General features: G+C 40.8%; 2 protein-coding genes and 1 long non-coding RNA gene across 3 annotated transcripts; 1 reads left to right on the top strand and 2 right to left on the bottom strand.

Annotated features, from left to right (window-relative positions):
- Positions 1–33,070: 33,070 nt before the first annotated feature.
- On the top strand, positions 33,071–181,605 carry IGF2BP3 (insulin like growth factor 2 mRNA binding protein 3; the record flags this gene model as incomplete). The annotated part of the gene is made up of 15 exons (XM_079711318.1): positions 33,071–33,245; positions 34,618–34,678; positions 71,791–71,839; positions 144,790–144,841; positions 144,938–145,001; positions 155,407–155,688; positions 160,147–160,281; positions 161,576–161,698; positions 164,527–164,662; positions 166,187–166,312; positions 174,080–174,196; positions 177,668–177,742; positions 180,269–180,400; positions 181,118–181,231; positions 181,507–181,605. 15 exons carry the CDS (start codon positions 33,071–33,073, stop codon positions 181,603–181,605), a joined length of 1,740 nt encoding a protein of 579 aa, XP_079567444.1.
- On the bottom strand, positions 159,394–162,545 carry LOC307058005. The gene is made up of 3 exons (XR_013811075.1): positions 162,065–162,545; positions 161,525–161,651; positions 159,394–159,510 (listed from the first exon to the last, which is right to left on the bottom strand). It is a non-coding gene; the product is annotated as an uncharacterized lncRNA (long non-coding RNA).
- A 4,904-nt stretch (positions 181,606–186,509) lies between the features above and the next one.
- On the bottom strand, positions 186,510–204,763 carry MALSU1 (mitochondrial assembly of ribosomal large subunit 1; the record flags this gene model as incomplete). The annotated part of the gene is made up of 4 exons (XM_079711319.1): positions 186,510–186,712; positions 188,552–188,633; positions 202,746–202,924; positions 204,502–204,763. The coding sequence occupies 4 exons, from the start codon at positions 204,761–204,763 to the stop codon at positions 186,525–186,527; spliced, it is 711 nt and encodes a 236-aa protein (XP_079567445.1). The 3' UTR covers positions 186,510–186,524.
- Between the last annotated feature and the right edge of the window lie 11,826 nt (positions 204,764–216,589).

The following is a 216,589-nucleotide window of genomic DNA, read 5'->3' on the forward strand; positions in this document are numbered from 1 at the left end:
TGGTGCAGTGGTTGAGAATCTGCTTGCTAATGCAGGGGACACGGGTTTGAGCCCTGGTCTGGGAGGATCCCACACGCCGCGGAGCAACTAGGCCTATGAGCCACAACTACTGAGCCTGCGCGTCTGGAGCCTGTGCTCGGCAACAAGAGAGGCTGCGACAGTGAGAGGCCCGTGCCCCGCGATGAAGAGTGGCCCCCACTTGCCACAACTAGAGAAAGCCCTCGCACAGAAACGAAGACCTAACACAGCATAAATTAATTAATAAACTCCTACCCACCCAACACAGCATTAATTAATTAATTAATTAACTCCTACCCCCAACATCATCTTTTAAAAAAAAAAAAGCTAACTCTTCAAAACGTCTTTAAAATTTTTTTTGCCAATAAGGGCTATCCAGAGAATGAAGCCATCTCTTGTTGCTCCCTAGAGGGTTTTTGTTCTTAAAACCAGGTTATTTAAAGACTGGAAATCATTGCCGTAAAGGGAACATTAATTTGTTGACCATAGGAGTACTTTAAAGATTTAAGCTGTATATATCATCAACAAAAGTCAAAACGTTGGCTACAATCTGGAGAATTAAAACCCATATGAAGAGATGGTGAACATAATTAAAGACGATATGTAGGGAATTCCAGTGGTTAGGACTCCACACTTCCAGTGCCAAGGGTGTGGTTTCGATCCCTGGTCAGGGAACTAAGATTCCATGAGCCCTGCGGCATGGCCAAAAATTAAAAAAAAAAAACATAAAATGTAGATGTTACATATGCATTAATGGAAAGAAAGCAGGGAAGGAGAAAAGGGGAGTAAGGGGATAGGAGTTTTAAATAGGCCAGTCTTTGAAGGCTTCCCTAAGAAGGTGGAATTTCAGTAAAATTTTAAGGTGAGGAAGGAGGGAGCCTTGTAGATACGCGGGGGAAGAATGTATTAGGGATAGGGTACAGCATGCGTAATGGCCTTAAGGCAGTTACATACCTGGAAGTGTTGGAGAAGAAAAGAGGTCAGAGAGGACAAAGATAGTAACCAAGGGCTCAGCACTGCTGGGGAGAATGGGTTCACCTATAGTATTAAAATTCCAAGACAATTTTTTCTTTTCTTTTTATATTGAAGTATAGTTGATTTACAATATTGTCTTAAGTTTCAGGTGTACAGCATAGTGACTTTTATATATGTGTGTGTGTGTGTGTGTATAAAGCATATCTATTCTTTTTCAGATTCTTCTCACTTGCAGGTTATTACAAACTATTGAGTATAGTTCCCTGTGCTATATAGGTTATGTATTTTATATATAGTAGTGTGTATATGTTCACCCCAACCTGCTAACATCCCTCCCCCCACCGCCCTTTCCCCTTTGGCAACCATAAGTTTGGTTTCGGTCTGTGAGTCTCTGTTTTGTAAATAAGTTCATTTGTATCACTTTTTTAGATTCCACATAGGAGTCATAGTAAATGATACCTGTCTTCGATTTCGTATGGTAATCTCTAGGTCCATGTTGCTGCAAATGGCATTATTTCATTCTTTTTTATGGCTGAGTAATATTCCATTTGTGTGTGTGTGTGTGTGTGTGTGTGTGTGTGTGTGTGTGTGTGTATATATATATATATATATATATACACACACACACACATACACCACATCTTTATCCATTCATGTGTCGATGGACGTTTAGGTTGTTTCCATGTCTTGGCTACTGTAAATAGTGCTGCAATGAACTTTGGGGCACATGTATCTTTTTGAATTATGGTTTTCTCTGGATATATGACCAGGAGTAGTATTGCAGGATCATATATGGTAGCTTTATATTTAGTTTTTTCAGGAACTCTTCGTCATAGTGGCTGTACCAGTTTACATTCCTATCAACAGTCTAGGAGAGTTCCTACAGTATTTTTCTTTTAATTTTGGCTGCACTGGGTCTTTATTACTGCGTGCAAGCTTTCTCTAGTTGCGGTGAACAGGGGCTACTCTTTTTTTAACATCTTTATTGGAGTATAATTGCTTTACAATGGTGTGTTAGTTTCTTCTTTATAACAAAGTGAATCAGCTATACATATACTCTTTTTTTTTCTTTTTTTTTTTTTTTGCGGTAAGCGGGCCTCTCACTGTTGTGGTCTCTCCTGTTGCGGAGCACAGGCTCCGGACGCACAGGCCCAGCGGCCATGGCTTACGGGCCCAGCCGCTCCGCGGCATGTGGGATCTTCCCAGACCGGGGCACAAACCTGTGTCCCCTGCATCGGCAGGCGGACTCTAAACCACTGCGCCACCAGGGAAGCCCTATACATATACTCTTCATTGTGGTGCACAGGTTTCTCATTGCAGGGCACAGGCTCTAGGGGCATGGGATTCAGTAGTTGTGGCTCTTGAGCTCTAGAGCACAGGCTCAGTAGTTGTGGCACACAGGCTTAGTTGCTCCATGGCATGTGGGATCTTCCCAGATCAGGGATTGAACCTGTTTCTCCTGCATTGTGGATTCTTAACCACTGCACCACGAGGGAAGTCCCCTACAGTATTAAAGTAAAAACCTACGATGGTGTTTTTAACTCACTGAAAGGTAGAAATAACTTTGGGAGCGGAGGGGTGGTAGTGGTGGTGGTTTTGTTGTTAACTCCTTACAACAGTGGTTCCTGCTTAATCTTACTTGGGTCGTGGAGCCCTTAAAGATCTGAATAAATGGAGACTTACCATTTATCAGTGTCTAAGACTCCACACTTCCAATGCGGGGGCCTGGGTTCAATCCCTGGTCTGGGAATTAGATCCCATGTGTGTGCCGTAACTAAAAAGTTTGCATGCCACAACTAAGGACCCACATGCCACAACTAAGACCTGACACAACTAAATAACTAACAAATAAATACTAAGAAAAAAAAGAGGCAGCCATGTTCCTGACTCTTTAAAAAATATAAAAAATCTGAAAAATACTTGCAAACTGTCTTCCTAGGTAAAGTGCACATATAAAACAATATAAGTTCACAGACATTGTGCATACATCTCTTTTAAGGTAAAAGCACGTAACATACAGACATTGCCCATGGATTCAAGAAGAATAATTGTCTTTCCTCGGTTGCTTTTTTTTTAGGATATTACTGCTTAGAACATTTGAATTTAATAGCACCTTGAGAACTGTGAAGCACACATGTATATTGCTTCATTATGGCAATTAAGAGACTATTATTTATAATGTAAGATGGTTTATTTGTTCTAAATAGGTCTACCCCAATGTCATATTTAATGTTTTGAGTGTATGGATTTTCTTCTTCCCACTAAACTGAATTTGAAATTAAGTGGATTAAATGATTAAAATCAGTGCATTTTTTTATTATACAAAAGACACATTAAAAGGTAAGATGAGAGAGATACCACTAAGGAGTAATGAGTATAGGAAATGAGAAAGGTTTAAGTAACTTCCAAGAAAGCAAATATACAAGTAAATGGAATAACAGGCTTTGCCAGTTTATACTCCCACCAAGAGTATGTGAAAGGGAGGTCTTCTCTTGAAACAAAAGGTATTGAGATATTACTGAAGGAAAATAAGCTTCTATACTCTGGAATTATTTACACCACAAAATTATTTCCAAATGAAATTAAGGTAACAATTTTCAAAAACAATATGGCAGGACTTCGCTTGTGGCACAGTGGTTAAGAATCTGCCTGCCAGTGCAGGGGACACAGTTTGAGCCCTGGTCTGGGAGGATCCCACATGCTGCGGAGCAACTAAGCCCGTGTGGCCTAGAGCCCGCATGCTGCAACTACTGAGCCTGCATGCTGCAACTACTGAAGCCCGCATGCCTAGACCCCATGCTCTTCAACAAGAGATCCCACCGCAATGAGAAGCCCACGCACTGCAATGAAGAGTAACCCCCACTCGGCACAACTAGAGAAAGCTCGTGCGCAGCAACAAAGACCCAATGCAGCCAAAAATAAATAAATAATAATGGCGAGGACAACATAATAGTGGTACAAAATATGCATACTATGGAATCCTGTATGCTTAAAGTGATTTCACTAATTCTGCCCTACACGTGCTTACAAGTGACCCTAAAAAGGCTATCCAGTCAGGAAACTTCAGCACGATGTTCACAAGGTTAAAAAGAAAGTTATGAGTCCTCAGGGGACGCTATGAAGTGCAATCTAGGTATGTACGGTTCCCCATTTATCCCGGGGTATGCATTCCAAGACCCCCAGTGCATGCCTGAAACCACGGGTAGTACCAAACCCTGTACTACACTTCCTTTTTTCTTTATGTACATACCTATGATAAAGTTTAACTTATAAATTAGGCACAGTAAGAGATTAACAGTAATAAAGTAGAACAGTTAAAAGAATATACTGGGACTTCCCTGGTTGTCCAGTGGTAAAGAATCCTTCCAATACAGGCAACGCGGGTTTGATCCCCGGTCAGGGAACTTAAGATCCCACGTGCCTCAACTAGAGAGAGAAAACCCACACACCACAACTAGAGAGAAGCTCGCATGCCACAACAAAAGATCCCACCCACGTGCTGCAACTAAGACCCAACGCGGCCAAAACAGCAAAAGCAAAAACAAAAAACAATATGCTGTAAGAAATTCCATGGCAGTCCAGTGTTTAGGACTCCACGCTTTCACTGCTGAGCGCCCGGGTTCAATCCCTGGTTGGGGACTAAGGTCCCACAAGCAGTGCAGCATGGCCAAACAAAACAAAACACAATATAAAATAAACTGAAATAAAGTTACATGAATGTGTTCTCCAAATACTATACTGTAATTACACTTGTGATAATATGAGATGATAAAAATGCCTATGTGACGAGATTGAGGTGAATGACAGACATTGTTAGGCTACTGTTGACCTGATGATAGGTCAGAAGGAAGATCATCTGCTTCAGGTGATGCTGGATCTTGGATCTATGATGACGTTGATGGTTGGAGATTCTAGGCGGGACGGAGCAGGATGGTGCGAGAGTTCATCACACTACTCACAATGGCGTACAATTTAAAACTTAAGAATTGTTTGTTTCTGGAATTTTTAGTATTTTTGCATCATGGTTGACCTCAGGTAATTGAAACTACAGAAAGTGTGAAAGGAGGGACTACTGTATCTCTCTGATGATAATTTAATCCAGGCATACATTTTAATGGCATAATTTTCAGACTACTACACATATTGCTTCTTTGTAAATTTGAGAGGATACTTCCTTGATACCGGGAATGTAACTGGCAACATACTTTAACAATGAGTTGGGGATAAAATTGACAAACTTGGAAAAATTGACTCTTCAAAGAGAGGGCCTAAATGGACTATCCTACTTTCCCCTCAAAGGTGAACATGGACACATGAGTAACTGAAGCATGACAGTTTTAGAACACAGAATGTGGCTCTGATCACTTTAATTTGGAAAAATTAAAAGGACAAATAAAAGGGAGAATAGAAAGTTTAATTTGAATAGAGTTTCATTGGAGAAGATGAAAAAGTTGGAGATGGATGGTGGTGATGGTTATACAACAACGAACGTATTCATGCCACAAATCTGTGCACTTACAAATGGTAAATTTTATGTATAGTTTACCATACCACGCAAAAAAAAGGGACATAGCAAAAACCCCCAAAGCCTAAAAGATCCACACATATCTAGCTCGGTACTATTTCTCTCTGGTGTATCCTGCAATTTGAAAATAGCCAAAATGATTAGGTAACCAACGAGGAGGTAATAGTTATAGTACCTATAAGTCCTGATGGAGTAAGTGTCCAATAAATGTATGTATGTATAAATGAGTGAATTAACATGGGGAAATAATTGGTGAGGCCTATTAACTTATGAAATTCCCAGTCCAAAATTTCCATCAAATTAAACTGAAAAGCTTAAGTATAAAAGGGGTATGACAGAAGGGGTCTAGGCTGAAACTATATTCAATGACGATGACCCTAAAAAGGGATTAAGAATCACATTTAATATAAATCTGTTTAATGAAGAGAAGAGGCAATTTAATAATTATGGAATTCCCTGGCAGTCCAGTAGTTAGGACTCAGTGCTTTCACTGCAGGGGCCCAGGTTCAACCCCTGGTTAGGGAACTAAGATCCTGCAAAATGCACGGCGCCGCCAAAAAAAAAGGAAAAAAAATTATAAAAGTATTGGAGCTTAAGTCACCTTGAAAATTAATTTACCTGAAACACTGGGATCCCTGGTGTCAGATAAGTGAAGGATTCTATTTGATATTTACAAAATCAAGTGCAGAGACATTACAATGGCAAATGTTTTTTGAAATGTAAAAAGGGACATGAGTTTTATTTTCAAGTACTGTTACATTAAAAATATTTGTGAAGGCATACACATATCTAATTGAACTTGTAATACAATTTTAAATTTTTTTTTTTTTTTTTTTTTTTTTTTTTTTGCGGTACGCGGGCCTCTCGTTGCTGTGGCCTCTCCCGTTGCGGAGCCTGCGGCCAATGGCTCACGGGTCCAGCCGCTACGCGGCACGCGGGATCTTCCCAGGCCGGGGCACGAACCCGTGTCCCCTGCACCGGCAGGTGGACTCTCAACCACTGCGCCACCAGGGAAGCCCCAATTTTAAATTTTATGGTTTGTGTGATCTGGTTTCTCAGAATTATTTAGGGTTTACACTTGTTAATATAAATTTAGTAGGTGCAAAACTCAAGAAGAAATGAGGAAAACTAAAAATATTTGTTGTCTTGTATACATGGATCCTGAATCCATTTATACATAACTGAATGGGAAGACCTAGTAGTACTAGTATAAACATTCCAATCCTTACCCAAAACATATATATGTATAAACATGCAAAAGGGGGAAGGGTTTTGTTAATTGCTTATAATAACCCCTACAAGATGGGCAGTTTGGGAGGAGTGGATGAAATTATTCCAAGGACCACATAGAAGAATGTACATAGGAATGAATAAACAGAGGAATAGAATCCTGAATAGATCCAAGTACATATGAGAATTTATGAAGATGACATTTCATTTTGGTAGAAAAAGGACAAATCAAGATGGTACAATTGACTATTTGGAAGAAAATAAATTTAGACCCTTGCCTCATACTACATTACCATGAATTACAGGTGGGTTAAATATCTAAATGTGAAAAATGAAGCTGTAAATTACCATTTGGGAACCACGATAGTATTAACTAAGACAAGCAAGGCTCTTTGGGTGCCAAAACTAGGGTAAAAGTGTGAGAAATAATGAAAAAAACTTAGTATGAAAATCTCTCCCCAGAAGACACCTGCTAATTACAAAGGGAAAAATTTGTACAGTTGACTCTTGAACAACATGGGGGTTAATCTGTGTATAATTCACAGCTGACCCTCTGTATCTGTGCTTCCTCTGTATCCTCGGGTTCAACCAACCAGGACCATGTAGTGCTGTAGTATTTATTACTGAAAATTATCCATGTATAAGTGTACCTGTACAATTCAAATTCACGTTGTTCAAGGGGCAACTGTAGTTGTACACTGGAGAAATCTGGCAGACACCCCTTAAACCAAGTGATCAAAGTTAACATCACAGTAATGGGACTGATGAACTTCACGTGCTTCCTGATATGAAACACTAAGGACAATATCACTTTTGTGACATTCCACAGAAAATATGTAACTTGACTCTAATCGGGAGAAACGAGATCACCCCCAGTGGAGAGGCATTCTATAAGTAACTGATCTGTTTGCTTCAAAAATGCCAATGTCATGAAAGATAAAATTGAGGAATAAAAGAGACTAAAAAGCCATAACAATGCAAGCCACGATCTGGGATTGTGTTTTATTCTTTGTACAATATGATTTTTAGAGAAAAACAAATATATATTAATGCATATATGTGAAATCTAGAAAAAATGGTACAGATGAACCGGTTTGCAAGGCAGAAGTAAAGACACAGGGCTTCCCTGGTGGCACAGTGGTTGGGAATCCGCCTGCCAATGCAGGGGACACAGATTCGAGCCCTGGTCGGGGAAGATCCCACATGTCGCGGAGCAGCTAAGCCCGAGCGCCACTTCTACAGAGCCTGTGCTCTAGAGCCGGCGAGCAACAACTACTGAAGCCTGCGTGCCTAGAGCCCGTGCTCCGCAACAGGAGAAGCCACCGCAATGAGAAGCCCGCGCACCGCAAGGAAGAGTAGCCCCCGCTCGCCGCAACTAGAGAAAGCCCGTGCGCAGCAACGAAGACCCAGTGCAGCCAGAAATGAATAAATTAAACAATATAATTTTTTTTAAACTATTAAAAAAAAGAGAGACACTGATGTAGAGAACAAACATGGACACCACGGGGGGAAAGCAGGGAGGGTGGTGGTGGTGGTGGTGGGATGAACTGGGAGATTGGGATTGACATATACACACTAATATGTATAAAATAGATAACTAATAAGAACGTGCTGTATAAAAAAATAAATTTTTTAAAAATAAGTTAATAAAATACGATTTTTAAATGGTTTCAGGGACTTCCCTGGTGGCACAGTAGTTAAGACTCTGTGCTCCCAATGCAGGAGGCCCATGTTTGATCCCTAGTTAGGTAACTAGATCCCACATGCATGCCACAACTAAAGATCCCAGGAGCTGCAACTAAGGCCCGGTGCAAACAAATAAATATAAATATTTTTTAAAAAATAATAAAAAATAAAAAAATAAATGGTTTCATTGTTTTCAGTCATGGGGATTCATACCACTGATTAATCAATCCTCTAGTTCTTCTTAAAATCAGCTTTATTGTACAGTTTACATAAAATATTCATCACTTGTAAGTGTACAATATGATTTTTGACTAAATATGTATAGTCAGTGTTTATATTAATTTTTAAATCTACTTCAGCAGTTACAAAGCACAGAAACCTTTTCATACCAACAATTATTCTTAGTACTTCTTTAGTACTTATCGTATTAGAGAGTTAATTCTGTAAACTGACTTTCCAGACAGACTGAATTGGTGTGAAAAAGAATGTTATATTTGATTTTAAATAAAAGTTAATTGAGTTCTCACTAAGCTAAGGGTTACTCTACTTTTAGGTGCCAGAGATGTGTCATGAAAAAGCAAAGTGCTAACCAAAATCGTATTTAGTGAAACAATTTTCATTCCATGACCTTTAGACTGTTTAATAAAGGTCCTATAATTTCCACAATAAAATACAATTAGACTTAATTTTAAGGTGTGTGAAGATTGCTAAAAAGTTATTTATTGGATTAAAAGCAGGAAGCTAAGACATTTAAAAAACTTACTTCAAGAGTTGAAATAAAGGACTTTCTGACTAAAAGTCAATTAATGAGAAAATTCAATTAACCAGATCACTCCAACAGCTGATCAAAACTTTACTAAATCTTGGGACTTCCCTGGTGATCCAGTGGTTAAGACTCCACACTTCCATTGCAGGGGGCACGGGTTCGATCCCTGGTCAGGATTAGATCCTGCATGCCACGAGGCGGGGCCAAAAAATAAAAGATAAATAAATAAAACTTCACTAAATCTTAACACGGATCTTCATAGAAATGGGCCAAAGTTTGAGTTAAATGTGTTCATAATATATGGTACTCCAAATCTGAATTGGACCATTAGATTTAGAATTGTAAGTCATCTATGGAGAACAGGTCACTAATACATTTTAAAAACTAACTGACATTTTAAGTTGAGTTTATATCTTAAGATATACCCAAATATATACACTTATTTTACCTAATAATTGCCAAACTAGTATGAAAAATTTGCTTTTAAATTTAAAGAGCAGGAATTCCCCGACAGTCCAGTGGTAAGGACCCTGCACTTTCATTGCTGAAGGCCCGGGTTTAATTCCTGGTCAGGGAACTAAAATTCTGCAAGCCCCACAGCAAGGCCAAAAAAAAAAAAAATTGCTACTTTTAGAAATATACCTTAGATATACATGAGCCTGGGCACAAATATTCACATATGAAACTCCTTACTGATGCAACTTAAACGTCCATCAACAGAAAACTAGTAAAAGTGTATTATGGGGCTTCCCTGGTGGCGCAGTGGTTAAGAATCCGCCTGCCAATGCAGGAGACACGGGTTCGAGCCCTGGTCTGGGAAGATCCCACATGCGGAGGAGCAGCTAAGCCCGTGCACCACAACTACCGAGCCTGCACTCTAGAGCCTGCGAGCCACAACTACTGAAGCCCGCGCGCCTAGACCCCGTGCTCTGCAACAAGAGAAGCCACAGCAATAAGCCCATGCACCACAATGAAGAGTAGCCCCCGCTCACTGAAACTAGGGAAAAGCCTGTGTGCAGCAATGAAGAATAGCCAAAAATAAATAAAATTAAATGAATAAATTAATTAAAAAGTGTATTATGGCAACCCATTCAATAGTTTAGCTATTCAAAAAATGAAGAAAAACATTAACAAAATGATACAGTCTGGGGCTTCCCTGGTGGCGCGGTGGTTGGGAGTCCGCCTGCCGATGCAGGGGACACGGGTTCGTGCCCCGGTCTGGGAGGATCCCACATGCCGTGGAGCGGCTGGGCCCATAAGCCATGGCCGCTGAGCCTGCGCGTCCGGAGCCTGTGCTCCGCAACAGGAGAGGCCCGCGTACCACAAAAAAAAAAAAAAAAAAAAAAAAAAAATGATACAGTCTGTATGTACTGACATAAAAAACCATCCAAAATATATAGGTAAAGTGAAAAACAAGGTGTAGAATAGTATGTATTCCATGCTGCCATTTGTGTATCTGTATTAATGTAGTGCATGTGTTCATGCATGAAATGGAAATATGTACATATCTGCTGTTAAGTACTTTGGAAATATATATGACATGGACATGGTAGTTTCCAGAAATTAGTTGACTGCAGTTCACATATTGAAAGGAGGCTGAAATTTCACAGTACATTTTTTAGTACTGTTTGAATTTTTTAAAACACACATGTTTTTATCTATTTAAAATAATGTAATCAAATTGTGACTATTTTTTATCTCCAAAGATAGAATGTATAATTTAAAAATACGGAGTGATATGTATACTTCATCCAATTCAGTGAAAAATAATTCTCAATATATGGGAAAAAAACTAATTTTTGTAGAAAATTATTCAAAAGAAAAAGAGAGAGGGAGAGAGAGAACCTCTTAACTTGGAAGAATCTCTTAGTTACCATTCTTAAATTCATATAGTCCTTTAAAATCGGTCATTTGTATAAGTAGTCCATAAATGCTTGATCAGTCTTTCATGCTGTATTGTTTTGTTTTACCATTCAGTTAAACATTCTGGACTGGAACCTCAGGGTTGAATAATGTCTTAAAATGATCTAATCCAACTCTCCATCTAATAATTGAATCCTTTCTAGAACATGATACTCCTTACAGTAGGTAGTTTAAGGAAATGAATCTTAACCTAGGGTCCTTGGCTAGGGGGTAGTGAATGAACTTTAGAGAGACCCTGAACCTTTGAATATGTATTCAGAACTAGATGTGTTTGTGTTTATTTTTCTAAAGAAAGAGTTTAGTGCTCCCATCAGATTCTAAAAGGTGTTCATAACCCTCCCCAGGTAAAAAACCATGGTCTTTTAGGCTAATAGAATTGAAGCTGTGTGTGATTTGAAAATAATGAGTGGAAATATGGATGTTGTTGGGAGCCCATATTTTTCATTTTGTGAGAGAAGGAAGATAGAAATATGGAGTAAGGGAAGGTGAGGAAGATCTGTTGTGTTGGATTTGAATTGGAGGTATCATCATGAACTTACTCATATTGAAATATATTTCCTTTATCAATGTTGCCATCCGTAGAGACAGAAAGCTTAAACAGACCAATTTCTAGAAGAAATAGATACATTTATTAAAGAACTAATTCAAGAAAAAGCACCAGACCCACATGATTTCCAAGGGTAATTCTGACAAGACTCCAAAAACCAGATAATACCAAGGTTATCCCGATTGTTTCAGGGAATTTTTTTTAAAATCCAAATTGTTTTGTGAAGCAAGTTTAACATTGATATCTAAACTTAAAGGTGGCACAAAATAGAAAAGTACAGACAAATTTCATTTAAGAATAACAAAGCAAATATTCCGAATGAGATAACTAGCAAGTAGACTCCAAGAGCACATTTCAAACAAATACACCATAGGGGATTTATTCTATATATATAAGAATGTTTACTAGTAAGTAATACATTAATATAATTCACCATATTAATAGTCTAAGGAGAAAAATCATATGATTATTTCCAGTTGTCTAATGGCTCTTGACAAAATTCAATAACTATTCTTTTTTTTTTCCCCCTTGGCCACACCGCACAACTTGTAGGCTCTTAGTTCCCAGATCAGGGATTGAACCCATGCCCTCAGCAGTGAGAGGACAGAATCCTAACCACTGGAAAGCAGGGGAATTCCCTCAATACCTATTCTTGATCTTTCCAAGAAAAACTTAGGAAAACATAAACATAAGTTGATACTTAGTGGAGACATTCCCATTAAGATCAGAATCAAGGCAAAAATGTCTACTATCTCCATTACTATATAACTTTGTATTGGAGGTAGTAAATGCAGTTAGGCAAGAGAAAATTAGAAGAATAAAGGCCGGAAAGATGAAGTTAAAAAAATCTCTATTTGGAGGTGATATGAAGGTGTACTGAACATAGAAAACCAAAAAGGATCAATGATAAAACTAACATAAACAATAAGAGAATTCATATATAAGGTAGCAACATATAAAATCAAAAATGCAAAAACCAGGGGTCTTCAAATGTATAAACACATTCAGTGAGAAAATATAATGGAAAAGAAAATCCATGTACAACAGCAACAGTAAAGATTAAATATGTAGGAATACTTAGGAGAACTTTACAACCCTCCTGAAAGACATCAAAGTAGGAAAAGAAATGCTTTATTCTTGGATATAACATCATATAGATGAAAATTCTTCCCAAATTCATATATAAATTCAACACAACTCATCCATTCTAACAATTTTTTTAAATTAATAAACTATTTTTTAGAGGTTTTTTTTTTTTTTTTTTTTTTTGGCTGCGCAGTGCGGCATGCAGGATCTGACCAGGGAAGAAACCCATGCCCCCCCTGCACAGGGAGCACAGAAACTCAACCACTGGACAGCCAGGGAAGTCCCTAGAGGAGTTTTAGGTTCATAGCAAAATTGAGTGGAAAATACAGAGAGTTCTCATATACCCCAGTCCAAGTTTTTTTTTTTCCCCTTAGAGATAGATAATATGATTCTAAAGTTTATTTGCAAAACTAAACCTGCTGAAATAGCTATGAAAACCCTGGGCATGGAGGCAGCAAATCGAGACTATCCTTACCAGATATTAAAACATACTATAAAATCTCCATAATTAAAACAGTGTGGTACTAGTCCATGAAAATAGACACACAGATAAGTGAGTGGAACAGAAAGTCTAGAAATAGACCAATTTACGTATGGAAAATTGGTATATTAAAGAGGCAGCCTTCTGAAATCACTGAGGCAATGATGGACTTTTTAAGAAATGGTGTTGGGACACCTATGAGTATACAGTGAAACACAGAATTAATCAACGATTTCTTTTCTTTTTTTTTTTTTTGCCTTGCCACAGGCTTGCAGGATCTTAGTTCCCCGAGCAGGGATGGAGCCCAGGCCACGGCAGTGAAAGCGCCAAGTCCTAACCACTGGACTGCCAGGGAATTCCCAGAATGAAGCAATGATTTAAATGAAACGAATGAAACCATGCCAGTTTGAAAAGAAAACATAAGTGAATTTCTTTATCATCTGGGTGTGAGAGAATCCTTGCTAATTATCACTCAAAATCCATTTGCAGTAAAAGAAATTGATAAATTCAATTACATAGAAACAAAAAATGTATGACAAGTACTATAAACAAAGTTGAAGAGAAATGATAAACTGCAGAAAACATTTGTAAATATATTACAAAGGGTGAAACTCCATATATATGTGATACAGACACATACCCCCCACAAACTCTTAAAAATGAAGTCAAACACAGACACGCACACACACACACACACACACACAGAAGGAGTGGGAAAGTTCTTTACAGGTGAATGACAGTTAGTGAATGTATAACTGATAGAATTAAGAAATCATTCTGCAGCCTTCAATATAATAACAAATTTAGACAGAAATTATCAATGGATTCTAAAACCTTTGGGTGAATGTTTGTTGGAAAAAAGGATATTTGAAGGGACTCAAAGTATCATGCTACAGATTACTTATTAATCATAAAAGAAAGGAATATTCCTTTACAATGGAGAGATCTGGCAGTCATCATATTAACAAGGTAACAAATTTCACATCATCAATAGTGGAACAACACACATGCCTCCATGAACCTGTATTGTAATACAGTGTAAGGTTTACAACTTTGCTTAAAAGTATTCTTGCCAAAAGTGTTTAATCCGAATCTAATCTGGAGAAAATAATCTGACAAATTCAGAATGTGAGAAATTCTACACACAACCAGCCTGAAAGGCTGGGGTGGGCGTGTAGTGGTCTAGATTAAAAGACACTGAAAAGATATGATTTCGGTATGCTGTACTTAAACCTTGATTGCATGCAGGATCTAACAAATAAATATCCACAAAAGGTATTTGGGTCACTTTGGGAAACTGAATTTGAACTATGTATATTAGCTAATGTGACTGAATGAATGTTAATTTTTTTAGCTATGAAAATAGCATAATGATTCTATGGGAGAATATCATTATTCTTAGAAGATGCAGACTGAAAGGGTGAAGCGTCAAGATGACTGCAACCTTTTTCAAACAGTTCAAACAAAAAAACAGTGTATATACAGATACAGAGTTAAGTCAAAAAGCTGTGTGGATTCACTGCACTATTCTTTCAGAGTTTCTATAAGTATAAATTTATTTAAATAAAAATTGAAATGTTTCCAAACTATAATTTGAAGAGGAGACAACTGTAGCTAAAGCGTATTTAATTATAATTTTTTAAAAACTGGGAAAAGGGACTTCCCTGGTGGCGCAGTGGTTAAGAATCCGCCTGCCAATGCAGGGGACACGGGTTCGAGCCCTGGTCCGGGAAGATCCCACGTGCCACGGAGTAACTAAGCCCGCGCGCCACAACTACTGAGCCTGCGCTCTAGAGCCGGCGAGCCACAAGTACTGAGCCCGTGAGCCACAACTACTGAAGCTGGAGCGCCTAGAGCCCGTGCTCTGCAACAAGAGAAGCCATCGTAGTGAACAGCCCATGCACCGCAGTGAAGAGTAGCCCCCGCTCGCCACAACTAGAGAAAGCTTGCGCACAGCAACAAAGACCCAACGCAGCCAAGAATAAATAAATAAATTAATAAATAAATAAATAAATTAATTCATATTTTTTAAAAACTGGGAAAAACCTTAGCTTTGAAAGTAAAAATGATCCCAGTTTTCAGCACCAAAAAAGAAAAAAAAAAAAAGTAAAACGAAAGGGAGATGACTGACCCAATTCCTCAAAGAACATTTCTACACTGTATACAGTATGAATTACTACTCCTAGGCTTGCTAGCACAAGGAATTTCACTTAGCTAACTACAATGCAAGTAGGTTTAGAATCTTTTTCAGCAGATTAATCCTTTGGAAAACAAACTATGGTCTCATAGGGTGAGAAAAGTGCAACTAGTAGCAAACTGTGTACTACATAAACAGAAAAGTTAAAAAAATTTAAAAGATCACCCGTTAGATAAAACCATAATAGACAAGAATATATTGACTTCAGATTGAATTGTATCTCATTATTTAATATTCTATGTATATTTAAGTTATGAATTTAATTAGTTTTTATTTCTTGAATCTTAATAGTTTCAGCCTACAGAAGGTGAAAGTGAGTACTAAAGTTTGGCGAGAATTTATGTTTAGTTTTATAAGTACTAGAACCAAAAGAACAAATGATGCCAAGTGTCCATGAAATGTTTGCTCCCTCTGTCCTTAAAAGTGTGATAGGTAGGGTTTCCCCTTGGGATGACAAAAATGTTCTGGAACTAGGTAGTGAGGATGGTCATACAACATGGGGAATGTACTAAATGTCACTGAATTGTACATTTTAATATGGCCAAAATGGTGAATTTTTGAAAAAGTGATGCTCAAATGTCTAAAGGCTGGTGCATGGGGGATGAAAGTCCACTCACTCTTCCTCTCACCCGTATGTATAAGTGAGATTTTTCAAAAAATGAATTCTGCTACGATTACAACTCTCTAGATGGAAATTTATTATCCTTTAGCGTATTCTGCATTTCTTCCCAGAAAATTCAACTTATAAGTCTCCATGTTGGCTGTGATAAAATTTTCTCTAGACACTATTTAAATACTAAATGGCAACAAATAAGCTATAAGAAAAGTGAACCTTGGGTAGCAATTTCCTGTTTCAGGAGAATCAGTAAAATATTAGAGCTCAAAAGGGCTTTAAAGATCACTAAGTCCAGGCCAGTCATTTTCAAATTAGAGAATAGCCAGACAAAATTATAAGGCTAAACTTTTGTGTGACAGCATTGAGATGAACCTGATCTGTTTAATCATTGGTGGGTAAGAGTATCCTATCTGTGGGATATGACAGTGCTGATGATTTCTACTCACCACTTTAACACACTGGTTAACAGTTATCTATTCTTTTCCTCCATCCATTCGCCCAAGAACATAGAGTACAAAATAAGCTTCAGTCTAGGTAAGAGAGAAAGCAAGGGGCTCTGCTCCAAACAATAACCAATACCTCGGGAAGAGACTGAGGAGTTAGTGTGCATAGTTGCATTTAAACAGCAGCCTGAGATACAGATCCAAAAAGCCTGAAATCTCCCCACCCTGGGTGATACTCACACATCACTGAAACAAGATGGAAAACAGAACTTCTTTCATAAAATCATAGTGAACCCCTGCCTGGATGTTGAATATTGCTCCAAAAACAGTGAAAGGAAGACAGAAGTCTGGAAAAAGGCAACAAATGATCAAAGACATCCATCAATGAGTATCTTAAGAGACCAGGCTGAGAGAACCAGGACACTATAAACTAGAACCTTAAAATAAGAGGATATATGATTGAGGTTCAAAAATTCCTGAAAGGAACTGGTGGGATGTGTGTGAACTTGTTTGGTATTTAGAATTAGAAAGCATACTTTCAACCTTGAGAGATCTTTGGAAAAAAGAAAGTTCCTTAGAGGGTAGGTAGTGAGTTTCTTGCGGCCCTTTACTGTCAATCTCTGTTAGGACATGATGAACCAAGAAACCTCTGACTGAGAAAAAAAACCTAAATAGTTTATTTGATAGAGTCATTATTTTTTGAAGGTACTTTGATATTTTTATATCATTTAGATATGTTCAAGAAGGGTTTGGATGGATTTCTAAATAAAATCTTTAAAATGGGCCATTAAAGAAAGGTAAGGGCTTTTGGGGTGCATCACTGACATTTTTAAGGGCTGCATAAATGGCATTTATATGCTGCCTTTTATGGGGCGGTGAGCAAGGACCACACCTTATGCATCAATTTCTGCCCTCCACAGTGCCCTACACCTTTGGGGGCTCAAATATTTGTTGAATAAATAAGAAAACATTATTTCACCAAATGTTTTTTGATGACATTTATTAGAGAGAGAATTGTAGACATGAACAAATCCAGTTCAAAGTATACCCAATACACTAAAGTTTTTACAGAAAAATGTATCTGCTATATTCATTATTTTCAGAAGCTAGTGATTCTATAAATCATTTTTGTTAGCTAGCTACATAATTAAAACTTATGACATTATATTACTACATTTTGGATAATGCTAACTATTTGATATTGGACATTGTGAAATGAGAAATGTAGAAATTAAAGATTCCGTAAAAATCAAAGCATAGATTTCACTACCTGAAAATCATAGCTATTTCAAAGTAGAAGGTAAAATGAGTTTATTGTAACTTCCCAGAATCCCACTTGATAATTTGTATGAGGTTCTCAGCCACTTTACTTTTTTAGCTTGAAAATTATTGTTTAAGGAGTTTTAGGTCATAGACTTGCGCTTTTTCTGGACAATTTTACCATTTCTTCTCTTAAAATAGGACTGTATCATAGGGCTACTTAATAAAAACCTCATGTTTACTCAATATACGTTGCCAAATGTGACAAAAATCATTCATACATAGTAAGTCTCAAAAAAGTTTCCTTTCAATTCAATTATACTCTCTATTATTTTTTAGAAGTTAGTCTGTGTATAAAGTGATTAAAGTTTATGATGCTCTGACATGATTGTACTGATAAGAAATTATGATCAAAGACTTTTCAGCACCTTCACAAAACTGGAAACGATAGAACTTTGATGTATTTTGTTGCAGAATTAGTCTATATTCTCAATCCCAAAGTAGCTATTTTTTTTTCTTTGAAACAGGGTCACCACATGCCTTTTAGAGGGTGGGATAAAGTATGCATTTGCGCCCCAAGAGCCCCAGCATTTGTATGTTCAACAACTTTAATTGCGGGCTTGCTTCATAAAAGGCTGGATGTTAGATAGTATCATGCATTCATTCAACAAATATTTATTGAGTATATACTATGTGTCAAGCACAATTTTAGGTATTGGAAAATTAGCAATAAGCAACATAGACTAAACCAAACCAAACAAAAAAACCCTGCACTCATGGAGTTTACTTATATACAAAGATAGATCAGGCTTTCTAATCAGTTTACACTCTAACAGAGGGGATAAGTGTAAAAAAAATTTTTTTAATGATAAATGACTTGCAATATATGAAGTGCTATGTCAAATTCATGCTTCAGAATTCTAACATCGGAGGAGAGGTAATTTCTAGTGTCAAGGATCAGGGAAGGCTTCGTGGAAAATAATGACTTAGTTGAGACCAGCCTACATGTGTAGTCTAAGTTATGAATATGTCATACATAATTACTTTAAGTTAAGTTCATTATATTACAAAATAAAAGAACAAAGAAAAGTGAGGTAACTTTAAAATATACAGCGCACAATATGTCTACCTTTGAATGTGTCATGGGCATGAAAGATTTTCAATATGAAAAACACAATAGCACAAAAAGTAAAAGGAAAAATCAACCCAAATTTGATTGGCTTCCTTGTTTTCAAACATTATTAGTTCTGATTTTAGACTATGAGGACTTTTCTTGTTAAAAATATATTTAAATTGTTGCAGTGGAAAAGAAGTTTTATAAACTTCTAAGTTTTATAAAAATCTCTTCTATATTTACATTATTAATAAATTCAAAGTAGCAGGACAAGATTTAAAGGCTTTTATTTTTATAAACACTTGGAGGTATAAACTAAATAGGCTAAATAATCTTTTCTGCTGTTATCATTGAGAGTCTTCATTTACTTTCACATTATGAAATTTTTGTTAACAAAATAGTTTTCAATTTGCCTAGACTCTAAAAATTTTAGTCTCTACAAAAATTCGAAATATTATACGTGAAAAGCACAATAAATTCCAATAAGCTGCTTTTTTTCTTTACAATTTATTATTTTAAATAAGTGAGAAATAAGAAATGGCTCCTAAATCACTCAGTTTGTTCCATCAAGCTTCTCTCTCGTTCGTTTTATGAGAATGAATTAAGCAGATGGAATGCACAGGGATACTCATAATCACAGAGTATTAAAATTGCATTATAGGGACTTCCCTGGTGGCGCAGTGGTTAGGAATCCGCCTGCCAATGCAGGGGAAACGGGTTTGAGCCCTGGTCCGGGAAGGTCCCACATGCCACAGAGCAACTAAGCCCGTGCGCCACAACTACTGAGCCTGCGCTCTAGAGCCTGAGAGCCACAACTACTGAGCCTGAGTGCCACAACTACTGTGCCTGAGTGCCACAACTACTGAGCCCGCACTCCTAGAGCTGGTGCTCCACAGTAAGAGAGGCCACTGCAATGAGAAGTCTGCAAAACGCAACGAAGAGCAGCTCCCGCTCGCCGCAACTAGAGGAATCCCACGTGCAGCAACGAAGACCCAACGCAGTCAAAAAATAAATAAATAAATTTATTTTTTAAAAAAAAGCTGCATTATATAACTGTGCTTATTTCAAATACTGAAAATAAAGATTCATCTGCAGGATCTTTTTTTCTCTTAGAGCCCTGCTATTCCCATTATTTTTGGAGTTTTTCAAGTGCACCACTGCTAAAGCTATTTAGCATGAAAGAGCAACTATGCTGAACTTCTTTAATTCTATGGAAAAGTTTCTCTTGAAAATGTTGCTCAAATGAACATTTCCACTCTAGAGGGGGGAAAGCCAAGCCAGGGATAGTCACTGCAGCACAAACAAAAATGTTATGTCTTTTTTCTAAGTAATTCTTGCAGAATAGTTCAAGAAACCACCAGGAATAGAAGTAAACATAGATATTTTAACTGAGCACTTTAAATTCTTTAAATCTAATATACATGATCTTAATCTAATGATATTTTGTTTACCTTTAGTTTGGTCTAGTATATTTTCAATATAATTGGGCTCAAGAGGCTCAAGTTTTTGTTCTAATCATCTTAAATTTGTTTCTATAAAATTAAAATATCCAAATTGATTCATTCTTCAGAAATCTAAGGGAAGAACTTCCCTGGTGGTCCAGTGGTTAAGTCTCCATGCTTCCAATGCAGGGGGCATGGATTCGATCCCTGGTCAGGGAAGTTTCCCACATGACTCGCCCCCCCCCAAAAAAAAAATCTAAGGGAAGCAGTTAGAAAATTAATTTAAAGGCCAAATGTAGTTATCAGTAAACATTCACACTGACTGATCATCTAGTAATTTGACATTTGACTCGTCAGTTTCAAAATTTTTTACATTTTTGGTTTTCTGTGTTAATTCTCTTTTACCTATAAATTCTGTATTATGGCAATAATTTCTTATCTAAGTTCATCTGAAGCATGAGGTTCTGATTCTAACAGAAGGAAACCGCTTATGGAAATAAATTGTTTTACTAGGAGAGCTGAGACAAATTTTTTACAACCTCTGGTCGGGACATTGGCTTGTTTTGGTGGTTGGCATCAGTAAGGGATTCCTTTACAGGGGATTGTTTTTCATTTTTGTTCTGCTTTCCCTACCAACTCTTCTTACTTAGCTGTGGTATTTAAATGAGCTTTCTTTTCTCTGATACTGGTTCTATATACACAAAATATCCTACCTGCATTATTTTCCAGTGTCAAGCAATAATCCCTTCCCCTCTTGCATTTGATAGAACTTTCTGAAGTGGTCCAATAATTTCATTGCTATTTCCAGTCTTAGTCCTCTTTCTGAAAACTAAATTCCACAAATATTTGTAGAAAGTCTACTCAGTGCCGGTTGTTGTGGAAAAGGTAAAGGATGGTATAAATAGTTTAATTCTTTTTACAACTGCGGAAACCAGACCAAGGAGGTGAAAAAAAACTGACCCAGGGTCACAGCAGGGTCAGTGACACACAGAGAAAACAGGCGCCTTTGTGGCATCCACAGTTTATGAAGATCAACAGATTTACAGGTAAATGAAGTTATTTAAGTGCAGCTTTTAATTCAAAGGCACAGCCAGGGACTTTGAGCTCTGCGAACAGGCCATGGTTCATGTCTCTAGTTAGGGGTGGGAAGCCAGAAGGGTTTATGGCCTGTGACCACCGCTCTGTCCCGGTGTGAGCAAATAAGAGAAGGGCTAGTGGCAGGGGGCGCTTCTGCCAGCTGTTCTTCACAATGCAGGAGATAGCAGAGGAGGGAAGAGTTTGAACTACACCACAGGGAGATAGACATGCAAATATATGTACGTGTATATGTATATACACATCTTCCCCCCCCAGAAATTTCACTAAAGCAAAAAGAAAATAAAATTCAAACCCAGTGATAAACTATTGTTAATTTGGACTAAATCTGAACATATCACTTTTAGTTTGATATGAGGAGGAATTTCTTAGCTTACTGCTAAGAGTGTGTGAAGCCGTTGTTAATACAGATTCCTTGGCTTCTGGAGGTTCTGATGTGGCTGGGCCTTGAATCAAGCTTTTGAGAGAAGAAAAGTCATGGGATCTTCTTCCATATCAGCCTTTCCCATTAAGCTGAGTTTACATGTTTGGGGTAGTTTAAATGAGATCCTGGGTAAAGTGACTGAGATGAACCAGGTAATGTTTTTTTCAAGGTCTCTTCTACTTTCAAGTCTTTAGCCTTTAGCTTTCAATGACATGTAGAACTTTTGGTCTGGATAAATATAGGTGTTCATTTGTTTTTTAGAAAGTAATGCTATTGGGTCTGGGCAAACCTCACCCTGGGTCAGTTTTCTTACCACCCAAAATAGGAAAAAGTATTTTTACTACCTTCCACTCAGGATTATTATGTGGTATCATTCTATGATAAACACAGTCTCAGTCCTGCCACCGAACTAGCTGTGTGTCTACCTGCTTTGACCTTCCCTGGCTTCAATTTCCTCAAATGTAAAAGGAGACTCTAGCAGATCCCTAGAAATCCTCCTAGTCCTCAAATTTTAGAATTGTTTTATAATGAAAGAGATTCAAATGAAAGACATATAAAAGAGATACTCTGCACAATCCCCTAATTAAACACACAAACGAAAAGCCCAAACTTCTTTATACAAAGTATCCAAGAATTTGGAATATATAAAGGGCTATTTTCCCACTTTGAGTTTTTAGGACTAAGTTCTAATATGAACTGCTGCAATCTCTTTCTCTTTCCATTAGATAAAAAAGTGCTAACAGTTTACATTTCCAAAGACCAAATCTTAACTACCAAAATTACATTTTAGAGAAATCATAACTTACTATTTACTATAGTGAATCTAGATATCTTCCAGTTCACACAGCCTTTTCCTGTTACAAGTGCTTCAAACACTTTGACTTCCCTTTACACCACAGAGTCTGCTTTTTTGACTTTACATCCACTCTAGCCTGGGCTTTTGAAAACAATAATTTATTTGCATATTTATATTGGTATATCCATAGTAGAATTTAAAATCCAGAGTCTATACCTCATTTTATATAGCATAATCACTTTGGTAATGCCACTTGGTGGCAATTTGCTTAAATTGTATTACTTTCAAAATGAATTTCTGTTTAAATGTCCAACTTCTAATTAGTTACATATACATAAATCAAATTCTCTAACATCCTTAAATTACCTGTAAGACTATTTTTTAAAAAATTATCACAACTTTTTTTATGACTTTGTAAATGCCATTGCATCTCTTGGTTTTTAATAGGTTATTATTTCAAGCTTTCATGGAAAAATTAGATGGAAAAGACCATATTTTAACCCACAGATAATAGATTTTAACAAAATAACTAGTAGTCTTCAGCTTTACTTTCATGTTTTCAAACTTATTGCAAAAATATATGAAAAAATGTTTAAAAAACAAAGTAATTGGTTTTTATATTACATACAAAGTTACATTAAATGAAACCACAAGTTATTAAAGAGATTCTACTTATGATAATTAGTAGTAACTGCAAACCAACAATACATTCAAATTTTAACTATTATAGACTTTAAACAATAAAAACTATAAGCCAGATCACTGGATTTGGTTGTGGGAAGATACTTTAATTTTTAGCTTAATCAAGACATGCTGATTTTTCTCTTTTTCTTGCTTATACAACTTCTTTGCACTTTGGTTGTAATATATTTATTTCCATTAACTACCACATCTGAGAGTAATTCAGCTTATTACTATATTAGCAGAACATTGGTAGAGAATAGGAAAGAAAATAAATGCATCACTTATTACAACAAAAAGACACTTTTTTGTTTATTTAAAAAGCAGTGGTCCTTCTTCATCTGTCAAAACTCAAAGTGTTAAAAATATTTGGTTATCCTAATGTAACATGACTTTCCTCCAACTCTGTAATGAAATAATTTAGGGATATTTAATAATCAAGGAAAGAGAATCTCTTCTGAGAATAGTAATAGGAAGGGGCTATCATTGATTGAAACAACATCCTTTATTTATAGCCACTAAAAACTTTATTGGTGGTCAGCCCTGAAGCAATATTACAGTTTAATCCATTCCCCTATCCCTCAATAAACAGAGAAAATGCAGTAAATAATAGGACCCAGCTTTCACTTAAAATCTGAGTTTCCTCTCTATATTTAGGTTTCAAAACACATTGTTGTTTTCACAATAACAGCACACCATATCTTTGGCTTTTTTTTTTTTTTTTTTTAATTAGGGACATTTTCTCAAATAATGTTATTTACTTTGATTAAAAGAAACCATCCATATATGGATCATATGCAAAAATAGAAGTGGTAGAACAATCCAACAGAAATGGTTTGTGATAATAACTTCATATTTTTTGAGTAAATTTAACACCTATCATTTTCAAAATATGTGATATTATTCTAAGTTTTAAAATTCATTACATGTATGTTTTAATAATGTTACTGGATATTTTTAACCTATATGTAATAGTTTTTTAAAAATAGAAAACAAGACAAAGAAAAATAGAAAATTCCAAACATATTTGTATTATTTAAATTCTAATGTTGATGTACTAATAGCATCCTAATTCCAGTTCAGTCTATATTATTACTCTTCTCTTCCCACCTTTAAAAGCATCATATTGAAGTATTCTGACAGTTAAGGAAAAAACTTAATAAAATAATGCTTACCTTGCTTGTTTTAACCTGCAGCCTCAGAAATGAACACAAGTTCTATCTTGCTTTACTCCACAAATCTCCACAAAGGGCTTCTCAGCAGGAATATGTACATATGTTCTCCTGTCCAATTGCACACACTGACTGCATTCCATACCTTCCATACCTGACAAAACTGCCCTCAACTGGAAGATTTGTTGATATTGAGGGAAAAGAGTAATGTCACCTTTAACCCTATTGTCTATTTCACTGGATTAAAACATTTTCTCAACTTTTTTTGCTGTTGTTTATTAATATTTAAAACAAAATTCAATTTAATCTGTTTTTAAAGGCTATGATATTGGTTGTGGATTAAAATACAATTTGAATATATCTCTATGGTTGCCAGAGATAAGCATCTATAGTGTACTACACCAAAATTAAAAAAAAATTTAGTTTATTTTCTATTTGGCTTTTTATAGATGGCCATTCATTTAAATCAAAACCAAAAATGGCATTTGAATCTTGGTAGTAAAGAAATATAAGAGCAGATAAATTACCATAAGAGATATAGTAATATTAAAATGAAGGAGCAAAATTCTAGGCAATTTTCAACAAACGAAAGCAAAGGATGGTGACATCATTCAGTATTTAATTGTCCCAGAACAAACTGTTAACAATATAACAGAAATCATACCTTTTCTTGATGTAACAAAATTGATTCTTTTTTGGTATTTATGACCTTTGTTAGTGTCCTTTTTATGAATTAAATTTTTAGTAGCTGGATTTGAATTAGAATGGGTTAGAATTAAAAAGAGGGGCCATACAGTTATGTTAGCTTAGTGGAAAATATTCAGTAGTAATATGTTTCATACTTCTTTGTATCAAATTATACACATTTTTTAAAGTTTTAATAATATTTACAGAGTAAGATTTAGTTACATTTAAATTTTTCTCCAAGTCTTGGAAAAGTGCTAGGAAAAACACTTTTAGATTACAAATAAGATATGAAGAGTTTACAAAGAAAAATAACTTAAAAAATAGAAAAATTACTTCAATGACTGGCACAAGACTCCCCTCCCCCAAACCAAAATTAAATGAAGGGAAATTATCAGTTTCAATTATTGATATTAAATTTAAATCCCAGTTCAAGCAAAATTTTGCCTTTGAGAAGGCACTAGCACTGTCAATTTAAAAATAATTGATCAGTAAATTTAAGTCATTTGAGAAAAGCAACAAAAAATATTACCAACTTTTATATTTTTAAGCAACCCACTACAAAAAAGAAGTAAATGTTTCAATGGAAGTGTGTTAGGCATGAATTTTAGCACAAATCTTTATAGGGTCTATTTTGATAAAGATTTCAGACTAGGTTTTGTTTTTTTTCTGCTGTATCTTATATTCTCAGATTCTTATGAATTTTAGCTGAGATGTTTTGAAATAACAATAAAATCCTCACCTAGCCAGTTGTTTCCATCTTTAAAGCTGGGATCATCACGCTAGAGAAGTTCAGAACCAAAATGTAAACAGAACTCAGAAGGAATGAATTTTAAAGAGTCAAAGTGTAAATGATAATGATCTACCATTATTCCTGCAAGTAAGGAATTTATAAATATACTTTGCCTTATTATATCTAAAAACTGTATTTTCATATATAGACAGCATGAAGGATTCATCAGTTTATCTCTAAAGGAGCTGATTTGTATATCCATGTCATGAAATCTGCATAGTTCCTTTTTTTTTTTTTTTTTTTTTGAATGGGATTCTGGAAAAGAAATGGCCAGGAAAACAAAAGGTCCCAATATGAAAATAGTAACCTAAGATGTGTCCTTTAATTGTATGTGTTATAAAATGCTGAGAACTAGTTATAACCTCAGCATGTGCTTTGCTTTCGGATTATTTTAGTGGGGAGAGGAGGTTCTTATTGTTCTCTCCAGTGGGATTTCATGCTTGGATTACTGTCCCATTTTACTTCATCAGTCAATACATTCTCTCTCTACCACCATCCTTACACCCTTAGCAGGAAAACCTGCAGGATAAATTAGTTGCAACCAAGAAACAAATTTAAATATCCAAGTCTTCTCAGCCTCCCCATACCCCTCCCCCCACAAACAAATGTCTATCTTCTTTGTTTCCTGTGGCTGGTCTGCAAATACTTATGTACACATCAATTACCAAAGAGTCTTTTCACTAAAGGTCTCAATCCCTCCACCCCCAGAGTAGCAATAATAAATGACTATTTTTTTAAAGTTTCACTCATGTGAAGCAGTAAAACAAAGAATATAATAGCAATAAAAGGAATCATGTTTATCTACTACTTTAACAATTATGTTTTAAGTTACCAGATAGATGAAAATTCTGATTCCTGACTTAGTAGTTGAAAATTAAAAAAAAATAAATAAATTTCTCCAACCAGAAAAAAGTTTTCTTAAATAAAAATATTGGTTATATAAATCTTTGAATTCGAGAAAACATTTGAAAATAGCTCAGGTTTTAGAGTTTTGGTTTGTCCAGATTATTTTGGAACTTTTTTTTACAATTGAAATTTACTCTAAAAAATTATTTTTTCTACTGTATCATTTTCAAAATATAAAAGTTACACAATATATAAAACCCAATCTAGGGTCATTTTACAAATAATCATGTCTTTACATTTTAAATTTCTTAGGTGTTTAAGGTTTATATAAATTATTAACTCTGTAATCTTCAGTATTTACACTATAAACTTAGTCTCTAAGCTCTCACTAATTTGTTCAAGTCAAAATAAACCATTTGTAAGTTACTCTGGTTTCTGAGAAATAATTTTACATGAAAACTTAAAAAATACATTATCTATTAACCATATTAGTGAAATGTAGTTGAATTATACAAAATGTAAACAAAATATATTTTAGAACAGTTTTTCTTTACTAATTAAGCCAGTTTTTAAAATTTGTTTTAAAGAGCTGCTCAAATAACTTTGTTTTAGTATCATGGTACATGGCATTTATATTCCTTCAATTAGTTGGTTTTCAGAGACTAAAAAGAAAAAGTACAGAACTAAATAAATAGTTTTTCCAAATGAACTTAAGAGGATGATAGGATGATGTAACTTGACTACTTTAAAATATTTACTAGGGGACTATTGTTTTACTAGTTTTAAACCAAATCAAGTATTTTGTCAAGACTTCAGAAAAACAACTAAATTATCTGTGAACAAATTGTTATATTTCTAACTGGTACATTTCCTTTTCTTTAGATAATCAAAGAATTGGAAAGTCTGTCATGAAATTAGATATACCAAACAAATTTATACTTCCCTCTTTTCTGTAATGGTCAGAGTTCTGATTTTTAATTTATTTTTGAGACCAGTAGCAACTTACGTATAAAATTACAAATGCATCCAAGATACCACTACCTAGAATACACCACTGTAGCTGTTAGCTTTTCATTTAATCACATTAAATACGATCATTCGTTTGTTTTGTGCTTTTCCAAGCCAAATTCATATTTATTTTTTCTCACCGTCTCCACCAAACGTCAGTAAAATTAGAACATTTCAGCTACAGAAATCGCTAATCCTTCAAGGTCGGTCTCAGCTCCTAGGTCTTAGGGGAAGCTTCAACGAAAACGTGGTCTCGGCATAGTTGATTTTACCCGGAATTTTTCGTTTGCTTTTTTTGGAGGGATTGTTTGGTTTTGCTTAAAACAACCCTGTGGACCACAAAGGGGGTTAGGAAAGGAGGGGCCGGAATGAGTCAGTTTCTCTATAAGCCCCGGAAAAATCAGGCACCTGGAAACATATTTTGTTGTTTTAACTAAAAAAGACGTATACATTCTAAGGTGCTGGAATCGAGCAGGGAAACGATGTGACTCCAGCAGCTGAGCATGGAGCAAACCTACGACCTCTGGGCGCTGGACGTTGGGGGAAGGGAAGGGACTCTGCGGGCACCACGCGGTCAGCCCAAGGGGCGGAATTCACACGCACACGCACAACTATTTTCCACTCTTCCTCAGTTATCTCCCTCTTTCCTCCTTGGGGGTTGGGGTTGGGGTCTCACAGTTAAAGGGCATGAGAAATGAGAGCAAGAAGAGAGGAACCCAATCTCACCCCTCAACAAGAACAAAACCAATGAGAGGGAGCAAAGGGTTATTTTCGCGCCACAAAAGATGGAAATCCAAGGGCTGCTCGATGGCCAATGAATGGAAACTAGCAAACGGCTCCGGCGGAGGCAGCCGACGGTGATAGGTTCTCTCCGTCCACCAATCGGGTGAGAGAAGCCCTCCCGCCCCCTCCCCAGCCAGGGGCGGCGTCTCTCTCCAAGCTGGTTGCTCAGACTCGGGCTCAGCGAGTCGGCCCCACAGAGCGCGAAGCCCCGCCCCGGAGCCGCGTTTGCGCGCCCAGTGCACCCGTCTCACCGCCCCGCCCCGCCCCGGGCATAGGCGGAGGGTTCAGCGAGCTCTCTTTGCGGTCTTTCTCCGTGGGTACCGAGCATCCCCCAGCTCCAAGGAGCCCCTGGCACACTCAAAATAGGCCGGAAGTGCGGCAGGGTCGCCAGACTCGCTGCCTGGTCCGCCCCGGCAGGCAGGGGAAGGACGAGCTCAGGTGGGGTAGTGCCGCGAGGGGGACGAGAGAGGCTCCCCTGCCCGGGCCCCCACGTCTAACCCTCCACGCGGCTCCGCGCGGAGGGACAGACCCCGAGGCGGAGCCAGAAGGCGCCTGTCCCGCGGCAGGGCTAGGGAGGACGGGTGGTCTAGGGCCTCTGAGGCGAGCAGCGGCCGACGAAGGATCCCGCCCTCTTTCTCCCGGCAGAGCCAGGGGAAAAAGGAAACATCTCCTAGGGCACCATTTTTTATTTTAAACAAAAATAACTGAAGGCATATTCTGAAGAGAGGACAGAGCTAGGTTACCACTTATCACACATCTGGTTTTAACAGATCAGACTCCAGGAGAGCTGTTCGAAGGAGCAAGAGAATGTTAAAAAATACCTCCTATGAGGCCCAGGCGACGCGGCGGGCATTGCGTGCCCACCCGCGTTAAGGACTTCGGCTCTGGGCTGGTCTCAGAGGAAGCCAGGAGTTAGGGGTAGCAACAAGAATGCCCCTTCTCCCTCCTCTACCTGATAAGCCGTCGCTCATAACCTGTGGATACAGGAGGGGTAACCGACCTTCTAAACATGGTTTTTCTCCTTTAACATTACACTGACCCTTAAGAAACATTTTTATTGCCTTCAGGTCAGGAGATCAAGAGGAGGTGCAGCTGTCCAAAGAGTAAACAGGCTGCAGTTGGAAAGACTCAACCGCATCAGAGCACATACAATGGGTGGGAGTCCTTCGTGGAGTTAACATTAATTAGCTGCAGTTGCTTCAGGAAGAGCTTGGAGTAGCCCATACACACGGTTAATTTCTTGTGTCAGACTCATTCAGACTGGAGGTTACATTAACCTTATATTCATTCTTGAAAATCCACCGAAGATATTTTTACACTTGAAATGCCAGTAAAAAAACCCAATTACCCATGCTCTTTCTACTCAGCCATTGATTATATACTTATCCCTCAAATGCTTGGAAAATTCGAAGTGGAATGGACTGTATTTACCTCCCTTTTTGATGTCTGAGCTTATATAACTCGTGTATGTTTTTAAGGTCCTAGACGGAGTATCCAGTTTGTTATAATAATACACAGATTAAATTCACAAGAGCCCCAGGAACATATTTCATCAAAACAGCACACACTTGTTTTAAATTCCAGCTGTTAGATTTGTTTGATAGTGACAGACAGGCACGGACTAGTATTTATGGAAAATAAACATTTTACCCCCTGCTTTAGAAGCAGGTATTTTCTTAGGTCTCAGTTTTAATAAGAGCAAGTACAGTCAAGAATCCAGAAGGCACCATTCAATTGATTTTTGAAAGCAAGTTGAACATATAAAATTGTTCTTATGAAAAATTACTAAAACTTAAATGGTCAACAGAGTATAAAATTTAGAGAAAAGCAAATGTTACTAAGTGAATGAAAAACATATTTCTCCAAATAGCTTTTGATCACATGCAACAGGTAAATGAAAAATAAATTCATAATTTGATATTTACATTTTGAATACCACAGAAGTCATAAAGAATACATATATTTTTTTCCTTTTTTTTAGAACGAAGGTTCTCTTTTCAAAAACATGAAAAGGAAAAATAAGTAAGCTCTTTTTAAAAGTTAAATCTAACCAGAAACTTAAAATTTCACCACCAAAACGTTCATTGAAGACATAGCTCATAACGCAGTTCTAAACATGATTACACAAGAACATGTTTACCCCCTCCGTATCGTAAAGTAAAAACATTTCACTAAATTAAATGTGAATGAAAATATTGTGAAAGTGAGTTTACGTTTAAAAAGTTGGATTTGCTTGGCAGGAAAAGAAAAACCTGTTAGAAAGAAACAGTTGCATTTAAAATGGATGATCTGACACCTTCCGGTTTCTTAACACAAAATTATGTTCCTTTTAAAAGGAAAAATGTAAATGCTCTTTATACCATGCAATAATTCCCACATATTTAAAAAATAATCCGCCATTCATCTTTCAATTGGAAATCATACACCTTTAAATGCCATATACGGATTGGACCAAAAGAAATGAACTATATCAACTGTCATAATTACTGAAGATGATTCAGTGTAAACAGTATTTTCTCTACTACTCAATACATTTTTCTAATAAGAAGAGTATTAAGTCATTAAAGATTCTTGCTTATATTTCCATCCTATATATAACTGCAATCACTTTTTAAAAATAAGCATTCTTTTCCATGGAATACCTGTTAAAAATAAACCTCAAGTATCCTGGTGCACATGAAGCCTTTGAGTGGAGTACACAATCATGAAACACTTGGAGATTTCCAGAAGAACCCCAGCACTCATTTCCGTATTCCTCGTCTCCAGTCCTCATTTTGTCGGCCCAGTAAGGCTCCACCGGGCCCAGACCCTACCCCCCACACCCACCATTGTACTCGTTACACACAGGGGAAATTATGAATGGTTCTCATGGCCAAATGCAGGCAGAAAAGAAGCAGAAAGAGACTCGAGCAATTTTTCGAGTGCAAATACCACCTAGGGGTAACGCAGAGCGGTCTTCCTGTTTTAAGAGTCCCAAGTTCTCCAACTAAAATTCTTTAAATAAAAGTACCAGCCTACCCCACTCCTCCTCCTCCTCTGGAAACTACAGGAAGAAATGGTTTCCGTTTAAATACCGACTTTTCCCACTCTGAATTCTCGGCTCCGGCCTCCGAGGCCCGGGACGCCCCCATCCCCACGCCAGAAACCTCTGCCCCTGCGCTCCCCTCCCCCACCGGTGGCCAAGCCCGCCCCCGGCCTCATTGATCCCGGAGCCTTTTCTGAATCGCGCAACCAATGGCAAACGCGAAGCCCAAAGCCACCGCGAGCGCAGGCGGAGGCGGAGGAGGTGTCGCCCAGACACCCGCCCAGGACGCCGCGGGCTCCCATCCCCCATCCCCCTGGCTCGGGGCCGCCCCACTTCCCCGGTGCCCGCGACTGTAAAGGGTGCACAGGGTGGGGCGCGTCTGCCCGCCTCTCCCGCCCGCACCCACCCACCCAGACACCCCCTCATTGCGTTTCCGTCCCTGCCAGCCCTGGGAAGGTGCTCGCGGCTTTGCCGAGGTTACACTTGTGTCATCAAAGCCACAAGGCGAGTTCGGAATGGGGACTCTTTGGCTTTGTTAATTACCTCTTTTAAAAAATCGAACATTGAAAACTCCGGTAAATAGAGCTGAGGAATTGCCTAGTTAGCACCCCGACTCCTATCTCATTTAAAAAAAAAAAAATCAATATTTCTCCCCTCCCCCTCCCCTCCCCCTCCGGATCCGCCCCGACCAGATAACCCTTTCTAAACTCCGTGGTGACAATCTGCTCCCCCGGCCGCGCTCCCCTCCGTGCCTCGGCTGCGGCTCCTTTAGCATTTTCCGCCCCTCTTCCTCCTCGCCTTCTCACGGTCCCTCGCCCAATCTCGTTTCCCCTCCCCCTCTTCCTCCTCCTGCTAGCTCTTTTTTTCCTGCGAAGCCCACTCTAATTGAGGCGCTGGGATTCCTCACGTGAGACGTTGATTTGTAGTTTGAACACGTGGCTCATTCAAAAAGCCGGACACTCGGAGCGGATTTTTTCCGCCTCCTGCGCCTTCCTCCCTCCACCCCTTCTCCCCTCCCCCCTGCCAGTCACCCTTCTGGGTTTTTTATGGGGAGGCGGCGCCTGCCCTCACGTAGTGTGATATTTTCACAGTCCGCTGGCCGATGCCAGAGGGGTTGGGGAGTAAGAGACAAAAAGTAGTTTCCCCCCCTCCCTCCTCTCCTCCTTTTTCTCGCTAATCCCGCCTCCTCCTCCGAGTTAGGAAGACTCGTTGATGCGTTTGGGTTGTAGCAAGGCTTTTTCTTTTCTTCTTTTTTTTTTTAATACCTAGAAAAGGAAAAACAGAAACCCTCGGATCTTATTTTTCGCTCCTCGTTCTTGTCCTTGGTTCTTAGCGTGTCTGTGTATTTTAACGGCGAGAAGAGGAGGGGAACAAAACCCGCCGGATCCATCCATCGCTGTGGGTGGTTTTAATTTTTCGTTTTTCTCAATTTTTTTAAACAACCGCTCTTCACAATGAACAAACTGTATATCGGAAACCTCAGCGAGAACGCCGTCCCCTCGGACCTGGAAAGTATCTTCAAGGACGCCAAGATCCCGGTGTCGGGACCCTTCCTGGTGAAGACTGGCTACGCGTTTGTGGACTGTCCGGACGAGAGCTGGGCCCTCAAGGCCATCGAAGCGCTTTCAGGTGGGCCCCGGCCGGGCTCCGCCGGGACGCCTGCCCAGCCCCGCGCCGCTTGCCCGGGCCTGCCGGGGTCGGGCCGCGGCTGACACGGGGTTGTCCACACAGGGCCCCGGCCTGGGCGGGCGGGGGAGAGGGGACGAGGCCCGGGCGCCTGCACGCGTGGGTCGGGGCCCTTCTCCCAGCCCGGGCGCCTACCCGGCCCCCGCGGCTCCCCTCCCCCGCCGGGCTTTGAGGGCTGAGAGCGAACGCGCTGTCAAGAAAGCCCCGGCGCGGGCTCGGAGGGGAGGCGGGGGGGACTGTGTGGCGCCTGGGAGCGGGGCTGGAGGGGGTGGGGTGCTCGCCCCGCGCCCCGCCCGGGCCCAGGCGCGTGCTCCAGGCTCCGGCCCGCCGGGCCTTGCTTGGGGACCGAGAGCGAACGCCTGTTTCTCGCTCCTTCCTTCCTCTCCCTGCCGGTTATTTGTGGTGTTGGATTCGCTGCCTCCCCTCCCGCCCCAGACCCCGGCCGCGGGAGAACTCAAAGTGGCCTTGACCCGGCTGCCGAACGAGGCCGCGGGTGGTGCCTAGCACGGGCGGCCCCGCGCTTCCCCTCAACCTTGCGGGAGGCGGGCGAGGGCGACCCGGGTTATTTGCTCGACCTTCCCGCGTACGACGAGCTAGAGGGGCAGGTGGGCGCGGGCGACCAGGGGTCGCCTCGAAGCGAGTCCCGCCGTGGCGCCGGGCTGCCAGGCTTCGGGCCGCGGCCTCCGGGACTGGTGGGGAGCGCTCGGCGAGGGCGGGGGGCCGTGCGTGGCGGGGAGGCGCGCGGGGGTGGGACGCCCGGGGGAAGGCTGTGTTCAGGTTCCACTCCGAGTCACATGCCTTTCGGGGTGGCGGGTGCCGCGCCGTCCCTCGCGCGCTGTGCAGTCCGTGCTGAGCTGCGCCTCTGGACGTTCGCTCTTGCCGCGCCTGCCCTGCGGTCCTCGAGCCTTTCCCGCCGCTCACTGCCAGTTCCCGGCGGGCCTGGGCTTGAACCCGGGGGAAGGGCCTGGGCACCCCCTCCTGAAGAAAGCCCACGTAGCCCCTTCCCCCGAGCTTGTCTTCTGGAGTCTCTGGGGAAGCGGACGGGGTGGGGGGGGCGGGCAGAGTGTTCCCGAAGTAGTGGGTCAGCCAATTGATCCCCCTTCCCACCCATCTGTAAGTTACACACACGCAGCCTCCAGGGGCTCAGCTTCCCACCCGCGCGGGGCCGGTTTCTCTCTCGGCTTTGAGCCACGTCCGGGTGTCTTTCGGGGTCTCAGGAGGCCACTCGTGTCGCTGCTTAGGCCGTGCGGGTCCTTGGGGCCCAGAGAGCCGCTGAACCGGGCCAACTGCCCCTCCACCTCTTGTGTGTCCGCAGGTAAAGTGGAACTGCACGGGAAACTCATAGAAGTTGAGCACTCGGTCCCCAAAAGGCAAAGGTGAGCTTACTTATTATTTTCTCATTGATTCTGTTTTTCTCAACCATTGGGAGGAGAGATTCAACACAGCTGAAAACAACTTTTCCTCTTACTGTTATTGGGTTGCTGTATGACTTGGCGTTTCTCGTCTTTTGCCTTTAAGTTTCTGGCAGGTGTGTGTGTGTGAATGTGTGTTGGTACTGCTGTGAAGGAATAGACGACTTGTCTGTGGCCCCTGACACTGGATTATTGTTACTGGTATAAAGTCGCTTAAGGAAGCTCTCACAGCTACATGTTCTCCGGCAGAGTAGGTCAAGTTGCTGTAACAGGAAATCAAAGTCTCAAAGGGCAGTTTCTGGGCATCTGTGGGAATTAGGAAGCAAAGAGTGACCGCTCCAGCCCGCCGCCCCCCACCTGAAAGTGCAGGATAGGCGGAAGCAGCTGCAGACACGCGCGGGTGTGGCGTGCCTTTCCTTCTCTGTCCTGAGTTGGCGGCGACGAGTCTGAGAGGCCTGGGAGGCCGTCCGCACATCTGAGAGGAGAAGAATTTGCCTTTACCCTGGTAGCTCGCCCGCCGGGATTGGAACACGTGAGTGAACGCCTGGGCTTCTCCTGCCCAGAAGCGCCTTTCAGTCACTGCAGAGTAAGACAGCTTTCTGCAAACTCGCCTTTGTCTCCAGGCCTTCCCCCCACTCCTCCCCCACGCCCCCATTTTAAAAAATACTTGTGCTTACAGATAACCACTAAGAGATGGAGAAGGCTGAAGATTTTTGCTACTTAAACAAGGGGGATTGCACTTTTCGGAGAGCATGTGTAGTGTGTCAGTGTACAGAATGTTTGGAGACTGTGTTTTAATCTCTCAAGTATTTTGGAGAAATGGCTCCCTTCTCCAGAGCAGGCCAGATCCCGGCTCTGTAGCTCTGACTGGAAAGGCTCTGCTTCCTCCCGGTGGTGCTGGTGTTGGCTTATGCGTTGCTGGGCTTTGCAAGGTGGGGTTAGGGTTTCTTCCTTTACCCCCTCCCATCCCCCACTCCCAACCTGGGCCAAGTAGTAAGCTGGAAGTTAATTTAAACTAGGGCAGCCAGAGCGTCTGGTTAGATATTGGTGAGGGTGTGTATGCTGGAGGGCGGAAAGGGTTTGCTGTGCATTTCCCTGGTGCTTGGCTGGGAGAGATGGCTATCTAACAGGTCACCCTATGCCTATTTTTATTTTTTTAATCTATTTTTAAATTATTTTACTTTATTTTAAAGGGTGGTTTTTTTTTTTAGTTTCTTTTTAAAATTAATTAGTTAATTTATTTTTGGCTGTGTTGGGTCTTCGCTGCTGCACGCAGTCTTTCTCTGGTTGTGGCGAGCGGGCTTCTCATTGCGGTGGCTTCTCTTGTTGCGGGGCACAGGCTCTAGGCGCACGGGCTTCAGTATTTGTGGCACGTGGGCTTCGGTAGTTGTGGCTCGCGGGCTCTAGAGCGCAGGCTCAGTAGTTGTGGCGTACGAGCTTAGTTGCTCTGCAGCATGTGGGTTCTTCCCGGACCAGGTATCGAACCCGTGTCCCCTGCATTGGCAGGCGGATTCCTAATCACTGTGCCACCAGGGAAGTCCCTATGCCTTTTTTAAAACATTTTATTTTATTATTTTTAGCTATTTGTTGCTGCGCGCGGGCTTTCTGTACTTGCAGCGAGCTGGGGCTACTCTTCGTTGTGGTGCGCGGGCTTCTGGGCTTCTCATTTCGGTGGCTTCTTTTGTTGCGGAGCATGAGCTCTAGGCGTGCCGGCTTCAGTAGTTGCAATGCGCAGGCTCAGTAGTTGTGGCGCATGGGCTTAGTTGCTCCGCGGCATGTAGGATCTTCCTGGACCAGGGCTCGAACCTGTGTGCCCTGCCTTGGCAGGCAGATTCTTAACCGCTGCACCACCAGGGAAACCCCCTATGCCTATTTTTAGATTGAGCTCTCTTCCAGGTAAAGCACTTTCACAAATTGTGTTTTTGTTTGCCAGCCTGTTTGGATTTTTGTGGATTTCTCTTCTCCATGTACTTAATTTTCATCGGGATAGTTGGAAAGAGATTTGGCGTGGCCAGATTTTGTTCTAGTTGGGAATTTTGGTAGGGGTCAAGTTATTTTATATAGCAGAATGGAATTCTCTTTTAAAAGCTTCTAAAACAATAGAACGTGTGCTGAAAACTATCTAATTGATCTCAGTTTAATAAACAATTGAAAAATTGGGGGAGAAGTCATATCTCCTTAAAAAAGGTTAAAGGCATAGTCTGAATTGTTTACCTATTGGAAAAAAATGTAAGCACATTCTTCAAATTCTAATTGGTTTCATGTTTAGCCACTGTATCTTAATTTTTTTCAGATGTTGAATAAGAAATAGGCAGATGGTTGTGTTGAAGGACAGGCATTTTAACATTTGAGAGTTTCTAAATTTAAACATTAAATGTCTTGACCTGTGTATAAATGCAATAACTTTGCCTTACTCTCCTGATTTTCCTTCTCCAGGCTGGTGTGAATTTGTCCCCCATGTGTAGGGAATTAAAAACATTGTCTGGTTAATAGACTGCCTGTTTTATTCTTAAAGGCTTTTGCCCAACCTAAAAACATACTTAGTTCACTTGTTACTTTATGACAAACAGGAGTTGCTGCTTAGGAAATCACATAAAGTAAAATGTTACCAGCGGCAGAAAGTATTTATCAATGGAAACTTCTTCAGTTTATTAACAATGTAGATTAAATTTTGTAGCTGATTTTCCTTAGCATTAAAATGCTGAGGATTTTGAATGGTATTGTCTTACTAGCAAAGTAAATAGGAGTGAGTACATTGGAGACAACTTTTTTTTTTTAAACTGATTTAGAGAGCAATCAAGTAAGTCATTTGCTTGTACAGAAATGGCTAAAAACAACAATAGAGCTTGCTTTCTCTGCCAGGGGATTTTTAAAAAATTTTTTTAATTTTAATTTTTATTTCAATTATTTATTTTTGGCTGTGTTGGGTCTTCGTTACTGCACGCGGGCTTCTCTTCGTTGCGGTGTGCAGGCTTCTCATTGCGGTGGCTTCTCTTGTTGCAGAGCATGGGCTCTAAGGCACGCGGGCTCAGTAGTTGTGGCGCACGGGCTTAGTTGCTCCGCGGCATGTGGGATCTTCCTCCAGGGATCGAACCTGTGTCCCCTGCGTTGGCAGGCAGATTCTTATCCATTGTGCTACGGGGGAAGCCCTGCCCAGGGAGATTTGCCGGAAATCTGTGTTACAATTTTGTTCTAACTGAACCTTGGAACTGTGTTGTAGTTTTCCTTATCTGGACTGTTCCACTGTCTGAATAGGCTTTGGGAGAGAGCAGAGAAGGCACCTTGGTGATCCACATGCCCAGCACCTATAGGAGGGTCAAGAGGTGGTACTGGTGACAGTGAATTGAATGCCGCGGACCAGCCCTTGCCAGTGAGCCTGCTGGACTTCTGGGTGGAGTTCTTTGTGCTTAGCAGTCATTGCATTCCATCCCATCATCATGTGGGCACCTGAGGCAGGCATACCCACATATGCAGCAGTGACCTTTATACCTGCTGTGCAAGGCATGTTGGGAGCCCGGTGCTGAAGAATGCTTATGGCAGCACTCTGAGATGGATCAGTGGGCTTGCAGCAGCTAAACAGGGGAGCAGGCCCAGGGGGTGATTTGATGCGTGGTAGGATGGCCCAACTCTGACGGGGAGCAGAGCTGGGCGGGACCATTTCAGGAAGGGGCATTGTTGAGTTTGGTTCAGACCAAGCTTAGCTGCTGATTACCCAAGTCACAAGGGAATGTGGAAGGAATGTTGCTTTTCTGCATTCAGATACCCCCCAGTTGGGGAAGATTATAGCAGTGCTTCACAGAGTTTGAGGTCCCCTGTATCCAGAATGAAGAGAAGATTGCACTGAGTACCAGTGATAGTGTTGTACTTTTTGTTCCAGATATAAAAGATACAGCACATGAAGACTTGGCTTCACTCTGGAGGTATAAGCTTTAAAAAAAAAAATTTCCCTCCCTCCTTGGGGGTGAGGATGGGTGTGAAAATTGTTTTGACTTTGGAAGACGGTGGCTGACTTTGGTTGGAAGAGTCACTGGTATCTTGGGGAACCTTGGTGTGCCCCTATATGATTTTGTAAATAGCGCCGATTTCCTTTTTGTTATGTCGTGGGCTCTTGGGCATGGGAGAGGTAACAGGAAAGTTGCTGACGCTGGGGAACTGAACGGATGGTGGTTTAATTCGTTTTCCATTACTTTTTTAAATTATGAAAATTTGTGTATTTTCCAGCTTTTTCTAGCTTAAACTTCCTCATGATTTAGCTCTTGGCCTTGATTAGAATTGTATGTAGCCAAAACATATTTGAATGAAAGAGAAAAAATAGTGGGATATCATAGTTAATATTTTTCCAGGAAGGATCCGTTAAAACAGACTGTGGTGCCTAAGCTCAAATGTCTTTGTTTCTTGCTTCCTTAAAATTAAAAAAAAAAAAAAAAAAAGGAAATAAAATGAACAGCTTATTTCCGTATTAGAATCTTATGTTTAGCATATAAATGGGGTAGAGCATGTATAAAAATTACTGTGTTTTAAATATATCTTACTTTAAATGGCCATTTAAAAGCTAGTGCTGCCTTTTAAAAGCTGGTAAGTGTAGAATAGGATGGTGTCATGACTAGCCATGTGCCCATTAGCCAGGGCATAAGACCCTGTTGTCTCAGGACAGTAAAAGCTGTTTTTAATGCTAAATATTTTAACAGGTATGCCCCTTGTTTATCACTGGTGGTACAGGTGAATCTTGTTAATTAGGGAAATTTCTCAAACATGCATAGCCCTGAGATTCTGAATGTTAGGAAACTTTCACGGCTGGTAAAGAATCATAGGCAAGGTTATCTTTGCAGTGCTCGGTTTAAGATCAGTAATGCATGACTGCTTAAGTGGTTATAGCCAATGAGATTTTTCTTGGTTTCACGTTGTTTTCTCAGTACGGTTTGAGAAAGTTTAAAAGATTTCTCACTTTTCTTTCTCACTTTATTAGAATTTTAAAAAATGTTGATAAGTAGCTTCTGTGTGGCTGTCCATGATAACAAGGAAGACGTTATGAAAACGTGACATGTGCCTGGAGCCAGTGGGAACTGAGAATCTTGGCTTCTGTTTCTGGTTTCCTTTTGATTTGTGTGATGACTTACATTCTCTGTTCACGCCAAATGCCATTATAATAAACTAACAGGAGGCATATTTTGTTCTGAGTTTTGCATTCTGCTTGAAATAAATGAGTTACCAGCTAAGGTTTAAAAATATATTTTGGAATTGCAGAGAGCTGGGCTTTTCCCTGTAAGGAACTTGACTTGTATTTCTTTTCTGTAGTATGGTAGTTCAGTTGCTTTTGCACGTGTACCTCTTTTGGGCAGTCAGCAAGAGGGACATGATCTTTGCCATACTTTGAAATGCTTTTGTGAGCCACACTACTGTAGTTCATGTGTTGTTATAGGTCTGGGATTTTGTATTAAAGTGAAGCTGTTGAGCCACCTTGATATATATTTTGAAGCAACTCCATTTTAATGGTTTTAGCAGCATTCAGACAGCAACTTTTCTAGCAGTAACTAATTTTGAAAAGTGTGAATTATCCATTCAGGAACGCTGGTGGTTGGTTTCGTCTGGGAGGAAGGAGAGAGTCTGTGCTATTCTTAGCTGAGTTTCCTTTATCAACTGTTGACTCTGATTCAAGCTTCTAGAGTCATAAGACAGGAGGTGGCAGTGTGGGAGCAGTGACCAAGGGATAGGATTGGCATTTTTATTTTTAAAAATTTTTATTGAGTTATAATTTACATACCATACAATTCACTTGCTTTACTTGTGCAATTCAATGATTTTTGGTATATTTACAGAGTTGTGTAACTATCACCACAGGCATAGAATTTGTTGTTGTTGTTTGTTTGGTTTTCGTTTTTGTTTGTTTTTGGCCACATGGCATGTGGGATCTTAGTTCCCCGACCAGGGATTGAACCCATGCCCCCTGCATTGGAAGTGTGAAGTCTTAACCGCTGGACTGCCAGGGAAGTCCCTGGATTGGCATGTTTACTTAAGATCTCTGCCCCATAAATCTGATGTTTACAAATGGGCTTTGACTACAGAATTTTGCTTGAAAGCTGGTTGCAAACAGTTTTCAGTGTTCTATTAAAATTTATCATGGTCTGAAATTGCTGTTTGGTAAGTATTTGGTAAATAAACACAGCTATAATAAATATCAATACAGTATAGGAATTTTGTTGCCCTGAAGAGGAGTCCATAGTACATAAATTATGTGTTTGAGAGAATTATGCTGAGGCCATTTAATTTGATTAGGAAAAGGTTTGAAATTATGGAATTATTGTTTCCTCAAACCAAACTTTGAAATGAAAAAAAAAAATGCTGTTAAAATCTAGTGGAACTCTAAGCTGAAAGAGGCCTGAGTCCTTAGAATATCGGCCGTTATCACTTAGTTGTTTAGGATGTTGATTCCATTGTGATCATGGTGTTTCAGTTCTCTATCACAGCACCCTGAAAACTGGTGGCTCGAAACAACAGCAACTTACTTTTTCCTATGGTCATATGGGTCTGTTAGGTGGTTAGTTCTGTTCCACATGATTATCATTTTGGGTCATTTACTAAGCTGGGCTAGAAGGTCCAAGAAGACTTCACTCACATGTCTGGCCTCTTGGTGCTTATCCAGGTCATCTTTCTCTACTCGGTATCTCATCACTCAGTAGTGGCCCCTGGCTGGCTACCGCAAGTGAAATCAGAAGCTGCTGGGCCTCTTAAAGGCTAGGTGCAGAATTGGCAGATTGTTGCTTTTAATCCCATTCTATTGATAAAGGCAGGCCACGAGGCCAGGACAGGTTCAAGGGGGATGTGGAAATAGCTTCTCTCTCTTGATGGTGGAGTGGCATTCATGTACACAGAGGAGGAATTGATGGTGGCCATCTTTGTAGATCCTCCACAAATTGGAGGGGGGGAGCATTTAGGCTTGAAAATGCTTAGAACATAAAATACCTGCAAATAGCATTTAGTGCTAGAAATGGGGAGCCAGTCCCCTTGTAATATGCTGGTAAGAGAGGATGGTGTTAACTTTTGAGGTAACGAGTAGTGGTCAGTCTCTGTTTATTTCTACGGAACAGCTAATAGGGTTTGCTGATGGATTGGATGAGAGGTGTGAGAAGAGGAAAGGATGACAAGAGTTTTTGACCAGAACAACTGGTTGGAAGGTGGTGCCACTGACCAAAATGGAGAGTATTGTGAGACAAACAGGTTCTTGGGTGGAAGTCAGGAGCTTTACTTTTGGCATATTTTGTTTCTAACGCTTATTAGAAATTTAAATGATGACGTCAAGTAGGTAGTTGGATATATTGGTCTGGAGCCCAGGAGAAGGTAGGAAGCGGAGGTGAGCGTTAGAGGCTTCATTAGCTTGTGGTATTGAAATCATGGAATTGGACAAGATCATCAAGGAACTGAGCCTGGAGCTCTAGGAGGAAGGAGGGACCAGCAAAGGAGAGTGAAGGAGGCCAGTGATTAGTGGAAGTCAAGCACAGCGAACTGTTTCTGAGAGAGAAGTGAAGAAAGCCTGTGGAGAAGGAAGGTAATCAACTGTGTAGAGTATCGCTGAGAGTTTGTGCTTTAGATGGATGAAAAAGTGAGTGGGAGCGGTGTTAAGTCTCAGCCTTCTGGCTGTGCTGTAAATAAATGGAGAGCGATTTACAAAATTTGGAGCAACCTGGAATACAGCCTTTCATCCAGGATTCATTTATTAGGCTCTTAGTTCTTTTTTTTTTATGTTCCAGAAACATCTATAAGTATGTTCTATTTATAAGTTGCTAGAGATGGAAGCGGCTCCTAAGGTTAGTAGATCCTCCTCTTGTTCAGTGGACAAGACTTGTTGGTAACAGTTGACCTACCCTCTGGCGTCTGTTTTGACCCTTCTGGTGACTGTGAGCTCACTTTCCCGTGGACAACCCATTCTGCTTATTATTAGTACATATTTGGTTCCAAAACAGTGCAAAGTCCAGTGCTTCTATGCGCTTGTCTAAATACTTGATTAAAGACAAGCAAAGGCTGAAACTAATGGCCACAATAGTTTTGAATATTATGGGTGAGGTTTAAAATACTTTAATCACTTTGTTATTTTAGTATACTTGAATAAAGCATTCCGTCCATTTTATTCATAAAATTTAAGTTATAAGAAATATAAGAAACCCTTGAAGTGCCCTAAATTCTCTCATTTTTGCGTATTAAAAAATCTGGTCCTTGGTAAAGTAGCCTCCTTCTCAAATTATGAATACTGTCTTTGGCCACAGGAGTCACCAAAACAAGGTGATATGTTAGAGCACTTGATTTTGAGACAGGTGACTTTGTCTGAATAACTCTTTTAAGACTTTCTTTGTCTATGCAAGTCCTTTGATTAATAGAATGCTACTTTCAGAATGTGTAAAACACCTGCTAGTTTGAGAAAACTAATAAAAATGAGATAGCACAGTAGGGTTTTTAAAAAATGGTATTAGTTGCTTTACCAAAGGATTTTCCGTAAAGCCCTGGGAGAAGAAGTGACTTTCCCATGGCACTGCAGGTGATTAGTAGAACCCATTTCCAGGTCCTGTGACTCTGCCCTGTCTTCATTTCTCCCATTTAAAGTTGTCAAATCCTCAAAAAAGTAGCTTACACAGCAGCCTGATCTTGTTTGCAGTGGCAAGTCGGAGCAGAGATGCCCTGTTTCTTGCTTTCTCTGAAGAAAAAAGAAATCTTGTTTGGCTTCTTTGAAGGGTTGATTTATTGTCTTCCTGCAGGAAAAAGAAAGGTACAGGTAGTCTGGAATCCGGGGCTTACTGCAGGATAAAATATCCGGACATCCTGTTTTAAGACAGAAAATGAGACTACTTTTTCCTTGAAGGTTTTTTTTTTTTTTTTTTAAGCAGCTTCATCTTAGTATAAATGAATTGCAGGGAAGTTGGAGGGGGCCTAAGGAGATATGAGAGTAGAACAGAGGGCATGAGGAGGTAGATGCCATGGCTTTATCCCAGGCAGGTGATTGTGATTCACAGCATGTGTTTTAGATGGCAAAAGAGGTAGAGGTGTCCTCTGTGGAGTCCATGGTGCCTGGTTGTCCCGCCTTGTTACCAAGTTTAGTAGGATCCTGCCTTGCGGAAGGAAGTCTCTTAAACTTGGAATATTAAGGATTGGGAGAGAGTAGGAGGGGGAAATCGTACTGAAACATCTTGATGAGGAGTCCTGATGCTTGCCTCATGTGCTCTTGTTGAACTGAAGGGTGTAGCCAGAAGAATGTGATATCTGGGTTTGAATCCCAACTCTACTTTCTGAATTCATGATGATAAATGTTTAAGGATGAGGAAATCAGATTTGGGAGGTTAGAATGGAAAGGATGCCTCATAGGATCCTGGGGATGTGTATAAAGCATCAGTAGAGCATCACCCAGTAGTCACTCCCATGGCAGCTGTTATATTTTTTCCTCTTGAGATTCAAATGTGAAGCCTGGATGTATATTATATTTGGTGGTGATAACAGAAATAAGAGAAATTTTTGTTCTGTTTGGGATGTGGGCTCATAAAAGTAGAAACCTTTGGGTGGTGTCTTTTTGTTTTTATCTTCATTGAGTGTGTATTACTTAAAAAAATTAAGATATAACCTAGGTACGATAGAGTATATGAATATTAAATAAAACATCTTGATGAATTCTTAACAAATGTATACATGTAAATTAATTCAAAACACATGAATTATGAAAATGTGGAAATATTTGTTCTTTAATCCTCCCTATCCCCATGTATTTCCCATGTCTTATAGCTGGTAACTTGGTATATTATTTTTCAGCAATTTTTCTGTGCATGTATCCACACTTTTTAATTTAATAATCAAATCATACTGTTTATTTTTTGTGCTTTTACTAAATAATGTATCCTGAAGAATCTTTGGTGTAGGTACAAATAGTTCACTCTCCTTAAACCAATTTGCATTGCAACAATATAAATAGTTGCAACAATTTAAAGGTTCTTTTCATAGTGATTTCAGTGCAGCATAAGTATATGCATGTCATAGGACTCTTGGTTGGATATATATATATATTTTTTAATAAATGTATTTGTATTTATTTTTGGCTAAGTTGGGTCTTTGTTGCTATGTGCGGGCTTTCTCTAGTTGTGGCGAGCGGGGGCTACTCTTTGTTGCTATGCGTGGGCTTCTCATTGCAGTGGCTTCTCTTGTTGCAGAGCACGGGCTCTAGGCGCATGGGCTTCAGTAGTTGTGGCGTGGGCTTCAGTAGTTGTGGCACGTGGGCTCTAGAGCGCAGGCTCAGTAGTTGCAGTGCACGGGCTTATTTGCTCCGCGGCATGTGGGATCTTCCTGGACCAGGGCTCGAACCCGTGTCGCCTGCATTGGCAGGTGTATTCTTTTTTTTTTTTTTTCTGTAAGCGGGCCTCTCACTGTTGTGGCCTCTCCCGTTGTGGAGCACAGGCTCCGGACGCGCAGGCTCAGCGGCCATGGCTCACGGGCCCAGCCACTCCGCGGCATGTGGGATCTTCCCGGACTGGGGCACAAACCCACGTCCCCTGCATCGGCAGGCGGACTCTCAACCACTGCGCCACCAGGGAAGCCCGGCAGGTGTATTCTTAACCACTGCACCACCAGGGAAGCTTGGTTGGATATTTCTATAAGGTAAATTCTTAGACCGAAAATTGCTATGTCAAAAGACAGGCACATTTAAATGTGGAAGTGCTCTGCCCAAAACGTAAGTTTACTTATTGACATGGTTAGTTATAGTTTGACAACCAGGGAGCTGTTTTCAGTGAATTGTGCAGTGAGACAGTTTGGTTAAAAACTGTCTTTTCTTTCTTTCTTTTTTTAAAAAAATTTTTTATTTAATTAATTAATTTACTTTTGGCTGTGTTGGGTCTCCATTGCTGCGCGTGGGCTTTCGCTAGTTGTGGTGATCGGGGACTACTCTTCGTTGTGGTGCACGGGCTTCTCATTGCAGTGGCTTCTCTTGTTGTGGAGCATGGGCTGTAGGCTCATGGGCTTCAGTAGTTGTGGCTCACGGGCTCTAGAGCGCAGGCTCAGTAGTTGTGGCGCACGGGCTTAGTTGCTCCGCAGCATGTGGGATCTTCCCGGACCAGGGCTTGAACCCGTGTCGCCTGCATTGGCAGGTGGATTCTTAACCACTGTGCCACCATAGAAGCCCATAAAACGGTGTTTTCAAGCATGGAGGACTGTATCATTTGGGGCTTATTCTTTCTACCATAGATGTTCTGCTGACTCTCACAAGTTTAGGTCCCGATTCATTTGTGTCCCTTGCATGTAAAAATTAAGTCAAGAGCTGTAAAGGTTAAATTCTGAAAACTTAGAGTTAGAATACCTGAGGTTTATGTTCTCTTATACTTACCACCTTGAATTTTGGATCTTACCTCAGAAACTAACAATACTTACTTGCAGTGGGAGCTTTACTAAATAATATTTTGAGGAGAAATTTGATTAAGAATTAGTTTTCAAAGCAAAGTAAGCAAAGACAACCAAAAACAACAACAACGAAAAGAATTAGTTTTCAAAACAAAGTCCTACTCAGCTTGCTACTGGAGCTGGGCAGATGATGATTGGCGAGCTTATTTAAGAAAACCTAAGATGATGATTGAGTTCTCTCCAGTGATCCCCAAATGTTTACTACTTTTTTAAAGTCAGCTGTTCTTGCAAAAATGGAGAAGCTCTTGCTTTTCTTTGGAGAGATAAGTGTGGTTGAAAATTTTAATTTCTGTATTTTTGGTGTGCAAATTTACCTATTTCTGCATTATTTTTTGAGTTTCAGAAATGAATTCATTCCTTATGGCTTATAAAAATTTTTTAGTTTAACAAGCGTAGATGGAGCACCTATGCTTGTAGGCAGTTCCATACTAGGTTTCAGGGGCTAGAAAGATGAATATGATACCTGTTCTAAAGAAAAGTACATGGAGTATGGTGACTTGTACTTTGTTCTGTCTCAATCCCGGAGTGATATTTTTGTCTTCGGCACTAACAGTGGCTGACGGTGCCAGTGATCCCAGAGGTGGATTAATATCTCTGCAGGTAGAGAAGTGGTAAATACATCATGAGGTATATATGGGATGGCCCAGAAACACAGGAGGCGCATTGGACTTAGCTGAGTGTTGGTGCAGCCAGCCAGGCATAGGTTCAGAGAGCAAGGCATGTGAAGGCAACTGAGGCTAACTGTGCAGTGGGGAAGGGAAAGGCAGAAGAGACAGCAGGAGGCAAGGCATGTAAGTGTGAAATACCCTGGTGTGTGCGGGGGAATGGCAAGCTGTTTGGAATTAGAGAGGCCCGAGGGTGAGGCAGGAGTGTGGTGGAGCCTGAGCCCAGAGGGGCAGCAAGAGCACCCCGTGTTCTGCTGGGCTCAGGAGATCTGATTCTTCATGCGTTTAACTTGAGGGGTTCACTCAGTTTAGTTAATGTCATTTAGCAGATGGTTATTTGGGATCATCTCATGCAAGACTTGATGCTTGGGTTAATTTGGGGATCTGCTCGCCAGCGATTATGTTGAGCTGCTTTTACCTCTTAAGTGCTTCCTGGAAACGGCTGTGCCCCAGAACATTACATGGGGCATGGAGCTGTTCCCAGGACACCCTCTGACAGGGTGATTAGGGTAAATCGTGAGAGGACTAGGAACCCTGTAGTAAGGCTGACTGAGCCTATGCCGCTTTTTTAAGGTCAGTTATGACAGTCCTAGTTTTAGTCAGTGGTAATGATTAAACCACCTGGTATTATTTGATTTTATTAAGACATCTCAAATGATATAATGAACCTTTGGAGAAAAATGAGACCCTTTTATGTGCACACACTATTGTTTGTTTGTTTGTTTTTTTAGCAAGGCAAGAAAAATTTATTTTTTTATTTTTATTTTTATTTTTTGGCCATGCCGTGTGGCCTGTGGGACTTTAATTCCCCAATCAAGTATCGAATTGGGCCCTCTGCACTGAGAGCGTGGAGTCCTAACCACTGGACTGCCAGGGAATTCCCAGGGAAATTTAAACATAAAAAAATGTTCTCTGCCCTGTGACCTCCCCTCTCCCCACACTGTGCATTGTTTGTCTGCATTAGGCATTGACCAAACCTCCCCCATCAGCAGAAATACCTGCTCAACCATAAAGAGCAACATTCTCCGAGCGTCAACAACACAACTCCTAGACCTTCCATTTCTTTCTTAGATCAACTAATTTTTCACTGACGTGTACTTAGTCTTTTATTTTTTTATGTCAGTTTAGATGATATCTACCTCCCTCCCTAGACTAAAATGATGGGATCAATGTTCTTATATTACCTTTTACCTTCTTTTCCCATTTCTCTCCCAATTTTTTTTACTTTTATAATTTTTTTAAAATTGAAGTATAGTTGATTTACAATGTGTTAATTTCTACTGTACGGCAAAGTGATTCAGTTATGCATATACATTATTATTATTATTTTTTTGCGGTATGTGGGCCTCTCATTGTTGTGGCCTCTCCCGTTGCGAAGCACAGGCTCCGGACGCGCAGGCTCAGCAGCCATGGCTCACGGGCCCAGCCGCTCCGCGGCATGTGGGATCTTCCCAGACCGGGGCACAAACCCGTGTCCCCTGCGTCGGCAGGCGGACTCTCAACCACTGCGCCACCAGGGAAGCCTACATTATTTTTTACATTCTTTTCCATTATGGTTTATCACAGGATACTGAATATAGTTCCCTGTGCTATACAGTAGGACCTTATAGTTTATCCATTCTATATATAATAGTGTGCATCTGCTAATCCCAACCTCCCACTCCATCCCTCCCCACCCGCTTGGCAACCACAAGTCTGTTCTCTGTCTGTGAGTCTGTTTCTGTTTCATAGGTACGTTCATTTGTGTCATATTTTAGATTCCACTGTGCACACACTATTAACTGAGCAAAATTAGGGGCAGCAGTACACAAACTGTTGGGAGGGTCAGTGGTATCTTGCTTGGAGTCACACAGACGTCAGCTAGAATCCCTGCTCATCTTTGTGATCCCAGGCAAACTGATGCTACTCTGGATTTCTCCGCTTACCTGTAAATAGGGGCAATAAAACTTATTGCACAAGGTTGTTGGGAATTAAATGATAAGGTTTGTAAAGGACTTCCTGGAGTATCTGACACCTCAGTGGTGTTGTCTCATATTAGTAAGCGTGTGTATTTACAAGTGGAGATTGAAAATAAGAGTTGAGTGTATCTATTCCTGCTTCATCCCATAGTTTGCTCTCACATGTACAGATACATAGAAATGTTTCACACTTCTTTGTAGAGTATGAGTTATGCATTGTGAATAAGTTAAGAGTTTGTATTAAAAAAAAGTTTGTAGTTTACGTCTGGATGTGTAGGTCTTAGCATCCCTAAAATATGTCTAGTTAGGAAATTCTCTTAAGGGAGATCATATTATTAAAAAAAAGAAAAAGACTAGGAGATAAAGAACTCCTGTTAATCTCAAAAAGGTAGACAACATACTACAAAAATGTACAAAGGCTAAGCAGCAGTTGAGAAAGGGTTATCTGAAAGGCCAATCTGCTAAGGAAAAGATACCGTATCTCACTAGTCATCAGGGAAATGCCAACTGTAATGGCATTTTTGCCTATCAAGTTGGGAAAAATGAACAAGATTGATAGTACCTGGTGTTGGCAAGAGTGTGTAGGAATGGGCACTCAAACGGCTAGAATGTAAATTGGCAAAGACTTCTTGGCATGCCATTTGGGAGTATCTGTTAGAACTTAAAATGTGAATACCCTTCAAGTATCATGGAACACAGCCTAGTCTTCATAGTTCTGTGTGGTCTGTAAGCATAGTTTTAATCAACAGTATTGTAAAGGAGTTGAAATCACTAGGCAGGACTCGGTAAAAAGGTCTTTGGGTGGGAGTCCAAAATATATGCAGATAAACTTTTAGGTTTTGTTATATCACTCATTATATTTTAATAGGTATTATCAGGTAACCTGGAACTTTCACCATTGTCTGCTTTCCAAGCAAAGAGGATCCCTAGCCTTAATCTGACTGTCTGGGACATTTTGAATTTACTCATTTTTAAGCTTTAGAGGGTAGATTTTTTAAAAAATATATATTTATTTATTTTTGGCTGCATTGGGTCTTCCTTGCTGCACGCAGGCTTTCTCTAGTTGCAGCGAGCAGGAGCTACTCTTTTTGTGGCGCACGGGCTTCTCACTGCGGTGGCTTCTCTTGTGGGGCACGGGCCCTAGGCGCACGGGCTTCAGTAGTTGTGGTATGTAGGCTCAGTAGTTGTGGCTCTTGGGCTCTAGAGCGCAGGCTCAGTAGTTGTGGCACACAGGCTTACCTGCTCCTCGGCATGTGGGATCTTCCAGACCAGGGCTCGAACCCATGTCCCCTGCACTGGCAGGTGGATTCTTAGCCACTGCACCACCAAGGAAGCCCAAATTTAAAAAATTTTTAAATTAAAAAAATGTTTTTTATTGGAGTAAAATTGCTTTACAATGTTGTGTTAGTTTCTGCTGTACAAAGAAGTGAATCAGCTATGTGTATACCTATATCCCCTGGCTCTTGGACCTCCCTCCCACTCCCCCCATCCCACCCATCTAGGTCATCACAGAGTACCAAGCTGAGCTCCCTGTGCTGTACAGCAGGTTCCCACTAGCTATCTCTTTTACACATGGTGGTGTATTTATGTCAAACCTAATCTCCCAATTCATCCCACCCTCCCCTTCCCCGCCTGTGTCCACATGTCTGTTCTCTACGTCTGTGTCTCAATTCCTGCCCTACAATAGGTTCATCTGTACCATTTTTCTAGATTCCACATATATGCGTTTAATATACAATATTTGTTTTTCTCTTTCTGGCTTATTCACTCTGTATAGCAGACTCTAGGTCCATCCACATCTCTACAAATGACCCAGTTTCGTTCCTTTTTATGGCTGAGTAATATTCCATTGTATATATATGTACTGCATCATCTTTATCCATTCATCTATCGTTGGACATTTAGGTTGTTTCCATGTCCTGACTATTGTAAACTGTGCTGCAATGAACATTGGGGTACATGTGTCCTTTTGAATTATGGTTTTCTCAGGGTATATGCCCAGTAGTGGGATTGCTGGATCATATGGTAGTTCTATTTTTAGTTTTTTAAGGAACCTCCATACTGTTCCCCATGGTGGCTGTATCAGTTTACATTCCCACCAACAGTGCAAGAGGGTTCCCTTTTCTCCACACCCTCTCCAGCATTTATTGTTTCTAGATTTTTTTTTTTTTTTTTTTTGCGGTACACGGGCCTCTCACTGTTGTGGCATCTCCCGTTGTGGAGCACAGGCTCCAGACGCGCAGGCTCAGCGGCCATGGCTCACGGGCCCAGCCGCTCCGCAGCATGTGGGATCTTCCCGGACTGGGGCACGAACCCGCGTCCCCTGCATCGGCAGGCGGACTGTCAACCACTGCGCCACCAGGGAAGCCCGTTTCTAGATTTTTTGATGATGGCCATTCTGACAGGTGTGAGGTGATACCTCATTGTAGTTTTGATTTGCATTTCTCTAATAGTGATGTTGAGCAGCTTTTCATGTGCTTCTTGGCCATCTGTATGTCTTCTTTGGTGAAATGTCTATTTAGGTCTTCCGCCCAGTTTTTAATTGGGTTGTTTGTTTTTTTGATATTGAGCTCCCTGAGCTGTTTGTATATTTTGGAGATTAATCCTTTGTCAGTTGCTTCGTTTGCAAATACTTTCTCCCATTCCGAGGGTTGTCTTTTCATCTTGTTTATGGTTTCCTTTGCTGTGCAAAAGCTTTTAAGTTTCATTAGGGCCCATTTGTTTATTTTTGTTTTTATTTTCATTACTCTAGGAGGTGGGTCAAAAAAGAACTTGTTGTGGTTTATGTCAAAGAGTGTTTTTCCTATGTTTTCCTCTAAGAGTTTTATAGTGTCCGGTCTTACATTTAGGTCTTTAATCCATTTGGAGTTTATTTTTGTTTATGGTGTTAGGTGGTGTTCTAATTTCATTCTTTTATATGTAGCTGACCAGTTTTCCCAGCACCACTTATTGAAGAGACTGTATTTTCTCCATTGTATGTTCTTGCCTCCTTTGTCATAAATTAGGTGACCATATGTGCGTGGGTTTCTCTCTGGGCTTTCTATCCTGTACCATTGATCTATATTTCTGTTTTTGTACCAATACCATACAATGCAATTTAAAAAAAAAAGGCAATTAAAAAAAAAATCTGCTAAGTGCACTAAAGCAAAGCACAGTAAAACAAACAAACAAACAAAAATCCATTGGTCTCTCTTGCATTTTTATCCTGAAGTATTGGGAAACTGTCAAAGTTCAAGGTGGTAGATATTTTTGCTGAAATTCTCATTTTTACTTAAAAGCTTAAATTCGGTCATTGGCAGCAAATACTGTTAGTTTTTCTTGAATTAACTGGTTGATTTTGTTCTCTTTTGAGAAAATGTTCACCAGACATTCAATCTTAAATAACCACAGTTAGTGTATAGCTCTTTCAAGTAAAAATGGCGCTCTGTGAAAAAGTGTGGCTGGTTCACTCTTGTGCGGTGCTTTTTCTGCAGACAACCATATTAGGTAGCCCAAGTGCTTCATGGGTACTGCCCTTCTCCTCACATAGATATCAACAGGATGTGTACTCAAGGGTTATTTAAGAAAATTAATAATTTTTACTGTTTCATTAAGGACATTTAAAAATAAAATGAATTAACTTTTACTGCAAGTGCTGGTGAAGAATACAATGATTATGAGTACCACAGGTTAGTGCCATTGCCTTGATTCACGCTAAGGTGCCAGCCAGTTTACCCACCGTTGTTTTCGCACCATCAGGGCAAATGTGCACACAGTGAAAGAGGCAAATAACATCTTAGTAGTATTATAGAAATAGTTTTGACTTCTTGGACCTCTTTGAAAATGTCTCAGGGACCGCCCCCCCCAACCAGGAGTCCACATGCTGTATGTTGGGAATTGCTGCTCTACGGTAATGTGATGTTTGAAATTATTTGGATTAGGTATTCCTGTGAATGTGTATTTACATCATAACGCAACAGATGGCAAGAGCAACTGAGGGTTTTATTCAACTCCATGGCATGTTAGCTTTGAGAGGGAATTCTACACAAATCAGTTTGTGAAAAACAGGTGTGGGAAGAGAAAAAAAAACAAATGGAAAAAATATATAAGAAACTAAACACAAAAGAGAAATCTAGGTGTATAAAAGACAAATAAGGAGCATTTCAATGTGCATGAGCAAAATGAAGTGAGTTTGGGCGTTTGGGCAGCCACAGTTAGGCTTTAAGTTCTTCAAACCAAAGTGTACCCTACATGATGACTACAAGTCTTGCCTAAGAAAATGAATGGCCTTCAGTACCTTCAGTATGATAACATTTGGTTATTCCTAAAATGTTAGAGAAAACTAACTAGAATCTAAGAGCACCATCAAAGTTTCATTTGACAATTTAGATGTTTTGAGGCTGGAAGCTTGTGCTGATTCATTGTATTTGTAAGGATGACCAAATAAAGAGTCAAGCCTCTGACACATTTCAGCCAGCTTTCCTTGCCCTACGTAAGTTAGTTAAATTTAGAAAATAACTACTTTTGTTCCTATCGCAGGAGAAGTAGTTTTCTTCTCTTAGGCAATGACTTTTTAAAAAATTTAATTAATTAATTTATTTATTTTTGGCTGCGTTGGGTCTTTGTTGCTGCACGTGGGCTTTCTCCGCGTGTCGGGGATACTCTTCGTTGCGGTGCTCAGGCTTCTCATTGTGGTGGCTTCCCTTGTTGCAGAGTACAGGCTCTAGGCGCGCGGGCTTCAGTAGTTGTGGCTCAAGGCTCAGTAGTTGTGGCTCACGGGCTCTAGAGCGCAGGCTTTGTAGCTGTGGTGCATGGGCTTAGTTGCTCCGCGGCATGTAGGATCTTCCCAGACCAGGGCTTGAACCTGTGTCCCCTGCATTGGCAGGAGGATTCTTAACCACTGCACCACCAGGGAAGCCCCTAGGCAATGATTCTTTTCTTTTCAAGAATTAAGTACAACAATGACCTTTCAAGGTATTTCACAAGTCTCTTCCATTCCTTTTATTTTTATTGGTTTGAGAAAGCTTGGTAGCTTGCCATTAAGTTTTCTTTTTTAAATGGCTTTGTTTTGCTGATCTTGGCAGTTTTTAAATGATCCATTCAACAAATTGTTGAGTGTTTATTACATGCCAGCTACTGCTTTAGGTTCTTGGGAGACAGAAGTGAACAGAAGACAAGAACTTGCTCTCAGGGCTTCCCTGGTGGCGCAGTGGTTGGGAGTCCGCCTGCCGATGCAGGGGACACGGGTTCGTGCCCCGGTCCGGGAAGATCCCACATGCCGCGGAGCAGCTGGGCCCGTGAGCCATGGCTGCTGAGCCTGTGTGTCCGGAGCCTGTGCTTCGCAACGGGAGAGGCCACAGCAGTGAGAGGCCCGCGTACCGCAAAAAAAAAAAAAAAAAAGAACTTGCTTTCATGAAGCTTAGGGTCTAGGACTGCGCTGCCCACTAGGGCAGCCACTGGCCACATGTGGCTGTCAAGCAGTCAAAATGTGGCTAGTCCAAACTGAGATGTCTATGTGTAAAATACACACTGGATTGAAGACTTGGTTCAAAAAGAGAATATAAAATATCTCATGGATATTATAATTTACCTATTTATAGGTAAATTATAATGTAATATAATGTATATTTTCAGTTTGTGGAAAAACAGGTGTGGGAAGAGAAAAATAACAACTGGAAAAAATGTTCCTGTTTAATCTTAGATCTGTTGGTGAGTGGTGTGCACACTAAAATCACATGTATCTTAAACTTTTTTTTTTGAGATACTGTATTGTATACAGAACACCCACAAGAATCGAGCAAAACTTGTTTTTTCTATGGTAATTTAAAAAGTTGGAAGATTAAAAAAAAGCATAGTATACATGGCAAAGTTTAAACCATAAAAATGATTTAAATGATTGAAATGATCTTTTTCTCCTTCCCCAAATGCACCCACTTTGTAGTTTCTTGTGGTTTTGTTGTTGTTGGGGAGGAGACTTGTATACATACACGAGAATCTACGATTGCATACTTTTTAGAAAAGTATAGTTTAGTTCTGCCCCTTACCATTTTGAAGTTTTAAAAAGCAGTTTTAAAGGTGCTTTGGAAGCTGGGAGGGGGGAATATCGTGATAATATAGTATGTTCAATACTATTAAAATAGTGGAGTGTTGAGTTAGGAGTAAAGTATATTTATCCATATCTGGGCTGCAGATTCATTAAAGCTTGTTTAAATGTGTTTGTTATGAATAGAATATTAACAGTGTGTTATGTTTCACTATTAGTACTTGTTATATAGATTATTCTAATTTTCTGGAAACTCCAGCATGTGGTTTACCCCATCATCAGTTACAGAACGAAGAAATGTGTTGTGCAATGTTAAACCAAAAATTAGAAAAGAACAAAAAACCCACCAAACCTCTGAAAAACTTCAGAGTAGTCCTTTTAAATAGCATGTACATAATGTATTAGATTAACTGGAACTCGTTCAGTGCTCTAAATTTAATTCTGATTTTTTGCCCCCCAACTTTTTTGTTTGTAAAAATTTCTTTAAAAATCTTTAAAACCTTTAATTTTACTTTTAATATTTTAGTTTTTTCTTCTTTTAAAATGGTGTTCTTAAACTGCTTTTTTGGATTCCCAAACGGCTGTTTATTTTTAAAGTTAGGGTTTTTACAGAGAAAACTTATTAAAATACTCTGGAAAATACTGAAACTGATTTGTAAGTTAAAAGATAATAGTTCAGGGGGCTTCCCTGGTGGCGCAGTGGTTGGGAGTCCGCCTGCCGATGCAGGGGACGCGGGTTCGTGCCCCGGTCCGGGAGGATCCCACATGCCGCGGAGCGGCTGGGCCCGTGAGCCACGGCCGCTGGGCCTGCGCGTCCGGAGCCTGTGCTCCGCAGCGGGAGAGGCCACAGCGGTGAGAGGCCCGCGTACCGCAAAAAAAAAAAAAAAAAAAAAAAAAAAAAAAAGATAATAGTTCAGGATTTTAAAGAAGGAAATTATTTTTAGTTTTTAAACTGTTATTATAAATATTTTAAAGTGAAGTTACATTAATGAATTTTTCACAAATGAAATAATGGTGTGTTTTAATTCCAAATGGAAGTCTAAGACATTTAGTGAACATCAGTCTGGCTGATTCTGAATTTATAGACTTGTTTAATAGGTCTTAAATAAACTACATAATTAAATGTTACTGAGCATCTCATAATAGAATTACAGCTAGTAATTCATTACTGCGTAATATATCTAAGATTAGTTGTCCTGCATTTTAAACAATTTATTAAGTTTATTTTAAAATATTACCGTTTATACTGTCTAAATATGTAGATCTGACACATTTTAGTTTTGCTTATGTTAGCTTTTCATATGGGTATTAGTATTTAACTTTTTCAAAACAAGTTTTAAATTTTATTAATTTAAATTTTAACTTAAATTAATTTAAAAGTTACTTAATAAAATTAATTAAAAATAAAATTTCACTCAACTGCTTCTCAATGGTTTGGTCAGATATAAAATTCTGGTCAGCTAGTTTCATTGTAATTTGGTTTAAATACTGCCACTCTAAATCTCTGTATTTATCAAAGGACTAGATGGATATTTTTATAACATCAGAATACCTAAAACAAATATTTAACTTTGATTAAATTTGAAACACTAAAACCTTTTAGAATCTGGAATTGGTCTTAGCAAAGTCTGAGTTTGTGTATGTATATTTCTTGTTATTCCAATAATGAAGAAAACACAAAAAATGCTAAGAATTGAGATATGTGAAAATAAAGTTTTAAATTACTGATTGCGCAAAGCTTAAAAATTTCCAAGATGCCTTTAATCCAGAGCCAATTGATAATAAATCTTCTTCAAGAGATTGCATTTTAAAACTTCTGTGGCTAATTTGCAGTTTTGTTTTCTTTCAACTTATCTGTTGAGTCCTGCCAATGACCAGTGTGCCCAGGTGCCAGGGAGACAGGAAAGCGTTAACTTAAAATTTTGAAAGAGATTAACATTTTATTTATTTAAAAATTTATTTTATTTATTTATTTTTGGCTGCGTTGGGTCTTCATTGCTCTGTGCGGGCTTTCTCTAGTTGCGGCAAGCGGGGGCTACTCTTCGTTGTGGTGCGCAGGCTTCTCACTGCGGTGGCTTCTCTTGTTGTGGCTCACGGGTTCTAGAGCGCAGGCTCAGGAGTTGTGGTGCACGGGCTTAGTTGCTCTGCGGCATGTGGGATCTTCCCAGACCAGGGCTCGAACCCGTGTCCCCTGCATTGGCAGGTGGATTCTTAACCACTGCGCCACCAGGGAAGCCCGCGATTAACATTTTATAGTAATCTTATTCAATTAAGAAAGCAAATTTATAAGAATGATATGTACATTAACATTTTTCGCTATTGTCGTAATTGGCAGTAACTTTAAATGCATAGCTGGGCTGAGTTTTTCAGACGGTCTGCTTAGGTAATTTGCAGTTTCTGGAAGACATGAGAGCTGTTAAGATTCTGAAATTATATATATATATATCTATATATATAGAGAGAGATATTTAATCTACAGAATTTTAAGGTATGTGTGTTGTTACAAGTAAATCAGATCTGGTTCTGGTTGGTTGTGTTGACGCTATTTGTTTGACCTCATAACTGTTATGACTCTGAATTTGTAGGCTCTTGGAAAGATAGACCAAGCTACATATATAGTATTTTTCCTGTTGCTTTTTATGCTTGTGTGAGAATGAAGATAGAATTCTGTAGCTAGTTTTAAAAATTTACCCACTACATATTTAAAGCTTTCCCAAGTCCCCGCATACCTAAAGTTATAAATATAGGAGTAAATAACTATTTTAATGACGTCCAGCAGATAAATCTATAGGGAAGGTATTTAAGATCCCGAATACTTGTAACTTTTTTTTTTTTGGTCTCACCGCAGGGGCTTGTGGGATCTTAGTTCCTCCACCAGGGGTTGAACCCAGGCCCTCGGCAGTGAGAGGCAGTGAGAGGCAGTGTGAGCGCAGAGTCCCAAGCACTGGAATGCCAGGGAATTCCCTGTAACTGATACTCTTACGTTTAAGATGTGTTCCGGATTTCATCATCAGTAGAACATGCTAAATGTAGGTGTATGTGTATGATGTAGAACCTCTTAGAAAAAAACGTTAAAACTTTGACCTAGGTCTTTCCCCAGCCCTTCTGAAGCCTGTGTTAAAAACAACAACAAAAACAAAAAACGTGATACGTGAACAGATGGTGGTGAGAGGTGTGTCAGATTCCGGGTGTGCTGCCCCCTGGTGGACGATCTGTCCCTATCGCTTAGGTTTTTGCACTTGTTTCTACAAGTCGGTCTTTAGGCAATTAATTAAAGTGCTTGGCTGTTTAACATGTTCTTAAGTGTTTTGAAAATGCATACGTTTTTATTTCAACATTTTTACAAGGTGTTAAAGTCTAAAGTCCAGCCCACTAAAATTTAATGTCCTGTACAGATTGTTAATGACAGATTCAGATGGTTTTTCTGATAGTAAAGCTTTCAAAAGGGTTACAACATTTTGGAAGGGGGGCAGAAAAGGCCATTTTAAACTCTTGGTGTCTGTGTTACAGAGAAAGCCTGAGGGCAGGTAGATGAGTTCCAGGTACATTTGAGGGTAATTACTCTGCAAAGGTGAGAGCCTTTTATACCTTTTGGTGCTCAGTGTACCCTCTCTTTTTGGCTTATGTTAAACTTTTTGGCCAATCATATCTATATAATGAAGATGACCAGGAGTTTCTTCCTTTGAGAGACTTGTGTCCTCCATGGGCATGGAGATGTTAGTCATGGTGTGTTTTTGTATATAATGATAGTGCAAGGTTATCTGCAAAGTCTAGTATGGTTATATCTTGGAAGAAAAGAGTTGAGTTGCCTTGGATGAGGAATGTCAGAGATATTTGGATTAAACTTATATATCTTTGTGTTCTTGCTACATGACAAACCACTATATATAAAATAAACAAGGTCCTACTGTATAGCACAGGGAACTATATTCAATATCTTGTAATATCCTATAATAAAAAGAATATGAAAAATAATATGTATAACTGAATCACTTTGCTGTACACCAGAAACTAACAACAGTGTAAATCAACTATACTTCAATTTAAAAAAAAACCCAAATGAGAAAAAAAAATTCTTCAATTACATAAAAGAGAATTTTCATACTGATTCTCTTGCAAGCAATAACAATTGTTATTTTATTTGCTTGATTATACAAAATATTAAAATTAGAAATATAAACCATGTGAATTGTATAACTACTTCTTGGAAACAAGAAGGCATCTAAACTTCATTGTTCACACTGTCAGGTGTACTGGGATTGTTGTAGTTGCTAAAGTTGGTGAGAAGATTATATAACTTGATAATAACCAACTGCAACTTACTCACTTAAAAAAGCAAAACAAACAAAAAAACAAATCCAAGGATTTGTCTTGGGTAAGGACCACGTCCAGGTATCAGTAATATGAAATAAAACGTTAATATAGAGATATTCCTATGTTCAAAATACAGCACTTTAAAAAATTTAGTCCTCTTAAAACACCTCTTCTTGCAGATATAGTTTACTTAGTGATGGGGACTTTTATGTGGAAAATAAGTATTACATATAAAATGTTGTATGATCCTGAAATTACCTTGATAAATGGAAATAAAATTCAATCAGTTTTGCCTTTGAGTATCAAGTATACTACATTTTAGATCAGCTCTGTCCAGTTGAAAGATGTGAACTATGTATATGTAATTTAAACTTTTCTAGTAGCCACAGGTAGACATAAAAAGTAGCAGGTGAAATTAATATTTTATACAACCTAATCTAGAACTTAAAAAAAATTTTTTTTTTTTTTTTTGCGCTACGCGGGCCTTTCACTGTTGTGGCCTCTCCCGTTGCAGAGCACAGGCTCTGGACGCGCAGGCGCAGCGGCCATGGCTCACGGGCCCAGCTGCTCTGCAGCATGTGGGATACTCCCGGACTGGGGCACGAACCCGTGTCCCCTGCATCGCAGGCGGACTCTCAACCACTGTGCCACCAGGGAAGCCCCAGAACTTTAAATTTTTTAACATGTGATCAGTATAAAAATTGTTGAGAAATCTTATTATATTCCTATTTTTGTAGTGTCTTTAAAATCTGTTACATATGTTACACTCATAGCACAATTCAGTTTGGACTGGGCTAGCCACACTTCAAGTGCTCAGTAGCCTCATGTGACCAGTGAATATTCCATTGGACAGAGCAGTTTTAAGATACACAGCTTGTGGGACTTCCCTGGTGGTGCAGTGGTTAAGAATCCACCTGCTAATACAGGGGACACCGGTTTGAGCCCTGGTCCGGGGTGATCCCACATGCCGCAGAGCAACTGAGCCTGGGAGCCACAACTACTGAGCCCTCATGCCACAACTACTGAAGCCTGTGCGCCTAGAGCCCGTGCTCCACAACAAAGAGAAGCAACTAGAGAAAGCCTGCCTGCAGCAACAAAGACCCAACACAGCAGAAAATAAATAAATAAATAAATAAATAAGTTTATTTAAAAAAAAGATACACAGCTTTTAAAATCACTTGTTAAAACATATGATGAGTCTTGCTGGGAAAAAATGTAATGGTATTTATAAAATTAGTTTAACTGTGGGAAAACATGAGAATGATTATTTTTCAGTTTGACTCAAACGTATTAGAGGTTTTGTATCTTAGTACTTCATTCCCTTGTGACCACCCTAATTTTCAAAGAATATATATGTATTTGCTATATTGTGTTAATGTTACACTTTTTTAAAAATAAATTTTATTTATTTATTTATTTATTTAGTATGTGTTGGGTTTTCGTTGCTGCACGCGGGCCCTTTCTAGTTGCGGTGAGCAGGGGCCACTCCTCGTTGCAGTGCAAGGGCCTCTCATCGTGGTGGCCTCTCTCATTGTGGAGCACGGGCTCTAGGCACGCGGGCTTCAGTAGTTGCGGCATGCAGGCTCAGTAGTTGTGGCTCATGGGCTCAGCTGCTCCATGGCATGTGGGGTCTTCCCGGACCAGGGATTGAACCCGTGTCCCCTGCATTGGCAGACGGATTCTCAACCACTGCGCCACCAGGGAAGCCCTACACTTTTGAAAGAGTCATACAGGCACTGGGTCTTTTATTTAAATAGACACTGTCCCTGATGTTCAACTACATGCATTTCTGTGGTTGGTTGAAATACTTGTGGTGACTTTTCTGGTTAAAGACACATTTTCAGATTCTCAGTGTGAAGACTAGAGAAATCTTTTGGTTATTCAGGAATCAAGGATCAGTTTGTGTCCTATTAATTCAACTATTATTTTGCAAAGTGATCTGTCATCTTGCCTTGCACATATCCTAATGAAGGTCAAGAACTTTATATTCCTACGTTGAAGGGACATATAGTCTCCTACAAGAAAAAGAGATAGCAGTGCATATTTGCAGGCATTAGTAATAAGAACAGCACATAGAAGAACATTCAGCCTTTCCTGGACTCTACCAAGTTTCCATCCGTACGCTTAGGGCTGTCAGACTGTTCTACATAGATGCAGATGATAGTGTGCACCTTTAAAAGATAAATACCTCTGTTTTACTTAGTGGGACATGGATATTATTCCCATGAAGATGTGGGAGCTGAGGGATGACAGAAAAATCACCTTAGATTCTCACTTAGAACTGTAATGTTAAAAGAGACTTTTGTTTCTTTATTCCTTGTTGAAGCATTGTTGAGTAATTGCCTGTTATGAACCAGGAAATCTGCTAAGCACTGGAGTATACAATAGTCAATAAGGTAGAAATGACTTGGCCTACATGGGGCTTGCCCTGTTAAATAGACCTCAGTGGCCACCAAACTTAAGTGTGTGTGAAACCACATTTCCCTGCCCCATCCCCAGAGACTCTGATTTAGGAGGTCTGTATTAGGGCCTGGGCATTTTCATTTTAAGTAAGCCCTCCTAGTGATTCTAATGTAGATGCTCCTTAGACCACCCTTGGAATGACATCTCTTTATTTTTTAATTTTATTGAAGTATAGTTAATTTACAATGTGTTAATTTTTGCTGTACAGCAAAGTGATTCAGTTATACATAAATATATTCTTTTTCGTATTTTTCATTATGGTTTATCACAGGATACTGAATATAGTTCCTAGTGCTGTACAACAGGACCTTGTTGTTTATCCATCCTATATATAATAGTTTGCATCTGCTAACCCCAACCTCCCAACTTTCCCTCCCCCACCCCTTTCCCCCTTAGGAACCACAAGTCTGTTCTCTATATTTGTGAGTCTGTTTTTGATATTTTATTTATTTATTTATTTATGGCTGGGTTGGTTCTTTGTTGCTGTGCGCGGGCTTTCTCTAGTTGCGGTGAGCAGGGGCTACTCTGGGTTGCAGTGCACGGGCTTCTTATTGCTGCGGCTTTTCTTGTTGCGGAGCGCGGGCTCTAGGTGCGTGGGCTTCAGTAGTTGTGGCACGCGGGCTCAGTAATTGTGGCTCGCGGGCTCTAGAGCTCAGGCTCAGTAGTTGAGGCGCACGGGCTTAGTTGCTCCGCGGCATGTGGGATCTTCCCTGACCAGGGCTCGAGCCCTTGTTGCCTGCATAGGCCAGCGGATTCTTAACCACTGCGCCACTAGGGAAGTTCTGGGAGCGCAGTCTTAACCACCGAACCACCAGGGAAGTCCCCGGCACAATGAGTTTTGAAAGCTATATATACCTGTGAAAGTACACCCACTATCAAGATGTGGAACACTTCTATCCTTGACGTCATATATATATATATATATATATATATATATATATATATATATATGTTTTGCAGGGGTGCTTTTTTTCCTTTGAGCTTATCCCTTTTACCTGGGCATTTGGGTTCTTCCCAGTTTTACCTGTTTACAAACTTATAGCTAAGTTTTTGAGTCTGTTGCAGCTTTATCTAGAGAGACACTGTAAGGAGGAGAATGCTTGAGAGGCTGCATTTCTAGTCTGAGGATTTGATAAGAGACTGCCGAGTCAGTCATGGGGCAGGGTTATGCCAATTGACACTTATCACCAGCAATCTGAAATGCATCATTTCCCCTGGCATTCATCTACCTGGAGTATTCTGCTTTAAAAAAAAAATTGAGGTTGACCTTTTAAGGAGCTAATTCTTAACTGTGTAAAACAAGCAAGGATAGATATAATTACAGTATTGAATATTGCAATTAGTGCAAGTAATTGTATTGAATTGGCCAGGTTGAACTTCCTCTTTGGGCATAGTTTGTGTTGGTTGGGCACAGCTAAGAACGAAAATCTGCAGCCGGTTCAGAGTGCCTGCAAGTGACAGGTTGAAGAGGCCAGGCCATACTGCTCTGAGTCCAGAGGCTTGTCTTTTCATTTGAAAATGACCAGTACACGTATGGACCACGTGTCCCAGCTCTTCGCGTAAGAGATCAAGGCAAAGAGGAAAATGTTAGAAGTTAAGTTAGACTTGGTTTTCTCTTCCTGTCTTCAGCTGGTATTAGTTGTGTTAGATCATGATCCAAGCCTCGGCCTCTTTATATCTGTGAAGTGGGAAAGTGGTGATTCTCTTGATTTGTATAAGTGATAGTAGAAAGAAAGAAAGGAGGGATGGCCTTTTGGGAGAAACAAGATAAAGAAAATGAACATTTAGGACTTATAGGTGGTTTGGATGGAAGGTTGCAAGTCTATACACTTGTATGTCTTACACTACGACTTGGCATGAAATGACTAGCGTTAAGGGCCTAGGTGCCAGTGTATACAATTTTCATAATATCTTGAGGCAGTTGAATTAGCTGAGTTTCCAGCATAGTTTCTTGGTGTTCATATGTAACTTTGTCCATTTAATGTCAATATTGAGTTTTAGTATGTGAATTGATTGAACGGTTTAAAGCTGTGGAGCAAAGTGAAAATTTTGCTTGAGATTGGCATATCTTTGACCTTTGGGTTTAACATGCAACCTGTAATTTTTCTGAAGTTTTTTTGATAATGGTTATGTTATTGGTTGGATTATAAGTGAAATCAGTAAGATGGAATATAGTTAGGAGGATGGACTGTGGAGCCAGAATGCCAAGAGCTGGATTCTGATCCTGCCACTCATTAGCAGGGTATGTTTGGGCAAGATAAACTTGTGCTTTTGTCTTCGAATCTATAAAATGCTGACTGGGAGGGTTACATGAGATAACAGACATTGTCTTAGGCAGTTTGGACTGCTGTAATAAAATACCATAGACTGGATGGCTTAACAGATGTTTATTTCTCACAGTTCTGGAGGCTGGGAAGTCCAAGGTCAAGGTGTATACAGATTCTTTGGGTTCTTGCTGAGGGCCCCATTCTTGGCTTATATAGACAGATGCCTTCTTGCTGTGAGGTCACATAATCTTTCCTCAGTGTGTGCAGTGAACAGAGCCCTGGTCTCTCTTCTTAGAAAAACAGTAATCCCATTATGGGGGCTCCATGCTTATGTCCTCACATTAGCCTAAACACTTCCCAAAGTCCCCATCTCCTAACAGCATCACATTGGGGGATAGGGCTGCAACATATGAATTTTTTAGGGGGGGACATAAACATTCAGTCCATAACAGACATAAAGCATTTTCTTGTTTATATTCTTATTTATACCTGGTGTCAAGCTTTAATGTGGAAAAAAGATGTAAATATCAAAGACTTTTGGGGGCTTCCCTGGTGGCGCAGTGGTTGAGAGTCCGCCTGCCGATGCAGGGGACACAGGTTCGTGTCCCGGTCCGGGAAGATCCCACATGCCACAGAGCGGCTAGGCCCGTGAGCCATGGCCGCTGAACCTGCGTGTCCATAGCCTGTGCTCCGCAACGGGAGAGGCCACAGCGGTGAGAGGCCCGCGTAGCGCAAAAAAAAAAAAAGACTTTTGGCAAAAACTTAGTAATCTAAAATTTGAATTGAAAATAACAGTTGGCCCTCCATATCCATGGGTTCTGCATCTGTGGATTCAACCCACTGTAGATGAAAAATAATTGGGGAAAAAAATCCAGAAAGTTCCATAGAGCAAAACTTGAATTTGCCTTTTGGGGGCAACTATTTACATCTCATTTATATTGTATTTACACCTATTTACATAGCATCTACATTGCATTAGGTATTATAAGTAATCTAGAGATGATTTAAAGTATATGGAGGCTTCCCTGGTGGTGCAGTGGTTGAGAATCTGCCTGCCAACGCAGGGGACACGGGTTTGAGCCCTGGTCCGGGAAGATCCCACATGCTGCGGAGCATCTAAGCCTGTGCACCACAACTACTGAGTCTGTGCTCTAGAGCCCGTGAGTCACAACTACTGAAGCCCGCGCGCCTAGAGCCCATGCTCTGCAACAAGAGAAGCCACTGCAACGAGAAGCCCGTGCACTGCAACGAAGAGTAGCCCCCGCTCATCGCAACTAGAGAAAGCCCACGCGCAGCAACGAAGACCCAACACAGCCAAAGATAAAATAAATAAATTTAAATAAATAAATAAATAAATAAAGTATATGGGATACTCCCCATTTTATATAAGGCACTTGAGCATCCGTGGATTTTGGTATCTGAGGGGCTTCTGGAACTAATCCCCTGTGAATTTGGAAGGATGACTGTAATCACCATGGACACATGGTTTATTTCTCTTTTAAACAAAATGGGTATTGTCTACCTCTGGCCTAGGAGTGATGACCAGCCTTATAACAGTGAGCACCCAGGTTGTGTCTCGTTGTATTATTTCTGACTAAAAGGATCCAGTGCTCCATGTAGATGAAACTGGTTGCAGATGGGGGCAGGAAGTTACAAGTTGAACCTGGATTATCATAACAGAAAGCAAAAAAGCTCTCAAAGGTTACTGGAGTCATTTCAAAAGATACAGGATCAGAGTGAAGAGGCCTCCACTGATTAGCCAAAGATGGGGCAATTTGAGCATCAAAAGGAATTAATGCAGCGGGTTGATACACACAAAATATTTGTGAATCCATAATGTTACTGAAAAAAATAAGCATTTGGTCATCTTTGGACAATGCCAGGGGACCAACTCATTATTCTGAAAAGTTTGAAATAATGATGTCTTTGAACTCCTGAAAGAAGACATTGAAATGAGGATTTGCATGAAGCTGGTTTATTTTGGAGATGGTTTCAAGAAGCAAGAGTGAGGGAATGGGGAGAGTGAAATGGGGGTTTAGGACAAGCCAATGAAGGGCACTTTATCGAGGTTGCCATAAGGAAATAGGACCTTTGATAAATGTACAGAATGCTTCCCAGGTGGAAGACTGGGGCATTTATCTACTGGCTCGCAATGTTCTCCTCTGTAAATGACAGGTTGTCTTGAGGGTTTCATCTCTCCTCTGTTTCTGGGCTGTTCTTTTTTGTTTTTTAAATTCTCCCTTTTGACAAACGGTGTTTATTTTTTAAACATCCTTATTGGAGTATAATTGCTTTACAATAGTGTGTTAGTTTCTGCTGTATAACAAAGTGAATCAGCTATACATATACATATATCCCCACATCCCCTCCCCTCTTGTATCTTCCTCCCACCCTCCCTATCCCACCCCTCTAGGTGGTCACAAAGCACCGAGCTGATCTCCCTGTGCTATGCGGCTGCTTCCCACTAGCTATCTGTTTTACATTTGGTAGTGTATATATGTCCATGCCACTCTCTCACTTCTTCCCAGCTTACCCTTCCCCCTCCTCATGTCAAGTCCATTCTCTACGTCTGCATCTTTATTCCTGTCCTGCCCCTAGGTTCTTCAAAACCTTTAAAAAAATTTTTTTTAAAGATTCCATATATATGTGTTAGCATATGGTATTTGTTTTTCTCTTTCTGACTTCACTCTGTATGACAGACTCTAGGTCCATCCACCTCACTACAAATAACTCAATTTCGTTTCTTTTTATGGCTCAGTAATATTCCATTGTATATACATGCCACATCTTCTTTATCCATTCATCTGTCGATGGGCGTTTAGGTTGCTTCCGTGTCCTGGCTATTGTAAATAGAGCTGCAGTGAACATTGTGGAACATGACTCTTTTTAAGTTATGGTTTTCTCAGGGTATATGCCCAGCTGTGGGATTGCTGGGTTGTATGGTAGCTCTATTTTTAGTTTTTTAAGGAACCTCCATACTGTTCTCCATAGTGGCAGTATCAATTTACATTCTTATGGGCTGTTCTTGAACTCTGCTGAGGCTTTGGTGAAAAACCTGAGGTGAAACGGAGATGCCTAAGGGTGTGCTTAGGGGTGGAAGGAGGCGGGACAACTTCACTGTGCTTGGGACTGTCTCCCACAGCTGTGAATGAAATCAGAGGTGAGCAAGGGGATGTGATAAGAAGCAAAGAACCAGCTGCAGAAGGGAAAGAATCAAATACTTATCCTGCCTTTACTATACTTACTGTGGTTCAGCGTATCCAAATATGTAGTAAAGGAAAGTTGTTCTTTATGGAAGAACTCCAGCTAAATTAAAAAATACGGGGCTTCCCTGGGGGCGCAGTGGTTAAGAATCCGCTTGCTGATGCAGGGGACACGGATTCAAGCCCTGGTCTGGGAAGATCCCACATGCCACAGAGCAGCTAAGCCCGTGCGCCACAACTACTGAGCCTGTGCTCTAGAGCCCACGAGCCACAAGTACTGAGCCCTTGTGCCACAACTACTGAAGCCTGCATGCCTAGAGCCCGTGCTCCGCAACAAGAGAAGCCACAGCAATGAGAAGCCTGCGCACCGCAACAAAGAATAGCTCCCGTTCACCGCAACTAGAGAAAGCCCGCGCAGCAGCGAAGACCCATCGCAGCTATAAACAAACAAACAAATTCATTAAAAGAATATGGAAGGCATGATACAATGAGAAAAAATACATTTTCAACCTTTATGAAACAGTGGATTTAGGCAATGATCATTAGTGATTGCAACATCACAGGAAGACAACCAGGGATAATGTATCTTTTCATGGAAGTATAAAACCTCCCCTGTGATAGTTTATTGTCTCTCCCTAAACAAACAACAGCAAAAATCAAGTCAAATTTTCAGATCTATTACCACTTTTATAGAGGTCAGAGTAACATCATATTAAACACCACCATGGGAGTGTAAGTAGCAAAATCCAGGCAGTGAGAAACCAGGAGACAAATGACAGATTTGGGATTTTTTTATTCTCCGAATAAGTTGTAAGGATAGAAAGGAAAACATGTAGCTTATGAGGCTAGAGTCATACTGAAGCATGTGCAGTGTATGGCTCTTTTTTTTTTTTTTTTTTTGCGGTACGCGGGCCTCTCACTGTTGTGGCCTCTCCCTCTGCGGAGCGCAGGCTCCGGACGCGCAGGCTCAGCGGCCATGGCCCATGGGCCCAGCCGCTCCGCGGCATGTGGGATCCTCCCAGACCGGGGCACAAACCCGTGTCCCCTGCATCGGCAGGCGGACTCTCAACCACTGCGCCACCAGGGAAGCCCCAGAGTACTGAATTTTATTGCAACTATTTCAGGCACAGTAAGCGTTTTTTAAAGGTTAAATGAGAGCTTAAACTTTACCTCATTTTTCCCTGTCGGGGGAAAACCCTTAAATTCTATATGATTAACTTATAAGTAGATTGTGTGGAAGTTTTCTTTTAAAATAGCACAAGAGATTAAATCGGCGTTTTCCTGTTTTTGTTCTCAAACTTCAGTGTAGCTATTGTTCTTCTCACTCCCCCATGAGCTGTAATAAAATCATGTTAGTTTCTGGATGGTGGATCCATGAGTCTTGTGTTTTCTTCCCCTTCTATATGTTATAACAAATGTTAATTTAACTATCAGTTGAATGCTTCTCAGGTGCCAAACACTGTTCCAGACTCTGAATGCAACAGTGAACACGACAGCCTAATGAGTCCCTGCTGTTACAGGGTGTGATCCTTGTTAATACGTAAGTGTGTTATTAGGAGGAGGTGAAACACCAACTTACTTTGCTGATAGTTAAATTGAACTCTAATGAGTGGGTAATCACACTGGAAAACAGTATCTGTTTTCTTGACTCTTAAGTATTTAGCATCAAACCCAAATATAACCTATTTCTAAAAGCTCAGATGGGAGATGGGAGCTAAGAAAACAGGTGATAGTGTTTTTTTTTGTTTTTTGAAATTAATTAATTTATTTTTGGCTGTGTTGGGTCTTCGTTGCTGCACGCGGGCTTTTTCTAGTTGTGGCAAGCGGGGGCTACTCTTCATTGCCGTGCGCGGGCTTCTCATTGCGGTGGCTTCTCTTGTTGCGGAAGAAGGGCTCTAGGGGCTCGGGCTTCAGAGTTGTGGTGCACGGGCTTAGTTGCTCCGAGGCATGTGAGATCTTCCTGGACCAGGGATCAAACCCGTGTCCCCCTGCATTAGCAGGCGGATTCTTAACCGCTGCGCCATCAGGGAAGTCCAGGTGATAGTGTTTTAACTGTGTATAGCCAACTTGATTAGTACAGCTGAGTGGGGTCGTTTTTCTCAAGTACCTTCCGGGTCAGAGGTTTGTGTTTATGTACTAGATGAGAATTCATGCCTTTGCTTGGACTTTTTTTTAATGCTGGGCCTTTTGGCTCTTGTAGTGATCAGAGTGGACCATGGGGAGAGAGCTAGAGGTGAAACTGCAGAGTTTAAGATTAGTTACTGGGTAAGTGGGAAAGAACACTGCTAGATGTCAGAACACTAACTGTATGAAAATAATCCTGGTATTTGTCTAAAATGAAACACGAGAGAATCAGATAATGGAAAAGGGACAGCCATTTAAGGGAAATAATTATTCTGGAGTAACTTCTAATAAGTAAATGGGTGTCGGATGTACATTTTGAAGAATGTGTGGGGAAAACATGGCTAATGGATTACTTCTAATGTACAAAAAATAGTATCCTATTTAAAGAAGTTCTTGGGAACCCTGTGAAGTAGGTATTTGTTTTTTTTTTTTTTTTTTTTTTTTTTGCGGTATGCGGGCTTCTCACTGTTGTGGCCTCTCTCGTTGTGGAGCACAAGCTCCGGACGCGCAGGCTCAGCAGCCATGGCTTACGGGCCCAGCCGCTCTGCAGCATGTGGTATTCTCCCAGACCGGGGCATGAACCCATGTCCCCTGCACCGGCAGGCAGACTCTCAACCACTGCGCCACCAGGGAAGCCCTGTATTTGTTGTTTTAATAATGAATAATTACCTGCTAGGTGACCATAACTCTCTATGTACACTTCTGTGTGTGCTTTTGGGAAAATTTTCTGGTAATATATATACCCAGAAAAATGAGTCCAGTAGAGATGAATACTTGTTTCTTAACATTGTGCTGTAATTTATTACTGTGTCAGATGCTTGATTAAGACAGATTAGTACTTGCAATGTATAGTAAATAATTCTTACTTCCTTGGTTACCCAGGGTAAGTATTTACACAGTGTGAGCAACTTTTCTGCTACCTAAAGCAATACATGGCAGATTTGAAATCTATGTTTTAGGCATGTTTTTATTAGGGTATATTTTTTAAGGCTTTTATAGAAAAATATAAAACTTATACAAAAGCAGAGATACAGTACACATCCTGCGGCTTTAACACTTATTAGCACATGAGTTTTTTTTTTTAGCACATGAGTTATTTTTGAAACAAATCCCAGAATAACGTGTGTAAATTCTAAGACTATGGTGTTTGAAATTTTTTTCTTAAATTGGCATTCTGTGACTATCTCTTTGATATATTGCCCTTGGTGATTGTGCTTTGTTTCACTGTCTTACAAAAATAATGTAAAAATGATTTTTCCTTCATCGTCTATTTTATCATTATAAACAGGATGTACCTGAGTTTGTTAATCTACATGTTCTTTAGAGTTCCATAGGGATAGGCAGTGTCTGTGGCATTTATTTGTTCTTAAGCTTTGGTGTGAATAGGAGAGACAAAGGAGTAGGCTGTGAATGTAGTCCCAGCTGGTGTTTTGCTGTGGTACTTAAAAGTGGATCGTTTGACCCAGAAAAGGAAATTAACTATAGTTCTAGAAGTTAAAAAATTATTTCACTTGAGATGTCGTGCCCAATTGTTAGTCTCTCTCTTTTTTTAAAATAGCTAGTTGACTGTAAATTCCTTTCCCTCTAAGAGTGTGACTGGAATGTGGTATCCCTAGTACAATCTCACATAATTCATGTTCCTTCCTTCCTTCCTTCCACCCTCCCTCTCTTCTTCTGCTCCCTCCCTCTGATAGTATCGAGGAGGCGGTAGAAGAAGTGGGATGTATATTACAATAGATTTTATTATTATATAAGATACATATTGTGTTTTATATACATAGCATATGTATAGGTATATGTGTAGGCATTCAAACTAAGGGGATTTTTAATGTTCTTTGTGCCATGGACTCCTTTGGCAGCCTGAAAAGTATGGACCTCTTAAGGTATTTTTAAGTGCATAAAGTAAAACACATGGGATTATAAAGGAAATTATTTTGAAATACAGTTATAATGTTAAAGCTCGTAGTAGCATGTGTTTCTTAACATAATAAGGAAAAGTTCTAGGAACACAACTAACTTTCACAGTAGTGATTATACATGATATTTAAAGATCTGCAACAACGTAAGTGATATGAAAATATCTGTTTTATTTTAATGTCAAAAGTACAAGTCATGTAATTCTACTGTTGTTTGATGCCAACATCCATAATTGAAGGTGGTGCTAAATTTCAGTTAGGGGATAGTGAAAATAAACATGTGATTTCCCCCATACCCCACCCCTGCTATCCAAGTTCCTTGAATTCTGTCCATGGACCCCTTGGCTGTGATCTCAGATTAAGAACATCTGGACTAAGGCTTTGTTTGTGTTCTGGGATACTTACTTTGAGGCTAAAGGGTTTGAACTTAGAATATAGTCATCAGATGAAATGTTTTTCAAACAATGTATCTGCCAATTTTAGTGGCTTTTAGAATAAGCCATAACAATCCAATGATGCTAGATTTCCAAATGGTCTCAGTATGCATATTGTGATAACTTTGTCTCCTTTTTCCTTCTTGGGCTGCCTTTTCTTATTATATATTAGTTTGTAATTAATAGAAAGTATTTAAAGTAGTTTCTAAGCATCCATGTTGGCTATTAATATCTTCTGCTTTTACTTTTTTTTTTTCTTTTAAAAAACATTTTAATTCTTCTGCAGGATTCGGAAACTTCAGATACGAAATATCCCGCCTCATTTACAGTGGGAGGTAAGAATTTCTATATTTAAAGCTAAGATTTTAGTATCTAAGCCTATTGGTAGTTTTTTCGAAGGTTTTTCTCCTTCCAACTCCTGGATGTGCTAGAACACACATGGTTCTTCTCTTTTACAGTCTGTGTCTTGCATTGGGCTTTTCTTTCCAAGAGTATACTATATCTTTAAAAACAATCTGCTCTTTGAGATACTTAAAGTTGAAATAAGTTCTGGGGTAACTGGGTAAACTTGCTCATTCAATCACATCCCACAGAATCTTGTTTGAGATCTTTCTGATGAGTTTTGCTAATTGTATTTAAATATGAAGTTCCCCCCTTGGCAATTTTTTAAAGAGCAAATACTGCTATTTATGCTTTATTTTAAAATGTTACTATGCTTTCTTTTGCTCACATGGTGGCACTGTAGTAATTGTATATAAACACAAACCTTTTAGCACAATTGAATAGCCTGTGTCAGCAATTTCCAAACCATGTTGATGATGTCATGGTGAGAATTTGAGACCCCAGTAGTTGAAAAGATAAAAGGAAATATCTGTTGACTCTTCCAGATGATGGACCTGAAAATTCTTAAAAGCTACTTTGGAGAAGGTGGTGCAGGGAAAACTGCTCAGCTTTTGTGTATTTTTAATATAAAAATCAAGAGTAACTAGCTTTGTGTGTTTCATATTAGTGTTCTAGAATGACATTTGAAGAGTCACTAAACCAGAACCTTCATCAAAATTCAAAGAATGGTTAAAAGGTTTCTTTGGTGGTGAGTTTAGGAAAGCTGGCCTGAGGTCTGATTCTCCAAGGTCCCAGCTGGTAACAAATCACTTATGCTCAGAATATTTTACAGCACATTTATTTTCAGAACGATGTTACTGAATTTAATCTTTGTAGGACTTGGTTCTTTGGTCTATGTTGAATATTTTTCAAGTTATATAATGTATAAAAGGTATACTTTTGTAGATAGAAACAGTGACATTAGATTAAACTCAATGCATTTTCTTGTTTTAGTTTAACATTTGTTTAGGAAATTCAGTATCTTGGAGGATGAGTCCCTGAATCAAGTGTCATGGTATCAAGAGTACTGGTTTAATCCCCTTATTTATTTATTTATTTTTTAAATTGGAGTATAGTTAATTTACAATGTGTTAGTTTCAGGTGTACAGCAAAGTGATTCAATTTTATATACATATATATACACACATATATATATTGGGTTGGCCAAAAAGTTCATTCTGGTTTTTCCATAACCTCTTATGGGAAAACCTGAATGAATTTTTTGGCCAACCCAGTGTATACATATATTCTTTTTCAGATTCTTTTCCATTATGGGTTATTATAAGATATTGAATATAATTCCCTGTGCTCTACAATAGGTCCTTGTTATTTATTTATAGTAGCGTGTGCATGTTAATTAATCCCTTCATTTTAACATGGGCTATGTTAAATATGATTTTCTACTTGGGAACTATATCTAGTGTAATGTAGCTTTCAATGAAAGAGTCAAATGGTGGCAGCCAATTTTAAGTAAGTGAATTATTAGTGTACTAGCATATCAGCTATAGGCAAGTGGTAGTTTCCTTATAATTCATTCATAGTATCTCTTCAAATTTAGATTGCAGTGGCTTCTTGAGCATTGTTGATTCTAGTTTTGGTGGCTTCTCAAGATTTTAGTTCATTGCATTCTTCCTCATTCTGGGTAAAATTTAATCTATGAGAATAAATCTTTATTTGCCCAATCTAACTTTTTTTTTTAATTTCATTTTACCCTCCCCCATAGTCCTTTGAGGTAAGGTGAAGTTGGTGACATTATCTCCATTTTCAAATGGGCATATATGGGCCCACAGGGTTCAAAGAATTAAGCAAGAACAGATACTGAATTTAAAGAAGCGTGGAACTAGACTTTGAAACTCTTGACCTTTGACCCCTTTACAATTTAAAGGATGGTTTGAAATACTGATTAACAAAAACTATTGAGGGCTTGTTAGGAGTAGGATGAACTATTGGGATATTTCCTTTCCTTGAAGACTTGAATGACCACCATCTGTTATTTCCTTTTTGAGGAGTCACTTTGTGTAACATTTTATTTGTACACACAGAGCCTGCTGGTTGTCTCGTGCCAAAGCCTTATAGAAGGTGATAATTTTGCAGTTATATGTCTGGACTCCCTTTATAATGGAGAAATTAGACTTTGAATCCACTAATTAATCTTAGAATCACTGAAAATGTAATGACCAGACATTACGTGCCTCCTGATTTGACGCAATAGGAAATACATAGCAACATAGATGAAATATTCTTGTCAAAAAAATAGAGGTTTGACTGGATTCAATTTCAATCTGACTTTGAGTTTATAAGAAGTATAGAAGGTAGAGGCACAAATGAAATGATGCCATGAGGAAACACCTAGCCAATTCCAGAATATGGGACGTTCCACAGGACAAATGACATTGTTTAGTAATCAAGCGATGGCATATTAAAAGGGAAGGGGACTGTTACAGAATAAGACCTATGAGAATAACAAAAAAGCAAGCATACACCTGCACTAAGTTATTTGTGAACCATGTAAACAGTCCTTAGGAGCAGCATGGAGTATCTAGAAAAGCCTTAGAGTTTTTTGCAGGAGGCTTTTGGCATCAGACTTGGAATTACATCCCAGCTCCACTGCTTACTAGATATGTGATCTCTGAACCAGTTTTTAAAATTCTTGTAGCCTCATTTTCCTCCTTTCTAACATGGGGATGATAATAACCACTTGATTGGGTTGCTGTGGGCGTTAATAGGATTATGCATGCTCAAACCCTTAAAAAATGCTTGGTACATATAAGTGCACCCTATATTTTAGCTATGATATGAACAACAAATTCATTTCCTCCCAACTTAAAGTTCTTGTGCTTAACTCAGATGCAGCCTATAGCACACACGGAAAAACAGGTATTACACCAGGGGGGATTAAATGTGGAGAATTACACAGGTGCTAGAGGGCTGAATGAGCAAAGACGGAATCCATAGATGGTGACGACTATAGTAGCTCCCACCCTGAGGCTGAGAGGGGAGGAAAGGGGTCAAGGGAACAGGGTGAGGTTATCAGATCCTAGAAGCTTGAAGGAAGAGCTCCAAGTAGCTGAGAGTGAGCAAAGGATGCTCCCTGGCTGTGGCTGGTGCCTGGGATGGGGGAAGAAGGGAAGTGATGAAGCTGGTTCTGGGAATGCCCAGAGCCGCTAGAGTCCCGAACCCATGGCTGTTAGGATGATGCTGATAGGAACAGCTGATAAATGGGAAGGAACATGTGTCATCTCCACTCCTGCTCTCCAGTCCCCCTCTTGTGCATTCTGTCAGCAGAAACCACCAGGGAATGGCTGGCAAGGGTGCGATAATAGGGCAGAGTCCCAGTCCCAGCATCACAGAGTTGGAAGGTGTATTTGGAACTGAGGGCTTAATTTCCAGTCAGAGTTCTGTCCCAGAAGTGAGAGTTCCTCCCCCGTTTTGCCAGTCCTCTTCTAAGCCATTTTCTGTGAGGTCATCAAAGAAATGACAGAATCTGGGACCATGGCAGAAACACCATGAGATAACAGTGCGATGAGGCGTTTTATAAGGTCTGTAACTGGATTGTTGATTATCTTTATACCACTGTGATACTTTATTTTATGTTTCTATTTCTTATTTACATTACCTTTTTACCACTAGATCCTGCTGAGTGAAACACGGGGATTCCTCTCAAGTTCTTAGAATGCCACGTCATGCACGCTTTGTGTGTCATGTGGGGCTTAAATGATTTCTAGCCCATTAGTTTTGGTTGATGGTAAAGTGCACTCAGGTGTTCTGGACTGGCTAAATGTTTCACTGGTTAAGTGTTTTGGCAGATAAAGATATGGGGAAACTAACTTTTGGAAGGACCTGCTGCTGGAGAATTAGGTAGGTTTGTTTTTTCCCCCAAATAGGTGGAATGTAGAAGGGAAATAGAAGAAACTGTTTCTACTCCCCCTCCAACCCTCTTGCCCGAGGTACTTGAAGAATAGGTCTGTGGTGTGACCAGAACTGGAAGGGCTCCTCTACAAATAGTCCTGATGTGGGACAGATCTGGATCCTCAGATGCCCTAAGGGATGTAAACGTGTGTGATAAGGGTTTGAGGGAACACCTTGGGCGAACAACAAAGAGGTGAGGAAGGGCTAGAGCCCCAGAACACTTGACTTTAAACACCTTTGAGAAGAATCCTTTTCCTTTTGCCTGACTCAGTGTCTTAAATTGGCCCCATTTTCTGAATTGAAGGGGTGTCTTTCTTCATTTAAAAAATAAATTGCCAAGGCCTTAGGAAAGGACTTCTCAAAGACAGTTTTTCCTAATCTTATCATCTTAATACTACTCTCCAATCAAAGTTATTAGTACTCATAAAATGTTAAAAGGGAATACCCTCCCCAGGGAAATGTAACACCCATTAATTATGTAAATGAAGGGTCTAGAGTAAAGGGCAAGTTAGGTTCTCATTTGGGGGTCAGGTATTGAAAGTAGAATGATGCTTCCACAGAGGTTAGTGTCTGGCAAAACAGACTGAGCTACTGAGTTAGTGGTTTGCATCATAAGGCCCTGGCTGCCCGTGCCTGGAGTGACTGTATTTTCTGAGGCAAAGTTTTGAATATATGATCTGACAAATACTTATGGGGAATGCATAATTTAAAATTACAACTTGCTGGAAAATGCAGAATGTATGTTGGCTTTACCTCAAGGCCTGGATATCAGATTTTTCCTGGACTTAATTGAGGTGAGAAGATGAATATCTTGGGAAGAAACTCTGAAGAGGTTTCCACACTGTAAGATCCATTTTTCTGCCACATGTGTTGTCTGGTGTGATTGAGTAAAGGAAGTGGAAGCTGTCTCCTGGCCTAAACATAGGGGAGTAAAGGGGGGCTCTTCATAACTAAAGCATCCTCAAATTGCATTCAGGCTTCTGACATACCAGGGGGTTGGTCTCTGGTTCTTGACATGGAAAGCAAGTAACCAGTATGCTGAAAATGAAAGCCCAAAACTACAAGTCGAACATTGCAATGTAAAATATTCTTTGCTTTTTTTCCTCAGCAGAGTTATCTTAATGATTTCTCTTTCAAAGTTCTTTTTGGTTGTTCTGTGTAAGCTTGAGGCAATTTTTGGAAGTAAGTAGATCTTGTAGGAAATCTTAAAAGGCTTTTTCTGTTGGGCCACAGATTGCCCTAACAGAATACTTTCTTTATTGAAACACTTTGGCTTGTTAGTTTGAACCCACCCCCTAGTAACCAGTTTGGAGAAAGTTGACTTCTAGGGCATAGGAATGTTAGAAAGCCTTGGCTTCTTTCACGATGAAAAGAAGTTTTTTCTCTGAAGTTTGGGGGTGGGGAGTGTGGCATGAGTGGTAAGATGTAGTGGGATGAGGCTGAACTTCCCTGTAAGTTACACTCAAGCGAGTTACATCCACTTTCTGGCAGAAGGGCTAAAGCTTTAGAGAGATGCCTGTGTTTCAGACTGTAATGAAAAATACACTGTAATAGGACACCTTGTGAGATGAGGCTGGTACTTATTTGTTTTAAAACTTAATTTTATTTATTTATTTTTGGCTGCATTGGGTCTTCGCTGCTGAGCGCAGGCTTTTTCTAGTTGCGGCGAGCAGGGGCTACTCTTTGTTTTCATGCATGGGCTTCTCGTTTCAGTGGCTTCTCTTGTTGCAGAGCATGGGCTCTAGGCACGTGGGCTCAGTAGTTGTGGCACACGGGCTTAGTTGCCCCGCGGCGCGTGGGATCTTCTCGGACCAGGGCTCAAACCCATGTCCCCTGCATTGGCAGGAGGATTCTTAACCACTGCGTCACCAGGGAAGTCCCTTAAAGGTTGCCTTTTGCAGCAGACATCTTGCAGTTGTGATGTAGTAGCAGAAAAACACTATTCTGGGTTGGTGATTTTCAAAGTTCTCTCTTTTCTTCGGAGGAGATGGTATGGCAGAAACCTAGTATGTGAATATAGATAAAGTTAGAGTTATTCAAAGGTGGCACAGAACCTTGCCTGCTGGTTCCCTCTTTGGCCCCTGGGGAATCCCTTGGGTGCAGGTGTGATATTGTGGTTTATAATAAAAATATATATTTGCTCTTGGTCCGTTTCTGACCCAGAGCTCCTTAAAACCCTTGGAATTTCATAAGTGGTGAGAGTGATGAAAGTGTCTTTCGTTACGTTAATGATATGACTTTTGGAAACCACTTAAGGGTGAGAGCTACTGACCAGGTGATTAGAGGGTTAGAACTTTGAGTCACAGTGTGCTGTCACCCACCCCTGCCTCCGGGGAGGGGAGAGGGTGCTGGAAGTTGAATTAGTTGCCAATGTGAATGATTAATCAATCATACCTATGTAATGAAGCCTCATAAAAACCCCAAAGGACTGGGTTTAGAGAGCTTCCTAGTTGGTGAACATGTGGGGAAAGTGGTGAAGTGTGGAGTGAATGGTGCGCTCGAGAGAGCATGGAAGCTGCACACCCTTCCCTCACACCTTGCCCTAGGCACCTCTCCCATCCGGCTGTTCCTAAACTATATCCTGGTGATCCAGTAAGTAAAATGTTTCTGTGAGCTCTTTGAGCTGCTCTAGTAAATTAATCAAACCCAGGGAGGGGTTGTTGGAGCCTCCTGTCTGTAGTTGTTTGGTCTGAAGTACACGTGACAGCCTGGGCTTGCAATTGGCTTCTGAAGGGTGGAGGGCAGTCTTACGGGTCTGAACCCTTAACCTGTGGAATCAGATTCTGTCTCCAGGTAGATAGTGTCAGAAATGAGTTGGATTTTAAGACGTGCATCTAGTATCTGAGAGTTGTTTATTGGTGGTGTGGGAACACCACCCCTCCACACTTTGGAATTGGGTCCAGGAATCCAAAAGAAGAGGTTTTGTTGGACTGTTTGAAAATCACCATGGCTTCAGTGAATTTGAGTATGAACAGTTGTTAGAAGTAGTTGATCTCTATCAAGTAATTTTGAAGGAACTTATACAACAAGTATGAGACCGTTGACACAGATAGGTGATCTTTCTTCTCCATGGCCTGACTCTGAGCACTGGCCAATAAATAGCTGACTCTTACTGAGCACTAATGTGCTGGGTGCTGAATTAACTTGTTTTAATCTTCACCACAGTCCCATGTCCCCATTTTACAGATGAGGCAGCTGAGGTCAGAGAGGTGAAGTAACTTGCCCAGGGTCATGCAGCTGGAAAGTGGTAGAGTTTCTGCTCTTAATCAGGTTACTCAAACAGAACACTTCCCCTGAAAGGTAAGTTTCTATTTCTTAAAATTATCATCATTTATTTGCTTTCACCATGCCCCTGAAGGCTGGACAGTGAACCCAATAGAAACTGGATCCTCCCTAGGTCTGGAGGAAATATGTGGTTATGAGTGATGAATGGGCTTGGCCAGATTATTTGGGGAAGTTATTGGTAAACTGTTGCATTTAGAGAACCGAGGACGGTAGAGTTCTTCATGCATCGTTGTTCTGGGATGGGCCAGGCTTTGCCTCATGACAGATGAGCTGGTGCAAGGTGTTTGGGGAATACCAGTGTTTCCCTGTGACCCCTAGATGAGTGGTGTACAAGGCACGTATTTCTGCTCCCAATCTGCTCTCTCCCCGTGTTTACCATGCCCTTGCACTCAATGCCTGGACTTGTGTCCCGTGCTTCATAGTTCTTCTGGGATGGTCATCTCAAAGATCTCCATGCCCTTTATTTAAACTTTTTATTATGAAAAATATCAGACATAAACAAAAAGAAAGGCTAATATAATGATACTCAGTTTCAACCATTATCAATATATAGCCAGTCTCTTTTTTTTAATAACTCTAACCTCTTCATCCTTTCCCAGACTATTGTACATAAAGTACATCCTAGACATCACGTCATTTAATTCAGTAAATGCTGAATGCATCTCTAAAAGTTAAATGTCTCCAAATTAGTTTGCTAGGGCTGCTGAACAAAACACCACAAACTGGGTAGCGTAAACAACAAACTTTTTATCTCACAGTTCTGGAGGATAGAAGTCTCATATCAAGATGTCAGCACATTTGCTTCCTGCTGAGGGCTGTGAGAGAAGGATTTGTTTGAGGCCTCTCTCTTTGGGTAGTTCCTTGGTTTGCAACAGTGTAAATCCACCCTCCACGTAGTGTTGTTGCTGTGTGTGTCTGTGTCCAAATTTCTCTTTTTTATAAGGACACCAGCTCTACTGGATTAGGGACCACCCTAATGACCTTGACTACCTCTGCAAAGACCCTGTCTCCAAATACAGTCGAGCTGTGGTACTAGGACTTAAGACTCCATTCTATGAATTTTGGGGAAGACACAGTTCAACCCATAACAGCCTCTTTAAAAAATTCATGTATTGGGCCTCCCTGGTGGCGCAGTGGTTGAGAGTCCGCCTGCCGATGCAGGGGATACGGGTTCGTGCCCCGGTCTGGGAGGATCCCATATGCCGCGGAGCGGCTGGGCCCGTGAGCCATGGCTGCTGAGCCTGCGCATCCGGAGCCTGTGCTCCGCAACGGGAGAGGCCACAACAGTGAGAGGCCCGCATACCACAAAAAAAAAAAAAAAAAAAAAAAAAAAAAAAAAAAAAAAAATTCATGTATTAAATGAATAGTAACTCTCACATATCAAATCTAATCACTCAGATTTCCTTGATTATATTTAAAAAAATTATTTGAGTCAGGATCCAAATAAGATCTTTTTCAAGACATTTAATCAATAGGTACGTCTTTTTTTTGGGGGGGAGGGTATAGTGTATTTGTTAAAGTTGGTTTATTCTGCAGAATGTTCCACATTCTTACTTTGCTGGACTACATCCATGTGTGGTGACTTACCATGTTCCTCTGACCCTTGTGGGACTTGGATTAGACGCAAGTTCACTTTTGGTTTGTTTGCACAAGACAAAGTAATAGTTGGTGATGTATTCTTACATCAGGAGGTACATAATGTCTGTCTTTGGGTTATGAAATGCCATTGATCATTGCTTAGATTCATTATCGTGTGGCTGTAGGATGGTAATACTCTAATTCTACAATTTACTCATGTATTAGTCGGAATGCGTTTTTAAAGAGGAACTTGTCCTTGCTAGCTATTGAATTACTCTACTGAAGTACAGTTTGTGTAGGAGAGATAGGAAAAATACTTGATTCTTTCCACTTATTTACTGCCTTATAAATATTGGGTGCCTTGGCATCCTACAAGGGTAACCAGTGAGTTGCTTTTGTTTTTGAATCAATGAGTTTTTGTGTAACTATGAGCTCATGAGTTTAAACATACTTGGGTTTCAGAATTACTGGAAGCATTCTTTTTTAAATTAAATAATTATTTATTTATTTATTTTTGGCCACGTTGGGTATTCGTTGCTGCACGTGGGCTTTCTCTAGTTGCATCAAGTGGGGCTGCTCTTCGTTGCAGTGCGTGGGCTACTCACTGCAGTGACTTCTCTTGTTGTGGAGCACGGGCTCCAGGCTCGCGGGCTTCAGTAGTTGTGGCACATGGGCTGAGTAGTTGTGGCTCACGGGCTCTAGAGCACAGGCTCAGTAGTTGTGGCTCATGGACTTAGTTGCTGTGTGGCATGTGGGATCTTCCTGGACCAGGGCTCGAAACCGTGTCCCCTGCATTGGCAGGCAGATTCTTAACCACGGTGCCACCAGTGAAGTCCCTGGAATCATTCTTTTTTTAAATTTATTTTTATTTATATTTATTTATTTATTTTAACATCTTTATTGGAGTATAATTGCTTTACAATGGTGTGTTAGTTTCTGCTTTATAACAAAGTGAATCAGTTATACATATACATATGTTCTCATATCTCTTCCCTCTTGAGTCTCCCTCCCTCCCACCCTCCCTGTCCCATCCCTCTAGGTGGTCACAAAGCACCGAGCTGATCTCCCTGTGCTATGCAGCTGCTTCCCACTAGCTATCTATTTTATGTTTGGCAGTGTATATATGTCCATGCCACTCTCTCACTTTGTCACAGCTTAGCCTTCCTCCTCCCCATATTCTCAAGTCCATTCTCTAGTAGGACTGTGTCTTTATTCCCATCTTGCCCCTAGGTTCTTCATGACCTTTTTTTTTCTTAGATTCCATATATATGGGTTAGCATATGGTATTTGTTTTTCTCTTTCTGACTTACTTCACTCTGTATGACACACTCTAAGTCCATCCACCTCACTACAAATAACTCAATTTCATTCCTTTTTATGGCTGAGTAATATTCCATTGCATATATGTGCCGCATCTTCTTTATCCATTTCTCTGTTGATGGACACTTCGGTTGCTTCCATGTCCTGGCTATTGTACATAGAACTGCAATGAACATTTTGGTACATGACTCTTTTTTTTTTTTTTGCAGTACGTGGGCCTCTCACTGTTGTGGCCTCTCCTGTTGTGGAGCACAGACTCCTGACTCGCAGGCTCAGCGGCCATGGCTCACGGGCCTAGCCGCTCCGCGGCATGTGGGATCTTCCCAGACCGGGGCATGAAACCGTGTGCCCTGCATCGGCAGGCATACTCTCAACCACTGCGCCAACAGGGAAGCCCTGCATGACTCTTTTTGAATTACGGTTTTATCACGGTATATGCCCAGTAGTGGGATTGCTGGGTCGTATGGTGGTTCTATTTGTAGTTTTTTAAGGAACCTCCATACTGTTCTCCATAGTGGCTGTATCAATTTACATTCCCACCAACAGTACAAGAGTGTTCCCTTTTCTCCACACCCTCTCCAGCATTTATTGTTTCTAGATTTTTTGATGATGGCCATTCTGACTGGTGTGAGATGATATCTCATTGTAGTTTTGATTTGCATTTCTCTAATGATTAATGATGTTGAGCATTCTTTCATGTGTTTTTTTGGCAATCTGTATATCTTCTTTGGAGAAATGTCTGTTTAGGTCTTCTGCCCAGTTTTGGATTGGGTTGTTTGTTTTTTTGTTATTGAGCTGCATGAGCTGCTTGTAAATTTTGGAGATTAATCCTTTGTCAGTTGCTTCGTTTGCAAATATTTTCTCCCATTCTGAGGGTTGTCTTTTCATCTTGTTTATGGTTTCCTTTGTTGTGCAAAAGCTTTTAAGTTTCATTAGGTCCCATTTGTTTCTTTTTGTTTTTATTTCCATTTCTTTAGGAGGTGGGTCAAAAAGGATCTTGCTCTGATTTATGTCATAGAACGTTCTGCCTATGTTTTCCTCTAAGAGATTGATAGTTTCTGGCCTTACATTTAGGTCTTTAATCCATTATGAGTTTATTTTTGTGTATGGGGTTAGGGAGTGTTCTAATTTCATACTTTTACATGTACCTGTCCAGTTTTCCCAGCACCACTTATTGAAGAGGTTGTCTTTTCTCCACTGTATATTCTTGCCTCCTTTATCAAAGATAAGGTGACTGGGCTTCCCTGGTGGAGCAGTGGTTGAGAATCTGCCTGCCAACGCAGGGGACTCGGGTTCGAGCCCTGGTCTGGGAAGATCCCACATGCTGCAGAGCAACTAGGCCCGTGTGCCACAACTGCTGAGCCTGCGCGCCTGGAGCTTGTGCTCCGCAACGAGAGGCCGCGATAGTGAGAGGCCCACGCACCGCGATGAAGAGTGGCCCCCACTTGCCACAGTTAGAGAACCCTCGCACAGAAACGAAGACCCAACACAGCCAAAAATAAAGAAATAAAGAAGCTTTCATTAAAAAAAAAAAAAAAAAAGATAAGGTGACCATACGTGCGTGGGTTTATCTCTGGGCTTTCTATCCTGTTCCATTGATCTATATTTCTATTTTTGTGCCAGTACCATACTGTCTTGATTACTGTAGCTTTGTAGTATAGTCTGAAGTCAGGGAGCCTGATTCCTCCAGCTCCATTTTTCATTCTCAAGATTGCTTTGGCTATTTGGGGTCTTTTTTGTTTCCATACAAACTGTGAAATTTTTGGTTCTAGTTCTGTGAAAAATGCCAGTGGTAGTTTGATTGGGATTGCATTGAATCTGTAGATGGCTTTGGGTAGTAGAGTCATTTTCACAGTACTGATTCTTCCAATCCAAGAACATGGTATATCTCTCCATCTATTTATATCATCTTTAATTTCTTTCATCAGTGTCATATAATTTTTTGCATACAGGTCTTTTGTCTCCTTAGGTAGGTTTATTCCTAGATATTTTATTCTTTTTGTTGCAGTGGTAAATGGGAGTGTTTCCTTAATTTCACTTTCAGATTTTTCATCATTAGTGTATAAGAATGCCAGAGATTTCTGTGCATTAATTTTGTATCCTGCTACTTTACCAGATTCATTGATTAGCTCTAGTAGTTTTCTGGTAGCACCTTTAGGATTCTCTGTGTATAGTATCATGTCATCTGCAAACAGTGACAGCTTTACTACTTCTTTTCCGATTTGGATTCCTTTTATTTCTTTTTCTTCTCTGATTGCTGTGGCTAGAACTTCCAAAACTATGTTGAGTAAGGGTGGTGAGAGTGGGCAACCTTGTCTTGTTCCTGATCTTAGTGGAAATGGTTTCAGTTTTTCACCATTGAGGACGATGTTTGCTCTGGGTTTGTCATATATGGCCTTTATTATGTTGAGAAAAGTTCCCTCTATGCCTACTTTCTGCAGGGTTTTTATCATAAATGGGTGTTGAATTTTGTCGAAAGCTTTCTCTGCATCTATTGAGACGATCATATGGTTTTTCTCCTTCAATTTGTTAATATGGTGGATCACGTTGATTGATTTGCATATATTGATGAATCCTTGCATTCCTGGAATCAACCCCACTTGATCATGGTGTATGATCCTTTTAATGTGCTGTTGGATTCTGTTTGCTAGTATTTTGTTGAGGATTTTTGCATCTATGTTCATCAGTGATATTGGCCTGTAGTTTTCTTTGTGACATCTTTGTCTGGTTTTGGTATCAGGGTGATGGTGGCCTCATAGAATGAGTTTGGGAGTGTTCCTCCCTCTGCTATATTTTGGAAGAGTTTGAGAAGGATAGGTGTTAGCTCTTCTCTAAATGTTTGATAGAATTCGCCTGTGAAGCCATCTGGTTCTGGGCTTTTGTTTGTTGGAAGATTTTTAATCACAGTTTCAATTTCAGTGCTTGTGGTTGGTCTGTTCATATTTTCTATTTCTTCCTGGTTCAGTCTCAGCTGGCTGTGCATTTCTAAGAATTTGTCCATTTCTTCCAGATTGTCCATTTTATTGACATAGAGTTGCTTGTAGTAATCTCTCATGATCTTTTTTTTTTCTTTTTTTTTTTTTTTTTTTTGCGGTATGCAGGCCTCTCACTGCTGTGGCATCTCCCGTTGCGGAGCACAGGCTCCAGACGCGCAGGCCCAGCGGCCACGGCTCACGGGCCCAGCCGCTCCGCGGCATGTGGGATCTTCCCAGACCAGGGCACGAACCTGTGTCCCCTGCATCGGCAGGTGGACTCTCAACCACTGCGCCACCAGGGAAGCCCTCTCATGATCTTTTGTATTTCTGCAGTGTCAGTTGTTACTTCTCCTTTTTCATTTCTAATTCTATTGATTTGAGTCTTCTCCCTTTTTTTCTTGATGAGTCTGGCTAATGGTTTATCAATTTTGTTTATCTTCTCAAAGAACCAGCATTTAGTTTTATTGATCTTTGCTATCATTTCCTTCATTCCTTTTTCATTTATTTCTGATCTCATCTTTATGATTTCTTTCCTTCTGCTAAATTTGGTTTTTTTTTTTTGTTCTTCTTTCTCTAATTTCTTTAGGTGCAAGGTTAGGTTGTTTATTTGAGATGTTTTCTGTTTCTTAAGGTAGGAGTGTATTGCTCTAAACTTCCCTCTTAGAACTGCTTTTGCTGCATCCCATAGGTTTTGGGTCGTTGTTTCTCCACTGTCATTTGTTTCTAGGTATTTTTTGATTTCCTCTTTGATTTCTTCAGTGATCACTTCGTTATTAAGTAGTGTATTGTTTAGCCTCCATGTGTTTGTATTTTTTACAAATCTTTTCCTGTAATTGATATCTAGTCTCATAGTGTTGTGGTCAGAAAAGATACTTGATACGATTTCAATTTTCTTAAATTTACCAAGGCTTGATTTGTGACCCAAGATATGATCTATCCTGGAGAATGTTCCATGAGCACTTGAGAAAAATGTGTATTCTGTTGTTTTTGGATGGAATGTCCTATAAATATCAATTAAGTCCATGTTGTTTAATATATCATTTCAAGCTTGTGTTTCCTTATTTATTTTCATTTTGGATGATCTGTCCATTGGTGAAAGTGGGGTGTTAAAGTCCCCTACTATGATTGTGTTACTATCGATTTCCCCTTTTATGGCTGTTAGTATTTGCCTTATGTATTGAGGTGCTCCTATGTTGGGTGCATAAATATTTACAATTGTTAAATCTTCTTCTTGGATCAATCCCTTGATCATTATGTAGTGTCCTTCTTTGTCTCTTGTGATAGTCTTTATTTTAAAGTCTCTTTTGTCTGATATGAGAATTGCTACTCCAGCTTTCTTCTGATTTCCATTTGCATGGAATATCTTTTTCCATCCCTTCACTTTCAGTCTGTATGTGTCCCTAGGTCTGAAGTGGGTCTCTCGTAGACAGCATATATACAGGTCTTGTTTTTGTTTCCATTCAGCCAGTCTGTGTTTTTTGGTGGGAGCATTTAATCCATTTACATTTAAGGTAATTATCGATATGTATGTTCCTATTCCCATTTACTTAATTGTTTTGGGTTCGTTATTGTAGGTCTTTTCCTTCTCTTGTGTTTCTTGCCTAGAGAAGTTCCTTTAGCATTTGTTGTAAAGCTGGTTTGGTGGTGCTGAACTCTCTCAGCTTTTGCTTGTCTGTAAACGTTTTAATTTCTCCATCAAATCTGAATGAGATCCTTGCTGGGTAGAGTAATCCTGGTTGTAGGTTTTTCTCCTCATCACTTTAAATATGTCCTGCCAGTCCCTTCTGGCTTGCAGAATTTCTGCTGTTAACCTTATGGGGATTCACGTGTGTGTTATTTGTTGTTTTTCCCTTGCTGCTTTTAATATGTTTTCTTTGTATTTAATTTTTGATAGTTTGATTAATATGTGTCTTGGCGTGTTTCTCCTTGGTGGATTTATCCTGTATGGGACTCTCTGTGCTTCCTGGACTTTGATTAAGTATTTCCTTTCCCATATTAGGGAGTTTTCAACTATAATCTCTTCAAATATTTTCTCAGTCCCTTTCTTTTTCTCTTCTTCTTCTGGGACCCCTATAATTCGAATGTTGGTACGTTTAATGTTGTCCCAGAGGTCTCTGAGACTGTCCTCAGTTCTTTTCATTCTTTTTTCTTTCTTCTGCTCTGCAGTAGTTATTTCCACTATTTTATCTTCCAGGTCACTTATCCGTTCTTCTGCCTTAGTTATTCTGCTATTGATCCCTTGTAGAGTTTTTTTTTTTTTTTTTTTTTTTTTTTTTGCGGTATGTGGGCCTCTCACTGTTGTGGCCTCTCCCGTTGCAGAGCACAGGCTCCGGACACGCAGGCTCAACGGCCATGGCTCATGGGCCAAGCTGCTCCGCGGCATGTGGGATCCTCCCAGACCGGGGCACGAACCCGTGTCCCCTGCATCGGCAGGCGGACTCTCAAACACTGCGCCACCAGGGAAGCCCCCCCTTGTAGAGTATTTTTAATTTCATTTATTGTGTTGTTCATCATTGCTTGTTTCCTCTTTAGTTCTTCTAGGTCCTTGTTAAATGTTTCTTGCATTTTCTCTATTCTTTTTCCAAGATTTTGGATCATCTTTACTATCATTATTCTGAATTCTTTTTCAGGTAGACTGCCTGTTTCCTCTTCATTTGTTAGGTCTGGTGGGTTTTTACCTTGCTCCTTCATCTGCTGTGTGTTTTTCTGTCTTTTTATTTTGCTTATCTTACTGTGTTTGGGATCTTTTCACAGGCTGCAGGTTCGTAGTTCCCATTGTTTTTGGTGTCTGTCTCCAGTGGTTCAGGTTGGTTCAGTGGGTTGTGTAGGTTTCCTGGTGGAGGGGACTAGTGCCTGTGTTCTGGTGGATGAGGCTGGATCTTGTCTTTCTGGTGGGCAGGTCCATGTCTGGTGGTGTGTTTTGGGGTGTCTGTGGCCTTATTATGATTTTAGGCAGCCTCTCTGCCATGGGTGGGGTTGTGTTCCTGTCTTGCTAGTTGTTTGGCATAGGGTGTCCAGCACTGTAGCTTGCTGGTCGTTGAGTGAAGGTGGGTCTTGGCGTTGAGATGGGGATCTCTGGGAGATTTTCACCGTTTGACATTACGAGCTGGGAGGTCTCTTGTGGACCAGTGTCCTGAACCTGGCTCTCCCACCTCAGTTGCACAGCCCTGACGCCTGGCTGGAGCACCAAGAGCGTGTCCTCCACACGGCTCAGAATAAAAGGGAGAAAAAATAGAAAGAGGATAAAATAAAGTAAGATAAAATAAAATAAAGTTATTAAAATAAAAAATAATTATTTAGAAAAAATTTTTAAAAAGTAAAAAAAAAAACAAAAAAAGCTGGACGGTCAGAACCCTAGGACAAATGGTGAAAGCAAAGCTATACAGACAAAATCTCACACAGAAGCATACGCATACACACTCACAAAAAGAGGAAAAGGGGAAAAAATAATGTATCATTGCTCCCAAAGTCCACCTCCTCAATTTGGGATGATTCGTTGTCTATTTAGGTATTCCACAGATGCAGGGTACATGACGTTGATTGTGGAGATTTAATCCGCTGCTCCTGAGGCTGCTGGGAGAGATTTCCCTTTCTCTTTGTTCGCACAGCTCCCGGGGTTCAGCTTTGGATTTGGCCCCACTGCTGCGTGTAGGTCGCCTGAGGGCCTCTGTTCTTCGCTCAGACAGGATGGGGTTAAAGGAGCAGCTGATTCGGGGGCTCTGGCTCACTGAGGCGGGGGGAGGGAGGGGCACGGAGTGCAGGGTGAGCCTGCGGCGGCAGAGGCCGGCGTGACGTTGCACCAGTTTGAGGCGCGCCGTGCGTTCTCCCAGGGAAGTTGTCTCTGGATCACGGGACCCTGGCAGTGGCGGGCTGCACAGGCTCCCGGGAGGGCATGGCGTGGATAGTGACCTGTGCTCGCACACAGGCTTCTTGGTGGCTCCAGCAGCAGCCTTAGCGTCTCATGCCCGTCTCTGGGGTCCGCGCTGATAGCCGAGGCTCGTACCCATCTCTGGAGCTCCTTTAAGCGGCGCTGTTAATCCCCTCTCCTTGTGCACCAGGAAACAAAGAGGGAAGAAAAAGTCCTTTGCGTCTTCGGCAGGTCCAGACTTTTTCCCGGACTCCCTCCCGGTAGCCTTGGCGCACTAACCCCTTCAGGCTGTGTACTCGCCGCCAACCCCAGACCTCTCCCTGCGCTCTGACCGAAGCCCGAGCCTCAGCTCCCCGCCCAGCCCGCCCCGGCGGGTGAGCAGACAAGCCTCTCGGGCTGGTGAGTGCTGGTCGGCTCCGATCCTCTGTAAGGGAATCTCTCCGCTTTGCCCTCCGCACCCCTGTTGCTGCGCTCTCCTCTGTGGCTCCGAAGCTTCCCCCCTCCGCCACCCACAGTCTCTGCCCTCGAAGGGGCTTCCTACTGTGTGGAAACCTTTCCTCCTTCACGGCTCCCTCCCACTGGTGCAGGTCCCGTCACTTTTCTTTTGTCTCTGTTTTTTCTTTCTTCTTTTGCCCTACCCAGGTACGTGGGGAGTTTCTTGCCGTTTGGGAGGTCTGAGGTCTTCTGCCAGCGATCAGTGGGTGTTCTATAGGAGCTGTTCCACGTGTAGATGTATTTCTGATGTATTTGTGGGGAGGAAGGTGACCTCCACGTCTTACTCTTCCGTCATCTTCTCCAAACCCCCGGAATCATTCTTTTTGTTGTTGTTGCGGTACGCGTTCCTCTCACTGTTGTGGCCTCTCCCGTTGCGGAGCACAGGCTCCAGACACGCAGGCCCAGCGGCCATGGCCCACGGGCCCAGCCGCTCCGCGGCTCGTGGGATCCTCCCGGACCAGGGCACGAGTCATTCTTATTGATACTGAAATTATCCTATCCTGAGAGGCCTGTCGTTTTGATGCTTCCTCAATAGTTGATAGCTTCCTTGATTGTTGGTTTAAGAAATTCCAGGTTTGTCATGTACATTTCCTGTTTCAAGGAGTGGAATCGGCCCTTTCCTCAAAAAGCCTGCTTTCTTGGGAAATGGTATTTAGAGATCACAGTGTGATCGTGCTCCTCTTCGGACCACATGTGTTGGCCTTTCCTCGGTTGTTCATTTTCTTTCTTTTTAAAAAATATTAATTAATCAATTAATTAATTTGCTGCACCACATCTTAGTTGTGGCACACGGGATCTTCATTGCTCTGTGTGGGATCTTTTAGTTGCGGCATGCGGGATCTAGTTCCCTGACCAGGGAATGAACCTGGGTCCCCTGCCGTGGGAGCGCAGAGTCTGGACCACCAGGGAAGTCCCAGTTGTTCATTTTCTTTGCAGCATTTATGCCCTCAGTTCCTTTCTCTGCAGGTTTTAGTCATGGTTACTCTTGTGTATTATTCCCCAACATATGCTTCTCCATTCTTAAATGTGAACATTTCTGTGCACCCTTTGTTTTTCCTCTCTTAGAAGTTCCATTTGTTCCTACTGTTTTTGTTTTTGCTTTCTACTTGGAAGCAAACATTCACTTGAATACCCATTGAATTTAAGGTGCCTAAAACCGATTTTTTTTTCCCTCTTGAATCATCACTTTGCTTTCTCTGTGAAATTTAATATGACTTAGGTCATGTGGGCTTAGCCTTGAGGTTATCCTTCACTCTCCTCCCTTTTGCTCTCTGGCCACAGGACACCTGGTGTCCTTAAGGTCCCCCCACCCCCACCCCATGCTGCCTTTGGTGCTCGTTCCTGTACCCATGGCCACCACCCTGTAGAATCAGTCGTACATCAACCATTTAAAGCATCTCACCAGCTGTAAGTGGGAAAAACAGCCTGTAGGCACAACCAGCCTATGGAGGGGTGGCCATGGAGGGCTACTGTTGTGTGTTCTCAAGCTTTAAAATCATCTCTAGAGGTGCCTGAGCACTAATTTTAAGATTCTGTGTTAGTGCCAAGTTGTGAAATTGCTCTTTCAGTTTCATAATCTGCAAATGAGTCCTGTAACTCTTCAAATGAAAACAATTGATCCTTTCTGTCTGAAGTATATTAAACTATCCACAACCACAAACAGATTACTTATGGTTGTAAATAGGAAAGGTCATAAAAAAAGAGGTTTTTGGTTTCAGCAGTATTCACTTGAAGTCATGGGAGATTTTTTTTTTTTTTTTTTTTTTTTTTTTTTTTTTTTTTTTTGTGGTACGCGGGCCTCTCACTGTTGTGGCCTCTCCCGTTGCGGAGCACAGGCTCCGGATGCACAGGCTCAGCAGCCATGGCTCACGGGCCCAGCCGCTCCGCGGTATATGGGATCCTCCCAGACCGGGGCACGAACCCGTATCCCCTGCATCGGCAGGCGGACTCTCAACCACTGCGCCACCAGGGAGGCCCCATGGGAGATTAAAGAAGAAATAATTGGTAAATCTCTGTTTCTGGCTTTTTTTTTTTTTTTTTTTTTTTTTACTTAAACAAGAGAAGCTTATTCTCTCACAGTTCTGGAGTCTGGAAGTCCAAGATCAAGGTGTCAACAGGATTGGATTCTTGCCTTTCTCTGGCTTTCAGGTGACTGCCTTCTCACTGTGTCCTCACATGGCCTAGCCTCTGTGCACACATCCCTGTGTCTCTTCCTCTTTTTTTTTTTTTAATTGGAGTAAAATTGTTTTACAATGTTGTGTTAGTTTCTGCTGTATAATGAAGTGAATCAGCTGTATGTATACCTATATCCCCTCCCTCTTGGACCTCCCTCCCACCCCATGCCACCCATCTAGATAGTCACAAAGCATCAATCTGTTTCTGTTTAGATTGGCGATTAGGAATAAGTGCGATCCCATGAATAAAGACTGAGAGGAAAAGAAGTTAACTACTAGGGGGTGGGAGATAATGTAATAGTTATCCAAACTCCAGTGCTCCATGGCCAAACAGCCAAACAAAGTGACTTTTAAAAAACTTTAAACATTTTTAAACTTTAAATCTTTTTTCTGCACAGGATCCACTAGATCTTTGTTTTAAACTCTCAAGAGCCTTAAAAATACTTACCCTTGTTCTTTTCTGTGCAAAATGGTAACCTAAGTGTGAAGTAAGAGGCTTGTCAGCTTGATTGAGAACATCGAGAGAGAGGACCTTTGTCATTTTCATTGACAGCATTTCTGATATCAGATACATGGTGTCTTCTCCAATACCACTTCTCTGACCCTCCAACAACAATTAGGTGTCCTACAATTCAATTCAATTCTGATGCTAACTATCGGATTTAGTGTCAGATGCCACAGGTTAAGGGTTCCGTCTCACAGGACTGCCCTCATTTCAGGTGCCAGGTGCAGTGGGATGGCAAGGCTCCTCACCCTTGTGCCTGGCTGACTATAAATCTGGATGGAGGGTCCCACAATGCCCCCACTCCCCTTTGATCATTCACTAGAATGGCTCACAGAACTCAGGAAAAGTGCCTTACTTACTACTACTATAATTTACTCTAAAGGGTACAACTCAGGAACAGCCAAGTGGAAGAGATGCATAGGGTAAGGTATGGGAAAGGGGCTTGGAGCTTCCATGCTCCCTCCACATTTCCCATTCTCCCCACATTGCCACATATTCACCAGCCCAGAAGCTCTCCAAACCCAGGCGGTTTTTTTTTTTTTTTTTTTGCAGTACACGGGCCTCTCACTGTTGTGGCCTCTCCCGTTGCGGAGCACAGGCTCCAGACGCGCAGGCTCAGCGGCCATGGCTCACGGGCCCAGCCGCTCCACGGCATGTGGGATCTTCCCGGACCGGGGCATGAACCCGTGTCCCCTGCATCGGCAGGCGAACTCTAAACCACTGCGCCACCAGGGAAGCCCCGAACCCAGTCTTTTTAGGTTTCTATGGAGACTTCCGTACATATGTGTGATTGGTTAAATCACTGACCATTAGTGATTAACTCAGTCTCCAGCCCCTCTCTTCTTCCCAGAAGTGGAGAAGTGAGGATGTAAGTTCCAAACCTCCAATCATGCCTTAGTCTTTCTGACGACCAGACCTTCATCCTGAAGCTACCTAGGGGCCCACTGAGAGTTGCCTTGTCAGAATAAAAGACACTCCTGTCACTCCTGTCATTCAGGAAACTCTGTGGGATTTAGGAGCTCCGTGTCAGGAACCAGGGACAAAGACCAGATATGTATTTCTTATGCCACTGGAGACTATCTTATCCTCAGTGCCTGGCATCACTTGGCATAAAACTTTTCAAAGAATAAGTGGTAGAATAACAAGTTGAATTGTAATCGTACACTTTATTCTAGAAGGGCATTCAGGTAATTTAGAAGAAGGCATTCATAAACCAAGTAGACTACCAAGTAGCACGAGTTGAAAAAGGCCAAGAAAAAAAAAACACCCCAAAACAAAAAACAAACAAAAAACTCTGGTGGGATCAAAGATGATTTAGGAATAAGGTTAAAAATCACCCTTGTGTCCCACACAGTACTCTGGGCTCTCCCTCCCCTTTCTCCGTTTCTTTCTCCTACCTCTTGCTTCCGTTACCAGTTTATTATGAAGGATCCAAGTCAGGAATAGCCAAATGGAAGAGATGCATAGGGCAAAGTATGGGGGAAACGGCATGGTGCTTCTTGCCCTCCTACATGCTTCCCTTTTCTCTCTCCCGCAACTTTTTTTTTCTTCCTGTTTTTGAAAGCACAGAAGTACATTTAAACAAAACAAAACTCCGAGTCCCACACTGAAGTTTTTACTTCTTGTGACGCCTATTAGAGAGCAGTTGAACTGAATCAAATGTGAGTTTTGTTCTATTAACGCTGTGACGTGTACAATAGTGGATCAAACTCAGTGGATATCAAAATGAGGTGTGAGAGTTAACCTATAATTTAATGGGACATTTATGTCTCTCTTCCGCACCCCCACAGTGAGGGTTTCTTCTTTAAACAATAGTGAAGGGAATTCCCTGGCGGTCCAGTGGTTAGGACTCGGCACTTTAACTGCAGTGTCCTGGGTTCAATCCCTGGTCAGGGAATTAAGATCCCACAAGCCGCGTGGCATGGCCAAAAAAATAAATAAACAAACGAACAAACAAAAACAATAGTGAAAACTTCAGTTTAAGGAGAAAATGAGTCAACTATTTCAAAATACTGAAAGAATTAAGAATGTTTAATTTACTCATATAAACCATTTAAGAACACACATAAGAGGACAACCCGGAAGGGCAAAAGTCAAAACACTAACTGGTGTGATAGGTTTGTAGGTAACTTTTATTTTTTTACCTTCTTCACAGGAGCTCTGTTTTCATCATTGAGACCCTTTTCCTTCTCTTTAAGGGGATTTAACTTAAATACTTTCACTGGAAACTCAGATTGAGTGTATTTTAAGGATGAATATAGGGCTCATTTGATAACCAAAATAGGGATAAGTTACTGAGTCCAAGAAGAAAATGGAGGGAAATAAGTCTGATTCTAAAGAAGAAGCTTTAAGATTGATGGTCAGGGACTTCCCTGGTGGTGCAGTGGTTAAGAATCTGCCTGCCAATGCAGGGGACAGGGGTTCGAGCCCTGGTTGGGGAAGATCCCACATGCCGTGGAGCAGCTAAGCCCGTGTGCCACAACTACTGAGCCTGCGCTCTAGAACCCGCGAGCCACAACTACTGAGCCCACACTCCTAGAGCCCATGCTCTGCAACAAGAGAAGCCACCACAATGTGAAGCGTGTGCACTGCAGTGAAGAGTAGCCCTGTCTCGCCACAACTAGAGAAAGCCACGTGCAGCAACGAAGACCCAATGCAGTCAAAGTTAAATAAAGTTATTTAAAAAAAAAAAGATTGATGGTCAGGAAAGCTTACAATACTCTGTCAGATGCAGGTAAACTACTAGATAGGAAATCTCTCTTAACATCCTTTAAAATAAATGAGTATTGAAATCCATTGAAAGTGGCATGCCGTTCAGATAAACTGGGGGCCCCTGGTTTGTTCATCCTAGAAAAAGGGAGTCTTCAGGATTCAGACAGGACAGTATGTTATAGAGACTTGGGTTACAGGGTGAGGAAGATGTTAGTCTTGTTGTTTTTATGGCTCTATCATGTTCTTTTTTTTTTAAACATCTTTATTGGAGTATAATTGCTTTACAATGGTGTCTATCATGTTCTTGATGTCTTCCTTATTATTTTATAGCTTATTATAAAAAAGTATGGAATTAAATATGCTTGAAAATGGACTTTTTGGGGGGTAGAAATTTCTTTGAGTTTTAACATGTATATATTTGTGTTCGGCCATCGCAGTCAGGATATAGGATAATCCTATTGCACCAAAAAAAAACACACCCATGGTAACCTTGGGGGTGTTTTATTGCTGCCCCCGCCAACAAATAAAGAGTTGATGTGTGTCATATGATAAATATGTTTAACTTTATAACAAACTGACAAACTCATCTCCAATGTGGCTGTACCATTTTTACATTCCCATCAGTAATTTTTTTTTAACAGCTTTATTGGAGTATAATTGCTTTACAGTGGTGTGTTAGTTTCTGCTTTACAACAAAGTGAATCAGTTATACATATACATATGTTCCCATATCTCTTCCCTCTTGCATCTCCTTCCCTCCCACCCTCCCTATCCCACCCCTCTAGGTGGTCACAAAGCATCGAGCTGATCTCCCTGTGCTATGCGGCTGCTTCCCACTAGCTATCTATTTTACGTTTGGTAGTGTATATATCCCACCTGTAATTTTTGAGTGATCCAGATGGTCAGCATCATCACCAGCATTTGGTATTGTTGATGTTTTTTATTTTAGCTACTCTACTAGATGTGTAGTGGTATCTCATTTTGGTTTTATTTACATTTCTGTAATGGCTAATGATGTTGAGCATTTTTTCATGTACTAATTATCTTCTGCATATCCTCTTTGAAATGTCTGGTTACCTCTTTTGCTACTTAATTGGGTTGTTTTCTTATTATTGGGTTTTGAGAGTTCTTCATCTGTCATGGATACAAGTCCTTAGTCAACTATGTGATTTGCAGATATTTTCTTCTGATCAGTAATTCTTCCCATTCCTTTATCATTTTCTTTATCAGAACAAAAGTTTTAAACTTTAATGAAGTCCAATTTATTTACTTCGACCATCCCCCCCTTTTTGTATAGTACTTTTGGTGTGTTGTCTAAAAACTCTATACTTAAATCTAGCCTATGAAAGTTTTCTCCTGTTGTGAAGTTTTATAGCCTTATTTTTTTTTTAATCTTTATTTATGTATGTATGTATGTATGTATGGCTGGCTGCGTTGGGTCATCGTTGCTGCATACGGGCTTTCCCTAGGTGCGGCCAGAAGGGGCTACTCTTCATTGCAGTGTGCAGGCTTCTCATTGTGGTAGCTTCTCTTGTTGCAGAGCACGGGTTCTAGGCGCGCGGGCTTCAGTAAGTAGTTGTGGCATGCGGGCTCAGTAGTTGTGGCTCGCAGGCTCTAGAGCACAGGCTCAGCAGTTGTGGCGCACGGGCTTAGTTGCTCCGTGGCATGTGGGATCTTCCTGGACCAGGGCTCGAACCCATGTCCCCTGCATTGGCAGGAGGATTCTTAACCACTGCGCCACCAGGGAAGTCCCTAGCCTTATGTTTTACATTTACACCTATGATGCATTTTGTATTAATTTTTGTATAATGTGTGAGGCTTAGGCAGACACATTTTTTTGCATATCGATGTCTAGTTAATCCAACACAGTGTATTGAAAAGACTGTCCTTTCTCCATAGAATTGCCTTTGCATTTTTGTCACAAATCATTTGGGCATGTTTGTGTGAATATTTCTGGATTCTATTCTGCTCCATTGATTTGTATGTCTATCCCTTTGTCAATACGATACTTTCTTGGCAGCTGTGGCTTTAAGTAGTAAGTCTTAAAATTGGGTGGTGTTATTCTTCTAACCTTATTCGTTTTCAAATTGTTATAGCTATTCTAGTTAATTTGCCTTTCCATATATATTTTAGAACCAGTTTTTGGTTCTAAAAATTCTGCTGGAAGTCAACAAGTCCTACATGTGTTTTGTGAAATTCATACCTGTCTATTTAAATTGGGGGGCCTGCTGTTATAAATGATTTTTTATTTTAAACTGTAAAGTACACATAAAATTCACCATACTAACCATTTTAAAGCATATTGTTCAGCAGTGTTAAGTATATTTACATTGATGCTAAACTGATTAGTTCTAAAAGTTTTTAAAAAAATGTTTTGTTATATTTTGTTGGCTGCTCTGCAAGGCTTGGGACTTTAGTTCCCTGAGCAGGGATTGAACCCGGGCCCTGGAAGTGAAAGCTCTGTGTCCTAACCCCTGGACTGCCAGGGAATTTCCTTAAAAGTTTGTTTTCTTAATAGATTGTGTGAAATTTTCTACTTAGACAATCATGTCATTGCAAGTTGGCATAGTTTCACTTCTTTTCCAATCTATATGCCTTTTGTTTCCTTTTCTTGCCTTGTTACACTGCCGAGTTCTTTGAATGAGAGTAGACATCCTTGCCTTTTTCTTACCCTTTGTGAGAAAACATCCAGTCTTTGACCTTTAAGTAAAATGTTAGCTGTAGGGTTTTTGTAGATGCCCTTTATGTGGTTGAGGATATTCTTTATATTCCTAGTTTGCTGACCGTCTTTATAATGAGTGAATGTTGGTTTGTGTCAAATGCTTTTTCTGCAAAAATTGATATGATCATACATTTGTTTTAGGCAGTTACTACGATGGATTACATTGTTCTTCAAATATTGAACCAATCTTACATTCCTGTGATAAATTCCACTTGGCTGTGGCGTTTATTCTTTGAACATATTCCTTGATTCAATTTGCTCACTTTTTGGTTGACAACTTACTGTATTTCTCTTGATTAGGGATATTTGTTTGTAGTTTTATTTTTTTGTGTTGTCTTTGACTTTGTTATCAGGGTAATACAGCCTCAAACTGTCTTGTGAAGTGCTTGCTTATGTGTTCTGGAAGAGGTTGTGCTGAGTTGGGGTTATTTCTTTAAATGTTTGATAGCATTTGCCAGTGAAACCACCTGAGCATAGAGATTTCTTCCTCAGAAGACTTTATTTTTTTTTTTTGCTCAAATTCAGTCTTTGAAAATAGTTACAGGGCTTTTTTGGCTATTTTATCTTGTGTAGTTTTGGTGATTTGTAGTTTCTGAAAAATTGGTTCATTTCATCCAAGGTGTTGAATAGAGGTGCATAAAGTTTTGCCGTATTCCCTCATTATGCTTTAATTGACTTGGGGTCTATAGTGTTATCTCCTTTGTTCCTGATATTGGTAGTTTGTGATCTCTCTCTCTCTCTTTCTCTCTTTCTCTCTTTCTCTCTTTCTCTCTCTCTCTCTCTCTCTCTCTCTCTCTCATCATCTTTGTCAGTCTGGCCAGAGATTTATCCATTTTATTTATTTATTTATGTTCCTCCAAAGAAACAGCATTTGGTTTCATTGTTCTTTACCTTCTTTCTTTCTTTTCATTGATTTTGCTCTTCAGTATTTTATTTATTCTGCTTGTTTTGGGTTTATTTTGTGCTTCCTTTTGCTAGTTTTTTAAGTTGGAAGCTTGGGTTATTAATTGGAGACCTTTCTTTTTTTTCTAATGTAAACATATGATGCTATGAATTTCCCTTTAAAGCACTTAATCCCATAAATCTTGGTATATTTTTAAAATTTTTGTTCAGTTCAAAATATTTTCTAATTTCCCTTGAGACTTCCTCTTTGACCTGTGGATTTTTTTTTTTTTTGGACTATGTAGTTTAAATTTCCAAATGATTGGAGATTTTCCAGTTATCTTTTTGTTATTAACTTCTAGTTTAATTCCATTATGGTTGGTAAACATACCTTATATGTTTATATGTCCTTAAAATCTGTTGACACCTGTTTTATATCTTTGTTTTAGACAGATACAGTATATCTTGGGAAATGTTTCATGTTGGGTAGAGTGTTTGTCCAGCTGGTTGATACTGTTCAGTTCTTCTGTATACTTGGTGATTTTTGGTGTCTTGTTCCATCCACTCCTGAGTGTGGAGTATTGAAATCTCTCAGTATAATCATAGATTTGTCTATTTCTCTTTTCAGTTCTGTTAGTTTTTGTTTCATGTATTTTGAAGCTCTGTTGTTAGGTCTATATACACTTAGGGTTGCTATGATGTAATGTCCTTCTTTATCCCTGATAACTTTCTTTGCTCTGAAGTCTACTTTGAGATTAAATACCACTTCAGCTTTCTTTTCATTAGTGTTTGCATGATATCTTATTACATCATTTTTTTACCTTGAGGTTATTTGTAACATTGTAGTTTGAATGAGTTTCTTAAAGGCAGCACATACTTGGGTTTTGTAGCTTCATTATTAGCATCCTTAGACTACCTACTAGATACCAGCAGCTCCCTGCCTCCCCAAGTTGTGATCATCAACAATGTCAACAGACATTGTCAAATATCCTCTTGGGGACAACATAATCCCCAGTTGAGAACCACTTTCCTGTAAGTAATGTGTTATTTTTCTCTGGCTGCTTTCAAGGTTTTTCTTTGTCTTTGATTTTCAACAGTTAGTTTATGATGTGTCTGGAGATAGATTTCTTTGGGTTTATCTTGTTTGAGGTTGTAAAGGGAAGGAACCCAGTTTTCCCCGTGTCGGGAGCAACCCAGTTCTTTCCTATTATGTGTCTTTTTTTTCCTGTGTGTCTCCTTTACTACTCGGAACACTTCACTTCTGTCACTCTGCTCACCCAATGTGTGGAGATGTTTCCCTTCAACAAGCAATTCTCTGCAACACCAGCTGGGTGTCCTACGATTTTAACTGAATTTTTAACACTTTCTGCCTGGAGATAATGTTAGGTCCCACAGGTTAAGGGCCTGTAGTCTCAGTAGTCCCAGAAGACTACACCCTGCCCTCGCCTTGCATGTGTCAGTCACAAGCCTGGGTTATCATCACCTGTGCTTCTGACCAACCAGCTATAGATAGAAGCTTCCAAAGACCTCACTCCTTGGGTTTGACTGATTTGCTAGAGTGGCTTACAAAACTGAGGGCAACATTTACTTAACATTTACCAGTTTATTAAAGGATATAATAAAAAAATACAGATGATCAGCCAGATGAGATATATATAAGGCGAGGTCTGGGAGAGTCCTGAGTGCAGGAGCTTCTGTCCCTGTGGAGTTGCGGTACATCACCCTCCCTGTGTGGATGTGTTCACCCACCTTTAAGCTCTGTGAACCCCCTACTCTTGGGATTTTATGGAGGCTTCTTCTTGTAGGCATGATCAATTACTAACTCAATTTCCAGCGCCTCTCCCCTCTCTGGAGGACAGGGCATGGGGCTGAAAATTCCAGGCTTCTGATCATGGCTTGCTCTTTCTGGTGACCAGCTCCCAACCAGGAGCCATCCAAGAACCTACCTAGAGTTTCCTCATTAGAACAGGAGATACACCTAGTGCTCTTATCACTTAGGAAATTACAAGAATTTTAGGAGTTCTGTGCCAGGAAGAGGAGGGGTTGAGGCTGGGAGACCAATATATGTATTTTCTATGATCTCACAGGGGTTCACTGAACTTTTTCAATTTATAGGTTTATATCTTTTGCCAAATTTGGGGAATCTTCAGTAACCATATATATATATATTTAACATCTTTACTGATGTATAATTGCTTTACGATGTTGTGTTAGTTTCTGCTGTATAACAAAGTGAATCAGCTATATGTATACATATATCCCCATATCGCCTCTCTCTTGCATCTCCTTCCCACCCTCCCTATCCCACCCCTCTAGGTGGTCACAAAGCACTGAGCTCATCTCCTGTGCTATGCGGCTGCTTCCCACTAGCTATCTATTTTACATCTGGTAGTGTATATATGTCAGTGCTACTCTCTCACTTCGCCCCAGCTTACCCTTCCCCCTCCCCATGTCCTCAAGTCCATTCTCTACGTCTGCGTCTTTATTCCTGTCCTGACCTTATGTTCATCAGAACCATTTTTTCTTTTTTAGATTCCATATATATGTGTTAGCATATGGTATTTGTTTTTCTCTTTCTGACTTACTTCACTCTGTATGACAGACTCTGGGTCCATCCACCTCACTTCAAATAACTCAATTTTGTTTCTTTTTATGGCTGAGTAATATTCCATTGTATATATGTGCCACATCTTCTTTATCCATTCATCTGTCGATGGACATTTAGGTTGCTTCCATGTCCTGGCTATTGTACATAGTGCTGCAATGAACATTGTGGTACATGACTATTTTTTTGAATTATGGTTTTCTCAGGGTATATGCCCAATAGTGGGATTGCTGGGTTATATGGTCGTTTTATATTAGTTTTTTAAGGAACCTCCATAGTGTTCTCCATAGTGGCTGTATCAATTTACATTCCCACCAACAGTGCAGGAGGGTTCCCTTTTCTCCACACCGTCTCCAGCATTTATTGTTTGTAGATTTTTTGATGATGGCCATTCTGACTGGTGTGAGGTGATAGCTCATTGTAGTTTTGATTTGCATTTCTCTGATGATCAGTGATGTTGAGCATCCTTTCATGTGTTTTTTTGGCAATCTGTATATCTTTGGAGAAATGTCTGTTTAGGTCTTCTGCCCATTTTTGGATTGGGTTGTTTGTTTTTTTGATACTGAGCTGCATGAGCTGCTTGTATATTTTGGAGATTAATCCTTTGTCAGTTGCTTCGTTTGCAAATATTTTCTCCCATTCTGAGGGTTGTCTTTTCCTCTTGTTTATGGTTTCCTTTGCTGTGCAAAAGCTTTTAAGTTCCATTAGGTCCCATTTGTTTCTTTTTGTTTTTATTTCCATTTCTCTAGGAGGTGGGTCAAAAAGGATCTTGCTGTGATTTTTGTCATAGAGTGTTCTGCCTATGTTTTCCTCTAAGAGTTTTATAAGTGTCTGGCCTTACATTTAGGTCTTTAAGAAATATGGAACGCTTCATGGATTTGTGTGTCATCGTTGAGCAGGGGCCATGCTAATCTTGTCTGTATTGTTCCAATTTTTAGTGTATGTGCTGCTGAAGTGAGCACTTCAGTAACCATTTATTTAAAGATATTGTCAGCAAATATTTTTCCTTTTTCCTGTCTTTCTGAGATACCGATAATGTAAATTAGGCTTTTGGTATTTTCCCACAGGGCTTCGAGCCTCTGCATTTTTTCTCTCAGTTGTTCAGATTGAATAATTGCTATTGATCTGTCTTCGTGAGCAGTGACAATTTCCTTTGTTGTTTCCAGTCTGCTATTTTGTTCATCCAGTGAGTTTATTTAGGGTTATTGTGTTTTGGTTCTAAATTTTTACTTCTTTTATACCTACTGTTTCTTGGACATTTTCTTTCTCTTCTTTTCAAGAGTGCTCACCCTTTGTGGAACATTTTTATAATAGTTTCTTTAAAGTCTGTCAGATAATTCCAACATCTGTGTCATTCTTGGCATTTGCATTTGTTGATTGCCTTATCCCCTATGAGTTGAGATTTTCCTAGCTCTTTATATAAGTAATTTTGGGTTGTACCTTGAACATTTTGAATATAATATTATGAGACTCTGGATCTTGGTTCAAATTCTATGGAGAATGTTGATAATTTCATTTTAGAATACAATTTGACCCAATTGGTTTCAGGCTGCATGTTGCAGCCGGCCTTCTGTGGATTATGGTTCCAATTTCACTTCATTTTTGAAGCCTTTGAAGTACTCTTTGGATCTGTCTCATGTGTGTAGTAGCGCTCAGTGGTGGCCAGTTTGGGATCTGGGTGATGATCTCTCCCATGGTTCTGCTCTCAAAGTCTTGGGTATGCTGTTTGTTTTCTGATGCAAGCATGTGCATATTGGAGCTAAATCCAGGATTTCCTAAACAACTTCATGCAGTTGCTTTCCTGCGCTCCTCTCTTTGCATGATCTGATTAGTACTTTGGTTCCCAAGGGCTCTCTTTCTGGTTCTTCAGCCAGAAAAGATAGGGCCTTAGTTACCCTGCTTGGTTGTGCACTTCTCATGACTGCACTCATGTCTGGGGCTAAGTGGCAGGAAGGACAGGGGCAAAAAAGGAATAGGATTCAACCCACCCCCTTGGAACCATAGTTCTTCCCCTTTCCTGCTCTTCACGCCAGAGCTACAGGACTTCTCGAGTTCTGTCTGTGCTCAGTAACAATTGCCAAGTTTTGTTTTGTTTTTTTGCGGCACGCGGGCCTCTCACTGCTGTGGCCTCTCCTGTTGCGGAGCACAGGCTCTGGACGCGCAGGCTCAGCGGCCATGGCTCACGGGCCCAGCCGCTCCACGCCATGTGGGATCTTCCTGGACCGGGGCTGAAACCCGTGTCCCCTGCATTGGCAGGCGGATTCTTAACCACTACACCACCAGGGAAGTCCCTCATATACTTTTCAGAGTCTTCAAATAGTTGCGTCGTACATTCTGTCCAGATTTTATCATCATTCCATGGGAGAAACAGGGTAGACTATCCCCACTCAGTTTATAGTTTTCTTGTTACTTTGAAATTTCAAGAGGTGAAATTATCTCTTGAGAAATAAATGATATTGAATCATTTATTTCTCAAGAATAGAGTAACTATTAAGTAACTTGCTTTAAGGTTTTTTTTTTTTTTTTTCTCATAGGTAACCCTTGGTTGAATTAAGGCTGAGCAGGCACTTAGCTATCATTTACAAAAAGAAGCTTGTATTCAAGCTGTCCATGTGATCCAGTACTGGAGATGTGTGTGTAATGCTAAAAGAGAGATAATTTCACATTTAAATTTATAAAAGCCTTCACTTTTTGCTCTTTTCCTATTGCTTCCCACCTCTAACATTAATGAACAAAATATTCAGGGTTAACATGCGGGAGGGAGAAGTCCCCAGGAAGGGGGTTTAGAACAGTAAACCAGCTGGGAATGACAGGGCACTCTTAATCCTGTTCTAATTTTAGCATCAGCAACCAGAGAGGCAGGGTTGCCTCAGTACTCGAGGTATTTTTTTCCCTTTTGTATTTTTGTATTGCTGAATGGCCTACTTGGTCTTACCCAAAAGTACAGTCTTACTATTTAGAGTTATTCTCATGTGGGGATGAGAAAGGCTGTAATTTTCTGTGGTCTTCCCTAGATGTGTAGTATACATGCACTGACATCTTCTCAGGATTCCTCAGTTGTTGGTTCTTACACACAAAAGGAGGTGCTCAGTAAGTATTAGTTGAACTGATGAAGTCATATGATGCTTTTCAGAACATGACCATAACCCAAATAGAGATCGGTGTTCATCTTGATAGATTCTTTCTTGGTCTAATGTGTCACTCTTCCTCCATGTACAAGTATGTATAAAAAGAATTAAAATCGTTTAATTAGCTTAGTTGGATTGATGGTAGTGAATTGATATTTCAGTCATTTTTCTTTTTAACAAGTCCTATATTTGATTTGTCCGTCTTCACTCATTTTTAGGCTCACAATTACATTCCTAGCTCTTATTCCCCTCTTTTCTTTACTACTCTGCCTTTAAGTTTTAGATCAGCTTAATAGCATACACATCGGGAGTTCTGACCATGGGCAGGGCAGGATGCTAAACTCTTCAGAAGGAGTCTCATTTGGTTCATCCAGCCAACCCTAGATATCGAAAAGAAATAGTGCTATCCTGACTTTAGGGGGTGGAGGGGAGGTAGCTGAGAAATGGAGAGACTTGCCTAGGTTTTACAGCTAACATTGGACGAGTGGGATTCAGACCTGGCAACCTGACCCTAGAGCCCCCTTTTTATTTTTTTTTTTTTTATTTTTTATTTTATTTATTTATTTTTTTTTTTGTTGCTGTACGTGGGCCTCTCACTGTTGTGGCGTCTCCCGTTGCGGAGCACAGGCTCCGGACGCGCAGGCTCAGCGGCCATGGCTCACGGGCCCAGCCGCTCCGCGGCATGTGGGATCTTCCCAGACCGGGGCACGAACGCACGTCCCCTGCATCGGCAGGCGGACTCTCAACCACTGCGCCACCAGGGAAGCCCTAGAGCCCCCTTTTTAAACTGCAGTAGTTCTGTCATCTCATATGTAAAAATAAGAATGTGACCTCTCACTTCCCCTCCAAGTCTATTGATGACTTGGAACACTAACTTCATCAGTATGTTTTTATTTAGATATACTATAATTTCTTACTATGTTTGACCTATAATGAACACTGAGATATTTAAATAAATAGACTTGCATTTTCAACTCTCAGACCTGCACCCTCTTTGTTTGTTGTTTGCTTGCTTGCTTTTATTGCTTATTTTATTTTATTTTTTTTTGGCCGCACCGTACGGCCTGTGGGATCTTAGTTACCCGATCAGGGATTGAAACTGGGTCGACGGCAGTGAAAGCCTGAGTCTTAACCACTGGAACACCAGGGAATTCCCCTGCACCCTCTTTTTAACAAACATTTTCTAGTGTCCCAATTACAGTCCTGAAGTCAAATTCACAGAAAATATAATTATATGTGTATTTAAATATTTAAAATTTAAATTTAAAAATCAGTATAATGTCCTAGAGATACCAGAAAGAAGAAATAAAAGGGAATTAGTTTATACAAAATAATTTTTCAGTACATAAACACTTGGGCATGACTAGAGCTTGAGGCATAGTGAAATAATCAAGTACTTGTACAGTACTTGTATTATTATAGAATAATCCTCGGCAGACCAGTACTGGTGCTAATAATATACAGGTATGACATGGGTGACTCAACGTTGTGTTGCTCTCAGTTAAGCGGTTTTCTATAGTGGTGATAAGCAGGTCAAAATATAATTGTATATTGATTTACATGGTGGTTGCAGGTTTGGAAGATAGAGTATATATTAAAACAGCAATAAATACTAAGGGTATATGCTCAGAAAAAATGGGCTTTTTATGTATATGAATGTCAAGGACCTTGTAGAGCTGTGCAGGGCTGGGGTGTCTCCGCTGTGTGAGGCTGTCCTGCACAAATCAGGATGTGTGACATAACTGGTCTCTCTGCCTGTCCAGTGTTCGTGAGGCCCTCTTCCCCCACCCCAAAGGACCCACAGTTTTCTAAAACCACCCCCGAAGTGGTCAGGTTTTCTCTATTGAGAATTATTGCTCTAGGTCATTCCTTCCCCAGCTTCATGGAAGGATGAGTTTTTTGTTTGTTTGTTTTATTGTTTTGTTTTGTATTTTGGCCACACTGTGTGGTATGTGGGATCTTAGTTCCCCGACCAGGGATCGAGCACAGGTCCCCTGCATTGGGAGCGTGGAGTCTTAACCACTGGACTGCCAGAGAAGTCCCAAGGATGAGGTTTTTTAATTTCTAATCAATCACTGACATTTTATAAAATGCAGAATTTGTTAGAAAAATGAAATTTTAAAGTCAGTCAGAAACACAAGTCCTGGTCTTTATTCTTAGATTTAGCAGACATAAAATTCCTGGCAATCTGCCATAAAAATTTCTTTCTTCCTTTCTCTCTCTCTTTTCTCTCTTTCTTTCTTCCTCCCTCCCTCCCTCTCTTTTTCTCTCTCTCCCCCCTTCCTCCCTTCCTTCTTTCTTCCTTCCTTTCTTTCTTTTTCTCTTTCTCTTTCTCCCTTTCTCTCTTTCTCTCTCTTACTTTCTCTCTCTTTCTTTCTTTTCTTTTGTTTCTTCCTTCCTTTCTTCCTTCCTTCCTTTCTTTCTTTCTCTTTCTTTTCCCTCCCTCCCTCCTTTCCTCCCTCCCTCCCTCCCTCCCTCCCTCCTTTCCTCCCTCCCTCCCTCCTTTCCTCCCTCCCTCCCTCTCTCTCTGTCTGTCTGTCTCCCCCAGCACCGTGCAGCTTGTGGGATCTTAGTTCCCTGACCAGGGATTGAACCCGTGCCCTTGGCAGTGAAAGCACCGAGTCCTGAGTCCTAACCACTGGACTGTCAGGGAATTTCCCATAAAAATTTCTAAATGTTTAATCTCTACTTCTGAACCTACCTTGCCACGGTATGGTCTCTTTATCTCAGTCTTTCTTTCCCTGAAGTCACCCAAAGTGAATGTATGTATCTGAAAAATTCTTCCTTTTGGAAGATTTAAAAAAAATAAATTTATCTTATTATTTTTTAAAATTTTGGGCTAGAGCACGGGCTCTAGGCGCACAGGCTTCAGTAGTTGTGGCACGCGGGCTTCAGTAGTTGTGGCTCGAGGGCTCTAGAGCACAGGCTCAGTAGTTGTGGCACACGGGCTTAGTTGCTCCGAGGCATGTGTGATCTTCCCAGAGTAGGGATCCAACCTGTGTCCCCTGCATTGGCAGGTGGATTCTTAACCACCAGGGAAGTCCATCTTGGAAGATTATAGTTGCATTCTCCCTCGCCAAATGCTCAAATGTTTTATTCCCAACACCTCCTTTGTTGTCCATAAATATTAGTTTTTACAAAAACTCTTGTTTAATGATGGAAGTGAACTTAACTGCCTTCACTATCAGGGATGCTTTTTTATTCCATGACAGAAATTTGCGGTGTAGTTTAACAGGCATATCTCAAACTGGTTTTGATTTCTCGTTAGCTTTATATACTTAAAATCCACTGTGTCTTCTCCATGCACTTCCGCAGAGAAGCAGTGACTTTTCCAACCTGAATTGCAGAAGACTTCCTGCGATGTTTTTCATACCGTGAAGAGTCTTAGTGATTGAAAATAATTCTTGTAACAAGCCAAGAAGGGTCCTGGATCATGAAATGCCACAAGCAGTTCACATTGGTGACGCTGATGGCAGAACACCCTCAGCAGGGGGCCTGCACCTGCTTCCCCTGAGAATCTGTTGCGAGACTGAAAGTACTGCCTGAGAGATTGGATGCTTTTGGCACAGTGACTGAATCTTAAATGTGACCAGCTTGTTCTTCCTACTTTTGGGTTACTCTGGAACAGCAGAACAGTTGTCTGATTTTTGTAGGGACCGTCCTTCCAGTGTGAGTTAAAAATCTGAGTTTGGATAGCATCCTGAATACCTTCCCTTCTCCAGCTGCCTCTTCACACGCGGTCCTTCTGCTGTGATGCATACAATTGGCTTTGGCCTGTGTTTGTGTAAGTGCCTATGGGGTGGACCCAGGCACAGAGTCACGAGGTAGCTTTTGAAGTTGTTCTCGAGTGAACTGGAAATGCTTGGGCCTTGAGGTGTCTCTTAAAATTTTTGGTGCATGTAGCAAATGCAATTTGGTGGAAGGACATGATTCTGTTGTCTATCTTGCTTTGTAAGGCTGGGTCAGCCTAGTTGGAACAGCCCCCTGTGGTTGTGATAGCTGTGTGGCAGAGGTGGTGGTATGCTTTGGGAAAGCTCTGTTGACAACACCAACTCTCAAGGTGTGTGTCCTGAGGAGCAGGACACAGTCAGCTGAGGCTCTCTGAGACCAAAACCACCTGTTCAGATATAGCTCAGATACATTTTGTTTTTTGACTTCTACAGAATTGAGATGTGTTCATCATCTTAGATAGATTTACCTATATATGATCAGCCAAAAAAGCAATATAATTCGGGTGGAGAATTTTTGAACATTGTCTTATTCCATGATCCCCCATCCTAGAGAGATGGGATACAGGAGACATGAATGCTCTTTCAGTTGCTCAGTTCCCATGTGCCTCTCATACACACTGAGAACATGTTTAAAGGTGCATACTTTTTGTCACGTGTTCCATAACCACCAGTCAGTAATCTGATATGGTGTTTAACTAAAGAAATAACAATTTGTTCCAACGTTGGGGGGAAGACTTGTTCATCTGGCCTTAGTGGGTGCTGTGGACTGAATGTTTGTCTCCCCAGAACTTATATGTTGAAGCCCTAATCCCCAATGTGATGGTATTAGGAGGTGGAGCCTTTGGGAGATAATTAGGTCATGAGAGTAGAGCCCTATGAATGGGATTAGTGCCCTTATAAGAAGAGACACAAGAGATGCTTTCTCTCTGCTGTGTGAGAATATAGCAAGAAGGTGACTGTCTATAAATCAGGAAGAGGGCCCTCACCAAGAACTCAACCAGGCTGGCACCCTGATCTTAAACTTCCAGCCTCTAGAACTGTGAGAAATAAATTTCTGTTGTCTAAGCCATCCAGTCTTTGGTATTTGTTACAGCATCCTGAGATGACAAAGATGTTGGGGAAGGTGTTGACATGTGGTATCTTCCTTAGGAAATTTATTTTATAGCTGAATTTTTTCAGTTTAACTTTTATTTTATATTGGAGGGTAGTTGATTTACAGTGTTGTGTTAGTTTCAGGTGTACAGCTAAGTGATTCAGTTATACATATACATATGCCCATTCTTTTTCAGATTCTTTTCCCATATAGGTTATTACAGACTATTGAACACAGTTCCCTGTGCTATACAGTAGGTCCTTGTTGATTATTTTATATATAGTAGTGTGTATACGTTAATCCCAAACTCCTAATTTATCCCTCCCCCGACATTTGTTTTCGAAGTCTGTTTCTGTTTTGTAAATAAGTTCATTTGTATCATTTTATTTTAGATTCCACATATAAGTGATATCATATATGTGTCTTTCTCTGACTTACCTCACTTAGTATGGTAATCTCTAGGTCCATCCATGTTGCTGCAAATAGCAGTATTTCATTCTTTTTTATGGCTAATATTCCATTGTATATATGTATCACATCTTTTTTTTTTTTTTTTTGGTACGCCGGCCTCTCACTGTTGTGGCCTCTCCTGTTGTGGAGCACAGGCTCCAGACGCACAGCCTCAGCGGCCATGGCTCACGGGCCCAGCCACTCCGCGGCATGTGGGATCCTCCTGGACCGGGGCACGAACCCACGTCCCCTGCATCGACAGGCGGACTCTTAACCACTGCGCCACCAGGGAAGCCCCTCATTGTAGCTTTGATTTGTATTACTCTAATAATTAATCATGTTGAGCATCTTTTCATGTGCTTTTTGGCTATCTGTATGTCTTCTTCCTTAGGAATTTTAAAGTGACTTTTAAAATTCTGTAGTTTGAAAGTTTCCAAATATACACATATAGAGAAAATAGTATAATGAACCCCCATGTACCCAGATGGAAGGATTATCAGTATTCTATTCTTGTTTTATCGATATCCCCTAATTTTGTTGTTTTTTTGGACTATTTTAAAGCAATTCAGGGGGGATTGCTGGCACAGAAAATTTGTTTTACATGCTCACATAAATGTAGGTATATTAGTTTCCTATTGCTGCTGTAAGAAATTACCACAAACTTGGTGGCTTAAAACAAGAGAATTTTACTTTCTTACAGTTCAAGAAGCCAGGAGTCTGAAATCAGTCTCAGAGGTCAAGGTGTTGGCAGGGCTGGTACCTTCTGGAGGTGTGGAAGAGAATTCATTTGCTTGCCTTTTCCAGTTTTTAGAGGCTGCCTGTATTTCCTGGCTTGTAGCCTCTCCTCCAGGTTCAAAGTGCATCACTCCAGTCTCTGTTTATGTTGTCACATGGCTTGCTCTCTGACTTTGATTTCTCTAGTGCCCCTTTTATAAGGACCCTTGTGATAACATCCGGCCCACTTGGATAATTGGGGATAACCTCCCTAGCTCAAGATCCTTAATTTAATCACATCTGCAGAGTCTCTTTTGTCATGTGAGGTAACATTCACAGGTTTCAGGGATTAGGAAGTAGACATATTTGGAACCATTATTCAGACTGCCATAATAGGACCACACTGCGGTCAGCTCTCAAATGTCAAATAAATGGTAGGGCCATGATCTCAAGAGTGGGGACTGTAATCACAGGGAAACACATGAAGATTAAGCTCTTCAAAACCTAGCGAGATTTCCATTCAGAGTACAGCTTGTCATTTTGCACAGCAGATGTGCCATTCCTGTCAGAAAATGAGGAAGAAGGAGGTACATGTTGGTGAATAACTGGTGCATTTTCGTACATAACAGAAAAGATAGCTGCAGTCCAATATCAGATTCAAGGTGATACTGGTGCGTGCCCCAGCTCAGGCTTGACCTTGTCCAGCCCACAAAACTGTGGACCTAGGGTCATTTTTTTTTTTTTTTTTTTTTTCCAGTATGCGGGCCTCTCACTGTTGTGGCCTCTCCCGTTGTGGAGCACAGGCTCTGGACGCGCAGGCTCAGCGGCCATGGCTCACGGGCCCAGCCGCTCCGTGGCATGGGGGATCCTCCCGGATCGGGGCACGAACCCGTGTCCCCTGCATCGGCAGGCGGACTCTCAACCACTGCGCCACCAGGGAAGCCCGACCTAGGGTCATTTTTATCTCTCTTCCCTGAGCTGCAGAGCCTAGCCCTCCTTGCCTCTGCTTCTCTTGTTATAGCCTTTAGTGGACTTATTTGCGTCCCTACTGTGTGCTAGGGCTGGATCTGCTGCATGCATTTTCACTAAAGGTTTCCAGTGCTTTGCTTATTCTCCACATAAATTTGAAGATATGTTTTCATAGAATATAAGGAAGAGGTAATGGGGCTTCTGTGTCTGAACATCAAGTCCCAGAATGATGGATAGGAAGACAGGGGGCTTTGTGTGAAGGTGACTCAGCCATACGGAGCCTTTTTCCCATCTGTGGAAAAGAGGTTAACAGTATGGTCCTTTCAGGTTCACCATGAGAACCAGCAGATAACACAGGTGTCTCGCCCCATAGTTTATTATGAATTAATAAACTTCTTCAATGGATTTTGCCCTTTGGCTGAAATTTTCATCCTTTGTCTCTGCTATAGTGAAGTTAACTTTACTTTTCCTCAACCCCATCACTCTCTTAGTTTCAGGGCTTTTGCATACATGTTTTCTCTGCCTATAATCCATTTGGTTCTTTCTGTTTTTCTTAATTCCCATTATTAGCCTTTAACTTAGATGTCATTTCTTTCACAAAGCCTTATATTTTTCTGCCATAACTGGATTAGGTGTGTCCCCTATATTTCTCTTATACTTAGCACTATAGCACCACTCAGCACTTGATATTTTAATTGCCTTCTGACTTGTTTCTATTCTCCCGTCGGACTCTAAAACTTAGGGGCCAGGGGCTGTATCTTCTCCCGTGTTGTCATCAAAGACACAGAATAGAGCCTGGTATAGATGAATGGTCAGTGTTCACACACATCTCTTGGTTAGAAACTTTTTCAACTCTATAATATATTTTAAAATTTTTTTAATAGTTTGCTGGATTTTACGGGGGGTGGGGTATTGGGAGGGATGGAGAGGGTAGGTAGAAGAAAATAGGATATAAGTGTTTTGTCTCAGGTCATTGAGTTTGCTGAAGGAGAAATCAGTCACTGAAGTCTTCAAAAAAAAATTGGTGTTGTGTTGTTTGTTGTGTTTTTTGATTGTGGGGTGGGGGGGAGGAGCAAATTGAAATCTTCCTCCAAGCTATGTTGGGCTCTTTGCTAGCAGGGAACAAGTTGTGTTTTAGAGAGAAATCTGGTATTTTATCTTGCTTTGGCTACTTGTTTTATGTTATAAGTAGTTCAAGTGTTTTTGGTTAGTTTTTCTAATAGTATTTTACCTTAAAATACAGTTTTCTAGTTTTTTTTTTAATATAACTTAAAAATTTTTTTATATTTATTTTTGACTGTGTTGGGTCTTTGTTGCTGCGTGCGGGCTTTCTCTAGTTGTGGAGAGTGGGGGCTACTCTTCGTTGCGGTGCGCAGGCTTCTCATTGCGGTGGCTTCTCTTGTTGCAGAGCACGGACTCTAGGCACGCGGGCTTCAGTAGTTGTGGCACGCGGGCTTCAGTAGTTGTGGCTCGTGGGCTCTAGAGCCCAGGCTCAGTAGTTGTGGCGCACGGGCTTAGTTGCTCCGCGGCATGTGGGATCTTCCCGGACCAGGGCTGGAACACTTGTCCCCTGCATTGCCAGGCCGATTCTTAACCACTGCGCCACCAGGGAAGCCCCCAGCTTTCTATTTTGGGTAAAATTCCGTTTCTTATTTTTTTCTTTTTCAAAGAAAAACATCAGACCTTGTGTTGAAGAAATGAGTCACAGGGAAGTCGAAAGCATCATTGAGTGATGCTCCCTATGGCTGTTACTGAGTGGGCTGTGTCCCCAGATGCCAGCCTCATTAGGATGGATTAATGCTAAGTCCTACTAAGTTTACACCCATTATTACCTCCACGTTCTCCTTTCTCAGCAAATTTGATGCCCATCAGCTCTGAGCATGTTCTGTGCGCTTCCAGTATTCCAGTATTGTTGAACACTACTTGAAGTGGCCCAGCTGAACAAATATTTCTGATTTTAAATACTCTTCATGACTTCTTTTCCATAAGACATGACTTAATCATGTTTCTTTCCTGCTTAATTAAACGTTGGCAAGTCTTTGATCAGACACAGCTTTATTTCTGTATGCTAGAAATTTTATTCTGACTTGATATTAATTAATGCTTGTTTAATAAGAACCTTTGCTCATATGCCTCCCTCTGCTTCTAGAGACCGAGCTTTGTAGTACACGATAGAACCTTACTTTCTACTGGATGCAGCTTGGTGTTGTCTGTTACTGAGCTTCAGGGTCATCTCTACCTTATAGTGTTTTTTTTTTTTTTTTTTTGAGGTACGCGGGCCTCTCACTGTTGTGGCCTCTCCCATTGCGGAGCACAGGCTCCAGACGCACAGGCTCAGCGGCCATGGCTCACGGGCCCAGCCGCTCTGCGGCATGTGGGATCTTCCCGGATCGGGGCACGAACCTACGTCCCCTGCATCGGCAGGCGGACTCTCAACCACTGTGCCACCAGGGAAGCCCCCTTATAGTGTATTTTATGGTTTTAATTTTACCACTGACTTCATATTAGTTTTTTAAACTCTTAATTTCCCCTGGCTTTATTTTTCTCTCATGGAAATTAATTTTTAAAATGTTGTGTTGTCTTTTGGGGAAGCAGTTATTTTTCAGTCTTGCAGGTTTTTCTACAGCTAGAAGACCTTGGTGTATGAACTAGATTCATGGTTCCATACCTTTAGAAAATGAGACTCAATAACTCTAAATAGTTTTATTTATTTATTTTTATTTGTTTATTTATTTATTTTTATTTATTTATGGCTGCATTGGGTCTTTGCTGCTATACGTGGGCTTTGTCTAGTTACAGTGAATGGGGGCTACCCTTCATTGCAGAATGCGTGCTTCTTATTGCAGTGGCTTCTCTTGTTGCGGAGTGTGGGTTCTAGGCGTGTGGGCTTCAGTAGTTGTGGCACGTGGGCTCAGTAGTTGTGGCGCACAGACTTAGTTGCTCTGTGGCATGTGGGATCTTCCCGGATCAGGGAACGAACCCGTGTCCCCTGCATTGGCAGGCGGATTCTTAACCACTGCGCCACCAGGGAGGTCCCTCTAATTCGTTTTTTAAATCAAACAACCCATATATACATCCAAAAAAAATATGGTACGCACACAGTGTAAGATTCATTGTTTGTTCAACTTGCCAAAAATTCATGAATACATGCATGGATTTGTTTACCCCTTGCAATAACTCTACGGCCTCTGAAAAATCCAATCCAATGATCGAGGATCAATGGTGGGAAATCCATGATACTTGGGTTGCCATGCCTCCTTCTTTCCACAGCAGGAGGGACTCTCTGAAAGATACCCTTTTCCCACTGAGCCTAGATTAAGCCTCAGAATCCTTCTTACACAGTGCTCTAGATAGTCACAACCAATTGTTTGCAGCTGGAACGTGAGAAGAACATTGTGTGTCTCCTTGGACAAGGTGATCTTTTAACCTCCTATCCATTTTGACTTCCATAAATCCTATTTGGTTCTGCTCTCTTGAGCAGACGCCTACCTCCTTCACATATACAGAGCCTCCCAATATGTGAAGAGAGCTCATAGAGGGGGTACGTTGTTTATCTGAGATGCACTTTTCCAGATCACTCAAGTGTCCCTCCTCTGTTTTGCTCCTCTGTCCCTCACAGCTTGTTTCCTGCTGGGGGCGTGGTTTCTGAGTCTCTGAGAGTAGGGTTCAGAACTGAGTATAGTGTTCTATATGGATCTGCACTGTGCTTACTGCAGTGTAGGACCTTTCTTCTCCTTATTTGTTCAGTAAGGGAAAGATTACGTGCCCACATTCCCTGGACATGAGACTCTCATTGATTACAATTGAACTAGCTTTTAGTTATTAAGAATGTTAAAGTATTATTGATTTACATGTTAAAAAGTATATCTGGGGAAGCTTCTGAGCATGAGGTGTTTGACTTGAAAGGTGTTGCCTGGTGCAAACATGAAGGACCAGTGGGGGTGATCAGTGGTGAGGTGATGGGCACAGACTTTCTGTGGGACAAGGGCTCTTCTGGGGCAGAAGACATGCTGAGATTAGATGACAGTTAGTAGTCTTTGGTCATGGAAGCTGGGGTGGGTTAACTCTAAGCAATGTGACAAGACTTGCTGAGTGCCCCCTTGAGGAACTAGGGTATTCTCACTATGAACTTCTAAGAAATTGACCATTTGCCTTTTTAAAGCAACGAGTGTTGTCCACTTTAATTTTTTTAATTAAAAATTGTAGGAAAAAATCAACCAAAAAAACCAAAGTGCTTGTAATGCTATCATCCAGAGGTAACTATCATTACTAGCTGAGTATTTTTGTTCATCTATATAAAGGGTGAGCTCGTTCACTGTCCTTGGATTTTTCCTCCAAAACCATTTTCCAGGTGTAGGAGCATCACTGAATGAACCAGCTTGTCCTTGAGCTGAGCCTTTGTGCTGTCTGGGACTGTGACAAGTTCACTCCAAGTGTTGCCTTTCTCTTTTGAGGCTTAGCCAAGCATTGGGAATTATTCTCAGGTCAGTGAGGGAGGTACTGCAGGTCTGCCTTCTTTTTGGCTTTGGCCACATCTGCCATATTGTAGGCAGTATTGGCCAGCATTTACAATTAAGCAGCAACTGTGAATGTAGAGAAGAGCATTCTCTTCCTTTTTTGTATGCCCCCCCCCAAATCATTTCTGGACTTGAATACTGTCTCTCTGTACTTTTGTAGGGCTAGCTAAGTTGGTCAGGGGGTGTAGCAGATGACACCGGTGTTGTGCATTTTAATCTGAATGCACTATATTTTATGTCGTGAATATCCTAGAATGGTCAGTAATGAGATTTATTGTGTTTTTTAGCTTTGTTTACAGATGCTTAGCAATGTACTTGTTCTTGAACTTAAATGCATTTGAGAGTAAGGGTTAGAAGTGGTGGATGATGGACATTCACATGTAAAACCAGTAACATTCTGAGGCAAGTTCTTACTCATTTTTTTTTTTTTTTTTTTTTTTTTTGTGGTGCACAGGCCTCTCACTGTTGTGGCCTCTCCCCTTGCGGAGCACAGTCTCCGGACGCGCAGGCTCAGCAGCCATGGCTCACGGGCCCAGCCGCTCTGCGGCACGTGGGATCTTCCCGGACCAGGGCACGAACCTGTGTCCCCTGCATCAGCAGCCGGACTCTCAACCACTGCGCCACTAGGGAAGCCCTCATCTTTATTTTATTGTTCTGCTTTCTACGTGTTATAATTTAGTCGGCTACAGTATGTCTTCGGCTTGTCTAGAGACAGCTGTTAGTGTTGGCTATTTTTATTTCTACCCACAGAAAAGTTTTTTTGTTTGTAATTTTTGAATGAAACGTTTCTCTCTTATCCTGCCTGGTTTTGGTTTTCTAAGGAAGGCCTCTGTAATACCTTGGTCACTGTAATGCAATTACCAGTTTTGTATTTTGTTGGGGGCTCAGTTCTGAAGGACTTAGAAGTGGATAGCATGGGCTTCCAGTAATAGGTCTGGGATAGTAATGTCTGAGTGTTTTTAAAAGCCTATCATATTGTCAGAGCTGTCCTTGAAGCCCCTGGAAAGTGAAACTGTTGTGGAGAGGCCCACCCTCCATTTGTGGGTGACAGTAGCCACAGTCAGTAGCCACAGAGTTGAGATAAGAAAAGGCAGATATAAACCCAAAGTAACAAACAGCTGTGAAGTTTTTTTTTTTTTTTTTTTTTTTTTTTTTTTTTTTTTGTGGTATGCGGGCCTCTCACTGTTGTGGCCTCTCCCGCTGCGGAGCACAGGCTCCGGACGCGCAGGCCCAGCAGCCATGGCCCACGGGCCCAGCCGCTCCGCGGCATATGGGATCCTCCCAGACCGGGGCACGAACCCGTATCCCCTGCATCGGCAGGCGGACTCTCAACCACTGCGCCACCAGGGAGGCCCCCAGCTGTGAAGTTTTTAGGCTTCTTTCCAAAAATGAGAGCCTGTGCACTATAAAATTGTGGTTTGGCATCTCTGTACTGCATACACCGCCCTGAGGAGGGATGGAAGGGAGTAAGGGTGGCTGTGTGCTTTCAGATTCTGTATTCAGCTCTAGCTGGCATCAGAACCTGAACGAGGGATTTCGTTCATGTGCAAAAATGGGATGTCCTGGAGGGGTTGCTTGCTCCCTGAATCTTCCAACTAGCTACTCCTGATAGAGGTGTGGTGGTTTGCCCCAATCTCATGGTATTTGCTTGCCTCTGGCTTAATGGCTTCATCCTTCATGTCCTGGCCAGTCAAGGGACAGATCAACTCTTTTTTCACTTGGTATTTTGATTTGAGCTGCTTTTTTTCAGAAGCTGGAAGGATTTCAAAGGAATGACCTAAATACCCGTCCCCCCATTATAAGAAATTCAGATTCATTGGGTAAAACTTGGAAAGTTTTAAAGTACAAAATAGTTTTAGTATACCTTTTATATTCCTATGCAGGAATATACATACATTGAATTAGCAGATCAGAGTGTGAATTTTTAGGTTTGCTGTTAGAAAACTTAGGTAGAAGTTTTGTGCTCCATTATACTTCCCCCATGAATAGATGAGACTAATTGTTCACCCATATCCTCTCCAGCATAATTCATGTTAAAATAATTTAAAATCTTAGCCAATTTTACCTGCAAAAACTAGCATTATTATTTCAACTGGCATATTTACCTGACTTTGGCCAATAGTGAAATTTTTAAAATGCATTTTAATCATTTTTAGCTGTCGGTTCTGTTCATGGCCCCTTTCCTCTAATTATGTCTGATGATACTTTCACACTTGTTGGGCAAATGGTACTTATAGTGTGTCAGGATTAAAAATTTATCATCCAATTTCTTTGTTTCTTTTTTCCATTTCTGTAGGATTACAATTTTTAAAAAACGGTATCCTATTGTATGTAATTTAATTTCCTGCCTTTGTCTTTCCCTCTTAAACCTTAGACAAAGAACAATAGAAGAAATTCAAAAACAAAGAAAGATAAAAAATGTAAATAATGATAGGAACAAAAAATAATGAAATAGAAAAATGAAGATATAATAATCAACAAAGACAAACATTTCTTTGAGAAAACTAATAAAGCAGATTCATCTCTGGTAAGATTGAGGAAGAAAAAAATGTTAAGGCACAAATAGCTAATTTTAATATGCGTGAAACTCAAAACATAAATGTTGAATAGAAAAGAGAAATCACGGAATACAAAAAAGTTCAAAAATATATAAAACTTAATATATGATTTTTGTATAGATACATATGTGATAAAGCTTTAAAGAAGAATAGGAGAATGATAAGCACAAAGAATAAGGGAGTAAGAGGACTTTCCAAAGGGGCTTTGGATCCGTGGGTTTGATTTATTTCTTAAAATGGATAATAGGTATTCAAGAATTAATTGAACTACTTTAATATGTGAAATATTTTGTAATAAATTAAACATTCTATAAGTTAAAAAAAACCCCACCAAAAAAACAAAACAAAACAAAGGAAACCTTAGAACTTTTTCCTCATGTCAAACATTGGGAGTAAATCTCATTTTCTCCATTTATAACAGTTTAAGCCATATTAGTAAATTTTCTCTAAGAGCTTTATTGAGGTATGATTGACATACAATAAATTACACTAATGTCTTTAAAGTGTACACTTTGATAAGTTCTGACATAAGTATATACCTGTGAAACCATCACCACCAAAAAAAATTAAATAAAAATGAGCGTAACTATCACTGCCCAAAAGTTTCTTTATGCCCTTTTGTATTCCCTCCTGCCCCTACCCTCAAGCAACTTCTGCTCTGCTTTCTTTCACTATAAATTAGTTTGCATTTTCTAGAGTTTTATATAAGGAGTCATATAACGTATACTCTTATTTGACTTCTTTCAGTCAGCATAATTTAAGTTCTACTCATGTTATGTGAATCAATAGCTCATTTCTTTTTATAACTGAGTAGTATTCCATTGTGTGGGTATACCACAATTTGTTTATCCATCTGCTGATAGACGGCTTGTTTCCTGTTTTGATTACTATTAATAAAGTCGATATGAGCATTTATGTGCGGGTCTCTGTATGGATGTATGCTTTTGTGGGGACTCACTTGGACCTCCAGTGTTCATATGAAGCTTATTTTAAACTAAAGACTTTTGAAATTCAACACATGCAGAAAGAAGCCTATTCAGAGCTTTCCTTATCTGACTAAAGGCAGAAACTTCTGGTGGTGAGGCTGCCGTAAATACCCTCTCCAGGGGAGTTTAACTGGCCTGAAAAGAGATGAAGACCACTCTTCAACCACTCTTGTGAGATAAACAAACATCATCACAAGCTTCATCTCTCATTTGTGTTTCCTATGAAAACTCTTCTCTTTCCTCCTTCTCCCCCAACAAGTTAGGTGTATAAATGCCCATCTTTATTTAGATAGCCACTTCTTTTGTGTACTTTCAACATACATATATCAATAAACTTTGTATTTTCTCCTGTTAATCTGTCAGTTGTCAGCTAAATTCACAGGCCTCCAACCACTGAACCTAAGTTGGGGGAGGAAAAACTTTTTCCTTCCAACACTTTGATTTCTCTTGGGGGAATTCTAGGGGTGAAATAACTGGGTCATAAGGTAAGTACATGTTTAACATTTTAAGAAACTGCCAAACTGTTTTCCAGAGTGTTGTATTATTATATGTTGCCACCAGCAGGTTTGAGAGGTCCAGTCCTAACGTGTGCAATTCAGTGGTTTTTAGTATATTCACTGAGTTTTGGGACATCACCACTGTGTAATATTAGAATATATATATATTTTTAACATCTTTATTGGAGTATAATTGCTTTACAATGGTGTGTTAGTTTCTGCTTTATAATAAAGTGAATCAGCTATACATATACATATATCCCCATATCTCCTCCCTCTTTCGTCTCCCTCCCACCCTCCCTATTCCACCCCTAGAATATTTTCATTACTCCAAAAAGCGACCAGTTAATACTCACTTCTCACTTTCCCTTCACACTAGCCCCTGACAACCACTAATCTATTGTGTCTTTATAGATTTGCCTATTCTAGACATTTCATAAAAATGGAATCATACAATAAGTGACTTTTTTGACTACCTTCTTTCACTTAGTGTGTTTCCAAGGTTCTTCCATGTTGCAGTGTGTATTAGTGCTTCGTTTCTTTTTTCTTCTTTTTTTAATAAACTGTTTTAGAATAGTTGTAGATTTATAAAAAAAAATTGAAAAGAGAGTACAGAGTTCCCATATACCCCACAGCCAGTCTCCTCCCCTGTTATTAACAACTTTCATTCGTATGGTGCATTTATCACAGTTAATGAACCAACATTGTTGGGTCCTAGTTAATAATGAACCAGCATTGTCGGGTCCTAGTTGATAATAAACTAAAGCTCATACTTTTTAGATTTCCTTCGTTCTTAGCCAACGTCCTTTATCTGTTCCTGGATCCCATCCAGGATACTGCATTACATTTAGTTATCATGCCTCTTTAGTTCCTCCTTACTTTAAGTTTTAGTTTCTGAGGCTCTTGTTTTTGATGACCTTGACAGTTCCGAGGAGTATTGATCATGTATTTTGTAGAATGTCCCTTAGTTGGGACATGTCTGAAGTTTTTCTCGTGATTAGACTGGATTTATGGGTTTGGGGAGGAAGACCAGAGAGATAAGATGCCATTCCTGTAACATCATATCGAAAGAGTACATACCATCAACATGACATCACTGTTGATGTTGACCTTGATGAAATAGTGTATGTTAGATTGCTCCACTGTAAAGCTACGCCCCACCCCAAATGGCTTTTCATACTGTAGTCCTTGGAAAGAAGTCAGTTTGCATAGCCCACACTGGGGGAGCAGGAAATTATGCTCTGCTTCCCTGAGAGTGGAGTGTCTACATCAGTTATTTGGAATTCTTCTCCATGGACATTTATCTACTTTCCCCCATTCATTTATTCAATCATTTGTACTGATGGATATTTATTTTGTACCTTGGATTATAATCCAATATTTTGCTTTATTGTTCTAGCTTTGGTTGTTGTCAACTTTCAGTTGACTCCTGTGTCCCTATGGTACCTACACTCACCATGGTGTGTGTGTGGTAGGTTTTTTGTTTGTTTGTTTTGTTTTTTTAAGCACTTCCTTACTTTTTGGCACTAGAAGATATTCCACAATTCCATAATTCTTTCTACAGTCCTAGAATCAACCATTTCTCTAAGGAGGCTTGGCTCCTTTTATTTGAGAATGGTATTAGAAACCAAGATCTGGGCAGTAGGTATGACCATTGCTACTGGGATGCTTATTGCTTTCATGTTCTTTCAGCTGTCACAGTAAGGAAATACGTGTGTATATACTAACCTGTGTATATATATGTCTATAAACATATCTGTATGTAACTATCTGTGTTAAGCTAAATATTACTGATACTTGATTCCTTTTAATTGCTAAATATTCCATTGTGTTGCTGTATCGCATTTTGTTTATCGATTCATCAATTGATGGACATTTGGATGGTTTCCACTTCTTGAATATACAAATAATGTTGCTATTGAACAAGTTTTTGTGTGAGCATATAGTCTCAGTTCTCTTGATATAGACCTAGTAGAATAATTATTGATGGAGTTGCTGAGTAATATGGCAACACTATATTTAATATTTTAAGGAGCTGCTAAACTGTTTTCCAAAGTGACTGGGCCGTTTTACATTGCCCCTAGCAATGAAGGTGGGTTACAATTTCTCCATATCCTTGCCAACAGTTATTTTCTTTTTATTTTAGCCATCCTAGAGGGTGTGAAGGGGTACGTCATTATAGTTTTGATATGCATTTCGCTAATTGAACATTTTTTTCATGTGTGTATTTGCTATTCATAGATCCTTTTTTGTGATGTGCCTTGTTTAAATCTTTTTTTTGAATTTTTGTATTTTACGTATTTTTTCTACAGCAGGTTCTTATTAGTCATCAATTTTATACACATCAGTGTATACATGTCAATCCCAATCTCCCAATTCATCCCACCCCTGCCCCTGACTCCCCCTGGCTTTCCCCCCTTGGTGTCCATATGTTTGTTCTCTACATCTGTGTCTCAATTTCTGCCCTGCAAACTAGTTCATCTGTACCATTTTTCTAGGTTCCACATGTATGCGTTAATATATGATATTTGTTTTTCTCTTTCTGACTTCCTTCACTCTGTATGACAGTCTCTAGATCCATCCATGTCTCTACAAATGACCCAATTTTGTTCCTCTATATGGCTGAGTAATATTCCATTGTATATATGTACCACATCTTTATCCATTCGTCTGTCGATGGGCAGTTAGGTTGCTTCCACAACCTGGCTATTGTAAATAGTGCTGCAGTGAACATTGGGGTGCATGTGTCTTTTTGAATTATGGTTTTCTCTGGGTACATGCCCAGTAGTGGGATTGCTGGGTCATATGGTAATTCTATTTTTAGTTTTTTAAGGAACCTCCATACTGTTCTCCATAGTGGTTGTATCAATTTACATTCCCACCAACAGTGCAGGAGGGTTCACTTTTCTCCCCACCCTCTCCAGCATTTGTTGTTTGTAGGTTTTCTGATGCCCATTCTAACTGGTGTGAGGTGATACCTCATTGTAGTTTTGATTTGCATTTCTCTAATAATTAGTGATGTTGAGCAGCTTTTCATGTGCTTCTTGGCCATCTGTATGTCTTCTTTGGAGAAATGTCTATTTAGGTCTTCTGCCCCTTTTTGGATTGGGTTGTTTGTATTTTTAATATTGAGCTGCATGAGCTGTTTATATATTTTGGAGATTAATCCTTTCTCCGTTGATTCGTTTGCAAATATTTTCTCCCATTCTGAGGGTTGTCTTTTCATCTTTTTTTTTTTTTTTTATTAGTTTCTGCTTTATAACAAAGTGAATCAGTCATACATATACATCTGTTCCCACATCCCCTCCCTCATGCATCTCCCTCCCTCCCACCCTCCCCATCCCACCCCTCCAGGCGGTCACAAAGCACCGAGCTGATCTCCCTGTGCTCTGCGGCTGCTTCCCACTATCTATCTACCTTACGTTTGGTAGTGTATATATGTCCATGCCTCTCTTTCCCTTTGTCACAGCTTCCCCTTCCCCTTCCCCATATCCTCAAGTCCATTCTCAAGTAGGTCTGTGTCTTTATTCCCGTTTTACCCCTAGGTTCTTCATGACATTTTTTTTTTTTTTAATTCCATATATATGTGTTAGCAAACGGTATTTGTCTTTCTCTTTCTGACTTACTTCACTCTGTATGACAGACTCTAGGTCTATCCACCTCATTACAAATAGCTCAGTTTCGTTTCTTTTTATGGCTGAGTAATATTCCATTGTATATATGTGCCACATCTTCTTTATCCATTCATCCGATGATGGACACTTAGGTTGTTTCCAGCTCCGGGCTATTGTGAATAGAGCTGCAATGAACATTTTGGTACATGTCTCTTTTTGAATTATGGTTTTCTCAGGGTATATGCCTAGCAGTGGGATTGCTGGGTCATATGGTAGTTCTATTTGTAGTTTTTTAAGGAACCTCCATACTGTTCTCCATAGTGGCTGTACCAATTCACATTCCCACCAGCAGTGCAAGAGTGTTCCCTTTTCTCCACACCCTCTCCAGCATTTATTGTTTCTAGATTTCTTGATGATGGCCATTCTGACTGGTGTGAGATGATATCTCATTGTAGTTTTGATTTGCATTTCTCTAATGATTAATGATGTTGAGCATTCTTTCATGTGTTTGTTGGCAGTCTGTATATCTTCTTTGGAGAAATGCCTTTTTAAGTCTTCTGCCCATTTTTGGATTGGGTTGTTTGTTTTTTTGCTATTGAGCTGCATGAGCTGTTTATAAATTTTGGAGATTAATCCTTTGTCAGTTGCTTCATTTGCAAATATTTTCTCCCATTCTGAGGGTTGTCTTTTGGTCTTGTTTATGGTTCCCTTTGCTGTGCAAAAGCTTTGAAGTTTCATTAGGTCCCATTTGTTTATTTTTGTTTTTATTTCCATTACTCCAGGAGGTGGGTCAAGAAAGATCTTGCTGTGATTTATGTCAGAGTGTTCTTCCTATGTTTTCCTCTAAGAGTTCTATAGTGTCTGGTCTTACATTTAGGTCTCTAATCCATTTTGAGTTTATTTTTGTGTATGGTGTTAGGGAGTGTTCCAATTTTATTCTTTTACATGTAGCTGTCCAGTTTTCCCAGCACCACTTACTGAAGAGACTGTCTTTTCTCCATTGTGTATCCTTGCCTCCTTTGTCATAGATTAGTTGACCATAGGTGTGTGGGTTTATCTCTGGGCTTTCTATCTTGTTCCATTGATCTAAATTTCTGTTTTTGTGCCAGTACCATATTGTCTTGATTACTGTAGCTTTGTAGTATAGTCTGAAGTCAGGGAGTCTGATGCCTCCAGCTCCGTTTTTTTCCCTCAAGACTGCTTTGGCTATTCGGGGTCTTTTGTGTCTCCATACAAATTTTAAGATTTCTTCTTCTAGTTCTGTAAAAAATGCCATTGGTAATTTGATAGGGATTGCATTGAATCTGTAGATTGCTTTGGGTAGTATATTCATTTTCACAATATTGATTCTTCCAATCCAAGAACATGGAATATCTCTCCATCTGTTGGTATCATCTTTAATTTCTTTCATCAGTGTCTTTTAGTTTTCTGCATACAGGTCTTTTGTCTCCCTAGTTAGGTTTATTCCTAGGTATTTTATTCGTTTTGTTGCAATTGTAAATAGGAGTTTTCCTTAATTTCTCTTTCAGATTTTTCATCATTAGTGTATAGGGATGCAAGAGATTTCTGTGCATTAATTTTGTATCCTGCTGCTTTACCAAATTCATTGATTAGCTCTAGTAGCTTTCTGGTGGCATCTTTAGGATTCTCTATGTATAGTATCATGTCATCTGCAAACAGTGACAGTTTTACTTCTTCTTTTCCAGTTCGTATTCTTTTATTTCTTTTTCTTCTCTGATTGCCATGGCTAGGACTTCAAAACTATGTTGAATAATAGTGGTGAGAGTGGACATCCTTGTCTCGTTCCTGATCTTAGAGGAAATGCTTTCAGTTTTTCACCATTGAGAATGATATTTGCTGTGGGTTTGTCATATATGGCCTTTATTATGTTGAGGTAGGTTCCCTCTATGCCCACTTTTCTGGAGAGTTTTTATCATAAATCGGTGTTGAATTTTGTCAAAAGCTTTTTCTGCATCTATTGAGATGATCATATGGTTTTTATTCTTCAGTTTGTTAATATGTTGTATCACATTGGTTGATTTGCATATATTGAAGAATCCTTGCATCCCTGGGATAAATCCCACTTGATCATGGTGTATGATCCTTTTAATGTGTTGTTGGATCCTGTTTGCTAGTATTTTGTTGAAGATTTTTGCATCTATATTCATCAGTGATATTGGTCTGTAATTTTCCTTTTTTGTAGTATCTTTGTCTGGTTTTGGTATCAGGGTGATGGTGGCCTCATAGAATGAGTTTGGGAGTATTCCTTCCTCTACAATTTTTTGGAAGAGTTTGAGAAGGATGGGTGTTAGGTCTCCTCTAAATGTTTGATAGAATTCACCTGTGAAGCCATGTGGCCCTGGACTTTTGTTTGTTGGAAGATTTTTAATCACAATTTCAATTTCATTACTTGTGATTGATCTGTTCATATTTTCTGTTTCTTCCTGGTTCACTGTTGGAAGGTTATACCTTTCTAAGAATTTGTCCATTTCTTCCAGGTTGTCCAATTTATTGGCATAGAGTTGCTTGTAGTAGTCTCTCAGGATGGTTTGTATTTCTGTGGTGTCTGTTGTAACTTTTCCTTTTTCATTTCTAATTTTATTGATTTGAGTCCTCTTTCTCTTTTTTTTTTGATGAGTCTGGCTAATGGTTTATCAATTTTGTTTATCTTCTCAAAGAACCAGCTTTTAGTTTTATTGATCTTTGCTATGTTTTCTTTGTTTCTATTTCATTTATTTCTGCTCTGATCTTTATGATTTCTTTCCTTCTGCTAACTTTGGGTTTTGTTTGTTCTTGTTTCTCTAGTTCTTTTAGGTGTAAGGTTGTTTATTTGAGATTTTTCTTGTTTCTTTTTTTTTTTTTTTGCGTTACGTGGGCCTCTCACAACTGTGGCCTCTCCCGCTGCGGAGCACAGGCTCTGGACGTGCAGGCTCAGCGGCCCTGGCTCACAGGCCTGCCGCTCCGTGGCATGTGGGATCCTCCTGGCCCAGGGCACGAACCTGTGTCCCCCACATCGGCAGGCGGACTCTCAACCACTGCACCACCCGGGAGGCCCCCTCTTGTTTCTTGAGGTAGGATTGTATTGCTATAAACTTCCCTCTTAGAACTGCTTTTGCCGCCTCCCATAGGTTTTGGATAATCGTGTTTTCATTGTCATTTGTCTCTAGGTATTTTTTGATTTCCTCTTTGATTTCTTCAGTGATCTTTTGGTTATTTAGTAACGTATTGTTTAGCCTACAATGTGTTTGTGTTTTTAAGGTTTTTTTCCCTGTAATTGATTTCTAATCTCATAGCGTTGTGGTCAGAAAAGATGCTTGATATGATTTCAATTTTCTTAAATTTACTGAGGCTTGATTTGTGACCCAAGATGTGATCTGTCCTGGAGAATGTTCCGTGCACGCTTGAGAAGAAAGTGTAGTCTGCTGTTTTTGGATGGAATGTCCTATAAATATCAATTAAATCTATCTGGTCTATTGTGTCATTTATAGCTTGTGTTTCCTTATTAATTTTTTGTTTTAATGATCTGTCTATTGGTGTAAGTGAGGTGTTGAAGTCCCCCACTGTTACTGTGTTACTGTCGATTTCCTCTTTTATAGCTGTTAGCAGTTGCCTTATGTATTGAGGTGCTCCTATGTTGGGTGCATATATATTTGTAATTGTTATATCTTCTTCTTGGATTGATCCCTTGATCATTAGGCAGTGTCCTTCCTTGTCTCTTGTAACATTCTTTATTTTAAAGTCTATTTTATCTGATATGAGTATTGCTATTCCAGCTTTCTTTTGATTTCCAATATCTTTTTCCGTCCCTTCACTTTCAGACTGCATGTGTCCCTAGGTCTGAAGTGGGTCTATTGTAGACAGCATATATATGGGTCTTGTTTTTGTATCCATTCAGCAAGCCTGTGTCTTTCGGTTGGAGCATTTAATCCATTCACGTTTAAGGTAATTATCGATATGTATGTTCCTATGACCATTTTCTTAATTGTTTTGGGTTTGTTTTTGTAGGTGCTTTTCTTCTCTTGTGTTTCCCACTTAGAGAAGTTCCTTTAGCATTTGTTGTAGAGCTGGTTTGGTGGTGCTGAATTCTCTTAGCTTTTGCTTGTCTGTAAAGCTTTTGATTTCTCCATCGAATCTGAATGAGATCCTTCCTGGGTAGAGTAATCTTGGTTGTACATTCTTCCGTTTCATCACTTTAAGTATATCATGCCACTCCCTTCTGGCTTGTAGAGTTTCTGCTGAGAAATCAGCTGTTAACCTTATGGGAGTTCCCTTGTATGTTATTTGTTGTTTTTCCCTTGCTGCTTTCAGTTATTTTTCTTTGTCTTTAATTTTTGCCGATTTGATTACTGTGTGTCTCAGCGCATTTCTCCTTGGGTTTATCCTCTATGGGACTCTCTGCACTTCCTGGACTTGGGTGGCTATTTCCTTTCCCACGTTAGGGAAGTTTTCTACTATAATCTCTTCAAATATTTTCTTGGGTCCTTTCTGTCTCTCTTCTCCTTCTGGGATCCCTATGATGCGAATGTTGTTGCATTTAATGTTGTCCCAGAGGTCTCTTAGGCTGTCTTCATTTCTTTTCATTATTTTTTCTTTATTCTCTTCTGCAGCAGTGAATTCCATCATTCTGTCTTCCAGGTCACTTATCTGTTCTTTTACCTCAGTTATTCTGCTATTGATTCCTTCTGGTGTAGTTTTAATTTCAGTTATTGTACTGTTCATTTCTGTTTGTTTGTTCTTTAATTCTTCTAGATCTTTGTTAAACATTTCTTGCATCTTCTCCATCTTTGCCTCTATTCTTTTTCCGGGGTCCTGGATCATCTTCACTGTCATTATTCTGAATTCTTTTTCTGGAAGGTTGCCTATCTCCACTTCATTTAGTTGTTTTTCTGGGGTTTTATCTTGTTCCTTCATCTGGTACATAGCCCTCTGCCTTTTCATCTTGTCTATCTTTCTGTGAATGTGGTTTTTGTTCCACAGGCTGCAGGATTGTAGTTCTTCTTGCTTCTGCTGTCTGCCCTCTGGTGGATGAGGCTATCTAAGAGGCTTGTGCAAGTTTCCTGATGGGAGGGAGTGGTGGTGGGTAGAGCTGGGTGTTGCTCTGGTGGGCAGAGCTTAGTACAACTTTAATCTACTTGTCTGCTGATGGGTGGGGCTGCGTTCCCTCCTTGTTGGTTGTTTGGCCTGTGGGGACCCAACACTGGAGCCTACCTGGGCTCTTTGGTGGGGCTAATGGTGGACTCTGGGAAGGCTCACGCCAAGGAGTACTTCCCAGAGCTTCTGCTGCCAGTGTCCTTGTTCTCAGGTGAGACAGAGCCACCCCCCGCCTCTGCAGGAGACCCTCCAACACTAGCAGGTAGGTCTGGTTCAGTCTGTATGGGGTCACTACTCCTTCCCCTAGGTCCTGATGCTCTCACTACTTCGTGTGTGCCCTCCAAGAGTGGAGTTTGTGTTTCCCCCAGTCCTGTTGAAGTCCTGCAATCAAATCCCACTAGCCTTCTAAGTCTGATTCTCTAGGAATTCCTCCTCCTGTTGCCGGATCCCCAGGTTGGGAAGCCTGATGTGAGCCTCAAAACCTTCTCTCCAGTGGGTGGACTTCTGTGGTATAAGTGTTCTCCAGTTTGTGAGTCACCCACCCAGCAGTTATGGGATTTGATTTTTTTGTGATTGCACCCCTCCTACCATCTCATTGTGGCTTCTCCTTTGTCTTTGGATGTGGGGTATCTTTTTTGGTGAGTTCCAGTGTTTTCCTGTCGATAACTCTTCAACAGTTAGTTGTGATTCTAGTGTTCTCCTAAATCTTTTGAACATTTAAAAATTTTTCATTGAGTTTTGAGATTTCTGATATATATTCTGATAAAAGCTTTTTATCAGATACTTGCTTTGCTTCCAATCTCTAGTTTGTCTTCTTGTTTTCTAAAGTGTCTTTCAAGGATTGTTGGTAGTAATTCTTATTATTGTATTGATTTGTATGAACTGTATGCTCATTCTTTAGCCATATTGGATCTTTTAACTTCAAACATGTTGCATATTTTTAAAGCTTTCTAAAGTGGATAGTTGAAAGCATATACAAATGTAAAGAGAATAGTATAATAAACTACCCCGTGGACCCATTACCTAACTTCAACAATTATCAGTTTATGGCCAATCTCATTTCCTCCCCCGTCAGATAATTTTGAATAAATCTTAATAAATAATTTTACTGATAATTATTTCAGCGTGTATTTCTAAAAGATAAGGACTTAAGAAAATAAAACCACTATCATCACACAAATTGTTATTATAAAATGTGAAGTGTGTTCAGATATTATAGTTGCCCCACATATTTAAAAAATCATTTATTTTCATCAAGATCCAAATAGGTGCATACTTTTCAGTTGGTTGATTTTTCCCTTAAGCCTCTTAATCTTTGCATACCCACTCCTTTTTCTTTCTTGTTTGCTTGCAATTTGTTGAAGAAACTGGATTTTTTGGTCCTGTCTTGTCTACATTAGCTGATTTCATCCTTGTTTTGTACTTTTGTTTCTCAGTCCTCTAAATCCTGTGAATTGGTAGTTAGATCTAGAGCAGTGATCTTAATCTTGGCTGCATGTTAGAATTAATTGGGGATTTTTATGAAACATGGTAATGTTCAGGCTATATTCCAGACTAACTAAATCAGATCTCCAGGGTATTAGGGCCCAGGCACCAGTATTTTAGGCTTCTCAGGTAATTTTGCTGTGCTGTCAAGGTTGAGAACCACAAAAGGCTTGATCACATTCAGATTCCCTTTCTTCCTCCCTCTCTTCCTCCTCCTTTCTCTTTAAGGAAGAATACTTCATACGTGGTGGTACAGACTTCTGTCAGGAAGCACATATTTGGTTTTCTCTTTCTGTGATATAGTAGCCCTAGATTTTGAGAAATTCATTATTTCATGAAAGGAGGCAAAATGGTGATTTTCTGATTCTATTATTTTATTTATTAATTGAGCCACTTTTATAAAGAGAAACTTCTTCAGATGTACTATGTAGTTCAGTTCTTACAAAAATGGCAAGATAAATATTTGATTATAGCTGTCAGTATTTATCAGCTGTCAGCTCTCCAGTGGTAAGTGATACTTTTCTTTAAATACTTTGAGTTTATAACACTTTCTGTTTCAGTCCATTTTTTGTTAGCTTTACTATGGTCAAATTGTTCCATTTTTAGCCAGTGGGAGCTCTTTCAAGTTGGCTCCTGGGTGCTGGAGCCAACCTGGTAAATACACCTGTCATCTTTGGTAATAAAGCAAGGAAGTTGGCATATAAATGACACCATGAACTAAAAGTTTTTCTTATTTTTGTAAAGAAAATACATGCTGCTTATATAAAGAGCCAAACAAAAAGTCAAAATTTCTATTGGCTAGGGGATTTATTTCAGAACTTTCTGAACATCCTTTAGTTTTTGGCTATACACGTGTGGGTTACACAAAAACAGCATGACACAATCGGTGCTGTTTTGCAAGCTAGTCGTTATTACCTACCAGGTATGCTATAGAGAATCATTCATGGCCATTCTTTTTTAATGTCTGTATAATTGGTAAAGACTTATTTATCTTATGTTGTTTGTATAGATTGTTTCCAGTTCCTTATTATTATAAATACCTCCCCCCATTGTTCTACAGTTTTGTTGAACTATAGTCCACATATCAAACAATTCATCTATTTGAAGTATACAAGTCAATGTTTTTTGGTATATTCAGATATGTAGAACTATCACCACACTCAATTTTAGAATATTTTCATCACCCCAAAAAGAAATCCTGTATCCTTTAGCTATCACCCCCTGTCTTCCCATCCCTCTTAGCCCTAAGTAATGTCTAAACTTTCTGTCTCTGTAGGTCTGCCTGTTCTGGACAGTTTATAAAATGTAATCATTGTAGTCTTTGTGTCTGGTTTCTTTTAGTTAGCAAAATGTTTTCAAGGCTTCTTCGGCTTGTAGTATGCATCAATACTTCATTCCTTTTTATTGCTGAATAATATTCCATTGTATAGATATACCACATTTTGTTTATTCATTCATCTGTTGATGGATATTTGGGACTGTACTTTTTTGGCTATTGTGAGTGTTACTGCTATGAACATTTATGTACAGTTTTTTGGTGTGTGAACATAATGTTTTCATTTCTCTTGGGTATATACCTAGTAGTGGAATTGGTGAGACCGATGGTAACTCTGTTTAAGGTTTTGAGGAACTGCCAAACATTTTTCCAGAGTGGCTGTACCATTTTACACTTCTTACCAGTAGTATGTAAGACTTCTGGTTTTGCCACACCTTTTGTCGACACTTGCTATTATCTAACTTTTTGATAATAGCCACACTAGTGGGTGTAAAGTGATATTTCATTGTGGTTTTGGTTTGCATTTCCCTGATGACTAATGATGGATGTCAAGTGGCTTTGCATGTGATTTTGGGCCATTTGCATATCTTCTTTGGAGAAATGTCTATTCAGATCCTCTGCCTTTTTTTTTTTTTTTTTTTTTTTTTGCGGTACGCGGACATCTCACTGCCGTGGCCTCTGCCGTTGCGGAGCGCAGGCTCCGGACGCGCAGGCTCAGCGGCCATGGCTCACGGGCCCAGCCGCTCTGCGGCATGTGGGATCTTCCTGGACCAGGGCATGAACCCATGTCCCCTGCATTGGCAGGCGGACCCTCAACCACTGCGCCACCAGGGAAGCCCCTCTGCCAATTTTAAAATTGTGTTATTTGTCTTTATTATTGAGTTTTAAGAGTTCATTACATATTCTAGATACAAGTTCCTTATCAGATAAATGATTTGCATGGTAGCCTGCATGTAAACATGTAAATCCATCAGGTCACCTGTCCTAGTTTTTCTCCCAACTTCTATCAGTAGTCATTGTATGTAGGTAATAATTATTAAAGATTTATTTATCAAAATGATCAGTGCACTTAGAGTGTTTTTGCACGTGTCTTTGGTTAAGGAAAATTAGTGAATTTGTTACAGGGTTCTGGTATTTTTATCTTTTTTTATTTTTTATTTTTGTTTGCATTGGGTCTTGGTTGCTGCACGCAGGCTCCCTCTAGTTGTGGCGAGCGAGGGCTACTCTTTGTTGTGGTGCACAGGTTTCTCATTGCGGTGGCTTCTCTTGTTGTGGAGCACGGGCTGTAGGCATGTGGGCTTCAGTAGTTGTGGCTCACGGGCTCTAGAGCGCAGGCTCAGCAGTTGTGGTGCATGGGCTTAGTTGCTCCACGGCATGTGGGATCTTCCCGGAGCAGGGCTTGAACCCATGTCCCCTGCATTGGCAGGCAGATTCTTAACCACTGTGCCACCAGGGAGCTCCCTTGATCTTTATATTTATCTGAGGTATCACTAATGAGTAGGGCCTTTTCATTTCACAGTAGAGGTTATAATAGAACAATTGTATAGAATGTGGTGGGAGGATAATTACTGAGATGACAGATGATGCACTGGTTGTGATATGAGTGAATTTGAATTTATGCTAAACTTTTGGTCATGATTTAAATTCTGACATACAGTGCGTGATTTTTTTTTTTAATTTTAGAAAAACTGCTCGAAAAACTAAAAATTTTTTTTGGTCTGTAGAGTATAAAAAAATGAGAGAACATTTTTCTTAGAGCATAGTTGAAATACTGGGAAACTTAATCTTGGAAAAAATAAATCTGTTGAGATATAGTTTTATTTTACTCAGAAAGTCTTCCCTGTTCTCCGAAATTCAGAGAAGCAGCTTTTCTGTAAACCTGTCTTTGGTGTATTCAGAGATAATGACCTGGGTAGTGTCTGTTACATACTGAAGTTTTAATGAATGGCACAAATATTATACCTTTGCCCAAGGATTGTTAAAATTGTTGAGAAGTACTGATACTTTGAATTGGACTTAAAATCTCAGGCATGACTTCAATGAGTATGAAGAACTTTGATATTTTCTCTACTTATATATTAGCATATACAAGTAGGGAGTATATAATGAATCCCCCTGTGCCTGTCCGCCAGCTTCTACCTTTATCAATTTTCTTCCCTTCATGTTACTGTGAAGAGCTTTTGAAGAAGCATTTTCCATTCAAGATGGTGGCCTTCTGAGAAATGGATGGTGTGGTGTAATGAGCACTGGCTTTAGAGTTGTGGAGGATTCCAAATCCTGACTCCACATGTCCTTGCTCTCTGACTGGGCATGTGGCCTTTCCTCTTAGAATCTCAGGTTTTGAATCTTGAAAACAGGGTTGTTATCTACTTTTGACGGTTGTCTGGATGATTAAATGTGCTAATGTTATGTGAAGAATTGAAAGAATATTTGAAGGTTAGTTATTGTGTGTACATAGAGCTGCCAGTAACATGGGTTCTCTGTTGCCGTGTTGGATTTCCAAAGTCTGTAATTGTGTGATAAGTCGTAGTCAAGATAGAGCACTGAGGTAGAGTCTAATTCCAACATGGACAGATAAACAGTCTATTATAGTAAAGACAAGACCCAGAGTTAAGTACAAGGTGTTTACTGTGGAGGATGGGGAGTGTATTTGTTTCATGAAGCTGCCGTATTGAATTCCCACAAACTGGGAGGAGTAAAACAACAGAAATGTGATCTCTCACAATTCTGGAGAGTAGCAGTCTGAAATCAAGGTGCTGGCGAATCCCTCTCCTAGCGCCTGGTGGTTGCCAGCAATCGTGGGTATTCCTTGGCTTGTAGTTGCATCATTCCAGTCTCTACCTAGGTGGTCATGTGGTGCTCCCCCTGTGTGTCTGTGTGTCCAGTTTTTCCTCTTATTAAAAGGATGCCAGTCATTGGATTAGAGCCCATTCACAGGTACTGGTGGACATGAATTTTTAAAGGACACTCTTCAACCCAGTACAGGGGTTTAACCAAGACTGGGAGTGATCAGGGATTGCATTCTAGAGGATAACAAGAACCAAAATGCCATTTTAAAGATGGTTATTAAGGAATTAGTTGGGATTAGATGAGAGATGAGGTTGGAGAGCAATACGTGATAATGGGGTTTTTTTGGGTTTTTTAAAATAAATTTATTTATTTTATTTATTTATTATTTTTGGCTGTGTTGTGTCTCCGTTGCTGCACGCGGGCTTTCTCCAGTTGCAGCGAGCAGGGGCTACTCTCCGCTGCAGTGTGCGGGCCTCCCACTGTGGTGGCCTCTCCCGTTGCGGAGCACGGGCTCCAGGCATGCGGGCCTCTATAGTTGTGGCGCGCGGGCTTCAGTAGTTGTGGCGTGCAGACTTCAGTAGTTGTGGCGCGCAGGCTCCAGAGCGCAGGCTCAGCAGTTGTGGCACATGGGCCCAGTTGTTCCGCGACATGTGGGATCCTCCCGGACCAGGGCTCGAACCCATGTCCTCTGCATTGGCAGGCGGATTCTTAACCACTGTGCCACCAGGGAAGCCCCGTGATAATGTTTTGAACCATATTAAATTGCCTGGATTTTTTTCCCCTAAGAGACATGGGGAAGTTCAAGCGTTTTAAATTTAAAATTCACATAGTGTAGTGGCTATGCTTGTTGTATTTATGGCTGAGTATGAATTTTGAAATAGCTTTTCTGTATTTGAGGAAATCACCAGGTTATGAATCTTCCAACCCATCTTAGAAATTGCTGCTCGAATTTTTAGCACCCCCTGCTACTAGGATGTGGAGAGTGGACCATGGTTTTGCTTCTGAAATACACCCATATAAGATTTTGATTCATTGAGCAATAACAAAGACGCGGAGTTGCCATGTGGACAGCAAGTACGTGGAGGTATGTTTTGAAGCGACCAAGTAGAAGCTGCAGAGTATACAGTTTCCAAACTAAGTATGTGCTGGGAGTGGTGAATTGTAGACAGGACTCTGGGAATCTCTGCAGTAGAAGAAGGAAGCAGGGAGGAGTAGTTTGAAGATCAGAAAATTGAGGATCCCCTCCCCGCCCCAGCCCCCCGCCCCGGACCCCCAAGATCTTTTAAAACCCCGAGGTATACTTGGTTGGTGACTAAATAGAGCCTCTAAGAGGTGAGCTTGCTATTTTATAGACTTGATTTCCTGGAAAGTTGGCAGTTTGCTCAGTTGTCTTCCTCTAAGTATAACTTCTCCTTATTTATTGATGGACCTTTGTTACTTATGAAAACCTTTACAATTACTTGAGCATGTCTACTTCCAGTCCCAATTTATCAGTAATAGGTGCTATTCCAAGTTGGTGCTCAGATCTTTTCTGAACAGCATGAAGCAGGATCATGTTACAGTCTGAGGCATGGGATCTGGATGAAAAGCTTGTGCAGTAGAATTTGGTGCCAAAAGCAATACTCACGGGCTTAATTAGCAGTTTTTAAATATAGCAAATACATGGCTGGGCTCCAAGTAAAGCCTTGATTTTGAACACACACTACCAGATACTGAGAGCAATGGGTGTGAGGACACCCTGGTGGATCCCCCTGCCCCACCTGACCAATGCATTTCAGAGTGGAGAAATGTCGAGGACATTTGTATGGGCTGCTTTTGTCACTAGTTTGACAACGCTCTGATGACTTGTCCACACCACTGGTCAAAAGCAACTAAACTTATGACATGCATGTCTGTCACTGGAAACACGTAGCAGTGGAGGGAAGGGATTCCACTTGACTTTGGTCCCCAGGTCATTCTCTTCTAGCACCCTGACCTTGTCTTAGCACTGCTGGGTCAGGGCTGCTACAGTGGGCTGGTGTGGTTAGAATCTTTCCTTCCTCTGCCCAGTCCCCAAATCGTTCATGCGTTTGGCTTTGTCATTTGTTCAATTGAACCAAAAATATGTTCCATTTTGAAGATGGTTATTAAGGAATTAACCAATTTTTGGTTTAATTGTTACTCCAGCACTGTCCAGTGAGAGCCTTAAGAATAGGAGAGGGAGGCTTCCCTGGTGGCGCAGTGGTTGAGAGTCCGCCTGCCGATGCAGGGGACACGGGTTCGTGCCCCGGTCTGGGAGGATCCCACATGCCGCGGAGCGGCTTGGCCCATGAGCCATGGCCGCTGAGCCTGCGTGTCCGGAGCCTGTGCTCTGCAACGGGAGAGGCCACGACAGTGAGAGGCCCACATACCGCAAAAAAAAAAAAAAAAAAAAAAAAAAAAAAAAAGAATAGGAGAGGGCAACACTCATTTCTTTTATTTATGTTTTTGGCCGAACCACGCAGCGTGCGGGATCTTAGTTCCTCAACCAAGGATCAAACCCGTGCCCCCTGCAGTGGAAGCGTGGAGTCCCAACTGCTGGACCACCAGGGAATTCCCGACACTCATTTCTTGGCATTACCTTTTTGGAAAACAATGTAAAGACCAATATAATCCAATTTAATGATCTCATTTTTTTTTCCTGATTGCAAAATTACATGGTCATTGTAGAAAATTCAGAAAGTCACAAGGAAAGAAGAAAAAACCTTTCTCCCAACGGTTACACTGTAATGTTAGACTCTCAGTTCAGTCTAGTATGATAGGCGCTTTTCTACAAGGTTGGCTCATGTCTAAGTTTATGTCCTGTCATGTCTTAAACATTTTCTTCTTTATTGGAAGTTTGAGCTATAATTGACATACCATAAAATTCACCTCTTTGAAGCACACAGTTCAGTGTTTTTTAGTGCATTCACAAGGTTAGGAGTCACCACTAATTCTGGAACACTTGTATTATCCCAAAGAGTAAACTCACAGCATTAACAGTTACTGCCCTTCCCCGCTTCCACCCTCATCCCAGCCACTGGCAACCATTAATCTTCCTGTCTCTATGGATTCACCTATTGTGGATATTTCATGTAAATGAAATTATACAATACGTGGCCTCCTTCACTTAGCATAATATTCTCAAGGTGCATCTATGTTGTAGTATGTACTTCATTTCTTTTTATGGCTTGATAATATTCCAGTGTATGAGTGTACCACGTATTGTTTACCCATTCATCAGTTCCAGGTATTTTATTATAAGGCCCCTTGGAGCCCAGTAGAATAACTGCTGCACATCTGAAGGACTAGTTCTTACGGGCAAATATTTTTATCAGTATTTAGTTTGGAACCAACCCCTTTCTTTATTTTTCTTCTCCAGACACTGTTGTCTTTTATTTTTAAATAAGCTTTAATGGGGGCAGTGGGATTGGTCTGCTACCACTTTTGGAGGCCACTACAGTTTTGGATATTTTTCACCTCATTGAGATAAGTCACTTCTCTTTTTTCCCCCCACAGGGATTCTGAAAAGTTTTAGTTTACTCATCCCCACGAAATAAGAAAAAAAATTTTTTTTCTTTTTCTTTAAACGTAAAATACACCATGTACTGTATTCCTACAGGAGAGGCCTTCCATTTTGAACAGACAAAATGGGAACCTAATTCTCTGCTTACAGTTTTACATTCTTGTTGCTTGGAAAATTTTTCTACTGGCTGGTTTCTCGTTTCATATACCCCAAACCTGGTTTCTCCTCCACTTACTACATAGGTCTAAGGAAGGGGGCTGTAGGTGCGTTTGTGATCCACATGATCCACACCCTCTAGCCCTGCACACTTTGGGTCAGATGTCTGGTGAGGTGGCATAAGGTGGTAGGAGTTTTTCTGGAAGCTAGCAATTTTAATTTAACCATAAGCTATATGATTGTGAATCTTAGGCTGTTCTGTTAGTCTCAAACTCAGTGTCTGTCCAGCCAACTCCTTCTAACTGGATCCCCCAAGTGCTTGCTTCTATTCCAGCACACTCCACGAGGGGATATGTGACAGAGGCGAATTCCAGGTGGAAATAGACAGTGGTCTGTTGTGTTTATTTTAATCACCATATATATTCCTTTTGCAAGTTTAAGAAAAATTAACTGTATGATCTATTGCCAGGGTCCTTCCTAGGGCCTAGAGGGCGTTCATGCAAGCAAGCACTTGGAAGCTTAAGGAAATTACTGGGAAATTGGACTTCTGATACTTATCTTAATGAGGATGGAGGCAGAGATTGAGGGAAAGAGAAGATATGGGCAACTTTTTATTCCAGCGTGCTATTTTTGCCTTGGGTTGAAAAAGATAGATAAGTCACTTCTTAATTAGTGCCTTTACCCAGAGTTGGAATCATCCTCAGGCTTTTGAACTCGTGTCTTCCCCCTTTCCTCTAGTAATTTGTAGCTGTTGGAAGTGGTAACCCCTGCCACATTTTATTTATCCACTTGGATTGCTTCTACCTTTTGGTGATTGTGAATAATGTTGCTATGAACATAGGTGTACAAATATATCTGAGTCCCTGCTTGCAGTTCTTCTGGGTAGGTACCCAGAAGTGGAATTGTTGGATCATATGGTAATTCTATTTATTATTATTATTTTTTGAGGAACTGCCATACCGTTTTCCATAGAGGCTGCACTATTTTACATTCCTCCCAGCAATGTATGAAAGTTCTAATTTTTCTACATCCTTGCCAAGACATTATATTTTCATTGTTGTTTTTTTAATTATAGCCATTCTAGTGGGTATGAAGTGGTATCTTATTGTGATTTTGATTTTCATTTCCTTAATGACTTATGGTTTTAAGCATCTTTTCTTTCTTTTTTTTTTAAATTAATTAATTTATTTTTGGCTGCATTGGGTCTTTGTTGCTGCGCGCGGGCTTTCTCTAGTTGTGGCGAGCAGGGGCTACTCTTCATTGCCGTGCGCGGGCTTCTCATGGCGGTGGCTTCTCTTGTTATGGAGCACGGGCTCTAGACGCGCGGGCTTCAGTAGTTGTGGCGTGCGGACTCCAGAGCGCAGGCTCAGTAGTTGTGGCGCATGAGCTTAGTTGCTCTGTGGCATGTGGGATCTTCCTGGACCAGGGCTCAAACCCATGTCCCCTGCATTGGCAGGCGGATTCTTAACCACTGCGCCACCAAGGAAGTCCCTAAGCATTTTTTCATGTGACACACATACTTCTAAAAATGTGGAGAACCCACCAAACTGACAGTGGTTTCTTTTAGCACTTGGTGGAGTAACTGGTTGGGAAGTTATTACCTAGTCAAAAGGGACCCTAACTCTGCGTTATTTAGAGTGTTTTGTTTTTTTTTAACCAGTATTTCTGTTAGTAAGATATAGAACAAGTTAATGCTGGTTAATATCTTCATCTGATTGAGGAACATAAAAATAAACTGTTGAGCACTTGGAACATGGGTGGGGAAGTTTATTGACCCTGGGAGTTGATAAAGTTCTTTGCGTACCAAAGGATGATTTTGATCTTGCAGCAAAGTAAGGGTTAAATTGCTTTCAGTCTGTACCATTATATTTTATTCTAATTGTGTGGGGGAAGTGCGGTAGCTTACTTGACCAAGTGGTTAAGAGTGTGAGCTCCGGAATCTGACAGCTGGGGTTTAAATCATTTCTCCATCACTTAACTATCTATCCAAGTTGAAATACTGTTTAACTTCTCCATGTCATAACTTACCCATCTATAAAATAGGATGTTACTTCATGGGATTTGTGTGGATTAACTGAGTTAAAACAGATTAAACATTTGGGACAGTGCTGCTACTAGAAAGCACTCAAATGTTATCACTCATAATTTATTACTAAAAAAGGCCAGTATTGTTGGAGAGGAGTGCCATTAGATGATGGGCAGGTCACAGGGGGCCTTCAGGGCACTCATTAGGGACTTTGCTTTTTGGGTTTTTTTTTTTGGCCACGCCATGTGGCATGTGGGATCCTAGTTCCCCGACCAGGGATCGAACCTGCAGGGATCTTAACCACTGGACCACCAGGGAGATCGTCTTTAGGGACTTTGGATCCTATCCCAGATACAAAGGGAAGTTCTTAGAGTTTACAGTAGGGCATGAGTTGATTAGCTCAGCTTTTAAAAATCCGTCTAGCCCAATACTATGCAATAGAAAGCTAATTCAGGCTTTCTATTGGATAATTTAAAATTTTCTAGAAGCCATGTTAAAAAAGCAAGAGAGAAAACAAGTGAAAATTAATTTGGATAGTATTTTATTTAATGCAGTATATCTAAGATATTACAATTTTAATGTGTGATCAATATTTTTAAAATTGAGATTTTATATTTTTTGTACTAAGTATTCAAAGTCTGCAGTTTGTTTTACACTTAAGCACATCTCAGTTGTGGATTAGCCACATTTAAAGTGCGTAATAGCCACATGTAGCCAGTGGCTGTGACCCTGGACGATGCCGGTCTGTTATGAGAACAATTAGAAACAAAATTAATATGGGAGACAACTTAGGAGCACGTTGCCATAGTCCAGAGAGAGATGCTGGAGGCTTGGTCTAGGGTGGTGGCAGAAGAGAAAGCAGCTGGCAGGCCCAGAGCAATAGGTAGGACGTAGAATATGTAGGTGGACTTTTATTGATGAGCTTGAGGGAGATGCAGTTAACAAGGTTGAATGCAACATTCCTGGTGTACATAACTGTAGATGGTGTTGCCTCTTAGAGTAAAACACAGTAGCAGAGGAGAAAGAGACTCACTATTGGGCTTGGGCACAGGTGTCAGGTCTCAAGCATTGCCTGAATAGGGTCCCTTCTGGTGTTCATCTTTCTCTGTTACTTTGAGGTCTGTGTGAGTGGATGGTAGCTTGGACTGTTCTCTCTCTTGGTCGCTCTGATCACATGATTTTATGAAATCCTAAATTATAGTCTCCCCATGTTAGAGGATGTAACTTGTGAAAGTTGAGGATGACTAGAAAGTTGTGAGGTCTGGAAAGTCTGTGTGTTACACTGGAGGCTGAGATTCCCTGGGTGGTTTTTTTTTTCTTTTTTTCTTTTTTTTGGTCGTGCTGTGCGGCTTGTGGGATTTTTGTTCCCCAACCAGGGATTGAACCCAGGCCCCGGCATTGAAAGTGTGGAGTCCTAATCACTGGACTGCCAGGAAATTCCCTCCCTCTGGGTTTTATCGGTGATGAAGATGATGTGCAACATGGCTTGTGAGGTTGTCAGGGATCTGGTGTGTGTATGTTGACCTCCTTGAGTTGAAAGTCCTTTTCAGAGGGAATGGTTTGAATGTTATCCAATTATAATGGTAACATTGTATAAAAATCTACATTAAGGCAGATATTTCTTAAAACTACCTTGTATTTGAAATTTGTACCATTATTTATTAGAAATGCTGTTGGGATGTGCAATATAGAACTGTTCTTTGTTTATTAATGTAGCTGGTCTTCTGTAGATAGGTGTAAAAGAACAAAGTTCCCGGGATGATTTTATCCGTATCTGGCAACCCCTGGTTCCTGTTTCTGTATAATGTGTTGAGCTGTATTTGAAGGAAGCTCCCTTCATCTCCGATGGCTTTTCTCCTGCTCCTGCTGAAATGAGGAATAGGCAGAACGACTTCTTTCTTGTAACTCCTCCTCAAAGTCTGAGTCTGGTTTTGGGGTTCAGGAGGTCATTGGTCTGTGTGTATCTGTGTGCGTGCGCGTGAGTGAAAGGTGTGCTGGGGCAAGAGAGTGTTAAATATCCTGCTTTTAATTTTAATTTTACTGGTTTTTAGAATGCTTGTGACTTTCCACGTCTACATCTTTTTTATATGAATTTGTGATAAATTCCTACTTGTTTATGTCGCTATGGACTTTTTTTTTTTTTTTTTTTTTGCTGTACGCGGGCCTCTCACTGTTGTGGCCTCTCCCGTTGCGGAGCACAGGTTCCGGATGCGCAGGCTCAGCGGCCATGGCTCACGGGCCCAGCCGCTCCACGGCATGTGGGATCTTCCCGGACCGGGGCACGAACCCGTGTCCCCTGCATCGGCAGGCAGACTCTCAACCACTGCGCCACCAGGGAAGCCCACTATGGACTTTTAAATGAACCTGGAATTTGTTTCCTTTGCTCTTAGGACCAGAACTATTCTGTGGCTTCTTTTTAACCCCCCCCTTACCTTTTTTTGTTCCTCAGTGTTTGGCTCTCAGGTCACTAAGACATGGTCCCTTCCCTTACGAAGTTTAGAAGCGAGTGCAGCCCTGTGTGGAGGAGCCACACTGAAGGGGGCGCCTGGACTGTAATGACCAACACTGTCCCATCATCTTCAACACATGTGTCCAATAAGGAGGATTGGAGCCTATGATCATACACATATAAATTATCTGGAGTATGGAAGCCAGTATAACTGTGAACAATAAGTTACTTGTGACACACCTGACAAATAATCACACCACTGTGGTTAATAATCACTAGTCTAGTGGGAGAATAAAGATCGGTGAAGAGATTATAAAATGACATTGCTTTCATCTTGAGGATTAGGTCAGCTAAGGTGCTGTGGAAATGGGGATGCTAATTTACATACAGTAAAATTACCATTTTTAGTGTATAGGACTGTAGTTTCTAATTTCTAGAGATTTTACACATGGGACAGTTGACAACCAATAGCATTTATTATTACTTAGAATGTTTAACTCTTACAAGCAATTTTGTTTTGAACATACTAAACTTTATATATAATACATGCAGTGAAAAATTTGACGGACATTTCCTCAGTTTTTTTCAAGTTAAAAATTTACTTGTATTAATTGTGTCTGTGTGTATATATATATTCACATATAAATATATGTGTCTATTTGTGTGTATACATATATCAATGTATATATAATTCATATATCACTTTGCCAGTGGGCCTTCTGGAGGCATTAGTTTCATTAGCATTATTGTAGGTTTAGTCAACATTGTTTATGAATCATGGGTATTTAACTTTTGTAGTGTTTTCTCTGTAGTAGTAAAAGTTAATGTAGTGTAAGGTAAGCTACGTGGAGACTAACCTATTTAGTGAACCAATTGCTTTTAGGAAGAATTAAGAATGATGTTTATTTAAATTAACATCTATTAAATTGGCACTTACCCCATACTTCCTACATGCCTCCTCCACCACCTCTAGCTGCCTCCGTACCCCTGCCCCTCAAGGTACCCAAATTTCATAAAGCTCTACTATTGGAGTGGCTTTCATTTAAAAGCTAAATTTTAAATGGTAGATGTACCTTTTCTGCTGCTTTAATTATTTAAATTGGAATGAATACATTGTTAGAATTTTTTAATTTACACAGAAAACATTTATTGGTATTAAGATTTTTTTTTTAGTTTTAAAAATATAAGTAGATTGCTGTTTAAATTTTTTTAAAGGCACTACATGTTACGTACTATCTATTGCATGGCATTGTGAAAGGTTTCCTATTTTTTGGCCTTTATAAATTAGGTCTCTTAATAACATTACATGCACGGCAGACTTACCTCTAAAACAGGTGAGCACTGTTATAAAGAGTACTGTTCCTAATAAGCTATACTAGTATTTCCTCCTGAGAATGTTTCACTTCATTTGTGAACTATTTGAATGTCTTTTTCTGCCTGTATATTTTAGGTGCTGCGGCTAGTACAGTGAACAAAAACTTCCTGTTCATGCTGAGCATGCATTCTAATGGTTGAGACAGACAAATGAAATTTTATGTAGTCAGTTAAGTGTTCTGAATTAAAAGTAAAAAATTAAGCTTTATGATTTAAGCAGTAGCTGTAATTTGAGACAAAGATCAGTGTGCTTCTAGACCTCACCCACAGGAAATTCCCTATGTCAGAACTTACCTATGAAAATACTAACCATTCCATTCACAAATAGGTGTTAACCTTATTTTAAATGGAAAAAAAATAAATAAAAAGTTCATCTCCAGACAAACCTTGCTATAGATTTCAGTCTGGACTCAGCAGACAAAATAAAAGCCTGAAAGTTACCACATAGGATAAGCATTGCTTTAGAAGAATTTGCTTAAAGTTTAGTAGGAAATTACCATAAAAACTTATTTAGTGAGTCTCTTAATGGTTTACTGTGTCCTGGGGGCCAGAAAACATTCTCAAGGGACTGCCCTTCAAATTTTGCAATTAAATTGATGAGTAAATGGTTCACTATAAATTAATAGAAGTTTATTTTGTTTTACTTTTCAAGAAAAACCTGCTACAGTTCTTGGAAGCGAATGATAGTTGAATTTGGTTTATACGGATGAGATGTACACCTGCAGTTTATACTATAATAAAATTCAGTTGCTGTTTTAACAGGCTTTCATTAGAATAACATGCATGTGCAATAATGCAGCTACAGGAACGATAGACAGTTTCCAACTGTACTTTTTCCAACTCAGTGTAGGCTTAGAAGACTGACAGCACAGACTCACTTCTTTTTATACTTTCTACTGTCCCAAGAATTGATAAACCACTTAGATTAGTCTTTAGTTCAAGACTCCAGGCAGAATATCTTTCTTCATTTTGCTAGCCTGCCTTGAGAGTAGTCTGTTCTGATACATCTGTTCCAGCTGTAAAAGGAAGTTCTTTGAAAAGGAATATCTTAAAGATAAAACTTAACGTGGGCCCTTGTCTTGTGACTTGCTATGCAAGGAGGAAGTGTGATGATGTGTTGGTGGTGTGTGTATGGGAATTACATGCTTCTTTGTCCTCCAGCCTCAGGGACCAGCAGCTGTAGCTTTGAATATTTTGCTGAGCCCCTGTACTTCTTGGTTAAATCAGCTCGAAGTCAGGGGCCTCAGGAGAGGCAGAAGAGAAAAACCCACCGTATGCTCCCTATGGGGCCCTTCCCTCACTTCTGTAGGCCCAAACCCCAGTTATTTTTTTTTGGGCGGGGGACTCATTTCCATCACAATTACTTTGTGATTTTAAAACCTGTTCCTGCCCTTGTTAATAACGTGGGAAATTGAAAATTTGTAATTTTCTCTCCCCCTCCTGATAGGTGCTGGATAGTTTACTAGTCCAGTATGGAGTGGTGGAAAGCTGTGAGCAAGGTACATGTCTTCTCAATTGCTTTCAAATTTGTAAAAGGAAGAAAGAAGAAAGAAAACTAACCTTTTTTTTCCTCTTCATTTTTTTTCTTCCTCTAGTGAACACTGACTCGGAAACTGCAGTCGTTAATGTAACCTATTCCAGTAAGGAGCAAGCTAGACAGTAAGCAGTTTGAAACTTTTAATCTCTGTGTATGACTAGGTTAAATATAGTACTTATATTTTGGGCTGGTGGGTAGCAGACATAAACTTTATTTTGCAAAGTTTGACCTTGCAATTCTTTTTAAGTTTGAATGTCTAATAAGAACCTACATTGGTTAAAGTTTTTATTACATTTTCAGTATATCTTTAATGCCAAGAATATAGTGATACAGTATGAAGCTGAATTGCATCCTGTTTGCAAAAAGCTCTGGGCCTGGGTATCATTGCTAAATTACATTAAAGACTTTTTTCCTTATTATTGGTTATGATAACATACATTGTTGCTGTTTTGCCCAAAGCTGGTAAGTTTATCATGGGTTAAACTAACAACAGTGTTAAATGTTAAGTTTTCTTGTTTGCTGATTTTTCTGATTACTATTGTCATTTAGGAGTGTGCAGAAGTGGGGTTAATGTAATTTGGTGGAAAAAAATATATTCCGATGCAATAGGCAAAGTTTCACAGATCAAAAAAATCTTCCCTAGGAAAAGATAATTCTGTAGGCTTGGGAATAATCTAATGAACTGATTGACCACTAGAGAGAGGAAATGAGGATCCCACAAATACTGCTTTTGACTGATACGCTCAGAACACAGACATGGAGGGATGGCATGCAAGGTGCCCAGCAGTGCTGAGTGTCAGCAGACCATGGGAATTTTGACCACCGCCAGCTAAAGTGCAGGCAGGAACAGACTGTGCTGTGTGGGAAAAGAAGGACCATGCTGGCTGACCCTGAGCCCTAAAGGGGAAAGGCGAAACCAGCAGCAAGAGTGGGAATAGAGCCAGGTTACCAAAGGCAGTACCCACGCATGGAGGGACTATGAAAAGAAAGATGGGGGTGGGAAAGAGATGGAAATTTGCATAACACAAGTGGAACTTTATTTTTTAAATTGGTAATATTCACATGGTTCAGAATTTTAAAGGTCTAAAGATGTATGTAGTGCAAATCTTCCTCCCAGCGTTGTTCCCCACCTACCTTGTTCCCTTCCTTGTAGATAACCATATGGAAGAACAGTACGTGTGTGTATTCTTCCTCCTTTTTACCCAGATGATACCATAACATTTGAGTGTTTGATACATGTAAATATATCTCTTACAGTTGCATAGAATTTGATTGTATGGATATGGAATGACTTATTCCCAAATTGGATTTTTATTAGTTCTCTTGCCGTTATGAACAGTGATGTATTGAATCCCTTTTGCAGTCATTTTGCAAGTGTGCGAGTATAGCCATAGGTTAAATTCCTAGAAGTAGATTTGCTGAGTCAAGATGGATGTGCATTTTAAAAATGTTGTTGGATATTGATGAGTTATCCTTCCTAAAGCTTGAACTCGTTTAAATTCCCGTCAGCACTGTGAGAGAGTCCATTTCTCCTTAATTCTCCCTAACACAGGGCTTTATCAAACTTTGCCTATCAAGTGGGTGAGAAGTAGTATCTAATTATGTTAATTTCACTTTTCTTTCTCAGGAGCAAGACTCGAGATTCACTTTTAATATTTTAATATGAGACTCTTAATATATTTTTTTAAATTTTTAAAAATTGAAGTATAGTTGATTTACAAAGTTGTACCAGCTCTGCTGTACACCAAAGTGACTCAGTTTTACATATATCTACATTCTTTTTTTAATATTCTTTTCCATTATGGTTTATCCCAGGAGATTGGATATAGTTCCCTCTGCTATACAGTAGGACCTTGTTGTTTCTCCATTCTAAATATAATAGCTTGCATCTACCAACCCCAAATTCCCAGTTCATCCCTCTCCCTCCCCCTGACCCCCCTTGGCAACCACAAGTCTGATCTCCATGTCTGTGGAGGCTCTTTTTTTTTTTTTTTTTTTAAAGGTGTTTTTTTGTTTTTGTTTTTGTTTTAAATTAGTTAATTTATTTATTTTGGCTGCGTTGTGTCTTTTTTGCTGCGCACGGGCTTTCTCTGGTTGTAGTGAGCGGGGGCTACTTTTCATTGTGGCACACGAGCTTCTCGTTGCGGTGGCTTCTCTCGTTGCAGAGCATGGGTTCTAGGCGCACGGGCTTCAGTAGTTGCAGCACGTGGGCTCAGTAGTTGTGGCTCGCGGGCTCTAGAGCGCAGGCTCAGTAGTTGTGGCACACGGGCTCAGTTGCTCCGCGGCATGTGGGATCCTCCCAGACCAGGGCTCGAACCCGTGTCCCCTGCATTGGCAGGCGGACTCTCAGCCACTGCGCCACCAGGGAAGCCCGGAGGCTCTTAATATATCTTAAAATACTCATTTTTTCCTTCTGTTTATATCGTTCATTTATTTTAAAAATGTTAACAGTTTATGTGAGGACATTATAGAAGTTGTGGTATATGTTGTAAAACAAACTGATTTCTTACAAACTTTATTCTTCAATCATGATATAAGAGGAATAACAAGAAAAGTTCACATTTTTTACCCGAAGTAGATTGGGGGTAAAAGTGAGCAGTGAGAACACAGGGGCTCCATTCATTTACATGTGTTAGTCTTTACAAAGACTGTAATAAATATTACTTGGTAGAGCCAACTCTCTGTTAGATGGGAGATAAGGGACAGCATGATAAACCCAAGGATATTTGGAGATTGTCGGAGGCCTGTCCCAGGTGTGTTATTTGACAGTTTATGTGAGGCTAGCTGGGTAGAGGGGAGGTGTCTCATTTAGCAGTTACACAGCTGTACGGGAGAGCGCATGTTGGAGACATACCCACATAGCTTTGCAGATGTTTGGAGTGAGCCTTCATGGGGACTGGCTGACATTTAGCACCCACAACCCCCTGTAAAAATTCCGAAGCATTAAGAGTACAGGCATGGGAAGGGTAGACTGCTAGCCAAGGCAGAAAGACTGCTGAAGGTACTCTCAGCATGACAGCAAGCTGAATGTGGAGACATTTTAATTCTAAAAGCACTTCACAGTGATTGTTAGAGATTGTCAGGATCCTGTTGATCACAAGGAGGGATGAAAAGACTGTTAGGAGTTTGTAGTTTAGGCAGTTCTATAATCTAAACAAATAAACTGGGCATTTCAGTGAATGAAAAATCATCATGTCCTTCATTCTAGTAGTCAACCCATTAACATTTATTGAGTACCAATTATTGACCAAAAGTTGCCAGTGAATAAAGGCAAAGTCTCTGTCCTCAAGGATGTGCCTTCCAGTGCTGGAAAAGTATTTGGAGAGGGATTACCTGATTTAGTTCCTGTCCAAGTTGAGTTTCCTTCTAGGAATACTGGGTTTTCTCCCTCTCAAGAATTCCAAAGATCAAAGAGAATTATTAGAAAATAAGTGAGTATTCAGAGAAAGTTAATAGATTTAAAGAATGGACAGATCAATTTTGATTACAATGTTATGAAAACTGTTAGTTTTCTAGTACGTTTTTTAAAAAGATGTGAAGTGCATTCTCATTCTTTGAGGAGAACTAATTTTATTTGAGAAGCATTCGATGTAGTGGAGTAAGCATTGACCCTGAAGTCAGGCAGCTCTGACTGTAATCTTGACCTCTCTGAGCTTCAGTTTTTCAGCTACAAGATGAGGGCTGACAAGAAACTAATATATTCATGCATATATGCTCATATTTATAGACAGTGGTCTTATCAAATATAAATTTGATAATTTACAGTAAATAATAATTTACTGTAAATAATAATTCTTGTTCAACCCACTGCTTCTGGGCACCTGAAGAACAGCTAGATTTGGCTTGAGCTGGGGATGGCCGGTCCGTCCAGGCCTTGCTCTGCTGAACCCTGAGAGCTTGTTCTCTGAGCTCCAGCAAGACTGTGTCCTGAACTAACCTGGCATGGTTTCTTCTTGCCTTTTCCATTGCAGCTATCCAGAGCTCACTTCTTCAGGTGTTAAGGGCTGAGGTGACATTCTCAGCTGACTTCTTTTTTTCTGTAGCATCTGTTACGTGGCCATCTCTGTAACTGGGATGTGCTTGTGCAGGAGTGAGTAGTGTGGACATTAAGAGGATACATTCCAGAGTCCAATTCCATGGAATGGACTTCCTGTTGCCACTTCTCTAGCTGTGGCTCTGGTCAAGTTAAACTGTCTTAATTCAACCCTATGTGTAAAATGGGAAGGTGGTAAGAGTTCCTAAGTTAGCAACTATTACACATGTTCCCAACATTTTTCACTGCTGTTGATAACACCCCGTTATTGTACAGGATACTTCATTTCAGATGACTGGCCACTGACCCTCAGGAGTTAGGGACCTAGTTCAAAAGCCTCTTTTTAAGCTCTATGAATGACACTTTTAAGAGGATTCTTCAATAAGGCTATGTCTCTAAGAATTTAACATGGAAATTCCTGCCACCTTGTGGCTAAGAAAAAATCAAAAGTTAACAGTGCCAATATTACTAGGAAATGCATGCATTTGCTTTAACCTCAAGCCTCAAATTACTAATTTACTAAAATAATACATGAGTAAAAATAATGAAAACTTAAAAAATAAATTATTAAAACCAGGAGTATGGGGCTTCCCTGGTGGTGCAGTGGTTAAGAATCCACCTGCCAATACAGGGGACACGGGTTCGAGCCCTGGTCTGGGACGATCCCACATGCTGCAGAGCAACTAAGCCCGTGTGCCACAACTACTGAGCCTGCGCTCTAGAGCCCGCGAGCCACAACTACTGAAGCCCGCGTGCCTAGAGCCCGTGCTCCGCCATGAGAGAGACCACAACGAAGAGTAGCCCCTGCTCTCTACAACTAGAGAAAGCCCGTGTACAGCAATGAAGACCCAACGCAGCCAAACATAAATAAATAAAATTTTTAAAATGAATTAAAAATATGAATTAAAAAAAAGATCAAAGAACTTTATTAAAAAACAAAAAAACAGGAGTATGTATTTAGTGTTTCTTGTTCCTGGAAGCAAGAGAGACTTGGGACTCTGGAATATCTATTCCTTCCATCTTCCAGGGATGCTCAGATAACAAAGACAGTATTCATTGGAAGATCTGTAATGGGTGACAAATAACCCTTCAGAATTTGTAGGTATTTAGTTCTCTTTTTTAGGGTTCTTTTTTCTTTTCTTTTTTTGTAGTTGGGGCTGTTTATTATCTGAGGAGCTTTTTCTAAAGATAAATTTGGCATTTTATTTTATTTTTTATTTTTTAAAATTGACGTGTAGTTGATATAACAATGCTGTGTTAATTTCTGCTGTACAGCAAAGTGACTCAGTTTTATATATATATATATATATATATATATATATATATATATATATATATATATATTCTTTTTTATATTCTTTTCCATTATAGTTTATCCCAGGACATTGAATATAGTTCCCTGTGCTATACAGTAGGACCTTGTTGTCCAGGGGGTTCTTATTTCTGGTGTGTGTTTTTTTTTGTTGGGGAATAGGGATATAGTTTATATATTGAAGCTATTATTGCATATCTTTTCATATCAGCTTGAAGATTTGTATTGGGTACACACAGAAGTGTTTGAAACAACTTGGCTGATGGCTAAAGGGAGGATATTTACCCTTAAGCTTTGAAAATTATGTAAATAGAAGATTTATTCTGGAAAAAGAAACAATAGAGCAGGTAGTGAGACAAAGAAATTTGTTGCCCGTTTTGCCATTCAGAGATAACCACTGTGAAATTTGCCATCAAGTTTGTTAGACTTTGTCCATGCATTACAACTTTTAAAATGCTAAAGATCATTCTGTAGAGTTGTGCAGGTTGTCTTTGCATTAGCTATATTTATACTATTGGTAATCTCTATCTGGTATTTCATCCCTACCACAGTCTATGTAGCTAAGTCCTCTACTGGGCATCTAGGTTGTTTGCAGTTTTTTTTGCCTTTAGAACTAGTTTAGTAATGAAGTCTTTTGTAGGTAAATATATGGGCTTTGTCCATAATTGTTTCCTTAAGATGCATCCCTGCAGTGGTATTATCAGGCTTTTGGTAATTATTGCTGAATTGTATGTCTCAGCCTCTTATTCTTGGTACAAGGAGAAAATGGAATGGTGTGACTTTTCAATAATGGCTAAGCCTCATTTTGTTAGGATCTATGAGATACCCAGCAGTGAGGTCTAGGAATAAGAAAAAGAGATTTTAGACATGGAATTTAGAGTTGAAAGGGACCATAAATCTAGGCTAATGCCAAACAACAAAATGACTTTTCCAGGGTTCCGTGGCTACTTAGTCTTCAAGCTGGGCTAGAATTTGGGTCTCTTTTTCACTGCTCAGCTCTGTATGTGTGTACCATTGGATAAATTTAACTTCTCTGGGTCTCATTTCTTCTTACTCTCTCATCCTTGAGATAAACTACTTATTCTTTCTCTCAAGGCCCTTTCAGTCCTACACTGTGATCTATCCCAATAAACTTAGCAATGTAATTAAGAGCTACCAGCTAGCAAAACTACTCACCATCTTCTGAATGACTCTTAAAATTGCATCAGAGCAGAGTCAAGTAATGATGAGAAACAGCAGCCTGGGTAATACACATGTGGGATAAACATCCTTGAGTTCTGTTGAGCTGAACGCATATGTTTTGAGTAATTATGATGACAATTGTTGATCACACGTCTTGCATGTACAGTAGGATTGGTGAAAATACTATTAAGGTTTCCCCTGAACTCAGCAGACCACCAAATGGTATAGCTGAATATTAAGCTTTGTGCATAGAAAGGTTATAGTGGTTGACTTAAAATTCAGAAACTTGGAATCTTCAGTCATGAGAAAGTCATTGCTTGCAGTTAAGTTACTCCTGTACCTTCAGCCAGCTGTGTCCAAGTTTGGAGCACTGTGGGCTGAGGGGTTGGGAACCCTGCTTCCTTGGCAGTTAGCAGTGGGATATACACAGTACGTGCTGTCTGCTCTCTGACAGGAGCAGCCTGAGCTTAGAGCCTTTGGGACCCAGACTGCGCACTGGGTCCTGGAGCCCTGTGCTATCTGACCTCCCAAGTGAGAGAATCTTTTCTTTTCCCCTCCAAGAAATCTTTTTAAAGCAGCACAGTGAAGTTTGGAATTACAGTTTATGCCAATTTGAGAGAGTTGTTTCTTGGGACACACATGACCTTATCTGGATAGCCCCAGAATACATAAAAGGATCTGGTGACTTACATGTTTATCTCTGTTTATTCCCATGGAGAAGGACGTCTGTCTGCCTGCCTCTCTCACTCAAGAAAGAAGCTAATTACTTTTTTTGGTAACATTACTGACTTAATTCCAGAATCAAACTTTACTTACCCTCTTCTGAAGCTGGCAGTACTCAATTTTATAGTGGGAAAGGAAGTTACTATGGACTGTATTGCCTTTTATGCCTGTAGGTATAGTTGATTCCTACATTGGGCTTGGCTTTCTTTATGTCTCTGAAAGAACCTTCAATGATCTGTTTCTTTGGGCTTTTAAAGGTTTAAAGTTGCTTTGAATGGGGAATTCCTTGGTGGTCCAGTGGTTAGGACTCTGTGCTTTCACTGCTGAGGGCACTGGTTCGATCCCTGGCTGGGGGACTAAGATGCCACAAGCGGCCTAGGGTAGGCAAAAAAAAAAAAAAAAAAGGTTACTTTGAACGAATATCTAATTGGTTGAAACTTCTGTAATTCCAACTTCCTGTAATAAATATACATCATTGATATTAATAAAATCTCTCAGCTGTTGTCTTCCTTTAGCAATAGCCAAAATATTTTAGGGCCCTTAATCCACATATTCCTTAAGAAAAAAGAGGAGAGGGAAGAAGCAAGGGAACATGTGTTAACTTAAGGTTCTTGTATCAGGGCATTGGTAAAACAAGTTTTGCTGTGTGCCTGCAATCACCTGTGAAGCTTATGAAAAGAATGCCATCTTTAGCTACTTTTTAAAAATTGAAGTATAGTTGATTTACAATGTTGTGTTAACTTCTGCTGTATAGCAAAGTGATTCAGTTATATATACATTAGAAAAGAATGCCCTCTGATACAAAAATCACGTGGAAATATCCCAAGATGTATTGTATTTGGAAAAAAAGCAAGTCACAAGACTATGTATATCATGATCTTAGTTATGCTTTTAAAGAGGGTACTGAACACATACACACCTGTGTGAACATATGGAAAGAACTGGTCCGTTTGCAGAAGTTATCACAGTTAACAGTTACTCTGGGAAGGGTCTTGGAGGGTTGGTGATGGTGACAGAAATATCTTGATACTTTGTTTTCCTGTATGATTGGGATCTTTTCTAATAAGAGTTCATTCGTGTGCAAGGCACTGTAGGACAGTGATGGAACAGGGGATTGGAGTGAGAAAGGGCAGGATTCTGGGTCCTAAGAACATTGGTATGCCTTGTCTGGTTGCTTGGGTCTGCCGTGCAGTTTCATGGTTTTGGTACCCTTTTTGGTGCTGGGACTATCTCCCCCTGCCACCCTCTCCATCCAAGTCAAAAATGGAAAGATCTCCAGATAAGGAAAGCAGTATGTGAACCAGAAATGATCATTCTGAGCAACTAGACAGAGAGCATTTCATGCCTGTGTTTCTGTCCCTGCCTGGATTGAACTCGGGGCCCACTGGAGCACCATCTGAGCAAAGAATCTGAGTAAACCTAGAGAAAGTGTGACGCCTTTTTTTTTTTTTTAATTTTATTGTGCACTGGGAGTGTGTATTATTAGGATTATGTCTGTGTGTGCTTTTGAAACCTTGGTGATATCGTCTGTCCACTTTTTACTGAGTTTTTCACTTTTAGAATAGGTAGGTAAGCTAGAACACAACAGTTTGGATGACTGTTATAAACAAGGTAAGTAAAAGGTGCCAGACATGAGAGATTACATGTCTACTCATATATATTTATATAGAAATTTAAACAGGCAAAATTAATCTATGGTGTGAGAAGCCTAGGGGAGGGGCAGTTACTGGAAGGAGGTACTGGTTGGTGGGGCTCCTGGGACACTGGTGTGTCTTAGTTCTGCATCTGGATATGCATGTTCACCTTGTGAAAATTCATTGAGATGTATGCTTAAGATTGGGTACTTTTCCATAATAAGCTTCAAAAATGAAAAAACAAAAGTAAACTCTCAAAATAGATGAATGGATGCATGGATGGATGGACGGTTAGATAGGTGAGGTAGAAAACAGCTTCATTTGGTTTTTCTGGCCCACTACCACCCCTGTCTCTCTGCCCCAAATGAAATCATAAACTCCACAAGGGCAAGACTGCTTACTCCCTTGGGGACTGGCTCATAATAGGTATTGAGAATTTATAGTGATTGATTAACTGAGTATTAAATCCTACCCATCTCCGTTGAGTAGCTTAGAGATTTTTGTCCTTTGATTCTTTTTTGTTTTTAAAATATTTATTTGGCTGCACTGCATCTTAGTTGCAGCATGTGGGATCTAGTTCCCTGACCAGGAATCAAACCCGGGCCCCGTGCATTGGGAGCGTGGAGCCTTTTTTTTTTTCTTTTTTAAAGAAGATGTTGGGGGTAGGAGTTTATTAATTAATTTATTTATTTTTGCTGTGCTGGGTCTTCGTTTCTGTGCGAGGGCTTTCTCTAGTTGTGGCAAGCGGGGGCCACTCTTCATCGCGGTGCGCGGGTCTCTCACTATCACGGCCTCTCTTGTTACGGAGCACAGGCTCCAGATGCGCAGCCTCAGTAGTTGTGGCTCATGGGCCTAGTTGCTCCATGGCATGTGGGATCCTCCCAGACCAGGGCTCGAGCCCGTGTCCCCTGCATTTGCAGGCAGATTCTCAACCACTGCGCCACCGGGGAAGCCCGGGAGTGTGGAGTCTTAATCACTGGACCACCAGGGAAGTGTCCATGTCCTTTGATTCTTAAAATATTTTAAATATTTGTATTTAAGAGGTTGAAGTAAGGGAGGTGTATATTCGTTACATCCTTTCCATTCTGATTTGGAAAAACTGGCCAGGATGAGGACTGCCCACTCCTCTCTTGCTGTGCCGGTGCTCATAGGCTGTTACTGACCTTATAAGTAATAGCTTAGTCAAGAGTGGGGTTTTTTTTTGTTTTTCTTTTTTGTTTGTTTCTTTGTTTTGTTTTGAGGTTTTTTTGGCTGCACCATGCGGCTTGTGGTATCTTAGTTCCCCAACCAGGGACTGAACTCAGGCTCTCAGCAGTGAGAGCACCGAGTCCTAACCACTGGACCACCAGGGAATTCCCTAGTCAGGGTTCGGCAAAGTGTTTTTTTTACTTTATTGGTAGATGGCAAATATGTTCCCTTTGGAAACTTGTTGGTCTTTCCTATGTGTCCTTCAAAGGAAAAGTGCAGGTTGTGGCGGGGTGGGGAGTGTTATGTGTGTTCTGGGTTTGCTACTTCTTCAGTGGCTTTATTCAGAAGTTTTAGAGCCAGTAATCCTGAGTGGATTAGGTGGGTATTGCTTTGCTGAAAGGTTTGTTTTATAGCTCGGTTCCTCTTCCCACCCCCTGCTCCTTGTCAACTTTCAGAGCGTTAGACAAACTGAATGGATTCCAGCTGGAGAACTTCACACTGAAAGTGGCCTACATCCCTGACGAAATGGCTGCCCAGCAGAACCCCTCGCAGCAGCCCCGAGGTCGCCGTGGGTTTGGGCAGAGGGGCTCATCGCGGCAGGGGTCTCCAGGATCCATGTCCAAGCAGAAACCGTGCGACTTGCCTCTACGTCTGCTGGTTCCCACCCAATTCGTTGGAGCCATTATAGGAAAAGAAGGTGCTACCATTCGGAACATTACGAAACAGACCCAGTCTAAGTGAGTATTCCTGAGTGTGTGGGGGGCCTTCATGCTTTCCCCTTTGGATCTTAATAACAGAGTGGGTTGTCTTGGTACTTTGTGTCCTTCTGAACATGGTAGTGATCCCTTCTTGTATGGTACTTGGGAATCCGGAAAATCTTTGTGATTTGATATCCTTTTTATTTTTAATAATAAATAAAATAAATGTATTTGTTTATTTATGGTTGCAGTGGGTTGCACGTGGGCTTTCTCTAGTTGCGGTGAGCGGGAGCTACTCTTCGTTGCGGTGCACGGGCTTCTCATTGCGGTGGCTTGTCTTGGTGTGGAGCGCGGGCTTCAGTAGTTGTGGCTCGAGAGCTCTAGAGCGCAGGCTCAGTAGTTGTGGTGCACGGGCTTAGTTGCTCCGCGGCATGTGGGATCTTCCTGGACCAGGGTTCGAACCCGTGTCCCCTGCATCGGCAGGCGGATTCTTATCCACCGCACCACCAGGGAATTCCCGTGTTCATTTCATATAAACCTGGGGCTAAACCTTAATCTCAAAGGGAACTTCAGATTTTCACACATGAATGGAAAACAAATGATACTTAATCCACTCCTGATGAGGGGGGCCCTGATAAACAAAAGGGCAGCTTCTAGGTTCTCTGCTCCCCCATCTCCACTCTGACCTTCAGTGATAACTGCCTTCAGTGCTTTTGGAAGTAATTTTCTGGGTCCAATACAGAGATAGTTTTTCAGTCTTGCTTTACTTCAGTGAAGAATCATTCAGCTATGGTCCATAGTTATCCTGTGTTTAAGCCATGTAGTTAGAATGGTTGTTTCTTTAGGCTTTTGTTTGATAGTTTTAATTTGCAGATTTTAAGGAATTAGAAGATTCTCCATCAAACCTTGGCGCTAACTTTTTAGGAGTAGAAAGCAGGAGCTATTTGTTTTTATTTACCACTGTAGCCCCAGTGGTGGGCATGTTGCCTTATATGTAGGTGGGTCTCATATTTGTCAAATGAGTGAAATAACTCTATGTGAATTATATTTAATGCCCTTAAAATATATCTAAGGTACTTTCTCAATTTTGAAGCTCCAGTGATTATATATTCATTGTTTTGCTTTAGTAACCATCCTGTTTGCTTTAGTAACCATCCTGTTATGCTGTAGTGAAGATTTTGACCCAAAGAAACTTGGTAATGAACTCTGTCCTCACCCTTAGTTCTGTAAATTGCTACCAGGCACACCTCTGGGACAGCTGCTGCCATATTTCCTGAAGAACTGTGGGTGTATTGGGGAGAAGAGGCTGTGTGTACAAATCTCTCTTGTGTCATTCTATAGGAAAGGGTAGGGAAATGGCCCCTGGGCCAGCTACAGAGATGACTGTGGATCATTTTGCTTTTTAAATTTAGTAAGAAAAATTATTATTTTGTGTGGTTCAAGGAGTTAAGCAGTCTTTTTCAGAAGGTGTGACTATACCTTGTGCTGTGTATATCTTGCCTATGTGTTTGTTCCAACAGGCTTAAGAGGCTATCCATGTTCATCACAGGCACCATGCCTGCCTTGAGCTGGCTGACTCATTTCTCACACAGAAACAAACGAACTGTGTCTACTGGTGGTTGCGTACCCACTCCCCTATGGAGTGACATCTGGTCCTGCCTTCCCCTGCTTTGAAGCAGGAGTTGCTGGGTGCTGGTTACCTTTGTGCAAACTCAGTGGCTTTGACTTCATAATGTAGAGTGTGGGGAAGACAAGTGAACCATAGCCTAATCGGTTTTCATCTTAAATTTGCCTGGTTTTAATATTAAAATTTAAGGGCTTCTTGCTTCCCTTGATTCCCCGTTACCTGCAGAAACTGATCATTCAGTGGTTTACCTTCCTTGTCACATGGCAGATTAAAGTTGTTCCTTTTAAAGCTACTCATTTCCTTGTAGGGGGAAAGAGCTTCTGTGATTTAAATTTCACTGTTTGTTTTATTTAAGCAGGAAGATGGAGGATGGAGAGGGAAGGGAAGCAATTTTTGTTGCATCCGATGATTCACTTGCAGCTCTGCCAGCGGATTTAATTAGCTCTTGCCCCTGAAACTAGTCATTATCAGATCTTCTATTTCTGGAATGGCCTCGCAGGGCTACCCTAATCTGTAAAGCAACATCACCTTCTCTCAGACCTCAGAGTTTAGTCATCCTTAACACAGTGAGCAGGTGGAAATAAACCGGGAGGAGGGAGATTAACATGTTACCTACTAGCAGAGAGACAATACAGTGATGGGGGATTGAAACCAGTGACTGGAAAGATGGTTCCTGAGATCAGAACTGTTATCTAAGATACTTTTTTTTTTTTTTTTTTTTTTTTTTTTTGGTGGTATGCGGGCCTCTCACTGTTGTGGCCTCTCCCGTTGCGGAGCACAGGCTCCGGACGCTCAGGCTCAGCGGCCATGGCTCACGGGCCCAGCCGCTCCGCGGCACGTGGGATCCTCCCGGACGGGAGCACGAACCCGTGTCCCCCGCATCGGCAGGCGGACTCTCAACCACTGCGCCACCAGGGAAGCCCTAAGATACTTTTTTAATTGGTTATTTCTAGATATCCCTTATTGGTTTCACTTCTACATTGCCCTAATATTTAGTTACAGATTTTAATTCTGAGATAAATCTTCAGTTTTCAATCAGACATTTAGGAAAATGAAATCCAGGCCTTGATTTTATTGGCAGGATGAAGTGGTCCTTCTCATGACCGTGAGTTACGCAGCTCTTCATCTAGTGTTTGAGTGGCCAAGGGAACTCACCAGTACTTAATTTTCCCTGAACACATTTTTTTTTGATAGTTGATTTTCTTTCTTGTACTTTTTAAACAGAAGACTTATTTTTGTATTTAATTCAAAACGTACAAGTATGTACATTAAAAAAATAAAAACAAAGAGCTAATCTTCATCTAACCCCCAAGGTGACCATTGTTAAGTTGGGGATAAGTCTTTACAGGACTCGTTCCTTGGACCTACTAACATGTGTAGCTTTAAATGAGAAATCATACCATGGTATGTATTGCATTTTTTTTCACATAAGATCAAGGACCTCTAACTATGTTGGCACCTGTAATTTAACCCCATGGTTTCGAACAGCTGTATAGTATGGATGTAGTGTTATTTAACTGTTTCTTCCTGAGAGGTATTTCAAAGGTGATTCCAACTTTCTTTCTGTTACAAATAGTGCTGCAGTGAACATTCCCGCACTAGTGACTTTCAAGCAGTGTTGGTCCCCTCTGTGGACGTTCAGCAGTGTCTGGAGACATTCTTGTTTGTCACATCTGGATGAGAGGGGGTGCTGCTGGCATCCAGTGGGCAGAGGCCAGGGATGCTGCTGGACCCTACAAGGCACGAGACGGCCTCCACAGCAAAGCACTAGTCTGATCCGAAAGGTCAATAACTGCAAAGGGTGAAAAACACCCGTCTTGGCCCATGTATGAGACTACATCTGTAGGAGGCGTTACGAGAAGTAGGATTCTTAGGTCAAAAAATCATAAGCAGGGCTTCCCTGGTGGCGCAGTGGTTGAGAGTCCGCCTGCCGATGCAGGGGACGCGGGTTCGTGCCCCAGCCCGGGAAGATCCCACATGCCGCAGAGCAGCTGGGCCCGTGAGCCATGGCCGCTGAGCCTGCGCGTCCGGAGCCTGTGCTCCGCAACGGGAGAGGCCACAACAGTGAGAGGCCCGCGTACTGCAAAAAAAAAAAAAAAAAGATCATAAGCAGCTCAGCTCTGATAGGTCCTGGCGGTTTGCTCTGTACTCTGCACCGAACCAGAAGGGTGGCCATGCCCAGATGCGCATCCTCTTGCCAGCACTTGATTTCATCCATTAACATGCTCGCAGGCCTAGAAGAAAATGACACCTTGTTTTAATGACCAGTGAGGTGGAACATCATTTTGTGTTTATTGACCATTTGCTTTTCTTTGAAGTGGAATTGCCACCTCTTTGGGTTCCATTCCCATCATCACTATTGGTTATGCACTTTCCCCTCTCAAGGAGGCAAAACGTAGAAAGAGCCCTGCCAGAGGAAACAGGAGCGAAATCCCCACGCGTGACGGGTGGTGGACATACAGTATAGAATCAGGAGTTCCACCTGGCTTGTGGAATTCCAGCTCCAGTCCTCTTGGCTTGTGTTCCCGTCCCCCTTGGTTTTAGAGCAGAAGAAAGCCTTTTGTTTGAACCCAGGCTCTCGGACGTGAGATGTTTGACCTGTGGCACCTAAAAGGAAAATTAAGCACATGCAGCTTGGGCAGAATGAAAAGATGCCCCTGCGTGAGCAAAGAGAGGGGAGTACTTCTGGAATTAAATTAAAATTGGTCTCATCCGTGGTGACAGCTTATCGAGACTTGATGCTTTTGAGGGGAGTGAGTCATCCACTCTTTGCCCAGAAGTGCTGTGACTTCAAAGTTGGTAATTACAGACTCTATTGTGAATACATGCTTACAGCTCTTGTTTTCCTCTCTCTTTGTGCCCACCGGAAGAATTGATGTCCATCGTAAAGAGAATGCAGGTGCTGCTGAGAAGTCAATTACTATTCTCTCTACCCCTGAGGGCACTTCTGCGGCTTGTAAGTCTATTCTGGAGATTATGCATAAAGAAGCTCAAGATATAAAATTGTGAGTAAAGAGGATTACCCCGTGAAGAGGTTGATATTTACACTGTCTTATTTTGGAATTCTGTGACACAGTTCTTGGGAATTGCCAACAAAGAAAGAGAAATACTGTCCCAAAGAGCGACAGAGGGTTGGCACTGTTGATTTTGTTATACAGCATAAGTCTTTTAAATACTTTGTTTTCATTCATGTTTGGATATGTTGTGAGTGGTGTAATGGAGAAAGTCTAGCTGTAAAAGAAGGCAGCTGGGTGTCACAGGAAGCTCACCTAAGGTCCAAGGAGTATCCCCGGGATTTACCCAAAGCAGGGACCCCAAATCCTCACTCGTTCACGTGGGGCTCGTTGGAGCTCTGTCCATGTCTGCCCAGCCTACCCTGCGGCAGCAGGGAATATGGAGGTGGGGAAATCCCTACTCTTGGGCTACGGTAAACTGGAGATTGATTGGAGCGTTTCAGGTTGAAACTCTAAATATCTTTTGCACAGGAACCTTGAGCAGAGGTTGGGTTCTCTGCTGCTTGTAGCGTCCAGCACAGTGGTGTGCTGAAAGTAGGATCCAGAGTAAGATGCTGGACTTAGCTTGGGGACCTAATGACTAGCATTTAATTTGTAGGGACCTTTGAAATATATTACATATATTTTAATTATAAGGTATTATATGTTGCTGTATTATAAGATTAACATTCTTTTTTAGTACAGAGAAAAGTAAAGAAAAAGCCCACCATGCAGATAACCCCAATGACATTTTAAACAATGCTACATATATGACTTGGAAATTCAGAAAGGTACAAAATGAAAAGTGAAAGCCGTCCCTTCTTGCTCTTATACTCTTCCCCCAAGGTGTAACTACTGTTGAGTTTCTTCTGTTTCCCTCTATAAGTTGTGCATGTTACCCCCAGGAGTGTGTTTTAAAATTCTTCTGAAATCACACTGGTTTGCAGTTGTACATGGTGTTCTGGTACTCAGGGTTTCAGAATATGGGTTTGAGTAAGGTGTTTTCAAAGGGCTAACAGAATCCATTTTGGGAAGACATTCCCTGAGATGAATAAGAGAAAAGTTTTAAAAATTAACTCCTACCCAAATACTTGTCAGTGTTGCTTCACCCCCTCTATTCATGCATTGCTAGAATGTAGGCTAATGGTCAGCAAGCTTTAAACTATACCTAGCAGAATTCTTCCTACATGGTAGGTAGGAAGTAAATGTTTAATGAATGAATATTGTCTTTTTACCCTACGGTAGGTTTACTTACCCTGATTTGATGGCCTTTTTTTTTTTGGTTTGTTTTTTTCTTTCTTTACAGCACAGAAGAGATTCCCTTGAAGATTTTAGCCCATAATAACTTTGTAGGACGTCTTATTGGTAAGGAAGGAAGAAACCTTAAAAAAATTGAGCAAGACACAGACACTAAAATCACAATATCTCCGTAAGTGCTGGCTTGCTTTCTTTTGAATCAGAAAACTTTCACACACCGTTTCTAAGCTGTAGGTTATATATTAAGCATTTTACAACTCTTGGAGCTGGCCTGTACCACCATACTTATACTTCATTTCTCAAACTGAGTCTACGGCCTGCTGTTTCTAACTCATAGTGAAAGTATTATCTGTTCCCACTAAAAAGGCAGGATGCACTAAATACTTTACATTCATATTTCCTAGCTGAAGTCTTGGTCAGGTTTTCTGGCATATACTCCCAAAGTTGGAATATATAACCCAGTGTATTATGCATTGCTGTGTAACAAATTATCCCAACACTGGACCGCTGACGACAAGGGTAAGCACTGACTGCTCACCTAGTTTCTGTGGGTCAGGAATTCAGGAACAGCTTGACTGGGTGGTTCTGTTTGGGGATCTCTTGATGTTGCTGAGAAGTTGATGCCGGCTCTTGGAGTGAGGCCTCAGCTCCTCACCTCCTGGGCCTCTCCACAGGGCTGTTTGCGTGTCTTAAAGACACGGCAGCTCTCTTCCCTCAGAGTGAATGATCTAGGAAAGAGCAAGACGGAAGCGGCAATGTCTTTTATAACATAGCCTCGGAAGTCACACTTTTTTTTTTTTTTTTTTGCGGTACGCGGGCCTCTCACTGTTGTGGCCTCTCCCGTCGCGGAGCACAGGCTCCGGACGCGCAGGCTCAGCGGCCATGGCTCACGGGCCCAGCCGCTCCGCGGCATGTGGGATCTTCCCGGACCGGGGCACGAACCCATGTTGCCTGCATCGGCAGGCGGACTCTTAACCACTGCGCCACCAGGGAAGCCCATGAAGTCACACTTTTTACCATTTTTCTATTGTTGTTGACATGTTGGCTCTAGTTAGTGTGGGAGGAGACTGCCCATCCCTGGGGAGTGGGGATTTGGAGGCTGGCCCCATGCCTAGGGCCGTGAATGCCCTGAAATTATATGAAAAGGCCTTTGTCTTCTGAGGGTGACTTTCCTTCATTTCCTTCAGAGTACCCCAAAAAGTCGAAAAATAGTAGAGAAAGACTGGGGCAATATGTTCACGTAGTAAGAAGTTTTCAAAGAAGGGGGTGGAAAGGAAGTGGGAGAGTTGTGCTTTGTGGGAAAGAAAGGAAAAAACGCAAAGTGGTAAAAATAACAAATGATCCTACCCGGTCTTGAATTTTATGCTCAGAAAGGGGAGGGTTTTAATAGAAAATAATCTTAAAATCTATTCTGGAAGCAACTATTTTAAAAATTGTAACAAAATGCTTGGCAGGGGAGAGGTGGGTTGAGCCTGGAGATGAGACATATACTTGTTTAAGTAGTCTAAGACAAATCATCTTCATTGTGTAGATGTCTATATTTTTAGTGAGTTTAGGAAGAAGTTAAGGAAAAATATCCTATTCATCTGGCTCAAGTCTAGCTTGAGACATTTTGCTAGTAGTGAAAATGAGAATTTTTTTTTTTTTTTTTTGCGGTACGCGGGCCTCTCACTGTTGTGGCCTCTCCCGTTGCGGAGCACAGGCTCCGGACGCGCAGGCCCAGCGGCCATGGCTCACGGGCCCAGCCACTCCGCGGCACGTGGGATCCTCCCAGACCGGGGCACGAACCCGCGTCCCCTGCATCGGCAGGTGGACTGTCAACCACTGCGCCACCAGGGAAGCCCGAAAATGAGAATTTTAACCTTAGGAATATGAAGGGGAGCTGTCTCAATATTCTATATCCTTTCCATCCGTATATTTAGTCTTATTTCCATGGTAAGTATCTCCCACTGGTTTCCCTTCAAGGCTGTTGACTGGCTCAGGCTTATGTGGTCTCAGATGTCATCTGAATGGATTTTGAAACTTCAACAGGAGCTGAGTCAAGCAGGGAGTTTCTGAATATTGCTGTTGCATTCTAACTTTTTAGTTGTCTAAATGGTCATCGAGGGACTATTTTTAAAATTTAGTCAAAATGGATTGATTTGTATTTATTTCCTGAATTATTATTTCCTACGTCAATCTAAATTCTAAAATTACCGTCAAAAATAAGTTTAGACACGTGAATTCTGGCTTGCCCTTTTGGAATATTTCTGTGCTTATTCCTTGCTTGGCGACCCAGAAAATGCAATTGCATGAGAATGCCAGTTAACACCTCGAATTGGTCAGTGCAGACTAGGAACATACTTATTAAAGGTTATGTTCATTTGGTTCTTGGTTTCCACTAAAACTGTAGATTTCCTCCGATCATTTTCTTTACATTTCACTGTTAAATTGTGAAAATAGTTCACCTTAAGTGGTCAAGAAGTGCACTCTATTTAAAACATGGACTTAATCGAACTGTGTACACTCAGCGATGTTTATTGAGAAGGTGGGAGGGGCAGTATTTTCTTCTCTCATGCAGTTTTACAATTCTTGGAGTCATGTCTTTTGGGGCTTACTCATCTTGCATCATGTCTAACCACCCACTTTCACATATTGCCAGCCTCCACAGTTGGGTTTTTTTTTTTTTTTTTTTTTTTTTTTTTTTTTTTTTTTTTTTTTTTTTTTTTTGCGGTAGGCGGGCCTCTCACTGTTGTGGCCTCTCCCCTTGCGGAGCACAGGCTCCGGAGCACAGGCTCAGTGGCCATGGCTCACGGGCCTAGCCGCTCTGCGGCATGTGGGATCTTCCCAGACCGGGGCACGAACCCGTGTCCCCTGCATCGGCAGGCGGACTCTCAACCACTGCGCCACCAGGGAAGCCCCACAGTTGGGTTTTAATTGCCATCTGTGGCTGGGCTATTACTTACTGTCTTCCTCCTATAATTTCCAGTCTTTTTCTTTCCCCTCTGTTTCAATCTGCAGGTTGCAGGAACTGACGCTGTACAATCCAGAGCGCACCATTACGGTTAAAGGCAGTGTGGAAACATGTGCCAAAGCCGAGGAAGAGATAATGAAGAAAATCAGGGAGTCTTATGAAAATGATATTGCTTCCATGAATGTTAGTTTTAATATGAAGGAAACGTCTTTATTTTGATGAACAATCAAAAGATGTTTTCAATTGCATTAACATTGATTCCTTTAAGGGTGTCATTGTTAGATGTGGTTTCTAATTGATTTTTAGCACCTCGGTGAGTGCCCTGGGATAGTTGGGAAGACGCAGACTTTGACATCAGGCTTGGCTATCTCTGTGATTTTAGCCAACTTTGAGCCTTAGCTTCCTTACCTGTGAGGTAAGGCTAACACCTCCCTTAAAAAGGTTAATCTCTCCCATACCATGTGAGTTGGAGGGAGATGATAGTATTATAGGAATGTGGGCTTTAGAGGTCTGTGAACTGGGTTTGAATCCCAGCTCAACCATTTATTAGCTGTACCTCTATTCTCTTGGACAACTTATTTGGTCTCTCTGAGCACCAGTTTCCTCATCTGTAAAATGGGGCTACTGCCTACATGGCATGCTTACTAGGATTATAATAGATACAGTGCATATAAAAGCTACTGTTATGAATACAAATTTAAAATTTGGTTACTCATAAACCTTGGAGATAACAGAGTTTCAAATGACAAAACAATCTGTGTAGTGCAAGTGCATTGCTGACATTCCTTAGTGGATGGAATGGTGCAGAAAATGCAGCATTTCCAAAGTCTATCTTGAATTTTCAAGTAAGTGATTAAAAAACAGTTCCTCAGTTGGGCCTGTCATCTGAAACATTACACCTAAAAGAAGGGAAAATGTAAACATGATATTACCTTTGTGAGGACAGCCTGGAATGCTAATCATGTTACCCCTCATGACTGCTGCCTACCTACCGTCCTTCACATTATCACTGCTCATCCAAATGTTTCAGAGTTGCCTGGGGGTAAATTCAGCCCCATAGGCCTTTAAAAAAGATTCTTGAGTGTGCTCAAGTCTGAACTCTGTAGTCCCCACCTTATTTCCTTAACCCTTATCAAATTAAGCCAAAACAAAATCCCATTTCTGGCTCCTGGATCCATTCCAAAGATAGGTTTAATTGTAGAAGACATGGGGATGGGACCTGATTTCCAAAGGGCTTGATTTTGTTTTGGGTCTTTAGACTTATGACTGCCAAATTTTTTCCGTGGCGTAAAGATCTCTTAATATCTGCTATTTGGTTTTCTCTTCAATGCACAAATCTTGTTTGCTTGTTTCTTCAATTAATGCAAGATTTTCAGTCTCTATTTACTGTGTGCCCAGAGTGTACGGATTACATATATGTCTGAGCGCTGTGAGCTGGTCGTAAAGGCAAGAAAGCTGTGTTCCCTGCTTTGAGGAACCTAGCATGGCTTCAGGTCAAAGAGGAGGCAGACGGCACATGGATTTTAAAATATCAAGAATTATAAACAGACATAACCTACATACTCAAGTATAATCACATGGAACATCTGCTTTGTTCTAAAATTTGAGTCATAAAATGAGGTCACAGTCTGGATATTATCACATATAAATGCTCACTTACACTTGATCTTGTAATTGTAAAATGAAGGGACCTTTTTACCATTGCAGCTTCAAGCACATTTAATTCCTGGATTAAATCTGAATGCCTTGGGTCTGTTCCCACCCACTTCAGGGATGCCACCTCCCACCTCAGGGCCCCCTTCAGCTATGACTCCTCCTTACCCACAGTTTGAGGTAAGACAATGTGCCTTGGCTTTCTTTATGGTTGAGGGGGATGAAGTCAAGGGGACACAGTCAGACTTTGTTGCCCTTGAGTAGTGTGACATTAAATGCTAATTGGGAAAAATCTTAATGTGAAACCTGGTCCCCGTGTGATCTCTCATCAGTTAGGAGCCAGCACAGGCTTTTCAATTCTTGTCACTAAACCTTCTTATCTTTGCAGAGTAGACCCGTGAGTTATTTCTTTTGAAGTTCTTGAGTAGTAGGGTTGTTAATGTATGTTTTCAGATATCAAAGGAAAAGTTTGAGACTTTGAGGAGGGGGGAAGAGGTTAGTTGTTTTTAAATGTTGAAGGAAAGGATTTTTAAAAGGCTTCCTTCATCTTGAACTTTACCTGAAAGTTTACTGCTTTGAAAGGTCAGTAGAGACTAGACACGTTTTCCACTTTGAATGTTTGTACTTATTAAACAGCTCAGGCAGTCGTGCCCACAAATCTATTGTGCATGTGTGTATTTGTGTGCAAACATTAAACAGCTTTTATTTGTTTTGTAAACAGGTGGATTATTAAGAAATAATCCTTATTTTTATATTTGCTTTTTAAGAGTAGCATTTTTCCTGAGGTCAGAAATAGGAGACCAGTGATAGTATGAAAATAAATGCAGCCTAGCAGACACGTATACAATAATTTTTTTTGAAAGAAGTGCACAATTCAGTTGCATCAACAATAATGACTGGAGGTAGACACTCATGTGAAATAAAGTTCACATTCTAGGATCTTCCTTCTTGAATTTGTTTTTACATCTCTCCCTTCCTGTTTGGCTCTCGTATCACATAAAGTTGTGAGTGGTACCTGCTACACCAAATTTAGGGAAATGTCCAGGGAGAAAAGGTGGGGGACTCCATTCTCTCAGTGCCTAGAATACATGTAGAGTAAAATGCAACTGGAGTTCTACGGAGAACACAGATCGCTGAGATTGTTCATGTTTTTTATCCCCATGAGAATGAGAATTTCCTTTGCCTGTTCTTGAAGCTGCCAGGCTGTCGGGTGTGCTTAGCTTTTGCCATGGGCTTGCAGTGTGTGTGTTTCTGCCTTTGCTGTCGGCGACGTTTGCATCTTCCCCTGCCCCTCATCTGCCACTTCAAACCTCTTTGGGTAAAAACCATGTAACAAAGCCCATTAATCTAAAGATAGACATCAGAATTTCATATCAAGTGTGAACAGATTGATGATGTGTTTTATAAAGCTTTGCACCACAGCTAAAGGTGATGTGAAGTGGCTGAGGTGTTTGTACCTTGGTGCTAAAGGGGAGGGGTGTAAAGACAGAAGAGCCAGTTCTGTTTGTGTTAGTCTCCTCTTCTTCGCTCTGGGTTTCTTTTCTTACCCACGCAGTGAAGAAACTGAGATAAATGAATTATCTCTAAGGACTCTTCTTTCAGGTCAAACATTACTAGTTTTTACAGAGTTCGATTTTGTTTCTTACAAATTGAAAGTTTGCAGCAACCTGCGTTGAGCAAATCTATTGGTGCCATTTTCCCAATAGCATTATTTTTAATTAGGTATGTACATTTTTTAGACATAATGCTACTGCACACTTAATAGACGACAGTTGTATACAGTATAAACATAACTTATATGCACTGGGAAACAAAAAACTTGGTGCGACTCACTTTATTGTGATACTCGCTTTAATGCAGTGGTCTGGAACTGAACCTGCAATGTCGCTGAGGTATGCCTGTATTTAAAAACTGGGTTAGAGAATTAAAGGTTGGCAGGTGTTTGCTCTCAGCACTCTATGATACTCCTCCATTGCATTTACAGCTGCTGATGAGAAGCCTACTGTTCTGCAGAAGCTCTCACAGAGAAGTCAGGTTACTCACTAAGATAGTCTCTTTATCCTTGATTCCTGTAGGTTAGCAGCAAATCTCTGCTTTTACTTTAAATATATATTGCCTGGCAAGGAGTAGGTTTTCATGACTAAATGGTTCAGAGACTATTTTCATGTATTGCTTCCTCTTTTAGAGTTTCTTTTTTTTTCTACACGTGTTTTCTCACTTCTGCTTTGTAACATGAAAGTAGAATTGATGCATCCTGTCTTTGGATAAATCCCTTGTCGCTGTTCTAGTCCAGAATTTTGCCCATGCCTCCTCCTAAAACATACTCTTCTTCCTGGAACCTGCCAGGTTGATTTTTCCCATAGAGCCAAAGAGTGGGTTCTTCCAACAGACAAAAGTCTCTACTTCCTGCCTGGCAGCTGGCTTACGCAGTACTTCATTGGCAAACTTCAAGTTTATAAATGACAGGAAATGCTCCTTTCAGAAATGCTCAAACAGTAGGGAAGACGCGTTTGGCAGCTAGTGAGCAGAGTAAGAGCTGGAATTGGCATCACACACAACAACATCCATAGCTGGATGGTCTCGGCAGCTTGCGTTGGGGTTGGGAGATGTTAGTTCAGGCACCGTTGTCTCCATAATTCTGATAGCGTCCTCGGAGTCTCCCCAAGTCTCTAGAACAATAGTGTAATCTGAAAATTGCTAACTTGGCTGCTTATGGAAGAGGCAAGGAAGGTGAACACTTCTTCTTAGGCCTTACCTAGTTTGAAGTGCTCTTTAAGAAACAAAATATAATTTGAAAGGGATTGTTAGATCAAATGACTCTCATGGAGTCTTGTAGTCGTACTGTTTAGGATTTCTTACTGTGGGTGCAGCTCTTTTGTTAGTAAACAACTTCAAAGTAAGTAACTCGTTGCATATATTATCTCTGAGAGGTCTTGGTTACTTAGTTATAGGGAGAAACTTCCTTTGCTTTTTTTTTAAACTTAAATATTCTGTTCAGGTTATGAAGTTGAGTAAACCCAATTTCAGTTCCAGACCAAAATCCATTAAAACAAAAACAAAAAAACCCCAGGAGTATGTATTTTACAAGCCAAAGGGAGACACTGGCATTCTTCCAGATTCCTGGAGGCTGGTCTTGTTGGCTGGCATGCATGTCGCCATGCCTTTGTGATGTCTTAGATTCTGTTCCCCACAAAGTAAATACACTTAACCTTACTGTTTGCTCATTCTTGTATTTCCTCATGATAGATGATTAGGAATTACTCATTGGCAGACTTCACCAGTTATGCAAACTTTCAGTTGAGCAGCTTTGTTCTTCTGTTATTTCAAGCTATAGCGTAGGGTCTGCCAAGAAGTCCAAAGGAAGTTTTGCCAATAGGCATCTGGCAGAAATCCACTGGGAAACAGCTTGTGACCTGAGTGTCTTTCACCTCTGAAAGTTTAGGAAGAAGGGTTCAGGATAATGCAGCTGAACATTAACTTACATGCAAAGAATGTGTAACGCTATAGGGTAATGCTGATGCGTTTTTTTTAAGCTCATCTCAGAGTCTTAGATTCACAGGTGAAAGAGACTTATCATAACCCATTGTTCTGGCTTCTTAGTTTTATATGTAAAAATTATCTGTTTATCTGGGTGTTCTAATCCTGAAAACATGGCTTACTACACAGAATCCCATATAAGAATGGGCCAGTTTAATGACTGTCCAGTAGACAGGATGTTTATGTGAGGTGCCTTATATTCCCAGAGGAAAGTTTCCTTGAAAAGAAATTTATGGTCAGGGATGTGCTTGGTGGATATGGGACTGGAACAAAGGGATTTGGGTGGCGTTCAGAAACATCTTCATCAGGCTTCAGACACCTGATGAGTCAACTTTTCATTAAGGTGCTATTACCAATAGTACACGCCGCTGTCAATCCAGGACACGGCTTCCTGGCATGCTTCATTTACTTCCCTCTAACCTCCCAGTGTGGAACTTTTTTCTGTCTGCATACTGATGCTTTCTTTATGTCTTAGCCCCTTCTTTCTATTATAGTTTGGTCCTTTTAGCCCTTCTCTACTGTCCACCATTCCTTTTCCAAATCTTCACTCAACTTTTAACTTCACTCTTAACCTCCTATTGGATTTGTTCCCTCCTCCCCCACCTCCCCCAAATCAGTAAAACAAAAGCATCTATAGCCTCTCATCCATGACTGTGTCAGAAAGATGATTTTTCTTTTGTTCAACTTTGGAGACTACAACACACTTTCTGCCCGTGAGCTTTTCTCGTAGCCATGGTCCTCGGTATCTTCTAGGCGGAGACATGCTCAGGCTACATTTGTGAGGCTCTGGGACTTTTGCGCTGGGGATGATGCCTGTTACATTAAGCCTCTGAGGACATTCAGAAGTTGCTCTCTGGGGTCAGTCCCAGGAAAAGTAGTTTTTACTAAACAAGTAGTTTTTCTCAAGATGTAGTAAATCATGTAACCAATTTTTTAAATTAGCTGCTAGGAAGCTTAGAGCCAAATTTGTATAATAACAGCATTTCTGATTTTATCTTTCCTGTTGAGGTCCCTGTGCTCTTATTTCTTCACCTCCTTTGTCTTATCTCTATTGTGTATTTTGTAAGCAGCATAAAATATTTCTGGAACATGGCCCAGAAAGCAAATAATTATATAGTCATGGCAAAATACAATGGGGAAGACCTGGGTGAGTTACACATTAGATTTAGTCTGATCCTTAGGTCTTTATTACTGCCAGCCCCATGACTCCTCCCACCCCCCTAAAAAAAAGTTTATTATTCAGAAGAACATTACATGGATGTTCTCAGTGAGATTAAGTAGTTAGATCCTATCTTTACTTTAAAAAATTGGTTCAGATTAACATACCAGTTTTAATATAAGGACCAGAATGACCAAATAAATTGATACTAACATTGAGCACAGTTTATGGGCAATGTCAGCATTAATTCATTTCTATCCAGTTATTAAAATAAGAGAGGCCTTAAAGTGTCCCTCTGGAATAAATGGTATGTGGTAATTGCCTAACACCCTAGCAGGCTGTGAGGTACAGTGCTTTCAAAAGAGAGGCATTGTTCTTATGACTTAAAATTATTTCATTCTTCAGTATTTCCATTTGGTTCTTCGCTGATGAATAGCAGTAGAAGTTGACTTGGCCAAGCTGTGCCGGATAGGCCTCTTTCACAAATATCCACAGTCAACAGTTCACTGGGAAGGCAAAACCTCTCCTGATATGTGTGTTCCAAGAATGCTTATAGAGCCCCAAGGGAATCTTCATTAGACTGACAGCTGTACTAAGGCGTGCAGTGTGTTATAACATCCTAGGAAACATACCAAAGATATACCAAGTTGTAAAGAGCATAGTATGCACATCTATTTATACAGATGCTGAAGAAACAAAATGTACAATGGTTTTTGTCAAGAATATTTTCTGGAGTTGAATTTTAGATTAACTTGTATAGGAAATAAGGAGGTACATGGTGGGGTGTGGTTACAGATAAAGGAAGAGACTTAGAAGAGCAGAGTTCAGATGATTTTTATGTGTGGGAAATGAGACATGGGGTCTAGAATCACACACTGCTTAATATTTGTAAGTGTGAAAGGCATGTTTCGAACCAAAATGACTTCCCCCTGTCTTTTACACATTTATTCACCCTAAGATAAATTAATTAGCATGAGAATTTGGAAATATCTATTTTAAATGTTCATGCTCTGATCTAGCATTTTTATTACATAAAACCTTAGAATTATTTGTACAAGGGCACAAGATTTATGTTTAAAGATTTGATTGCAGCGTTAGACAAATTGGTGAAAAATTGGAAACCAAGCTTTCTAAAGGTCTTTAAAATAGCATCCTCAGATACAGCAAAATAACTGTCAGGGAAAGATGAAGGAATTGGGGATCTTTTTTGGACTTTTCTGTGATGTGGTTATTTTATTCTCATAGTGGAAACAAACATTGAAACCCTTAAGTTTCAGTTAAAAGTGTCTCACACATGCTTAAGATGGATGTATTGCAGGTGAGACAACAAACCTGTTGATTTCTTTTCCTTGTTCTAGTAGAGCATCTTGTCCTTCTCTTTTTTGGTGATTCAATTAAACACATCTTTTTTGGTAAATTTTTAAATTGAGGTATAATTGATGTACAACATTTTCAGGTGATCCAATATTTGTATAGACTGCAAAATGATCACCACAGTAAGTATAGTTAGTTAACATCCATCACTGCACAGTTACAAAAATTTTCTTAAGTGTGATGAGAACTTTTAAGATCTACTCTTAGCAACTTTAAAATGTGCGATACAGTATTAACTGTAGTCACCATGCTGTACGTTACATCCCCAGGACTTATTTTATAACTGGAAGTTCGTACCTTTTGCCCTTCTTTACATCATGCTTTTTTTTTTTTAACATCTTTATTGGAGTATAATTGCTTTACAATGTTGTGTTAGTTTCTGCTGTATAACAAAGTGAATCAGCTATACGTATACATATATCCCCGTATCTCCTCCCTCTTGTGTCTCCCTCCCACCCTCCCTATCTCACACCTCTAGGTGGTCACAAAGCACCGGGCTGATCTCCCTGTGCTATGCGGCTGCTTCCCACTAGCTATCTATATTTTACATTTAGTACTTTACATCATTCTTAATCTTTAGTTTTCCTTATTCTTCAAAATAAAGAAAAATGTTCATGGACTGTCTCTGATGCCCCTTTCAGCATGTTGATGATCAAAGGCTACACATAACAAATTTTTTTGACTCATAGAAGTCAAACCAACAAAGATGGAGAGAAGAGTGATACAACCAGGGAAGGGAGCACTTCCCTGAGAGCTCTACTGGACATTTTTCTTAAGTCATTCCTGCAGGTCTATGTATATTGCAAAGTACACCATAGCTGTTGGAATTGAGGTATAAACTCATTTTTTGTGAACATGGCTTAGGAGATAGAGAAGCCCAGGTTTGAATCTTGGCTCCAACACCAATCATTATATGACCTTGTGCAAGTAATCTCTCTGGCTTGGTTTTCTCATCTTTAAAATGGGAATGCTCTTAGTTTCTATCAGTTGGATCAGTTGTGAGGTGTAAATGCACAGCAGCTCACACAGGGGAAACTCACAAACTCTCACCACAAAGGATTGCTGTGTGCACCTGCCCCCGATCATAGTTATCTTCCTCTTAAGCCTGAGTTTTATTTGGTCAATGTAAGTTTTTCTGATTGATTTTGGTAATTCTAGACAAGTCGTGGACATGTTCAGATTTATTGACATTGTTCTTAGTTTTGTCTTGTGTGATATCCTTTCCTTTTTCTCATTCCATGTTTATAATTGGTAAATTGGCAAAAGGTTTTCCTTTTATTTAAAGAACCAGACTAACCTTCTGTTATTACTAGTGTTTTTATTTAAAAAAAAAACAACTTTGCTTCAGAGGAAGGAAACTAAAGACTTAGAAAAAATTCCTACCAAATAGTGTGAGTAAACCATGTCATATGGAACAGCCTTGTGCTGAGGGTGTGTGGAGGGACAAGGAAGTGGAATGGCTGCCGCTGAGCATCAGGGCCCCTCTGGAGGTCTGTGGTGCTCAGGGCACCGTGCTCTCTGCCTCCACGCCGAGCTTACAGGGAGAAGAGGGAGCTGTTATTGCCACTAGGAATTTTTGTGTGGTAAGAGTGGTGGTGTCATTTGGTGGACCAATATTAAGTGGCACAAAATTTGTTTTAAATCTGTAAACTTGAGGAAAAATTGTACAGAGAAAAGTGATGTTTTAAATGCTAACACTTTCAGTATGAATGTGAGATCTTCTCGACCTGTTAGGTAAACTCATATCAACTTACTGTGGTGGTTTTTCCTAAAACTATCCTAATATTTCTAACAGTATGAGAATGCCCCTATCCCTATGCCAGTGACACAGCCTGATTTGTATCCAGTAAGCATGTATGTCCTTTCTTTTCCAACAGCAGTCAGAAACAGAGACTGTTCATCTGTTCATCCCAGCCCTGTCTGTCGGCGCCATCATCGGCAAGCAGGGGCAACACATCAAACAGCTTTCTCGCTTTGCAGGAGCTTCTATTAAGGTACTGTTCTGCCAGCTGTGGCTCTTTTTTTTGCGGTACGCGGGCCTCTCACTGCTGTGGCCTCCCGTTGCGGAGCACAGGCTCCGGACGCGCAGGCTCAGCGGCTACGGCTCACGGGCCCAGCCGCTCCACAGCATGTGGGATCTTCCCGGACCAGGGCACGAACCCATGTCCCCTGCATCGGCAGGCGGACTCTCAACCACTGCGCCACCAGGGAAGCCCATGTGGCTCTTCTTAAGGACAGCAAGTTACAGAAATGTGAGTCTTCCTGCCACTCTGTAATTTGAATTGAATGTGGCAGTCTATATTGGGGTACATAAGTGTGTGACAGAAAACTCCAAACAACTCTAGCTTAAACAAGGTAAGTTAAATTCTCTCTCCAGAAAAAGTAGTCTGCAGGCATGCAGTTTACCGTTAGAATGGTGGTTCTGCCCCACCGCATTCCTGGATATATATTCCTTCTAGCTCATCTTCCCTGGGCGTGGCTTTGGTCCCTCACACTCCCAAGTGACGCTATTTAGTGCTGGAACAATCAAGGCTGTGGTCCTTTTAAGGAATATACAAATTGACAAAGGCTTGGTAAAGTCATAGCTTTCTTCAGGAAAACATCAGTCTATTGGGGGGTTTATTTTGGTTATATTTTATAAATATATATATAAATAATTTATTTTTGGCTGCGTTGGGTCTTCATTGCTGCACACAGGCTTTCTCTAGTTGCAGCAAGTGGGGGCTACTCTTCGTTGCGGTGCGCGGGCTTCTCATTGCAGTGGCTTCTCTTGTTGCAGAGCACAGGCTCCAGGCGCACGGGCTTCAGTAGTTGCGGCTCACGGGCTCAGTAGCGCAGGCTCAGTAGTTGTGGTACATGTGCTTAGTTGCTCCGCGGCATGTGGGATCTTCCTGGACCAGGGCTTGAACCTGTGTCCCCTGCACTGGCAGGCGGATTCTTAACCACTGTGCCACCAGGGAAGTCCAATTTTATAAATATTTAATGAAATTTTTAATTTGAATATAGTACCAAAAAAACCACAATGCACTCAAATGTTTATAGTATCTTTATTTATAACTGGGAAATGGGGAAGAAGCAAATGTTCATCAGCTGACAAATGCATATAAACTGTGGCCCATCTATATAATAAATATTACTTAGCAGTAAAAAGGAGGGAACTATTGATACATAAAACAACTTGAGTGAATCACATTATGCTAAGAGAAAGAAGACTCAAAAGGCCACATACTGGGGCTTCCCTGGTGGCGCAGTGGTTGAGAGTCCGCCTGCCCATGCAGGAGACACAGGTTTGTGCCCCGGTCTGGGAAGATCCCACATGCCGCGGAGTGGCTAGGCCTGTGAGCCATGGCCCCTGAGCCTGCGCTCCGCAACGGGAGAGACCCGTCTACCACAAAAAAAACCCAAAAAAACGACCACATACTGTATGATCCCACTTATATTAAAATTCTGGAAAAGACAGAACTATGGAAATTGAGAAAAAAGAATCAGTGGTTGGAGGGGTTGAAAACAAAGGCAGCATGAGGAAATTTTGAGTGACAGAAGCTGTTTTTATGTTGATTGTGGTGGTATTTACAACTATGTGTTTGTTACCAAAGGAGTGAGCTTTACTGTATGTAAACTACGCAGTTAATAAAAAAGCAAAACACACAGGAAAGCCCTCATATTCTCTCTTGTAGCAAAAGATAACAAAATACGTGAGCAGAAAATGCAGCCAAAATAAATAAATGGGTAAAGGAAAAGACATGATAAAAGACCAAGGGGTGAACTAACTTTACTGTCCTGTTAGTTTCCTGATTACTGAGTTAATCTTTAAAACATGCCCACACATGCAAAAAGAACCTAGCAGCTTTGTTTTGGAAAAACTGCAATGAACATTTCATGAACAAGAATAATTGAGTATTTAGACATTTGGCTCTTTTTCTTTCTGGCTTTAATGGAGGTTTTATGGTGAGGTTAAAATATTTTTGTTTCCAAAAAGTCTGAAACGTGTAATCTGAAAGATTCATCAGCACTCCTAACACTTAGCTACATTTCCATAATGTAAATTTCCATATATGTACTTACTTTAATAGGCATATATTTGGTATTACCAAATCATAATCATTTGTGTTAACTTACTGGACATTAAGATTGTTCATAATTTATCCTGCACAGGGGTAGACAAAGTTCTTTTGGTCAAATTGTCATATATAACCTTATCCTTTAACGCGAGTCTACAGAAGTGGATTTGGTGAGTCACAGGGCATGTGCTTTTTTCAGGCTTTTGAGAGATTGTAGCAATTTGTATTCCTAACCTCAGTGTACAAGTGTCCTCAGCCCCAGCCCTATCACCAGTGTTGACAAAGATCCTTTTTAAAAAAACGAAACCTTACTCAGAAAGATGAAGAATGATACCTTCTTTTGGGGTTTCCTGTGAATAATCCTAAGAGTGTGGTCTAAAAGGAAGTAATTATTGGCTTGTTTTACAGACTCAAAATTAGTGCCCAGCAATAAAGTAGGAATAGTATTAATTTGGGTCTAAGTAACAGAAATGTTAGCTTTATTTTGAGGGAGGGAGAAAACATGAGTATTAAAAGTAAAAAGCATTGTTTTGATTATGAACGTGTGGGGAAGGGCCTACTAGACTATAAGTAATTGACAGTGATCACACTGAGTGGTAGTTGGGATGGCTTTTATTGTATTTTTTGCTTCCTGTTCTCAGTATTTACTATAGGGAATTGCTTCTTGCACAGCAAATACCTAGCAAAATTTTTTCTTTTAAAACAATTCCTACCAGCCAACTCCCCAAATCTTTCTTACTAGGGGAATGCTGGTTTCCTCTCCCTTCAACAGTCTCTGCAACATTTCCCTAGCCCAGGCTTTTTGTGTGATTTCACACGCTCTGCCAAAATAGCAAAGTCTGAGTTTACTTTTCTTCTGCCAAATTAATGTTAGTTTATTCCATATGTTACTCCAGCGAGTGTACTTCGGGGGAATGTACGGATAGCCTTAGACTGGGGAACCTAGCAGTTTCTTGCACATACAGGAGGCCCAGGGTGTTGGGATGCGCGTGGGCCAAGGACCACCCTTTGAGCACCCACTGGTGTAGTGACGAGGAATGTGACGGTGGAGCCAGACCCAGCTCTCCCTCCAGCTTTACTGGCCTGTGTGATCATGGGCCAGGTGACTCACCTTCTCCAGCCTTCGGCCTCTCTGTGAGGCAGGACCTCATCAGGAAATAGTGAGGGTTAGGTAGAGGCTGCATCTGGACTTTTACATTAGGGCCAGGCACAGTGTAAGTACACAGTATATGGCAGGAGCCATAACTAATGAATCCACATTAATCACTGCCTCTTTGTAACTACCTTCCAGAAGGCTTTCATTCTACATTTCAGTAAGTCATGTGCAAATGACAGGCTGGTTGGTGTGACATTTCTATTAGTGGCACCTGAAAGTGTCATAACCCGTTACTGGGTCTGTTACAGATCGCTCCAGCTGAAGCACCAGATGCTAAAGTGAGGATGGTGATTATCACTGGGCCACCGGAGGCTCAGTTCAAGGTATGTGCTCTGGAGTGTGTGCACAGGTAACAAATGAATGGATGTCTTCTTTTCACAAACTCCATAACCTGGCTTCTCCTGTAAAAAAAAAAAAAAATCTAATACTCAGTAGAAAGAATCTCTCAACGGAAATTTCTAAGACTAAGAACAGAGTAGAAACATACCGCAAATTACACTTTAAAAATAAACCAAAGCCTTTGTTTAATTTTGAGAGTTCTGTCATGGTTGTTGGTTTTGCCTATCTCCCAAAGGAGAATTTGCTCAATGCCCTGTTAGCGTATGTGAAGGTGAGACCTTAAGACTGAAATTTGGAAGTCTGATTCATATGCCTTGCTGTTCTCAAGTTTTTCCTCTTGTCCCAGAGAGGCCTCAACCTTGAATTAAAATGTCCCCGTTTGCTCTTACCCTTGGGTTAACTGTTAGCCCTTGTCCACAGTCGGTCAACAAGCCACTCTAATCTTCTGAATTTTAGAGGTAGAAATGGCAGAACTCTTACAGCATTTGTCCTGGTGTGAACCATTGGTCATACTGGGGTTTGGGGCCTTTGGGGCTGGAATGCCTGCCACTGTGTCCTGAGAGGTGGTGTAGCCGGGTGATAAAGAGCAAGAGACTTGGTAGCCAGGCTGCTGGTTCAAAGCCCAGCTTTACCATTTACCAGTGGTGTGACCTTGGGCGAGTTACTTAGCCTTTCTCCGCCTAGTTCCTCATCTATAAAATCGGGGTTTAAAACACCCACAAAGTTTAAACAAGGTTCTAAGGTTTAAACAATATATGAATTGCTTAGAATAGTGCCTGACACATAGGAAGTACAACATAAATGTGCTGGTGGTGGTGCTGAGCAGACTTGGGATGAATCAGACTAAGACCCTGCCAGATCCTCAAATTCACAAATATATACCTTTGAGTATGTGATTTCTCTCATAAAACTCAGTAGGGTGTCTTGTCATAGGTAAAAGCAGCTACTCAATTCAGTGCAATTTATCCAAAACCCCTGTCTTATTCGTACCACTTAGCAGCTGTGTTAACAGCTTTAACCTTAAGCCTTACTTCTCTTAGCTCTAAAATGTGGCTAAGTTAACAAGTGCCCACTTCTTCCCTCCTTTTAAACCATCACTTTCTTTGACCTCTATTTTTCACTAAAAATCTGAAGTTTTCCCTTCATTACATGAAGAACAGGAAACAAAAGGAGGTGCTTTGAGATGTGGGGTACAGTTGCCTAGCCTCAAACTTGGGTCAAGAAATTTACTTCCTCATGCCAGCCTTGTGGTCCAGGCAGTTCAGATCAAAACTCAGAGATGCTGAAAATTGCTTCCTATCCCAGACTTACAGAGCCAGTCACTTTTAGTATGAAATACTAAAAGACAAATACAAACGTCAATTATGGTCTTATTATTCTATAAATGGAATTAACTATCTTGCAATTTTCATAATGCTTGTATGCTAGGGAATTCAGAGTCTGTTTCCCTGTATCCTCCTATGCCTGTGTTGTTCAGTTGTCTTAAATGGGACATTTTAGAAAAGCTATAATGCTTAAATGTCATTTATGTGATCAGTGATAATTACAAATAAATTATTTTATTTTAGACATCTAAGTAATAGTAAACCTCCTAACCCATATTTTTTCTTAAGAATTCAAGAGCTTGTTTCGGAGGACAATCCGTTGCGTCCTTTGACTGTTGATAGCTACATCTGTAGCCTGAGACTTTGAGGATGAATGGAAGATAGGGTACTAAGATGTACTTTCTTTTGCTGTAAAGTGAACTTATCATTTCTGCACCAATGAAAACGTGTTGGGTACTTTTTTGTTCTCTGCTGTGGCAGCTTGTCAGATGAAACCAACTCTGACTTCTTTTTCCTTTGGTGTATACCAGGGCAAGTTAATGGTTGTACATAATAGGAGAGGTTTATTATGTATAACTTCTAGTTGTATGCAGCAAGTGACAGGATGTGTTTGACTATAACTGTCAGATGTGTATGTTAACTTGATTTTGTAGCCTTAGTCGAAGTAGAAACCATCTGGCTAAGATGAAGAAATGTTTAACTAGAAAATTCCTTGCTGGCCCATTTAGACAGCGGCTTAGCTTCTTGTGAGCCTCGCATAGGTGGCTCTGTAGTTCCTCTGCAGTCCCCTTTACTCAAGAAAACACAGTTACTATCTTATTGCCAGCAGGAGAGGTTTTACCTTTCAAGACTGGAGAGCAAATGGTCATTTGTAAAAATTTATTTATTTTAGTTAGGCTGACTGCTAACTTATTGCCTTTAACCGTTTTTGTCAGAAGAATATGGTTTAATCTTATTTCATCAATCATTCAATTGCCTCATCTGTGATGTACAGTTATTATTGTTGTCAACCTTTTCTAGGACTTCCTTACTTTTCCACCTCTTGTGCAACGTTCCACAATCTATCAAATGCAGATGTATCACTGCAAAGGTCTGTTCCAGTGGGTCCGGGCCATCATTAAAGTTAATGGACCTTTTTGCGTTTCCTACATGAATGACACTGATGAGATATGTTCTCATCTGTAGGCTCAGGGAAGAATTTATGGAAAAATTAAAGAAGAAAACTTTGTTAGTCCTAAAGAAGAGGTGAAACTTGAAGCTCACATCAGAGTGCCATCCTTTGCTGCTGGCAGAGTTATTGGAAAAGGAGGCAAAACGGCAAGTACTTCAGCAAAACCTGTGCAGTGGTATGAAAGGGAAAGCGTTGAAAGGTACTTAGGAGTTCCAAGTCCCTAAATTTTGGCTAACTTATAAAAAGCAGGACCGTCTGGGTCAAGGTTTGGAGAAGACTGCCTTCTGTTCCTCCTGAGTGCTGGTGTCAGCTACCAGTGAAAGCAGAGCGTCTCTTTCAGACCACTTCGTATGGGAGAACTGTCTCATATTTATAAGGGACATTTTGCATTTTCTGTTGATATACATCAGCTTTTTACTTTTATTGTGCAAACACTTAATGACATGAAAAGAAACTTCAAAAAATTTCATCTACATTTATAACTTATACCTCTGTAACTGAAAAAAGCAAATGGTTTCCAGTTTCTAACACATAAAACTTCCAAGTCATTTTCAAAGCTATTTACAATTCTGAAGTGACTGAAAGTGTGTATTTTGGAATCAGATTTTCAGGGGTTGAAGCTGGTTTTGTCATTAACTTATGCAACTGTGGGCGAGTCAGTTTCTTTCACTAAGGCTTAGTTTTAATTATCTTGAAATGGGGATAATACTAATAAACGGATAGAATTATTATTATTATTAGATGAGATTATAAATATAAAGCCAAAGCTCAGTATTTTGGTACATAGTAAGGAAATGGTCATTTAAAAAAAAAAAAAAAGGAGAACAACTACACTTAACATGATTTGTATTTATCTCCTTCAGGTGAATGAGCTCCAGAATTTGTCAAGTGCAGAAGTTGTTGTCCCTCGTGACCAGACGCCTGATGAGAATGACCAAGTGGTCGTCAAAATAACTGGTCACTTCTATGCTTGCCAGGCAAGTGGGCTCTAGTGTGATAAGTGAGCTCTTCTGCTGCTTTCTTCTTCCTGAGTGATCCTCCTCCCATGCGTGTCCCCATGTCATATAAATATTTCAGGCTGCTTGGTGCTTAACACTTTTAATCCCCCTTTTAGCAGGTGATTTCAGAGACTCTGCTAGGAAACTAATAATCTTCAAATAAATTTCAATTTGAAGTGGTTGAAATGGAAGAGTAAACTAACTTTTGGTCATACTTGATCAGGTAGAAATTTCAAAGCTCTCTCCTACTGCAGGTTGCCCAGAGAAAAATTCAGGAAATTCTGACTCAGGTAAAGCAGCACCAACAGCAGAAAGCTCTGCAAAGTGGACCACCTCAGTCAAGACGGAAGTGAAGGCTCAGGAGACAGCCCACCACAGAGGCAGATGCCAAACCAAAGACAGATTGCTTAACCAACAGATGGGCGCTGAACCCCTATCCAGAATCACATGCACAAGTTTTTACCTAGCCGGTTGTTTCTGAGGACCAGGCAACTTTCGAACTCCTGTCTCTGTGAGAATGTATACTTTATGCTCTCTGAAATGTATGACACCCAGCTTTAAAAGAAGAAAAAAATTAGGGGGTGAGGGAGGGAAAGAGAGGAGCTCTGCACTTCCCTTTTGTTGTATTCTCAGTATAACAAATATTCTAATTTTTCTTAATATTCATTCCCCCATAATGCCAGAAATTGGCTTAATGGTGCATTTACTAAATTCATCAAATAAATAAAGATAGATTGCTCCTATGTCCAATTGTTAAAATTGGATCAGAATAGAATTATTACAAGAACTTAAATGTTAAGCTGTTAGCATAGAAAAACTGTTCTCAGTTTTATCTAACACTAACACAAATAACCTAAGGGAAGTGCTGAATGGTGTTGGCAGGGGTATTAAATGTGCATTTTTACTCAACTACCTCAGGTATTCAGTAATGCAATGAAAGCAAAATTGTTTTGTTTTTTTCTGAAAATTTTATATACTTTATAAAGATAAGTCCAACTGTTTTTTAAAAAATAAAATTAGCTAACAGGCAAATAACTGAGAAAAAAATTTTACTTCTGGCTGGTGACAGTAAAGCTGGAAAATTAATTTCAGGTTTTTTGAGGCTTTTGACAGTTATTAGTTGGAAAATCCAGTAAATGTTCAGTGATACGGAGCAGTGCCTATATTTGGAGAGCAGCAAATACCATTTATTTTTTTTGTTTATGGTAGGGAAGTTTTTGATGGTACTAACAGAGCAAAGTGGCTGCAGGAGGTTTTGGAACGGCTAGTTTTTAATAAATGGCTTCAGGAGACTTCAGGGTTTTTTTGTTTGGCTATGTGATTGAATGCATAAATGCTTTGTGCTTTTGACTATCACTACCTAAAGCAAGTGTATCTATGGAGACATGCAGCTCCTGTGAACTTTAAATTGATTGGCAAGAAGAAAGCTTCAGCTTGCCTTACAGGATGCTTAGTTTGCCAATATATTTCAGACCAGTTGGTCTATGCTTGGAGCAGACCCCAAAAGAATTGCTTTGTGAAGACCAATGGGGCAGTCAGACGGTGTGACAGTGTTTAAAGGCAATAAAAAGGCTACATCTCCCCGTGCCAGGCACTGTCATGAGCCTCACACTAAGCTATTTTGAAGATTTTAAGCAATGATAAATCAAGAAGAATGAAAGGCCACCTAGAATATTACATAAATTGCAGCAGGATTTCTGTATTCTCTGCAACCAGTTATTTGAAAATAAGTCAAAAGGTAGAAAAATACAAGAACTTTTGGAATATAATTTGAATGACTGTGATATAATACATTTGACCTTTGATACTGAACGCATTCGCCCATTCCCTACCTTGATGGCAAAGCCTGGTATGTACAGTTATGTGGGTGTGGGTGGTCTCCAAGGCCACACTGCTCTCAGAATTGTGTTTCTTTTGTTCATTAAATGATCACAGTCATCATATTATACTGATCTGAAGGGCATATATAATAACCCTTAAATCATTTTGCTTCATTTGTATTTCAAGATGAATTTCTACAGACTAGGTAAGTTTTTCTGAAGATCACTGTATCATTTAAACATTTTGAAAATGACTTGAAATGTTTTCCTAAATGTTTTCAGAAAATCAGTTTATTTTGTAGTTTTAGCCAGAAAGTGCCCTTTTTGTCACTGAATTCATCTAGCATTCATTTTCTTCCATACAATGAATTGCTTTAAAAAAAAAAAGTAATGGACTGGCTTTCTGGTTGGATTTTGGGTAAAACGTGCTTAAGGCCAGAGCTCTTCCTCAGTATTTGATTTTTCCAACTTTTTTTTTTTTAAATACAGATAGGTGCTACATTTATATCTGCCTGTTTAAATTCTGTCATGTTTCACTTCTAGCCTTCTAGTGTGGCAAATCATGTTTTACTTTCAATTAAGCATTGGTAATGGAGTATCTGGTAATACTAGGAAATAATTCTGTTGTAATTGAGTTTTGTACTCACCACATATGGATCATTCCTCATCTGTAACGTGCCCCAAATGCAGCTTCATTTTCCAGATACCTTGATGCAGAATAAAGTGTTTCATTATCAGGTGCAGCCTGCTGTGTAGTATGTATTTTTGGCTTTTCAAATTAATGTGAATGTCCTGAATTTGGTCAAAGTGTAAACTTAGATTTTTAGTAATGTTCTGTCAATCTCAAGGCAGGCACCAGTATCTACCAATGTCCTTACTGTGAACCTAGATAATACTGTTGCATATGAACTGAGAACTAAAGGTTTTACGTTACAGGACCAGTGGGGTGGTTATGTTTTCTGCTATATTTAAAAAGTTTTTTTGGCTGTACTATTCTACAGAATAAGATTTAAACTTAAACTCGGAAAACACTTTGCTAGGCCTGGGAATGAGCATTCCTAGCACTGGGGAATGAAATGCCCCCCAAAAACCATGGTCAAATTTATGACCATGAAGGGGCCCTGCTGACTGGAACTTGGCACTCACCATTGGCGCTTGCTGTCTGCCTCTATAAAGATTAAATCACGGGCTGCTGCAGCTGCTGACCTTCAACACCCCCTGAAAAGGAGTTCAGAGTGTAGAACAGGGATGAGGCACTCTGTGCTCTGGGAAAAACTGGCAGAACAGGCCTTCAGATAGATAGATAGATAGATATTTTCAAGAGAAGATTTTTATGGGCCCAGATTCTTGCATCTTCTCATACCTAGAGAAACACTAACATCATTAATGGTGACATCTACTTTGGCTATTAAGGGGAATATTACCATTAAGAATCAAAATGGAGTAGCTATGGTTTAGACATCCAAGAAAAAACTAGATGACATTGTGGGTGTGATTTCAGGCAAATCCTTGTATTGCTAAGAACTTGAGTTTTCTGAGCTGTGTCAGACTTGGATGCCACCAGCCGTTCTCAAAATAATGTCTGCTGGCAGCTGGTAACTGAACTGCAGCCTTACTTTTTAAAGGTCTCCTCTTATAACTATTACATTTTTAGACAACGGAATTGCTTTAGATCATACATTAACAAAAAGAAGAGACATGTTTGATGACCAATAGCACCTGTTACCTATGTGTTAATACCACATTAAAAGTTAAAACCTACCTCAATAAAACTAGACAACTGGCTACGTGGCTACAAGTCTCCCCAAAGCACCAGGTCCAGACTGTGTTTCAGGCTTATTCTCCTGAAAAGAAATGACGTTTATTTTGCCTATTAAAATCCCGTTGTCACTCCTCCAGCTACTTCTGATTGGGTCTGTTACACCAAAATGGCAGACCAAGGGATTAAGATTTTAATCATACAAGACTCAGATCTGGGAATCAGAAGCATTTCCAGTCCAGTGTCTATTCTCCAAATTGAGGCAGGACTATGCCCTATTGTAGCAGGAAGTGGCCAGCACTGTTGTCGCCCAGTTAGTTCCCTGAACTGGAACTGGGCAGGACTCTGGGGGGCTCCAGGATGCAAATCCTTTCTGTGTCCCGTTTCTTTATAGGCTTCACTCAGCCTCCTTGACCTTCCCTGAGTTCCAAAGGGCAGATTCAAACAGTTGCTAATCAGGGAAGGGAAGGGATGCAAAAACAGGGGAGGAGCAGTCAAGGAGTGCTACAGCCTTGGGGGCAGGGTCCTGGTTCCGCCTCAAGGAGTATGCATAACAATATCTTCGAGTTCTGCAGGAACTAAGGCCCCCACCCAGGTGGAGGATGGTAACTTCAGGCTGAGTGCAAGATTCCTGGAGTACTGTCCTGTTACCTCACTACCAATCGATCAGAAGAAAGTCACACACCCTGCAGGCCTCACGCCCAATTTTGCCTGCCTTTTCTGGGCCTGGCGATGACCATCCTGTTAGGCCCTTGTCTGTTTCAACTGCTTACAAGGTTCATCCCCAACTGGGTCCAACAGTTTCAGCTAAACTGCTGTTACTACAAGGATGAACGCCAGTTTTGGGCACAGAATACCTCAATTTAGATCAGGTAGAGAGAGACTTCTACTCTACCAGGCAGGACTACGCCAACTCTCAACAGGAAGTACTTACAGAAGAAAGAGACCTCCACTCCAATTCCCAAGAATTATCTTGAGTATGAAGTCTCTCAGGGAGGAGTTGTTAGGGGAAACACTGAAACTGCCTGCCCTGGCCAGGCAACATAGTAACCACCTGCATGAGTTATCTTAAACAGGAGGTCCTGGTAAGGAATGCAGAACTAACAAGCTACTACCAACTGGAAGAATTCAGGAAAGGTCAAAAGGAGAGAGGAGACTTCAGTCTATATGTCCTGCCAACCTCCCAGAATCCTTCTCACTGGAATTCACCTTGGCTGAGCAATGCGTGCGCCACCAGGAAGGACCCCGAGTCAGAATGATTGGCCAGAGACAACCCAGAAACTAACACCATTCCCATAAAACACGAGACTGCGAGCCACGTGGTGGAGCAGTCCTCCTGGGTTCCTTTACCCTCCTGCTCTCCGCCTGGGTGCCCCTTCCCAAAAAAGTCTCTTGCTTTGTCAGCAAAAAATAAAATAAAAATAAACTCTGAGAGCTCAAGTAAAACACAGGGGCCAATTCAACTTCCAGGAAATCCTGCTGAGATCTCAGGAACAAAGACAATGTATTAATTTTAGTTTGAATGTACTGATTCATAGTGTGAGAAGTAGCTCACTTACCTGCAATTTCCATGTGTCAGTTAGGATTAGTGTCCATAGATAAGACTTGTTTTGACAACAACCAGCTAGGCAGGGTTTAGGAGTTATAAGTGACTCAATCCAAATCTGAAATGACTAAAGCAGTTCATACCATTTTATTCACATTTAAACTCCACAGGAGCCAGAGATGAAGTGTCATCTTCTATTCCAAGAATGAAGTCTTCAGGTAAGGTCTCAGGTGCTATCTGAGCTAACTGGTCATCATAAGAACGAAGGGTCCATAATTTCTCTAATTCGTAGGTTTCTCTGGTTTCTGGAAGCATCAAATGAATCACCATGCTGCCTATCAAGGACAGATAAGACTTACAATGAAGAAGCAGTTCATTTGCTTTTACCCTTGTGATCTCACAAACCTGTGTGACATTTAGAACAGTGGTTCTCAAAGTGTGAACCCCAGATTAGCATTACCTGAGAACTTGTTAAAAATGCAAATTGTGGACACCATCCAGCAAAAGTACCACAGAAGTGATGCTGTGCTTTTCTCAGTGCATCATACAGGAGGTATATGATATCCATATGTAACATTACTCGTGATGGGGTTCGCTTGGGAGACAGTCCTCCAAGGGTATCATCACATTTCTGCACAGCATGTGAGCAAAGCACTGACAGGCTTTTGTTCTGGACTATATTTTTAAGGATGTTGGCAAATATTCTCAGAACTACTGTCTCCCTCTGGGTCAAAGTGCAAGTATGCTTACAGCAGTGGTTTTCAATAAGGGACTTTTTTTTTTTTTAATAAGGGACATTTTTGATTTTCATGGTTGTGGGGGGTGGAGAGGAGAACATCCTACAATGCACAGAATATTCCTCGGCACCCGAATTACCTGGCCGAAAATGTTAATAGTGGCAAGGCTGAGAAACCCTGACATACAGCCTTGGCCGAAAAAGTGTTTTCCACCAGAGCAAATGCAATGCCTGCTTCCTGCCCATTATAAAAGATGTAGAGGGGCTTCCCTGGTGGCGCAGTGGTGGAGAGTCCGCCTGCCGATGCAGGGGACACGGGTTCGTGCCCCGGTCCGGGAAGATCCCACATGCTGCGGAGCGGCTGGGCCCATGAGCCATGGCCGCTGAGCCTGCGCGTCCGGAGCCTGTGCTCCGCAACGGGAGAGGCCACAACAGTGAGAGGCCCGCGTACCACAAAAATAAATAAATAAATAAATAAAATAAAAGATGTAGATACCCTAATCTCAGGGTTCTTCTCTTAGAACTTTGTGTGCAGGTGTCATCTGGTCCTGTGTTGCTCAGGGACCCTGGTGCAAAAATGGTGCTTGATGCTGGCTACTGCTATTGCTGAGTAACAAACCGTGCTTCATCAAACCTTGACTAACTTGTTGGCTTACACGTAAGATAAAATCTCAGACCCTTCACAGTTCTTCAGTTACTGTTTGTCCCTTTGTATTAACTGTCTTTTGGGGAAATACTTTGAAACTATGTATGTGTTAATACCCAAATTTGTTAAATCTTTCCAAAATTCTAGTCCTCTGCTCTTGTCCTTCCCTGTGCCTAGAACGCCCTTCACCTTATCTGAGTTATTTAAGGCCAAGATTATGTGTACCCCAAGGTGCCTTCCACCACCACTAGGGGATCTCTCCCATGTTATCCATCCTGTTCTCCACCAGCTTTCTGACCTGTATGGCAACTTACATACATACCATGTGAGATGAGGATTTCACATGTGAATAAGACCAACTAAGTTATAAGAAAACTTATTTTAGACACACTTCAAAAATTGTATGTGGAGATAATAAGAACCTGCTGTATAAAAAAATAAAATTCTAAAGTTAAGAATGTATGTGGAGGGCTTCCCTGGTGGCGCAGTGGTTGAGAGTCCGCCTGCCGATGCAGGGGACACGGGTTCGTGCCCCGGTCTGGGAAGATCCCACATGCCGCGGAGCGGCTGGGCCCGTGAGCCATGGCTGCTGGGCCTGCGCGTCCAGAGCCTGTGCTCCGCAACGGGAGAGGCCACAGCAGTGAGAAGCCCACGTAATGCAAAAAAAAAAAAAAAAAAAAAAAAAAATGTATGTGGAGAAACACTGAGATCTCAGTCCTTTTACAACTGAAAATAGTTCAAGATTAGTGCAATATCAAATATTTTTCTGTAGAATGTGCCAAAATAACTTACCAAAGTCCACACAGAGCCAGTCATCAGTGTCCTTCCCTTCGATCTTAACATGAGGCTCACTTTTACGTTTCAGGTATTTGTACTGAAAAAAGCCAGATCACATATTAAAGGGGAAGAGGATAGGGAAAATCTCTGTTCTTATTGAGCATCTGGGGGTATTTTTCTTGGTCTTAATTTGGCAACTAACTTATTCATTCCTCACAGCTACACCATGGCCCTTAATATAAACATAGGGAAACTTTTTTCCCCCTTAAATCCTACCCACCTCCTACACCTCTCTCCTGCATCCTCCTGCCCAAACCCTTCTGACAGGGCCACCTCACTCATTTACCAAGGTGCCTCAGAGGCAGGCCTAAACTCTCTCAATATCCACTTCTCACATACATCATCCCTTCTGTCCATCCCAGCTTCCTTTCCCTCTCAGGGGAGACAGATGCTGCCTTCCTGTTTTAAGGCTAGGTCTTCTCAGTTCTAATGATTCCATCTCATCTACTTTCATGACAGTGTTAATGGGATTTTATCATCCCATAATCTCTATTCCCAGCAGATTCCATGTATGGTCTAAAACAACAAATACACTAATGTTAGAAAAAAATACTATTACAAGACAAGGACATTATATAATGATAAAAGGGTCAACCAACCAAGATGACGTAACAATTAGAAACATGCACCAAAAATCAGAGCTCCTAAATATATGAAACAAATATTGACAAAATTGAAGGGAGAAATAGATAGCAACCCAGTAATATAGCAGACTCAATACCCCATTTGCATTAATGGATGGAAGATCAATAAGGAAATAGAGAACTTGAACAGCACTACAGACCAGTTGAACCTAATGGACATTAACAGAACATTCTACCCAACAACAGCAGAATACACATTTTTCTCAAGTGCACATGGAACATTCTCCAGGATAGATCATATGTTAGGCAACAAAACAAGTCTTAATAAATTCAAAGATTAAACTCATATAAAGTATATTTTCTGATCACAATGAAATGAACTAGAAATAAAACTAGAAAATCCACAAATATGTGGAAATCAATTGTTTTATTACCTTAAACAACTGATCAAAGAAGAAATCACAAGGGAAATTAGAAAATATCTTGAGACAAATGAAGTTATAGAATGCAGTGAGAGCAGCAGTAAGAAGGAAATGTATAGCTGTATATGCTTACATGAAAAAAACAGTTCCCAAATCAACAACATGAATTATACCTTAAAGAACTAGGAAATGTACCATCAAAAAATCGACAAATAATAAATGCTGGAGAGGGTGTGGAGAAAAGGGAACCCTCTTGCACTGTTGGTGGGAATGTAAATTGATACAACCACTATGGAGAACCATATGGAGGTTCCTTAAAACACTAAAAATAGAGTTACCATATGACCCAGCAATCCCACTCCTGGGCATATATCCAGAGAAAACCATAATTCAAAAAGACACATGCACCCCAATGTTCACTGAAGCACTATTTACAAAAGCCAAGACATGGAAGCAACTGAACTGTCCATAGACAGAGGAGTGGATAAAGATGTGGTACATATATACAATGGAATGTTACTTGGCCATAAAAAAAGAATGAAATAATGCCATTTGCAGCAACAGGGACCTAGAGATTATCATACTGAGTGAAGTAAATGAGACAAATATATAATATCACATATGTGGAATCTAAAAGGTACAAATGACCTTATTTACAAAACAAATAGAGTCACAGATATAGAAAACAAACTTATGGTTATCGGGGGGGGGGGTGATAAATTGGGAGACTGGGATAGACATATACTGCAGATACTACATATAAAATAAATAAATAATAAGTACTGACTGTAAGAACTAATAAGAGTATTGAGGGAACTCTACTCAAATACGCTGTAATGACCTATATGAGAAAAGAATCTAAAAAAGAGTGGATATATGTATATGTATAACTGATTCGCTTTGCTGTACAGCAGAAACTAACAACACTGTAACTCAACTATACTCCAATAAAAGTTAATTTAAATAAATAAATAAATGCTGGAGAGGATGTGGAGAAAAGGGAACCCTCCTACAGTGCTGGTGGGAATGTAAATTGGTATGGCCACTATGGAGAACAGTGTGGAGGTTCCTCAAAAAACTAAATATAGAACTACCACATGAGGGACTTCCCTGGCAGTCCAGTGGTTAACACTCTGCAGGGGTGTGGCTTCAATCCCTGGGTGGGGAACTAAGATCCTGCACACCATGCAGCATGGTCAAAAAAACCTATCTTAAGAGATACAGATATAGATAGATATAGATAGATATATAAATATAGATGTATATAGAACTACCATATGATCCAGCAAGCCCACTCCGGGCATATATCCAGAGAAAACCGTAATGCAAAAAGACACATGCATCCCAATGTTCATTGCAGCACTATTTACAACAGCCAAGACATGGAAGCAACCTAAGTGTCCATTGACAGAGGAGCAGATAAAGAAGATGTGGTACCTATATACAATGGAATATTACTCAGCCATAAAAAAGAAAGAAATAATGCCATTTGCAGCCACATGGATGGACCTAGAGATTATCACACTAAGTGAAGTCAGAGAGACAAAGACAAGTATCATGATATCGCTTATATGTGGAATCTAAAAAAAAAATGGTACAAATGAACTTATTTACAAAGCAGAAATAGAGTCACAGATGTAGAAAACAAACTTATGGTTACCGGGGTGGGGGGGGAAGCGGGGGGATGGGCGGGGGTGGACAAATTGGGAGATTGGGATTGATACATACACACTACTATATATAAAATAGATAACTAATAAGGACCTACTGTCCTTATTAGGACCTACTGCCCTACTGTCCATCTACAAAAACTAACTGAAACTAACTGAAGTCAATGACCAAATTAAAACAAAATAGACAAAAATCAATGAAACCAAGATTTCGTTTTTCAGAAAGATCAACAAAATTGACCAATAAACCCCCAGGTAACTAAAATCAGAAATAAGTGAGGAGACATTAGAGACACAACAAACTGGAAAACCCAGAATAAATGGACAAATTCCTAGAAACACACAACCTACCAAGACTGCATCATGAAGAAACAAAGTATGAATAGCCCTATTCAATAATAGGAACAGGATTGAGTCATTAATCAAAAACCTCCCAACACAACTGTATCTCAAAAGAAAGGGTGGGGTATAGAGAAAAGAACACACAGAGAAGGAAGGAAAAAAACCTCCCAACAAAGAAAAGCCCTGGACCACATGGCTTCTTCACTGGTGAATTCTACCAAATACTTAAACATAAGCTAACATCAAATTTTGCTAAAACTCTTGCAAAAAACTGAGGAAGTGGGAACACTTCCTAACTTATTCTATGAGAGTAGCATTAACCTGATACCAAGACCAGACAAAGACCCTATAAGAAAACACTACAGACCAATATCCTTGATGAATACTGATGGAAAAATCCTGAATGAAATACTAACAAACCTAATTCAATACCGCATTCAAAGAATTATATATCAACACCACATGGGATTTATTCCTGGAATGTAAGGATGATTCCACATGAAAAAACCAATGTAGGGACTTCCCTGGTGGCACAGTGGTCAGGAATCCACCTGCCAATGCAGGGGACATGGGTTTGAGCCCTTGTCTGGCAAGATCCCACATGCCATGGAGCAACTAACTCCGTGCACCACACCTACGAAAGCCTGTGCTCTAGAGCCCATGAGCCACAACTACTGAGCCCACATGCCACAACTACTGAAGCCCACGCGCCCATGTGCTCCGCAACGAGAGAGACCACCACAATGAGGAGCCTGCGCACCGCGACAAAGAGCAGCCCCCACTTGCCACTACCAGAAACAGCCCACGCACAGAAACAAAGACCCAACACAGCCAAAAATAAATTAATTTTAAAAATCAATGTAATAAACCACATTAACAAAATGAAAGATGAAAACCACAGGATCATTTCAAATTTATGCAGAAGGGGCTTCCCTGGTGGCGCAGTGGTTGAGAGTCCGCCTGCCGATGCAGGGGACACGGGTTTGTGCCCCGGTCCGGGAAGATCCCACATGCCGCGGAGCGGCTGGGCCCGTGAGCCATGGCTGCTGAGCCTGCGCGTCCGGAGCCTGTGCTCCGCAACGGGAGAGGCCACAACGGTGAGAGGCCCGCGTACCGCAAAAAAAAACAAAACAAAACAAAAAAAATTTATGCAGAAAAAGCATTTGACGAAGTTCAATACCCTTTCATGATAAAAACTCAACAGAGATAAGGAAAAAAAAAAACAAACCTACTTTAAGGTAATTAAGGCCATACATGAAGAGCCCACAGCGATTAGCTATCATCATACTTGATGGCAAAAAACTGAAAGTTTTTCCTCTCAGATCAGGAACAACACAAGAATGCCCGCTTTTGCCACCTTCTATTCAACACAGTACTGGAAGTTCTAGCCATGGCAATTAGAGCAAGGGAAAACAAAAGAAAAAAGTAACAAAATTGGATAGGAAGAAATAAAATTGTCTCAGTTTGCAGACGACATGCTCTTAATACGTAGAAAACCCTAGGGCTTCCCTGGTGGCGCAGTGGTTAAGAATCCGCCTGCCAGGGCCTCCCTGGTGGCGCAGTGGTTGAGAGTCCGCCTGCCGATGCAGGGGATACGGGTTCGTGCCCCGGTCTGGGAGGATCCCATATGCCGCGGAGCGGCTGGGCCCGTGAGCCATGGCTGCTGAGCCTGTGCGTCCGGAGCCTGTGCTCCGCAACGGGAGAGGCCACAACAGTGAGAGGCCCGCGTACCACAAAAAAAAAAAAAAAAAAAAAAAAAAAAGAATCCGCCTGCCAACACAAGGGACACGGGTTCGACCCCTGGCCCAGGAAGAACCCACATGGCACGGAGCAACTAAGCCTGTGCACCACAACTACTGCGCCTGCACTCTAGAGCCCGCGTGCCACAATTACTGAAGGCTGCACGCCTAGAGGCGGTGCTCCGCAAGAAGAGAAGCCACTGAAATGAGAAGCCTGCGCACCACAACAAAGAGTAGCCCCTGCTCGCTGCAACCAGAGAAAGCCTGCATGCAGCAACGAAGACCCAACACAGCCATAAATAAATAAATAAATAAATTTATTTTTAAAAAGAAAAGAAAACCCTAAAGATTGCACCCAAATAAACCCGTTAGAAAAAATGAATTCGGCAAAGTTGTAGAATATTAGATCAAAACCCCAAAATGAGTTGCGTTTCTGTACACTTAATAAGCAACCTGAAAAGAAAATTAAGAAAACAATTCTAGGACTTCCCTGGTGGCACAATGGTTAAGAATCCGCCTGCCAATGCAGGGGACACGGGTTCGAGCCCTGGTCGGGGAAGGTTCCACATGCTGCAGAGCAGCTAAGTCCATGCGCCACAACTACTGAGCCTGCGCTCTAGAGCCCGCGAGCCACAACTACTGAGCCTGCATGCCACAGCTACTGAAACCCGTGTGCCTAGAGCCTGTGCTCCACAACAAGAGAGCCACCTCAATGAGAAGCCTGCACACCACAATGAAGAGTAGCCCCCGCTCACTGCAACCAGAGGAAGCCCGCGTGCAGCAACGAAGACCCAACTCAGCCATCAATAAATATTTTTTAAAAAGAAAATACTTCTATTTACAATAGAATCAAAAAGGATAAAATACTTAGAAATAAACATAACCATGGAAGCAAGACTCATACACTGAAAACTACAAAACGTTGCAAAGATGCCACCAATAATCAGACACCCTGTATCCATGAATTGGAACACAATATTGTTAAGACTTTATCTACAGATTCAATACAATCAATCTCTATCAAAATCCCAGACTTTTTTTTGTAGAAATAGAAAAATCCATCCTAAAATTTATATGTAATCTAAAGAGACCCCAAATAGCCAAAAACAATCTTGAAAGGAAAGAGCACAGTTGAAGATCTCAACTTTCTTGATTTAAAAACTTACTACAAAGCTACAGTAATCAAAACAGTGATTAAGATAAACTTATAGACCACTGGAATAAAATAAAGAGCCCATATGGTCAAATGATTTTTCAACAAGGGTGCCAAGTCCATTCAATAGGGAAAGGCAGTCCTTTCAACAAATAGTGCTGGGAAAACTAGATTATCTACATGCAAGATAATGAAGCTGGAGTCTTTATCTGACACCATCTACAAAAACTAACTGAATACCAAAGACCTAAACATGAAACCTAAAACTATAAAAATCTTAGAAGAAAACACAGTGGATAAGACTGGTTCAAGATGGCAGAGTAGAAGGATGTGCACTCACTCCCTCTTGCAAGAGCACCAGAATCACAACTAACTGCTGAACAATCATCGACAGGAAGACACTGGAACTCACCAAATAAGATTCCCCACAACCAAAGACAAAGGAGAAGCCAGAATGAGACGGTGGCAGGGGCACAATCACAATAAAATCAAATCCTATAACTGCTGGGTGGTGACTCACAAACTGGAGAACACTTATACCACAGAAGTACACCCACTGGAGTGAAGGTTCTGAGCCCCTCGCCAGGCTTCCCAACCTGGGGGTCCGGCAACAAGAGGAGGAATTCCTAGAGAACCGGACTTTGAAGGCTAGTGGGATTTGATTGCAGGACTCCAACAGGACTGGGGGAAACAGAGTCCACTCTTGGAGGGCACACACAAAGTAGTGTCCGCATCGGGACCCAGGGGAAGAAGCAGTGACCCCATAGGACACTGAATCAGACCTACCTGCTAGTGTTGGAGGGTCCCCTGCAGAGGCGGGGGGGTGGCTGTGGCTCACCGTGAGGAAAAGGACACTGGCAGCAGAAGTTCTGGGAAGTATTGCTTGGTGTGAGCCCTCCCAGAGTCTGCTATTAGCCCCACCAAAGAGCCGGTGGGCTCCAGTGTTGGGTCGCCTCAGGCCAAAAAACCAACAGGGAGGGAAACCAGCCCCACCCATCAGTAGACAAGCGGATTAAAGTTTTATTGAGCTCTGCCCACCAGAGCAACACCCAGCTCTACCCACCACCAGTCCCTCCCATCAGGAAACTTGCACAAGTCTCTTAGATAGCCTCTTCCACCAGAGGGCAGACAGCAGAAGCAAGAAGAACTACAATCCTGCAGCCTGTGGAACAGGAACCACATCCACAGAAAGAGAGACAAGATGAAAAGGCAGAAGGCTATGTACCAGATGAAGGAACAAGATAAAACCCCAGAAAAACAACTAAATGAAGTGCAGATAGGAAACCTTCCAGAAAAAGAATTCAGAATAATGATAGTGAAGATGATCCAGGACCTTGGAAAAAGAATGGAGGCAAAGATCGAGAAGATGCAAGAAATGTTTAACAAAGACCTGGAAGAATTAAAGAACAAACAAACAGAGATAAACAATACAATAACTGAAATGAAAAATACACTAGAAGGAACCAATAGCAGAATAACTGAGGCAGAAGACAGGTAAGTGGCCTGGAGACAGAATGGTGGAATTCACTGCCGTGGAACAGAATAAAGAAAAAAGAATGAGAAGAAATGAAGACAGCCTAAGAGACCTCTGGGACAACATTAAATGCAACAACATTCGCATCATAGAGGTCCCAGAAGGAGGAGACAGAAAGGACCCGAGAAAATATGTGAAGAGATTATAGTCGAAAACTTCCCTAACGTGGGAAAGGAAATAGCCACCCAAGTCCAGGAAGCACAGAGAGTCCCAGGAAGGATAAACCCAAGGAGAAACACACCGAGACACATAGTCATTCAACTGACAAAAATTAAAGACAAAGAAAAACTATTGAAAGCAACAAGGGAAAAATGACAAATAATATACAAGGGAACTCCCATAAGGTTAACAGCTGATTGCTCAGCAGAAACTCTACAAGCCAGAAGGGAGTGGCATGATATACTTCAAGTGATGAAAGGGAAGAACCTACAACCAAAATTACTCTACCCAGCAAGGATCTCATTCAGATTTGATGGAGAAATCAAAAGCTTTACAGACAAGCAAAAGAGAATTCAGCACCACCAAACCAGCTCTACAACAAATGCTAAAGGAACTTCTCTAAGTGGGAAACACAAGAGAAGAAAAGGGCCTACAAAAACAAACCCATAACAATTCAGAAAATGGTCATAGGAACACACATATTGATAATTACCTTAAACGTGAATGGATTAAATGCTCCAACCAAAAGACACAGGCTCACTGAATGGATACAAAAACAAGACCCATATATATGCTGTCTACAAGAGACTCACTTCAGACCTAGGGACACATACAGAGTGAAAAGTGAGGGGATGGTAAAAGATATTCCATGCAAATGGAAATCAAAAGAAAGCTGGAATGGCAATACTCATATCAGATAAAATAAACTTTAAAATAAAGAATGTTATGAGAGACAAGGAAGGCCACTACATAATGATAAAGGAATCAATCCAAGAAGAAGATATAACAATTATAAATATATATGCACCCAACATAGGAGCACCTCAATACATAAAGCAACTGCTAACAGCTATAAAAGAGGAAATCGACAGTAACACAAAAATAGTGGGGGACTTTAACACCTCACTTAAACCAGTGGACAGATCATCCAAACAGAAAATTAATCAGGAAACACAAGCTTTAAATGACACAATAGACCAGATAGATTTAATTGATATTTATAGGACATTCCATCCAAAAACAACAGATTACACTTTCTTCTCAAGTGCACACAGACAATTCTCCAGGATAGATCACATCCTGGGTCACAATTCAAGCCCCAATAATTTTAAGAAAATTGAAATCATATCAAGCATCTTTTCTGACCACAACACTATGAGATTAGAAATCAATTAAAGGGAAAAAAACGTAAAAAACAAACACATGGAGGCTAAACAATACGTTACTAAGAGATCACTGAAGAAATCAAAGAGGAAATGAAAAAATACCTAGAGACAAATTACAATGAAAACATGAAGATCCAAAGCCTATGGGATGCAGCAAAAGCAGTTCTAAGAGGGAATTTTATAGCAATACAACCCTACCTCAAGAAACAAGAAAAATCTCAAACTAACCTTACACCTAAAGGAACTAGGGAAAGAACAAACAAAACCCAAAGTTAGCAGAAGGAAAGAAATCATAAAGTTCAGAGCAGAAATAAATGAAACAGAAACAAAGAAAACAATAGCAAAGATCAATAAAACTAAAAGCTGGTTCTTTGAGAAGGTAAACAAAATTGATAAATCACTAGCCAAAAAAGAGGGAGAGGACTCATATCAATAAAATTAGAAATGAAAAAGAAGTTACAACAGACACCACAGAAATACAAACCATCCTGAGAAACTACTACAAGCAACTCTATGCCAATAAATTGGACAACCTGAAAGAGATGGACAAATTCTTAGAAGGGTATAACCTTCCAATAATGAACCAGGAAGAAATAGAAAATACGAACAGACTAATCACAATGAAATTGAAACTGTGATTAAAAATCTTCCAACAAACAAAAGTCCAGGGCCACATGGCTTCACAAGTGAATTCTATCAAACATTTAGAGAAGACCTAACACCCATCCTTCTCAAACTCTTCCAAAAAATTGCAGAGGAAGGAACACTACCAAACTCATTCTATGAGCCCACCATCACCCTGATACCAAAACCAGACAAAGATAGTATAAAAAAGGAAAATTACAGACCAGTATCACTGATGAATATAGATGCAAAAATCCTCAACAAAATACTAGCAAACAGAATCCAACAACACATTAAAAGGATCATACACCATGATCAAGTGGGATTTATCCCAGGGATGCAAGGATTCTTCAACATATGCAAATCAATGTGATATACCATATTAACAAATTGAAGAATAAAAACCATATGATCATCACAATAGATGCAGAAAAAGCTTTTGACAAAACTGAACACCCATTTATGATAAAAACTCTCCAGAAAGTGGGCACAGAGGGAACCTACCTCAACATAATAAAGGTCATATATGATAAACCCACAGCAAATATCATTCTCAATGGTGAAAAACTGAAAGCGTTTCCTCTAAGATAAGGAAGGAGACAAGGATGTCCACTCTCACCACTATTATTCAACATAGTTTTGAAGTCCTAGCCATGGCATTCAGAGAAGAAAAAGACATAAAAGGAATACAAATAGGAAAAGAAGAAGTAAAACTGTCACTGTTTGCAGAAGACGTGATACTATACATAGAGAATCCTAAAGATGCCACCAGAAAGCTAGTAGAGCTAATCAATGAATTTGGTAAAATTGCAGGATACAAAATTAATGCACAGGCATCTCTTGCATTCCTATACACTAATGATGAAAAATCTGAAAAAGAAATTAAGGAAACACTCCCATTTACCATTGCAACAAAAAGAATAAAATACCTAGGAATAAACCTAACTAGGGAGACAAAACACCTGTATGCAGAAAACTATAAGACACTGATGAAAGAAATTAAGATGATACAAACAGATGGAGAGATATACCATGTTCTTGGATTGGAAGAATCAATATTGTGAAAATGAATATACTACCCAAAGCAATCTACAGATTCAATGCAATCCCTATCAAATTACCAATGGCATTTTTTACAGAACTAGAACAAGAAATCTTAAAATCTGTATGGAGACACAAAAGACTCTGAATAGCCAAAGCAGTCTTGAGGGAAAAAAATGGAGCTGAAGGAATCAGACTCCCTTCCGACTATACTACAAAGCTAAAGTAATCAAGACCATATGGTACTGGCACAAAAACAGAAATATAGATCAATGGAACAGGATAGAAAGCCCAGAGATAAACCCATGCACCTATGGTCAACTAATCTATGACAAAGGAGGCAAGGATATACAATGGAGAAAAGGCAGTCTCTTCAATAAGTGGTGCTCGGAAAACTGGACAGCTACACGTAAAACAATGAAATTAGAACACTCCCTAACACCATACACAAAAATAAACTCAAAATGGATTAGAGACCTAAATGTAAGAGTGGACACTATAAAACTCTTAGAGGAAAACACAGGAAGAACGCTCTTTGACATAAATCACAGCAAGATCTTTTTTGATCCACCTCCTAAAGTAATGGAAATAAAAACAAAAATAAACAAATAGGACTTAATGAAACTTAAAAGCTTTTGCAAAGCAAAAGAAACTACAAGCAAGATGAAAAGACAACCCTCAGAATGGGAAAAAATATTTGCAAACGAATCAATGGACAAAGGGTTAATCTCCTAAATATATAAAGAGCTCATGCATCTCAATATTAAAAATAAAAACAACCCAATCCAAAAATGGGCAGAAGACCTAAATAGGCATTTCTCCAAAGAAGACATACTGATGGCCAAGAAGCACATGAAAAGCTGTTCAACATCACTATTAGAGAAATGCAAATCAAAACTACAATGAGGTATCACCTCACATTGGTTATAATGGGCATTATCAGAAAATCTACAAACAACAAATGCTGGAGAGGGTGTGGAGAAAAGGGAACCCACTTGCAGTGTTGGTGGGAATGTAAATTGATATAGCCACTATGGAGAACAGTATGGAGGTTCCTTAAAAACTAAAAATAGAATTACCATATGACCCAGCAATCCCACTACCAGGCATATACCCAGAGAAAACCATAATTCAAAAAGACACATGCACCCCAATGTTCATTACAGCACTACTGACAATAGCCAGGACATGGAAGCAACCTAAATGCCCATCAACAGACAAATGCATAAAGAAGATGTGGTACATATATACAATGGAATATTACCCAGCCATATAGAGGAATGAAATTGGGTCATTTGTAGAGACGTGGATGGATCTAGAGACTGTCATACAGAGTGAAGTAAGTCAGAAAGAGAAAAACAAAATTGTATATTAATGCATATATGTGGAATCTAGAAAATCTGTACAGATGAACTGGTTTGCAGGGCAGAAATAGAGACACAGATGTAGAGAACAAACATATGGACACCAAGGGGGGAAGTGGCGGGGGCAGGTGATGGTGTGATGAATTGGGAGATTGGGATTGACATATATACACTAATATATATAAAATGGGTAACTAATAAGAACCTGCTGTATAAAAAAATAAAATTCTAAAATTCAAAAAAATAAAAAAACTAAGTAATCCAAAAAAAAAAAAAGAAAAGCTTCATGACATTGGATTTGGCAATGATTTCTTGGATATGAGACCAAAGGCAACAGCAGAAAAATTTAAAACTTTGGTGCATTAAAGGACACAATGAACAGAGTAAGAAGGCAACCTACAGAATGGGAGAAATCACAAAGATGATACGGGATTTATATCCAGAATATACAGAGAACTCCTACAACTTCACAATAAAAAAACAAACTCGGTTAAAACATGGGCAAAGGACCTGAATAGGCATTTCTCCAAATATACACAAATGGCTAATAACCATGAGAAAAGATGCTCAACATCACTAATTTAGGGAAATGCAAATCAAAACCACAACAAGGTACCACTTCACTCTCATTAGGATTACTATCAATATTATCAACAAACCAGAAAATAACTAAAATAACAAGTGGTGAGGATGTACAGAAATTGGAACCCTTGTGCACTGCTGGTGGGAATGTAAAGTGGTGCAACTACTGTGTAAAAGTGTGATGGTTCCTCAAAAAATTAAACACAGAATTACCATGATCTGGCAATTCCACTTATGAAATTAAAAGCAGGGATCTGAACAGATATTTCTACACTCATGTTTAGGGCAGCATTATTCACAATAGCCAAAAGGTGGAAGCAACCCAAATGCCCACCAATGGGTGAATAAGATAAAATGTGGTATATACATACATTAATCAGTCTTAAAAAGAAGGAAATTCTGACACATGGTACAACACAGATGAACCTTGAAAAATATTATGCTAAGTGAAATAAGCCAGTCACAAAAGGAAAATTAGAGTATGATTCCACTCAAGGAGGTACTTATTAGTGTAGTCAAATTCACAGAGACAGAAAGCAGTATGGTGGACGCCAGAGGCTGGGGGAAGGAAGAATGGGAAGTTATTGTTTAATGTGTACAGAGTTTTTTGCAAGATGAAAACAGAAAAACGTTCTGGAGATGCATAGTGGTAATGGTTGCACAACAATGTGAATGTAATTAACATCACTTAACTGTACACCTAAAAATGGCTAAAATATGTAATATTTTACCACAAACAAGAACAAAACTTTCTTGACCTTGCATTTTTCTCCCTCATCTAAAATTTTTGCAGAAGGAATTTCTATTCCCCTCCCTTGCTCTTCCACAGAAACTTTCTCTGAAAAATCTTTCTTTTTATATCTCCAAGTCCAGTGGTCACTTCTAAGTCTTACTCTGTCTTACTATTACATCTGACAGAGACCCTAGGATCCTGCCTTTTAACTTCTCCATGCCCTCCTAGTTCTCTTAGTCTCTCCAACTACCCCCTCTTTTTGAATCTTCCTTTGTTCTGCCATGTTGCACCAGGGTTTTGTTCTCAGTCCCCTTATTTTACCACCCTTCTCTAGGCAATCCCAGCTATTCTTTTGGTCTTAACTGTTCCCTCTCTGACCAATTTTCAACAGGGTGAAAGAAGTATGAAAGTGAACTTCCTTCTCTTTCCTCAACTAGACCTGTGAATTTGGAGGGTTAAGAACGAAATCTTTTTAATTTTTGTCTTCCCAATACCCAGCACCGTGCCTGGGAACACTGGACATGCTCAAACATTTGAATTAAACTCTAGGCCAGCACTATCCAATAGAAGTTTCTGCAACTATGGAAATGTTTTATATTTGTGTCCAGTATGGTAGCCATTAGCCACATGTGGCCACCAAGCACCTGAAATGTGGCTAGTACAACTGAAGAACTGAATTTTTAGTTTTATTTTACAATTACATAGCCACATGGGGCTAGTGGGTATCACACTGGACAGTTTTGCTCTAGAAATCCCTCTGGGTTATACTGTCTTCTAGCCTGCCTCAGGTAATTTTTTTTTTGTATTATTTTTCTTGTCACAAGAGACAAGAATGTAAAATATCTTGACCGACTAAGGCTAGATATTGGTCCCCATAACTTTCACTATCAAAGAACATAAAACACTCATGCAAATTCTAAAAATCTGGGCTTCTTATATAATCTTAGAGTTTAGTTTTTAAATGTGGCTTTTCCGCCTGATGCATTGACACTATTCCATTAAGTTAAAGGTTCCAAAGAAAAAGAAAGCATCCTACCATTTTCACAATGTAGTAGGCCATGGCATGTAAGTGTCGAGTAGAAGTTCCACTACCAATTACAAAGTAATCTGTATATTTCATTTCTGGAGGAACCTTGATGACACAAATGTCTCTTGCATTTTCTTGCCTCAGAAGTGAAACCAGCATATCGATGTCAAACTTGGGACCAGTATGATCTGAAATGCACAAAGATTTGCTTTTGTCAGGTGGCCAAGTAAAGACAGACACGATATGCACCCAGAGATGCGGGCAGCTGACAGCGAAACCACTCCTCCATGAAGGTGTTTAGGCCTCCTGGAAGTTGCAGCTGGGCACTGGTTTCATATAGCACTGCTCAACTTATGGGAAGTGTGCGCAGGTCACAGACAGCCACCACACACATCCTTTCCTATTAGCGCATGCAAGTAGAACCAGACATCAGCAACAACGGCTTTCTGATCTAGTACCTGAGGAAATGAGTAACACAGCTCAAGCAGAGAACTGCTATTCAAAGAGAGGAAAACGGGAATTCCCTGGTGGCGCAGTGGTTAAGAATCCACCTTGCCAATGCAGGGTTCGAGCCCTGGTCTGGGAAGATCCCACATGCCGCGGAGCAACTAAGCCCGTGCACCACAACTGCTGAGCCTGCGTGCCACGGCTGCAGGGCCCGCGTGGCACAGCCACTGAGGGCCGCGTGCCTAGAGCCCGTGCCCTGCAACAGGGGAGGCCACCGCAGTGAGAAGGCCGCGCAGCACAGTGAAGAGCAGCCCCCGCTCGCTGCAACTAGAGAAAGCCCATGCGGAGCAACAAAGACCCAACACAGCCAAAAAAAATAAATAAATAACGATAATAATAATAATAATAGTTAATAATAATAATTTTAAAAAGGAGAGGAGAACAAGCACAATTTGGGGAGGTGGTAATATCTTGGGGCACATTAAACTGAATTCCAGCCACAAAGGGTCACAGAACTAGAACCGTGAACTGGAAGGGCTCTTGGGTAGTATCCGTCCACAACCTTCATTTGAGAGAGAAACTGAGAACTAGCTGAGTAAGTGTGTGGCCCCAAATCTACCAATCGGAGGGTTAAAATTTAAACAGCAATTCTCATTTTGAACTCTCGAGGTTTTCTTACAATGCCAGCTGGGTTATGTAACAACTGTATTATCTGTGAAAACCGTTTTTTGTTTTTTATTTTTCCTCTAGAGATTTAGATTTAGATATTCAGCTCTTCACCGTGGTGTATAAGAGCCTGTGGACTTAACAGCTCTCTTCAGTTCTAAAGCTGACTCCCAGGGCCCTAGTGGCTAACCTCTCCCTCTCATACTTCATCCTTTCACAGGTGTGATCTGTTTACCACCTCTCAAGTTTCTAAAAGCTTACAATACTTAGAGGCTCTTAAATTGGCCCCATCTCCTATTAGCGCTTCTTACGCACCCCTGAGCCCCCAGACCCTGGCTCTTCCTCAGAATCCTCACGCCCCAACATTCTCAACAAGTCCATTTCTCGGAACCCTAGACAGAGTGTGAAGGGGGATGAGGACGGTGAGGTTGTGATGCCAGGGGTCCGACGTGGCCGTTCGGACAGACGCCTGGGGTTTGGGAGACTTCAGTCCATCTCTTGATCCCACTGTGAAATGCAAAGTTGGTGCCGACAACCTTTGCAGTCCCTTCCAGTTCTGCTCTGTAGGAGTTTTGTGACCCCATGAGAAATGCAAAAAGAGAGGAACTCAGCCTCTTTAGCTGGGACCCGGCTCCCTCCTCCTCGTCCGTACCTCCGGTGCCTGACTCCGGGCGCCCCTCGCCGGCTGTTCCCTCCGCCCGCTCCTCCAGGCCCGGCCCGCCGTGCGGGCCGCGCGGTCGGTCGGGGGCCGGGCAGACCTTGCCGAGCGTCGGTCCCACCGGAAGTCGCCCCACGGAAAGCAGCCGAAGCCGGAGCCGGAGCCCCGCGGCCGCCGCGGGCCACGCTCCCAGGGAGAAGGCCCGGCGCCACAGCAACGGCCCGAGCCGCAGCGCCACGCAGCCCCACAGCCCCATCGCCGTCGCCACGCGTTGACTCACGAGGCGGGGCTTAATGGGGCTCGGGCGGGCCTGCGGCTTTCCATAGGCCAGTTCAACGCGGCAGGGCTTGGAAAATTGACGTCAGGAGCGTGGGCGTGGCCAGGGCCCGAAGGTGGGGCCGTGGGCGGAGTGGGAGGAGGAGAGTAACCCGACAGTGACCCGGAAGAAATTAGGGATTAGGGATTAGGTTTTGTAGGCGTCAGAGGACTAGGATTTCTCTACTCACCTTGCGTTTCCCTGCACCATACTGACGCATTGTGTCTTCCTTGAATTGTTCTTATTTTTCCTTGATGTCTCCGTTCACTGGAATGTAAACAGCATGAAGGCAGAAATTTTTGTTTTTATCTGTTCTCTCCACAGCACCTAAAGCTGAAAGTACGGAAGTTGCTTCTGTTGATTAGACTGGAATTAGGACATAGCCCATTACCAAAGAAGTTGTCAAGATTCCCTTGCAAATTTGAAATCCCATGAGGAACATCTGTTATCCTGGGCGGGGGTTGGGTGGGAGGCAGAGATTAAGGACCATTTGGAAAACATTCTTAGTAGGTCAGCCCTTCAGGGACACTCCCCAATGGAGTTATTTTATGCTAATGGGCTGCGCTGTGGCGCTCACCTCGGTGAGAATAAGGAATGCTGAGTTGCAGTTACAGTATTGAATCCTAGGATGTAAGAGCTGAAAGAGACCCAGGGAGGAAAAATGACTTGCCTGTAGCCAAGCTGGAACCAGCAGCTGTTTCTGAACTCCAGCCTGGTAACTTCTGAAAGGAAAAGGCTAGTAGAAGGGGGCAAATATCTCGGATGCCTGGAACAGTGCCAAGCACATAGTAGGTACTCCAAATGCTTGACACATTAATTTTTTTTAAAGAAATAACTCCAAGCATCAATTTTTAAAATTAAAAACTACAGAAACTAAGCACCTGTGTGTACCGCCCTGAATATTCACAATTGCTTCAAGTTATTTTTGAAAATAAGACGAAAGTGTTGGGGCTTCCCTGGTGGCGCAGTGGTTGAGAATCTGCCTGCTAATGCAGGGGACACGGGTTCGAGCCCTGGGCTGGGAGGATCCCACATGCCGCGGAGCAACTAGGCCCGTGAGCCACAACTACTGAGCTTGCGCGTCTGGAGCCTGTGCTCCGCAACGAGAGGCCGCGATAGTGAAAGGCCCGCGCACTGCGATGAAGAGTGGCCCCCACTTGCCACAGCTAGAGAAAGCCCTCGCACAGAAACGAAGACCCAACACAGCCATAAATAAATAAATTAATAAACTCCTACCCCCAACATCTTCTTTAAAAAAATAAAAAAAAATAAAGTGTTACAGATAAAGTTAAGTCTCATCCTTTTCACTTCCATTTCCCCATAGGCATGGATTTGGTGCTTCTTCCAGCATTTGCCATCAGTTCTGCGTTTCCACTATTTTTTCTGAAAACCCCAAACCTGCTTTACCACCTGTATTTGCCATCTCATTTAATGGGTCATCATCCCCCCCAAATCTAAATTCTGGGCTGCATTCACTGCAGGATCTTCCTGCAACAACTATTCCATTCTCAAATCCTGCTTATGCTACCTCCAAAATATTTTTTGAATCCAACTTCTCATCTTCATTCCCACTGTTCCTTCCTTAGTCTGAGCCCTCAAGCTTTTGGCGAATTACTGGGACAGCCTCCTACCCGGCTCTCCCGTCTCCAATCTGTCTCTACTCTTTCCATCCTCCATGCTGCCCGCTAAAATTATTTTAGCCTCATCTGCTTTTTGCTGTTTTCCAAACACACCATAACCTTTCCATGCTGAGCTTTGCATACTATTCCATTCCATTTTTTTAGAGTACCCTTTGTCACCTTTGCACATGACAAACTCAGAAACTCCTTCAGTAGCCCTTCATCCCTTTGTTCATAAATGTCTTTAACATTTACCATGTTCGACTGGATGATAACCCATTGGAAAAGACTTAGATTTATTTCCAGCTCTTCTGTTCACGAGCAGTGTAAGACTGAAGTGACTCAGTCTCCTTGAGCCTTTTATTTATCACCTCCTCTCAGCTCCTTCTCTAGCTCCTACAGAACTGCTAATGTGACCCCACAATATTTTGGACTTTCAAATACAAATATATGATACTGCTGACATTTACCCTAATCATCATCTCTCCTGTCTGGAAGCTCCCAGTGGGCAGGGACTATTCACCTTTCCCCTCCCTGCCTTAGCCCAGCACGTGGCACTGGAATGTTTGTTGGCCTTGGTGAGGGTCCTTGGGGAGGTTGTGAATCACAAGTCTACTCAGAATGACCCATTGTATGCAAACTGCACATCAATGTGAGAAGAAAGTACACCCTTCATTGTGAAGATGAGTACAAGTAGGGCTGGTAGGTTTCAGGTCCCTACCAATTCCTGTAGGCTGTGGGAGAAATGATAGCCTGGGTGCCCAGAGGCCCAGCTCTGGATTGAGCAATGGTTCTGAGATCTGAGGAAACAATGCTGCAAGAGGTGGGAATGTGAGCCTGCACTTTGGTCCAACAAACAGGCTCATTGCAGAAATGGTGGAGGAGGTTCTTCCCACGTAAGAGCCTCCTACTTGAGAGGCCCCTGTGGGGGGCTCTGGGATGCCCTCAAACCATAGGCTCCATGCTTCCTGGGACACCAAGAATTCATCGCATTGTAGACCTCAATGCCCACTCCAGGTTGGACTCCCTGTCCTTACAGCACAGAGGGCATGACTGACAAGCCAACAGAAAATATATGAGCAGGCAGGCAATGCAGACTCCACGCTCCACTGGGAGCTTGGGGCGAAGAGAGACAGACAGTGCCTACCCCTAGGGTTATAAAACAATGAGTCCCTGTTGCTGAACTTCTACTTAAAAGGATTTTCCCCCTTCCAATTACGAGATCTACAAAGAGGAGGACAAAATAATTTTAAAATAGAAATACACAAACTTAGCATATCTAATTAATTAGATTTATAAAAGAGGTAATTTTAATCCTAGCCCTTCCCTCTGCAAGGTCTCCTGAGGGCAGAAACAGTACAAAGAGAATGGAAATCCGAGAAAAAGGATGAAACTTAAACGAGGCAGGGATATTCACCAACGGCTGCAACTGCCCAGTTGTGGAAGGAGCTGCCCTGTGAGGTTGGGAAGGGTAGCTGAGCTGGAGAGAAGTGGTCCCCACCTATTTAACGATAATGAATAACTAAAAACTGTGGCTCTTTGAATATTAGTCATTGAACACACGCATGACAAAAAGGTGTTGTGAATGAAACAACGTTTTTAAATAAAATTATATTGAATTGCAGTACATTCTTTGCAACCAAAAGGTCCAGAGACTAGGAAACACAGATACACAGTAAACCCACACATGGGGTAAGCAAAGGTTGGACTTGATAAACTTCCTAGTCCCCAAACTATATGAATTAAATCATTCATTTATTAAACAATTATGTGCCAGTTGCAGTGTTACGAGCCCCAGAGTCAAGTGTGGGTACACTAGGAAAGCTTGCTCAGCATTTCTCTAGTTTCGCCTGCTCTGTTCTTCCTCTCTGTTCTCTTTGAAGCATGTCCCTGAGGTACCTCTGCTGTCATCTCCCAAACCAGCACCCCTGCCCTCTCCGCAGTCCCTGGGGCTACATGAAGAGGACATTTCTCTGATTGCAGCTTCCCACCTTCCTACCTTCCCATGAAGCTCCAGGAAACAAGTTCAGGAACCTCTTGGCTTTGCTGCTAACAGAACAAACAGGAGGCTCCTCAATTAACACACCAAGGATGTTATTAAGATCCACTAACTTAAAAGTCCTTGTGTGGACTTCCCTGGTGGCACAGTGGTTAAGAATCCGCCTGCCAATGCACGGGACACAGGTTCGAGCCCTGGTCCAGGAAGATCCCACATGCTGCAGAGCAACTAAGCCCGTGTGCCACAACTACTGAGCCCACACGCCTAGAGCCCGTGAGCCACAACTACTGAGCCCGCACACCTAGAGCCCGTGCTCCGCAACAAGAGAAGCCACCGCAATGAGAAGCCCACGCACCGCGACTAGAGAAAAGCCCGGGCGTGGCAACAAAGGCCCAATGCAGCCAAAAATAAATAAATTAATAAATTTTAAAAACCAAGGACTGAAAACAAAGTCCACGCTCAACAGCAGATGGCTCTGTTTTCAAGCGGGGGTATTTTGCATTTCTGAGAACCTCTCTAATGGGTAACAGTCTTTCCCCCAGTCTTCTTTTTTAAAATATTTATTTATTTGGCTGCACAGGGTCTTAATTGCTGCCTGCAGGATCTTTAGTTGCGGCATGCGAACTCTTAGTTGTGGCCTACAGAATCTAGTTCCCTGACCAGGGATCTATCCCAGGCCCCCTGCACTGGGAACGCGGAGCCTCACCCACTGGACCCCCAGGGAAGTTCCTCCCCTGAGTCTTTACCAGGTTGGAAGGAAGACCTGTAAAAACTGCTTTTGTTAATTAACTTTAAGGACTTGGTGCTGACAAGCCTGGTCTCCAGAATCAGAGATCATGAGAAACTGCTGTTTTGGAATCATTTCAATGAGAAAGGAACATCCCACTCATGCCTGAAGAATGGGAGGCATGTGGGTCATTCCACACTGAGAGCGGGTTTTGGTGTCTCACCTTCTCTAGGAGCAGCACTTCAGATAAAGGGCTTTCAGAGACAATGCTCCGCATTTATCTCAGCTTTGCATGTCTACTGAGCAAGGCCACGAGTCTGCTTCTCAGCCCTTCTGGTAATCAGACGGTGAAGTTCCTAAAGGAACCTGAAGCAGTATTAACACCAGTACACGCTTCTCCCCAGACTACACGACCCTCTTGAATGAGTGACCAGTGACATCCCCAGCCCCGTGAACCTTCTCCGTGGTATTAAATAATGACTCAGAGGCTCTGTGGCCCTCCTGACCCCCAAAACCAAATCAGAGCCCCGCCACTCCACCCGGCCGACAAGACCTTGAGTTGTTTTCTTTCAGCCCAAACCTGATTTTGGATGAGCCTCTGATTTCTTCTGATCAGATGCATTGACGACCCAGTAAAGAATTGGCTCGGCTTTTCCTTTTTTTGATCCCAGTCTTATGAGTTTCCTCCCTTTTGTTTATTCCAAGACTTGAGCAGATAAGTGTAACCTCCCAAGGGGTGGTTCAGAGCAAACAAGCTCTGCCTCCTCAGCAGTAGCTCCCTTCCTCTGATTGGATCCCCAAACGTGGGTTGCTTTCAGTCTGGCTCCAAGTCACCACGGCAGAAGGGTGCCTGGAGGAGCTGAGGGGACACCTCACAAAAAGTGGTCAGGTTTGAGCCTGAGACCTCACCTTTACAGTAGCGCACCTTTGGGCCACACCTGAGGACAGCAAGGGACAATACACATTCATTCCCACTGTTGCAGCAGATCAATCCTCCCATCTCCTTGGTGGCTTCACAAAGTCATGCCACAGAAAATTCTGAGAAGTGTAACCTTGAGTTTAGGAGCACTCCAGGCTGATCCATTCAGACGTCTTAAAATGCAGAGGGGCTTTCTCAGCTCCCCGGGAGTCCAGTCATTGTGTGAGTGGTTTCTGGGGATCCTGCATTTCCTTCTGGCTCTCTTGGTCGTTATTTGCTACTGATGCAGCTGCTGCTGTCAGGATCAAGGTGACAACATCAAATGCATAGCCTTTTAGGGACCCATAACATTTCTAGCATTTGCAAGGCTTTACTATATTCATTTATTTATCCTAAACATACTTTTCAGTACCTACTATATTCCAGGCACTGTTCTAGGTGCTGCAGACAGGATCCTTGGCCTCATGGGGTGTCCTTTCTGGGTGGGGAGACAAATAAACAACAACAATAACAACAAAAGCCAGGCAATTACCATCTGGTGGGATAAGTGCTATGATGGGTATAAATACAGGCTGCCATGGGAGCATTTAGTAGAATTACCTAACCCAGACTAGGTGAGTGAGGTCGGGGAAAGCTTCCTCTCTTGAAAGCAAACAAACAAACAAAAACCTAAGATTGAAAAATCGTTGAAGCTAGATTAAGTCTTTATAGTGGTTTCTCTCTCCTTTTGTATGCACTTGAAACTTGCTACTTAAAAAAGTAAAAACAAAACAACAGTAACAAACTCTGCTCACTGTTTCTGACAGTGTTTGTCAGAACAGTTTCTCACTGTTTCTGATAAGTATTATGATTCTCATTTCTAGAAGCTTTTGGGAAGAAGTCCGTTTAGTCAATGTTGATTGTTTCTTATTCCCTTAACAAACTTTCAATTTCCTCTTCTATAGCATTAAGTGTATGACACATAATAAATTTATGTTTTGTATCTGATCATTCCAATATCTTCAGTGGTTGCCAGCCCGACTCTTTTATCGTTTTTGCTGACTCATTCATGAAGGATTGTTTGCACATGTGTTTAGCGAGTTACTGTTTTGTTTTGGTTTGGTTTTTAAATTTTTATTTATTTATTTTTGGCTGCGTTGGGTCTTCGTTGCTGTGCGCAGGCTTTCTCTAGTTGCGGAGAGCGAGGGCTGCTCTTTTTTGCAGTGCGCGAGCTTCTCATGGCGGTGGCTTCTCTTGTTGCGGAGCACGGGCTCTAGGCGAGCGGGCTTCAGTAGTTGTGGTTCACGGGCTCTAGAGCGCAGCCTCAGTAGTTGTGGCGCACGGGCTTAGTTGCTCCACAGCATGTGGGATCTTCCCGGACCAGGGCTCGAACCCGTCCCCTGCCTTGGCAGGAGGATTCTTAACCACTGCGCCACGAGGGAAGTCCCTGCTGTTTCGTTTTTAAATTATGATCCCATGTTTCTTGAGGTTTTATCTGTGGAAATTCTCTAAAGCTTAGCGCTCCTAAAGAGAAAGTTTGTATTGCTTCTGCCAGATATATGGAGCCATTACTCACCCAGGGCCACTTTAAATGAAATGTTTAACTATGAGTTGTTTTCAGTGTGAATACCAATTCTAAAACCACATGAGTACAGGCTTGTGGTTAGGAACTCTCGGGGGTGGGGGTGGGGGGCTGTTCATTTCATTCCTCACCTCCACGCCCACAACCAGAGTCGCCAGCCAGCTCAACCAAACATCCCTACTCTCTACCTCAATGGGGTAGATTTTTCTCTATTTCACTCATCAAGGATATCATTCCAGAATTCTGGCTTTATGCAAGAATGTGGGGGAGGAGAGTGTCCTCCCATCCTGCCCCGGTCTTCGTTTGTTTATCTTTAACCCAAAGAGCAAGTCTTTAAACCCAAGCTCTAGCTCCCTAGGGGTGTGGGCGTACCCCCGGAAAGAACTCTGGCTTCACTGCTTGATTTCTACTGTTTTCTCTAGATCTGCATTTTTTGAGATAGGTTCTGGTCATGAAAGCATCTCCTTAGTTTCCTGCCAGCTCGATCATACATTAAAAACATGTTTTTATATCTTATTCAATATTTTCAGTTGAGTTGTAGTGGGAGGAATTTCTTTGAGCATCTGGTCCATCTTATTGCTGGGAACAGAATCGACAATTGAGATTTTATCTTTTTTAGTCCCCCAAAGAGTCACTTTCGGCAGACACTAAAGATTCCCCATTACATGGGGAATAGCAGGTAACCCCTCTTGATTTGGCCTATCTCGATTTCAGCCGCGCTGTGCTGAGGAGAGGCCTTCTGAAGAAGGGAACCTGGGCCCTGCACCCTCAGACAGTCCTGACTCCCGTAAAAGTCCCCTTGTTGTAGGACCAGTCAAAGGTCTTGGAATCATTTGAAGAGCCATAGTGCACTGAGTTGTTGTTATTGTTCTAACTTTATAAATTGTGATTTTTTTTCCAGAAAGAAAAACTTTCAAATTGCCAAATGTTAATCCCCATTTCCAAGGATAAAGTTGCCCTGATTGCTTGCGAAAAGCAAGAACTTAAGGAGTACAGATGTTTTTATGGCTCTAGGTTAATTCATTATTCTTCTTTCCAATACTTTACCAGCGCTTAGAAAAAAACCTTTTTCTTTTGGAAAATCAAGTGTACATGGTGTCTGAAGGTTAAAAAAATATATATCAAGTTTACATGCATAGTAAAACAGGAATGCAGCAGATGAACTTGACATTGAGGAAATTAGACCATTTTCTGCACTTAGAGAATCATCCAAAGTCCAGAACCAAAACCCAATGTCTAATAGTCAGGGTATACATTTTATCTCTTTTTCTTTAAACTTAAGGAGGTACCAGGCAAACAGGATGATTCTTAAATAATCAAGAAGAATCTTACACCCTGAGAAAACCATAATTCAAAAAGAGTCATGTACCACAATGTTGATTGCAGCACTATTTACAATAGCCAGGACATGGAAGCAACCTAAGTGTCCATCAACAGATGAATGGATAAAGAAGATGTGGCACATATATACAATGGAATATTACACAGCTATAAAAAGGAATGAAATTGAGTTATTTGTAGTGAGGTGGATGGACCTAGCGTCTGTCATACAGAGTGAAGTAAGTCAGAAAGAGAAAAACAAATACCGTATGCTAACACATATGTATGGAATCTAAAAAATGGTACTGATGAACCTAGTGGTAGGGCAGGAATAAAGATGCAGACATTGAGAACAGACTTGAGGACACGGGGAGGGGGAAGGGTAAGCTGGGATGTAGTGAGAGAGTAGCACTGACATACATACACTACCAAATGTAAAATAGATAGCTAGTGGGAAGCTGCTGCATAGCACAGGGAGATCAGCTGGGTGCTTTGTGACCACCGAGAGGGGTGGGTTAGGGAAGGAGGGGATATGCGGATATACATATGCATATATCTGATTCACTTTGTTGTACAACAGAAACTAACACAGCATTGTGAAGCAATTATACTCCAATAAAGATGTATAAAAAAATTAAAAAATAAAATGTTGAAAATTAAAAAAAAAAAAAAGAATCTTAAGCTACCTCATGTCAGGATGTAGGAGTTTTAAAAAAAAAATCGGAGGGTTTACTTTGCCCTTCGTTTTCTACAAAATATGATTCCTAAGAAGACGGCTTCCCCTGCAGGGGGCTTCCTGACTTAAGCCACAGTGGGGATCTTTGCTTCCTTCTTTTTGCTCCCGTTTGCTCTCTTTAGGGCTCTGAAATAACATGGTTATGATCAAATTAAGACCCAAACACTTCTCTCGGGGATACATTGCAAAAATGTTAGAGTAGCTACAGCTGTGACAAGACGTCATCATGTTGGGCAAATCAGAGTGGCCTGGATTGACTGTAAGACAATAAATTTAAGGCAACAATCCTAAACTGAAAGGATTCCAGTTGAGAAGCATTCTAAGCCTGTGTTCTCTTTCACAGAGCACCCCCTGCCTCCACTTTTCTTTCTCCCTGAAATGTCCAGGCTCTAGGCTGCACAGGCAATGACCACGGGAAAAACACTCAACAACACGGTGCTTTCAGCTGCCTGAAACACCCACGCTTTTCACACTGAAAAGCCACACAAAGGCTCTTCCCTTGATCCAAGACAAAATGACTTGAACTCTGCTTTGCTTTTGTTTTCACACTGGGTCTGCTCTCCTCTGCCAGATGACCACATCAAAAGTGGTTCCTCTGGGGAAAGCATAGGCAGAACACTCTTTGACAAAAATCAAAGCTCTTTTTCGATCCACTTCCTAGAGTAATGAAAATAAAAACAAAAATAAACAAATTAGACTTCATAAACTTAAAAGCTTCTGCAAAGCAAAGGAAACCATAAACAAAATGAAAAGACAACCTACAGAATGTGAGAAAATACTTGCAAACAATGCAACCAGCAAGGATTAATCTCCAAAATACACAAACAGCTCATACAGCTCAATATCAAAAAAACAAACAACCCAATCAAAAAATGGGAATAAGATCTAAACAGACATTTCTCCAAAGAAAACATACAGATGGCCAAAAAGCACATGAAAAGATGCTCAACATCCCTAATTATTAGAGAAATGCAAATCAAAACTACAATGAGATATCACCTTACACTGGTCACAATGGCCAACATCAAAAAGTCTACAAACAATAAATGCTGGAGAGCGTGTGGAGAAAAGGGAACCCTCGTGCACTGCTGGTAGGAATGTAAATTAGTACAATCACTATGGAGAACTGTATGGAGGTTCCTCATACAACTAAAAATAGAACTACCATATGATTCAGCAATCCCATTCCTGGGCATATATCCAGAGAAAACCATGATTCGAAAGGATACTTGCACCCCAATGTTCACTGCAGTGCTATTTACAATAGCCAGAATATGGAAGCAACCTAGCTGAATTTAACTGAATCACTTTGCTGTACACCTGAAACTAACACAACATTGTAAACCAGCTATAGTCCAATATAAAATAAAACTTAAAAAATAAAGAAAAAGAGGGAATTCCCTGGCGGTCCAGTGGTTAGGACTCCACACTTCCACTGCAGGGGGCACAGGTTTGATCCCTGTTTGGGGAACTAAGATCCTGAATGTCGCCTGGCGAAGCCAAAAAAAAAGAAAAAAAGAAAAAGACCCACGCACCCCAGTGTTCATAGCAGCACTATTTATAATAGCCAAGACATGGAAGCAACATAAATGTTCATTGATGAGGAATGGATAAAGAAGATGTGGTACATATATACAATGGAATATTATTCAGCCATTAAAAAGAATGAAATAATACCATTTGCAGCAACATGGATGGACCTAGAAATTATCATAGTAAGTGAAGTAAGCCAGAGAAAGACAAATATCATATGATATCACTTATATGTGGAATCTAAAAAAATGATACAAATGAACTTATTTATAAAACAGAAACAGACTCACAGACTTAGAAAATGAACTTATGGTTACCAAAGGGGAAGGTGGGGAGAGGGATAAATTAGGAGTTTGGGATTAACACATACACACTACTATATATAAAATAGATGATCAACAAGGACCTACTGTATAGCACAGGGTACTCTACTCAATATTCTGTAATAACCTATATTAGAAAAGAATTTGAAAAAGAATAGATACATGTAGATGTATAACTGAATCACTTTGCTGTACACCTGAAACTAACACAACATTGTAAATCAACTATACTTCAATATAAAATAAAAGTTAAATAGAAAAACACAGAAACCTAAACCAAACCAAACCAAGAGTGGTTCTTCTGGGAGTGACAGAGTTGAAATGTGGGGTTCTATTTTTTTTAATAAATTTATTTATTTTTATTTATTTTATTTTTGGCTGTGTTGGGTCTTCATTGCTGTGTGCAGGTTTTCTCATTGCTGTGTGCAGGTTTTCTCTAGCTGTGGCGAGCAGGGGCTACTATTCGTTGTGGTGTGCGAGCTTCTCATTGCCGTGGCTTCTCTTGTTGCGGAGCACGGGCTCTAGGCACGGGGGCTTCAGTAGTGGCAGCATGCGGGCTCAGTAGTTGTGGCTTGCAGGCCCAGTAGTTGTGGTGCACGGGCTTAGTTGCTCCACGGCATGTGGGATCTTCCTGGACCAGGGCTCAAGCCCGTGTCCCCTGCATTGGCAGGTGGATTCTTAACCACTGTGCCACCAGGGAAGCCCGAAATGTGGGGTTCTTGAGCCATGTTTCTCTGAGGTCTCCTACCTACATGATGACAGGATGGCTCATGGTGAAGCTCCCATGGGTGTGGGTGGTAGGAGTTTTAACTAGGATAATTAGTCTATGTGTAGCCGTAAGTCTCCAGCCATGCCATTGACACAGTGGCTGACCTTCTACCTCTCATTCTGGGCTGAAAAAAAAAAATCTTAGCTAAAGACCTGGTGTTTGTGGGATTTAAATAGTAGGCAACCAGCAAGTTGCCTCAGAGCAGCCACCAATTTAATTTCCGTTAAATTGTTTCAAAGGGCTTTCTGTGTCAGGAAGGG

Source organism: Hyperoodon ampullatus, assembly GCF_949752795.1.
Source record: "Hyperoodon ampullatus genome assembly, chromosome: 9".
Lineage (NCBI taxonomy): Eukaryota > Metazoa > Chordata > Mammalia > Artiodactyla > Ziphiidae > Hyperoodon > Hyperoodon ampullatus.